The 254,713-nt window shown below is 44.6% G+C and overlaps 269 non-coding genes across 269 annotated transcripts; all 269 read right to left on the reverse strand.

Moving 5' to 3' along the window:
- Positions 1 to 14,740: 14,740 nt before the first annotated feature.
- trnat-cgu (transfer RNA threonine (anticodon CGU)) lies at positions 14,741 to 14,814 on the reverse strand. Its single transcript has one exon. It is a non-coding gene; the product is annotated as a tRNA-Thr (tRNA).
- A 477-nt stretch (positions 14,815 to 15,291) lies between these two features.
- Positions 15,292 to 15,365, reverse strand: trnat-agu (transfer RNA threonine (anticodon AGU)). The gene has a single exon. It is a non-coding gene; the product is annotated as a tRNA-Thr (tRNA).
- Positions 15,366 to 16,207: 842 nt separating this feature from the next.
- trnat-ugu (transfer RNA threonine (anticodon UGU)) lies at positions 16,208 to 16,281 on the reverse strand. The gene has a single exon. It is a non-coding gene; the product is annotated as a tRNA-Thr (tRNA).
- Positions 16,282 to 16,869: 588 nt separating this feature from the next.
- On the reverse strand, positions 16,870 to 16,943 carry trnat-cgu (transfer RNA threonine (anticodon CGU)). Its single transcript has one exon. It is a non-coding gene; the product is annotated as a tRNA-Thr (tRNA).
- Positions 16,944 to 17,420: 477 nt separating this feature from the next.
- On the reverse strand, positions 17,421 to 17,494 carry trnat-agu (transfer RNA threonine (anticodon AGU)). The gene has a single exon. It is a non-coding gene; the product is annotated as a tRNA-Thr (tRNA).
- Positions 17,495 to 17,608: 114 nt separating this feature from the next.
- Positions 17,609 to 17,698, reverse strand: trnar-ucu (transfer RNA arginine (anticodon UCU)). The gene is given in 2 exon segments: positions 17,609 to 17,644; positions 17,662 to 17,698. It is a non-coding gene; the product is annotated as a tRNA-Arg (tRNA).
- A 179-nt stretch (positions 17,699 to 17,877) lies between these two features.
- On the reverse strand, positions 17,878 to 17,951 carry trnat-ugu (transfer RNA threonine (anticodon UGU)). The gene has a single exon. It is a non-coding gene; the product is annotated as a tRNA-Thr (tRNA).
- A 1,141-nt stretch (positions 17,952 to 19,092) lies between these two features.
- trnat-agu (transfer RNA threonine (anticodon AGU)) lies at positions 19,093 to 19,166 on the reverse strand. Its single transcript has one exon. It is a non-coding gene; the product is annotated as a tRNA-Thr (tRNA).
- Positions 19,167 to 19,260: 94 nt separating this feature from the next.
- On the reverse strand, positions 19,261 to 19,350 carry trnar-ucu (transfer RNA arginine (anticodon UCU)). Its single transcript is given in 2 exon segments — positions 19,261 to 19,296; positions 19,314 to 19,350. It is a non-coding gene; the product is annotated as a tRNA-Arg (tRNA).
- Positions 19,351 to 19,530: 180 nt separating this feature from the next.
- trnat-ugu (transfer RNA threonine (anticodon UGU)) lies at positions 19,531 to 19,604 on the reverse strand. Its single transcript has one exon. It is a non-coding gene; the product is annotated as a tRNA-Thr (tRNA).
- Positions 19,605 to 20,193: 589 nt separating this feature from the next.
- On the reverse strand, positions 20,194 to 20,267 carry trnat-cgu (transfer RNA threonine (anticodon CGU)). The gene has a single exon. It is a non-coding gene; the product is annotated as a tRNA-Thr (tRNA).
- A 477-nt stretch (positions 20,268 to 20,744) lies between these two features.
- Positions 20,745 to 20,818, reverse strand: trnat-agu (transfer RNA threonine (anticodon AGU)). Its single transcript has one exon. It is a non-coding gene; the product is annotated as a tRNA-Thr (tRNA).
- Positions 20,819 to 20,932: 114 nt separating this feature from the next.
- Positions 20,933 to 21,022, reverse strand: trnar-ucu (transfer RNA arginine (anticodon UCU)). The gene is given in 2 exon segments: positions 20,933 to 20,968; positions 20,986 to 21,022. It is a non-coding gene; the product is annotated as a tRNA-Arg (tRNA).
- Positions 21,023 to 21,864: 842 nt separating this feature from the next.
- trnat-cgu (transfer RNA threonine (anticodon CGU)) lies at positions 21,865 to 21,938 on the reverse strand. Its single transcript has one exon. It is a non-coding gene; the product is annotated as a tRNA-Thr (tRNA).
- Positions 21,939 to 22,415: 477 nt separating this feature from the next.
- trnat-agu (transfer RNA threonine (anticodon AGU)) lies at positions 22,416 to 22,489 on the reverse strand. Its single transcript has one exon. It is a non-coding gene; the product is annotated as a tRNA-Thr (tRNA).
- A 114-nt stretch (positions 22,490 to 22,603) lies between these two features.
- On the reverse strand, positions 22,604 to 22,693 carry trnar-ucu (transfer RNA arginine (anticodon UCU)). The gene is given in 2 exon segments: positions 22,604 to 22,639; positions 22,657 to 22,693. It is a non-coding gene; the product is annotated as a tRNA-Arg (tRNA).
- A 180-nt stretch (positions 22,694 to 22,873) lies between these two features.
- On the reverse strand, positions 22,874 to 22,947 carry trnat-ugu (transfer RNA threonine (anticodon UGU)). The gene has a single exon. It is a non-coding gene; the product is annotated as a tRNA-Thr (tRNA).
- Positions 22,948 to 24,260: 1,313 nt separating this feature from the next.
- Positions 24,261 to 24,350, reverse strand: trnar-ucu (transfer RNA arginine (anticodon UCU)). Its single transcript is given in 2 exon segments — positions 24,261 to 24,296; positions 24,314 to 24,350. It is a non-coding gene; the product is annotated as a tRNA-Arg (tRNA).
- A 180-nt stretch (positions 24,351 to 24,530) lies between these two features.
- Positions 24,531 to 24,604, reverse strand: trnat-ugu (transfer RNA threonine (anticodon UGU)). Its single transcript has one exon. It is a non-coding gene; the product is annotated as a tRNA-Thr (tRNA).
- Positions 24,605 to 25,193: 589 nt separating this feature from the next.
- trnat-cgu (transfer RNA threonine (anticodon CGU)) lies at positions 25,194 to 25,267 on the reverse strand. Its single transcript has one exon. It is a non-coding gene; the product is annotated as a tRNA-Thr (tRNA).
- A 477-nt stretch (positions 25,268 to 25,744) lies between these two features.
- Positions 25,745 to 25,818, reverse strand: trnat-agu (transfer RNA threonine (anticodon AGU)). Its single transcript has one exon. It is a non-coding gene; the product is annotated as a tRNA-Thr (tRNA).
- A 114-nt stretch (positions 25,819 to 25,932) lies between these two features.
- On the reverse strand, positions 25,933 to 26,022 carry trnar-ucu (transfer RNA arginine (anticodon UCU)). Its single transcript is given in 2 exon segments — positions 25,933 to 25,968; positions 25,986 to 26,022. It is a non-coding gene; the product is annotated as a tRNA-Arg (tRNA).
- A 180-nt stretch (positions 26,023 to 26,202) lies between these two features.
- trnat-agu (transfer RNA threonine (anticodon AGU)) lies at positions 26,203 to 26,276 on the reverse strand. The gene has a single exon. It is a non-coding gene; the product is annotated as a tRNA-Thr (tRNA).
- A 94-nt stretch (positions 26,277 to 26,370) lies between these two features.
- On the reverse strand, positions 26,371 to 26,460 carry trnar-ucu (transfer RNA arginine (anticodon UCU)). The gene is given in 2 exon segments: positions 26,371 to 26,406; positions 26,424 to 26,460. It is a non-coding gene; the product is annotated as a tRNA-Arg (tRNA).
- Positions 26,461 to 26,632: 172 nt separating this feature from the next.
- Positions 26,633 to 26,706, reverse strand: trnat-ugu (transfer RNA threonine (anticodon UGU)). Its single transcript has one exon. It is a non-coding gene; the product is annotated as a tRNA-Thr (tRNA).
- A 592-nt stretch (positions 26,707 to 27,298) lies between these two features.
- On the reverse strand, positions 27,299 to 27,372 carry trnat-cgu (transfer RNA threonine (anticodon CGU)). Its single transcript has one exon. It is a non-coding gene; the product is annotated as a tRNA-Thr (tRNA).
- Positions 27,373 to 28,017: 645 nt separating this feature from the next.
- Positions 28,018 to 28,107, reverse strand: trnar-ucu (transfer RNA arginine (anticodon UCU)). The gene is given in 2 exon segments: positions 28,018 to 28,053; positions 28,071 to 28,107. It is a non-coding gene; the product is annotated as a tRNA-Arg (tRNA).
- Positions 28,108 to 28,282: 175 nt separating this feature from the next.
- Positions 28,283 to 28,356, reverse strand: trnat-ugu (transfer RNA threonine (anticodon UGU)). Its single transcript has one exon. It is a non-coding gene; the product is annotated as a tRNA-Thr (tRNA).
- Positions 28,357 to 28,944: 588 nt separating this feature from the next.
- On the reverse strand, positions 28,945 to 29,018 carry trnat-cgu (transfer RNA threonine (anticodon CGU)). The gene has a single exon. It is a non-coding gene; the product is annotated as a tRNA-Thr (tRNA).
- Positions 29,019 to 29,933: 915 nt separating this feature from the next.
- Positions 29,934 to 30,007, reverse strand: trnat-ugu (transfer RNA threonine (anticodon UGU)). The gene has a single exon. It is a non-coding gene; the product is annotated as a tRNA-Thr (tRNA).
- Positions 30,008 to 30,595: 588 nt separating this feature from the next.
- Positions 30,596 to 30,669, reverse strand: trnat-cgu (transfer RNA threonine (anticodon CGU)). The gene has a single exon. It is a non-coding gene; the product is annotated as a tRNA-Thr (tRNA).
- A 477-nt stretch (positions 30,670 to 31,146) lies between these two features.
- On the reverse strand, positions 31,147 to 31,220 carry trnat-agu (transfer RNA threonine (anticodon AGU)). The gene has a single exon. It is a non-coding gene; the product is annotated as a tRNA-Thr (tRNA).
- A 383-nt stretch (positions 31,221 to 31,603) lies between these two features.
- trnat-ugu (transfer RNA threonine (anticodon UGU)) lies at positions 31,604 to 31,677 on the reverse strand. The gene has a single exon. It is a non-coding gene; the product is annotated as a tRNA-Thr (tRNA).
- Positions 31,678 to 32,265: 588 nt separating this feature from the next.
- On the reverse strand, positions 32,266 to 32,339 carry trnat-cgu (transfer RNA threonine (anticodon CGU)). Its single transcript has one exon. It is a non-coding gene; the product is annotated as a tRNA-Thr (tRNA).
- Positions 32,340 to 32,817: 478 nt separating this feature from the next.
- On the reverse strand, positions 32,818 to 32,891 carry trnat-agu (transfer RNA threonine (anticodon AGU)). Its single transcript has one exon. It is a non-coding gene; the product is annotated as a tRNA-Thr (tRNA).
- Positions 32,892 to 33,005: 114 nt separating this feature from the next.
- On the reverse strand, positions 33,006 to 33,095 carry trnar-ucu (transfer RNA arginine (anticodon UCU)). The gene is given in 2 exon segments: positions 33,006 to 33,041; positions 33,059 to 33,095. It is a non-coding gene; the product is annotated as a tRNA-Arg (tRNA).
- A 180-nt stretch (positions 33,096 to 33,275) lies between these two features.
- Positions 33,276 to 33,349, reverse strand: trnat-agu (transfer RNA threonine (anticodon AGU)). Its single transcript has one exon. It is a non-coding gene; the product is annotated as a tRNA-Thr (tRNA).
- Positions 33,350 to 33,443: 94 nt separating this feature from the next.
- On the reverse strand, positions 33,444 to 33,533 carry trnar-ucu (transfer RNA arginine (anticodon UCU)). Its single transcript is given in 2 exon segments — positions 33,444 to 33,479; positions 33,497 to 33,533. It is a non-coding gene; the product is annotated as a tRNA-Arg (tRNA).
- A 172-nt stretch (positions 33,534 to 33,705) lies between these two features.
- On the reverse strand, positions 33,706 to 33,779 carry trnat-ugu (transfer RNA threonine (anticodon UGU)). The gene has a single exon. It is a non-coding gene; the product is annotated as a tRNA-Thr (tRNA).
- A 591-nt stretch (positions 33,780 to 34,370) lies between these two features.
- Positions 34,371 to 34,444, reverse strand: trnat-cgu (transfer RNA threonine (anticodon CGU)). Its single transcript has one exon. It is a non-coding gene; the product is annotated as a tRNA-Thr (tRNA).
- Positions 34,445 to 35,089: 645 nt separating this feature from the next.
- On the reverse strand, positions 35,090 to 35,179 carry trnar-ucu (transfer RNA arginine (anticodon UCU)). The gene is given in 2 exon segments: positions 35,090 to 35,125; positions 35,143 to 35,179. It is a non-coding gene; the product is annotated as a tRNA-Arg (tRNA).
- Positions 35,180 to 35,359: 180 nt separating this feature from the next.
- Positions 35,360 to 35,433, reverse strand: trnat-ugu (transfer RNA threonine (anticodon UGU)). The gene has a single exon. It is a non-coding gene; the product is annotated as a tRNA-Thr (tRNA).
- A 588-nt stretch (positions 35,434 to 36,021) lies between these two features.
- Positions 36,022 to 36,095, reverse strand: trnat-cgu (transfer RNA threonine (anticodon CGU)). The gene has a single exon. It is a non-coding gene; the product is annotated as a tRNA-Thr (tRNA).
- A 477-nt stretch (positions 36,096 to 36,572) lies between these two features.
- Positions 36,573 to 36,646, reverse strand: trnat-agu (transfer RNA threonine (anticodon AGU)). The gene has a single exon. It is a non-coding gene; the product is annotated as a tRNA-Thr (tRNA).
- A 98-nt stretch (positions 36,647 to 36,744) lies between these two features.
- trnar-ucu (transfer RNA arginine (anticodon UCU)) lies at positions 36,745 to 36,834 on the reverse strand. Its single transcript is given in 2 exon segments — positions 36,745 to 36,780; positions 36,798 to 36,834. It is a non-coding gene; the product is annotated as a tRNA-Arg (tRNA).
- Positions 36,835 to 37,009: 175 nt separating this feature from the next.
- trnat-ugu (transfer RNA threonine (anticodon UGU)) lies at positions 37,010 to 37,083 on the reverse strand. The gene has a single exon. It is a non-coding gene; the product is annotated as a tRNA-Thr (tRNA).
- A 588-nt stretch (positions 37,084 to 37,671) lies between these two features.
- On the reverse strand, positions 37,672 to 37,745 carry trnat-cgu (transfer RNA threonine (anticodon CGU)). Its single transcript has one exon. It is a non-coding gene; the product is annotated as a tRNA-Thr (tRNA).
- Positions 37,746 to 38,390: 645 nt separating this feature from the next.
- Positions 38,391 to 38,480, reverse strand: trnar-ucu (transfer RNA arginine (anticodon UCU)). The gene is given in 2 exon segments: positions 38,391 to 38,426; positions 38,444 to 38,480. It is a non-coding gene; the product is annotated as a tRNA-Arg (tRNA).
- A 180-nt stretch (positions 38,481 to 38,660) lies between these two features.
- On the reverse strand, positions 38,661 to 38,734 carry trnat-ugu (transfer RNA threonine (anticodon UGU)). The gene has a single exon. It is a non-coding gene; the product is annotated as a tRNA-Thr (tRNA).
- A 588-nt stretch (positions 38,735 to 39,322) lies between these two features.
- On the reverse strand, positions 39,323 to 39,396 carry trnat-cgu (transfer RNA threonine (anticodon CGU)). The gene has a single exon. It is a non-coding gene; the product is annotated as a tRNA-Thr (tRNA).
- Positions 39,397 to 39,873: 477 nt separating this feature from the next.
- trnat-agu (transfer RNA threonine (anticodon AGU)) lies at positions 39,874 to 39,947 on the reverse strand. The gene has a single exon. It is a non-coding gene; the product is annotated as a tRNA-Thr (tRNA).
- Positions 39,948 to 40,330: 383 nt separating this feature from the next.
- trnat-ugu (transfer RNA threonine (anticodon UGU)) lies at positions 40,331 to 40,404 on the reverse strand. The gene has a single exon. It is a non-coding gene; the product is annotated as a tRNA-Thr (tRNA).
- Positions 40,405 to 40,992: 588 nt separating this feature from the next.
- trnat-cgu (transfer RNA threonine (anticodon CGU)) lies at positions 40,993 to 41,066 on the reverse strand. Its single transcript has one exon. It is a non-coding gene; the product is annotated as a tRNA-Thr (tRNA).
- Positions 41,067 to 41,543: 477 nt separating this feature from the next.
- On the reverse strand, positions 41,544 to 41,617 carry trnaa-agc (transfer RNA alanine (anticodon AGC)). The gene has a single exon. It is a non-coding gene; the product is annotated as a tRNA-Ala (tRNA).
- A 94-nt stretch (positions 41,618 to 41,711) lies between these two features.
- Positions 41,712 to 41,800, reverse strand: trnar-ucu (transfer RNA arginine (anticodon UCU)). Its single transcript is given in 2 exon segments — positions 41,712 to 41,746; positions 41,764 to 41,800. It is a non-coding gene; the product is annotated as a tRNA-Arg (tRNA).
- A 171-nt stretch (positions 41,801 to 41,971) lies between these two features.
- Positions 41,972 to 42,045, reverse strand: trnat-ugu (transfer RNA threonine (anticodon UGU)). Its single transcript has one exon. It is a non-coding gene; the product is annotated as a tRNA-Thr (tRNA).
- Positions 42,046 to 42,639: 594 nt separating this feature from the next.
- On the reverse strand, positions 42,640 to 42,713 carry trnat-cgu (transfer RNA threonine (anticodon CGU)). Its single transcript has one exon. It is a non-coding gene; the product is annotated as a tRNA-Thr (tRNA).
- Positions 42,714 to 43,190: 477 nt separating this feature from the next.
- trnat-agu (transfer RNA threonine (anticodon AGU)) lies at positions 43,191 to 43,264 on the reverse strand. Its single transcript has one exon. It is a non-coding gene; the product is annotated as a tRNA-Thr (tRNA).
- A 94-nt stretch (positions 43,265 to 43,358) lies between these two features.
- Positions 43,359 to 43,448, reverse strand: trnar-ucu (transfer RNA arginine (anticodon UCU)). Its single transcript is given in 2 exon segments — positions 43,359 to 43,394; positions 43,412 to 43,448. It is a non-coding gene; the product is annotated as a tRNA-Arg (tRNA).
- Positions 43,449 to 44,292: 844 nt separating this feature from the next.
- On the reverse strand, positions 44,293 to 44,366 carry trnat-cgu (transfer RNA threonine (anticodon CGU)). Its single transcript has one exon. It is a non-coding gene; the product is annotated as a tRNA-Thr (tRNA).
- A 478-nt stretch (positions 44,367 to 44,844) lies between these two features.
- trnat-agu (transfer RNA threonine (anticodon AGU)) lies at positions 44,845 to 44,918 on the reverse strand. The gene has a single exon. It is a non-coding gene; the product is annotated as a tRNA-Thr (tRNA).
- A 114-nt stretch (positions 44,919 to 45,032) lies between these two features.
- Positions 45,033 to 45,122, reverse strand: trnar-ucu (transfer RNA arginine (anticodon UCU)). Its single transcript is given in 2 exon segments — positions 45,033 to 45,068; positions 45,086 to 45,122. It is a non-coding gene; the product is annotated as a tRNA-Arg (tRNA).
- Positions 45,123 to 45,964: 842 nt separating this feature from the next.
- Positions 45,965 to 46,038, reverse strand: trnat-cgu (transfer RNA threonine (anticodon CGU)). The gene has a single exon. It is a non-coding gene; the product is annotated as a tRNA-Thr (tRNA).
- A 645-nt stretch (positions 46,039 to 46,683) lies between these two features.
- Positions 46,684 to 46,773, reverse strand: trnar-ucu (transfer RNA arginine (anticodon UCU)). The gene is given in 2 exon segments: positions 46,684 to 46,719; positions 46,737 to 46,773. It is a non-coding gene; the product is annotated as a tRNA-Arg (tRNA).
- A 180-nt stretch (positions 46,774 to 46,953) lies between these two features.
- On the reverse strand, positions 46,954 to 47,027 carry trnat-ugu (transfer RNA threonine (anticodon UGU)). The gene has a single exon. It is a non-coding gene; the product is annotated as a tRNA-Thr (tRNA).
- Positions 47,028 to 47,615: 588 nt separating this feature from the next.
- Positions 47,616 to 47,689, reverse strand: trnat-cgu (transfer RNA threonine (anticodon CGU)). The gene has a single exon. It is a non-coding gene; the product is annotated as a tRNA-Thr (tRNA).
- Positions 47,690 to 48,166: 477 nt separating this feature from the next.
- On the reverse strand, positions 48,167 to 48,240 carry trnat-agu (transfer RNA threonine (anticodon AGU)). The gene has a single exon. It is a non-coding gene; the product is annotated as a tRNA-Thr (tRNA).
- Positions 48,241 to 48,623: 383 nt separating this feature from the next.
- trnat-ugu (transfer RNA threonine (anticodon UGU)) lies at positions 48,624 to 48,697 on the reverse strand. The gene has a single exon. It is a non-coding gene; the product is annotated as a tRNA-Thr (tRNA).
- Positions 48,698 to 49,285: 588 nt separating this feature from the next.
- On the reverse strand, positions 49,286 to 49,359 carry trnat-cgu (transfer RNA threonine (anticodon CGU)). The gene has a single exon. It is a non-coding gene; the product is annotated as a tRNA-Thr (tRNA).
- Positions 49,360 to 49,836: 477 nt separating this feature from the next.
- On the reverse strand, positions 49,837 to 49,910 carry trnaa-agc (transfer RNA alanine (anticodon AGC)). Its single transcript has one exon. It is a non-coding gene; the product is annotated as a tRNA-Ala (tRNA).
- Positions 49,911 to 50,004: 94 nt separating this feature from the next.
- Positions 50,005 to 50,093, reverse strand: trnar-ucu (transfer RNA arginine (anticodon UCU)). The gene is given in 2 exon segments: positions 50,005 to 50,039; positions 50,057 to 50,093. It is a non-coding gene; the product is annotated as a tRNA-Arg (tRNA).
- A 171-nt stretch (positions 50,094 to 50,264) lies between these two features.
- trnat-ugu (transfer RNA threonine (anticodon UGU)) lies at positions 50,265 to 50,338 on the reverse strand. The gene has a single exon. It is a non-coding gene; the product is annotated as a tRNA-Thr (tRNA).
- Positions 50,339 to 50,932: 594 nt separating this feature from the next.
- trnat-cgu (transfer RNA threonine (anticodon CGU)) lies at positions 50,933 to 51,006 on the reverse strand. Its single transcript has one exon. It is a non-coding gene; the product is annotated as a tRNA-Thr (tRNA).
- A 477-nt stretch (positions 51,007 to 51,483) lies between these two features.
- trnat-agu (transfer RNA threonine (anticodon AGU)) lies at positions 51,484 to 51,557 on the reverse strand. The gene has a single exon. It is a non-coding gene; the product is annotated as a tRNA-Thr (tRNA).
- A 94-nt stretch (positions 51,558 to 51,651) lies between these two features.
- Positions 51,652 to 51,741, reverse strand: trnar-ucu (transfer RNA arginine (anticodon UCU)). The gene is given in 2 exon segments: positions 51,652 to 51,687; positions 51,705 to 51,741. It is a non-coding gene; the product is annotated as a tRNA-Arg (tRNA).
- Positions 51,742 to 52,585: 844 nt separating this feature from the next.
- Positions 52,586 to 52,659, reverse strand: trnat-cgu (transfer RNA threonine (anticodon CGU)). The gene has a single exon. It is a non-coding gene; the product is annotated as a tRNA-Thr (tRNA).
- A 478-nt stretch (positions 52,660 to 53,137) lies between these two features.
- trnat-agu (transfer RNA threonine (anticodon AGU)) lies at positions 53,138 to 53,211 on the reverse strand. Its single transcript has one exon. It is a non-coding gene; the product is annotated as a tRNA-Thr (tRNA).
- A 114-nt stretch (positions 53,212 to 53,325) lies between these two features.
- Positions 53,326 to 53,415, reverse strand: trnar-ucu (transfer RNA arginine (anticodon UCU)). The gene is given in 2 exon segments: positions 53,326 to 53,361; positions 53,379 to 53,415. It is a non-coding gene; the product is annotated as a tRNA-Arg (tRNA).
- Positions 53,416 to 54,786: 1,371 nt separating this feature from the next.
- On the reverse strand, positions 54,787 to 54,860 carry trnat-agu (transfer RNA threonine (anticodon AGU)). Its single transcript has one exon. It is a non-coding gene; the product is annotated as a tRNA-Thr (tRNA).
- A 94-nt stretch (positions 54,861 to 54,954) lies between these two features.
- trnar-ucu (transfer RNA arginine (anticodon UCU)) lies at positions 54,955 to 55,044 on the reverse strand. The gene is given in 2 exon segments: positions 54,955 to 54,990; positions 55,008 to 55,044. It is a non-coding gene; the product is annotated as a tRNA-Arg (tRNA).
- A 180-nt stretch (positions 55,045 to 55,224) lies between these two features.
- Positions 55,225 to 55,298, reverse strand: trnat-ugu (transfer RNA threonine (anticodon UGU)). The gene has a single exon. It is a non-coding gene; the product is annotated as a tRNA-Thr (tRNA).
- A 591-nt stretch (positions 55,299 to 55,889) lies between these two features.
- On the reverse strand, positions 55,890 to 55,963 carry trnat-cgu (transfer RNA threonine (anticodon CGU)). The gene has a single exon. It is a non-coding gene; the product is annotated as a tRNA-Thr (tRNA).
- Positions 55,964 to 56,440: 477 nt separating this feature from the next.
- Positions 56,441 to 56,514, reverse strand: trnat-agu (transfer RNA threonine (anticodon AGU)). The gene has a single exon. It is a non-coding gene; the product is annotated as a tRNA-Thr (tRNA).
- A 114-nt stretch (positions 56,515 to 56,628) lies between these two features.
- Positions 56,629 to 56,718, reverse strand: trnar-ucu (transfer RNA arginine (anticodon UCU)). Its single transcript is given in 2 exon segments — positions 56,629 to 56,664; positions 56,682 to 56,718. It is a non-coding gene; the product is annotated as a tRNA-Arg (tRNA).
- Positions 56,719 to 57,555: 837 nt separating this feature from the next.
- On the reverse strand, positions 57,556 to 57,629 carry trnat-cgu (transfer RNA threonine (anticodon CGU)). The gene has a single exon. It is a non-coding gene; the product is annotated as a tRNA-Thr (tRNA).
- A 478-nt stretch (positions 57,630 to 58,107) lies between these two features.
- Positions 58,108 to 58,181, reverse strand: trnat-agu (transfer RNA threonine (anticodon AGU)). Its single transcript has one exon. It is a non-coding gene; the product is annotated as a tRNA-Thr (tRNA).
- A 1,015-nt stretch (positions 58,182 to 59,196) lies between these two features.
- trnat-cgu (transfer RNA threonine (anticodon CGU)) lies at positions 59,197 to 59,270 on the reverse strand. Its single transcript has one exon. It is a non-coding gene; the product is annotated as a tRNA-Thr (tRNA).
- Positions 59,271 to 59,747: 477 nt separating this feature from the next.
- On the reverse strand, positions 59,748 to 59,821 carry trnat-agu (transfer RNA threonine (anticodon AGU)). Its single transcript has one exon. It is a non-coding gene; the product is annotated as a tRNA-Thr (tRNA).
- Positions 59,822 to 59,935: 114 nt separating this feature from the next.
- trnar-ucu (transfer RNA arginine (anticodon UCU)) lies at positions 59,936 to 60,025 on the reverse strand. The gene is given in 2 exon segments: positions 59,936 to 59,971; positions 59,989 to 60,025. It is a non-coding gene; the product is annotated as a tRNA-Arg (tRNA).
- Positions 60,026 to 60,862: 837 nt separating this feature from the next.
- On the reverse strand, positions 60,863 to 60,936 carry trnat-cgu (transfer RNA threonine (anticodon CGU)). Its single transcript has one exon. It is a non-coding gene; the product is annotated as a tRNA-Thr (tRNA).
- Positions 60,937 to 62,500: 1,564 nt separating this feature from the next.
- trnat-cgu (transfer RNA threonine (anticodon CGU)) lies at positions 62,501 to 62,574 on the reverse strand. The gene has a single exon. It is a non-coding gene; the product is annotated as a tRNA-Thr (tRNA).
- A 477-nt stretch (positions 62,575 to 63,051) lies between these two features.
- Positions 63,052 to 63,125, reverse strand: trnat-agu (transfer RNA threonine (anticodon AGU)). Its single transcript has one exon. It is a non-coding gene; the product is annotated as a tRNA-Thr (tRNA).
- A 114-nt stretch (positions 63,126 to 63,239) lies between these two features.
- On the reverse strand, positions 63,240 to 63,329 carry trnar-ucu (transfer RNA arginine (anticodon UCU)). The gene is given in 2 exon segments: positions 63,240 to 63,275; positions 63,293 to 63,329. It is a non-coding gene; the product is annotated as a tRNA-Arg (tRNA).
- A 180-nt stretch (positions 63,330 to 63,509) lies between these two features.
- Positions 63,510 to 63,583, reverse strand: trnat-ugu (transfer RNA threonine (anticodon UGU)). Its single transcript has one exon. It is a non-coding gene; the product is annotated as a tRNA-Thr (tRNA).
- A 589-nt stretch (positions 63,584 to 64,172) lies between these two features.
- Positions 64,173 to 64,246, reverse strand: trnat-cgu (transfer RNA threonine (anticodon CGU)). Its single transcript has one exon. It is a non-coding gene; the product is annotated as a tRNA-Thr (tRNA).
- Positions 64,247 to 64,723: 477 nt separating this feature from the next.
- Positions 64,724 to 64,797, reverse strand: trnat-agu (transfer RNA threonine (anticodon AGU)). The gene has a single exon. It is a non-coding gene; the product is annotated as a tRNA-Thr (tRNA).
- Positions 64,798 to 64,911: 114 nt separating this feature from the next.
- Positions 64,912 to 65,001, reverse strand: trnar-ucu (transfer RNA arginine (anticodon UCU)). Its single transcript is given in 2 exon segments — positions 64,912 to 64,947; positions 64,965 to 65,001. It is a non-coding gene; the product is annotated as a tRNA-Arg (tRNA).
- Positions 65,002 to 65,182: 181 nt separating this feature from the next.
- Positions 65,183 to 65,256, reverse strand: trnat-agu (transfer RNA threonine (anticodon AGU)). The gene has a single exon. It is a non-coding gene; the product is annotated as a tRNA-Thr (tRNA).
- Positions 65,257 to 65,350: 94 nt separating this feature from the next.
- trnar-ucu (transfer RNA arginine (anticodon UCU)) lies at positions 65,351 to 65,440 on the reverse strand. Its single transcript is given in 2 exon segments — positions 65,351 to 65,386; positions 65,404 to 65,440. It is a non-coding gene; the product is annotated as a tRNA-Arg (tRNA).
- A 172-nt stretch (positions 65,441 to 65,612) lies between these two features.
- trnat-ugu (transfer RNA threonine (anticodon UGU)) lies at positions 65,613 to 65,686 on the reverse strand. Its single transcript has one exon. It is a non-coding gene; the product is annotated as a tRNA-Thr (tRNA).
- Positions 65,687 to 66,279: 593 nt separating this feature from the next.
- trnat-cgu (transfer RNA threonine (anticodon CGU)) lies at positions 66,280 to 66,353 on the reverse strand. The gene has a single exon. It is a non-coding gene; the product is annotated as a tRNA-Thr (tRNA).
- A 646-nt stretch (positions 66,354 to 66,999) lies between these two features.
- On the reverse strand, positions 67,000 to 67,089 carry trnar-ucu (transfer RNA arginine (anticodon UCU)). Its single transcript is given in 2 exon segments — positions 67,000 to 67,035; positions 67,053 to 67,089. It is a non-coding gene; the product is annotated as a tRNA-Arg (tRNA).
- A 180-nt stretch (positions 67,090 to 67,269) lies between these two features.
- Positions 67,270 to 67,343, reverse strand: trnat-ugu (transfer RNA threonine (anticodon UGU)). Its single transcript has one exon. It is a non-coding gene; the product is annotated as a tRNA-Thr (tRNA).
- Positions 67,344 to 67,931: 588 nt separating this feature from the next.
- Positions 67,932 to 68,005, reverse strand: trnat-cgu (transfer RNA threonine (anticodon CGU)). Its single transcript has one exon. It is a non-coding gene; the product is annotated as a tRNA-Thr (tRNA).
- Positions 68,006 to 68,482: 477 nt separating this feature from the next.
- Positions 68,483 to 68,556, reverse strand: trnat-agu (transfer RNA threonine (anticodon AGU)). Its single transcript has one exon. It is a non-coding gene; the product is annotated as a tRNA-Thr (tRNA).
- A 114-nt stretch (positions 68,557 to 68,670) lies between these two features.
- Positions 68,671 to 68,760, reverse strand: trnar-ucu (transfer RNA arginine (anticodon UCU)). Its single transcript is given in 2 exon segments — positions 68,671 to 68,706; positions 68,724 to 68,760. It is a non-coding gene; the product is annotated as a tRNA-Arg (tRNA).
- A 180-nt stretch (positions 68,761 to 68,940) lies between these two features.
- trnat-ugu (transfer RNA threonine (anticodon UGU)) lies at positions 68,941 to 69,014 on the reverse strand. The gene has a single exon. It is a non-coding gene; the product is annotated as a tRNA-Thr (tRNA).
- A 588-nt stretch (positions 69,015 to 69,602) lies between these two features.
- On the reverse strand, positions 69,603 to 69,676 carry trnat-cgu (transfer RNA threonine (anticodon CGU)). The gene has a single exon. It is a non-coding gene; the product is annotated as a tRNA-Thr (tRNA).
- A 477-nt stretch (positions 69,677 to 70,153) lies between these two features.
- On the reverse strand, positions 70,154 to 70,227 carry trnat-agu (transfer RNA threonine (anticodon AGU)). Its single transcript has one exon. It is a non-coding gene; the product is annotated as a tRNA-Thr (tRNA).
- A 114-nt stretch (positions 70,228 to 70,341) lies between these two features.
- On the reverse strand, positions 70,342 to 70,431 carry trnar-ucu (transfer RNA arginine (anticodon UCU)). Its single transcript is given in 2 exon segments — positions 70,342 to 70,377; positions 70,395 to 70,431. It is a non-coding gene; the product is annotated as a tRNA-Arg (tRNA).
- A 181-nt stretch (positions 70,432 to 70,612) lies between these two features.
- Positions 70,613 to 70,686, reverse strand: trnat-agu (transfer RNA threonine (anticodon AGU)). The gene has a single exon. It is a non-coding gene; the product is annotated as a tRNA-Thr (tRNA).
- A 94-nt stretch (positions 70,687 to 70,780) lies between these two features.
- Positions 70,781 to 70,870, reverse strand: trnar-ucu (transfer RNA arginine (anticodon UCU)). Its single transcript is given in 2 exon segments — positions 70,781 to 70,816; positions 70,834 to 70,870. It is a non-coding gene; the product is annotated as a tRNA-Arg (tRNA).
- Positions 70,871 to 71,042: 172 nt separating this feature from the next.
- On the reverse strand, positions 71,043 to 71,116 carry trnat-ugu (transfer RNA threonine (anticodon UGU)). Its single transcript has one exon. It is a non-coding gene; the product is annotated as a tRNA-Thr (tRNA).
- Positions 71,117 to 71,709: 593 nt separating this feature from the next.
- Positions 71,710 to 71,783, reverse strand: trnat-cgu (transfer RNA threonine (anticodon CGU)). Its single transcript has one exon. It is a non-coding gene; the product is annotated as a tRNA-Thr (tRNA).
- A 476-nt stretch (positions 71,784 to 72,259) lies between these two features.
- Positions 72,260 to 72,333, reverse strand: trnat-agu (transfer RNA threonine (anticodon AGU)). Its single transcript has one exon. It is a non-coding gene; the product is annotated as a tRNA-Thr (tRNA).
- A 351-nt stretch (positions 72,334 to 72,684) lies between these two features.
- Positions 72,685 to 72,757, reverse strand: trnat-ugu (transfer RNA threonine (anticodon UGU)). Its single transcript has one exon. It is a non-coding gene; the product is annotated as a tRNA-Thr (tRNA).
- Positions 72,758 to 73,346: 589 nt separating this feature from the next.
- trnat-cgu (transfer RNA threonine (anticodon CGU)) lies at positions 73,347 to 73,420 on the reverse strand. Its single transcript has one exon. It is a non-coding gene; the product is annotated as a tRNA-Thr (tRNA).
- A 477-nt stretch (positions 73,421 to 73,897) lies between these two features.
- On the reverse strand, positions 73,898 to 73,971 carry trnat-agu (transfer RNA threonine (anticodon AGU)). Its single transcript has one exon. It is a non-coding gene; the product is annotated as a tRNA-Thr (tRNA).
- Positions 73,972 to 74,085: 114 nt separating this feature from the next.
- Positions 74,086 to 74,175, reverse strand: trnar-ucu (transfer RNA arginine (anticodon UCU)). Its single transcript is given in 2 exon segments — positions 74,086 to 74,121; positions 74,139 to 74,175. It is a non-coding gene; the product is annotated as a tRNA-Arg (tRNA).
- Positions 74,176 to 74,356: 181 nt separating this feature from the next.
- Positions 74,357 to 74,430, reverse strand: trnat-agu (transfer RNA threonine (anticodon AGU)). Its single transcript has one exon. It is a non-coding gene; the product is annotated as a tRNA-Thr (tRNA).
- A 1,014-nt stretch (positions 74,431 to 75,444) lies between these two features.
- On the reverse strand, positions 75,445 to 75,518 carry trnat-cgu (transfer RNA threonine (anticodon CGU)). The gene has a single exon. It is a non-coding gene; the product is annotated as a tRNA-Thr (tRNA).
- A 477-nt stretch (positions 75,519 to 75,995) lies between these two features.
- On the reverse strand, positions 75,996 to 76,069 carry trnat-agu (transfer RNA threonine (anticodon AGU)). Its single transcript has one exon. It is a non-coding gene; the product is annotated as a tRNA-Thr (tRNA).
- Positions 76,070 to 76,420: 351 nt separating this feature from the next.
- On the reverse strand, positions 76,421 to 76,493 carry trnat-ugu (transfer RNA threonine (anticodon UGU)). Its single transcript has one exon. It is a non-coding gene; the product is annotated as a tRNA-Thr (tRNA).
- Positions 76,494 to 77,082: 589 nt separating this feature from the next.
- trnat-cgu (transfer RNA threonine (anticodon CGU)) lies at positions 77,083 to 77,156 on the reverse strand. Its single transcript has one exon. It is a non-coding gene; the product is annotated as a tRNA-Thr (tRNA).
- Positions 77,157 to 77,633: 477 nt separating this feature from the next.
- On the reverse strand, positions 77,634 to 77,707 carry trnat-agu (transfer RNA threonine (anticodon AGU)). The gene has a single exon. It is a non-coding gene; the product is annotated as a tRNA-Thr (tRNA).
- A 351-nt stretch (positions 77,708 to 78,058) lies between these two features.
- Positions 78,059 to 78,131, reverse strand: trnat-ugu (transfer RNA threonine (anticodon UGU)). Its single transcript has one exon. It is a non-coding gene; the product is annotated as a tRNA-Thr (tRNA).
- A 589-nt stretch (positions 78,132 to 78,720) lies between these two features.
- Positions 78,721 to 78,794, reverse strand: trnat-cgu (transfer RNA threonine (anticodon CGU)). The gene has a single exon. It is a non-coding gene; the product is annotated as a tRNA-Thr (tRNA).
- A 478-nt stretch (positions 78,795 to 79,272) lies between these two features.
- trnat-agu (transfer RNA threonine (anticodon AGU)) lies at positions 79,273 to 79,346 on the reverse strand. Its single transcript has one exon. It is a non-coding gene; the product is annotated as a tRNA-Thr (tRNA).
- Positions 79,347 to 80,432: 1,086 nt separating this feature from the next.
- trnat-cgu (transfer RNA threonine (anticodon CGU)) lies at positions 80,433 to 80,506 on the reverse strand. The gene has a single exon. It is a non-coding gene; the product is annotated as a tRNA-Thr (tRNA).
- Positions 80,507 to 80,971: 465 nt separating this feature from the next.
- Positions 80,972 to 81,045, reverse strand: trnat-agu (transfer RNA threonine (anticodon AGU)). Its single transcript has one exon. It is a non-coding gene; the product is annotated as a tRNA-Thr (tRNA).
- Positions 81,046 to 81,139: 94 nt separating this feature from the next.
- Positions 81,140 to 81,229, reverse strand: trnar-ucu (transfer RNA arginine (anticodon UCU)). The gene is given in 2 exon segments: positions 81,140 to 81,175; positions 81,193 to 81,229. It is a non-coding gene; the product is annotated as a tRNA-Arg (tRNA).
- A 180-nt stretch (positions 81,230 to 81,409) lies between these two features.
- On the reverse strand, positions 81,410 to 81,483 carry trnat-ugu (transfer RNA threonine (anticodon UGU)). Its single transcript has one exon. It is a non-coding gene; the product is annotated as a tRNA-Thr (tRNA).
- A 590-nt stretch (positions 81,484 to 82,073) lies between these two features.
- Positions 82,074 to 82,147, reverse strand: trnat-cgu (transfer RNA threonine (anticodon CGU)). The gene has a single exon. It is a non-coding gene; the product is annotated as a tRNA-Thr (tRNA).
- Positions 82,148 to 82,865: 718 nt separating this feature from the next.
- Positions 82,866 to 82,939, reverse strand: trnat-agu (transfer RNA threonine (anticodon AGU)). The gene has a single exon. It is a non-coding gene; the product is annotated as a tRNA-Thr (tRNA).
- Positions 82,940 to 83,053: 114 nt separating this feature from the next.
- trnar-ucu (transfer RNA arginine (anticodon UCU)) lies at positions 83,054 to 83,143 on the reverse strand. Its single transcript is given in 2 exon segments — positions 83,054 to 83,089; positions 83,107 to 83,143. It is a non-coding gene; the product is annotated as a tRNA-Arg (tRNA).
- Positions 83,144 to 83,323: 180 nt separating this feature from the next.
- Positions 83,324 to 83,397, reverse strand: trnat-ugu (transfer RNA threonine (anticodon UGU)). Its single transcript has one exon. It is a non-coding gene; the product is annotated as a tRNA-Thr (tRNA).
- A 588-nt stretch (positions 83,398 to 83,985) lies between these two features.
- Positions 83,986 to 84,059, reverse strand: trnat-cgu (transfer RNA threonine (anticodon CGU)). The gene has a single exon. It is a non-coding gene; the product is annotated as a tRNA-Thr (tRNA).
- A 476-nt stretch (positions 84,060 to 84,535) lies between these two features.
- Positions 84,536 to 84,609, reverse strand: trnat-agu (transfer RNA threonine (anticodon AGU)). The gene has a single exon. It is a non-coding gene; the product is annotated as a tRNA-Thr (tRNA).
- A 94-nt stretch (positions 84,610 to 84,703) lies between these two features.
- Positions 84,704 to 84,793, reverse strand: trnar-ucu (transfer RNA arginine (anticodon UCU)). Its single transcript is given in 2 exon segments — positions 84,704 to 84,739; positions 84,757 to 84,793. It is a non-coding gene; the product is annotated as a tRNA-Arg (tRNA).
- A 171-nt stretch (positions 84,794 to 84,964) lies between these two features.
- On the reverse strand, positions 84,965 to 85,038 carry trnat-ugu (transfer RNA threonine (anticodon UGU)). Its single transcript has one exon. It is a non-coding gene; the product is annotated as a tRNA-Thr (tRNA).
- Positions 85,039 to 85,627: 589 nt separating this feature from the next.
- trnat-cgu (transfer RNA threonine (anticodon CGU)) lies at positions 85,628 to 85,701 on the reverse strand. The gene has a single exon. It is a non-coding gene; the product is annotated as a tRNA-Thr (tRNA).
- A 476-nt stretch (positions 85,702 to 86,177) lies between these two features.
- trnat-agu (transfer RNA threonine (anticodon AGU)) lies at positions 86,178 to 86,251 on the reverse strand. The gene has a single exon. It is a non-coding gene; the product is annotated as a tRNA-Thr (tRNA).
- A 94-nt stretch (positions 86,252 to 86,345) lies between these two features.
- trnar-ucu (transfer RNA arginine (anticodon UCU)) lies at positions 86,346 to 86,435 on the reverse strand. Its single transcript is given in 2 exon segments — positions 86,346 to 86,381; positions 86,399 to 86,435. It is a non-coding gene; the product is annotated as a tRNA-Arg (tRNA).
- A 180-nt stretch (positions 86,436 to 86,615) lies between these two features.
- trnat-ugu (transfer RNA threonine (anticodon UGU)) lies at positions 86,616 to 86,689 on the reverse strand. The gene has a single exon. It is a non-coding gene; the product is annotated as a tRNA-Thr (tRNA).
- Positions 86,690 to 87,955: 1,266 nt separating this feature from the next.
- Positions 87,956 to 88,045, reverse strand: trnar-ucu (transfer RNA arginine (anticodon UCU)). The gene is given in 2 exon segments: positions 87,956 to 87,991; positions 88,009 to 88,045. It is a non-coding gene; the product is annotated as a tRNA-Arg (tRNA).
- A 175-nt stretch (positions 88,046 to 88,220) lies between these two features.
- On the reverse strand, positions 88,221 to 88,294 carry trnat-ugu (transfer RNA threonine (anticodon UGU)). Its single transcript has one exon. It is a non-coding gene; the product is annotated as a tRNA-Thr (tRNA).
- Positions 88,295 to 88,881: 587 nt separating this feature from the next.
- trnat-cgu (transfer RNA threonine (anticodon CGU)) lies at positions 88,882 to 88,955 on the reverse strand. The gene has a single exon. It is a non-coding gene; the product is annotated as a tRNA-Thr (tRNA).
- Positions 88,956 to 89,433: 478 nt separating this feature from the next.
- Positions 89,434 to 89,507, reverse strand: trnat-agu (transfer RNA threonine (anticodon AGU)). The gene has a single exon. It is a non-coding gene; the product is annotated as a tRNA-Thr (tRNA).
- A 112-nt stretch (positions 89,508 to 89,619) lies between these two features.
- trnar-ucu (transfer RNA arginine (anticodon UCU)) lies at positions 89,620 to 89,709 on the reverse strand. Its single transcript is given in 2 exon segments — positions 89,620 to 89,655; positions 89,673 to 89,709. It is a non-coding gene; the product is annotated as a tRNA-Arg (tRNA).
- Positions 89,710 to 89,888: 179 nt separating this feature from the next.
- trnat-agu (transfer RNA threonine (anticodon AGU)) lies at positions 89,889 to 89,962 on the reverse strand. Its single transcript has one exon. It is a non-coding gene; the product is annotated as a tRNA-Thr (tRNA).
- Positions 89,963 to 90,056: 94 nt separating this feature from the next.
- trnar-ucu (transfer RNA arginine (anticodon UCU)) lies at positions 90,057 to 90,146 on the reverse strand. The gene is given in 2 exon segments: positions 90,057 to 90,092; positions 90,110 to 90,146. It is a non-coding gene; the product is annotated as a tRNA-Arg (tRNA).
- Positions 90,147 to 90,327: 181 nt separating this feature from the next.
- Positions 90,328 to 90,401, reverse strand: trnat-ugu (transfer RNA threonine (anticodon UGU)). The gene has a single exon. It is a non-coding gene; the product is annotated as a tRNA-Thr (tRNA).
- Positions 90,402 to 90,990: 589 nt separating this feature from the next.
- Positions 90,991 to 91,064, reverse strand: trnat-cgu (transfer RNA threonine (anticodon CGU)). Its single transcript has one exon. It is a non-coding gene; the product is annotated as a tRNA-Thr (tRNA).
- Positions 91,065 to 91,534: 470 nt separating this feature from the next.
- trnat-agu (transfer RNA threonine (anticodon AGU)) lies at positions 91,535 to 91,608 on the reverse strand. The gene has a single exon. It is a non-coding gene; the product is annotated as a tRNA-Thr (tRNA).
- A 114-nt stretch (positions 91,609 to 91,722) lies between these two features.
- trnar-ucu (transfer RNA arginine (anticodon UCU)) lies at positions 91,723 to 91,812 on the reverse strand. The gene is given in 2 exon segments: positions 91,723 to 91,758; positions 91,776 to 91,812. It is a non-coding gene; the product is annotated as a tRNA-Arg (tRNA).
- An 899-nt stretch (positions 91,813 to 92,711) lies between these two features.
- trnat-cgu (transfer RNA threonine (anticodon CGU)) lies at positions 92,712 to 92,785 on the reverse strand. Its single transcript has one exon. It is a non-coding gene; the product is annotated as a tRNA-Thr (tRNA).
- A 643-nt stretch (positions 92,786 to 93,428) lies between these two features.
- trnar-ucu (transfer RNA arginine (anticodon UCU)) lies at positions 93,429 to 93,518 on the reverse strand. The gene is given in 2 exon segments: positions 93,429 to 93,464; positions 93,482 to 93,518. It is a non-coding gene; the product is annotated as a tRNA-Arg (tRNA).
- Positions 93,519 to 93,698: 180 nt separating this feature from the next.
- On the reverse strand, positions 93,699 to 93,772 carry trnat-ugu (transfer RNA threonine (anticodon UGU)). The gene has a single exon. It is a non-coding gene; the product is annotated as a tRNA-Thr (tRNA).
- Positions 93,773 to 94,360: 588 nt separating this feature from the next.
- On the reverse strand, positions 94,361 to 94,434 carry trnat-cgu (transfer RNA threonine (anticodon CGU)). Its single transcript has one exon. It is a non-coding gene; the product is annotated as a tRNA-Thr (tRNA).
- Positions 94,435 to 94,911: 477 nt separating this feature from the next.
- Positions 94,912 to 94,985, reverse strand: trnat-agu (transfer RNA threonine (anticodon AGU)). Its single transcript has one exon. It is a non-coding gene; the product is annotated as a tRNA-Thr (tRNA).
- Positions 94,986 to 95,079: 94 nt separating this feature from the next.
- Positions 95,080 to 95,169, reverse strand: trnar-ucu (transfer RNA arginine (anticodon UCU)). The gene is given in 2 exon segments: positions 95,080 to 95,115; positions 95,133 to 95,169. It is a non-coding gene; the product is annotated as a tRNA-Arg (tRNA).
- A 171-nt stretch (positions 95,170 to 95,340) lies between these two features.
- Positions 95,341 to 95,414, reverse strand: trnat-ugu (transfer RNA threonine (anticodon UGU)). The gene has a single exon. It is a non-coding gene; the product is annotated as a tRNA-Thr (tRNA).
- Positions 95,415 to 96,549: 1,135 nt separating this feature from the next.
- On the reverse strand, positions 96,550 to 96,623 carry trnat-agu (transfer RNA threonine (anticodon AGU)). The gene has a single exon. It is a non-coding gene; the product is annotated as a tRNA-Thr (tRNA).
- A 94-nt stretch (positions 96,624 to 96,717) lies between these two features.
- trnar-ucu (transfer RNA arginine (anticodon UCU)) lies at positions 96,718 to 96,807 on the reverse strand. Its single transcript is given in 2 exon segments — positions 96,718 to 96,753; positions 96,771 to 96,807. It is a non-coding gene; the product is annotated as a tRNA-Arg (tRNA).
- Positions 96,808 to 96,988: 181 nt separating this feature from the next.
- trnat-ugu (transfer RNA threonine (anticodon UGU)) lies at positions 96,989 to 97,062 on the reverse strand. The gene has a single exon. It is a non-coding gene; the product is annotated as a tRNA-Thr (tRNA).
- A 589-nt stretch (positions 97,063 to 97,651) lies between these two features.
- trnat-cgu (transfer RNA threonine (anticodon CGU)) lies at positions 97,652 to 97,725 on the reverse strand. Its single transcript has one exon. It is a non-coding gene; the product is annotated as a tRNA-Thr (tRNA).
- Positions 97,726 to 98,203: 478 nt separating this feature from the next.
- Positions 98,204 to 98,277, reverse strand: trnat-agu (transfer RNA threonine (anticodon AGU)). The gene has a single exon. It is a non-coding gene; the product is annotated as a tRNA-Thr (tRNA).
- A 114-nt stretch (positions 98,278 to 98,391) lies between these two features.
- trnar-ucu (transfer RNA arginine (anticodon UCU)) lies at positions 98,392 to 98,481 on the reverse strand. Its single transcript is given in 2 exon segments — positions 98,392 to 98,427; positions 98,445 to 98,481. It is a non-coding gene; the product is annotated as a tRNA-Arg (tRNA).
- A 180-nt stretch (positions 98,482 to 98,661) lies between these two features.
- Positions 98,662 to 98,735, reverse strand: trnat-ugu (transfer RNA threonine (anticodon UGU)). Its single transcript has one exon. It is a non-coding gene; the product is annotated as a tRNA-Thr (tRNA).
- A 588-nt stretch (positions 98,736 to 99,323) lies between these two features.
- trnat-cgu (transfer RNA threonine (anticodon CGU)) lies at positions 99,324 to 99,397 on the reverse strand. The gene has a single exon. It is a non-coding gene; the product is annotated as a tRNA-Thr (tRNA).
- Positions 99,398 to 99,873: 476 nt separating this feature from the next.
- Positions 99,874 to 99,947, reverse strand: trnat-agu (transfer RNA threonine (anticodon AGU)). Its single transcript has one exon. It is a non-coding gene; the product is annotated as a tRNA-Thr (tRNA).
- A 94-nt stretch (positions 99,948 to 100,041) lies between these two features.
- Positions 100,042 to 100,131, reverse strand: trnar-ucu (transfer RNA arginine (anticodon UCU)). Its single transcript is given in 2 exon segments — positions 100,042 to 100,077; positions 100,095 to 100,131. It is a non-coding gene; the product is annotated as a tRNA-Arg (tRNA).
- A 170-nt stretch (positions 100,132 to 100,301) lies between these two features.
- On the reverse strand, positions 100,302 to 100,375 carry trnat-ugu (transfer RNA threonine (anticodon UGU)). Its single transcript has one exon. It is a non-coding gene; the product is annotated as a tRNA-Thr (tRNA).
- A 1,143-nt stretch (positions 100,376 to 101,518) lies between these two features.
- On the reverse strand, positions 101,519 to 101,592 carry trnat-agu (transfer RNA threonine (anticodon AGU)). Its single transcript has one exon. It is a non-coding gene; the product is annotated as a tRNA-Thr (tRNA).
- An 83-nt stretch (positions 101,593 to 101,675) lies between these two features.
- trnar-ucu (transfer RNA arginine (anticodon UCU)) lies at positions 101,676 to 101,765 on the reverse strand. Its single transcript is given in 2 exon segments — positions 101,676 to 101,711; positions 101,729 to 101,765. It is a non-coding gene; the product is annotated as a tRNA-Arg (tRNA).
- Positions 101,766 to 102,611: 846 nt separating this feature from the next.
- Positions 102,612 to 102,685, reverse strand: trnaa-cgc (transfer RNA alanine (anticodon CGC)). Its single transcript has one exon. It is a non-coding gene; the product is annotated as a tRNA-Ala (tRNA).
- A 631-nt stretch (positions 102,686 to 103,316) lies between these two features.
- trnar-ucu (transfer RNA arginine (anticodon UCU)) lies at positions 103,317 to 103,406 on the reverse strand. The gene is given in 2 exon segments: positions 103,317 to 103,352; positions 103,370 to 103,406. It is a non-coding gene; the product is annotated as a tRNA-Arg (tRNA).
- An 841-nt stretch (positions 103,407 to 104,247) lies between these two features.
- trnat-cgu (transfer RNA threonine (anticodon CGU)) lies at positions 104,248 to 104,321 on the reverse strand. The gene has a single exon. It is a non-coding gene; the product is annotated as a tRNA-Thr (tRNA).
- A 476-nt stretch (positions 104,322 to 104,797) lies between these two features.
- On the reverse strand, positions 104,798 to 104,871 carry trnat-agu (transfer RNA threonine (anticodon AGU)). The gene has a single exon. It is a non-coding gene; the product is annotated as a tRNA-Thr (tRNA).
- A 94-nt stretch (positions 104,872 to 104,965) lies between these two features.
- Positions 104,966 to 105,055, reverse strand: trnar-ucu (transfer RNA arginine (anticodon UCU)). Its single transcript is given in 2 exon segments — positions 104,966 to 105,001; positions 105,019 to 105,055. It is a non-coding gene; the product is annotated as a tRNA-Arg (tRNA).
- Positions 105,056 to 105,226: 171 nt separating this feature from the next.
- Positions 105,227 to 105,300, reverse strand: trnat-ugu (transfer RNA threonine (anticodon UGU)). The gene has a single exon. It is a non-coding gene; the product is annotated as a tRNA-Thr (tRNA).
- Positions 105,301 to 106,443: 1,143 nt separating this feature from the next.
- trnat-agu (transfer RNA threonine (anticodon AGU)) lies at positions 106,444 to 106,517 on the reverse strand. Its single transcript has one exon. It is a non-coding gene; the product is annotated as a tRNA-Thr (tRNA).
- Positions 106,518 to 106,611: 94 nt separating this feature from the next.
- trnar-ucu (transfer RNA arginine (anticodon UCU)) lies at positions 106,612 to 106,701 on the reverse strand. Its single transcript is given in 2 exon segments — positions 106,612 to 106,647; positions 106,665 to 106,701. It is a non-coding gene; the product is annotated as a tRNA-Arg (tRNA).
- A 180-nt stretch (positions 106,702 to 106,881) lies between these two features.
- Positions 106,882 to 106,955, reverse strand: trnat-ugu (transfer RNA threonine (anticodon UGU)). Its single transcript has one exon. It is a non-coding gene; the product is annotated as a tRNA-Thr (tRNA).
- A 592-nt stretch (positions 106,956 to 107,547) lies between these two features.
- On the reverse strand, positions 107,548 to 107,621 carry trnat-cgu (transfer RNA threonine (anticodon CGU)). Its single transcript has one exon. It is a non-coding gene; the product is annotated as a tRNA-Thr (tRNA).
- Positions 107,622 to 108,252: 631 nt separating this feature from the next.
- trnar-ucu (transfer RNA arginine (anticodon UCU)) lies at positions 108,253 to 108,342 on the reverse strand. Its single transcript is given in 2 exon segments — positions 108,253 to 108,288; positions 108,306 to 108,342. It is a non-coding gene; the product is annotated as a tRNA-Arg (tRNA).
- An 841-nt stretch (positions 108,343 to 109,183) lies between these two features.
- Positions 109,184 to 109,257, reverse strand: trnat-cgu (transfer RNA threonine (anticodon CGU)). Its single transcript has one exon. It is a non-coding gene; the product is annotated as a tRNA-Thr (tRNA).
- A 475-nt stretch (positions 109,258 to 109,732) lies between these two features.
- trnat-agu (transfer RNA threonine (anticodon AGU)) lies at positions 109,733 to 109,806 on the reverse strand. The gene has a single exon. It is a non-coding gene; the product is annotated as a tRNA-Thr (tRNA).
- Positions 109,807 to 110,170: 364 nt separating this feature from the next.
- trnat-ugu (transfer RNA threonine (anticodon UGU)) lies at positions 110,171 to 110,244 on the reverse strand. The gene has a single exon. It is a non-coding gene; the product is annotated as a tRNA-Thr (tRNA).
- A 588-nt stretch (positions 110,245 to 110,832) lies between these two features.
- On the reverse strand, positions 110,833 to 110,906 carry trnat-cgu (transfer RNA threonine (anticodon CGU)). The gene has a single exon. It is a non-coding gene; the product is annotated as a tRNA-Thr (tRNA).
- Positions 110,907 to 111,407: 501 nt separating this feature from the next.
- On the reverse strand, positions 111,408 to 111,481 carry trnat-agu (transfer RNA threonine (anticodon AGU)). Its single transcript has one exon. It is a non-coding gene; the product is annotated as a tRNA-Thr (tRNA).
- A 94-nt stretch (positions 111,482 to 111,575) lies between these two features.
- trnar-ucu (transfer RNA arginine (anticodon UCU)) lies at positions 111,576 to 111,665 on the reverse strand. The gene is given in 2 exon segments: positions 111,576 to 111,611; positions 111,629 to 111,665. It is a non-coding gene; the product is annotated as a tRNA-Arg (tRNA).
- A 180-nt stretch (positions 111,666 to 111,845) lies between these two features.
- Positions 111,846 to 111,919, reverse strand: trnat-ugu (transfer RNA threonine (anticodon UGU)). The gene has a single exon. It is a non-coding gene; the product is annotated as a tRNA-Thr (tRNA).
- Positions 111,920 to 112,509: 590 nt separating this feature from the next.
- On the reverse strand, positions 112,510 to 112,583 carry trnat-cgu (transfer RNA threonine (anticodon CGU)). The gene has a single exon. It is a non-coding gene; the product is annotated as a tRNA-Thr (tRNA).
- Positions 112,584 to 113,301: 718 nt separating this feature from the next.
- On the reverse strand, positions 113,302 to 113,375 carry trnat-agu (transfer RNA threonine (anticodon AGU)). The gene has a single exon. It is a non-coding gene; the product is annotated as a tRNA-Thr (tRNA).
- A 114-nt stretch (positions 113,376 to 113,489) lies between these two features.
- Positions 113,490 to 113,579, reverse strand: trnar-ucu (transfer RNA arginine (anticodon UCU)). Its single transcript is given in 2 exon segments — positions 113,490 to 113,525; positions 113,543 to 113,579. It is a non-coding gene; the product is annotated as a tRNA-Arg (tRNA).
- An 842-nt stretch (positions 113,580 to 114,421) lies between these two features.
- trnam-cau (transfer RNA methionine (anticodon CAU)) lies at positions 114,422 to 114,495 on the reverse strand. Its single transcript has one exon. It is a non-coding gene; the product is annotated as a tRNA-Met (tRNA).
- A 476-nt stretch (positions 114,496 to 114,971) lies between these two features.
- Positions 114,972 to 115,045, reverse strand: trnat-agu (transfer RNA threonine (anticodon AGU)). Its single transcript has one exon. It is a non-coding gene; the product is annotated as a tRNA-Thr (tRNA).
- Positions 115,046 to 115,139: 94 nt separating this feature from the next.
- Positions 115,140 to 115,229, reverse strand: trnar-ucu (transfer RNA arginine (anticodon UCU)). Its single transcript is given in 2 exon segments — positions 115,140 to 115,175; positions 115,193 to 115,229. It is a non-coding gene; the product is annotated as a tRNA-Arg (tRNA).
- Positions 115,230 to 115,409: 180 nt separating this feature from the next.
- trnat-ugu (transfer RNA threonine (anticodon UGU)) lies at positions 115,410 to 115,483 on the reverse strand. The gene has a single exon. It is a non-coding gene; the product is annotated as a tRNA-Thr (tRNA).
- Positions 115,484 to 116,071: 588 nt separating this feature from the next.
- On the reverse strand, positions 116,072 to 116,145 carry trnat-cgu (transfer RNA threonine (anticodon CGU)). Its single transcript has one exon. It is a non-coding gene; the product is annotated as a tRNA-Thr (tRNA).
- Positions 116,146 to 116,622: 477 nt separating this feature from the next.
- trnat-agu (transfer RNA threonine (anticodon AGU)) lies at positions 116,623 to 116,696 on the reverse strand. Its single transcript has one exon. It is a non-coding gene; the product is annotated as a tRNA-Thr (tRNA).
- Positions 116,697 to 116,790: 94 nt separating this feature from the next.
- trnar-ucu (transfer RNA arginine (anticodon UCU)) lies at positions 116,791 to 116,880 on the reverse strand. The gene is given in 2 exon segments: positions 116,791 to 116,826; positions 116,844 to 116,880. It is a non-coding gene; the product is annotated as a tRNA-Arg (tRNA).
- A 171-nt stretch (positions 116,881 to 117,051) lies between these two features.
- On the reverse strand, positions 117,052 to 117,125 carry trnat-ugu (transfer RNA threonine (anticodon UGU)). The gene has a single exon. It is a non-coding gene; the product is annotated as a tRNA-Thr (tRNA).
- Positions 117,126 to 117,717: 592 nt separating this feature from the next.
- trnat-cgu (transfer RNA threonine (anticodon CGU)) lies at positions 117,718 to 117,791 on the reverse strand. Its single transcript has one exon. It is a non-coding gene; the product is annotated as a tRNA-Thr (tRNA).
- Positions 117,792 to 118,268: 477 nt separating this feature from the next.
- Positions 118,269 to 118,342, reverse strand: trnat-agu (transfer RNA threonine (anticodon AGU)). The gene has a single exon. It is a non-coding gene; the product is annotated as a tRNA-Thr (tRNA).
- Positions 118,343 to 118,436: 94 nt separating this feature from the next.
- trnar-ucu (transfer RNA arginine (anticodon UCU)) lies at positions 118,437 to 118,526 on the reverse strand. The gene is given in 2 exon segments: positions 118,437 to 118,472; positions 118,490 to 118,526. It is a non-coding gene; the product is annotated as a tRNA-Arg (tRNA).
- Positions 118,527 to 118,706: 180 nt separating this feature from the next.
- trnat-ugu (transfer RNA threonine (anticodon UGU)) lies at positions 118,707 to 118,780 on the reverse strand. Its single transcript has one exon. It is a non-coding gene; the product is annotated as a tRNA-Thr (tRNA).
- A 588-nt stretch (positions 118,781 to 119,368) lies between these two features.
- Positions 119,369 to 119,442, reverse strand: trnat-cgu (transfer RNA threonine (anticodon CGU)). Its single transcript has one exon. It is a non-coding gene; the product is annotated as a tRNA-Thr (tRNA).
- A 476-nt stretch (positions 119,443 to 119,918) lies between these two features.
- On the reverse strand, positions 119,919 to 119,992 carry trnat-agu (transfer RNA threonine (anticodon AGU)). Its single transcript has one exon. It is a non-coding gene; the product is annotated as a tRNA-Thr (tRNA).
- Positions 119,993 to 120,086: 94 nt separating this feature from the next.
- Positions 120,087 to 120,176, reverse strand: trnar-ucu (transfer RNA arginine (anticodon UCU)). Its single transcript is given in 2 exon segments — positions 120,087 to 120,122; positions 120,140 to 120,176. It is a non-coding gene; the product is annotated as a tRNA-Arg (tRNA).
- Positions 120,177 to 120,347: 171 nt separating this feature from the next.
- trnat-ugu (transfer RNA threonine (anticodon UGU)) lies at positions 120,348 to 120,421 on the reverse strand. The gene has a single exon. It is a non-coding gene; the product is annotated as a tRNA-Thr (tRNA).
- A 1,312-nt stretch (positions 120,422 to 121,733) lies between these two features.
- On the reverse strand, positions 121,734 to 121,823 carry trnar-ucu (transfer RNA arginine (anticodon UCU)). The gene is given in 2 exon segments: positions 121,734 to 121,769; positions 121,787 to 121,823. It is a non-coding gene; the product is annotated as a tRNA-Arg (tRNA).
- Positions 121,824 to 122,669: 846 nt separating this feature from the next.
- On the reverse strand, positions 122,670 to 122,743 carry trnat-cgu (transfer RNA threonine (anticodon CGU)). The gene has a single exon. It is a non-coding gene; the product is annotated as a tRNA-Thr (tRNA).
- Positions 122,744 to 123,374: 631 nt separating this feature from the next.
- trnar-ucu (transfer RNA arginine (anticodon UCU)) lies at positions 123,375 to 123,464 on the reverse strand. The gene is given in 2 exon segments: positions 123,375 to 123,410; positions 123,428 to 123,464. It is a non-coding gene; the product is annotated as a tRNA-Arg (tRNA).
- A 179-nt stretch (positions 123,465 to 123,643) lies between these two features.
- trnat-ugu (transfer RNA threonine (anticodon UGU)) lies at positions 123,644 to 123,717 on the reverse strand. Its single transcript has one exon. It is a non-coding gene; the product is annotated as a tRNA-Thr (tRNA).
- Positions 123,718 to 124,305: 588 nt separating this feature from the next.
- trnat-cgu (transfer RNA threonine (anticodon CGU)) lies at positions 124,306 to 124,379 on the reverse strand. Its single transcript has one exon. It is a non-coding gene; the product is annotated as a tRNA-Thr (tRNA).
- A 477-nt stretch (positions 124,380 to 124,856) lies between these two features.
- On the reverse strand, positions 124,857 to 124,930 carry trnat-agu (transfer RNA threonine (anticodon AGU)). The gene has a single exon. It is a non-coding gene; the product is annotated as a tRNA-Thr (tRNA).
- A 94-nt stretch (positions 124,931 to 125,024) lies between these two features.
- On the reverse strand, positions 125,025 to 125,114 carry trnar-ucu (transfer RNA arginine (anticodon UCU)). The gene is given in 2 exon segments: positions 125,025 to 125,060; positions 125,078 to 125,114. It is a non-coding gene; the product is annotated as a tRNA-Arg (tRNA).
- A 180-nt stretch (positions 125,115 to 125,294) lies between these two features.
- trnat-ugu (transfer RNA threonine (anticodon UGU)) lies at positions 125,295 to 125,368 on the reverse strand. Its single transcript has one exon. It is a non-coding gene; the product is annotated as a tRNA-Thr (tRNA).
- Positions 125,369 to 126,634: 1,266 nt separating this feature from the next.
- Positions 126,635 to 126,724, reverse strand: trnar-ucu (transfer RNA arginine (anticodon UCU)). Its single transcript is given in 2 exon segments — positions 126,635 to 126,670; positions 126,688 to 126,724. It is a non-coding gene; the product is annotated as a tRNA-Arg (tRNA).
- A 180-nt stretch (positions 126,725 to 126,904) lies between these two features.
- trnat-ugu (transfer RNA threonine (anticodon UGU)) lies at positions 126,905 to 126,978 on the reverse strand. Its single transcript has one exon. It is a non-coding gene; the product is annotated as a tRNA-Thr (tRNA).
- Positions 126,979 to 127,566: 588 nt separating this feature from the next.
- On the reverse strand, positions 127,567 to 127,640 carry trnat-cgu (transfer RNA threonine (anticodon CGU)). Its single transcript has one exon. It is a non-coding gene; the product is annotated as a tRNA-Thr (tRNA).
- A 469-nt stretch (positions 127,641 to 128,109) lies between these two features.
- On the reverse strand, positions 128,110 to 128,183 carry trnat-agu (transfer RNA threonine (anticodon AGU)). Its single transcript has one exon. It is a non-coding gene; the product is annotated as a tRNA-Thr (tRNA).
- A 114-nt stretch (positions 128,184 to 128,297) lies between these two features.
- trnar-ucu (transfer RNA arginine (anticodon UCU)) lies at positions 128,298 to 128,387 on the reverse strand. The gene is given in 2 exon segments: positions 128,298 to 128,333; positions 128,351 to 128,387. It is a non-coding gene; the product is annotated as a tRNA-Arg (tRNA).
- A 1,391-nt stretch (positions 128,388 to 129,778) lies between these two features.
- trnat-agu (transfer RNA threonine (anticodon AGU)) lies at positions 129,779 to 129,852 on the reverse strand. The gene has a single exon. It is a non-coding gene; the product is annotated as a tRNA-Thr (tRNA).
- A 94-nt stretch (positions 129,853 to 129,946) lies between these two features.
- On the reverse strand, positions 129,947 to 130,036 carry trnar-ucu (transfer RNA arginine (anticodon UCU)). Its single transcript is given in 2 exon segments — positions 129,947 to 129,982; positions 130,000 to 130,036. It is a non-coding gene; the product is annotated as a tRNA-Arg (tRNA).
- A 171-nt stretch (positions 130,037 to 130,207) lies between these two features.
- trnat-ugu (transfer RNA threonine (anticodon UGU)) lies at positions 130,208 to 130,281 on the reverse strand. The gene has a single exon. It is a non-coding gene; the product is annotated as a tRNA-Thr (tRNA).
- Positions 130,282 to 131,425: 1,144 nt separating this feature from the next.
- Positions 131,426 to 131,499, reverse strand: trnat-agu (transfer RNA threonine (anticodon AGU)). The gene has a single exon. It is a non-coding gene; the product is annotated as a tRNA-Thr (tRNA).
- A 94-nt stretch (positions 131,500 to 131,593) lies between these two features.
- trnar-ucu (transfer RNA arginine (anticodon UCU)) lies at positions 131,594 to 131,683 on the reverse strand. The gene is given in 2 exon segments: positions 131,594 to 131,629; positions 131,647 to 131,683. It is a non-coding gene; the product is annotated as a tRNA-Arg (tRNA).
- Positions 131,684 to 132,529: 846 nt separating this feature from the next.
- On the reverse strand, positions 132,530 to 132,603 carry trnat-cgu (transfer RNA threonine (anticodon CGU)). The gene has a single exon. It is a non-coding gene; the product is annotated as a tRNA-Thr (tRNA).
- A 631-nt stretch (positions 132,604 to 133,234) lies between these two features.
- trnar-ucu (transfer RNA arginine (anticodon UCU)) lies at positions 133,235 to 133,324 on the reverse strand. The gene is given in 2 exon segments: positions 133,235 to 133,270; positions 133,288 to 133,324. It is a non-coding gene; the product is annotated as a tRNA-Arg (tRNA).
- A 179-nt stretch (positions 133,325 to 133,503) lies between these two features.
- trnat-ugu (transfer RNA threonine (anticodon UGU)) lies at positions 133,504 to 133,577 on the reverse strand. Its single transcript has one exon. It is a non-coding gene; the product is annotated as a tRNA-Thr (tRNA).
- A 588-nt stretch (positions 133,578 to 134,165) lies between these two features.
- Positions 134,166 to 134,239, reverse strand: trnat-cgu (transfer RNA threonine (anticodon CGU)). Its single transcript has one exon. It is a non-coding gene; the product is annotated as a tRNA-Thr (tRNA).
- A 477-nt stretch (positions 134,240 to 134,716) lies between these two features.
- Positions 134,717 to 134,790, reverse strand: trnat-agu (transfer RNA threonine (anticodon AGU)). The gene has a single exon. It is a non-coding gene; the product is annotated as a tRNA-Thr (tRNA).
- A 94-nt stretch (positions 134,791 to 134,884) lies between these two features.
- Positions 134,885 to 134,974, reverse strand: trnar-ucu (transfer RNA arginine (anticodon UCU)). The gene is given in 2 exon segments: positions 134,885 to 134,920; positions 134,938 to 134,974. It is a non-coding gene; the product is annotated as a tRNA-Arg (tRNA).
- A 180-nt stretch (positions 134,975 to 135,154) lies between these two features.
- trnat-ugu (transfer RNA threonine (anticodon UGU)) lies at positions 135,155 to 135,228 on the reverse strand. Its single transcript has one exon. It is a non-coding gene; the product is annotated as a tRNA-Thr (tRNA).
- Positions 135,229 to 136,494: 1,266 nt separating this feature from the next.
- Positions 136,495 to 136,584, reverse strand: trnar-ucu (transfer RNA arginine (anticodon UCU)). The gene is given in 2 exon segments: positions 136,495 to 136,530; positions 136,548 to 136,584. It is a non-coding gene; the product is annotated as a tRNA-Arg (tRNA).
- A 180-nt stretch (positions 136,585 to 136,764) lies between these two features.
- On the reverse strand, positions 136,765 to 136,838 carry trnat-ugu (transfer RNA threonine (anticodon UGU)). Its single transcript has one exon. It is a non-coding gene; the product is annotated as a tRNA-Thr (tRNA).
- A 588-nt stretch (positions 136,839 to 137,426) lies between these two features.
- On the reverse strand, positions 137,427 to 137,500 carry trnat-cgu (transfer RNA threonine (anticodon CGU)). The gene has a single exon. It is a non-coding gene; the product is annotated as a tRNA-Thr (tRNA).
- A 469-nt stretch (positions 137,501 to 137,969) lies between these two features.
- On the reverse strand, positions 137,970 to 138,043 carry trnat-agu (transfer RNA threonine (anticodon AGU)). The gene has a single exon. It is a non-coding gene; the product is annotated as a tRNA-Thr (tRNA).
- Positions 138,044 to 138,157: 114 nt separating this feature from the next.
- trnar-ucu (transfer RNA arginine (anticodon UCU)) lies at positions 138,158 to 138,247 on the reverse strand. Its single transcript is given in 2 exon segments — positions 138,158 to 138,193; positions 138,211 to 138,247. It is a non-coding gene; the product is annotated as a tRNA-Arg (tRNA).
- Positions 138,248 to 139,638: 1,391 nt separating this feature from the next.
- On the reverse strand, positions 139,639 to 139,712 carry trnat-agu (transfer RNA threonine (anticodon AGU)). Its single transcript has one exon. It is a non-coding gene; the product is annotated as a tRNA-Thr (tRNA).
- Positions 139,713 to 139,806: 94 nt separating this feature from the next.
- trnar-ucu (transfer RNA arginine (anticodon UCU)) lies at positions 139,807 to 139,896 on the reverse strand. Its single transcript is given in 2 exon segments — positions 139,807 to 139,842; positions 139,860 to 139,896. It is a non-coding gene; the product is annotated as a tRNA-Arg (tRNA).
- Positions 139,897 to 140,076: 180 nt separating this feature from the next.
- Positions 140,077 to 140,150, reverse strand: trnat-ugu (transfer RNA threonine (anticodon UGU)). Its single transcript has one exon. It is a non-coding gene; the product is annotated as a tRNA-Thr (tRNA).
- Positions 140,151 to 141,405: 1,255 nt separating this feature from the next.
- On the reverse strand, positions 141,406 to 141,495 carry trnar-ucu (transfer RNA arginine (anticodon UCU)). The gene is given in 2 exon segments: positions 141,406 to 141,441; positions 141,459 to 141,495. It is a non-coding gene; the product is annotated as a tRNA-Arg (tRNA).
- Positions 141,496 to 141,670: 175 nt separating this feature from the next.
- Positions 141,671 to 141,744, reverse strand: trnat-ugu (transfer RNA threonine (anticodon UGU)). Its single transcript has one exon. It is a non-coding gene; the product is annotated as a tRNA-Thr (tRNA).
- A 591-nt stretch (positions 141,745 to 142,335) lies between these two features.
- On the reverse strand, positions 142,336 to 142,409 carry trnat-cgu (transfer RNA threonine (anticodon CGU)). The gene has a single exon. It is a non-coding gene; the product is annotated as a tRNA-Thr (tRNA).
- A 631-nt stretch (positions 142,410 to 143,040) lies between these two features.
- trnar-ucu (transfer RNA arginine (anticodon UCU)) lies at positions 143,041 to 143,130 on the reverse strand. The gene is given in 2 exon segments: positions 143,041 to 143,076; positions 143,094 to 143,130. It is a non-coding gene; the product is annotated as a tRNA-Arg (tRNA).
- An 843-nt stretch (positions 143,131 to 143,973) lies between these two features.
- trnat-cgu (transfer RNA threonine (anticodon CGU)) lies at positions 143,974 to 144,047 on the reverse strand. The gene has a single exon. It is a non-coding gene; the product is annotated as a tRNA-Thr (tRNA).
- Positions 144,048 to 144,524: 477 nt separating this feature from the next.
- trnat-agu (transfer RNA threonine (anticodon AGU)) lies at positions 144,525 to 144,598 on the reverse strand. Its single transcript has one exon. It is a non-coding gene; the product is annotated as a tRNA-Thr (tRNA).
- A 94-nt stretch (positions 144,599 to 144,692) lies between these two features.
- Positions 144,693 to 144,782, reverse strand: trnar-ucu (transfer RNA arginine (anticodon UCU)). Its single transcript is given in 2 exon segments — positions 144,693 to 144,728; positions 144,746 to 144,782. It is a non-coding gene; the product is annotated as a tRNA-Arg (tRNA).
- An 834-nt stretch (positions 144,783 to 145,616) lies between these two features.
- Positions 145,617 to 145,690, reverse strand: trnat-cgu (transfer RNA threonine (anticodon CGU)). Its single transcript has one exon. It is a non-coding gene; the product is annotated as a tRNA-Thr (tRNA).
- Positions 145,691 to 146,153: 463 nt separating this feature from the next.
- Positions 146,154 to 146,227, reverse strand: trnat-agu (transfer RNA threonine (anticodon AGU)). Its single transcript has one exon. It is a non-coding gene; the product is annotated as a tRNA-Thr (tRNA).
- Positions 146,228 to 146,321: 94 nt separating this feature from the next.
- On the reverse strand, positions 146,322 to 146,411 carry trnar-ucu (transfer RNA arginine (anticodon UCU)). The gene is given in 2 exon segments: positions 146,322 to 146,357; positions 146,375 to 146,411. It is a non-coding gene; the product is annotated as a tRNA-Arg (tRNA).
- An 840-nt stretch (positions 146,412 to 147,251) lies between these two features.
- Positions 147,252 to 147,325, reverse strand: trnat-cgu (transfer RNA threonine (anticodon CGU)). The gene has a single exon. It is a non-coding gene; the product is annotated as a tRNA-Thr (tRNA).
- A 477-nt stretch (positions 147,326 to 147,802) lies between these two features.
- trnat-agu (transfer RNA threonine (anticodon AGU)) lies at positions 147,803 to 147,876 on the reverse strand. Its single transcript has one exon. It is a non-coding gene; the product is annotated as a tRNA-Thr (tRNA).
- A 376-nt stretch (positions 147,877 to 148,252) lies between these two features.
- trnat-ugu (transfer RNA threonine (anticodon UGU)) lies at positions 148,253 to 148,326 on the reverse strand. The gene has a single exon. It is a non-coding gene; the product is annotated as a tRNA-Thr (tRNA).
- A 589-nt stretch (positions 148,327 to 148,915) lies between these two features.
- On the reverse strand, positions 148,916 to 148,989 carry trnat-ugu (transfer RNA threonine (anticodon UGU)). The gene has a single exon. It is a non-coding gene; the product is annotated as a tRNA-Thr (tRNA).
- Positions 148,990 to 149,466: 477 nt separating this feature from the next.
- Positions 149,467 to 149,540, reverse strand: trnat-agu (transfer RNA threonine (anticodon AGU)). Its single transcript has one exon. It is a non-coding gene; the product is annotated as a tRNA-Thr (tRNA).
- A 1,577-nt stretch (positions 149,541 to 151,117) lies between these two features.
- On the reverse strand, positions 151,118 to 151,191 carry trnat-agu (transfer RNA threonine (anticodon AGU)). The gene has a single exon. It is a non-coding gene; the product is annotated as a tRNA-Thr (tRNA).
- Positions 151,192 to 151,573: 382 nt separating this feature from the next.
- On the reverse strand, positions 151,574 to 151,647 carry trnat-ugu (transfer RNA threonine (anticodon UGU)). The gene has a single exon. It is a non-coding gene; the product is annotated as a tRNA-Thr (tRNA).
- Positions 151,648 to 163,148: 11,501 nt separating this feature from the next.
- On the reverse strand, positions 163,149 to 163,222 carry trnat-cgu (transfer RNA threonine (anticodon CGU)). The gene has a single exon. It is a non-coding gene; the product is annotated as a tRNA-Thr (tRNA).
- Positions 163,223 to 163,699: 477 nt separating this feature from the next.
- Positions 163,700 to 163,773, reverse strand: trnat-agu (transfer RNA threonine (anticodon AGU)). Its single transcript has one exon. It is a non-coding gene; the product is annotated as a tRNA-Thr (tRNA).
- Positions 163,774 to 163,887: 114 nt separating this feature from the next.
- Positions 163,888 to 163,977, reverse strand: trnar-ucu (transfer RNA arginine (anticodon UCU)). The gene is given in 2 exon segments: positions 163,888 to 163,923; positions 163,941 to 163,977. It is a non-coding gene; the product is annotated as a tRNA-Arg (tRNA).
- Positions 163,978 to 164,157: 180 nt separating this feature from the next.
- On the reverse strand, positions 164,158 to 164,231 carry trnat-ugu (transfer RNA threonine (anticodon UGU)). Its single transcript has one exon. It is a non-coding gene; the product is annotated as a tRNA-Thr (tRNA).
- A 1,129-nt stretch (positions 164,232 to 165,360) lies between these two features.
- On the reverse strand, positions 165,361 to 165,434 carry trnat-agu (transfer RNA threonine (anticodon AGU)). Its single transcript has one exon. It is a non-coding gene; the product is annotated as a tRNA-Thr (tRNA).
- Positions 165,435 to 166,085: 651 nt separating this feature from the next.
- Positions 166,086 to 166,159, reverse strand: trnat-agu (transfer RNA threonine (anticodon AGU)). The gene has a single exon. It is a non-coding gene; the product is annotated as a tRNA-Thr (tRNA).
- A 643-nt stretch (positions 166,160 to 166,802) lies between these two features.
- trnat-agu (transfer RNA threonine (anticodon AGU)) lies at positions 166,803 to 166,876 on the reverse strand. The gene has a single exon. It is a non-coding gene; the product is annotated as a tRNA-Thr (tRNA).
- Positions 166,877 to 254,713: the final 87,837 nt, after the last annotated feature.

A 254,713-nucleotide genomic window follows, 5' to 3' on the forward strand; every position in this document is an offset into this window, starting at 1 on the left:
TTAATTGCACTCAAGTGTCACTTGATAGTCATTACCCTGCCTATATTAACCGGTCTTTTCTGTTTGTCTTCATGGAGTCCTTTCTTTCCGCCACCCAGTTTCCTCGCCTTCCGAGTTTCCTCGTCTTCCGAGTTCCTGTTTCTAGTTCCGTTCCTGTTCCTGTTCCTGTTCCTATCCCTAGTGTTTGTTTGTTTTGGATTGATTTCTGGTTTTGACCCCTGCTTGTTGGATTCTGATGTGGATTACCCATTAAAACCCACACTGCGATTGGATCTCTCGTCTCCTGTGTTTCCCTGGGTCTCCGATCGTAACAGAAGGACTCCATCAATGCCAAGAGGGCAATGAGGTGGGTGCTATGGCACATGTGTTCTTGACCCTGGCGGATGATATGGGATATAATGATGCGGCCCTTAAAGACATTTTCAACAACGGTCTGGATGACCCTGTACCTCGTATGGAAATGGATCAGTTGGACGCGTTTGATTTCTGGGAATTCATTTTCTACTTGCAGCATCGGCTTCCGTGTCTCTCCCGGTGGGATGGCCGATTCTGGTCTGGGGTCTGCAAACAGGAGAACCACCATCTCAGCACAGTATGTATGGTATGGTCGCCAGCCCAGCGCCACAGCACAAGGTGGTCGCCAGCCCAGCGCCACAGCACAAGGTGGTCGCAAGCCCAGCGCCACAGCACAAGTTGGCCGCTGGCCCAGCACCACTGCACAAGATGGCTGCCAGCCCAGCACCACAGCACAAGGTGGTCGCCAGTCCAACGCCATGGTGCAAAATGGCTGCCAGCCCAGCGCCACAGCACAAGATGGCCGCCAGCCCAGCGCCACACCTCAAGATGGCCATAGGCCCAGCGCCACAGCACAAGGTGGCCGCCAGCCCAGCCCCACTGCCGAAGATGGTCGCCGGCCCTGCGCCACTGCCCAAGATGGCCGCCGGCCCAGCGCCACTACACAAGATGGCCACCGGCACAGCGGCACTGCCCAAGATGGCCGCCGGCCCAGTGCCACTGCCCAAGATGGCCGCTGGCCCTGTATCATGGCACAAGATGACAGCCATAGTTGACCCTCCAGAGTCGAGTCAGGTTCCTGTTGACCCTCCAGAGTCGAGTCAGGTTCCCGTTGACCCTCCAGAGTTGAGTCAGGTTACTGTTGACCCTCCAGAGTCGGGTTAGGTCACCGTTGACACTCCAGAGTCAGGGCAAGTCACCGTTGACACTCCAGAGTCAGGGCAAGTCACCGTTGACACTCCAGAGTAAGGGCAAGTCACCGTTGACACTCCAGAGTCAGGGCAAGTCACCGTTGACACTCCAGAGTCAGGGAAAGTCACTGTTGACACTCCGGAGTCAGGGCAAGTCAATGTTGACACTCCAGAGTCAGGGCAAGTCACCGTTGACACTCCAGAGTCGGGTCAGGTCACCATTGACCCTCCAGAGTCAGGGCAAGTCACCGTTGACACTCCAGAGTCAGGGCAAGTCACCGTTGACACTCTGGAGTCAGGGCAAGTCACCGGTGATCTTCATGGGCAAAGGCAAGTCACCATTGATATTCATGGACAAAGGCAAGTCACCATTGATCTTCATGGACAAAGACAAGTCACCATTGATCGTCATGGGCAAGGGCAAGTCACCAATGATCTTCATGGGCAAAGTCCAGTCACCAGGGTTCTTCATGGGCAAAGTCCAGTCACCAGGGTGCTTCATGAGCAAGGTCAAGTCACCGACTATCTTCATGGGCAAAGGCAAGTCACCATTGATCTTCATGAGCAGAGTCAGGTCACCAATGATCTTCATGAGCAGAGTCAAGTCACCAATTATCTTCATGAGCAGAGTCAAGTCATCATTGATCTTCCTGAATCCAGTCTAAACACCACAGAATTACCAGAGTCTCTCCACGTCTCTGTGGAACTACCAGAGCCTATCCCTGTCTCTGCTGAACTACCAGAGCCTCCCCACGTCTCTGCTGAACTGCTAGAGCATCTCCTCGTCTCGGCTGAACTACCAGAGCCTCTCCTCGTTTCTGCGGAACTTCCATAGCCTCGTCACGTCTCAGCCGAACTCTCTGAGCACTCGACCGATCCTGCCACGGAGGCCACCCTTAACTTGTTCATGTTCTCTGTTTCAGACTTGCCTAACCAGAATTGCTCTCCTGTGTCATCGATCCCACTGTGGTGGTCTTCTGCGCGCCCGGGTGGGATTCTGTCTCGACTGCACGGATGTGGTGGTCTTCTGCGCCGCCCTGGTGGGCTTCTGTCTCGACCGCACGGAAGTGGTGGTCTTCTGCACCGCCCTGGTGGGCTTCTGTCTCGACCGCACGGATGTGGTGGTCTTCTGCACCGCCTTGGTGGGATTCTGTCTCGACCGCACGGATGTGGTGGTCTTCTGCGCCGCCCTGGTGGGCTTCTGTCTCGACCGCACGGATGTTGTGGTCTTCTGTGCCGCATTGGTGGACTTCTGCCTCGACCGCACGGATGTTGTGGTCTTCTGTGCCGCATTGGTGGGCTTCTGTCTCGACCGCACGGATGTGGTGGTCTTCTGCGCCGCCCTGGTGGGCTTCTGTCTCGACCGCACGGATGCGGTGGTCTTCTGCGCCACCCTGGGGGGCTTCTGTCTCGACCGCATGGCTCCAATTCCACCTTGCTCCTCTCTGGATTCCTGCCCTGTCAGTTCGGCCCTGGGACACTGAACGTTATGTCCTTCCTGGACTTGTGTTTTGTTGTTGTTTTGTTTTTGTTTTTGCTCCTCCTCTCTCTGTTTCCCTCTATGGACCTGGCCCTCCATCCCTCCCCCTGAACCTCCGCCAGTCCACCTCCCTCCTGGGCTCCTTGTTTTTGTTTTTCTCTCTGTTTCCCTCTATGGACGTGGCCCTCCTTCCCTCCCCCTGATCCTCTGCCGGTCCACCTCCCTCCTGGGCTCCTTGTTTTTGTTTTTTGCACTTCTTGTCTCTGTTTCCCCATTTTATCTGGCCCTCCGTCCCTCCCCCTGGTCCTCCGCCGCTCCACCTCCCTCCTGGTCTCTGTGTTCCTTGGTCTTTTCTTGGGTTCGGGTGGAGCATCTGGTAGCTGCTCCGTGGAGGAGGGGGTAATGTCACGCTGTCTTGTCTCTGTTTCCCTGAGTCTCCACTAGTGGTCTCACTTCCCCATAGGCACCTCACCGCAGGCACTACAATTCCCATAAAGCCTTGTCCCTTCATCACAGTAATTGCACTCCTGTTAATTGCACTCAGGTGTCTTCACTTGATAGTCATTACCCTGCCTATATTAACTGGTCTTTTCTGTTTGTCTTCATGGAGTCCGTTCCTTCCGTCATCCAGTTTCCTCGCCTTCCGAGTTCCTGTTTCTAGTTCCGTTCCTGTTCCGGTTCCTATCCCTAGTGTTTGTTTGTTTTGGATTGATTTCTGGTTTTGACCCCTGCTTGTTGGATTCTGATTTGGATTACCCATTAAAACCCACACTGCGATTGGATCTATCGTCTCCTGTGTTTCCCTGGGTCTCATATTGTAACACATAGTGGTATACTTAATGGATGATGTAAAGTTCACTTAAAGAAAACGTATGAGTATACATGCAGTATAAAACTATTAAACTAGTAGTTTACTTAGACTATACTTCAAACTATAAGTAAACACATAAGTTCACTTTTAATATAATTGCAGTACAAACTACATACATAGAGGTCAGCTAGTTGTGTACATAAAGTTTGCTACTGTTATACTTAAAGTATATCTTTATATACTAGAAAGTGGGCCATTTTTTTCCAAAGGAGGATTGAGACAGACAGCCGCAGCGGAGAGAAGGGTTTATGTGAACTTGAATTTAATTACTTCAATATTAATCTGTACCTCACATTGAACTATGGAGCAGCTTCAGAACACTTGAAATATGTTCTCGAAAACGTTTTGGTGCTTTATAATGTTTTTGTGCCTTCCGTGTGGCTCAACAATAACACAGAATAGTATACACAGGATCGGATTTGGATCGGTCTCGTCTGTCCAATACCCGATCCGCAGGAAATGCCTAGATCGGAGCCGATATTGATCCCAAGTATCGGATCGATGCATCCCTAGTTGCGAGTTCAAGTCTCGGGCTGGCAGGAATTGTAGGTGGGGGAGTGAATGTCCACCTTCAAAAGGCACTGAATCCCCAACTGCTCCCTGGGTGCCGCAGCATAAATGGCTGCCCGCTCCTCTGGGTGTGTGTTCAATGCGGTGTGTGTGCACTTTGGATGGGTTAAATGCATAGCATAAATTCTTAGTATGGGTCACCATACTTGGCTGTATGTTATGTCACTTTCATGATTTAAGACTGTTTTGGACTGTTTTCAGGAATGGTGCTTGATGTGTGCATATTTCTCTTCTGATTAAGACGCAACATTTATTTTCCCCTTTGGAGAGCGCAATAATAAAGAACTAATATCAGCCATCGAAGAAGCAATGGTTTGAATTTTAAAAAGGCATTAATTGATGGGCTGGAGTTGTGTGGATTACTTGTGGATTATTTTGATGTTTTTATCAGCTGATTGGACTTTCATTTTGGTGGTACCAATTGAATGCAGAGTATTCATTGGTGAGCAAATGATGTACTGAAATGTTAAATTTCTCCAAATCTGTTCAGATGAAGAACCAACCTACATCTTGGCTGACCAGAGGTTGAGTGAACTTTCTGCAAATACTCATTTTTGGGTGAACTATTACCTGATAACAGTGGTATCAAGACTATTATGCTTTTTAAAACATTTATGGCCAGCATTTACATGCTTGTGGGACTCAGAGCATAAAATCCCTCCTGAATCTGTGATAAATGGCCTACCTGTGAGTTTCCTGAAGTCTTTTCCAATTAAAAATCAGTGGTCCTGCACAAATACAGAATCTGCTGAAGCCCCAAGTAATGCCAGACCTTCACTTATTCACTTACCACAATGCATTACAGGGCTTGTAAACTTGTATAAAGCAAGTGTTCTAAAGAGCATCTGTTTTTAGGTTCTGCGCTGTAAGCTATAAATCTCAAGCTGGGCTCAGTGATTACACTAGCTCATCATCACAGGACACTCCTGCAGCCCATTGGGCATTGCAGAAATGGTGAAAGTATAAATAAACATTGCTGTGCTGTTAATGAAAGGAACATTCTGCCAGTGTAAACATCTCCTGGGCCACCTTTACCTGTGTGGTTGCATCATAAACATTTCACCAGTCGATAGAGTCACACAACATTGAAATCAAACCATTTCCCCACAAGCTTCCTGATGATTTGCTACTTTAATACATCACCTCTTCTCTGCATCCTTGAAATGTCAGTAAACAAAGGAAATAGACAAATCTGATATCTGATAAATCAAAATATGGAGTGCTTAAAGGAATACTTCACATAAAAAAATAAAATACTGTCATCATTCATTCATATTGGTCCAGTCCTGTAAGATGTTGTGCAACTCAAAAGTAGATATTGTAGCTGTTGTGAAGGCAGCATTATTTATTTTACATTTACAAAAAAATTGCAAAATTCCAATCATTTCAATTTGAATTGAATCTGACCAAATCTGACCATTTATAACATGGCCATATCTTTGTCATTTGAAACATGTTGGTTCAACAATGTATGATTAATAACGTTAATGATGTGACACATTAGTATTGTGACACACTAGTGGTGGAGTAATGACTTCTGATCTCAATATAAGATTATTATACAGTTTTATGAAATCCGCTTTCTCCACAACATAATTTAACAAATAGGCATCTTTAACGCACATGGTATCTCAGGACCACTTGACTGTTTTTGTTTTCTTTGGTTTTGCTTTCATCATATGTATATCATACTCTAGGTCGGTCTCCCTTAAGCATTTATGCACAAATGATTCTGATCGTTGACACTTTAAAATATATAGAATACAATATATAGTGAATCAAAAACACATAGCACAACCAGCGAAGTCCGATTCTTAACTAAGGAAGGAATCACAAACCCTTATGTAATAGTTTGAGAAGTTTCTAAATTAATGTTGTATGTTACGTTACGTTACGTTACGTTATGTTATGCCTTAAGGACACATATTATGTCCCTTTTTTACAAGATATAAGTCTCAGGTGTCCCAGGTAAGATTTTTTTTTTTTTTCTCCCAACATGTTTGTTGACTTGTAATAGCAATTTAAGGTGGAATATGTGACAATCGGGTCCAGTCGGGTCTGTGTCTTCCCGGCGGGTTCGGGTCCAGCTTTCAAATAATATACGGGTCCGGGTCGGGTCCGGGTAGGCATTTCTCGGATCTACACGGGTCCGGGTCCAGCTTTTGAAATATAAGATGGGTCCAGGTCGGTTCGGTGGAGTACATTACAGGTCTCTTTCGGGTTCGGGCACAAATTTTTGGACCTGTGAAGACCTCTACCCCACACATCATTTAATAATAATAATAATTATTATTATTATTATTATTATTGTTATTATTATTATTATTAGCATTATTATTATTGTGCATTTCTCTTTAATGTTGTATGTTATGTTACGTTACGTTACGTTATGTTATACGTTAAGGACGCATATTATGTCCCTTTTTTACAAGATATCAGTCTCAGATGTCCCCAGAATGTCAGTAAAATTTCAGCTCAAAATACCCCACACATCATTTAATAATAATAATAATTATTATTATTATTATTATTATTGTGCATTTCTCTTTGAATACAAATTAACTGCTGCTCTCTGCCCCCTTTTCCAGACCAGAATAGGGCTGTGCCTTTTCATCTAATTTCTCAGATAGTCTGTTAAAAAATAAAAATAAAAACAAACATCTGTTTGGATTTGATTATGTATTATTTGTATGTTGCACTAAAATCATGGATTTCAATGTCATATCAGTTTAAACTTCTGATATATGATTTTCTGAGTGCTCACATGTGAAGCATGCACACAGAAAGCAGCTATCATATGGCAAGTATTAAACTAAACTAAAGTTTAATTTAATATTTCATTGCACTTAAACTGTCAAATACACAGAATTTTATGTTATAAACAAACATTAGTTACAAAAACACAGCGTAATATAAAGTTACTTCACTGCTGTCTATGCTGTTAATATGACCCAAACAATAAAATAAAAAAAGAAACTCACTTTGCTCTTGAATTAATAATTTCTGCAGTTCTAATAAGAAGATATTTCTTACTTGAATGCTGCTTTTGCATGCTCTTGCGTGAAGATTAAAATGGCTGATTGTGTGCGGCTCACCCCTGATTTACACTGCACATGTCTGCAGTGCATTACGGCCCTGATGCGCACAGCAAATACAAAATAAAAGTCAAAAAATCATGTACATTTAAAAATAAACACCCTGTTTAGACTCCTATTCATATTTCACATTACTATATTCTGGCTAGGAGGCCAGAAATAGATGACGAGAAGTTAATTCTCAAAGTTGAAAAACTCACATTATTATATGATACAACAGATCCTTTTTTTTACAATGGCCATTAAAAAATGGAACTGTCTAACCGTGTAAAAAAAAAAAAAATACAAAATTGCAGTAGCTGCACTTCTGATCTGCTTCTGGTGTAAGTTGGCACAGAATGGAGGACGTAACAAACCTCTTCGGAGCCATAATGCGCTGCTGACATGTGCAGTGTCAGGGGTCACTCAGCACGGGGTCTCTGCTAATACAGCAGTTTCTGTCAACAGTTTTGTGCGGGGCTTGTAAAATGTGACATCACATTTTACGGATTCTGTGATTGGCTTGCTCTGACACACTGCTTATGATTTATGGGGTTTTAAAAAAAAAGTAGGAGGTAGATTTTTATCATTATAGGGTGGTTGTGTACACACTACCAATATATATGAATATTCAAACTAAATCTAAAAGAGAATTTTGCATAATAGGTGCCCTTTAAAGCTTGTAAAGTCTAAATCAGTGTTATTATTGCTTTAGATTTATATTGTTTTCCTCCCTTTTTATATCCTGAAGTTGAAAAGAATAATTCAATAGAAATGTTAAGAAACTTGAATTGTTGCATTCCTTCCAATTCCTGGGGTCATAGACTACCAAAGTCTCCATTTATTTTAAATGTATGAAAAACAGTGGCTTGGACATTCTGTTAAATGTCTTTTTTATTTATTTTTTCTCCACAGAATGCAATACAGTTTTAAAACAACAGCATGGTGAGTAACTGATGACATATAAACTAGTTTGTTTGAAACCAACTGTATTTTCTGACACAGCTAATATGGCTGGTCTTAGTGACATTCTCCCCTGGGCTTCCGTTTTCCGCTCTCCATTTTTTGAGTTCGCAGTAAATATCTGAAGAGTTGATTTTTACACTTTATGAACAATATCTCCCACATCTAGAAGATGAAAGCCGAAGTGTTAGCAATCCTGCACCGAGGCTGAGGAACGTGGGTAGAGAAGGTGATATATTGTTTCATTAGAAGCTTAGAAAATGCATGGCAGAATTCTTCGGAAAGGCTAGATACATGCAACTCATTCAAATGCATTATCTAACAATTTAGATGAGACCCAACTCTTCCTGTCTCATTCTCCTTATCTTCACATTATATGTGTTTATCTTTTACATCTTCCCCTTCAGCTTCTCCAGGCGATACCTAGTAAGCAGAGAGTGAATTGGATTGGTTGACAACTGAGCCAAGCTGAATTCTTATTAAGAACAAATGACAGCGGAGGTGTTGTGTGTTACATTAGCTCTAGGCTACCAGACAAAATTATTTACAGGACAGGGCACATACATTAATCATTGCATCATTTCACACAGAGGAAACATTTGTTATTCTGTGGTTCCCATACTGGAAAGCATCGTAACTGTGCCTGCCAATAAAACGGCGGATGTATGGCAAATTGATCATTTGTTTTCACGTACGAGGGAGTCACACATACAGCGAGGGAGGCATCGGTCAAAATCTGTGAGGGAGTTGGTGCTGTGCATTGTGTTTCCTGAATTCTCTGCCAGTGTCAAAGCTGTGCAGAGGCATAACAAGCCAGGCAGTTGGGAATAAACAAAGCTGAGTGGGCTGAGGGGAAACACTGGCCCACGATGCGTTCTTGCTGCCAGTCTGTATTTATAGGCCCGTGCATCATTGGCTCCGCTGTTACACAACCAACTGTTCACGCTAGATGTTTTTTCCTCTTTCTTTGCTTTGTCTTCTCAAGGACTCCAATTAAAGACGAGAGAATGTACGGTATGTACTGGTGTCCTAGAAAATCCTTGCATAAATATTTAGACCCATAACAATTCTCTCATTTTACAGTCACACACTGTACATTCAAGTTGTTCTAATGTCAAAACACTGAAATTCTAATTAATGAGACATTATTGTGACAAAAATAAATAAATAAAAATAAATTACATGATTCTCTTTTTTTATTTTGTAATGGCACTTTTTACAGCTTTTGGTTTATATTATGTGAGTCTAGGGCTTCATACCTTTTCAGATTTGACCCATATTTGTAATAGTCATGAAACTTCAGGTTGTTCAGAAGAGTCAAATGATGATAAAAGTAATGTTTCAAGTAGTGCACAGATTTTGAAATGGAATTTGTGTTCAGATCACTGTTGTATATGTTTAAGCTTTTAAATTTAATCTCTTAATATGTAACACTCTGTTGTTTTTTTGTGTGACTGATGCAACGTGATGTCTGAGGAACATTTGTAATTTGTGTACTGCCACTAAAAATAAATAAATAAATTAATTAATTAATTAATAATGTGACTGCAGGCTGTTCATGAAGACTGGAAAAATGGCTGCTTAAAGTTGAATGTTATTGTCACAGGGATAATTTCCATTTTAAAGTATATTGACACTGAAATCTTACTTTAAATTTTTAAACATTTCCTATTATTATTATTATTATTATTATTATTATTATTATTAGTTAGCATTGGAGACTTCTGTAAAAAGTAAGAAAGTAAGAAATGCAAAGCTAACGGTTTATTTATATCAGGAAATGTAAAATAATTGTAAGCATTTTACAATAAAAAGTGTTTATTTTTATTTTATTTTTTTTATTTATGTATTATTATGATTATTATTATTTATTTTTTATGTTTACATTTTAAACATCAGGATTAAAATGATGGGCCTGAAAAAAAAAATTAAAATATATATTTTTTTAGCACAAAATAATGTAATCAGATAACAAATAGTTGAAATATGTACATGTAGATAACACACACACACACACACACACACACACACACACACACACACACACACACGTGCACATACACACACACAAACACACACACACACACACACACACACACACACATACACACACACACACACACACACATATATATATATATATATATATATATATATATATATATACATATATATATATATATATATAGGTTTATTCTTTTGAATGTTTACACACACACATATATACGTATTGAATGTTATTTTATTCATGTATGACTGTTGGTTGTGAGGTTACACAAGCTGGTGTTTTTGCTTGTGGCTGTTTGAATCATGACAGCTGAGAGAAATGAGAGATGCCCATTAAACTCTACTGTCGTTCATTCAACACCACAGACAGCAGCAGCAGGCGCTCTTCACCGCTCCCTCACCCGCCTCGCTCATCAAGTCAGCTGCAGTCTCCTTTGACAGCCGAATTACCGGTGCCATCACGCATCTGCGGCCTCTTCTGCATCTGTGGAACTGCAGGATCACTGATCCTGCTCTGATCCTGGAGTAACACAACAACAGTTTAGCGTATCCCACGGTACCAAATCCAGTTTCGATAGCAATTTTGCTCTTAAGCTTCAGGTGTTGTAGAGCCTTTGGGATTCAATTTTTGTTTTCATCCACAACTAAGCAATAACCAGGCTTAGTCTCGGACCTCAAGGAACCTATAGCTACTTCCCGAACTGATCCAGCCTCTGGTGATGCTATATCTTTAGCCAAGATTTCCATGGCTTCAGGTTTTCTGTGTTTATGAGCTGCAAAAAACTTAAATTAGATTTATAGAATCACATTCTTACCTGTTTTCTGCTAGAATGTGTGTGGTTGGTCAACTAAACAACACTGCTACTGCTAGGCATCATATGAAATGCATGGAACATTTATATTTTGCTTTTTTTTTTTTTAATAAAGGCTACTTTAAAATTACAATATAAAAAATTGCATCATTACATATAACATACGATATAATTATACGATATAATTAGTGCTGGGAAACGATTAATCACAATGAATTGCATCCAAAATAAACATATATAACTTGTGCTGTGTATATTTATCATGTATACATAAATAAACACACATGTATGTATATGTTTAAAAAACAATATGTTGTTTATATATTAAATATATTAATATACTGCATAATATAAATTATATGAATATAAATACATACATGTAAATTCTTGTGACTATTTTCTAAATATATTATGTCTGTGTGTGTCTATATGCATAATAAATATACACATATAGCACACACACACACACACATATAATATATGAACAAAACATCTGTTTTGGATCTGATTAAGTACTAAAGCACTAAATGTAATACCAGGAAAAAATGTATACAAATCATTTGACCACTATAAGTACTCCTGTGTGGGCTACTGTATGTTCAGTCAATCTAGCATAATATGACAATAAAGCTTGTTTATTGGTTACGGTATGGAATTTTATACTGGTTTAAAGGGAAAAAATAATAAATTAAACTTACTTGACAACAACAGTTGCTATATCAATATCATTAGGAATTAAATATCCATAAAACAATGTTTTGTTGTTGGTACACGTCAAGGTTTTCTTGCGGGTTTGCAGTTACTTTCAATCTTTTCATGTGTTGACTATGTCGGTTAACTTTTATGTGATGAATTCTGTTAATAACAAGCTATTGGTCTTGTGCTGCCTTTTGATTTGAATAAATATGTCTATATTAGCAGACATTCTAAAAATAAAACTGTTTAAACGGCATGTTTGTAATAAACTGTTTGATTTATTGATAAAGTATGGCTACTTCAAATGGATTGTTTCTTAGACTAGTCGATTAGCTCCAAAAAAAAAATAAATAAATAAAAAATCAATTTTGAACCTTAATACAGTTGGTCGAGATACACATCCCTTTTTTATTTTTTATGACCCTGCTTGTGTTCTGGTACAGTACATCATGCACCAAACTGTTCTCAAAAGGCTGGCAAAAGCACAATGTTCTTCTTCTTTTCAGAAGTAAGTTACTCATACAGTATAATAGCCCTGTCTTAAAGGAACATTCCGACTTTTTGGGACTTTAGCTTATTCACAGTATCCCCCAGAGTTAGATAAGTCCATCCATACCTTTTTCATTTTTGTGCGTTCTGTAAGTGTTATTTGACGCACCCACCGCTAGCCTAGCTTAGCACAAAGACTGGATGTAAATGGATACTGGTAGCATAGTAATCCCAATAAGTGACAAAATAATGCAAACATTGCAAATGCATTTCCTATTTACATGTTGTGATCTGTATAGTCACAGAGTGTACAAATAACAAGGCTATATGAGACAGAAACCATTTTTAATCGTATAAATACTGGGAACTATATTCTCACTATGCGTAGGAGCACAGCTAACGTTACTTGGGCGGAGTGATTAGCGCAGCACACGAGACGCCCTGTTGATAGTTCCGTAAACAAAACAAATGTGACTAACTAGCTAGACGTGACTCGTGATCATGGCTGACTTTGAGGAATTGTCAGACTCAGAGGAATTTTACTGTGTATCAAACCAAGATCCAGAACCATATAGTTTTGAGCCAGAATACACAGACGAGGAGTTACAAACTTTGGAAGCTGTAAGACGAAGGGAGAATCAGAACGAACACAGACTGGTGGTGTAAATGTGGAACATGACAACCTATGCCGACAGAAACCAAGTGCCTTTGTTGTAATGAATGGGACCGGCTATTACCATCAATGTCAAGGCTTGATGACAATCAAAATATTTGCGTCGCTACTACGGAAGATTTATCTGCCCTAATACACCCGGCAGTTGTCTTTTTTTTCCCCATTGTGACAAGATCAACTGGAAGAAACGCCCCATGCCGAGTGAGCTGTCCACCAAGTAAGTGATTTTGTTATAATGATCATTCATAGTTCAATGAAATTGTAGTATAGCCATAGCATACAGTGTGTCTCAATAATAACAATAAAGGGGATACACGGAGCCCCTATTCACGTAATAGTGTCACTACTAATGTTATATTACTAGCATGGCACTGTTACAGTATGGCTAATGTTAGTCATCTCAAAACATAACGGAACACTTACCGCAGCAACAGGTGATCCAATTTGTCCTGTCTTTATTTTCGATGGGATGGCTGAATCCTGTAGCACACGTTTCATGGTCCGTGTGGCAACTTGCATTTTTTCAAAATTGTCGTCTACAGTTAAATGTTCAGAGCAAACAAAATACTTTGTGATGGTGTTTACAGGTGTGTTTGGATCTATGTCGTTTATGAGCGTTTTTGGTTGGAATTCTATGAAACATCATAGTATTTACCTGGTCTCCCCTGTTTATTGTCGCAGTTCTTTACAATACAGTGAACACCCATGATTGTACACTATAAATCTACTATCTAGTAATTGCTGACTTTATTACTCCAACTCTGAGCGAACTCTCTTCTCCTCACCACGGTGCGTCTCGGGTGCTGCGCTAATCACTCCGCCCAAGTAGCCACTCCGCCCAAGTAACGTTAGCTGTGCTCCTACGCCTAGTGAGAATATAGTTCCCAGTATTTATACGATTAAAAATGGTCTCTGTCTCATATAGCCTTGTTATTTGTACACTCTGTGACTATACAGATCACAAAATGTAAATAGGAAAATGTTTGCATTATTTTCTCACTTATTGGGATTACTATGCTACCAGTATCCATTTATATCCAGTCTTTGTGCTAAGCTAGGCTAGCGGTGGGTGCGTCAAATAACACTTACAGAACGCACAGAAATGAAAAAGGTATGTATGGACTTATCTAACTCTGGGGGATACTGTGAATAAGCTAAAGTCCCAAAAAGTCAGAGTGTTCCTTTAAAGTAACACTCCACTATTTTTGAAAATAGGCTCATTTTCCAACTCCCCTAGAGTTAAACAGTTGATTTACTGTTTTAAAATCCATTTAGCCATCTCCGGGTCTGGCTGTATCACATTAGCTGTAGCTTAGCATAGATCATTGAATCTTATTAGACCGTTAGTATCTTGCTCAAAAATGAGAGGTTTGATATTTTTCTTGTTTAATGCTCGACTCTTCTGTAGTTACATCATGTACTAAGACCAATGGAAAATTAAAAAGTTGCAATTTTCTTGAAAGTCTGGCAGTCTAGAAGTCTGTGATTTGAACCCAGGATCTCTGGTTTACAAGACAGACTAAGCCACGGCACCAAGCAGAGCACTGGGAGGGTGAGTAAGTTGAACAAAACATCCAGGGGTGAGGACAAAGGTCCACGGGCTGGTCAGCTTATGAGATTTTTCACAACTTTCGGTTGCCCGAGGGCATAAGCATGCAATTTAATGATAAACAAAAGGCCAGAAGTCATTTGGACCTTTGAATGGCCTCATCTGGCAGTCTAGAAGTCCAGTTTGCTATCTATTGTGCCACAGAGCCTGTCAGCAACTGTTGACCTGTTCAAAAGAGCATCAGCATTATCAGGATCTGGTTTGGAAATGGAATCGCCTGCTGCCTTTGCTATCCCTGTTTGCTGTCCGATCTCAGAAAAGCACAGGCTTAAAGCACACAAGGGATGCTGAAGGCACCGCTGGGATTTGAACCCAGGATCTCCTGTTTACGAGACAGACGCTTTAACCAACTAAGCCACGGTGCCAAGCAGAGCTCTGAGAGGGTGAGTAAGTTGATCAAAACATCCAGGGGTGAGGACAAAGGTCCACGGGCTGGTCAGCTTATGAGATTTTTCACAACTTTCTGTTGACCGAGGGCATAAGTGTGCAATTTAATGATAAACAAAAGGCCAGAAGTCAACAATCTGTTTTGACTCAAACCCACAAACTTCATATGGGCTCACACCGCAGACTAATAGTCCAATGCGCTACACTCTGCGCCACATGCAGTAGCTCCTTAAAGGCTTGCAGCGGTCCTAAACCAAGGATCACCTGTTTGTAAGGCAAGCTCTTTGACCAGCTGAACCATGCTGCATTTCTGATAAGACTCTGGGCAGCATTCTTCGGCAGCATCTGAGGGGTGGTTCGCAAATTAAATTGCATGCTGCTCTAGCACTCCTCTGCACCCCCTTTTTACAGAGAGCAAAATCTCACAGCCCAAGTTGGCACTTGATCACCAGCAAAGGAACCGCTGGGATTCGAACCCAGGATCTCCTGTTTACTAGACAGGCACTTTAACCAACTAAGCCACGGCAACAACTTACATGTACCCAGTAAGAAAGTGAGACTTAGAGTTTTATAACTCTGGAGGGGTGGCCAGAGAGCATATGTGTTTGTTGGCCAAGCGCCATTAACAGAATGCCAAAAGTAACAAATCTAGTGGGACTCGAACCCACAACCTTTGAATGGCCTCATCTGGCAGTCTAGAGGTACAATGCGCTATCCATTGCGCCACAGAGCCATGTGTGGAGCGTTCTTTTCCTGGCTTCTGCCAGTCCGTTGAATTGAGTTCAGGCATTTGGGGAGCGGAAAGGACAAGTTATGTTGGTCTCTCTGCAATTGGTATGTGGTTGGAAAAGTGGAGGATCTGTAAGGGCTTCCTTTCCAAGAAAGAACCCACAGAGCAGAGCCACCTGTTAAAAGGCACCGTTGGGAATTGAACCCAGCATCTCCTTTTTACAAGGCAAGCGCTTTAACCAACTAAGCCACGGCAACAACTTACATGTACCCAGTAAGAAAGTGAGATGTAGAGTTTTATAACTCTGGAGGGGTGGCCAGAGAGCATATGTGTTTGTTGGCCAAGCGCCATTAACAGAATGCCAAAAGGAATGACTCTGGTGGGACTCGAACCCACAACCTTTGAATGGCCTCAACTGGCAGTCTAGAAATACAATTGGCTATCCATTGAGCCACAGAGCTGTGTGTGGAGCTTTCATTTCCTGGCTTGTGCCAGTCCGTTGAATTGAGTTCAGGCATTTGGGGAGCGGAAAGGACAAGTTATGTTGGTATCTCTGCAATTGGTATGTGGTTGGAAAAGTGGAGGATCTGTAAGGACTTCCTTTCCAAGAAAGAACCCACAGAGCAGAGCCACCTGTTAAAGGGCACCGCTGGGAATCGAACCCAGGATCTCCTGTTTACAAGACAAGCGCTTTGACCAGCTAAGCCACAGCGCCTTGCTGTATTGTAGACGTGGGTCAGAATTCTTCGGCAGCAGCTGAGGGGTGGTTGACAAATGAAATTTCATGCTGCTCTGACGCTCCTCTGTACCGCCTGATTGAACAAAGCAAAACCACACAACCCAAGGTGGTGTTTGATTACCAGCAAAGACAGTGCTGGGATTTGAATTCAGTATGTCCTATTTACGACACAAGCTTTAACCAACTAAGCCACGGCGCCAACCTGCACACACTCTCCCAGGGAGCGGCACTTAGACGATTAAAGCATCCAGATAAAAGGCCAACGGCCAGGCTCTGCACAGCCCAAAATGTTTTTTTGACAACTGATTCGGGGTGGCCAGCTAGCCTCTGGGATTGTTAGCCAAGTGCCATTAGTTAACCTTTGAATGCCCTCATCTGGCAGTCTAGAAGTCCAGTTTGCTATCTATTGTGCCACAGAGCCTGTCAGCAACTGTTGACCTGTTCAAAAGAGCATCAGCATTATCAGGATCTGATTTGGAAATGGAATTACCTGCTGCCTTTGCTATCCCTGTTTGCAGTCCGATCTCAGAAAAGCACATGCTTGAGGCACACAAGGGATGCTAAAGGCACCGCTGGAATTTGAACCCAGGATCTCCTGTTTACGAGACAGACGCTTTAACCAACTAAGCCACGGCACCAAGCAGAGCACTGGGAGGGTGAGTAAGTTGATCAAAACATCCAGCGGTGAGGACAAAGGTCCAAGGGCTGGTCAGCTTATGAGATTTTTCACAACTTTCTGTTGCCCGAGGGCATAAGCGTGCAATTTAATGATATACGAAAGGCCAGAAGTCACCAATCTGTTTTGACTCAAACCCACAAACTTCATATCACGTCAAACCGCAGACTAATAGTCCAATGCACTACACTCTGTGCCACATGCAGTAGCTCCTTCCAGGCTTGCAGCAGTCCTAAACCGAGGATCACGTGTTTGCAAGGCAAGCTCTTTGACCAGCTGAGCCATGCTGCATTGCTGAGATGACTCTGGGCAGCATTCTTCGGCAGCATCTGAGGGGTGGTTCGCAAATTAAATTGCATGCTGCTCTAGCACTCCTCTGCACCCCCTTTTTACAGAGAGCAAAAACTCACAGCCCAAGGCAGCACTTGATCACCAGCAAAGGCACCGCTGGGATTTGAACCCAGGATCTCCTGTTTACTAGACAAGCGCTTTGACCAGCTAAGCCACAGCACCAACTTGCATGTACCCAGTAAGAAAGTGAGACTTAGAGTTTTATAACTCTGGAGGGGTGGCCAGAGAGCATATGTGTTTGTTGGCCAAGCCCCATTAACAGAATGCCAAAAGTAACGACTCTGGTGGGACTCGAACCCACAACCTTTGAATGGCCTCATCTGTCAGTCTAGAAGTCCAATGCGCTATCCATTGCGCCACAGAGCCATGTGTGGAGTTTTCTTTCCTGGCTTGTGCCAGTCCGTTGAATTGAGTTCAGGCATTTGGGGAGCGGGAAGGACAAGATATGTGGGTCTCTCTGCAATTGGTATGTGGTTGGAAAAGTGGAGGATCTGTAAGGGCTTCCTTTCCAAGAAAGAACCCACAGAGCAGAGCCACCTGTTAAAAGGCACCGCTGGGAATCAAACGCAGGATCTCCTGTTTACAAGACAAGCGCTTTGACCAGCTAAGCCACGGCGCCTTGCTGTATTGTTGACTTGGGTCAGAATTCTTCGGCAGCAGCTGAGGGGTGGTTGACAAATGAAATTGCATGCTGCTCTGACGCTCCTCTGTACCGCCTGATTGCGCAAAGCAAACCACACAACCCAAGGTGGTGTTTGATTACCAGCAAAGACAGTGCTGGGATTTGAATTCAGTATGTCCTATTTACGACACAAGCTTTAACCAACTTAGCCACGGCGCCAACCTGCACACACTCTCCCAGCGAGCGGCACTTAGAGGATTAAAGCATCCAGATAAGAGGCCAACGGCCAGGCTCTGCACAGCCCAAAATGTTTTTTTTTTGACAACTGATTCGGGGTGGCCAGCTAGCCTCTGGGGTTGTTGGCCAAGTGCCATTAGTTAACCTTTGAATGCCCTCATCTGGCAGTCTAGAAGTCCAGTTTGCTATCTATTGTGCCACAGAGCCTGTCAGCAACTGTTGACCTGTTCAAAAGAGCATCAGCATTATCAGGATCTGATTTGGAAATGGAATTGCCTGCTGCCTTTGCTATCCCTGTTTGCAGTCCGATCTCAGAAAAGCACATGCTTGAGGCACACAAGGGATGCTAAAGGCACCGCTGGGATTTGAAGCCAGGATCTCCTGCTTACGAGACACACGCTTTAACCAACTAAGCCACGGCACCAAGCAGAGCACTCCGATAGTGAGTAAGTTTATCAAAATATCCAGCAGTGAGGACAAAGGTCCAAGGGCTGGTCAGCTTATGAGATTTTTCACAACTTTCTGTTGCCCGAGGGCATAAGCGTGCAATTCAATGATAAACGAAAGGCATGAAGTCACCAATCTGTTTTGACTCAAACCCACAAACTTCATATGGCCTCAAACCGCAGATTAATAGTCCAATGCGCTACACTCTGCGCCACATGCAGTAGCTCCTTCCAGGCTTGTAGCAGTCCTAAACCAAGGATCACGTGTTTGCAAGGCAAGCTCTTTGACCAGCTGAGCCATGCTGCATTGCTGAGATGACTCTGGGCAGCATTCTTCGGCAGCATCTGAGGGGTGGTTTGCAAATTAAATTGCATGCTGCTCTAGCACTCCTCTGCACCCCCTTTTTACAGAGACCAAAACCTCACAGCCCAAGGCGGCACTTGATCACAAGCAAAGGCACCGCTGGCATTCGAACCCAGGATCTCCTGTTTACTAGACAGGCGCTTTAACCAACTAAGCCACAGCACCAACTTGCATATTACTTGTTTTATAACTCTGGAGGGGTGGCCAGAGAGCATATGTGTTTGTTGGCCAAGCGCCATTAACAGAATGCCAAAAGAAACGACTCTGGTGGGACTCGAACCCACAACCTTTGAATGGCCTCATCTGGCAGTCTAGAAGTCCAATGCGCTATCCATTGCGCCACAGAGCCATGTGTGGAGCTTCTTTTTCCTGGCTTGTCCCAGTCCGTTGAATTGAGTTCTGGCATTTGGGGAGCGGGAAGGACAAGATATGTGGGTCTCTCTGCAATTGGTATGTGGTTGGAAAAGTGGAGGATCTGTAAGGGCTTCCTTTCCAAGAAAGAACCCACAGAGCAGAGCCACCTGTTAAAAGGCACTGCTGGGAATCGAACCCAGGATCTCCTGTTTACAAGACAAACGCTTTGACCAGCTAAGCCACGGCGCCTTGCTGTATTGTTGACTTAGGTCAGAATTCTTCGGCAGCAGCTGAGGGGTGGTTGACAAATGAAATCGCATGCTGCTCTGACGCTCCTCTGTACCGCCTGATTGCGCAAAGCAAACCACACAACCCAAGGTGGTGTTTGATTACCAGCAAAGACAGTGCTGGGATTTGAATTCAGTATGTCCTATTTACGACACAAGCTTTAACCAACTAAGCCACAGCGCCAACCTGCACACACTCTCTCAGCGAGCGGCACTTAGAGGATTAAAGCATCCAGATAAGAGGCCAACGGCCAGGCTCTGCACAGCCTAAAATAGTTTTTCTTGACAACTGATTCGGGGTGGCCAGCTAGCCTATGGGTTTGTTGGCCAAGTGCCATTAGTTAACCTTTGAATGGACTCATCTGGCAGTCTAGAAGTCCAGTTTGCTATCTATTGTGCAACAGAGCCTGTCAACAACTGTTAACCGGTTCAAAAGAGCATCAGCATTATCAGGATCTGATTTGGAAATGGAATTGCCTGCTGCCTTTGCTATCCCTGTTTGCAGTCCGATCTCAGAAAAGCACATGCTTGAGGCACACAAGGGATGCTAAAGGCACCGCTGGGATTTGAACCCAGGATCTCCTGTTTACGAGACAGACGCTTTAACCAACTAAGCCACGGCACCAAGCAGAGCACTGAGAGGGTGAGTAAGTTGATCAAAACATCCAGCGGTGAGGACAAAGGTCCAAGGGCTGGTCAGCTTATGAGATTTTTCACAACTTTCTGTTGCCCGAGGGCATAAGCGTGCAATTTAATGATAAACGAAAGGCCAGAAGTCACCAATCTGTTTTGACTCAAACCCACAAACTTCATATGGCGTCAAGCCGCAGACTAATAGTCCAATGCACTACACTCTGCGCCACATGCAGTAGCTCCTTCCAGGCTTGCAGCAGTCCTAAACCAAGGATCACGTGTTTGCAAGGCAAGCTCTTTGACCAGCTGAGCCATGCTGCATTGCTGAGATGACTCTGGGCAGCATTCTTCGGCAGCATCTGAGGGGTGGTTCGCAAATTAAATTGCATGCTGCTCTAGCACTCCTCTGCACCCCCTTTTTACAGAGAGCAAAACCTCACAGCCCAAGGCGGCACTTGATCACCAGCAAAGGCACCGCTGGGATTCGAACCCAGGATCTCCTGTTTACTAGACAGGCGCTTTAACCAACTAAGCCACAACACCAACTTGCATGGACCCAGTAAGAAAGTGAGACTTAGAGTTTTATAACTCTGGAGGGGTGGCCAGAGAGAATATGTGTTTGTTGGCCAAGCGCCATTAACAGAATGCCAAAAGTAACAACTCTGGTGGGACTCGAACTCACACCCTTTGAATGGCCTCATCTGGCAGTCTAGAAGTCCAATGCGCTATCCATTGCGCCACAGAGCCATGTGTGGAGCTTTCTTTCCCTGGCTTGTGCCAGTCCGTTGAATTGAGTTCAGGCATTTGGGGAGTGGGAAGGACAAGATATGTGGGTCTCTCTGCAATTGGTATGTGGTTGGAAAAGTGGAGGATCTGTAAGGGCTTCCTTTCCAAAAAAGAACCCACAGAGCAGAGCCACCCGTTAAAAGGCACCACTGGGAATCGAATCCAGGATCTTCTGTTTACAAGACAAGCGCTTTGACCAGCTAAGCCACGGCACCTTGCTGTATTGTTGTCTTGGGTCAGAATTCTTCGGCAGCAGCTGAGGGGTGGTTGACTAATGAAATCGCATTCTGCTCTGATGCTCCTCTGTACCGCATGATTGCGCAAAGCAAACCACACAACCCAAGGTGGTGTTTGATTACCAGCAAAGACAGTGCTGGGATTTGAATTCAGTATGTCCTATTTACGACACAAGCTTTAACCAACTAAGCCACAGCGCCAACCTGCACACACTCTCCCAGCGAGCGGCACTTAGAGGATTAAAGCATCCAGATAAGAGGCCAACGGCCAGGCTCTGCACAGCCTAAAATAGTTTTTTTGACAACTGATTCGGGGTGGCCAGCTAGCCTATGGGTTTGTTGGCCAAGTGCCATTAGTTAACCTTTGAATGGACTCATCTGGCAGTCTAGAAGTCCAGTTTGCTATCTATTGTGCCACAGAGCCTGTCAGCAACTGTTAACCTGTTCAAAAGAGCATCAGCATTATCAGGATCTGATTTGGAAATGGAATTGCCTGCTGCCTTTGCTATCCCTGTTTGCAGTCCGATCTCAGAAAAGCACATGCTTGAGGCACACAAGGGATGCTAAAGGCACCGCTGGGATTTGAACCCAGGATCTCCTTTTTACGAGACAGACGCTTTAACCAACTAAGCCACGGCACCAAGCAGAGCACTGAGAGGGTGAGTAAGTTGATCAAAACATCCAGCGGTGAGGACAAAGGTCCAAGGGCTGGTCAGCTTATGAGATTTTTCACAACTTTCTGTTGCCCGAGGGCATAAGCGTGCAATTTAATGATAAACGAAAGGCCAGAAGTCACCAATCTGTTTTGACTCAAACCCACAAACTTCATATGGCGTCAAGCCGCAGACTAATAGTCCAATGCACTACACTCTGCTCCACATGCAGTAGCTCCTTCCAGGCTTGCAGCAGTCCTAAACCAAGGATCACGTGTTTGCAAGGCAAGCTCTTTGACCAGCTGAGCCATGCTGCATTGCTGAGATGACTCTGGGCAGCATTCTTCGGCAGCATCTGAGGGGTGGTTCGCAAATTAAATTGCATGCTGCTCTAGCACTCCTCTGCACCCCCTTTTTACAGAGAGCAAAACCTCACAGCCCAAGGCGGCACTTGATCACCAGCAAAGGCACCGCTGGGATTCGAACCCAGGATCTCCTGTTTACTAGACAGGCGCTTTAACCAACTAAGCCACAACACCAACTTGCATGGACCCAGTAAGAAAGTGAGACTTAGAGTTTTATAACTCTGGAGGGGTGGCCAGAGAGAATATGTGTTTGTTGGCCAAGCGCCATTAACAGAATGCCAAAAGTAACGACTCTGGTGGGACTCGAACCCACAACCTTTGAATGGCCTCATCTGGCAGTCTAGAAGTCCAATGCACTATCCATTGCGCCACAGAGCCATGTGTGGAGCTTTCTTTCCCTGGCTTGTGCCAGTCCGTTGAATTGAGTTCAGGCATTTGGGGAGTGGGAAGGACAAGATATGTGGGTCTCTCTGCAATTGGTATGTGGTTGGAAAAGTGGAGGATCTGTAAGGTTTTCCTTTCCAAAAAAGAACCCACAGAGCAGAGCCACCCGTTAAAAGGCACCGCTGGGAATCGAATCCAGGATCTTCTGTTTACAAGACAAGCGCTTTGACCAGCTAAGCCACGGCACCTTGCTGTATTGTTGTCTTGGGTCAGAATTCTTCGGCAGCAGCTGAGGGGTGGTTGCCAAATGAAATAACATGCTGGTCTGACGCTCCTCTGTACCGCCTGATTGCGCAAAGCAAAATCACACAACCCAAGGTGGTGTTTGATTACCAGCAAAGACAGTGCTGGGATTTGAATTCAGTATGTCCTATTTACGACACAAGCTTTAACCAACTTAGCCACGGCGCCAACCTGCACACACTCTCCCTGGGAGCGGCACTTAGAGGATTAAAGCATCCAGATAAGAGGCCAACGGCCAGGTTTTGCACAGCCCAAAATGTTTTTTTTTTTTTGACAACTGATTCAGAGTGGCCAGCTAGCCTCTGGGGTTGTTGGCCAAGTGCCATTAGTTAACCTTTGAATGCCCTCATCTGGCAGTCTAGAAGTCCAGTTTGCTATCTATTGTGCCACAGAGCCTGTCAGCAACTGTTGACCTGTTCAAAAGAGCATCAGCATGATCAGGATCTGATTTGGAAATGGAATTGCCTGCTGCCTTTGCTATCCCTGTTTGCAGTCCGATCTCAGAAAAGCACATGCTTGAGGCACACAAGGGATGCTAAAGGCACCGCTGGGATTTGAAGCCAGGATCTCCTGTTTACGAGACACACGCTTTAACCAACTAAGCCACGGCATCAAGCAGAGCACCCCGATAGTGAGTAAGTTTATCAAAATATCCAGCAGTGAGGACAAAGGTCCACGGGCTGGTCAGCTTATGAGATTTTTCACAACTTTCTGTTGCCCGAGGGCATAAGCGTGCAATTTAATGATAAACGAAAGGCAAGAAGTCACCAATCTGTTTTGACTCAAACCCACAAACTTCATATGGCCTCAAACCGCAGATTAATAGTCCAATGCGCTACACTCTGCGCCACATGCAGTAGCTCCTTCCAGGCTTGCAGCAGTCCTAAACCAAGGATCACGTGTTTGCAAGGCAAGCTCTTTGACCAGCTGAGCCATGCTGCATTGCTGAGATGACTCTGGGCAGCATTCTTCGGCAGCATCTGAGGGGTGGTTCGCAAATTAAATTGCATGCTGCTCTAGCACTCCTCTGCACCCCCTTTTTACAGAGACCAAAACCTCACAGCCCAAGGCGGCACTTGATCACCAGCAAAGGCACCGCTGGCATTCGAACCTAGGATCTCCTGTTTACTAGACAGGCGCTTCAACCAACTAAGCCACAGCACCAACTTGCATATTACTTGTTTTATAACTCTGGAGGGGTGGCCAGAGAGCATATGTGTTTTTTGGCCAAGCGCCATTAACAGAATGCCAAAAGTAACGACTCTGGTGGGACTCGAACCCACAACCTTTGAATGGCCTCATCTGGCAGTCTAGAAGTCCAATGCGCTATCCATTGCGCCACAGAGCCATGTGTGGAGCTTTTTTTTCCTGGCTTGTCCCAGTCCGTTGAATTGAGTTCTGGCATTTGGGGAGCGGGAAGGACAAGATATGTGTGTCTCTCTGCAATTGGTATGTGGTTGGAAAAGTGGAGGATCTGTAAGGGCTTCCTTTCCAAGAAAGAACCCACAGAGCAGAGCCACCTGTTAAAAGGCACTGCTGGGAATCGAACCCAGGATCTCCTGTTTACAAGACAAGCACTTTGACCAGCTAAGCCACGGCACCTTGCTGCATTGTTGACTTGGGTCAGAATTCTTCGGCGGCAGCTGAGGGGTGGTTGACAAATGAAATCGCATGCTGCTCTGACGTTCCTCTGTACCGCCTGATTGCGCAAAGCAAAACCACACAACCCAATGTGGTGCTTGATTACCAGCAAAGACAGTGCTGGGATTTAAATTCAGTTTGTCCTATTTACGACACACGCTTTAACCAACTAAGCCACGGCGCAAACCTGCACACACTCTCCCAGGGAGCGGCACTTAGAGGATTAAAGCATCCAGATAAGAGGCCAACGACCAGGCTCTGCACAGCCCAAAATGTTTTTTTTGACAACTGATTCGGGGTGGCCAGCTAGCCTCTGGGATTGTAGGCCAAGTGCCATTATTTAACCTTTGAATGCCCTCATCTGGCAGTCTAGAAGTCCAGTTTGCTATCTATTGTGCCACAGAGCCTGTCAGCAACTGTTGACCTGTTCAAAAGAGCATCAGCATTATCAGGATCTGATTTGGAAAAGGAATTGCCTGCTGCCTTTGCTATCCCTGTTTGCAGTCCGATCTCAGAAAAGCACATGCTTGAGGCACACAAGGGATGCTAAAGGCACCGCTGGGATTTGAACCCAGGATCTCCTGTTTACGAGACAGACGCTTTAACCAACTAAGCCACGGCACCAAGCAGAGCATTGAGAGGGTGAGTAAGTTGATCAAAACATCCAGCAGTGAGGACAAAGGTCCAAGGGCTGGTCAGCTTATGAGATTTTTCACAACTTTCTGTTGCCCGAGGGCATAAGCGTGCAATTTAATGATAAATGAAAGGCCAGAAGTCACCAATCTGTTTTGACTCAAACCCACAAACTTCATATGGCGTCAAACCGCAGACTAATAGTCCAATGCACTACACTCTGCACCACATGCAGTAGCTCCTTCCAGGCTTGCAGCAGTCCTAAACCAAGGATCACGTGTTTGCAAGGCAAGCTCTTTGACCAGCTGAGCCATGCTGCATTGCTGAGATGACTCTTGGCAGCATTCTTCGGCAGCATCTGAGGGGTGGTTCGCAAATTAAATTGCATGCTGCTCTAGCACTCCTCTGCACCCCCTTTTTACAGAGAGCAAAACCTCACAGCCCAAGGCGGCACTTGATCACCAGCAAAGGCACCGCTTGGATTCGAACCCAGGATCTCCTGTTTACTAGACAGGCGCTTTAACCAACTAAGCCACAGCACCAACTTGCATGTACCCAGTAAGAAAGTGAGACTTAGAGTTTTATAACTCTGGAGGGGTGGCCAGAGAGAATATGTGTTTGTTGGCCAAGCGCCATTAACAGAATGCCAAAAGTAACGACTCTGGTGGGACTCGAACCCACAACCTTTGAATGGCCTCATCTGGCAGTCTAGAAGTCCAATGCGCTATCCATTGCGCCACAGAGCCATATGTGGAGCTTTCTTTTCCTGGCTTGTGCCAGTCCGTTGAATTGAGTTCAGGCATTTGGGGAGTGGGAAGGACAAGATATGTGGGTCTCTCTGCAATTGGTATGTGGTTGGAAAAGTGGAGGATCTGTAAGGGCTTCCTTTCCAAAAAAGAACCCACAGAGCAGAGCCACCTGTTAAAAGGCACCGCTGGCATTCGAACCCAGGATCTCCTGTTTACTAGACAGGCGCTTTAACCAACTAAGCCACAGCACCAACTTGCATATAACTTGTTTTATAACTCTGGAGGGGTGGCCAGAGAGCATATGTGTTTGTTGGCCAAGCGCCATTAACAGAATGCCAAAAGTAACGACTCTGGTGGGACTCGAACCCACAACCTTTGAATATCCTCATCTGGCAGTCTAGAAGTCCAATGCGCTATCCATTGCGCCACAGAGCCATGTGTGGAGCTTTTTTTTTCCTGGCTTGTGCCAGTCCGTTGAATTGAGTTCAGGCATTTGGGGAGCGGGAAGGACAAGATATGTGGGTCTCTCTGCAATTGGTATGTGGTTGGAAAAGTGGAGGATCTGTAAGGGCTTCCTTTCCAAGAAAGAACAGAGCCACCTGTTAAAAGGCACCGCTGGGAATTGAACCCAGGATCTCCTGTTTACAAGACAAGCGCTTTGACCAGCTAAGCCACGGCGCCTTGCTGTATTGTTGACTTGGGTCAGAATTCTTCGGCAGCAGCTGAGGGGTGAATGACAAATGAAATCACATGCTGCTCTGACGCTCCTCTGTACCGCCTGATTGCGCAAAGCAAAACCACACAACCCAAGGTGGTGTTTGATTACCAATAAAGACAGTGCTGGGATTTGAATTCAGTATGTCCTATTTACGACACAAGCTTTAACCAACTAAGCCACAGCCCCAACCTGCACACACTCTCCCTGGGAGCGGCACTTAGAGGATTAAAGCATCCAGATAAGAGGCCAACGGCCAGGCTTTGCACAGCCCAAAATGTTTTTTTTTTTGACAACTGATTCGGGGTGGCCAGCTAGCCTCTGGGGTTGTTGGCCAAGTGCCATTAGTTAACCTTTGAATGCCCTCATCTGGCAGTCTAGAAGTCCAGTTTGCTATCTATTGTGCCACAGATCCTGTCAGCAACTGTTGACCTGTTCAAAAGAGCATCAGCATTATCAGGATCTGATTTGGATATGGAATTGCCTGCTGCCTTTGCTATCCCTGTTTGCAGTCCGATCTCAGAAAAGCACATGCTTGAGGCACACAAGTGATGCTAAAGGTACCGCTGGGATTTGAAGCCAGGATCTCCTGTTTACGAGACACACGCTTTAACCAACTAAGCCACGGCACCAAGCAGAGCACTCCGATAGTGAGTAAGTTTATCAAAATATCCAGCAGTGAGGACAAAGGTCCACGGGCTGGTCAGCTTATGAGATTTTTAACAACTTTCTGTTGCCCGAGGGCATAAGCGTGCAATTTAATGATAAACGAAAGGCAAGAAGTCACCAATCTGTTTTGACTCAAACCCACAAACTTCATATGGCCTCAAACCGCAGATTAATAGTCCAATGCACTACACTCTGCGCCACATGCAGTAGCTCCTTCCAGGCTTGCAGCAGTCCTAAACCAAGGATCACGTGTTTGCAAGGCAAGCTCTTTGACCAGCTGAGCCATGCTGCATTGCTGAGATGACTCTGGGCAGCATTCTTCGGAAGCATCTGAGGGGTGGTTCGCAAATTAAATTGCATGCTGCTCTAGCACTCCTCTGCACCCCCTTTTTACAGAGACCAAAACCTCGCAGCCCAAGGCGGCACTTGATCACCAGCAAAGGCACCGCTGGCATTCGAACCCAGGATCTCCTGTTTACTAGACAGGCACTTTAACCAACCAAGTCACAGCACCAACTTGCAAATTACTTGTTTTATAACTCTGGAGGGGTGGCCAGAGAGCATATGTGTTTGTTGGCCAAGCGCCATTAACAGAATGCCAAAAGTAACGACTCTGGTGGGACTCGAACCCACAACCTTTGAATGGCCTCATCTGGCAGTCTAGAAGTCCAATGCGCTATCCATTGCGCCACAGAGCCATGTGTGGAGCTTTTTTTTCCTGGCTTGTCCCAGTCCGTTGAATTGAGTTCTGGCATTTGGTGAGTGGGAAGGACAAGATATGTGGGTCTCTCTGCAATTGGTATGTGGTTGGAAAAGTGGAGGATCTGTAAGGGCTTCCTTTCCAAAAAAGAACCCGCAGAGCCACCCGTTAAAAGGCACCACTGGGAATCGAATCCAGGATCTCCTGTTTACAAGACAAGCGCTTTGACCAGCTAAGCCACGGCACCTTGCTGTATTGTTGTCTTGGGTCAGAATTCTTCGGCAGCAGCTGAGGGGTGGTTGACAAATGAAATCGCATTCTGCTCTGACGCTCCTCTGTACCGCATGATTGCGCAAAGCAAACCACACAACCCAAGGTGGTGTTTGATTACCAGCAAAGACAGTGCTGGGATTTGAATTCAGTATGTCCTATTTACGACACAAGCTTTAACCAACTAAGCCACAGCGCCAACCTGCACACACTCTCCCAGTGAGCGGCACTTAGAGGATTAAAGCATCCAGATAAGAGGCCAACGGCCAGGCTCTGCACAGCTTAAAATAGTTTTTTTGACAACTGATTCGGGGTGGCCAGCTAGCCTATGGGTTTGTTGGCCAAGTGCAATTAGTTAACCTTTGAATGGACTCATCTGGCAGTCTAGAAGTCCAGTTTGCTATCTATTGTGCCACAGAGCCTGTCAGCAACTGTTGACCTGTTCAAAAGAGCATCAGCATTATCAGGGTCTGATTTGGAAATGGAATTGCCTGCTGCCTTTGCTATCTCTGTTTGCAGTCCGATCTCAGAAAAGAACATGCTTGAGGCACACAAGGGATGCTAAAGGCACCGCTGGGATTTGAACCCAGGATCTCCTGTTTACGAGACAGACGCTTTAACCAACTAAGCCACGGCACCAAGCAGAACTCTGGGAGGGTGAGTAAGTTTATCAAAACACCCAGCGGTGAGGACAAAGCTCCAAGGGCTGGTCAGCTTATAAGATTTTTCACAATTTTCTGTTGCCCGAGGGCATAAGCGTGCAATTTAATGATAAACGATAGGCCAGAAGTCACCAATCTGTTTTGACTCAAACCCACATATTTAATATTGCCTCAAACCGCAGACTACTAGTCCAGTGCGCTACTCTCTGCGCCACATGCAGTAGCTCCTTCCAGGCTTGCAGCAGTCCTAAACCAAGGATCACGTGTTTGCAAGGCAAGCTCTTTGACCAGCTGAGCCATGCTGCATTGCTGAGATGACTCTGGGCAGCATTCTTCGACAGCATCTGAGGGGTGGTTCGCAAATTAAATTGCATGCTGCTCTAGCACTCCTCTGCACCCCCTTTTTACAGAGACCAAAACCTCACAGCCCAAGGCGGCACTTGATCACCAGCAAAGGCACCGCTGGCATTCGAACCCAGGATCTCCTGTTTACTAGACAGGCGCTTTAACCAACCAAGTCACAGCACCAACTTGCATATTACTTGTTTTATAACTCTGGAGGGGTGGCCAGAGAGCATATGTGTTTGTTGGCCAAGCGCCATTAATGGAATGCCAAAAGTAACGACTCTGGTGGGATTCGAACCCACAACCTTTGAATGGCCTCATCTGGCAGTCTAGAAGTCCAATACACTATCCATTGCCCCACAGAGCCATGTGTGGAGCTTTTTTTTCCTGGCTTGTCCCAGTCCGTTGAATTGAGTTCTGGCATTTGGGGAGCGGGAAGGACAAGATATGTGGGTCTCTCTGCAATTGGTATGTGGTTGGAAAAGTGGAGGATCTGTAAGGGCTTCCTTTCCAAGAAAGAACCCACAGAGCAGAGCCACCTGTTAAAAGGCACTGCTGGGAATCGAACCCAGGATCTCCTGTTTACAAGACAAGCGCTTTGACCAGCTAAGCCACGGCGCCTTGCTGTATTGTTATCTTAGGTCAGAATTCTTCGGCAGCAGCTGAGGGGTGGTTGACAAATGAAATCGCATGCTGCTCTGACGCTCCTCTGTACCGCCTGATTGCGCAAAGCAAACCACACAACCCAAGGTGGTGTTTGATTACCAGCAAAGACAGTGCTGGGATTTGAATTCAGTATGTCCTATTTACGACACAAGCTTTAACCAGCTAAGCCACAGCGCCAACCTGCACACACTCTCCCAGCGAGCGGCACTTAGAGGATTAAAGCATCCAGATAAGAGGCCAACGGCCAGGCTCTGCACAGCCTAAAATAGTTTTTTTGACAACTGATTCGGGGTGGCCAGCTAGCCTATGGGTTTGTTGGCCAAGTGCCATTAGTTAACCTTTGAATGGACTCATCTGGCAGTCTAGAAGTCCAGTTTGCTATCTATTGTGCAACAGAGCCTGTCAGCAACTGTTAACCTGTTCAAAAGAGCATCAGCATTGTCAGGATCTGATTTGGAAATGGAATTGCCTGCTGCCTTTGCTATCCCTGTTTGCAGTCCGATCTCAGAAAAGCACATGCTTGAGGCACACAAGGGATTCTAAAGGCACCGCTGGGATTTGAACCCAGGATCTCCTGTTTACGAGACAGACGCTTTAACCAACTAAGCCACGGCACCAAGCAGAGCACTGAGAGGGTGAGTAAGTTGATCAAAACATCCAGCGGTGAGGACAAAGGTCCAAGGGCTGGTCAGCTTATGAGATTTTTCACAACTTTCTGTTGCCCGAGGGCATAAGCGTGCAATTTAATGATAAACGAAAGGCCAGAAGTCACCAATCTGTTTTGACTCAAACCCACAAACTTCATATGGCGTCAAGCCACAGACTAATGGTCCAATGCACTACACTCTGCGCCACATGCAGTAGCTCCTTCCAGGCTTGCAGCAGTCCTAAACCAAGGATCACGTGTTTGCAAGGCAAGCTCTTTGACCAGCTGAGCCATGCTGCATTGCTGAGATGACTCTGGGCAGCATTCTTCGGCAGCATCTGAGGGGTGGTTTGCAAATTAAATTGCATGCTGCTCTAGCACTCCTCTGCACCCCCTTTTTACAGAGAGCAAAACCTCACAGCCCAAGGCGGCACTTGATCACCAGCAAAGGCACCGCTGGGATTCGAACCCAGGATCTCCTGTTTACTAGACAGGCGCTTTAACCAACTAAGCCACAGCACCAACTTGCATATACCCAGTAAGAAAGTGAGACTTAGAGTTTTATAACTCTGGAGGGGTGGGCAGAGAGAATATGTGTTTGTTGGCCAAGCGCCATTAACAGAATGCCAAAAGTAATGACTCTGGTGGGACTCGAACCCACAACCTTTGAATGGCCTCATCTGGCAGTCTAGAAGTCCAATCAATATCCATTGCGCCACAGAGCCATGTGTGGATTTTTCTTTTCCTGGCATGTGCCAGTCCGTTGAATTGAGTTCAGGCATTTGGGGAGTGGGAAGGACAAGATATGTTGGTCTCTCTGCAATTGGTATGTGGTTGGAAAAGTGGAGGATCTGTAAGGGCTTCCTTTCCAAAAAAGAACCCACAGAGCAGAGCCAGCCGTTAAAAGGCACTGCTGGGAATCGAATCCAGGATCTCCTGTTTACAAGACAAGCGCTTTGACCAGCTAAGCCACGGCACCTTGCTGTATTGTTGTCTTGGGTCAGAATTCTTCGGCAGCAGCTGAGGGGTGGTTGTCAAATGAAATCGCATTCTGCTCTGACGCTCCTCTGTACCGCATGATTGCGCAAAGCAAACCACACAACCCAAGGTGGTGTTTGATTACCAGCAAAGACAGTGCTGGGATTTGAATTCAGTATGTCCTATTTACGACACAAGCTTTAACCAACTAAGCCACAGCGCCAACCTGCACACACTCTCCCAGCGAGCGGCACTTAGAGGATTAAAGCATCCAGATAGGAGGCCAACGGCCAGGCTCTGCACAGCTTAAAATAGTTTTTTTGACAACTGATTCGGGGTGGCCAGCTAGCATATGGGTTTGTTGGCCAAGTGCAATTAGTTAACCTTTGAATGGACTCATCTGGCAGTCTAGAAGTCCAGTTTGCTATCTATTGTGCCACAGAGCCTGTCAGCAACTGTTGACCTGTTCAAAAGAGCATCAGCATTATCAGGGTCTGATTTGGAAATGGAATTGCCTGCTGCCTTTGCTATCTCTGTTTGCAGTCCGATCTCAGAAAAGAACATGCTTGAGGCACACAAGGGATGCTAAAGGCACCGCTGGGATTTGAACCCAGGATCTCCTGTTTACGAGACAGACGCTTTAACCAACTAAGCCACGGCACCAAGCAGAGCACTGGGAGGGTGAGTAAGTTGATCAAAACACCCAGCGGTGAGGACAAAGCTCCAAGGGCTGGTCAGCTTATGAGATTTTTCACAACTTTCTGTTGCCCGAGGGCATAAGCATGCAATTTAATGATAAACGAAAGGCCAGAAGTCACCAATCTGTTTTGACTCAAACCCACAAATTTAATATTGCCTCAAACCGCAGACTACTAGTCCAGTGCGCTACTCTCTGCGCCACATGCAGTAGCTCCTTCCAGGCTTGCAGCAGTCCTAAATCAAGGATCATTTGTTTGCAAGGCAAGCTCTTTGACCAGTTGAGCCATGCTGCATCGTTGAGATGACTCTGGGCAGCATTCTTCGGCAGCATCTGAGGGCATGGTTCGCAAATTAAATTGCATGCTGCTTTAGCACTCCTCTGGACCCCCTTTTTACGGAGAGCAAAACCTCTAAGCCCAAGGAAGCACTTGATCACCAGCAAAGGCACCGCTGGGATTCGAACCCAGGATCTCCTGTTTACTAGACAGGCGCTTTAACCAACTAAGCCACAGCACCAACTTGCATGTACCCAGTAAGAAAGTGAGACTTAGAGTTTTATAACTCTGGAGGGGTGGCCAGAGAGAATATGTGTTTGTTGGCCAAGCGCCATTAACAGAATGCCAAAAGTAACGACTCTGGTGGGACTCGAACCCACAACCTTTGAATGGCCTCATCTGGCAGTCTAGAAGTCCAATGCGCTATCCATTGCGCCACAGAGCCATGTGTGGAGCTTTCTTTTCCTGGCTTGTGCCAGTCCGTTGAATTGAGTTCAGGCATTTGGGGAGTGGGAAGGACAAGATATGTGGGTCTCTCTGCAATTGGTATGTGGTTGGAAAAGTGGAGGATCTGTAAGGGCTTCCTTTCCAAAAAAGAACCCACAGAGCAGAGCCACCTGTTAAAAGGCACCGCTGGCATTCGAACCCAGGATCTCCTGTTTACTAGACAGGCGCATTAACCAACTAAGCCACAGCACCAACTTGCATATAACTTGTTTTATAACTCTGGAGGGGTGGCCAGAGAGCATAAGTGTTTGTTGGCCAAGCGCCATTAACAGAATGCCAAAAGTAACGACTCTGGTGGGACTCGAACCCACAACCTTTTAATATCCTCATCTGGCAGTCTAGAAGTCCAATGCGCTATCCATTGCGCCACAGAGCCATGTGTGGAGCTTTTTTTTTCCTGGCTTGTGCCAGTCCGTTGAATTGAGTTCAGGCATTTGGGGAGCGGGAAGGACAAGATATGTGGGTCTCTCTGCAATTGGTATGTGGTTGGAAAAGTGGAGGATCTGTAAGGGCTTCCTTTCCAAGAAAGAACAGAGCCACCTGTTAAAAGGCACCGCTGGGAATTGAACCCAGGATCTCCTGTTTACAAGACAAGCGCTTTGACCAGCTAAGCCACGGCGCCTTGCTGTATTGTTGACTTGGGTCAGAATTCTTCGGCAGCAGCTGAGGGGTGAATGACAAATGAAATCACATGCTGCTCTGACGCTCCTCTGTACCGCCTGATTGCGCAAAGCAAAACCACACAACCCAAGGTGGTGTTTGATTACCAATAAAGACAGTGCTGGGATTTGAATTCAGTATGTCCTATTTACGACACAAGCTTTAACCAACTAAGCCACAGCGCCAACCTGCACACACTCTCCCTGGGAGCGGCACTTAGAGGATTAAAGCATCCAGATAAGAGGCCAACGGCCAGGCTTTGCACAGCCCAAAATGTTTTTTTTTTGACAACTGATTCGGGGTGGCCAGCTAGCCTCTGGGGTTGTTGGCCAAGTGCCATTAGTTAACCTTTGAATGCCCTCATCTGGCAGTCTAGAAGTCCAGTTTGCTATCTATTGTGCCACAGATCCTGTCAGCAACTGTTGACCTGTTCAAAAGAGCATCAGCATTATCAGGATCTGATTTGGATATGGAATTGCCTGCTGCCTTTGCTATCCCTGTTTGCAGTCCGATCTCAGAAAAGCACATGCTTGAGGCACACAAGTGATGCTAAAGGCACCGCTGGGATTTGAAGCCAGGATCTCCTGTTTACGAGACACACGCTTTAACCAACTAAGCCACGGCACCAAGCAGAGCACTCCGATAGTGAGTAAGTTTATCAAAATATCCAGCAGTGAGGACAAAGGTCCACAGGCTGGTCAGCTTATGAGATTTTTAACAACTTTCTGTTGCCCGAGGGCATAAGCGTGCAATTTAATGATAAACGAAAGGCAAGAAGTCACCAATCTGTTTTGACTCAAACCCACAAACTTCATATGGCCTCAAACCGCAGATTAATAGTCCAATGCACTACACTCTGCGCCACATGCAGTAGCTCCTTCCAGGCTTGCAGCAGTCCTAAACCAAGGATCACGTGTTTGCAAGGCAAGCTCTTTGACCAGCTGAGCCATGCTGCATTGCTGAGATGACTCTGGGCAGCATTCTTCGGAAGCATCTGAGGGGTGGTTCGCAAATTAAATTGCATGCTGCTCTAGCACTCCTCTGCACCCCCTTTTTACAGAGACCAAAACCTCGCAGCCCAAGGCGGCACTTGATCACCAGCAAAGGCACCGCTGGCATTCGAACCCAGGATCTCCTGTTTACTAGACAGGCACTTTAACCAACCAAGTCACAGCACCAACTTGCAAATTACTTGTTTTATAACTCTGGAGGGGTGGCCAGAGAGCATATGTGTTTGTTGGCCAAGCGCCATTAACAGAATGCCAAAAGTAACGAATCTGGTGGGACTCGAACCCACAACCTTTGAATGGCCTCATCTGGCAGTCTAGAAGTCCAATGCGCTATCAATTGCGCCACAGAGCCATGTGTGGAGCTTTTTTTTCCTGGCTTGTCCCAGTCCGTTGAATTGAGTTCTGGCATTTGGTGAGCGGGAAGGACAAGATATGTGGGTCTCTCTGCAATTGGTATGTGGTTGGAAAAGTGGAGGATCTGTAAGGGCTTCCTTTCCAAGAAAGAACCCACAGAGCAGAGCCACCTGTTAAAAGGCACTGCTGGGAATCGAACCCAGGATCTCCTGTTTACAAGACAAGCGCTTTGACCAGCTAAGCCACGGCGCCTTGCTGTATTGTTATCTTAGGTCAGAATTCTTCGGCAGCAGCTGAGGGGTGGTTGACAAATGAAATTGCATGCTGCTCTGACGCTCCTCTGTACCGCCTGATTGCGCAAAGCAAACCACACAACCCAAGGTGGTGTTTGATTACCAGCAAAGACAGTGCTGGGATTTGAATTCGGTATGTCCTATTTACGACACAAGCTTTAACCAACTAAGCCACAGCGCCAACCTGCACACACTCTCCCAGCGAGCGGCACTTAGAGGATTAAAGCATCCAGATAAGAGGCCAACGGCCAGGCTCTGCACAGCCTAAAATAGTTTTTTTGACAACTGATTCGGGGTGGCCAGCTAGCCTATGGGTTTGTTGGCCAAGTGCCATTAGTTAACCTTTGAATGGACTCATCTGGCAGTCTAGAAGTCCAGTTTGCTATCTATTGTGCAACAGAGCCTGTGAGCAACTGTTAACCTGTTCAAAACAGCATCAGCATTATCAGGATCTGATTTGGAAATGGAATTGCCTGCTGCCTTTGCTATCCCTGTTTGCAGTCCGATATCAGAAAAGCACATGCTTGAGGCACACAAGGGATGCTAAAGGCACCGCTGGGATTTGAACCCAGGATCTCCTGTTTACGAGACAGACGCTTTAACCAACTAAGCCACGTCACCAAGCAGAGCACTGAGAGGGTGAGTAAGTTGATCAAAACATCCAGCGGTGAGGACAAAGGTCCAAGGGCTGGTCAGCTTATGAGATTTTTCACAACTTTCTGTTGCCCGAGGGCATAAGCGTGCAATTTAATGATAAACGAAAGGCCAGAAGTCACCAATCTGTTTTGACTCAAACCCACAAACTTCATATGGCGTCAAGCCGCAGACTAATAGTCCAATGCACTACACTCTGTGCCACATGCAGTAGCTCCTTCCAGGCTTGCAGCAGTCCTAAACCAAGGATCACGTGTTTGCAAGGCAAGCTCTTTGACCAGCTGAGCCATGCTGCATTGCTGAGATGACTCTGGGCAGCATTCTTCAGCAGCATCTGAGGGGTGGTTTGCAAATTAAATTGCATGCTGCTCTAGCACTCCTCTGCACCCCCTTTTTACAGAGAGCAAAACCTCACAGCCCAAGGCGGCACTTGATCACCAGCAAAGGCACCGCTGGGATTCGAACCCAGGATCTCCTGTTTACTAGACAGGCGCTTTAACCAACTAAGCCACAGCACCAACTTGCATGTACCTAGTAAGAAAGTGAGACTTAGAGTTTTATAACTCTGGAGAATATGTGTGTTGGCCAAGCGCCATTAACAGAATGCCAAAAGTAATGACTCTGGTGGGACTCGAACCCACAACCTTTGAATGGCCTCATCTGGCAGTCTAGAAGTCCAATGCGCTATCCATTGCGCCACAGAGCCATGTGTGGAGCTTTCTTTTCCTGGCTTGTGCCAGTCCGTTGAATTGAGTTCAAACATTTGGGGAGTGGGAAGGACAAGATATGTGGGTCTCTCTGCAATTGGTATGTGGTTGGAAAACTGGAGGATCTGTAAGGGCTTCCTTTCCAAAAAAGAACCCGCAGAGCCACCCGTTAAAAGGCACCACTGGGAATCGAATCCAGGATCTCCTGTTTACAAGACAAGCGCTTTGACCAGCTAAGCCACGGCACCTTGCTGTATTGTTGTCTTGGGTCAGAATTCTTCGGCAGCAGCTGAGGGGTGGTTGACAAATGAAATCGCATTCTGCTCTAACGCTCCTCTGTACCGCATGATATCGCAAAGCAAACCACACAACCCAAGGTGGTGTTTGATTACCAGCAAAGACAGTGCTGGGATTTGAATTCAGTATGTCCTATTTACGACACAAGCTTTAACCAACTAAGCCACAGCGCCAACCTGCACACACTCTCCCAGTGAGCGGCACTTAGAGGATTAAAGCATCCAGATAAGAGGCCAACGGCCAGGCTCTGCACAGCTTAAAATAGTTTTTTTGACAACTGATTCGGGGTGGCCAGCTAGCCTATGGGTTTGTTGGCCAAGTGCAATTAGTTATCCTTTGAATGGACTCATCTGGCAGTCTAGAAGTCCAGTTTGCTATCTATTGTGCCACAGAGCCTGTCAGCAACTGTTGACCTGTTCAAAAGAGCATCAGCATTATCAGGGTCTGATTTGGAAATGGAATTGCCTGCTGCCTTTGCTATCTCTGTTTGCAGTCCGATCTCAGAAAAGAACATGCTTGAGGCACACAAGGGATGCTAAAGGCACCGCTGGGATTTGAACCCAGGATCTCCTGTTTACGAGACAGACGCTTTAACCAACTAAGCCACGGCACCAAGCAGAACTCTGGGAGGGTGAGTAAGTTGATCAAAACACCCAGCGGTGAGGACAAAGCTCCAAGGGCTGGTCAGCTTATAAGATTTTTCACAATTTTCTGTTGCCCGAGGGCATAAGCGGGCAATTTAATGATAAACGAAAGGCCAGAAGTCACCAATCTGTTTTGACTCAAACCCACAAATTTAATATTGCCTCAAACCGCAGACTACTAGTCCAGTGCGCTACTCTCTGCGCCACATGCAGTAGCTCCTTCCAGGCTTGCAGCAGTCCTAAACCAAGGATCACGTGTTTGCAAGGCAAGCTCTTTGACCAGCTGAGCCATGCTGCATTGCTGAGATGACTCTGGGCAGCATTCTTCGACAGCATCTGAGGGGTGGTTCGCAAATTAAATTGCATGCTGCTCTAGCACTCCTCTGCACCCCCTTTTTACAGAGACCAAAACCTCACAGCCCAAGGCGGCACTTGATCACCAGCAAAGGCACCGCTGGCATTCGAACCCAGGATCTTCTGTTTACTAGACAGGCGCTTTAACCAACCAAGTCACAGCACCAACTTGCATATTACTTGTTTTATAACTCTGGAGGGGTGGCCAGAGAGCATATGTGTTTGTTGGCCAAGCGCCATTAATGGAATGCCAAAAGTAACGACTCTGGTGGGACTCGAACCCACAACCTTTGAATGGCCTCATCTGGCAGTCTAGAAGTCCAATGCACTATCCATTGCGCCACAGAGCCATGTGTGGAGCTTTTTTTTCCTGGCTTGTCCCAGTCCGTTGAATTGAGTTCTGGCATTTGGGGAGCGGGAAGGACAAGATATGTGGGTCTCTCTGCAATTGGTATGTGGTTGGAAAAGTGGAGGATCTGTAAGGGCTTCCTTTCCAAGAAAGAACCCACAGAGCAGAGCCACCTGTTAAAAGGCACTGCTGGGAATCGAACCCAGGATCTCCTGTTTACAAGACAAGCGCTTTGACCAGCTAAGCCACGGCGCCTTGCTGTATTGTTGACTTGGGTCAGAATTCTTCGGCAGCAGCTGAGGGGTGGTTGACAAATGAAATCGCATGCTGCTCTGACGCTCCTCTGTACCGCCTGATTGCGCAAAGCAAACCACACAACCCAAGGTGGTGTTTGATTACCAGCAAAGACAGTGCTGGGATTTGAATTCAGTATGTCCTATTTACGACACAAGCTTTAACCAGCTAAGCCACAGCGCCAACCTGCACACACTCTCCCAGCGAGCGGCACTTAGAGGATTAAAGCATCCAGATAAGAGGCCAACGGCCAGGCTCTGCACAGCCTAAAATAGTTTTTTTGACAACTGATTCGGGGTGGCCAGCTAGCCTATGGGTTTGTTGGCCAAGTGCCATTAGTTAACCTTTGAATGGACTCATCTGGCAGTCTAGAAGTCCAGTTTGCTATCTATTGTGCAACAGAGCCTGTCAGCAACTGTTAACCTGTTCAAAAGAGCATCAGCATTGTCAGGATCTGATTTGGAAATGGAATTGCCTGCTGCCTTTGCTATCCCTGTTTGCAGTCCGATCTCAGAAAAGCACATGCTTGAGGCACACAAGGGATTCTAAAGGCACCGCTGGGATTTGAACCCAGGATCTCCTGTTTACGAGACAGACGCTTTAACCAACTAAGCCACGGCACCAAGCAGAGCACTGAGAGGGTGAGTAAGTTGATCAAAACATCCAGCGGTGAGGACAAAGGTCCAAGGGCTGGTCAGCTTATGAGATTTTTCACAACTTTCTGTTGCCCGAGGGCATAAGCGTGCAATTTAATGATAAACGAAAGGCCAGAAGTCACCAATCTGTTTTGACTCAAACCCACAAACTTCATATGGCGTCAAGCCGCAGACTAATGGTAAATTGCACTACACTCTGCGCCACATGCAGTAGCTCCTTCCAGGCTTGTAGCAGTCCTAAACCAAGGATCACGTGTTTGCAAGGCAAGCTCTTTGACCAGCTGAGCCATGCTGCATTGCTGAGATGACTCTGGGCAGCATTCTTCGGCAGCATCTGAGGGGTGGTTTGCAAATTAAATTGCATGCTGCTCTAGCACTCCTCTGCACCCCCTTTTTACAGAGAGCAAAACCTCACAGCCCAAGACGGCACTTGATCACCAGCAAAGGCACCGCTGGGATTCGAACCCAGGATCTCCTGTTTACTAGACAGGCGCTTTAACCAACTAAGCCACAGCACCAACTTGCATATACCCAGTAAGAAAGTGAGACTTAGAGTTTTATAACTCTGGAGGGGTGGCCAGAGAGAATATGTGTTTGTTGGCCAAGCGCCATTAACAGAATGCCAAAAGTAATGACTCTGGTGGGACTCGAACCCACAACCTTTGAATGGCCTCATCTGGCAGTCTAGAAGTCCAATCAATATCCTTTGCGCCACAGAGCCATGTGTGGATTTTTCTTTTCCTGGCATGTGCCAGTCCGTTGAATTGAGTTCAGGCATTTGGGGAGTGGGAAGGACAAGATATGTTGGTCTCTCTGCAATTGGTATGTGGTTGGAAAAGTGGAGGATCTGTAAGGGCTTCCTTTCCAAAAAAGAACCCACAGAGCAGAGCCAGCCGTTAAAAGGCACCGCTGGGAATCGAATCCAGGATCTCCTGTTTACAAGACAAGCGCTTTGACCAGCTAAGCCACGGCACCTTGCTGTATTGTTGTCTTGGGTCAGAATTCTTCGGCAGCAGCTGAGGGGTGGTTGTCAAATGAAATCGCATTCTGCTCTGACGCTCCTCTGTACCGCATGATTGCGCAAAGCAAACCACACAACCCAAGGTGGTGTTTGATTACCAGCAAAGACAGTGCTGGGATTTGAATTCAGTATGTCCTATTTACGACACAAGCTTTAACCAACTAAGCCACAGCGCCAACCTGCACACACTCTCCCAGCGAGCGGCACTTAGAGGATTAAAGCATCCAGATAAGAGGCCAACGGCCAGGCTCTGCACAGCTTAAAATAGTTTTTTTGACAACTGATTCGGGGTGGCCAGCTAGCATATGGGTTTGTTGGCCAAGTGCAATTAGTTAACCTTTGAATGGACTCATCTGGCAGTCTAGAAGTCCAGTTTGCTATCTATTGTGCCACAGAGCCTGTCAGCAACTGTTGACCTGTTCAAAAGAGCATCAGCATTATCAGGGTCTGATTTGGAAATGGAATTGCCTGCTGCCTTTGCTATGTCTGTTTGCAGTCCGATCTCAGAAAAGTACATTGTTGAGACACATAAGGGATGCTAAAGGCACCGCTGGGATTTGAACCCAGGATCTCCTGTTTACGAGACAGACGCTTTAACCAACTAAGCCACGGCACCAAGCAGAGCACCCCGATAGTGAGTAAGTTTATCAAAATATCCAGCAGTGAGGACAAAGGTCCACGGGCTGGTCAGCTTATGAGATTTTTCACAACTTTCTGTTGCCCGAGGGCATAAGCGTGCAATTTAATGATAAACGAAAGGCCAGAAGTCACCAATCTGTTTTGACTCAAACCCACAAACTTCATATGGCCTCAAACCGCAGATTAATAGTCCAATGCGCTACACTCAGCGCAACATGCAGTAGCTCCTTCCAGGCTTGCAGCAGTCCTAAATCAAGGATCATTTGTTTGCAAGGCAAGCTCTTTGACCAGCTGAGCCATGCTGCATTGCTGAGATGACTCTGGGCAGCATTCTTCGGCAGCATCTGAGGGGTGGTTCGCAAATTAAATTACATGCTGCTCTAGCACTCCTCTGCACCCCCTTTTTACAGAGAGCAAGACCTCACGGCCCAAGGCAGCACTTGATCACCAGCAAAGGCACCGCTGGGATTCAAACCCAGGATCTCCTGTTTGCTAGACAGGCGCTTTAACCAACTAAGCCACAGCACCAACTTGCATATAATTTGTTTTATAACTCTGGAGGGGTGGCCAGAGAGCATATGTGTTTGTTGGCCAAGCGCCATTAAAAGAATGCCAAAAGTAACGACTCTGGTGGGACTCGACCCACAACCTTTGAATGGCCTCATCTGGCAGTCTAGAAGTCCAATGCGCTATCCATTGCGCCACAGAGCCACGTGTGGAGTTTTTTTTTCCTGTCTTGTGCCAGTCCGTTGAATTGAGTTCAGGCATTTGGGGAGCGGGAAGGACAAGATATGTGGGTCTCTCTGCAATTGGTATGTGGTTGGAAAAGTGGAGGATCTGTAAGGGCTTCCTTTCCAAGAAAGAACAGAGCCACCTGTTAAAAGGCACCGCTGGGAATTGAACCCAGGATCTCCTGTTTACAAGACAAGCGCTTTAACCAGCTAAGCCACGGCGCCTTGCTGTATTGTTGACTTGGGTCAGAATTCTTCAGCATCAGCTGAGGGGTGGTTGACAAATGAAATCACATGCTGCTCTGACGCTCCTCTGTACCGCCTGATTGCGCAAAGCAAAACCACACAACCCAAGGTGGTGTTTGATTACCAGCAAAGACAGTGCTGGGATTTGAATTCAGTATGTCCTATTTACGACACAAGCTTTAACCAACTCAGCCACGGCGCCAACCTGCACACACTCTCCCTGGGAGCGGCACTTAGAGGATTAAAGCATCCAGATAAGAGGCCAACGGCCAGGCTTTGCACAGCCCAAAATGTTTTTTTTTTTTTGACAACTGATTCGGGGTGGCCAGCTAGCCTCTGGGGTTGTTGGCCAATTACCATTAGTTAACCTTTGAATGCCCTCATCTGGCAGTCTAGAAGTCCAGTTTGCTATATATTGTGCCACAGAGCCTGTCAGCAACTGTTGACCTGTTCAAAAGAGCATCAGCATTATCAGGATCTGATTTGGAAATGGAATTGCCTGCTGCCTTTGCTATCCCTGTTTGCAGTCCGATCTCAGAAAAGCACATGCTTGAGGCACACAAGGGATGCTAAAGGCACCGCTGGGATTTGAAGCCAGGATCTCCTGTTTACGAGACACACGCTTTAACCAACTAAGCCACGGCACCAAGCAGAGCACTCCGATAGTGAGTAAGTTTATCAAAATATCCAGCAGTGAGGACAGAGGTCCACGGGCTGGTCAGCTTATGAGATTTTTCACAACTTTCTGTTGCCCGAGGGCATAAGCGTGCAATTTAATGATAAACGAAAGGCAAGAAGTCACCAATCTGTTTTGACTCAAACCCACAAACTTCATATGGCCTCAAACCGCAGATTAATAGTCCAATGCGCTACACTCTGCGCCACATGCAGTAGCTCCTTCCAGGCTTGCAGCAGTCCTAAACCAAGGATCACGTGTTTGCAAGGCAAGCTCTTTTACCAGCTGAGCCATGCTGCATTGCTGAGATGACTCTGGGCAGCATTCTTCGGCAGCATCTGAGGGGTGGTTCGCAAATTAAATTGAATGCTGCTCTAGCACTCCTCTGCACCCCCTTTTTACAGAGACCAAAACCTCACAGCCCAAGGCGGCACTTGATCACCAGCAAAGGCACCGCTGGCATTCGAACCTAGGATCTCCTGTTTACTAGACAGGCGCTTTAACCAACTAAGCCACAGCACCAACTTGCATATTACTTGTTTTATAACTCTGGAGGGGTGGCCAGAGAGCATATGTGTTTGTTGGCCAAGCACCATTAACAGAATGCCAAAAGTAACGACTCTGGTGGGACTCGAACCCACAACCTTTGAATGGCCTCATCTGGCAGTCTAGAAGTCCAATGCGCTATCCATTGCTCCACAGAGCCATGTGTGGAGCTTTTGTTTCCTGGCTTGTCCCAGTCCGTTGAATTGAGTTCTGGCATTTGGGGAGTGGGAAGGACAAGATATGTGGGTCTCTCTGCAATTGGTATGTGGTTGGAAAAGTGGAGGATCTGTAAGGGCTTCCTTTCCAAGAAAGAACCCACAGAGCAGAGCCACCTGTTAAAAGGCACTGCTGGGAATCGAACCCAGGATCTCCTGTTTAAAAGACAAGCACTTTGACCAGCTAAGCCACGGCACCTTGCTGCATTGTTGACTTGGGTCAGAATTCTTCGGCAGCAGCTGAGGGGTGGTTGACAAATGAAATCGCATGCTGCTCTGACGTTCCTCTGTACCGCCTGATTGCGCAAAGCAAAACCACACAACCCAATGTGGTGCTTGATTACCAGCAAAGACAGTGCTGGGATTTAAATTCAGTTTGTCCTATTTACGACACACGCTTTAACCAACTAAGCCACGGCGCAAACCTGCACACACTCTCCCAGGGAGCGGCAGTTAGAGGATTAAAGCATCCAGATAAGAGGCCAACGGCCAGGCTCTGCACAGCCCAAAATGTTTTTTTTTGACAACTGATTCGGGGTGGCCAGCTAGCCTCTGGGATTGTTGGCCAAGTGCCATTATTTAACCTTTGAATGCCCTCATCTGGCAGTCTAGAAGTCCAGTTTGCTATCTATTGTGCCACAGAGCCTGTCAGCAACTGTTGACCTGTTCAAAAGAGCATCAGCATTATCAGGATCTGATTTGGAAATGGAATTGCCTGCTGCCTTTGCTATCCCTGTTTGCAGTCCGATCTCAGAAAAGCACATGCTTGAGGCACACAAGGGATGCTAAAGGCACCGCTGGGATTTGAACCCAGGATCTCCTGTTTACGAGACAGACGCTTTAACCAACTAAGCCGTGGCACCAAGCAGAGCACTGAGAGGGTGAGTAAGTTGATCAAAACATCCAGCGGTGAGGACAAAGGTCCAAGGGCTGGTCAGCTTATGAGATTTTTCACAACTTTCTGTTGCCCGAGGGCATAAGCGTGCAATTTAATGATAAACTTAAGGCCAGAAGTCACAAATCGGTTTTGACTCAAACCCACAAATTTAATATTGCCTCAAACCGCAGACTACTAGTCCAATGCGCTACTCTCTGCGCCACATGCAGTAGCTCCTTCCAGGCTTGCAGCAGTCCTAAATCAAGGATCATTTGTTTGCAAGGCAAGCTCTTTGACCAGTTGAGCCATGCTGCATTGTTGAGATGACTCTGGGCAGCATTCTTCGGCAGCATCTGAGGGCATGATTCGCAAATTAAATTGCATGCTGCTTTAGCACTCCTCTGCACCCCCTTTTTACGGAGAGCAAAACCTCAAAGCCCAAGGAAGCACTTGATCACCAGCAAAGGCACCGCTGGGATTCGAACCCAGGAACTCCTGTTTACTAGACAGGCGCTTTAACCAACTAAGCCACAGCACCAACTTGCATGTACCCAGTAAGAAAGTGAGACTTAGAGTTTTATAACTCTGGAGGGGTGGCCAGAGAGAATATGTGTTTGTTGGCCAAGCGCCATTAACAGAATGCCAAAACTACCGACTCTAGTGGGACTCGAACCCACAACCTTTGAATGCCCTGATCTGGCAGTCTAGAAGTCCAATGCGCTATCCATTAAGCCACAGAGCCATGTGTGGAGCTTTCTTTTCCTGGCTTGTGCCAGTCCGTTGAATTGAGTTCAGGCATTTGGGGAGTGGGAAGGACAAGATATGTGGGTCTCTCTGCAATTGGTATGTGGTTGGAAAAGTGGAGGATCTGTAAGGGCTTCCTTTCCAAAAAAGAACCCACAGAGCAGAGCCACCCGTTAAAAGGCACCGCTGGTAATCAAATCCAGGATCTCCTGTTTACAAGACAAGCGCTTTGACCAGCTAAGCCATGGCACCTTGCTGTATTGTTGTCTTGGGTCAGAATTCTTCGGCAGCAGCTGAGGGGTGGTTGACAAATGAAATCGCATTCTGCTCTAACGCTCCTCTGTACCGCATGATATCGCAAAGCAAACCACACAACCCAAGGTGGTGTTTGATTACCAGCAAAGACAGTGCTGGGATTTGAATTCAGTATGTCCTATTTACGACACAAGCTTTAACCAACTAAGCCACAGCGCCAACCTGCACACACTCTCCCAGTGAGCGGCACTTAGAGGATTAAAGCATCCAGATAAGAGGCCAACGGCCAGGCTCTGCACAGCTTAAAATAGTTTTTTTGACAACTGATTCGGGGTGGCCAGCTAGCCTATGGGTTTGTTGGCCAAGTGCAATTAGTTATCCTTTGAATGGACTCATCTGGCAGTCTAGAAGTCCAGTTTGCTATCTATTGTGCCACAGAGCCTGTCAGCAACTGTTGACCTGTTCAAAAGAGCATCAGCATTATCAGGGTCTGATTTGGAAATGGAATTGCCTGCTGCCTTTGCTATCTCTGTTTGCAGTCCGATCTCAGAAAAGAACATGCTTGAGGCACACAAGGGATGCTAAAGGCACCGCTGGGATTTGAACCCAGGATCTCCTGTTTACGAGACAGACGCTTTAACCAACTAAGCCACGGCACCAAGCAGAACTCTGGGAGGGTGAGTAAGTTGATCAAAACACCCAGCGGTGAGGACAAAGCTCCAAGGGCTGGTCAGCTTATAAGATTTTTCACAATTTTCTGTTGCCCGAGGGCATAAGCGGGCAATTTAATGATAAACGAAAGGCCAGAAGTCACCAATCTGTTTTGACTCAAACCCACAAATTTAATATTGCCTCAAACCGCAGACTACTAGTCCAGTGCGCTACTCTCTGCGCCACATGCAGTAGCTCCTTCCAGGCTTGCAGCAGTCCTAAACCAAGGATCACGTGTTTGCAAGGCAAGCTCTTTGACCAGCTGAGCCATGCTGCATTGCTGAGATGACTCTGGGCAGCATTCTTCGACAGCATCTGAGGGGTGGTTCGCAAATTAAATTGCATGCTGCTCTAGCACTCCTCTGCACCCCCTTTTTACAGAGACCAAAACCTCACAGCCCAAGGCGGCACTTGATCACCAGCAAAGGCACCGCTGGCATTCGAACCCAGGATCTTCTGTTTACTAGACAGGCGCTTTAACCAACCAAGTCACAGCACCAACTTGCATATTACTTGTTTTATAACTCTGGAGGGGTGGCCAGAGAGCATATGTGTTTGTTGGCCAAGCGCCATTAATGGAATGCCAAAAGTAACGACTCTGGTGGGACTCGAACCCACAACCTTTGAATGGCCTCATCTGGCAGTCTAGAAGTCCAATGCACTATCCATTGCGCCACAGAGCCATGTGTGGAGCTTTTTTTTCCTGGCTTGTCCCAGTCCGTTGAATTGAGTTCTGGCATTTGGGGAGCGGGAAGGACAAGATATGTGGGTCTCTCTGCAATTGGTATGTGGTTGGAAAAGTGGAGGATCTGTAAGGGCTTCCTTTCCAAGAAAGAACCCACAGAGCAGAGCCACCTGTTAAAAGGCACTGCTGGGAATCGAACCCAGGATCTCCTGTTTACAAGACAAGCGCTTTGACCAGCTAAGCCACGGCGCCTTGCTGTATTGTTGACTTGGGTCAGAATTCTTCGGCAGCAGCTGAGGGGTGGTTGACAAATGAAATCGCATGCTGCTCTGACGCTCCTCTGTACCGCCTGATTGCGCAAAGCAAACCACACAACCCAAGGTGGTGTTTGATTACCAGCAAAGACAGTGCTGGGATTTGAATTCAGTATGTCCTATTTACGACACAAGCTTTAACCAGCTAAGCCACAGCGCCAACCTGCACACACTCTCCCAGCGAGCGGCACTTAGAGGATTAAAGCATCCAGATAAGAGGCCAACGGCCAGGCTCTGCACAGCCTAAAATAGTTTTTTTGACAACTGATTCGGGGTGGCCAGCTAGCCTATGGGTTTGTTGGCCAAGTGCCATTAGTTAACCTTTGAATGGACTCATCTGGCAGTCTAGAAGTCCAGTTTGCTATCTATTGTGCAACAGAGCCTGTCAGCAACTGTTAACCTGTTCAAAAGAGCATCAGCATTGTCAGGATCTGATTTGGAAATGGAATTGCCTGCTGCCTTTGCTATCCCTGTTTGCAGTCCGATCTCAGAAAAGCACATGCTTGAGGCACACAAGGGATTCTAAAGGCACCGCTGGGATTTGAACCCAGGATCTCCTGTTTACGAGACAGACGCTTTAACCAACTAAGCCACGGCACCAAGCAGAGCACTGAGAGGGTGAGTAAGTTGATCAAAACATCCAGCGGTGAGGACAAAGGTCCAAGGGCTGGTCAGCTTATGAGATTTTTCACAACTTTCTGTTGCCCGAGGGCATAAGCGTGCAATTTAATGATAAACGAAAGGCCAGAAGTCACCAATCTGTTTTGACTCAAACCCACAAACTTCATATGGCGTCAAGCCGCAGACTAATGGTAAATTGCACTACACTCTGCGCCACATGCAGTAGCTCCTTCCAGGCTTGTAGCAGTCCTAAACCAAGGATCACGTGTTTGCAAGGCAAGCTCTTTGACCAGCTGAGCCATGCTGCATTGCTGAGATGACTCTGGGCAGCATTCTTCGGCAGCATCTGAGGGGTGGTTTGCAAATTAAATTGCATGCTGCTCTAGCACTCCTCTGCACCCCCTTTTTACAGAGAGCAAAACCTCACAGCCCAAGACGGCACTTGATCACCAGCAAAGGCACCGCTGGGATTCGAACCCAGGATCTCCTGTTTACTAGACAGGCGCTTTAACCAACTAAGCCACAGCACCAACTTGCATATACCCAGTAAGAAAGTGAGACTTAGAGTTTTATAACTCTGGAGGGGTGGCCAGAGAGAATATGTGTTTGTTGGCCAAGCGCCATTAACAGAATGCCAAAAGTAATGACTCTGGTGGGACTCGAACCCACAACCTTTGAATGGCCTCATCTGGCAGTCTAGAAGTCCAATCAATATCCTTTGCGCCACAGAGCCATGTGTGGATTTTTCTTTTCCTGGCATGTGCCAGTCCGTTGAATTGAGTTCAGGCATTTGGGGAGTGGGAAGGACAAGATATGTTGGTCTCTCTGCAATTGGTATGTGGTTGGAAAAGTGGAGGATCCGTAAGGGCTTCCTTTCCAAAAAAGAACCCACAGAGCAGAGCCAGCCGTTAAAAGGCACCGCTGGGAATCGAATCCAGGATCTCCTGTTTACAAGACAAGCGCTTTGACCAGCTAAGCCACGGCACCTTGCTGTATTGTTGTCTTGGGTCAGAATTCTTCGGCAGCAGCTGAGGGGTGGTTGTCAAATGAAATCGCATTCTGCTCTGACGCTCCTCTGTACCGCATGATTGCGCAAAGCAAACCACACAACCCAAGGTGGTGTTTGATTACCAGCAAAGACAGTGCTGGGATTTGAATTCAGTATGTCCTATTTACGACACAAGCTTTAACCAACTAAGCCACAGCGCCAACCTGCACACACTCTCCCAGCGAGCGGCACTTAGAGGATTAAAGCATCCAGATAAGAGGCCAACGGCCAGGCTCTGCACAGCTTAAAATAGTTTTTTTGACAACTGATTCGGGGTGGCCAGCTAGCATATGGGTTTGTTGGCCAAGTGCAATTAGTTAACCTTTGAATGGACTCATCTGGCAGTCTAGAAGTCCAGTTTGCTATCTATTGTGCCACAGAGCCTGTCAGCAACTGTTGACCTGTTCAAAAGAGCATCAGCATTATCAGGGTCTGATTTGGAAATGGAATTGCCTGCTGCCTTTGCTATGTCTGTTTGCAGTCCGATCTCAGAAAAGTACATTGTTGAGACACATAAGGGATGCTAAAGGCACCGCTGGGATTTGAACCCAGGATCTCCTGTTTACGAGACAGACGCTTTAACCAACTAAGCCACGGCACCAAGCAGAGCACCCCGATAGTGAGTAAGTTTATCAAAATATCCAGCAGTGAGGACAAAGGTCCACGGGCTGGTCAGCTTATGAGATTTTTCACAACTTTCTGTTGCCCGAGGGCATAAGCGTGCAATTTAATGATAAACGAAAGGCCAGAAGTCACCAATCTGTTTTGACTCAAACCCACAAACTTCATATGGCCTCAAACCGCAGATTAATAGTCCAATGCGCTACACTCAGCGCAACATGCAGTAGCTCCTTCCAGGCTTGCAGCAGTCCTAAATCAAGGATCATTTGTTTGCAAGGCAAGCTCTTTGACCAGCTGAGCCATGCTGCATTGCTGAGATGACTCTGGGCAGCATTCTTCGGCAGCATCTGAGGGGTGGTTCGCAAATTAAATTACATGCTGCTCTAGCACTCCTCTGCACCCCCTTTTTACAGAGAGCAAGACCTCACGGCCCAAGGCAGCACTTGATCACCAGCAAAGGCACCACTGGGATTCAAACCCAGGATCTCCTGTTTGCTAGACAGGCGCTTTAACCAACTAAGCCACAGCACCAACTTGCATATAATTTGTTTTATAACTCTGGAGGGGTGGCCAGAGAGCATATGTGTTTGTTGGCCAAGCGCCATTAAAAGAATGCCAAAAGTAACGACTCTGGTGGGACTCGACCCACAACCTTTGAATGGCCTCATCTGGCAGTCTAGAAGTCCAATGCGCTATCCATTGCGCCACAGAGCCACGTGTGGAGTTTTTTTTTCCTGTCTTGTGCCAGTCCGTTGAATTGAGTTCAGGCATTTGGGGAGCGGGAAGGACAAGATATGTGGGTCTCTCTGCAATTGGTATGTGGTTGGAAAAGTGGAGGATCTGTAAGGGCTTCCTTTCCAAGAAAGAACAGAGCCACCTGTTAAAAGGCACCGCTGGGAATTGAACCCAGGATCTCCTGTTTACAAGACAAGCGCTTTAACCAGCTAAGCCACGGCGCCTTGCTGTATTGTTGACTTGGGTCAGAATTCTTCAGCATCAGCTGAGGGGTGGTTGACAAATGAAATCACATGCTGCTCTGACGCTCCTCTGTACCGCCTGATTGCGCAAAGCAAAACCACACAACCCAAGGTGGTGTTTGATTACCAGCAAAGACAGTGCTGGGATTTGAATTCAGTATGTCCTATTTACGACACAAGCTTTAACCAACTCAGCCACGGCGCCAACCTGCACACACTCTCCCTGGGAGCGGCACTTAGAGGATTAAAGCATCCAGATAAGAGGCCAACGGCCAGGCTTTGCACAGCCCAAAATGTTTTTTTTTTTTTGACAACTGATTCGGGGTGGCCAGCTAGCCTCTGGGGTTGTTGGCCAATTACCATTAGTTAACCTTTGAATGCCCTCATCTGGCAGTCTAGAAGTCCAGTTTGCTATATATTGTGCCACAGAGCCTGTCAGCAACTGTTGACCTGTTCAAAAGAGCATCAGCATTATCAGGATCTGATTTGGAAATGGAATTGCCTGCTGCCTTTGCTATCCCTGTTTGCAGTCCGATCTCAGAAAAGCACATGCTTGAGGCACACAAGGGATGCTAAAGGCACCGCTGGGATTTGAAGCCAGGATCTCCTGTTTACGAGACACACGCTTTAACCAACTAAGCCACGGCACCAAGCAGAGCACTCCGATAGTGAGTAAGTTTATCAAAATATCCAGCAGTGAGGACAGAGGTCCACGGGCTGGTCAGCTTATGAGATTTTTCACAACTTTCTGTTGCCCGAGGGCATAAGCGTGCAATTTAATGATAAACGAAAGGCAAGAAGTCACCAATCTGTTTTGACTCAAACCCACAAACTTCATATGGCCTCAAACCGCAGATTAATAGTCCAATGCGCTACACTCTGCGCCACATGCAGTAGCTCCTTCCAGGCTTGCAGCAGTCCTAAACCAAGGATCACGTGTTTGCAAGGCAAGCTCTTTTACCAGCTGAGCCATGCTGCATTGCTGAGATGACTCTGGGCAGCATTCTTCGGCAGCATCTGAGGGGTGGTTCGCAAATTAAATTGAATGCTGCTCTAGCACTCCTCTGCACCCCCTTTTTACAGAGACCAAAACCTCACAGCCCAAGGCGGCACTTGATCACCAGCAAAGGCACCGCTGGCATTCGAACCTAGGATCTCCTGTTTACTAGACAGGCGCTTTAACCAACTAAGCCACAGCACCAACTTGCATATTACTTGTTTTATAACTCTGGAGGGGTGGCCAGAGAGCATATGTGTTTGTTGGCCAAGCACCATTAACAGAATGCCAAAAGTAACGACTCTGGTGGGACTCGAACCCACAACCTTTGAATGGCCTCATCTGGCAGTCTAGAAGTCCAATGCGCTATCCATTGCTCCACAGAGCCATGTGTGGAGCTTTTGTTTCCTGGCTTGTCCCAGTCCGTTGAATTGAGTTCTGGCATTTGGGGAGTGGGAAGGACAAGATATGTGGGTCTCTCTGCAATTGGTATGTGGTTGGAAAAGTGGAGGATCTGTAAGGGCTTCCTTTCCAAGAAAGAACCCACAGAGCAGAGCCACCTGTTAAAAGGCACTGCTGGGAATCGAACCCAGGATCTCCTGTTTAAAAGACAAGCACTTTGACCAGCTAAGCCACGGCACCTTGCTGCATTGTTGACTTGGGTCAGAATTCTTCGGCAGCAGCTGAGGGGTGGTTGACAAATGAAATCGCATGCTGCTCTGACGTTCCTCTGTACCGCCTGATTGCGCAAAGCAAAACCACACAACCCAATGTGGTGCTTGATTACCAGCAAAGACAGTGCTGGGATTTAAATTCAGTTTGTCCTATTTACGACACACGCTTTAACCAACTAAGCCACGGCGCAAACCTGCACACACTCTCCCAGGGAGCGGCAGTTAGAGGATTAAAGCATCCAGATAAGAGGCCAACGGCCAGGCTCTGCACAGCCCAAAATGTTTTTTTTTGACAACTGATTCGGGGTGGCCAGCTAGCCTCTGGGATTGTTGGCCAAGTGCCATTATTTAACCTTTGAATGCCCTCATCTGGCAGTCTAGAAGTCCAGTTTGCTATCTATTGTGCCACAGAGCCTGTCAGCAACTGTTGACCTGTTCAAAAGAGCATCAGCATTATCAGGATCTGATTTGGAAATGGAATTGCCTGCTGCCTTTGCTATCCCTGTTTGCAGTCCGATCTCAGAAAAGCACATGCTTGAGGCACACAAGGGATGCTAAAGGCACCGCTGGGATTTGAACCCAGGATCTCCTGTTTACGAGACAGACGCTTTAACCAACTAAGCCGTGGCACCAAGCAGAGCACTGAGAGGGTGAGTAAGTTGATCAAAACATCCAGCGGTGAGGACAAAGGTCCAAGGGCTGGTCAGCTTATGAGATTTTTCACAACTTTCTGTTGCCCGAGGGCATAAGCGTGCAATTTAATGATAAACTTAAGGCCAGAAGTCACAAATCGGTTTTGACTCAAACCCACAAATTTAATATTGCCTCAAACCGCAGACTACTAGTCCAATGCGCTACTCTCTGCGCCACATGCAGTAGCTCCTTCCAGGCTTGCAGCAGTCCTAAATCAAGGATCATTTGTTTGCAAGGCAAGCTCTTTGACCAGTTGAGCCATGCTGCATTGTTGAGATGACTCTGGGCAGCATTCTTCGGCAGCATCTGAGGGCATGATTCGCAAATTAAATTGCATGCTGCTTTAGCACTCCTCTGCACCCCCTTTTTACGGAGAGCAAAACCTCAAAGCCCAAGGAAGCACTTGATCACCAGCAAAGGCACCGCTGGGATTCGAACCCAGGAACTCCTGTTTACTAGACAGGCGCTTTAACCAACTAAGCCACAGCACCAACTTGCATGTACCCAGTAAGAAAGTGAGACTTAGAGTTTTATAACTCTGGAGGGGTGGCCAGAGAGAATATGTGTTTGTTGGCCAAGCGCCATTAACAGAATGCCAAAACTACCGACTCTAGTGGGACTCGAACCCACAACCTTTGAATGCCCTGATCTGGCAGTCTAGAAGTCCAATGCGCTATCCATTAAGCCACAGAGCCATGTGTGGAGCTTTCTTTTCCTGGCTTGTGCCAGTCCGTTGAATTGAGTTCAGGCATTTGGGGAGTGGGAAGGACAAGATATGTGGGTCTCTCTGCAATTGGTATGTGGTTGGAAAAGTGGAGGATCTGTAAGGGCTTCCTTTCCAAAAAAGAACCCACAGAGCAGAGCCACCCGTTAAAAGGCACCGCTGGTAATCAAATCCAGGATCTCCTGTTTACAAGACAAGCGCTTTTAACAAGCTAAGCCATGGCACCTTGCTGTATTGTTGTCTTGGGTCAGAATTCTTCGGCAGCAGCTGAGGGGTGGTTGACAAATGAAATCGCATTCTGCTCTGACGCTCCTCTGTACCGCATGATTGCGCAAAGCAAACCACACAACCCAAGGTGGTGTTTGATTACCAGCAAAGACAGTGTTGGGATTTAAATTCAGTATGTCCTATTTACGACACAAGCTTTAACCAACTAAGCCACGGCGCCAACCTGCACACACTCTCCCAGGGAGCGGCACTTAGAGGATTAAAGCATTCAGATTTTGTTCAGATTTGTTTTTTTTGACAACTGATTCGGGGTGGCCAGCTAGCCTCTGGGATTGTTGGCCAAATGCCATTAGTTAACCTTTGAATGCCCTCATCTGGCAGTCTAGAAGTCCAGTTTGCTATCTATTGTGCCACAGAGCCTGTCAGCAACTGTTGACCTGTTCAAAAGAGCATCAGCATTATCAGGATCTGATTTGGAAATGGAATTGCCTGCTGCCTTTGCTATCCCTGTTTGCAGTCCGATCTCAGAAAAGCACATGCTTGAGGCACACAAGGGATGCTAAAGGCACCGCTGGGATTTGAAGCCAGGATCTCCTGTTTACGAGACACACGCTTTAACCAGCTAAGCCACGGCATCAAGCAGAGCACCCAGATAGTGAGTAAGTTTATCAAAATATCCAGCAGTGAGGACAAAGGTCCACGGGCTGGTCAGCTTATGAGATTTTTCACAACTTTCTGTTGCCCGAGGGCATAAGCGTGCAATTTAATGATAAACGAAAGGCAAGAAGTCACCAATCTGTTTTGACTCAAACCCACAAACTTCATATGGCCTCAAACCGTAGATTAATAGTCCAATGCGCTACACTCTGCGCCACATGCAGTAGCTCCTTCCAGGCTTGCAGCAGTCCTAAACCAAGGATCACGTATTTGCAAGGCAAGCTCTTTGACCAGCTAAACCATGCTGCAATGCTGAGATGACTCTGGGCAGCATTCTTCGGCAGCATCTGAGGGGTGGTTCGCAAATTAAATTGCATGCTGCTCTAGCACTCCTCTGCACCCCCTTTTTACAGAGACCAAAACCTCACTGCCCAAGGGAGCACTTGATCACCAGCAAAGGCACCGCTGGCATTCGAACCCAGGAGCTCTTGTTTACTAGACAGGCGCTTTAACCAACTAAGCCACAGCACCAACTTGCATATTACTTGTTTTATAACTCTGGAGGGGTGGCCAGAGAGCATATGTGTTTGTTGGCCAAGCGCCATTAACAGAATGCCAAAAGTAACGACTCTGGTGGGACTCGAACCCACAACCTTTGAATGGCCTCATCTGGCAGTCTAGAAGTCCAATGCGCTATCCATTGTGCCACAGAGCCATGTGTGGAGCTTTATTTTCCTGGCTTGTCCCAGTCCGTTGAATTGAGTTCTGGCATTTGGGGAGCGGGAAGGACAAGATATGTGGGTCTCTCTGCAATTGGTATGTGGTTGGAAAAGTGGAGGATCTGTAAGGGCTTCCTTTCCAAGAAAGAACCCACAGAGCAGAGCCACCTGTTAAAAGGCACTGCTGGGAATCGAACCCAGGATCTCCTGTTTACAAGACAAGCGCTTTGACCAGCTAAGCCACGTCACCTTTCTGCATTGTTGACTTGGGTCAGAATTCTTCGGCAGCAGCTGAGGGGTGGTTGACAAATGAAATCGCATGCTGCTCTGATGCTCCACTGTACCGCCTGATTGCGCAAAGCAAAACCACACAACCCAAGGTGGTGTTTGATTACCAGCAAAGACAGTGCTGGGATTTGAATTCAGTATGTCCTATTTACGACACAAGCTTTAACCAACTAAGCCACGGCGCCAACCTGCACACACTCTCCCAGGGAGCGGCACTTAGAGGATTAAAGCATCCAGATAAGAGGCCAACGGCCAGGCTTTGCACAGCCCAAAATGTTTTTTTTTTGACAACTGATTTGGGGTGGCCAGCTAGCCTATGGGTTTGTTGGCCAAGTGCCATTAGTTAACCTTTGAATGGACTCATCTGGCAGTCTAGAAGTCCAGTTTGCTATCTATTGTGCAACAGAGCCTGTGAGCAACTGTTAACCTGTTCAAAAGAGCATCAGCATTATCAGGATCTGATTTGGAAATGGAATTGCCTGCTGCCTTTGCTATCCCTGTTTGCAGTCCGATATCAGAAAAGCACATGCTTGAGGCACACAAGGGATGCTAAAGGCACCGCTGGGATTTGAACCCAGGATCTCCTGTTTACGAGACAGACGCTTTAACCAACTAAGCCACGTCACCAAGCAGAGCACTGAGAGGGTGAGTAAGTTGATCAAAACATCCAGCGGTGAGGACAAAGGTCCAAGGGCTGGTCAGCTTATGATATTTTTCACAACTTTCTGTTGCCCGAGGGCATAAGCGTGCAATTTAATGATAAACGAAAGGCCAGAAGTCACCAATCTGTTTTGACTCAAACCCACAAACTTCATATGGCGTCAAGCCGCAGACTAATAGTCCAATGCACTACACTCTGCGCCACATGCAGTAGCTCCTTCCAGGCTTGCAGCAGTCCTAAACCAAGGATCACGTGTTTGCAAGGCAAGCTCTTTGACCAGCTGAGCCATGCTGCATTGCTGAGATGACTCTGGGCAGCATTCTTCAGCAGCATCTGAGGGGTGGTTTGCAAAGTAAATTGCATGCTGCTCTAGCACTCCTCTGCACCCCCTTTTTACAGAGAGCAAAACCTCACAGCCCAAGGCGGCACTTGATCACCAGCAAAGGCACCGCTGGGATTCGAACCCAGGATCTCCTGTTTACTAGACAGGCGCTTTAACCAACTAAGCCACAGCACCAACTTGCATGTACCCAGTAAGAAAGTGAGACTTAGAGTTTTATAACTCTGGAGGGGTGGCCAGAGAGAATATGTGTTTGTTGGCCAAGCGCCATTAACAGAATGCCAAAAGTAATGACTCTGGTGGGACTCGAACCCACAACCTTTGAATGGCCTCATCTGGCAGTCTAGAAGTCCAATGCGCTATCCATTGCGCCATAGAGCCATGTGTGGAGCTTTCTTTTCCTGGCTTGTGCCAGTCCGTTGAATTGAGTTCAGGCATTTGGAGAGTGGGAAGGACAAGATATGTGGGTCTCTCTGCAATTGGTATGTGGTTGGAAAAGTGGAGGATCTGTAAGGGCTTCCTTTCCAAAAAACAACCCGCAGAGCCACCCGTTAAAAGGCACCACTGGGAATCGAATCCAGGATCTCCTCTTTACAAGACAAGCGCTTTGACCAGCTAAGCCACGGCACCTTGCTGTATTGTTGTCTTGGGTCAGAATTCTTCGGCAGCAGCTGAGGGGTGGTTGACAAATGAAATCGCATTCTGCTCTGACGCTCCTCTGTACCGCATGATTGCGCAAAGCAAACCACACAACCCAAGGTGGTGTTTGATTACCAGCAAAGACAGTGCTGGGATTTGAATTCAGTATGTCCTATTTACGACACAAGCTTTAACCAACTAAGCCACAGCGCCAACCTGCACACACTCTCCCAGCGAGCGGCACTTAGAGGATTAAAGCATCCAGATAAGAGGCCAACGGCCAGGCTCTGCACAGCTTAAAATAGTTTTTTTGACAACTGATTCGGGGTGGCCAGCTAGCCTATGGGTTTGTTGGCCAAGTGCAATTAGTTAACCTTTGAATGGACTCATCTGGCAGTCTAGAAGTCCAGTTTGCTATCTATTGTGCCACAGAGCCTGTCAGCAACTGTTGACCTGTTCAAAAGAGCATCAGCATTATCAGGGTCTGATTTGGAAATGGAATTGCCTGCTGCCTTTGCTATCTCTGTTTGCAGTCCGATCTCAGAAAAGAACATGCTTGAGGCACACAAGGGATGCTAAAGGCACCGCTGGGATTTGAACAAAGGATCTCCTGTTTACGAGACAGACGCTTTAACCAACTAAGCCACGGCACCAAGCAGCGCACCCCGATAGTGAGTAAGTTTATCAAAATATCCAGCAGTGAGGACAAAGGTCCACGGGCTGGTCAGCTTATGAGATTTTTCACAACTTTCTGTTGCCCGAGGGCATAAGCGTGCAATTTAATGATAAACGAAAGGCCAGAAGTCACCAATCTGTTTTGACTCAAACCCACAAACTTCATATGGCCTCAAACCGCAGATTAATAGTCCAATGCGCTACACTCAGCGCAACATGCAGTAGCTCCTTCCAGGCTTGCAGCAGTCCTAAACCAAGGATCACGTGTTTTTTAAGGCAAGCTCTTTGACCAGCTGAGCCATGCTGCATTGCTGAGATGACTCTGGGCAGCATTCTTCGCCAGCATCTGAGGGGTGGTTCGCAAATTAAATTACATGCTGCTCTAGCACTCCTCTGCACCCCCTTTTTACAGAGAGCAAAACCTCACGGGCCAAGGCGGCACTTAATCACCAGCAAAGGCACCGCTGGTATTCGAACCCAGGATCTCCTGTTTACTAGACAGGCGCTTTAACCAACTAGGCCACAGCACCAACTTGCATATAATTTGTTTTATAACTCTGGAGGGGTGGCCAGAGAGCATATGTGTTTGTTGGCCAAGCGCCATTAAAAGAATGCCAAAAGTAACGACTCTGGTGGGACTCAAACCCACAATGAATGGCCTCATCTGGCAGTCTAGAAGTCCAATGCGCTATCCATTGCGCCACAGAGCCATGTGTGGAGCTTTTTTTTCCTGTCTTGTGCCAGTCCGTTGAATTGAGTTCAGGCATTTGGGGAGCGGGAAGGACAAGATATGTGGGTCTCTCTGCAATTGGTATGTGGTTGGAAAAGTGGAGGATCTGTAAGGGCTTCCTTTCCAAGAAAGAACAGAGCCACCTGTTAAAAGGCACCGCTGGAATTGAACCCACGATCTCCTGTTTACAAGACAAGCGCTTTGACCAGCTAAGCCACGGCGCCTTGCTGTTTTGTTGACTTGGGTCAGAATTCTTCGGCAGCAGCTGAGGGGTGGTTGACAAATGAAATCACATGCTGCTCTGACGCTCCTCTGTACCGCCTGATTGCGCAAAGCAAAACCACACAACCCAAGGTGGTGTTTGATTACCAGCAAAGACAGTGCTGGGATTTGAATTCAGTATGTCCTCTTTACGACACAAGCTTTAACCAACTAAGCCACAGCGCCAACCTGCACACACTCTCCCAGCGAGCGGCACTTAGAGGATTAAAGCATCCAGATAAGAGGCCAACGGCCAGGCTTTGCACAGCCCAAAATGTTTTTTTTTTGACAACTGATTTGGGGTGGCCAGCTAGCCTATGGGTTTGTTGGCCAAGTGCCATTAGTTAACCTTTGAATGGACTCATCTGGCAGTCTAGAAGTCCAGTTTGCTATCTATTGTGCAACAGAGCCTGTGAGCAACTGTTAACCTGTTCAAAAGAGCATCAGCATTATCAGGATCTGATTTGGAAATGGAATTGCCTGCTGCCTTTGCTATCCCTGTTTGCAGTCCGATATCAGAAAAGCACATGCTTGAGGCACACAAGGGATGCTAAAGGCACCGCTGGGATTTGAACCCAGGATCTCCTGTTTACGAGACAGACGCTTTAACCAACTAAGCCACGTCACCAAGCAGAGCACTGAGAGGGTGAGTAAGTTGATCAAAACATCCAGCGGTGAGGACAAAGGTCCAAGGGCTGGTCAGCTTATGAGATTTTTCACAACTTTCTGTTGCCCGAGGGCATAAGCGTGCAATTTAATGATAAACGAAAGGCCAGAAGTCACCAATCTGTTTTGACTCAAACCCACAAACTTCATATGGCGTCAAGCCGCAGACTAATAGTCCAATGCACTACACTCTGCGCCACATGCAGTAGCTCCTTCCAGGCTTGCAGCAGTCCTAAACCAAGGATCACGTGTTTGCAAGGCAAGCTCTTTGACCAGCTGAGCCATGCTGCATTGCTGAGATGACTCTGGGCAGCATTCTTCAGCAGCATCTGAGGGGTGGTTTGCAAAGTAAATTGCATGCTGCTCTAGCACTCCTCTGCACCCCCTTTTTACAGAGAGCAAAACCTCACAGCCCAAGGCGGCACTTGATCACCAGCAAAGGCACCGCTGGGATTCGAACCCAGGATCTCCTGTTTACTAGACAGGCGCTTTAACCAACTAAGCCACAGCACCAACTTGCATGTACCCAGTAAGAAAGTGAGACTTAGAGTTTTATAACTCTGGAGGGGTGGCCAGAGAGAATATGTGTTTGTTGGCCAAGCGCCATTAACAGAATGCCAAAAGTAATGACTCTGGTGGGACTCGAACCCACAACCTTTGAATGGCCTCATCTGGCAGTCTAGAAGTCCAATGCGCTATCCATTGCGCCATAGAGCCATGTGTGGAGCTTTCTTTTCCTGGCTTGTGCCAGTCCGTTGAATTGAGTTCAGGCATTTGGAGAGTGGGAAGGACAAGATATGTGGGTCTCTCTGCAATTGGTATGTGGTTGGAAAAGTGGAGGATCTGTAAGGGCTTCCTTTCCAAAAAACAACCCGCAGAGCCACCCGTTAAAAGGCACCACTGGGAATCGAATCCAGGATCTCCTCTTTACAAGACAAGCGCTTTGACCAGCTAAGCCACGGCACCTTGCTGTATTGTTGTCTTGGGTCAGAATTCTTCGGCAGCAGCTGAGGGGTGGTTGACAAATGAAATCGCATTCTGCTCTGACGCTCCTCTGTACCGCATGATTGCGCAAAGCAAACCACACAACCCAAGGTGGTGTTTGATTACCAGCAAAGACAGTGCTGGGATTTGAATTCAGTATGTCCTATTTACGACACAAGCTTTAACCAACTAAGCCACAGCGCCAACCTGCACACACTCTCCCAGCGAGCGGCACTTAGAGGATTAAAGCATCCAGATAAGAGGCCAACGGCCAGGCTCTGCACAGCTTAAAATAGTTTTTTTGACAACTGATTCGGGGTGGCCAGCTAGCCTATGGGTTTGTTGGCCAAGTGCAATTAGTTAACCTTTGAATGGACTCATCTGGCAGTCTAGAAGTCCAGTTTGCTATCTATTGTGCCACAGAGCCTGTCAGCAACTGTTGACCTGTTCAAAAGAGCATCAGCATTATCAGGGTCTGATTTGGAAATGGAATTGCCTGCTGCCTTTGCTATCTCTGTTTGCAGTCCGATCTCAGAAAAGAACATGCTTGAGGCACACAAGGGATGCTAAAGGCACCGCTGGGATTTGAACCCAGGATCTCCTGTTTACGAGACAGACGCTTTAACCAACTAAGCCACGGCACCAAGCAGCGCACCCCGATAGTGAGTAAGTTTATCAAAATATCCAGCAGTGAGGACAAAGGTCCACGGGCTGGTCAGCTTATGAGATTTTTCACAACTTTCTGTTGCCCGAGGGCATAAGCGTGCAATTTAATGATAAACGAAAGGCCAGAAGTCACCAATCTGTTTTGACTCAAACCCACAAACTTCATATGGCCTCAAACCGCAGATTAATAGTCCAATGCGCTACACTCAGCGCAACATGCAGTAGCTCCTTCCAGGCTTGCAGCAGTCCTAAACCAAGGATCACGTGTTTTTTAAGGCAAGCTCTTTGACCAGCTGAGCCATGCTGCATTGCTGAGATGACTCTGGGCAGCATTCTTCGCCAGCATCTGAGGGGTGGTTCGCAAATTAAATTACATGCTGCTCTAGCACTCCTCTGCACCCCCTTTTTACAGAGAGCAAAACCTCACGGGCCAAGGCGGCACTTAATCACCAGCAAAGGCACCGCTGGTATTCAACCCAGGATCTCCTGTTTACTAGACAGGCGCTTTAACCAACTAGGCCACAGCACCAACTTGCATATAATTTGTTTTATAACTCTGGAGGGGTGGCCAGAGAGCATATGTGTTTGTTGGCCAAGCGCCATTAAAAGAATGCCAAAAGTAACGACTCTGGTGGGACTCAAACCCACAATGAATGGCCTCATCTGGCAGTCTAGAAGTCCAATGCGCTATCCATTGCGCCACAGAGCCATGTGTGGAGCTTTTTTTTCCTGTCTTGTGCCAGTCCGTTGAATTGAGTTCAGGCATTTGGGGAGCGGGAAGGACAAGATATGTGGGTCTCTCTGCAATTGGTATGTGGTTGGAAAAGTGGAGGATCTGTAAGGGCTTCCTTTCCAAGAAAGAACAGAGCCACCTGTTAAAAGGCACCGCTGGAATTGAACCCACGATCTCCTGTTTACAAGACAAGCGCTTTGACCAGCTAAGCCACGGCGCCTTGCTGTTTTGTTGACTTGGGTCAGAATTCTTCGGCAGCAGCTGAGGGGTGGTTGACAAATGAAATCACATGCTGCTCTGACGCTCCTCTGTACCGCCTGATTGCGCAAAGCAAAACCACACAACCCAAGGTGGTGTTTGATTACCAGCAAAGACAGTGCTGGGATTTGAATTCAGTATGTCCTCTTTACGACACAAGCTTTAACCAACTAAGCCACAGCGCCAACCTGCACACACTCTCCCAGCGAGCGGCACTTAGAGGATTAAAGCATCCAGATAAGAGGCCAACGGCCAGGCTCTGCACAGCCTAAAATAGTTTTTTTGACAACTGATTCGGGGTGGCCAGCTAGCCTATGGGTTTGTTGGCCAAGTGCCATTAGTTAACCTTTGAATGGACTCATCTGGCAGTCTAGAAGTCCAGTTTGCTATCTATTGTGCAACAGAGCCTGTCAGCAACTGTTAACCTGTTCAAAAGAGCATCAGCATTATCAGGATCTGATTTGGAAATGGAATTGCCTGCTGCCTTTGCTATCCCTGTTTGCAGTCCGATCTCAGAAAAGCACATGCTTGAGGCACACAAGGGATGCTAAAGGCACCGCTGGGATTTGAACCCAGAATCTCCTGTTTACGAGAGAGACGCTATAACCAACTAAGCCACGGCACCAAGCAGAGCACTGAGACGGTGAGTAAGTTGATCAAAACATCCAGCGGTGAGGACAAAGGTCCAAGGGCTGGTCAGCTTATGAGATTTTTCACAACTTTCTGTTGCCCGAGGGCATAAGCGTGCAATTTAATGATAAACGAAAGGCCAGAAGTCACCAATCTGTTTTGACTCAAACCCACAAACTTCATATGGCGTCAAGCCGCAGACTAATAGTCCAATGCACTACACTCTGCGCCACATGCAGTAGCTCCTTCCAGGCTTGCAGCAGTCCTAAACCAAGGATCATGTGTTTGCAAGGCAAGCTCTTTGACCAGCTGAGCCATGCTGCATTGCTGAGATGACTCTGGGCAGCATTCTTCGGCAGCATCTGAGGGGTGGTTCGCAAATTAAATTGCATGCTGCTCTAGCACTCCTCTGCACCCCCTTTTTACAGAGAGCAAAACCTCACAGAACAAGGCGGCACTTGATCACCAGCAACGGCACCGCTGGGATTCAAACCCAGTATCTCCTGTTTACTAGACAGGCGCTTTAACCAACTAAGCCACAGCACCAACTTGCATGTACCCAGTAAGAAAGTGAGACTTAGAGTTTTATAACTCTGGAGGGGTGGCAAGAGAGAATATGTGTTTGTTGGCCAAGCGCCATTAACAGAATGCCAAAAGTAACGACTCTGGTGGGACTCGAACCCACAACCTTTGAATGGCCTCATCTGGCAGTCTAGAAGTCCAATGCGCTATCCATTGCGCCACAGAGCCATGTGTGGAGCTTTCTTTTCCTGGCTTGTGCCAGTCCGTTGAACTGAGTTCAGGCATTCGGGGAGCGGGAAGGACAAGATATGTGGGTCTCTCTGCAATTGGTATGTGGTTGGAAAAATGGAGGATCTGTAAGAGCTTCCTTTCCAAGAAAGAACCCACAGAGCAGAGCCACCTGTTAAAAGGCACCGCTGGGAATCGAACCGAGGATCTCCTGTTTACAAGACAAGCGCTTTGACCAGCTAAGCCACTGCGCCTTGCTGTATTGTTGTCTTGGGTCAGAATTCTTCAGCAGCAGCTGAGGGGTGGTTGACAAATGAAATTGCATGCTGCTCTGACGCTCCTCTGTACCGCCTGATTGCGCAAAGCAAAACCACACAACCCAAGGTGGTGCTTGATTACCGGCAAAGACAGTGCTGGGATTTAAATTCAGTATGTCCTATTTACGACACAAGCTTTAACCAACTAAGCCACGGCGCCAAACTGCACACACTCTCCCAGGGAGCGGCACTTAGAGGATTAAAGCATCCAGATAAGAGGCCAACGGCCAGGCTCTGCACAGCCCAAAATGTTTTTTTTGACAACTGATTCGGGGTGGCCAGCTAGCCTCTGGGATTGTTGGCCAAGTGCCATTAGTTAACCTTTGAATGCCCTCATCTGGCAGTCTAGAAGTCCAGTTTGCTATCTATTGTGCCAAAGAGCCTGTCAGCAACTGTTGACCTGTTCAAAAGAGCATCAGCATTATCAGGATCTGATTTGGAAATGGAATTGCCTGCTGCCTTTGCTATCCCTGTTTGCAGTCCGATCTCAGAAAAGTACATTGTTGAGGCACACAAGGGATGCTAAAGGGACCACTGGGATTTGAACCCAGGATCTCCTGTTTACGAGACAGACGCTTTAACCAACTAAGCCACGGCACCAAGCAGAGCACCCCGATAGTGAGTAAGTTTATCAAAATATCCAGCAGTGAGGACAAAGGTCCACGGGCTGGTCAGCTTATGAGATTTTTCACAACTTTCTGTTACCCGAGGGCATAAGCGTGCAATTTAATGATAAACGAAAGGCCAGAAGTCACCAATCTGTTTTGACTCAAACCCACAAACTTCATATGGCCTCAAACCGCAGATTAATAGTCCAATGCGCTACACTCAGCGCAACATGCAGTAGCTCCTTCCAGGCTTGCAGCAGTCCTAAACCAAGGATCACGTGTTTTCAAGGCAAGCTCTTTGACCAGCTGAGCCATGCTGCATTGCTGAGATGACTCTGGGCAGCATTCTTCGGCAGCATCTGAGGGGTGGTTCGCAAATTAAATTACATGCTGCTCTAGCACTCCTCTGCACCCCCTTTTTACAGAGAGCAAAACCTCACGGGCCAAGGCGGCACTTGATCACCAGCAAAGGCAGCGCTGGTATTCGAACCCAGGATCTCCTGTTTACTAGACAGGCGCTTTAACCAACTAAGCCACAGCACCAACTTGCATGCACCCGGTAAGAAAGTGAGACTTAGAGTTTTATAACTCTGGAGGGGTGGCAAGAGAGAATATGTGTTTGTTGGCCAAGCGCCATTAACAGAATGCCAAAAGTAACAACTCTGGTGGGACTCGAACCCACAACCTTTGAATGGCCTCATCTGGCAGTCTAGAAGTCCAATGCGCTATCCATTGCGCCACACAGCCATGTGTTGAGCTTTCTTTTCCTGGCTTGTGCCAGTCGGTTGAATTGAGTTCAGGCATTTGGGGAGTGGGAAGGACAAGATATGTGGGTCTCTCTGCAATTGGTATGTGGTTGGAAAAGTGGAGGATCTGTAAGGGCTTCCTTTCCAAAAAAAGAATCCACAGAGCAGAGCCACCTGTTAAAAGGCACCGCTGGCATTCGAACCCAGGATCTCCTGTTTACTAGACAGGCGCTTTAACCAACTAAGCCACAGCACCAACTTGCATATAACTTGTTTTATAACTCTGGAGGGGTGGCCAGAGAGCATATGTGTTTGTTGGTCAAGCGCCATTAACAGAATGCCAAAAGTAACGACTCTGGTGGGACTCGAACCCACAACCTTTGAATGTCCTCATCTGGCAGTCTAGAAGTCCAATGCGCTATCCATTGCGCCACAGAGCCATGTGTGGAGCTTTTTTTTTCCTGGCTTGTGCCAGTCCGTTGAATTGAGTTCAGGCATTTGGGGAGCGGGAAGGACAAGATATGTGGGTCTCTCTGCAATTGGTATGTGGTTGGAAAAGTGGAGGATCTGTAAGGGCTTCCTTTCCAAGAAAGAACAGAGCCACCTGTTAAAAGGCACCGCTGGGAATTGAACCCAGGATCTCCTGTTTACAAGACAAGCGCTTTGACCAGCTAAGCCACGGCGCCTTGCTGTATTGTTGACTTGGGTCAGAATTCTTCGGCAGCAGCTGAGGGGTGAATGACAAATGAAATCACATGCTGCTCTGACGCTCCTCTGTACCGCCTGATTGCGCAAAGCAAAACCACACAACCCAAGGTGGGGTTTGATTACCAGCAAAGACAGTGCTGGGATTTGAATTCAGTATGTCCTATTTACGACACAAGCTTTAACCAACTAAGCCACAGCGCCAACCTGCACACACTCTCCCTGGGAGCGGCACTTAGAGGATTAAAGCATCCAGATAAGAGGCCAACGGCCAGGCTTTGCACAGCCCAAAATGTTTATTTTTTTTGACAACTGATTCGGGGTGGCCAGCTAGCCTCTGGGGTTGTTGGCCAAGTGCCATTAGTTAACCTTTGAATGCCCTCATCTGGCAGTCTATAAGTCCAGTTTGCTATCTATTGTGCCACAGAGCCTGTCAGCAACTGTTGACCTGTTCAAAAGAGCATCAGCATTATCAGGATCTGATTTGGAAATGGAATTGCCTGCTGCCTTTGCTATCCCTGTTTGCAGTCCGATCTCAGAAAAGCACATGCTTGAGGCACACAAGGGATGCTAAAGGCACCGCTGGGATTTGAAGCCAGGATCTTCTGTTTACGAGACACACGCTTTAACCAACTAAGCCACGGCACCAAGCAGAGCACTCCGATAGTGAGTAAGTTTATCAAAATATCCAGCAGTGAGGACAAAGGTCCACGGGCTGGTCAGCTTATGAGATTTTTAACAACTTTCTGTTGCCCGAGGGCATAAGCGTGCAATTTAATGATAAACGAAAAGGCAAGAAGTCACCAATCTGTTTTGACTCAAACCTACAAACTTCATATGGCCTCAAACCGCAGATTAATAGTCCAATGCGCTACACTCTGCGCCACATGCAGTAGCTCCTTCCAGGCTTGCAGCAGTCCTAAACCAAGGATCACGTGTTTGCAAGGCAAGCTCTTTGACCAGCTGAGCCATGCTGCATTGCTGAGATGACTCTGGGCAGCATTCTTCGGCAGCATCTGAGGGGTGGTTCGCAAATTAAATTGCATGCTGCTCTAGCACTCCTCTGCACCCCCTTTTTACAGAGACCAAAACCTCGCAGCCCAAGGCGGCACTTGATCACCAGCAAAGGCACCGCTGGCATTCGAACCCAGGATCTCCTGTTTACTAGACAGGCGCTTTAACCAACCAAGTCACAGCACCAACTTGCAAATTACTTGTTTTATAACTCTGGAGGGGTGGCCAGAGAGCATATGTGTTTGTTGGCCAAGCGCCATTAACAGAATGCCAAAAGTAACGACTCTGGTGGGACTCGAACCCACAACCTTTGAATGGCCTCATCTGGCAGTCTAGAAGTCCAATGCGCTATCCATTGCGCCACAGAGCCATGTGTTGAGCTTTTTTTTTCTGGCTTGTCCCAGTCCGTTGAATTGAGTTCTGGCATTTGGTGAGCGGGAAGGACAAGATATGTGGGTCTCTCTGCAATTGGTATGTGGTTGGAAAAGTGGAGGATCTGTAAGGGCTTCTTTTCCAAGAAAGAACCCACAGAGCAGAGCCACCTGTTAAAAGGCACTGCTGGGAATCGAACCCAGGATCTCCTGTTTACAAGACAAGCGCTTTGACCAGCTAAGCCACGGCGCCTTGCTGTATTGTTATCTTAGGTCAGAATTCTTCGGCAGCAGCTGAGGGGTGGTTGACAAATGAAATTGCATGCTGCTCTGACGCTCCTCTGTACCGCCTGATTGCGCAAAGCAAACCACACAACCCAAGGTGGTGTTTGATTACCAGCAAAGACAGTGCTGGGATTTGAATTCAGTATGTCCTATTTACGACACAAGCTTTAACCAACTAAGCCACAGCGCCAACCTGCACACACTCTCCCAGCGAGCGGCACTTAGAGGATTAAAGCATCCAGATAAGAGGCCAACGGCCAGGCTCTGCACAGCCTAAAATAGTTTTTTTGACAACTGATTCGGGGTGGCCAGCTAGCTTATGGGTTTGTTGGCCAAGTGCCATTAGTTAACCTTTGAATGGACTCATCTGGCAGTCTAGAAGTCCAGTTTGCTATCTATTGTGCAACAGAGCCTGTCAGCAACTGTTAACCTGTTCAAAAGAGCATCAGCATTATCAGGATCCGATTTGGAAATGGAATTGCCTGCTGCCTTTGCTATCCCTGTTTGCAGTCCGATCTCAGAAAAGCACATGCTTGAGGCACACAAGGGATGCTAAAGGCACCGCTGGGATTTGAACCCAGGATCTCCTGTTTACGAGACACACACTTTAACCAACTAAGCCACGGCACCAAGCAGAGCACTGAGAGGGTGAGTAAGTTGATCAAAACATCCAGCGGTGAGGACAAAGGTCCAAGGGCTGGTCAGCTTATGAGATTTTTCACAACTTTCTGTTGCCCGAGGGCATAAGCCTGCAATTTAATGATAAACGAAATGCCAGAAGTCACCAATCTGTTTTGACTCAAACCCACAAACTTCATATGGCGTCAAGCCGCAGACTAATAGTCCAATGCACTACACTCTGCGCCACATGCAGTAGCTCCTTCCAGGCTTGCAGCAGTCCTAAACCAAGGATCACGTGTTTGCAAGGCAAGCTCTTTGACCAGCTGAGCCATGCTGCATTGCTGAGATGACTCTGGGCAGCATTCTTCGGCAGCATCTGAGGGGTGGTTTGCAAATTAAATTGCATGCTGCTCTAGCACTCCTCTGCACCCCCTTTTTACAGAGAGCAAAACCTCACAGCCCAAGGCGGCACTTGATCACCAGCAAAGGCACCGCTGGGATTCGAACCCAGGATCTCCTGTTTACTAGACAGGCGCTTTAACCAACTAAGCCACAGCACCAACTTGCATGTACCCAGTAAGAAAGTGAGACTTAGAGTTTTATAACTCTGGAGGGGTGGCCAGAGAGAATATGTGTTTGTTGGCCAAGCGCCATTAACAGAATGCCAAAAGTACCGACTCTAGTGGGACTCGAACCCACAACCTTTGAATGGCCTCATCTGGCAGTCTAGAAGTCCAATGCGCTATCCATTGCGCCACAGAGCCATGTGTGGAGCTTTCTTTTCCTGGCTTGTGCCAGTCCGTTGAATTGAGTTCAGGCATTTGGGGAGTGGGAAGGACAAGATATGTGGGTCTCTCTGCAATTGGTATGTGGTTGGAAAAGTGGAGGATCTGTAAGGGCTTCCTTTCCAAAAAAGAACCCACAGAGCAGAGCCACCCGTTAAAAGGCACCGCTGGGAATCAAATCCAGGATCTCCTGTTTACAAGACAAGCGCTTTGACCAGCTAAGCCACGGCACCTTGCTGTATTGTTGTCTTGGGTCAGAATTCTTCGGCAGCAGCTGAGGGGTGGTTGACAAATGAAATCGCATTCTGCTCTGACGCTCCTCTGTACCGCATGATTGCGCAAAGCAAACCACACAACCCAAGGTGGTGTTTGATTACCAGCAAAGACAGTGTTGGGATTTAAATTCAGTATGTCCTATTTACGACACAAGCTTTAACCAACTAAGCCACGGCGCCAACCTGCACACACTCTCCCAGGGAGCGGCACTTAGAGGATTAAAGCATTCAGATAAGAGGCCAACGGCCAGGCTCTGCACAGCCCAAAATGTTTTTTTTGACAACTGATTCGGGGTGGCCAGCTAGCCTCTGGGATTGTTGGCCAAGTGCCATTAGTTAACCTTTGAATGCCCTCATCTGGCAGTCTAGAAGTCCAGTTTGCTATCTATTGTGCCAAAGAGCCTGTCAGCAACTGTTGACCTGTTCAAAAGAGCATCAGCATCATCAGGATCTGATTTGGAAATGGAATTGCCTGCTGCCTTTGCTATCCCTGTTTGCAGTCCGATCTCAGAAAAGCACATTGTTGAGGCACACAAGGGATGCTAAAGGCACCGCTGGGATTTGAACCCAGGATCTCCTGTTTACGACACAGACGCTTTAACCAACTAAGCCACGGCACCAAGCAGAGCACTGAGACGGTGAGTAAGTTGATCAAAACATCCAGCGGTGAGGACAAAGGTCCAAGGGCTGGTCAGCTTATGAGATTTTTCACAACTTTCTGTTGCCCGAGGGCATAAGCGTGCAATTTAATGATAAACGAAAGGCCAGAAGTCACCAATCTGTTTTGACTCAAACCCACAAACTTCATATGGCGTCAAGCCGCAGACTAATAGTCCAATGCACTACACTCTGCGCCACATGCAGTAGCTCCTTCCAGGCTTGCAGCAGTCCTAAACCAAGGATCATGTGTTTGCAAGGCAAGCTCTTTGACCAGCTGAGCCATGCTGCATTGCTGAGATGACTCTGGGCAGCATTCTTCGGCAGCATCTGAGGGGTGGTTCGCAAATTAAATTGCATGCTGCTCTAGCACTCCTCTGCACCCCCTTTTTACAGAGAGCAAAAACTCACAGCCCAAGGCAGCACTTGATCACCAGCAAAGGCACCGCTGGGATTCGAACCCAGGATCTCCTGTTTACTAGACAGGCGCTTTAACCAACTAAGCCACAGCACCAACTTGCATGTACCCGGTAAGAAAGTGAGACTTAGAGTTTTATAACTCTGGAGGGGTGGCAAGAGAGAATATATGTTTGTTGGCCAAGCGCCATTAACAGAATGCCAAAAGTAACGACTCTGGTGGGACTCGAACCCACAACCTTTGAATGGCTTCATCTGGCAGTCTAGAAGTCCAATGCGCTATCCATTGCGCCACAGAGCCATGTGTGGAGCTTTCTTTTCCTGGCTTGTGCCAGTCGGTTGAATTGAGTTCAGGCATTTGGGGAGTGGGAAGGACAAGATATGTGGGTCTCTCTGCAATTGGTATGTGGTTGGAAAAGTGGAGGATCTGTAAGGGCTTCCTTTCCAAAAAAAGAACCCACAGAGCAGAGCCACCTGTTAAAAGGCACCGCTGGCATTCGAACCCAGGATCTCCTGTTTACTAGACAGGCGCTTTAACCAACTAAGCCACAGCACCAACTTGCATATAACTTGTTTTATAACTCTGGAGGGGTGGCCAGAGAGCATATGTGTTTGTTGGTCAAGCGCCATTAACAGAATGCCAAAAGTAACGACTCTGGTGGGACTCGAACCCACAACCTTTGAATGTCCTCATCTGGCAGTCTAGAAGTCCAATGCGCTATCCATTGCGCCACAGAGCCATGTGTGGAGCTTTTTTTTTCCTGGCTTGTGCCAGTCCGTTGAATTGAGTTCAGGCATTTGGGGAGCAGGAAGGACAAGATATGTGGGTCTCTCTGCAATTGGTATGTGGTTGGAAAAGTGGAGGATCTGTAAGGGCTTCCTTTCCAAGAAAGAACAGAGCCACCTGTTAAAAGGCACCGCTGGGAATTGAACCCAGGATCTCCTGTTTACAAGACAAGCGCTTTGACCAGCTAAGCCACAGCGCCTTGCTGTATTGTTGACTTGGGTCAGAATTCTTCGGCAGCAGCTGAGGGGTGAATGACAAATGAAATCACATGCTGCTCTGACGCTCCTCTGTACCGCCTGATTGCGCAAAGCAAAACCACACAACCCAAGGTGGGGTTTGATTACCAGCAAAGACAGTGCTGGGATTTGAATTCAGTATGTCCTATTTACGACACAAGCTTTAACCAACTAAGCCACAGCGCCAACCTGCACACACTCTCCCTGGGAGCGGCACTTAGAGGATTAAAGCATCCAGATAAGAGGCCAACGGCTAGGCTTTGCACAGCCCAAAATGTTTTTTTTTTTTGACAACTGATTCGGGGTGGCCAGCTAGCCTCTGGGGTTTTTGGCCAAGTGCCATTAGTTAACCTTTGAATGCCCTCATCTGGCAGTCTAGAAGTCCAGTTTGCTATCTATTGTGCCACAGAGCCTGTCAGCAACTGTTGACCTGTTCAAAAGAGCATCAGCATTATCAGGATCTGATTTGGAAATGGAATTGCCTGCTGCCTTTGCTATCCCTGTTTGCAGTCCGATCTCAGAAAAGCACATGCTTGAGGCACACAAGGGATGCTAAAGGCACCGCTGGGATTTGAAGCCAGGATCTCCTGTTTACGAGACACACGCTTTAACCAACTAAGCCACGGCACCAAGCAGAGCACTCCGATAGTGAGTAAGTTTATCATAATATCCAGCAGTGAGGACAAAGGTCCACGGGCTGGTCAGCTTATGAGATTTTTAACAACTTTCTGTTGCCCGAGGGCATAAGCGTGCAATTTAATGATAAACGAAAGGCCAGAAGTCACCAATCTGTTTTGACTCAAACCCACAAACTTCATATGGCCTCAAACCGCAGATTAATAGTCCAATGCGCTACACTCAGCGCAACATGCAGTAGCTCCTTCCAGGCTTGCAGCAGTCCTAAACCAAGGATCACGTGTTTTCAAGGCAAGCTCTTTGACCAGCTGAGCCATGCTGCATTGCTGAGATGACTCTGGGCAGCATTCTTCGGCAGCATCTGAGGGGTGGTTCGCAAATTAAATTGCATGCTGCTCTAGCACTCCTCTGCACCCCTTTTTACAGAGAGCAAAACCTCACGGGCCAAGGCGGCACTTGATCACCAGCAAAGGCACCGCTGGTATTCGAACCCAGGATCTCCTGTTTACTAGACAGGCGCTTTAACCAACTAAGCCACAGCACCAACTTGCATATGATTTGTTTTATAACTCTGGAGGGGTGGCCAGAGAGCATATGTGTTTGTTGGCCAAGCGCCATTAAAAGAATGCCAAAAGTAACGACTCTGGTGGGACTCAAACCCACAATGAATGGCCTCATCTGGCAGTCTAGAAGTCCAATGCGCTATCCATTGCGCCACAGAGCCATGTGTGGAGCTTTTTTTTCCTGTCTTGTGCCAGTCCGTTGAATTGAGTTCAGGCATTTGGGGAGCGGGAAGGACAAGATATGTGGGTCTCTCTGCAATTGGTATGTGGTTGGAAAAGTGGAGGATCTGTAAGGGCTTCCTTTCCAAGAAAGAACAGAGCCACCTGTTAAAAGGCACCGCTGGAATTGAACCCAGGATCTCCTGTTTACAAGACAAGCGCTTTGACCAGCTAAGCCACGGCGCCTTGCTGTATTGTTGACTTGGGTCAGAATTCTTCGGCAGCAGCTGAGGGGTGGTTGACAAATGAAATCACATGCTGCTCTGACGCTCCTCTGTACCGCCTGATTGCGCAAAGCAAAACCACACAACCCAAGGTGGTGTTTGATTACCAGCAAAGACAGTGCTGGGATTTGAATTCAGTATGTCCTATTTACGACACAAGCTTTAACCAACTAAGCCACAGCGCCAACCTGCACACACTCTCCAAGCGAGCGGCACTTAGAGGATTAAAGCATCCAGATAAGAGGCCAACGGCCAGGCTCTGCACAGCCTAAAATAGTTTTTTTGACAACTGATTCGGGGTGGCCAGCTAGCCTATGGGTTTGTTGGCAAAGTGCCATTAGTTAACCTTTGAATGGACTCATCTGGCAGTCTAGAAGTCCAGTTTGCTATCTATTGTGCAACAGAGCCTGTCAGCAACTGTTAACCTGTTCAAAAGAGCATCAGCATTATCAGGATCTGATTTGGAAATGGAATTGCCTGCTGCCTTTGCTATCCCTGTTTGCAGTCCGATCTCAGAAAAGCACATGCTTGAGGCACACAAGGGATGCTAAAGGTACCGCTGGGATTTGAACCCAGGATCTCCTGTTTACGAGACAGACGCTTTAACCAACTAAGCCACGGCACCAAGCAGAGCACTGAGACGGTGAGTAAGTTGATCAAAACATCCAGCGGTGAGGACAAAGGTCCAAGGGCTGGTCAGCTTATGAGATTTTTCACAACTTTCTGTTGCCCGAGGGCATAAGCGTGCAATTTAATGATAAAGGAAAGGCCAGAAGTCACCAATCTGTTTTGACTCAAACCCACAAACTTCATATGGCGTCAAGCCGCAGACTAATAGTCCAATGCACTACACTCTGCGCCACATGCAGTAGCTCCTTCCAGGCTTGCAGCAGTCCTAAACCAAGGATCATGTGTTTGCAAGGCAAGCTCTTTGACCAGCTGAGCCATGCTGCATTGCTGAGATGACTCTGGGCAGCATTCTTCGGCAGCATCTGAGGGGTGGTTCGCAAATTAAATTGCATGCTGCTCTAGCACTCCTCTGCACCCCCTTTTTACAGAGAGCAAAAACTCACAGCCCAAGGCAGCACTTGATCACCAGCAAAGGCACCGCTGGGATTCGAACCCAGGATCTCCTGTTTACTAGACAGGCGCTTTAACCAACTAAGCCACAGCACCAACTTGCATGTACCCGGTAAGAAAGTGAGACTTAGAGTTTTATAACTCTGGAGGGGTGGCAAGAGAGAATATATGTTTGTTGGCCAAGCGCCATTAACAGAATGCCAAAAGTAACGACTCTGGTGGGACTCGAACCCACAACCTTTGAATGGCCTCATCTGGCAGTCTAGAAGTCCAATGCGCTATCCATTGCGCCACAGAGCCATGTGTGGAGCTTTCTTTTCCTGGCTTGTGCCAGTCGGTTGAATTGAGTTCAGGCATTTGGGGAGTGGGAAGGACAAGATATGTGGGTCTCTCTGCAATTGGTATGTGGTTGGAAAAGTGGAGGATCTGTAAGGGCTTCCTTTCCAAAAAAAGAACCCACAGAGCAGAGCCACCTGTTAAAAGGCACCGCTGGCATTCGAACCCAGGATCTCCTGTTTACTAGACAGGCGCTTTAACCAACTAAGCCACAGCACCAACTTGCATATAATTTGTTTTATAACTCGGGAGGGGTGGCCAGAGAGCATATGTGTTTGTTGGCCAAGCGCCATTAAAAGAATGCCAAAAGTAACGACTCTGGTGGGACTCAAACCCACAATGAATGGCCTCATCTGGCAGTCTAGAAGTCCAATGCGCTATCCATTGCGCCACAGAGCCATGTGTGGAGCTTTTTTTTCCTGGCTTGTGCCAGTCCGTTGAATTGAGTTCAGGCATTTGGGGAGCGGGAAGGACAAGATATGTGGGTCTCTCTGCAATTGGTATGTGGTTGGAAAAGTGGAGGATCTGTAAGGGCTTCCTTTCCAAGAAAGAACAGAGCCACCTGTTAAAAGGCACCGCTGGAATTGAACCCACGATCTCCTGTTTACAAGACAAGCGCTTTGACCAGCTAAGCCACGGCGCCTTGCTGTATTGTTGTCTTGGGTCAGAATTCTTCAGCAGCAGCTGAGGGGTGGTTGACAAATGAAATCGCATGCTGCTCTGACGCTCCTCTGTACCGCCTGATTGCGCAAAGCAAAACCACACAACCCAAGGTGGTGCTTGATTACCGGCAAAGACAGTGCTGGGATTTAAATTCAGTATGTCCTATTTACGACACAAGCTTTAACCAACTAAGCCACGGCGCCAACCTGCACACACTCTCCCAGGGAGCGGCACTTAGAGGATTAAAGCATCCAGATAAGAGGCCAACGGCCAGGCTTTGCACAGCCCAAAATGTTTTTTTTTGACAACTGATTCGGGGTGGCCAGCTAGCCTCTGGGATTGTTGGCCAAGTGCCATTAGTTAACCTTTGAATGCCCTCATCTGGCAGTCTAGAAGTCCAGTTTGCTATCTATTGTGCCAAAAAGCCTGTCAGCAACTGTTGACCTGTTCAAAAGAGCATCAGCATTATCAGGATCTGATTTGGAAATGGAATTGCCTGCTGCCTTTGCTATCCCTGTTTGCAGTCCGATCTCAGAAAAGTACATTGTTGAGGCACACAAGGGATGCTAAAGGGACCACTGGGATTTGAACCCAGGATCTCCTGTTTACGAGACAGACGCTTTAACCAACTAAGCCACGGCACCAAGCAGAGCACCCCGATAGTGAGTAAGTTTATCAAAATATCCAGCAGTGAGGACAAAGGTCCACGGGCTGGTCAGCTTATGAGATTTTTCACAACTTTCTGTTGCCCGAGGGCATAAGCGTGCAATTTAATGATAAAGGAAAGGCCAGAAGTCACCAATCTGTTTTGACTCAAACCCACAAACTTCATATGGCCTCAAACCGCAGATTAATAGTCCAATGCGCTACACTCAGCACAACATGCAGTAGCTCCTTCCAGGCTTGCAGCAGTCCTAAACCAAGGATCACGTGTTATCAAGGCAAGCTCTTTGACCAGCTGAGCCATGCTGCATTGCTGAGATGACTCTGGGCAGCATTCTTCGGCAGCATCTGAGGGGTGGTTCGCAAATTAAATTACATGCTGCTCTAGCACTCCTCTGCACCCCCTTTTTACAGAGAGCAAAACCTCACGGGTCAAGGCGGCACTTGATCACCAGCAAAGGCACCGCTGGTATTCGAACCCAGGATCTCCTGTTTACTAGACAGGCGCTTTAACCAACTAAGCCACAGCACCAACTTGCATATGATTTGTTTTATAACTCTGGAGGGGTGGCCAGAGAGCATATGTGTTTGTTGGCCAACCGCCATTAAAAGAATGCCAAAAGTAACGACTCTGGTGGGACTCAAACCCACAATGAATGGCCTCATCTGGCAGTCTAGAAGTCCAATGCGCTATCCATTGCGCCACAGAGCCATGTGTGGAGCTTTTTTTTCCTGTCTTGTGCCAGTCCGTTGAATTGAGTTCAGGCATTTGGGGAGCGGGAAGGACAAGATATGTGGGTCTCTCTGCAATTGGTATGTGGTTGGAAAAGTGGAGGATCTGTAAGGGCTTCCTTTCCAAGAAAGAACAGAGCCACCTGTTAAAAGGCACCGCTGGAATTGAACCCAGGATCTCCTGTTTACAAGACAAGCGCTTTGACCAGCTAAGCCACGGCGCCTTGCTGTATTGTTGACTTGGGTCAGAATTCTTCGGCAGCAGCTGAGGGGTGGTTGACAAATGAAATCACATGCTGCTCTGACGCTCCTCTGTACCGCCTGATTGCGCAAAGCAAAACCACACAACCCAAGGTGGTGTTTGATTACCAGCAAAGACAGTGCTGGGATTTGAATTCAGTATGTCCTATTTACGACACAAGCTTTAACCAACTAAGCCACAGCGCCAACCTGCACACACTCTCCCAGCGAGCGGCACTTAGAGGATTAAAGCATCCAGATAAGAGGCCAACGGCCAGGCTCTGCACAGCCTAAAATAGTTTTTTTGACAACTGATTCGGGGTGGCCAGCTAGCCTATGGGTTTGTTGGCAAAGTGCCATTAGTTAACCTTTGAATGGACACATCTGGCAGTCTAGAAGTCCAGTTTGCTATCTATTGTGCAACAGAGCCTGTCAGCAACTGTTAACCTGTTCAAAAGAGCATCAGCATTATCAGGATCTGATTTGGAAATGGAATTGCCTGCTGCCTTTGCTATCCCTGTTTGCAGTCCGATCTCAGAAAAGCACATGCTTGAGGCACACAAGGGATGCTAAAGGTACCGCTGGGATTTGAACCCAGGATCTCCTGTTTACGAGACAGACGCTTTAACCAACTAAGCCACGGCACCAAGCAGAGCACTGAGACGGTGAGTAAGTTGATCAAAACATCCAGCGGTGAGGACAAAGGTCCAAGGGCTGGTCAGCTTATGAGATTTTTCACAACTTTCTGTTGCCCGAGGGCATAAGCGTGCAATTTAATGATAAACGAAAGGCCAGAAGTCACCAATCTGTTTTGACTCAAACCCACAAACTTCATATGGCGTCAAGCCGCAGACTAATAGTCCAATGCACTACACTCTGCGCCACATGCAGTAGCTCCTTCCAGGCTTGCAGCAGTCCTAAACCAAGGATCATGTGTTTGCAAGTCAAGCTCTTTGACCAGCTGAGCCATGCTGCATTGCTGAGATGACTCTGGGCAGCATTCTTCGGCAGCATCTGAGGGGTGGTTCGCAAATTAAATTGCATGCTGCTCTAGCACTCCTCTGCACCCCCTTTTTACAGAGAGCAAAAACTCACAGCCCAAGGCAGCACTTGATCACCAGCAAAGGCACCGCTGGGATTCGAACCCAGGATGTCCTGTTTACTAGACAGGCGCTTTAACCAACTAAGCCACAGCACCAACTTGCATATGATTTGTTTTATAACTCTGGAGGGGTGGCCAGAGAGCATATGTGTTTGTTGGCCAAGCGCCATTAAAAGAATGCCAAAAGTAACGACTCTGGTGGGACTCAAACCCACAATGAATGGCCTCATCTGGCAGTCTAGAAGTCCAATGCGCTATCCATTGCGCCACAGAGCCATGTGTGGAGCTTTTTTTTCCTGTCTTGTGCCAGTCCGTTGAATTGAGTTCAGGCATTTGGGGAGCGGGAAGGACAAGATATGTGGGTCTCTCTGCAATTGGTATGTGGTTGGAAAAGTGGAGGATCTGTAAGGGCTTCCTTTCCAAGAAAGAACAGAGCCACCTGTTAAAAGGCACCGCTGGAATTGAACCCAGGATCTCCTGTTTACAAGACAAGCGCTTTGACCAGCTAAGCCACGGCGCCTTGCTGTATTGTTGACTTGGGTCAGAATTCTTCGGCAGCAGCTGAGGGGTGGTTGACAAATGAAATCACATGCTGCTCTGACGGTCCTCTGTACCGCCTGATTGCGCAAAGCAAAACCACACAACCCAAGGTGGTGTTTGATTACCAGCAAAGACAGTGCTGGGATTTGAATTCAGTATGTCCTATTTACGACACAAGCTTTAACCAACTAAGCCACAGCGCCAACCTGCACACACTCTCCCAGCGAGCGGCACTTAGAGGATTAAAGCATCCAGATAAGAGGCCAACGGCCAGGCTCTGCACAGCCTAAAATAGTTTTTTTGACAACTGATTCGGGGTGGCCAGCTAGCCTATGGGTTTGTTGGCAAAGTGCCATTAGTTAACCTTTGAATGGACTCATCTGGCAGTCTAGAAGTCCAGTTTGCTATCTATTGTGCAACAGAGCCTGTCAGCAACTGTTAACCTGTTCAAAAGAGCATCAGCATTATCAGGATCTGATTTGGAAATGGAATTGCCTGCTGCCTTTGCTATCCCTGTTTGCAGTCCGATCTCAGAAAAGCACATGCTTGAGGCACACAAGGGATGCTAAAGGTACCGCTGGGATTTGAACCCAGGATCTCCTGTTTACGAGACAGACGCTTTAACCAACTAAGCCACGGCACCAAGCAGAGCACTGAGACGGTGAGTAAGTTGATCAAAACATCCAGCGGTGAGGACAAAGGTCCAAGGGCTGGTCAGCTTATGAGATTTTTCACAACTTTCTGTTGCCCGAGGGCATAAGCATGCAATTTAATGATAAACGAAAGGCCAGAAGTCACCAATCTGTTTTGACTCAAACCCACAAATTTAATATTGCCTCAAACCGCAGACTACTAGTCCAGTGCGCTACTCTCTGCGCCACATGCAGTAGCTCCTTCCAGGCTTGCAGCAGTCCTAAATCAAGGATCATTTGTTTGCAAGGCAAGCTCTTTGACCAGTTGAGCCATGCTGCATTGTTGAGATGACTCTGGGCAGCATTCTTCGGCAGCATCTGAGGGCATGGTTCGCAAATTAAATTGCATGCTGCTTTATCACTCCTCTGCACCCCCTTTTTACGGAGAGCAAAACCTCAAAGCCCAAGGAAGCACTTGATCACCAGCAAAGGCACTGCTGGGATTCGAACCCAGGATCTCCTGTTTACTAGACAGGCGCTTTAACCAACTAAGCCACAGCACCAACTTGCATGTACCCAGTAAGAAAGTAATACTTAGAGTAGAGAGCATATGTGTTTGTTGGCCAAGCACCATTAACAGAATGGCAAAAGTAACAACTCTGGTGGGACTCAAGCCCACAACCTTTGAATGGCCTCATCTGGCAGTCTAGAAGTCCAATGCGCTATCCATTGCGCCACAGAGCCATGTGTGGAGCTTTTTTTTTCCTGGCTTGTGCCAGTCCGTTGAATTGAGTTCAGGCATTTGGTGAGCGGGAAGGACAAGATATGTGGGTCTCTCTGCAATTGGTATGTGGTTGGAAATGTGGAGGATCTGTAAGGGCTTCCTTTCCAAGAAAGAACCCACAGAGCAGAGCCACCTGTTAAAAGTCACCGCTGGGAATCGAACCCAGGATCTCCTGTTTGCACGACAAGCGCTTTGACCAGCTAAGCCACTGCGCCTTGCTGTATTGTTGTCTTGGGTCAGAATTCTTCGGCAGCAGCTGAGGGGTGGTTGACAAATGAAATCGCATGCTGCTCTGACGCTCCTCTGTACCGCCTGATTGCGCAAAGCAAACCCACACAACCCAAGGTGGTGCTTGATTACCAGCAAAGACAGTGCTGGGATTTAAATTCAGTATGTCCTATTTACGACACAAGCTTTAACCAACTAAGCCACGGCGCAAACCTGCACACACTCTCCCAGGGAGCGGCACTTAGAGGATTAAAGCATCCAGATAAGAGCCAACCTGCACACACTCTCCCAGGGAGCGGCACTTAGAGGATTAAAGCATCCAGATAAGAGGCCAACGGCCAGGCTCTGCACAGCCCAAAATGTTTTTTTTGACAACTGATTCGGGGTGGCCAGCTAGCCTCTGGGATTGTTGGCCAAGTGCCATTAGTTAACCTTTGAATGCCCTCATCTGGCAGTCTAGAAGTCCAGTTTGCTATCTATTGTGCCAAAGAGCCTGTCAGCAACTGTTGACCTGTTTAAAAGAGCATCAGCATTATCAGGATCTGATTTGGAAATGGAATTGCCTGCTGCCTTTGCTATCCCTGTTTGCAGTCCGATCTCAGAAAAGCACATGCTTGAGGCACACAAGGGATGCTAAAGGCACCGCTGGGATTTGAACCCAGGATCTCCTGTTTACGAGACAGACGCTTTAACCAACTAAGCCACGGCACCAAGCAGAGCACTCCGATAGTGAGTAAGTTTATCAAAATATCCAGCAGTGAGGACAAAGGTCCACGGGCTGGTCAGCTTATGAGATTTTTCACAACTTTCTGTTGCCCGAGGGCATAAGCGTGCAATTTTATGATAAACGAAAGGCAAGAAGTCACCAATCTGTTTTGACTCAAACCCACAAACTTCATATGGCCTCAAACCGCAGATTAATAGTCCAATGCGTTACATGCAGTAGCTCCTTCCAGGCTTGCAGCAGTCCTAAACCAAGGATCACGTGTTTGCAAGGCAAGCTCTTTGACCAGCTGAGCCATGCTGCATTGCTGAGATGACTCTGGGCAGCATTCTTCGCCAGCATCTGATGGGTGGTTCGCAAATTAAATTGCATGCTGCTCTAGCACTCCTCTGCACCCCCTTTTTACAGAGACCAAAACCTCACAGCCCAAGGCGGCACTTGATCACCAGCAAAGGCACCGCTGGCATTCGAACCTAGGATCTCCTGTTTACTAGACAGGCGCTTTAACCAACTAAGCCACAGCACCAACTTGCATATTACTTGTTTTATAACTCTGGAGGGGTGGCCAGAGAGCATATGTGTTTGTTGGCCAAGCGCCATTAACAGAATGTCAAAAGTAACGACTCTGGTGGGACTCGAACCCACAACCTTTGAATGGCCTCATCTGGCAGTCTAGAAGTCCAATGCGCTATCCATTGCGCCACAGAGCCATGTGTGGAGCTTTTTTTTCCTGGCTTGTCCCAGTCCGTTGATTTGAGTTCTGGCATTTGGGGAGCGGGAAGGACAAGATATGTGTGTCTCTCTGCAATTGGTATGTGGTTAGAAAAGTGGAGGATCTGTAAGGGCTTCCTTTCCAAGAAAGAACCCACAGAGCAGAGCCACCTGTTAAAAGGCACTGCTGGGAATCGAACCCAGGATCTCCTGTTTACAAGACAAGCGCTTTGACCAGCTAAGCCACGGCACCTTGCTGCATTGTTGACTTGGGTCAGAATTCTTCGGCAGCAGCTGAGGGGTGGTTGACAAATGAAATCGCATGCTGCTCTGACGTTCCTCTGTACCGCCTGATTGCGCAAAGCAAAACCACACAACCCAATGTGGTGCTTGATTACCAGCAAAGACAGTGCTGGGATTTAAATTCAGTTTGTCCTATTTACGACACAAGCTTTAACCAACTAAGCCACGGCGCAAACCTGCACACACTCTCCCAGGGAGCGGCACTTAGAGGATTAAAGCATCCAGATAAGAGGCCAACGGCCAGGCTCTGCACAGCCTAAAATAGTTTTTTTTGACAACTGATTCGGGGTGGCCAGCTAGCCTCTGGGATTGTTGGCCAAGTGCCATTATTTAACCTTTGAATGCCCTCATCTGGCAGTCTAGAAGTCCAGTTTGCTATCTATTGTGCCACAGAGCCTGTCAGCAACTGTTGACCTGTTCAAAAGAGCATCAGCATTATCAGGATCTGATTTGGAAATGGAATTGCCTGCTGCCTTTGCTATCCCTGTTTGCAGTCCGATCTCAGAAAAGCACATGCTTGAGGCACACAAGGGATGCTAAAGGCACCGCTGGGATTTGAACCCAGGATCTCCTGTTTACGAGACAGACGCTTTAACCAACTAAGCCACGGCACCAAGCAGAGCACTGAGAGGGTGAGTAAGTTGATCAAAACATCCAGCGGTGAGGACAAAGGTCCAAGGGCTGGTCAGTTTATGAGATTTTTCACAACTTTCTGTTGCCCGAGGGCATAAGCGTGCAATTTAATGATAAACGAAAGGCCAGAAGTCACCAATCTGTTTTGACTCAAACCCACAAACTTCATATGGCGTCAAGCCGCAGACTACTAGTCCAATGCGCTACTCTCTGCGCCACATGCAGTAGCTCCTTCCAGGCTTGCAGCAGTCCTAAATCAAGGATCATTTGTTTGCAAGGCAAGCTCTTTGACCAGTTGAGCCATGCTGCATTGTTGAGATGACTCTGGGCAGCATTCTTCGGCAGCATCTGAGGGCATGGTTCGCAAATTAAATTGCATGCTGCTTTAGCACTCCTCTGCACCCCCTTTTTACGGAGAGCAAAACCTCAAAGCCCAAGGAAGCACTTGATCACCAGCAAAGGCACCGCTGGGATTCAAACCCAGGATCTCCTGTTTACTAGACAGGCGCTTTAACCAACTAAGCTCTTTGACCAGTTGAGCCATGCTGCATTGTTGAGATGACTCTGGGCAGCATTCTTCGGCAGCATCTGAGGGCATGGTTCGCAAATTAAATTGCATGCTGCTTTAGCACTCCTCTGCACCCCCTTTTTACGGAGAGCAAATCCTCAAAGCCCAAGGAAGCACTTGATCACCAGCAAAGGCACCGCTGGGATTCGAACCCAGGATCTCCTGTTTACTAGACAGGCGCTTTAACCAACTAAGCCACAGCACCAACTTGCATGTACCCAGTAAGAAAGTGAGACTTAGAGTTTTATAACTCTGGAGGGGTGGCCAGAGAGAATATGTGTTTGTTGGCCAAGCGCCATTAACAGAATGCCAAAAGTACCGACTCTAGTGGGACTCGAACCCACAACCTTTGAATGGCCTCATCTGCCAGTCTAGAAGTCCAATGTGCTATCCATTGCGCCACAGAGCCTTGTGTAGAGCTTTCTTTTCCTGGCTTGTGCCAGTCCGTTGAATTGAGTTCAGGCATTTGGGGAGTGGGAAGGACAAGATATGTGGGTCTCTCTGCAATTGGTATGTGGTTGGAAAAGTGGAGGATCTGTAAGGGCTTCCTTTCCAAAAAAGAACCCACAGAGCAGAGCCACCCGTTAAAAGGCACCGCTGGGAATCAAATCCAGGATCTCCTGTTTACAAGACAAGCGCTTTGACCAGCTAAGCCACGGCACCTTGCTGTATTGTTGTCTTGGGTCAGAATTCTTCGGCAGCAGCTGAGGGGTGGTTGACAAATGAAATCGCATTCTGCTCTGACGCTCCTCTGTACCGCATGATTGCGCAAAGCAAACCACACAACCCAAGGTGGTGTTTGATTACCAGCAAAGACAGTGTTGGGATTTAAATTCAGTATGTCCTATTTACGACACAAGCTTTAACCAACTAAGCCACGGCGCCAACCTGCACACACTCTCCCAGGGAGCGGCACTTAGAGGATTAAAGCATTCAGATAAGAGGCCAACGGCCAGGCTCTGCACAGCCCAAAATGTTTTTTTTGACAACTGATACGGGGTGGCCAGCTAGCCTCTGGGATTGTTGGCCAAGTGCCATTAGTTAACCTTTGAATGCCCTCATCTGGCAGTCTAGAAGTCCAGTTTGCTATCTATTGTTCCAAAGAGCCTGTCAGCAACTGTTGACCTGTTCAAAAGAGCATCAGCATTATCAGGATCTGATTTGGAAATGGAATTGCCTGCTGCCTTTGCTATCCCTGTTTGCAGTCCGATCTCAGAAAAGCACATTGTTGAGGCACACAAGGGATGCTAAAGGCACCGCTGGGATTTGAACCCAGGATCTCCTGTTTACGACACAGACGCTTTAACCAACTAAGCCACGGCACCAAGCAGAGCACCCCGATAGTGAGTAAGTTTATCAAAATATCCAGCAGTGAGGACAAAGGTCCACGGGCTGGTCAGCTTATGAGATTTTTCACAACTTTCTTTTGCCCGAGGGCATAAGCGTGCAATTTAATGATAAACGAAAGGCCAGAAGTCACCAATCTGTTTTGACTCAAACCCACAAACTTCATATGGCCTCAAACCGCAGATTAATAGTCCAATGCGCTACACTCAGCGCAACATGCAGTAGCTCCTTCCAGGCTTGCAGCAGTCCTAAACCAAGGATCACGTGTTTTCAAGGCAAGCTCTTTGACCAGCTGAGCCATGCTGCATTGCTGAGATGACTCTGGGCAGCATTCTTCGGCAGCATCTGAGGGGTGGTTCGCAAATTAAATTGCATGCTGCTCTAGCACTCCTCTGCACCCCTTTTTACAGAGAGCAAAACCTCACGGCCCAAGGCGGCACTTGATCACCAGCAAAGGCACCGCTGGGATTCGAACCCAGGATCTCCTGTTTACTAGACAGGCGCTTTAACCAACTAAGCTACAGCACCAACTTGCATATAATTTGTTTTATAACTCGGGAGGGGTGGCCAGAGAGCATATGTGTTTGTTGGCCAAGCGCCAATAAAAGAATGCCAAAAGTATCGACTCTGGTGGGACTCGAACCCACAACCTTTGAATGGCCTCATCTGGCAGTCTAGAAGTCCAATGCGCTGTCCATTGCGCCACAGAGCCATGTGTGGAGCTTTTTTTTCCTGGCTTGTGCCAGTCCAGTGAATTGAGTTCAGGCATTTGGGGAGCGGGAAGGACAAGATATGTGGGTCTCTCTGCAATTGGTATGTGGTTGGAAAAGTGGAGGATCTGTAAGGGCTTCCTTTCCAAGAAAGAACAGAGCCACCTGTTAAAAGGCACCGCTGGGAATTGAACCCAGGATCTCCTGTTTACAAGACAAGCGCTTTGACCAGCTAAGCCACGGCGCCTTGCTGTATTGTTGACTTGGGTCAGAATTCTTCGGCAGCAGCTGAGGGGTGGTTGACAAATGAAATAACATGCTGCTCTGACGCTCCTCATTACCGCCTGATTGCGCAAAGCAAAATCACACAACCCAAGGTGGTGTTTGATTACCAGCAAAGACAGTGTTGGGATTTAAATTCAGTATGTCCTATTTACGACACAAGCTTTAACCAACTAAGCCACGGCTTCAACCTGCACACACTCTCCCAGGGAGCGGCACTTAGAGGATTAAAGCATTCAGATAAGAGGCCAACGGCCAGGCTCTGCACAGCCCAAAATGTTTTTTTTGACAACTGATTCGGGGTGGCCAGCTAGCCTCTGGGATTGTTGGCCAAGTGCCATTAGTTAACCTTTGAATGCCCTCATCTGGCAGTCTAGAAGTCCAGTTTGCTATCTATTGTTCCAAAGAGCCTGTCAGCAACTGTTGACCTGTTCAAAAGAGCATCAGCATTATCAGGATCTGATTTGGAAATGGAATTGCCTGCTGCCTTTGCTATCCCTGTTTGCAGTCCGATCTCAGAAAAGCACATTGTTGAGGCACACAAGGGATGCTAAAGGCACCGCTGGGATTTGAACCCAGGATCTCCTGTTTACGACACAGACGCTTTAACCAACTAAGCCACGGCACCAAGCAGAGCACCCCGATAGTGAGTAAGTTTATCAAAATATCCAGCAGTGAGGACAAAGGTCCACGGGCTGGTCAGCTTATGAGATTTTTCACAACTTTCTTTTGCCCGAGGGCATAAGCGTGCAATTTAATGATAAACGAAAGGCCAGAAGTCACCAATCTGTTTTGACTCAAACCCACAAACTTCATATGGCCTCAAACCGCAGATTAATAGTCCAATGCGCTACACTCAGCGCAACATGCAGTAGCTCCTTCCAGGCTTGCAGCAGTCCTAAACCAAGGATCACGTGTTTTCAAGGCAAGCTCTTTGACCAGCTGAGCCATGCTGCATTGCTGAGATGACTCTGGGCAGCATTCTTCGGCAGCATCTGAGGGGTGGTTCGCAAATTAAATTGCATGCTGCTCTAGCACTCCTCTGCACCCCTTTTTACAGAGAGCAAAACCTCACGGCCCAAGGCAGCACTTGATCACCAGCAAAGGCACCGCTTTGATTCGAACCCAGGATCTCCTGTTTACTAGACAGGCGCTTTAACCAACTAAGCTACAGCACCAACTTGCATATAATTTGTTTTATAACTCGGGAGGGGTGGCCAGAGAGCATATGTGTTTGTTGGCCAAGCGCCAATAAAAGAATGCCAAAAGTATCGACTCTGGTGGGACTCGAACCCACAACCTTTGAATGGCCTCATCTGGCAGTCTAGAAGTCCAATGCGCTGTCCATTGCGCCACAGAGCCATGTGTGGAGCTTTTTTTTCCTGGCTTGTGCCAGTCCGGTGAAATGAGTTCAGGCATTTGGGGAGCGGGAAGGACAAGATATGTGGGTCTCTCTGCAATTGGTATGTGGTTGGAAAAGTGGAGGATCTGTAAGGGCTTCCTTTCCAAGAAAGAACCCACAGAGCAGAGCCACCTGTTAAAAGGCACTGCTGGGAATCGAACCCAGGATCTCCTGTTTACAAGACAAGCGCTTTGACCAGCTAAGCCACGTCACCTTGCTGCATTGTTGACTTGGGTCAGAATTCTTCGGCAGCAGCTGAGGGGTGGTTGACAAATGAAATCGCATGCTGCTCTGATGCTCCACTGTACCGCCTGATTGCGCAAAGCAAAACCACACAACCCAAGGTGGTGTTTGATTACCAGCAAAGACAGTGCTGGGATTTGAATTCAGTATGTCCTATTTACGACACAAGCTTTAACCAACTAAGCCACGGCTCCAACCTGCAGACACTCTCCAAGGGAGCGGCACTTAGAGGATTAAAGCATCCAGATAAGAGGCCAACGGCCAGGCTTTGCACAGCCCAAAATGTTTTTTTTTGACAACTGATTTGGGGTGGCCAGCTAGCCTCTGGGATTGTTGGCCAAGTGCCATTAGTTAACCTTTGAATGCCCTCATCTGGCAGTCTAGAAATCCAGTTTGCTATCTATTGTGCCACAGAGCCTGTCAGCAACTGTTGACCTGTTCAAAAGAGCATCAGCATTATCAGGATCTGATTTGGAAATGGAATTGCCTGCTGTCTTTGCTATCCCTGTTTGCAGTCCGATCTCAGAAAAGCACATGCTTGAGGCACACAAGGGATGCTGAAGGCACTGCTGGGATTTGAATCCAGGATCTCCTGTTTACGAGACTGATGCTTTAACCAACTAAGCCACGGCACCAAACAGAGCACTCAGATGGTGAGTAAGTTTATCAAAATATCCAGCAGTGAGGACAAAGGTCCACGGGCTGGTCAGCTTATGAGATTTTTCACAACTTTCTGTTGCCCGAGGGCATAAGCGTGCAATTTAATGATAAATGAAAGGCCAGAAGTCACCAATCTGTTTTGACTCAAACCCACAAACTTCATATGGCGTCAAACCGCAGACTAATAGTCCAATGCGCTACACTCTGCGCCACATGCAGTAGCTCCTTCCAGGCTTGCAGCAGTCCTAAACCAAGGATTACATGTTTGCAAGGCAAGCTCTTTGACCAGCTGAGCCATGCTGCATTGCTGAGATGACTCTGGGCAGCATCTGAGGGGTGGTTCGCAAATTAAAAACTTTTTACAGAGAGCAAAACCTCACGGCCCAAGGTGGCACTTGATCACCAGCAAAGGCACTGCTGGGATTCGAACCCAGGATCTCCTGTTTTCTAGAGAGGCGATTTAACCAACTAGGCCACAGCACCAACTTGCATATAACTTGTTTTATAACTCTGGAAGGGTGGCCAGAGAGCATATGTGTTTGTTGTCCAGGCGCCATTAACAGAATGCCAAAAGTAACGACTCTGGTGGGACTCGAACCCACAACCTTTGAATGGCCTCATCTGGCAGTCTAGAAGTCCAATGCGCTATCCATTGCGCCACAGAGCCATGTGTGGAGCTTTCATTTCCTGGCTTGTGCCAGTCCGTTGAATTGAGTTCAGGCATTTGGGGAGTGGGAAGGACAAGGTATGTGGGTCTCTCTGCAATTGGTATGTGGTTGGAAAAGTGGAGGATCTGTAAGGGCTTCCTTTCCAAAAAAGAACCCGCAGAGCCACCCGTTAAAAGGCACCGCTGGGAATCGAATCCAGGATCTCCTGTTTACAAGACAAGCGCTTTGACCAGCTAAGCCACGGCACCTTGCTGTATTGTTGTCTTGGGTCAGAATTCTTTGGCAGCAGCTGAGGGGTGGTTGACAAATGAAATCGCATTCTGCTCTGACGCTCCTCTGTACCGCATGATTGCGCAAAGCAAACCACACAACCCAAGGTGGTGTTTGATTACCAGCAAAGACAGTGCTGGGATTTGAATTCAGTATGTCCTATTTACGACACAAGCTTTAACCAACTAAGCCACAGCGCCAACCTGCACACACTCTCCCAGCGAGCGGCACTTAGAGGATTAAAGCATCCAGATAAGAGGCCAACGGCCAGGCTCTGCACAGCTTAAAATAGTTTTTTTGACAACTGATTCGGGTGGCCAGCTAGCCTATGGGTTTGTTGGCCAAGTGCAATTAGTTAACCTTTGAATGGACTCACCTGGCAGTCTAGAAGTCCAGTTTGCTATCTATTGTGCCACAGAGCCTGTCAGCAACTGTTGACCTGTTCAAAGGAGCATCAGCATTATCAGGGTCTGATTTGGAAATGGAATTGCCTGCTGCCTTTGCTATCTCTGTTTGCAGTCCGATCTCAGAAAAGAACATGCTTGAGGCACACAAGGGATGCTAAAGGCACCGCTGGGATTTGAACCCAGGATCTCCTGTTTACGAGACAGACGCTTTAACCAACTAAGCCACGGCACCAAGCAGAGCACTGGGAGGGTGAGTAAGTTGATCAAAACACCCAGCGGTGAGGACAAAGCTCCAAGGGCTGGTCAGCTTATGAGATTTTTCAAAACTTTCTGTTGCCCGAGGGCATAAGCGTGCAATTTAATGATAAACGAAAGGCCAGAAGTCACCAATCTGTTTTGACTCAAACCCACAAATTTAATATTGCCTCAAACCGCAGACTACTAGTCCAGTGCGCTACTCTCTGCGCCACATGCAGTAGCTCCTTCCAGGCTTGCAGCAGTCCTAAATCAAGGATCATTTGTTTGCAAGGCAAGCTCTTTGACCAGTTGAGCCATGCTGCATTGTTGAGATGACTCTGGGCAGCATTCTTCGGCAGCATCTGAGGGCATGGTTCGCAAATTAAATTGCAGGCTGCTTTAGCACTCCTATGCACCCCCTTTTTACGGAGAGCAAAACCTCAAAGCCCAAGGAAGCACTTGATCACCAGCAAAGGCACTGCTGGGATTCGAACCCAGGATCTCCTGTTTACTAGACAGGCGCTTTAACCAACTAAGCCACAACACCAACTTGCATGTACCCAGTAAGAAAGTAATACTTAGAGTTGTATAACTGGAGGGGTGGCCAGAGAGCATATGTGTTTGTTGGTGAAGCGCCATTAACAGAATGCCAAAAGTAATGACTCTGGTGGGACTCGAACCCACAACCTTTGAATGGCCTCATCTGGCAGTCTAGAAGTCCAATGCGCTATCCATTGCGCCACAGAGCCATGTGTGGAGCGCCTTTTCCTGGCTTGTGCCAGTTCGTTGAATTGAGTTCAGGCATTTGGGGAGCGGGAAGGACAAGATATGTGGGTCTCTCTGCAATTGGTATGTGGTTGGAAAAGTGGAGGATCTGTAAGAGCTTCCTTTCCAAGAAAGAACCCACAGAGCAGAGCCACCTGTTAAAAGGCACCGCTGGCATTCGAACCCAGGATCTCCTGTTTACTAGACAGGCGCTTTAACCAACTAAGCCACAGCACCAACTTGCATATAATTTGTTTTATGACTCTGGAGGGGTGGCCAGAGAGCTTATGTGTTTGTTGGCCAAGCGCCATTAACAGAATGGCAAAAGTAACAACTATGGTGGGACTCGAACCCACAACCTTTGAATGGCCTCATCTGGCAGTCTAGAAGTCCAATGCGCTATCCATTGCGCCACAGAGCCATTTGTGGAGCTTTTTTTTTCCTGGCTTGTGCCAGTCCGTTGAATTGAGTTCAGGCATTCGGGGAGCGGGAAGGACAAGATATGTGGGTCTCTCTGCAATTGGTATGTGGTTGGAAAAGTGGAGGATCTGTAAGAGCTTCCTTTCCAAGAAAGAACCCACAGAGCAGAGCCACCTGTTAAAAGGCACCGCTGGGAATCGAACCCAGGATCTCCTGTTTACACGACAAGCGCTTTGACCAGCTAAGCCACTGCGCCTTGCTGTATTGTTGTCTTGGGTCAGAATTCTTCAGCAGCAGCTGAGGGGTGGTTGACAAATGAAATCGCATGCTGCTCTGACGCTCCTCTGTACCGCCTGATTGCGCAAAGCAAAACCATACAACCCAAGGTGGTGCTTGATTACCAGCAAAGACAGTGCTGGGATTTAAATTCAGTATGTCCTATTTACGACACAAGCTTTAACCAACTAAGCCACGGCGCCAACCTGCACACACTCTCCCAGGGAGCGGCACTTAGAGGATTAAATCATCCAGATAAGAGGCCAACGGCCAGGCTCTGCACAGCCCAAAATGTTTTTTTTGACAACTGATTCGGGGTGGCCAGCTAGCCTCTGGGATTGTTGGCCAAGTGCCATTAGTTAACCTTTGAATGCCCTCATCTGGCAGTCTAGAAGTCCAGTTTGCTATCTATTGTGCCAAAGAGCCTGTCAGCAACTGTTGACCTGTTCAAAAGAGCATCAGCATTATCAGGATATGATTTGGAAATGGAATTGCCTGCTGCCTTTGCTATCCCTGTTTGCAGTCCGATCTCAGAAAAGTACATTGTTGAGGCACACAAGGGATGCTAAAGGGACCACTGGGATTTGAACCCAGGATCTCCTGTTTACGAGACAGACGCTTTAACCAACTAAGCCACGGCACCAAGTAGAGCAACCTGATAGTGAGTAAGTTTATCAAAATATCCAGCAGTGAGGACAAAGGTCCACGGGCTGGTCAGCTTATGAGATTTTTCACAACTTTCTGTTGCCCGAGGGCATAAGCGTGCAATTTAATGATAAACGAAAGGCCAGAAGTCACCAATCTGTTTTGACTCAAACCCACAAACTTCATATGGCCTCAAACCGCAGATTAATAGTCCAATGCGCTACACTCAGCGCAACATGCAGTAGCTCCTTCCAGGCTTGCAGCAGTCCTAAACCAAGGATCACGTGTTTTCAAGGCAAGCTCTTTGACCAGCTGAGCCATGCTGCATTGCTGAGATGACTCTGGGCAGCATTCTTCGGCAGCATCTGAGGGGTGGTTTGCAAATTAAATTGCATGCTGCTCTAGCACTCCTCTGCACCCCCTTTTTACAGAGAGCAAAACCTCACAGCGGCACTTGATCACCAGCAAAGGCACTGCTGGGATTCGAACCCAGGATCTCCTGTTTACTAGACAGGCGCTTTAACCAACTAAGCCACAGCACCAACTTGCATGTACCCAGTAAGAAAGTGAGACTTAGAGTTTTATAACTCTGGAGGGGTGGCCAGAGAGAATATGTGTGTGTTGGCCAAGCGCCATTAACAGAATGCCAAAAGTAATGACTCTGGTGGGACTCGAACCCACAACCTTTGAATGGCCTCATCTGGCAGTCTAGAAGTCCAACACGCTATCCATTGCGCCACAGAGCCATGTGTGGAGCTTTTTTTTCTTGGCTTGTGCCAGTCCGTTGAATTGAGTTCAGGCATTTGGGGAGTGGGAAGGACAAGATATGTGGGTCTCTCTGCAATTGGTATGTGGTTGGAAAAGTGGAGGATCTGTAAGGGCTTCCTTTCCAAAAAAGAACCCGCAGAGCCACCCGTTAAAAGGCACCGTTGGGAATCGAATCCAGGATCTCCTGTTTACAAGACAAGCGCTTTGACCAGCTAAGCCACTGCGCCTTGCTGTATTGTTGTCTTGGGTCAGAATTCTTCAGCAGCAGCTGAGGGGTGGTTGACAAATGAAATCGCATGCTGCTCTGACGTTCCTCTGTACCGCCTGATTGCGCAAAGCAAAACCACACAACCCAAGGTGGTGCTTGATTACCAGCAAAGACAGTGCTGGGATTTAAATTCAGTATGTCCTATTTACGACACAAGCTTTAACCAACTAAGCCACGGCGCAAACCTGCACACACTCTCCCAGGGAGCGGCACTTAGAGGATTAAAGCATCCAGATAAGAGCCAACCTGCACACACTCTCCCAGGGAGCGGCACTTAGAGGATTAAAGCATCCAGATAAGAGGCCAACGGCCAGGCTCTGCACAGCCCAAAATGTTTTTTTTGACAACTGATTCGGGGTGGCCAGCTAGCCTCTGGGATTGTTGGCCAAGTGCCATTAGTTAACCTTTGAATGCCCTCATCTGGCAGTCTAGAAGTCCAGTTTGCTATCTATTGTGCCAAAGAGCCTGTCAGCAACTGTTGACCTGTTCAAAAGAGCATCAGCATTATCAGGATCTGATTTGGAAATGGAATTGCCTGCTGCCTTTGCTATCCCTGTTTGCAGTCCGATCTCAGAAAAGCACATGCTTGAGGCACACAAGGGATGCTAAAGGCACCGCTGGGATTTGAACCCAGGATCTCCTGTTTACGAGACAGACACTTTAACCAACTAAGCCACGGCACCAAGCAGAGCACTCCGATAGTGAGTAAGTTTATCAAAATATCCAGCAGTGAGGACAAAGGTCCACGGGCTGGTCAGCTTATGAGATTTTTCACAACTTTCTGTTGCCCGAGTGCATAAGCGTGCAATTTAATGATAAACGAAAGGCAAGAAGTCACCAATCTGTTTTGACTCAAACCCACAAACTTCATATGGCCTCAAACCGCAGATTAATAGTCCAATGCGCTACACTCTGCGCCACATGCAGTAGCTCCTTCCAGGCTTGCAGCAGTCCTAAACCAAGGATCACGTGTTTGCAAGGCAAGCTCTTTGACCAGCTGAGCCATGCTGCATTGCTGAGATGACTCTGGGCAGCATTCTTCGCCAGCATCTGAGGGGTGGTTCGCAAATTAAATTGCATGCTGCTCTAGCACTCCTCTGCACCCCCTTTTACAGAGACCAAACCTCACAGCCCAAGGCGGCACTTGATCACCAGCAAAGGCACCGCTGGCATTCAAACCCAGTATCTCCTGTTTACTAGAGTGGCGCTTTAACCAACTAAGCCACAGCACCAACTTGCATATTACTTGTTTTATAACTCTGGAGGGGTGGCCAGAGAGCATATGTGTTTGTTGGCCAAGCGCCATTAACAGAATGCCAAAAGTAACGACTCTGGTGGGACTCGAACCCACAACCTTTGAATGGCCTCATCTGGCAGTCTAGAAGTCCAATGCGCTATCCATTGCGCCACAGAGCCATGTGTGGAGCTTTCTTTTCCTGGCTTGTGCCAGTCCGTTGAATTGAGTTCAGGCATTTGGGGAGTGGGAAAGACAAGATATGTGGGTCTCTCTGCAATTGGTATGTGGTTGGAAAAGTGGAGGATCTGTAAGGGCTTCCTTTCCAAAAAAGAACCCACAGAGCAGAGCCACCCGTTAAAAGGTACCGCTGGGAATCGAATCCAGGATCTCCTGTTTACAAGACAAGCGCTTTGACCAGCTAAGCCACGGCACCTTGCTGTATTGTTGTCTTGGGTCAGAATTCTTCGGCAGCAGCTGAGGGGTGGTTGACAAATGAAATCGCATTCTGCTCTGACGCTCCTCTGTACCGCATGATTGCGCAAAGCAAACCACAAAACCCAAGGTGGTGTTTGATTACCAGCAAAGACAGTGCTAGGATTTGAATTCAGTATGTCCTATTTACGACATAAGCTTTAACCAACTAAGCCACAGCGCCAACCTGCACACACTCTCCCAGCGAGCGGCACTTAGAGGATTAAAGCATCCAGATAAGAGGCCAACGGCCAGGCTCTGCACAGCCTAAAATAGTTTTTTTGACAACTGATTCGGGGTGGCCAGCTAGCCTATGGGTTTGTTGGCCAAGTACAATTAGTTAACCTTTGAATGGACTCATCTGGCAGTCTAGAAGTCCAGTTTGCTATCTATTGTGCCACAGAGCCTGTCAGCAACTGTTGACCTTTTCAAAAGAGCATCAGCATTATCAGGGTCTGATTTGGAAATGGAATTGCCTGCTGCCTTTGCTATCTCTGTTTGCAGTCCGATCTCAGAAAAGAACATGCTTGAGGCACACAAGGGATGCTAAAGGCACCGCTGGGATTTGAACCCAGGATCTCCTGTTTACGAGACAGACGCTTTAACCAACTAAGTCACGGCACCAAGCAGAGCACTGGGAGGGTGGGTAAGTTGATCAAAACACCCAGCGGTGAGGACAAAGCTCCAAGGGCTGGTCAGCTTATGAGATTTTTCACAACTTTCTGTTGCCCGAGGGCATAAGCGTGCAATTTAATGTTAAACGAAAGGCCAGAAGTCACCAATCTGTTTTGACTCAAACCCACAAATTTAATATTGCCTCAAACCGCAGACTACTAGTCCAATGCACTACTCTCTGCGTCACATGCAGTAGCTCCTTCCAGGCTTGCAGCAGTCCTAAATCAAGGATCATTTGTTTGCAAGGCAAGCTCTTTGACCAGTTGAGCCATGCTGCATTGCTGAGATGACTCTGGGCAGCATTCTTCGGCAGCATCTGAGGGGTGGTTCGCAAATTAAATTGCATGCTGCTCTAGCACTCCTCTGCACCCCCTTTTTACAGAGAGCAGAACCTCACAGCCCAAGGCAGAACTTGATCACCAGCAAAGGCACCGCTGGGATTCGAACCCAGGATTTCCTGTTTACTAGACAGGCGCTTTAACCAACTAAGCCACAGCACCAACTTGCCTATAATTTGTTTTATAACTCTGGAGGGGTGGCCAGAGAGCATATGTGTTTGTTGGCCAAGCGCCATTAAAAGTATGCCAAAAGTAACGACTCTGGTGGGACTCGAACCCACAACCTTTGAATGGCCTCATTTGGCAGTCTAGAAGTCCAATGCGCTATCCATTGCGCCACAGAGCCATGTGTGGAGCTTTTTTTTCCTGGCTTGTGCCAGTCCGTTGAATTGAGTTCAGGCATTTGGGGAGCGGGAAGGACAAGATATGTGGGTCTCTCTGCAATTGGTATGTGGTTGGAAAAGTGGAGGATCTGTAAGGGCTTCCTTTCCAAGAAAGAACAGAGCCACCTTTTAAAAGGTACCACTGGGAATTGAACCCAGGATCTCCTGTTTACAAGACAAGCGCTTTGACCAGCTAAGCCACGGCGCCTTGCTGTATTGTTGACTTGGGTCAGAATTCTTCGGCAGCAGCTGAGGGGTGGTTGACAAATGAAATCACATGCTGCTCTGACGCTCCTCTGTACCGCCTGATTGCGCAAAGCAAAACCACACAACCCAAGGTGGTGTTTGATTACCAGCAAAGACAGTGCTGGGATTTGAATTCAGTATGTCCTATTTACGACACAAGCTTTAACCAACTTAGCCACGGCGCCAACCTGCACACACTCTCCCTGGGAGCGGCACTTAGAGGATTAAAGCATCCAGATAAGAGGCCAACGGCCAGGTTTGCACAGCCCAAAATGTTTTTTTTTTTTGACAACTGATTCGGGGTGGCCAGCTAGCCTCTGGGGTTGTTGGCCAATTACCATTAGTTAACCTTTGAATGCCCTCATCTGGCAGTCTAGAAGTCCAGTTTGCTATCTATTGTGCCACAGAGCCTGTCAGCAACTGTTGACCTGTTCAAAAGAGCATCAGCATTATCAGGATCTGATTTGGATATGGAATTGCCTGCTGCCTTTGCTATCCCTGTTTGCAGTCCGATCTCAGAAAAGCACATGCTTGAGGCACACAAGGGATGCTAAAGGCACCGCTGGGATTTGAAGCCAGGATCTCCTGTTTACGAGACACACGCTTTAACCAACTAAGTCACGGCACCAAGCAGAGCACTCCGATAGTGAGTAAGTTTATCAAAATATCCAGCAGTGAGGACAGAGGTCCAAGGGCTGGTCAGCTTATGAGATTTTTCACAACTTTCTGTTGCCCGAGGGCATAAGCGTGCAATTTAATGATAAACGAAAGGCAAGAAGTCACCAATCTGTTTTGACTCAAACCCAAAAACTTCATATGGCCTCAAACCGCAGATTAATAGTCCAATGCGCTACACTCTGCGCCACATGCAGTAGCTTCTTCCAGGCTTGCAGCAGTCCTAAACCAAGGATCACGTGTTTGCAAGGCAAGCTCTTTGACCAGCTGAGCCATGCTGCATTGACTCTGGGCAGCATTCTTCGGCAGCATCTGAGGGGTGGTTCGCAAATTAAATTGCATGCTGCTCTAGCACTCCTCCGCACCCCCTTTTTACAGAGACCAAAACCTCACAGCCCAAGGCGGCACTTGATCACCAGCAAAGGCACCGCTGGCATTCGAACCTAGGATCTCCTGTTTACTAGACAGGCGCTTTAACCAACTAAGCCACAGCACCAACTTGCATGTTACTTGTTTTATAACTCTGGAGGGGTGGCCAGAGAGCATATGTGTTTGTTGGCCAAGCGCCATTAACAGAATGCCAAAAGTAACGACTCTGGTGGGACTCGAACCCACAACCTTTGAATGGCCTCATCTGGCAGTCTAGAAGTCCAATGCGCTATCCATTGCGCCACAGAGCCATGTGTGGAGCTTTTTTTTCCTGGCTTGTCCCAGTCCGTTGAATTGAGTTCTGGCATTTGGGGAGCGGGAAGGACAAGATATGTGTGTCTCTCTGCAATTGGTATGTGGTTGGAAAAGTGGAGGATCTGTAAGGGCTTCCTTTCCAAGAAAGAACCCACAGAGCAGAGCCACCTGTTAAAAAGGCACTGCTGGGAATCGAACCCAGGATCTCCTGTTTACAAGACAAGCACTTTGACCAGCTAAGCCACGGCACCTTGCTGCATTGTTGACTTGGGTCAGAATTCTTTGGCAGCAGCTGAGAGGTGGTTGACAAATGAAATTGCATGCTGCTCTGACGTTCCTCTGTACCGCCTGATTGCGCAAAGCAAAACCACACAACCCAATGTGGTGCTTGATTACCAGCAAAGACAGTGCTGGGATTTAAATTCAGTTTGTCCTATTTACGACACAAGCTTTAACCAACTAAGCCACGGCGCAAACCTGCACACACTCTCCCAGGGAGCGGCACTTAGAGGATTAAAGCATCCAGATAAGAGGCCAACGGCCAGGCTCTGCACAGCCCAAAATGTTTTTTTTGACAACTGATTCGGGGTGGCCAGCTAGCCTCTGGGATTGTTGGCCAAGTGCCATTATTTAACCTTTGAATGCCCTCATCTGGCAGTCTAGAAGTCCAGTTTGCTATCTATTGTGCCACAGAGCCTGTCAGCAACTGTTGACCTGTTCAAAAGAGCATCAGCATTATCAGGATCTGATTTGGAAATGGAATTGCCTGCTGCCTTTGCTATCCCTGTTTGCAGTCCGATCTCAGAAAAGCACATGCTTGAGGCACACAAGGGATTCTAAAGGCACCGCTGGGATTTGAACCCAGGATCTCCTGTTTACGAGACAGACGCTTTAACCAACTAAGCCACGGCACCAAGCAGAGCACTGAGAGGGTGAGTAAGTTGATCAAAACATCCAGCGGTGAGGACAAAGGTCCAAGGGCTGGTCAGCTTATGAGATTTTTCACAACTTTCTGTTGCCCGAGGGCATAAGCGTGCAATTTAATGATAAACGAAAGGCCAGAAGTCACCAATCTGTTTTGACTCAAACCGACAAATTTAATATTGCCTCAAACCGCAGACTACTAGTCCAATGCGCTACTCTCTGCGCCACATGCAGTAGCTCCTTCCAGGCTTGCAGCAGTCCTAAATCAAGGATCATTTGTTTGCAAGGCAAGCTCTTTGACCAGTTGAGCCATGCTGCATTGTTGAGATGACTCTGGGCAGCATTCTTCGGCAGCATCTGAGGGCATGGTTCGCAAATTAAATTGCATGCTGCTTTAGCACTCCTCTGCACCCCCTCTTTACGGAGAGCAAAACCTCAAAGCCCAAGGAAGCACTTGATCACCAGCAAAGGCACAGCTGGGATTCGAACCCAGGATCTCCTGTTTACTAGACAGGCGCTTTAACCAACTAAGCCACAGCACCAACTTGCATGTACCCAGTAAGAAAGTGAGACTTAGAGTTTTATAACTCTGGAGGGGTGGCCAGAGAGAATATGTGTTTGTTGGCCAAGTGCCATTAACAGAATGGCAAAAGTACCGACTCTAGTGGGACTCGAACCCACAACCTTTGAATGGCCTCATCTGGCAGTCTAGAAGTCCAATGCGCTATCCATTGCGCCACAGAGCCATGTGTGGAGCTTTCTTTTCCTGGCTTGTACCAGTCCGTTGAATTGAGTTCAGGCATTTGGGGAGTGGGAAGGACAAGATATGTGGGTCTCTCTGCAATTGGTATGTGGTTGGAAAAGTGGAGGATCTGTAAGGGCTTCCTTTCCAAAAAAGAACCCACAGAGCAGAGCCACCCGTTAAAAGGCACCGCTGGGAATCAAATCCAGGATCTCCTGTTTACAAGACAAGCGCTTTGACCAGCTAAGCCACGGCACCTTGCTGTATTGTTGTCTTGGGTCAGAATTCTTCGGCAGCAGCTGAGGGGTGGTTGACAAATGAAATCGCATTCTGCTCTGACGCTCCTCTGTACCGCATGATTGCGCAAAGCAAACCACACAACCCAAGGTGGTGTTTGATTACCAGCAAAGACAGTGTTGGGATTTAAATTCAGTATGTCCTATTTACGACACAAGCTTTAACCAACTAAGCCACGGCGCCAACCTGCACACACTCTCCCAGGGAGCGGCACTTAGAGGATTAAAGCATTCAGATAAGAGGCCAACGGCCAGGCTCTGCACAGCCCAAAATGTTTTTTTTGACAACTGATTCGGGGTGGCCAGCTAGCCTCTGGGATTGTTGGCCAAGTGCCATTAGTTAACCTTTGAATGCCCTCATCTGGCAGTCTAGAAGTCCAGTTTGCTATCTATTGTGCCAAAGAGCCTGTCAGCAACTGTTGACCTGTTCAAAAGAGCATCAGCATTATCAGGATCTGATTTGGAAATGGAATTGCCTGCTGCCTTTGCTATCCCTGTTTGCAGTCCGATCTCAGAAAAGCACATTGTTGAGGCACACAAGGGATGCTAAAGGCACCGCTGGGATTTGAACCCAGGATCTCCTGTTTACGACACAGACGCTTTAACCAACTAAGCAACGGCACCAAGCAGAGCACCCCGATAGTGAGTAAGTTTATCAAAATATCCAGCAGTGAGGACAAAGGTCCACGGGCTGGTCAGCTTATGAGATTTTTCACAACTTTCTTTTGCCCGAGGGCATAAGCGTGCAGTTTAATGATAAACGAAAGGCCAGAAGTCACCAATCTGTTTTGACTCAAACCCACAAACTTCACATGGCCTCAAACCGCAGATTAATAGTCCAATGCGCTACACTCAGCGCAACATGCAGTAGCTCCTTCCAGGCTTGCAGCAGTCCTAAACCAAGGATCACGTGTTTTCAAGGCAAGCTCTTTGACCAGCTGAGCCATGCTGCATTGCTGAGATGACTCTGGGCAGCATTCTTCGGCAGCATCTGAGGGGTGGTTCGCAAATTAAATTGCATGCTGCTCTAGCACTCCTCTGCACCCCTTTTTACAGAGAGCAAAACCTCATGGCCCAAAGCGGCACTTGATCACCAGCAAAGGCACCGCTGGGATTTGAACCCAGGATCTCCTGTTTACTAGACAGGCGCTTTAACCAACTAAGCTACAGCACCAACTTGCATATAATTTGTTTTATAACTCTGGAGGGGTGGCCAGAGAGCATATGTGTTTGTTGGCCAAGCGCCATTAAAAGAATGCCAAAAGTATCGACTCTGGTGGGACTCGAACCCACAACCTTTGAATGGCCTCATCTGGCAGTCTAGAAGTCCAATGCGCTGTCCATTGCGCCACAGAGCCATGTGTGGAGCTTTTTTTCCTGGCTTGTGCCAGTCCGTTGAATTGAGTTCAGGCATTTGGGGAGCGGGAAGGACAAGATATGTGGGTCTCTCTGCAATTGGTATGTGGTTGGAAAAGTGGAGGATCTGTAAGGGCTTCCTTTCCAAGAAAGAACAGAGCCACCTGTTAAAAGGCACCGCTGGGAATTGAACCCAGGATCTCCTGTTTACAAGACAAGCGCTTTGACCAGCTAAGCCACGGCGCCTTGCTGTATTGTTGACTTGGGTCAGAATTCTTCGGCAGCAGCTGAGGGGTGGTTGACAAATGAAATAACATGCTGCTCTGACGCTCCTCTGTACCGACTGATTGTGCAAAGCAAAATCACACAACCCAAGGTGGTGTTTGATTACCAGCAAAGACAGTGCTGGGATTTGAATTCAGTATGTCCTATTTACGACACAAGCTTTAACCAACTTAGCCACGGCGCCAACCTGCACACACTCTCCCTGGGAGCGGCACTTAGAGGATTAAAGCATCCAGATAAGAGGCCAACGGCCAGGCTTTGCACAGCCCAAAATGTTTTTTTTTTTGACAACTGATTCAGGGTGGCCAGCTAGCCTCTGGGGTTGTTGGCCAAGTGCCATTAGTTAACCTTTGAATGCCCTCATCTGGCAGTCTAGAAGTACAGTTTGCTATCTATTGTGCCACAGAGCCTGTCAGCAACTGTTGACCTGTTCAAAAGAGCATCAGCATTATCAGGATCTGATTTGGAAATGGAATTGCCTGCTGCCTTTGCTATCCCTGTTTGCAGTCCGATCTCAGAAAAGCACATGCTTGAGGCACACAAGGGATGCTAAAGGCACCGCTGGGATTTGAAGCCAGGATCTCCTGTTTACGAGACACACGCTTTAACCAACTAAGCCACGGCATTAAGCGGAGCACTCCGATAGTGAGTAAGTTTATCTAAATATCCAGCAGTGAGGACAAAGGTCCACGGGCTGGTCAGCTTATGAGATTTTTCACAACTTTCTGTTGCCCCAGGGCATAAGCGTGCAATTTAATGATAAACGAAAGGCAAGAAGTCACCAATCTGTTTTGACTCAAACCCACAAACTTCATATGGCCTCAAACCGCAGATTAATAGTCCAATGCGCTACACTCTGCGCCACATGCAGTAGCTCCTTCCAGGCTTGCAGCAGTCCTAAACCAAGGATCACGTGTTTGCAAGGCAAGCTCTTTGACCAGCTAAACCATGCTGCATTGCTGAGATGACTCTGGGCAGCATTCTTCGGCAGCATCTGAGGGGTGGTTCGCAAATTAAATTGCATGCTGCTCTAGCACTCCTCTGCACCCCCTTTTTACAGAGACCAAAACCTCACAGCCCAAGGGAGCACTTGATCACCAGCAAAGGCACCGCTGGCATTCGAACCCAGGAGCTCTTGTTTACTAGACAGGCGCTTTAACCAACTAAGCCACAGCACCAACTTGCATAATAACTCTGGAGGGGTGGCCAGAGAGCATATGTGTTTGTTGGCCAAGCGCCATTAACAGAATGCCAAAAGTAACGACTCTGGTGGGACTCGAACCCACAACCTTTGAATGGCCTCATCTGGCAGTCTAGAAGTCCAATGCGCTATCCATTGCGCCACAGAGCCATGTGTGGAGCTTTATTTTCCTGGCTTGTCCCAGTCCGTTGAATTGAGTTCTGGCATTTGGGGAGCGGGAAGGACAAGATATGTGGGTCTCTCTGCAATTGGTATGTGGTTGGAAAAGTGGAGGATCTGTAAGGGCTTCCTTTCCAAGAAAGAACCCACAGAGCAGAGCCACCTGTTAAAAGGCACTGCTGGGAATCGAACCCAGGATCTCCTGTTTACAAGAGAAGCGCTTTGACCAGCTAAGCCACGTCACCTTGCTGCATTGTTGACTTGGGTCAGAATTCTTTGGCAGCAGCTGAGGGGTGGTTGACAAATGAAATCGCATGCTGCTCTGATGCTCCACTGTACCGCCTGATTGCGCAAAGCAAAACCACACAACCCAAGGAGGTGTTTGATTACCAGCAAAGACAGTGCTGGGATTTGAATTCAGTATGTCCTATTTACGACACAAGCTTTAACCAACTAAGCCACGGCGCCTACCTGCACACACTCTCCCAGGGAGCGGCACTTAGAGGATTAAAGCATCCAGATAAGAGGCCAACGGCCAGGCTTTGCACAGCCCAAAATGTGGGCACAGCCCAAAACTGATTTGGGGTGGCCAGCTAGCCTCTGGGATTGTTGGCCAAGTGCCATTAGTTAACCTTTGAATGCCCTCATCTGGCAGTCTAGAAATCCAGTTTGCTATCTATTGTGCCACAGAGCCTGTCAGCAACTGTTGACCTGTTCGAAAGAGCATCAGCATTATCAGGATCTGATTTGGAAATGGAATTGCCTGCTGCCTTTGCTATCCCTGTTTGCAGTCCGATCTCAGAAAAGCACATGCTTGAGGCACACAAGGGATGCTGAAGGCACTGCTGGGATTTGAATCCAGGATCTCCTGTTTGCGAGACTGATGCTTTAACCAACTAAGCCACAGCACCAAACAGAGCACTCAGATGGTGAGTAAGTTTATCAAAATATCCAGCAGTGAGGACAAAGGTCCACGGGCTGGTCAGCTTATGAGATTTTTCACAACTTTCTGTTGCCCGAGGGCATAAGCGTGCAATTTAATGATAAATGAAAGGCCAGAAGTCACCAATCTGTTTTGACTCAAACCCACAAACTTCATATGGCGTCAAACCGCAGACTAATAGTCCAATGCGCTACACTCTGCGCCACATGCAGTAGCTCCTTCCAGGCTTGCAGCAGTCCTAAACCAAGGATTACATGTTTGCAAGGCAAGCTCTTTGACCAGCTGAGCCATGCTGCATTGCTGAGATGACTCTGGGCAGCATCTGAGGGGTGGTTCGCAAATTAAATTGCATGCTGCTCTAGCACTCCTCTGCACCCCTTTTTACAGAGAGCAAAACCTCACGGCCCAAGGTGGCACTTGATCACCAGCAAAGGCACCGCTGGGATTCAAACCCAGGATCTCCTGTTTACTAGAGAGGCGATTTAACCAACTAAGCCACAGCACCAACTTGCATAGAACTTGTTTTATAACTCTGGAAGGGTGGCCAGAGAGCATATGTGTTTGTTGGCCAAGCGCCATTAAAAGAATGCCAAAAGTAACGACTCTGGTGGGACTTGAACCCACAACCTTTGAATGGCCTCATCTGGCAGTCTAGAAGTCCAATGCGCTATCCATTGCGCCACATAGCCATGTGTGGAGTTTTTTTTCCTGGCTTGTGCCAGTCCGTTGAATTGAGTTCAGGCATTTGGGGAGCGGGAAGGACAAGATATGTGGGTCTCTCTTCAATTGGAATGTGGTTGGAAAAGTGGAGGTTCTGTAAGGGATTCCTTTCCAAGAAAGAACCCACAGAGCAGAGCCACCTGTTAAAAGTCACCGCTGGGAATCGAACCAAGGATCTCCTGTTTACAAGACAAGCACTTTGACCAGCTAAGCCACGGCACCTTGCTGTATTGTTGTCTTGGGTCAGAATTCTTCGGCAGCAGCTGAGGGGTGGTTGACAAATGAAATCGCATTCTGCTCTGACGCTCCTCTGTACCGCATGATTGCGCAAAGCAAACCACACAACCCAAGGTGGTGTTTGATTACCAGCAAAGACAGTGTTGGGATTTAAATTCAGTATGTCCTATTTACGACACAAGCTTTAACCAACTAAGCCACGGCGCCAACCTGCACACACTCTCCCAGGGAGCGGCACTTAGAGGATTAAAGCATTCAGATAAGAGGCCAACGGCCAGGCTCTGCACAGCCCAAAATGTTTTTTTTGACAACTGATTCGGGGTGGCCAGCTAGCCTCTGGGATTGTTGGCCAAGTGCCATTAGTTAACCTTTGAATGCCCTCATCTGGCAGTCTAGAAGTCCAGTTTGCTATCTATTGTGCCAAAGAGCCTGTCAGCAACTGTTGACCTGTTCAAAAGAGCATCAGCATTATCAGGATCTGATTTGGAAATGGAATTGCCTGCTGCCTTTGCTATCCCTGTTTGCAGTCCGATCTCAGAAAAGCACATTGTTGAGGCACACAAGGGATGCTAAAGGCACCGCTGGGATTTGAACCCAGGATCTCCTGTTTACGACACAGACGCTTTAACCAACTAAGCAACGGCACCAAGCAGAGCACCCCGATAGTGAGTAAGTTTATCAAAATATCCAGCAGTGAGGACAAAGGTCCACGGGCTGGTCAGTTTATGAGATTTTTCACAACTTTCTTTTGCCCGAGGGCATAAGCGTGCAATTTAATGATAAACGAAAGGCCAGAAGTCACCAATCTGTTTTGACTCAAACCCACAAACTTCATATGGCCTCAAACCGCAGATTAATAGTCCAATGCGCTACACTCAGCGCAACATGCAGTAGCTCCTTCCAGGCTTGCAGCAGTCCTAAACCAAGGATCACGTGTTTTCAAGGCAAGCTCTTTGACCAGCTGAGCCATGCTGCATTGCTGAGATGACTCTGGGCAGCATTCTTCGGCAGCATCTGAGGGGTGGTTCGCAAATTAAATTGCATGCTGCTCTAGCACTCCTCTGCACCCCTTTTTACAGAGAGCAAAACCTCATGGCCCAAAGCGGCACTTGATCACCAGCAAAGGCACCGCTGGGATTTGAACCCAGGATCTCCTGTTTACTAGACAGGCGCTTTAACCAACTAAGCTACAGCACCAACTTGCATATAATTTGTTTTATAACTCTGGAGGGGTGGCCAGAGAGCATATGTGTTTGTTGGCCAAGCGCCATTAAAAGAATGCCAAAAGTATCGACTCTGGTGGGACTCGAACCCACAACCTTTGAATGGCCTCATCTGGCAGTCTAGAAGTCCAATGCGCTGTCCATTGCGCCACAGAGCCATGTGTGGAGCTTTTTTCTCCTGGCTTGTGCCAGTCCGTTGAATTGAGTTCAGGCATTTGGGGAGCGGGAAGGACAAGATATGTGGGTCTCTCTGCAATTGGTATGTGGTTGGAAAAGTGGAGGATCTGTAAGGGCTTCCTTTCCAAGAAAGAACAGAGCCACCTGTTAAAAGGCACCGCTGGGAATTGAACCCAGGATCTCCTGTTTACAAGACAAGCGCTTTGACCAGCTAAGCCACGGCGCCTTGCTGTATTGTTGACTTGGGTCAGAATTCTTCGGCAGCAGCTGAGGGGTGGTTGACAAATGAAATAACATGCTGCTCTGACGCTCCTCTGTACCGACTGATTGCGCAAAGCAAAATCACACAACCCAAGGTGGTGTTTGATTACCAGCAAAGACAGTGCTGGGATTTGAATTCAGTATGTCCTATTTACGACACAAGCTTTAACCAACTAAGCCACGGCGCCAACCTGCACACACTCTCCCTGGGAGCGGCACTTAGAGGATTAAAGCATCCAGATAAGAGGCCAACGGCCAGGCTTTGCACAGCCCAAAATGTTTTTTTTTTTGACAACTGATTCAGGGTGGCCAGCTAGCCTCTGGGGTTGTTGGCCAAGTGCCATTAGTTAACCTTTGAATGCCCTCATCTGGCAGTCTAGAAGTACAGTTTGCTATCTATTGTGCCACAGAGCCTGTCAGCAACTGTTGACCTGTTCAAAAGAGCATCAGCATTATCAGGATCTGATTTGGAAATGGAATTGCCTGCTGCCTTTGCTATCCCTGTTTGCAGTCCGATCTCAGAAAAGCACATGCTTGAGGCACACAAGGGATGCTAAAGGCACCGCTGGGATTTGAAGCCAGGATCTCCTGTTTACGAGACACACGCTTTAACCAACTAAGCCACGGCATCAAGCAGAGCACTCCGATAGTGAGTAAGTTTATCTAAATATCCAGCAGTGAGGACAAAGGTCCACAGGCTGGTCAGCTTATGAGATTTTTCACAACTTTCTGTTGCCCCAGGGCATAAGCGTGCAATTTAATGATAAACGAAAGGCAAGAAGTCACCAATCTGTTTTGACTCAAACCCACAAACTTCATATGGCCTCAAACCGCAGATTAATAGTCCAATGCGCTACACTCTGCGCCACATGCAGTAGCTCCTTCCAGGCTTGCAGCAGTCCTAAACCAAGGATCACGTGTTTGCAAGGCAAGCTCTTTGACCAGCTAAACCATGCTGCATTGCTGAGATGAATCTGGGCAGCATTCTTCGGCAGCATCTGAGGGGTGGTTCGCAAATTAAATTGCATGCTGCTCTAGCACTCCTCTGCACCCCCTTTTTACAGAGACCAAAACCTCACAGCCCAAGGGAGCACTTGATCACCAGCAAAGGCACCGCTGGCATTCGAACCCAGGAGCTCTTGTTTACTAGACAGGCGCTTTAACCAACTAAGCCACAGCACCAACTTGCATATTACTTGTTTTATAACTCTGGAGGGGTGGCCAGAGAGCATATGTGTTTGTTGGCCAAGCGCCATTAACAGAATGCCAAAAGTAACGACTCTGGTGGGACTCGAACCCACAACCTTTGAATGGCCTCATCTGGCAGTCTAGAAGTCCAATGCGCTATCCATTGCGCCACAGAGCCATGTGTGGAGCTTTATTTTCCTGGCTTGTCCCAGTCCGTTGAATTGAGTTCTGGCATTTGGGGAGCGGGAAGGACAAGATATGTGGGTCTCTCTGCAATTGGTATGTGGTTGGAAAAGTGGAGGATCTGTAAGGGCTTCCTTTCCAAGAAAGAACCCACAGAGCAGAGCCACCTGTTAAAAGGCACTGCTGGGAATCGAACCCAGGATCTCCTGTTTACAAGACAAGCGCTTTGACCAGCTAAGCCACGTCACCTTGCTGCATTGTTGACTTGGGTCAGAATTCTTTGGCAGCAGCTGAGGGGTGGTTGACAAATAAAATCGCATGCTGCTCTGATGCTCCACTGTACCGCCTGATTGCGCAAAGCAAAACCACACAACCCAAGGAGGTGTTTGATTACCAGCAAAGACAGTGCTGGGATTTGAATTCAGTATGTCCTATTTACGACACAAGCTTTAACCAACTAAGCCACGGCGCCAACCTGCACACACTCTCCCAGGGAGCGGCACTTAGAGGATTAAAGCATCCAGATAAGAGGCCAACGGCCAGGCTTTGCACAGCCCAAAATGTGGGCACAGCCCAAAACTGATTTGGGGTGGCCAGCTAGCCTCTGGGATTGTTGGCCAAGTGCCATTAGTTAACCTTTGAATGCCCTCATCTGGCAGTCTAGAAATCCAGTTTGCTATCTATTGTGCCACAGAGCCTGTCAGCAACTGTTGACCTGTTCGAAAGAGCATCAGCATTATCAGGATCTGATTTGGAAATGGAATTGCCTGCTGCCTTTGCTATCCCTGTTTGCAGTCCGATCTCAGAAAAGCACATGCTTGAGGCACACAAGGGATGCTGAAGGCACTGCTGGGATTTGAATCCAGGATCTCCTGTTTACGAGACTGATGCTTTAACCAACTAAGCCACAGCACCAAACAGAGCACTCAGATGGTGAGTAAGTTTATCAAAATTTCCAGCAGTGAGGACAAAGGTCCACGGGCTGGTCAGCTTATGAGATTTTTCACAACTTTCTGTTGCCCGAGGGCATAAGCGTGCAATTTAATGATAAATGAAAGGCCAGAAGTCACCAATCTGTTTTGACTCAAACCCACAAACTTCATATGGCGTCAAACCGCAGACTAATAGTCCAATGCGCTACACTCTGCGCCACATGCAGTAGCTCCTTCCAGGCTTGCAGCAGTCCTAAACCAAGGATTACATGTTTGCAAGGCAAGCTCTTTGACCAGCTGAGCCATGCTGCATTGCTGAGATGACTCTGGGCAGCATCTGAGGGGTGGTTCGCAAATTAAATTGCATGCTGCTCTAGCACTCCTCTGCACCCCTTTTTACAGAGAGCAAAACCTCACGGCCCAAGGTGGCACTTGATCACCAGCAAAGGCACCGCTGGGATTCAAACCCAGGATCTCCTGTTTACTAGAGAGGCGATTTAACCAACTAAGCCACAGCACCAACTTGCATAGAACTTGTTTTATAACTCTGGAAGGGTGGCCAGAGAGCATATGTGTTTGTTGGCCAAGCGCCATTAAAAGAATGCCAAAAGTAACGACTCTGGTGGGACTTGAACCCACAACCTTTGAATGGCCTCATCTGGCAGTCTAGAAGTCCAATGCGCTATCCATTGCGCCACATAGCCATGTGTGGAGTTTTTTTTCCTGGCTTGTGCCAGTCCGTTGAATTGAGTTCAGGCATTTGGGGAGCGGGAAGGACAAGATATGTGGGTCTCTCTGCAATTGGAATGTGGTTGGAAAAGTGGAGGTTCTGTAAGGGATTCCTTTCCAAGAAAGAACCCACAGAGCAGAGCCACCTGTTAAAAGTCACCGCTGGGAATCGAACCAAGGATCTCCTGTTTACAAGACAAGCACTTTGACCAGCTAAGCCACGGCACCTTGCTGTATTGTTGTCTTGGGTCAGAATTCTTCGGCAGCAGCTGAGGGGTGGTTGACAAATGAAATCGCATTCTGCTCTGACGCTCCTCTGTACCGCATGATTGCGCAAAGCAAACCACACAACCCAAGGTGGTGTTTGATTACCAGCAAAGACAGTGTTGGGATTTAAATTCAGTATGTCCTATTTACGACACAAGCTTTAACCAACTAAGCCACGGCGCCAACCTGCACACACTCTCCCAGGGAGCGGCACTTAGAGGATTAAAGCATTCAGATAAGAGGCCAACGGCCAGGCTCTGCACAGCCCAAAATGTTTTTTTTGACAACTGATTCGGGGTGGCCAGCTAGCCTCTGGGATTGTTGGCCAAGTGCCATTAGTTAACCTTTGAATGCCCTCATCTGGCAGTCTAGAAGTCCAGTTTGCTATCTATTGTGCCAAAGAGCCTGTCAGCAACTGTTGACCTGTTCAAAAGAGCATCAGCATTATCAGGATCTGATTTGGAAATGGAATTGCCTGCTGCCTTTGCTATCCCTGTTTGCAGTCCGATCTCAGAAAAGCACATGCTTGAGGCACACAAGGGATGCTAAAGGCACCGCTGGGATTTGAACCCAGGATCTCCTGTTTACGAGACAGACGCTTTAACCAACTAAGCCACGGCACCAAGCAGAGCACTCCGATAGTGAGTAAGTTTATCAAAATATCCAGCAGTGAGGACAAAGGTCCACGGGCTGGTCAGCTTATGAGATTTTTCACAACTTTCTGTTGCCCGAGGGCATAAGCGTGCAATTTAATGATAAACGAAAGGCAAGAAGTCACCAATCTGTTTTGACTCAAACCCACAAACTTCATATGGCCTCAAACCGCAGATTAATAGTCCAATGCGCTACACTCTGCGCCACATGCAGTAGCTCCTTCCAGGCTTGCAGCAGTCCTAAACCAAGGATCACGTGTTTGCAAGGCAAGCTCTTTGACCAGCTGAGCCATGCTGCATTGCTGAGATGACTCTGGGCAGCATTCTTCGCCAGCATCTGAGGGGTGGTTCGCAAATTAAATTGCATGCTGCTCTAGCTCTCCTCTGCACCCCCTTTTACAGAGACCAAACCTCACAGCCCAAGGCGGCACTTGATCACCAGCAAAGGCACCGCTGGCATTCGAACCCAGGATCTCCTGTTTACTAGAGAGGCGCTTTAACCAACTAAGCCACAGCACCAACTTGCATATTACTTGTTTTATAACTCTGGAGGGGTGGCCAGAGAGCATATGTGTTTGTTGGCCAAGCGCCATTAACAGAATGCCAAAAGTAACGACTCTGTTGGGACTCGAACACACAACCTTTGAATGGCCTCATCTGGCAGTCTAGAAGTCCAATGCGCTATCCATTGCGCCACAGAGCCATGTGTGGAGCTTTTTTTTCCTGGCTTGTCCCAGTCCGTTGAATTGAGTTCTGGCATTTGGGGAGCGGGAAGGACAAGATATGTGGGTCTCTCTGCAATTGGTATGTGGTTGGAAAAGGGGAGGATCTGTAAGGGCTTCCTTTCCAAGAAAGAACCCACAGAGCAGAGCCACCTGTTAAAAGGCACTGCTGGGAATCGAATCCAGGATCTCCTGTTTACAAGACAAGCGCTTTGACCAGCTAAGCCACGGCGCCTTGCTGTACTGTTGACTTAGGTCAGAATTCTTCGGCAGCAGCTGAGGGGTGGTTGACAAATGAAATCGCATGCTGCTCTGACGCTCCTCTGTACCGCCTGATTGCGCAAAGCAAACCACACAACCCAAGGTGGTGTTTGATTACCAGCAAAGACAGTGCTGGGATTTGAATTCAGTATGTCCTATTTACGACACAAGCTTTAACCAACTAAGCCACAGCGCCAACCTGCACACACTCTCCCAGCGAGCGGCACTTAGAGGATTAAAGCATCCAGATAAGAGGCCAACGGCCAGGCTCTGCACAGCCTAAAATAGTTTTTTTGACAACTGATTCGGGGTGGCCAGCTAGCTTATGGGTTTGTTGGCCAAGTGCCATTAGTTAACCTTTGAATGGACTCATCTGGCAGTCTAGAAGTCCAGTTTGCTATCTATTGTGCCACAGAGCCTGTCAGCAACTGTTAACCTGTTCAAAAGAGCATCAGCATTATCAGGATCTGATTTGGAAATGGAATTGCCTGCTGCCTTTGCTATCCCTGTTTGCAGTCCGATCTCAGAAAAGCACATGCTTGAGGTACACAAGGGATGCTAAAGGCACCGCTGGGATTTGAAGCCAGGATCTCCTGTTTACGAGACACACGCTTTAACCAACTAAGCCACGGCACCAAGCAGAGCACTGAGAGGGTGAGTAAGTTGATCAAACTCCAAGTGAGTAAGTTTATCAAAATATCCAGCAGTGAGGACAGAGGTCCACGGGCTGGTCAGCTTATGAGATTTTTCACAACTTTCTGTTGCCCGAGGGCATAAGCGTGCAATTTAATGATAAACGAAAGGCACGAAGTCACCAATCTGTTTTGACTCAAACCCACAAACTTCATATGGCCTCAAACCGCAGATTAATAGTCCAATGCGCTACACTCTGCGCCACATGCAGTAGCTCCTTCCAGGCTTGCAGCAGCCCTAAACCAAGGATCACGTGTTTGCAAGGCAAGCTCTTTGACCAGCTGAGCCATGCTGCATTGCTGAAATGACTCTGGGCAGCATTCTTCGGCAGCATCTGAGGGGTGGTTCGCAAATTAAATTGCATGCTGCTCTAGCACTCCTCTGCACCCCCTTTTTACAGAGACCAAAACCTCACAGCCCAAGGCGGCACTTGATCACCAGCAAAGGCACCGCTGGCATTCGAACCTAGGATCTCCTGTTTACTAGACAGGCGCTTTAACCAACTAAGCCACAGCACCAACTTGCATATTACTTGTTTTATAACTCTGGAGGGGTGGCCAGAGAGCATATGTGTTTGTTGGCCAAGCGCCATTAACAGAATGCCAAAAGTAACGACTCTGGTGGGACTCGAACCCACAACCTTTGAATGGCCTCATCTGGCAGTCTAGAAGTCCAATGCGCTATCCATTGCGCCACAGAGCCATGTGTGGAGCTTTTTTTTCCTGGCTTGTCCCAGTCCGTTGATTTGAGTTCTGGCATTTGGGGAGCGGGAAGGACAAGATATGTGTGTCTCTCTGCAATTGGTATGTGGTTAGAAAAGTGGAGGATCTGTAAGGGCTTCCTTTCCAAGAAAGAACCCACAGAGCAGAGCCACCTGTTAAAAGGCACTGCTGGGAATCGAACCCAGGATCTCCTGTTTACAAGACAAGCGCTTTGACCAGCTAAGCCACGGCACCTTGCTGCATTGTTGACTTGGGTCAGAATTCTTCGGCAGCAGCTGAGGGGTGGTTGACAAATGAAATCGCATGCTGCTCTGACGTTCCTCTGTACCGCCTGATTGCGCAAAGCAAAACCACACAACCCAATGTGGTGCTTGATTACCAGCAAAGACAGTGCTGGGATTTAAATTCAGTTTGTCCTATTTACGACACAAGCTTTAACCAACTAAGCCACGGCGCAAACCTGCACACACTCTCCCAGGGAGCGGCACTTAGAGGATTAAAGCATCCAGATAAGAGGCCAACGGCCAGGCTCTGCACAGCCTAAAATAGTTTTTTTTGACAACTGATTCGGGGTGGCCAGCTAGCCTCTGGGATTGTTGGCCATGTGCCACTATTTAACCTTTGAATGCCCTCATCTGGCAGTCTAGAAGTCCAGTTTGCTATCTATTGTGCCACAGAGCCTGTCAGCAACTGTTGACCTGTTCAAAAGAGCATCAGCATTAACAGGATCTGATTTGGAAATGGAATTGCCTGCTGCCTTTGCTATCCCTGTTTGCAGTCCGATCTCAGAAAAGCACATGCTTGAGGCACACAAGGGATGCTAAAGGCACCGCTGGGATTTGAACCCAGGATCTCCTGTTTACGAGACAGACGCTTTAACCAACTAAGCCACGGCACCAAGCAGAGCACTGAGAGGGTGAGTAAGTTGATCAAAACATCCAGCGGTGAGGACAAAGGTCCAAGGGCTGGTCAGTTTATGAGATTTTTCACAACTTTCTGTTGCCCGAGGGCATAAGCGTGCAATTTAATGATAAACGAAAGGCCAGAAGTCACCAATCTGTTTTGACTCAAACCCACAAACTTCATATGGCGTCAAGCCGCAGACTACTAGTCCAATGCGCTACTCTCTGCGCCACATGCAGTAGCTCCTTCCAGGCTTGCAGCAGTCCTAAATCAAGGATCATTTGTTTGCAAGGCAAGCTCTTTGACCAGTTGAGCCATGCTGCATTGTTGAGATGACTCTGGGCAGCATTCTTCGGCAGCATCTGAGGGCATGGTTCGCAAATTAAATTGCATGCTGCTTTAGCACTCCTCTGCACCCCCTTTTTACGGAGAGCAAAACCTCAAAGCCCAAGGAAGCACTTGATCACCAGCAAAGGCACCGCTGGGATTCAAACCCAGGATCTCCTGTTTACTAGACAGGCGCTTTAACCAACTAAGCTCTTTGACCAGTTGAGCCATGCTGCATTGTTGAGATGACTCTGGGCAGCATTCTTCGGCAGCATCTGAGGGCATGGTTCGCAAATTAAATTGCATGCTGCTTTAGCACTCCTCTGCACCCCCTTTTTACGGAGAGCAAAACCTCAAAGCCCAAGGAAGCACTTGATCACCAGCAAAGGCACCGCTGGGATTCGAACCCAGGTTCTCCTGTTTACTAGACAGGCGCTTTAACCAACTAAGCCACAGCACCAACTTGCATGTACCCAGTAAGAAAGTGAGACTTAGAGTTTTATAACTCTGGAGGGGTGGCCAGAGAGAATATGTGTTTGTTGGCCAAGCGCCATTAACAGAATGCCAAAAGTACCGACTCTAGTGGGACTCGAACCCACAACCTTTGAATGGCCTCATCTGCCAGTCTAGAAGTCCAATGTGCTATCCATTGCGCCACAGAGCCTTGTGTGGAGCTTTCTTTTCCTGGCTTGTGCCAGTCCGTTGAATTGAGTTCAGGCATTTGGGGAGTGGGAAGGACAAGATATGTGGGTCTCTCTACAATTGGTATGTGGTTGGAAAAGTGGAGGATCTGAAAGGGCTTCCTTTCCAAAAAAGAACCCACAGAGCAGAGCCACCCGTTAAAAGGCACCGCTGGGAATCAAATCCAAGATCTCCTGTTTACAAGACAAGCGCTTTGACCAGCTAAGCCACGGCACCTTGCTGTATTGTTGTCTTGGGTCAGAATTCTTCGGCAGCAGCTGAGGGGTGGTTGACAAATGAAATCGCATTCTGCTCTGACGCTCCTCTGTACCGCATGATTGCGCAAAGCAAACCACACAACCCAAGGTGGTGTTTGATTACCAGCAAAGACAGTGTTGGGATTTAAATTCAGTATGTCCTATTTACGACACAAGCTTTAACCAACTAAGCCACGGCGCCAACCTGCACACACTCTCCCAGGGAGCGGCACTTAGAGGATTAAAGCATTCAGATAAGAGGCCAACGGCCAGGCTCTGCACAGCCCAAAATGTTTTTTTTGACAACTGATTCGGGGTGGCCAGCTAGCCTCTGGGATTGTTGGCCAAGTGCCATTAGTTAACCTTTGAATGCCCTCATCTGGCAGTCTAGAAGTCCAGTTTGCTATCTATTGTGCCAAAGAGCCTGTCAGCAACTGTTGACCTGTTCAAAAGAGCATCAGCATTATCAGGATCTGATTTGGAAATGGAATTGCCTGCTGCCTTTGCTATCCCTGTTTGCAGTCCGATCTCAGAAAAGCACATTGTTGAGGCACACAAGGGATGCTAAAGGCACCGCTGGGATTTGAACCCAGGATCTCCTGTTTATGACACAGACGCTTTAACCAACTAAGCCACGGCACCAAGCAGAGCACCCCGATAGTGAGTAAGTTTATCAAAATATCCAGCAGTGAGGACAAAGGTCCACGGGCTGGTCAGCTTATGAGATTTTTCACAACTTTCTTTTGCCCGAGGGCATAAGCGTGCAATTTAATGATAAACGAAAGGCCAGAAGTCACCAATCTGTTTTGACTCAAACCCACAAACTTCATATGGCCTCAAACCGCAGATTAATAGTCCAATGCGCTACACTCAGCGCAACATGCAGTAGCTCCTTCCAGGCTTGCAGCAGTCCTAAACCAAGGATCACGTGTTTTCAAGGCAAGCTCTTTGACCAGCTGAGCCATGCTGCATTGCTGAGATGACTCTGGGCAGCATTCTTCGGCAGCATCTGAGGGGTGGTTCGCAAATTAAATTGCATGCTGCTCTAGCACTCCTCTGCACCCCTTTTTACAGAGAGCAAAACCTCACGGCCCAAGGCGGCACTTGATCACCAGCAAAGGCACCGCTGGGATTCGAACCCAGGATCTCCTGTTTACTAGACAGGCGCTTTAACCAACTAAGCTACAGCACCAACTTGCATATAATTTGTTTTATAACTCGGGAGGGGTGGCCAGAGAGCATATGTGTTTGTTGGCCAAGCGCCAATAAAAGAATGCCAAAAGTATCGACTCTGGTGGGACTCGAACCCACAACCTTTGAATGGCCTCATCTGGCAGTCTAGAAGTCCAATGCGCTGTCCATTGCGCCACAGATCCATGTGTGGAGCTTTTTTTTCCTGGCTTGTGCCAGTCCGGTGAATTGAGTTCAGGCATTTGGGGAGCGGGAAGGACAAGATATGTGGGTCTCTCTGCAATTGGTATGTGGTTGGAAAAGTGGAGGATCTGTAAGGGCTTCCTTTCCAAAAAAGAACCCACAGAGCAGAGCCACCCGTTAAAAGGTACCGCTGGGAATCGAATCCAGGATCTCCTGTTTACAAGACAAGCGCTTTGACCAGCTAAGCCACGGCACCTTGCTGTATTGTTGTCTTGGGTCAGAATTCTTCGGCAGCAGCTGAGGGGTGGTTGACAAATGAAATCGCATTCTGCTCTGACGCTCCTCTGTACCGCATGATTGCGCAAAGCAAACCACAAAACCCAAGGTGGTGTTTGATTACCAGCAAAGACAGTGCTAGGATTTGAATTCAGTATGTCCTATTTACGACATAAGCTTTAACCAACTAAGCCACAGCGCCAACCTGCACACACTCTCCCAGCGAGCGGCACTTAGAGGATTAAAGCATCCAGATAAGAGGCCAACGGCCAGGCTCTGCACAGCCTAAAATAGTTTTTTTGACAACTGATTCGGGGTGGCCAGCTAGCCTATGGGTTTGTTGGCCAAGTACAATTAGTTAACCTTTGAATGGACTCATCTGGCAGTCTAGAAGTCCAGTTTGCTATCTATTGTGCCACAGAGCCTGTCAGCAACTGTTGACCTTTTCAAAAGAGCATCAGCATTATCAGGGTCTGATTTGGAAATGGAATTGCCTGCTGCCTTTGCTATCTCTGTTTGCAGTCCGATCTCAGAAAAGAACATGCTTGAGGCACACAAGGGATGCTAAAGGCACCGCTGGGATTTGAACCCAGGATCTCCTGTTTACGAGACAGACGCTTTAACCAACTAAGTCACGGCACCAAGCAGAGCACTGGGAGGGTGGGTAAGTTGATCAAAACACCCAGCGGTGAGGACAAAGCTCCAAGGGCTGGTCAGCTTATGAGATTTTTCACAACTTTCTGTTGCCCGAGGGCATAAGCGTGCAATTTAATGTTAAACGAAAGGCCAGAAGTCACCAATCTGTTTTGACTCAAACCCACAAATTTAATATTGCCTCAAACCGCAGACTACTAGTCCAATGCACTACTCTCTGCGTCACATGCAGTAGCTCCTTCCAGGCTTGCAGCAGTCTTAAATCAAGGATCATTTGTTTGCAAGGCAAGCTCTTTGACCAGTTGAGCCATGCTGCATTGCTGAGATGACTCTGGGCAGCATTCTTCGGCAGCATCTGAGGGGTGGTTCGCAAATTAAATTGCATGCTGCTCTAGCACTCCTCTGCACCCCCTTTTTACAGAGAGCAGAACCTCACAGCCCAAGGCGGCACTTGATCACCAGCAAAGGCACCGCTGGGATTCGAACCCAGGATTTTCTGTTTACTAGACAGGCGCTTTAACCAACTAAGCCACAGCACCAACTTGCATATAATTTGTTTTATAACTCTGGAGGGGTGGCCAGAGAGCATATGTGTTTGTTGGCCAAGCGCCATTAAAAGTATGCCAAAAGTAACGACTCTGGTGGGACTCGAACCCACAACCTTTGAATGGCCTCATCTGGCAGTCTAGAAGTCCAATGCGCTATCCATTGCGCCACAGAGCCATGTGTGGAGCTTTTTTTTCCTGGCTTGTGCCAGTCCGTTGAATTGAGTTCAGGCATTTGGGGAGCGGGAAGGACAAGATATGTGGGTCTCTCTGCAATTGGTATGTGGTTGGAAAAGTGGAGGATCTGTAAGGGCTTCCTTTCCAAGAAAGAACAGAGCCACCTTTTAAAAGGTACCACTGGGAATTGAACCCAGGATCTCCTGTTTACAAGACAAGCGCTTTGACCAGCTAAGCCACGGCGCCTTGCTGTATTGTTGACTTGGGTCAGAATTCTTCGGCAGCAGCTGAGGGGTGGTTGACAAATGAAATCACATGCTGCTCTGACGCTCCTCTGTACCGCCTGATTGCGCAAAGCAAAACCACACAACCCAAGGTGGTGTTTGATTACCAGCAAAGACAGTGCAGGGATTTGAATTCAGTATGTCCTATTTACGACACAAGCTTTAACCAACTTAGCCACGGCGCCAACCTGCACACACTCTCCCTGGGAGCGGCACTTAGAGGATTAAAGCATCCAGATAAGAGGCCAACGGCCAGGCTTTGCACAGCCCAAAATGTTTTTTTTTTTGACAACTGATTCGGGGTGGCCAGCTAGCCTCTGGGGTTGTTGGCCAATTACCATTAGTTAACCTTTGAATGCCCTCATCTGGCAGTCTAGAAGTCCAGTTTGCTATCTATTGTGCCACAGAGCCTGTCAGCAACTGTTGACCTGTTCAAAAGAGCATCAGCATTATCAGGATCTGATTTGGATATGGAATTGCCTGCTGCCTTTGCTATCCCTGTTTGCAGTCCGATCTCAGAAAAGCACATGCTTGAGGCACACAAGGGATGCTAAAGGCACCGCTGGGATTTGAAGCCAGGATCTCCTGTTTACGAGACACACGCTTTAACCAACTAAGCCACGGCACCAAGCAGAGCACTCCGATAGTGAGTAAGTTTATCAAAATATCCAGCAGTGAGGACAGAGGTCCAAGGGCTGGTCAGCTTATGAGATTTTTCACAACTTTCTGTTGCCCGAGGGCATAAGCGTGCAATTTAATGATAAACGAAAGGCAAGAAGTCACCAATCTGTTTTGACTCAAACCCACAAACTTCATATGGCCTCAAACCGCAGATTAATAGTCCAATGCGCTACACTCTGCGCCACATGCAGTAGCTCCTTCCAGGCTTGCAGCAGTCCTAAACCAAGGATCACGTGTTTGCAAGGCAAGCTCTTTGACCAGCTGAGCCATGCTGCATTGCTGAGATGACTCTGGGCAGCATTCTTCGGCAGCATCTGAGGGGTGGTTCGCAAATTAAATTGCATGCTGCTCTAGCACTCCTCCGCACCCCCTTTTTACAGAGACCAAAACCTCACAGCCCAAGGCGGCACTTGATCACCAGCAAAGGCACCGCTGGCATTCGAACCTAGGATCTCCTGTTTACTAGACAGGCGCTTTAACCAACTAAGCCACAGCACCAACTTGCATGTTACTTGTTTTATAACTCTGGAGGGGTGGCCAGAGAGCATATGTGTTTGTTGGCCAAGCGCCATTAACAGAATGCCAAAAGTAACGACTCTGGTGGGACTCGAACCCACAACCTTTGAATGGCCTCATCTGGCAGTCTAGAAGTCCAATGCGCTATCCATTGCGCCACAGAGCCATGTGTGGAGCTTTTTTTTCCTGGCTTGTCCCAGTCCGTTGAATTGAGTTCTGGCATTTGGGGAGCGGGAAGGACAAGATATGTGTGTCTCTCTGCAATTGGTATGTGGTTGGAAAAGTGGAGGATCTGTAAGGGCTTCCTTTCCAAAAAAGAACCCACAGAGCAGAGCCACCCGTTAAAAGGCACCGCTGGGAATCAAATCCAGGATCTCCTGTTTACAAGACAAGCGCTTTGACCAGCTAAGCCACGGCACCTTGCTGTATTGTTGTCTTGGGTCAGAATTCTTCGGCAGCAGCTGAGGGGTGGTTGACAAATGAAATCGCATTCTGCTCTGACGCTCCTCTGTACCGCATGATTGCGCAAAGCAAACCACACAACCCAAGGTGGTGTTTGATTACCAGCAAAGACAGTGTTGGGATTTGAATTCAGTATGTCCTATTTACGACACAAGCTTTAACCAACTAAGCCACGGCGCCAACCTGCACACACTCTCCCAGGGAGCGGCACTTAGAGGATTAAAGCATTCAGATAAGAGGCCAACGGCCAGGCTCTGCACAGCCCAAAATGTTTTTTTTGACAACTGATTCGGGGTGGCCAGCTAGCCTCTGGGATTGTTGGCCAAGTGCCATTAGTTAACCTTTGAATGCCCTCATCTGGCAGTCTAGAAGTCCAGTTTGCTATCTATTGTGCCAAAGAGCCTGTCAGCAACTGTTGACCTGTTCAAAAGAGCATCAGCATTATCAGGATCTGATTTGGAAATGGAATTGCCTGCTGCCTTTGCTATCCCTGTTTGCAGTCCGATCTCAGAAAAGCACATTGTTGAGGCACACAAGGGATGCTAAAGGCACCGCTGGGATTTGAACCCAGGATCTCCTGTTTACGACACAGACGCTTTAACCAACTAAGCAACGGCACCAAGCAGAGCACCCCGATAGTGAGTAAGTTTATCAAAATATCCAGCAGTGAGGACAAAGGTCCACGGGCTGGTCAGCTTATGAGATTTTTCACAACTTTCTTTTGCCCGAGGGCATAAGCGTGCAATTTAATGATAAACGAAAGGCCAGAAGTCACCAATCTGTTTTGACTCAAACCCACAAACTTCATATGGCCTCAAACCGCAGATTAATAGTCCAATGCGCTACACTCAGCGCAACATGCAGTAGCTCCTTCCAGGCTTGCAGCAGTCCTAAACCAAGGATCACGTGTTTTCAAGGCAAGCTCTTTGACCAGCTGAGCCATGCTGCATTGCTGAGATGACTCTGGGCAGCATTCTTCGGCAGCATCTGAGGGGTGGTTCGCAAATTAAATTGCATGCTGCTCTAGCACTCCTCTGCACCCCTTTTTACAGAGAGCAAAACCTCATGGCCCAAAGCGGCACTTGATCACCAGCAAAGGCACCGCTGGGATTTGAACCCAGGATCTCCTGTTTACTAGACAGGCGCTTTAACCAACTAAGCTACAGCACCAACTTGCATATAATTTGTTTTATAACTCTGGAGGGGTGGCCAGAGAGCATATGTGTTTGTTGGCCAAGCGCCATTAAAAGAATGCCAAAAGTATCGACTCTGGTGGGACTCGAACCCACAACCTTTGAATGGCCTCATCTGGCAGTCTAGAAGTCCAATGCGCTGTCCATTGCGCCACAGAGCCATGTGTGGAGCCTTTTTTTCCTGGCTTGTGCCAGTCCGTTGAATTGAGTTCAGGCATTTGGGGAGCGGGAAGGACAAGATATGTGGGTCTCTCTGCAATTGGTATGTGGTTGGAAAAGTGGAGGATCTGTAAGGGCTTCCTTTCCAAGAAAGAACAGAGCCACCTGTTAAAAGGCACCGCTGGGAATTGAACCCAGGATCTCCTGTTTACAAGACAAGCGCTTTGACCAGCTAAGCCACGGCGCCTTGCTGTATTGTTGACTTGGGTCAGAATTCTTCGGCAGCAGCTGAGGGGTGGTTGACAAATGAAATAACATGCTGCTCTGACGCTCCTCTGTACCGCCTGATTGCGCAAAGCAAAATCACACAACCCAAGGTGGTGTTTGATTACCAGCAAAGACAGTGCTGGGATTTGAATTCAGTATGTCCTATTTACGACACAAGCTTTAACCAACTTAGCCACGGCGCCAACCTGCACACACTCTCCCTGGGAGCGGCACTTAGAGGATTAAAGCATCCAGATAAGAGGCCAACGGCCAGGCTTTGCACAGCCCAAAATGTTTTTTTTTTTTGACAACTGATTCAGGGTGGCCAGCTAGCCTCTGGGGTTGTTGGCCAAGTGCCATTAGTTAACCTTTGAATGCCCTCATCTGGCAGTCTAGAAGTCCAGTTTGCTATCTATTGTGCCACAGAGCCTGTCAGCAACTGTTGACCTGTTCAAAAGAGCATCAGCATTATCAGGATCTGATTTGGAAATGGAATTGCCTGCTGCCTTTGCTATCCCTGTTTGCAGTCCGATCTCCGAAAAGCACATGCTTGAGGCACACAAGGGATGCTAAAGGCACCGCTGGGATTTGAAGCCAGGATCTCCTGTTTACGAGACACACGCTTTAACCAACTAAGCCACGGCATCAAGCAGAGCACTCCGATAGTGAGTAAGTTTATCTAAATATCCAGCAGTGAGGACAAAGGTCCACGGGCTGGTCAGCTTATGAGATTTTTCACAACTTTCTGTTGCCCCAGGGCATAAGCGTGCAATTTAATGATAAACGAAAGGCAAGAAGTCACCAATCTGTTTTGACTCAAACCCACAAACTTCATATGGCCTCAAACCGCAGATTAATAGTCCAATGCGCTACACTCAGCGCCACATGCAGTAGCTCCTTCCAGGCTTGCAGCAGTCCTAAACCAAGGATCACGTGTTTGCAAGGCAAGCTCTTTGACCAGCTAAACCATGCTGCATTGCTGAGATGACTCTGGGCAGCATTCTTCGGCAGCATCTGAGGGGTGGTTCGCAAATTAAATTGCATGCTGCTCTAGCACTCCTCTGCACCCCCTTTTTACAGAGACCAAAACCTCACAGCCCAAGGGAGCACTTGATCACCAGCAAAGGCACCGCTGGCATTCGAACCCAGGAGTTCTTGTTTACTAGACAGGCGCTTTAACCAACTAAGCCACAGCACCAACTTGCATATTACTTGTTTTATAACTCTGGAGGGGTGGCCAGAGAGCATATGTGTTTGTTGGCCAAGCGCCATTAACAGAATGCCAAAAGTAACGACTCTGGTGGGACTCGAACCCACAACCTTTGAATGGCCTCATCTGGCAGTCTAGAAGTCCAATGCGCTATCCATTGCGCCACAGAGCCATGTGTGGAGCTTTATTTTCCTGGCTTGTCCCAGTCCGTTGAATTGAGTTCTGGCATTTGGGGAGCGGGAAGGACAAGATATGTGGGTCTCTCTGCAATTGGTATGTGGTTGGAAAAGTGGAGGATCTGTAAGGGCTTCCTTTCCAAGAAAGAACCCACAGAGCAGAGCCACCTGTTAAAAGGCACTGCTGGAAATCGAACCCAGGATCTCCTGTTTACAAGACAAGCGCTTTGACCAGCTAAGCCACGTCACCTTGCTGCATTGTTGACTTGGGTCAGAATTCTTTGGCAGCAGCTGAGGGGTGGTTGACAAATGAAATCGCATGCTGCTCTGATGCTCCACTGTACCGCCTGATTGCGCAAAGCAAAACCACACAACCCAAGGAGGTGTTTGATTACCAGCAAAGACAGTGCTGGGATTTGAATTCAGTATGTCCTATTTACGACACAAGCTTTAACCAACTAAGCCACGGCGCCAACCTGCACACACTCTCCCAGGGAGCGGCACTTAGAGGATTAAAGCATCCAGATAAGAGGCCAACGGCCAGGCTTTGCACAGCCCAAAATGTGGGCACAGCCCAAAACTGATTTGGGGTGGCCAGCTAGCCTCTGGGATTGTTGGCCAAGTGCCATTAGTTAACCTTTGAATGCCCTCATCTGGCAGTCTAGAAATCCAGTTTGCTATCTATTGTGCCACAGAGCCTGTCAGCAACTGTTGACCTGTTCGAAAGAGCATCAGCATTATCAGGATCTGATTTGGAAATGGAATTGCCTGCTGCCTTTGCTATCCCTGTTTGCAGTCCGATCTCAGAAAAGCACATGCTTGAGGCACACAAGGGATGCTGAAGGCACTGCTGGGATTTGAATCCAGGATCTCCTGTTTACGAGACTGATGCTTTAACCAACTAAGCCACAGCACCAAACAGAGCACTCAGATGGTGAGTAAGTTTATCAAAATATCCAGCAGTGAGGACAAAGGTCCACGGGCTGGTCAGCTTATGAGATTTTTCACAACTTTCTGTTGCCCGAGGGCATAAGCGTGCAATTTAATGATAAATGAAAGGCCAGAAGTCACCAATCTGTTTTGACTCAAACCCACAAACTTCATATGGCGTCAAACCGCAGACTAATAGTCCAATGCGCTACACTCTGCGCCACATGCAGTAGCTCCTTCCAGGCTTGCAGCAGTCCTAAACCAAGGATTACATGTTTGCAAGGCAAGCTCTTTGACCAGCTGAGCCATGCTGCATTGCTGAGATGACTCTGGGCAGCATCTGAGGGGTGGTTCGCAAATTAAATTGCATGCTGCTCTAGCACTCCTCTGCACCCCTTTTTACAGAGAGCAAAACCTCACGGCCCAAGGTGGCACTTGATCACCAGCAAAGGCACCGCTGGGATTCAAACCCAGGATCTCCTGTTTACTAGAGAGGCGATTTAACCAACTAAGCCACAGCACCAACTTGCATAGAACTTGTTTTATAACTCTGGAAGGGTGGCCAGAGAGCATATGTGTTTGTTGGCCAAGCGCCATTAAAAGAATGCCAAAAGTAACGACTCTGGTGGGACTTGAACCCACAACCTTTGAATGGCCTCATCTGGCAGTCTAGAAGTCCAATGCGCTATCCATTGCGCCACAGAGCCATGTGTGGAGTTTTTTTTCCTGGCTTGTGCCAGTCCGTTGAATTGAGTTCAGGCATTTGGGGAGCGGGAAGGACAAGATATGTGGGTCTCTCTGCAATTGGAATGTGGTTGGAAAAGTGGAGGTTCTGTAAGGGATTCCTTTCCAAGAAAGAACCCACAGAGCAGAGCCACCCGTTAAAAGGCACCGCTGGGAATCAAATCCAGGATCTCCTGTTTACAAGACAAGCGCTTTGACCAGCTAAGCCACGGCACCTTGCTGTATTGTTGTCTTGGGTCAGAATTCTTCGGCAGCAGCTGAGGGGTGGTTGACAAATGAAATCGCATTCTGCTCTGACGCTCCTCTGTACCGCATGATTGCGCAAAGCAAACCACACAACCCAAGGTGGTGTTTGATTACCAGCAAAGACAGTGTTGGGATTTAAATTCAGTATGTCCTATTTACGACACAAGCTTTAACCAACTAAGCCACGGCTTCAACCTGCACACACTCTCCCAGGGAGCGGCACTTAGAGGATTAAAGCATTCAGATAAGAGGCCAACAGCCAGGCTCTGCACAGCCCAAAATGTTTTTTTTGACAACTGATTCGGGGTGGCCAGCTAGCCTCTGGGATTGTTGGCCAAGTGCCATTAGTTAACCTTTGAATGCCCTCATCTGGCAGTCTAGAAGTCCAGTTTGCTATCTATTGTTCCAAAGAGCCTGTCAGCAACTGTTGACCTGTTCAAAAGAGCATCAGCATTATCAGGATCTGATTTGGAAATGGAATTGCCTGCTGCCTTTGCTATCCCTGTTTGCAGTCCGATCTCAGAAAAGCACATTGTTGAGGCACACAAGGGATGCTAAAGGCACCGCTGGGATTTGAACCCAGGATCTCCTGTTTACGACACAGACGCTTTAACCAACTAAGCCACGGCACCAAGCAGAGCACCCCGATAGTGAGTAAGTTTATCAAAATATCCAGCAGTGAGGACAAAGGTCCACGGGGCTGGTCAGCTTATGAGATTTTTCACAACTTTCTTTTGCCCGAGGGCATAAGCGTGCAGATTAATGATAAACGAAAGGCCAGAAGTCACCAATCTGTTTTGACTCAAACCCACAAACTTCATATGGCCTCAAACCGCAGATTAATAGTCCAATGCGCTACACTCAGCGCAACATGCAGTAGCTCCTTCCAGGCTTGCAGCAGTCCTAAACCAAGGATCACGTGTTTTCAAGGCAAGCTCTTTGACCAGCTGAGCCATGCTGCATTGCTGAGATGACTCTGGGCAGCATTCTTCGGCAGCATCTGAGGGGTGGTTCGCAAATTAAATTGCATGCTGCTCTAGCACTCCTCTGCACCCCTTTTTACAGAGAGCAAAACCTCACGGCCCAAGGCGGCACTTGATCACCAGCAAAGGCACCGCTTTGATTCGAACCCAGGATCTCCTGTTTACTAGACAGGCGCTTTAACCAACTAAGCTACAGCACCAACTTGCATATAATTTGTTTTATAACTCGGGAGGGGTGGCCAGAGAGCATATGTGTTTGTTGGCCAAGCGCCAATAAAAGAATGCCAAAAGTATCGACTCTGGTGGGACTCGAACCCACAACCTTTGAATGGCCTCATCTGGCAGTCTAGAAGTCCAATGCGCTGTCCATTGCGCCACAGAGCCATGTGTGGAGCTTTTTTTTCCTGGCTTGTGCCAGTCCGGTGAATTGAGTTCAGGCATTTGGGGAGCGGGAAGGACAAGATATGTGGGTCTCTCTGCAATTGGTATGTGGTTGGAAAAGTGGAGGATCTGTAAGGGCTTCCTTTCCAAGAAAGAACCCACAGAGCAGAGCCACCTGTTAAAAGGCACTGCTGGGAATCGAACCCAGGATCTCCTGTTTACAAGACAAGCGCTTTGACCAGCTAAGCCACGTCACCTTGCTGCATTGTTGACTTGGGTCAGAATTCTTCGGCAGCAGCTGAGGGGTGGTTGACAAATGAAATCGCATGCTGCTCTGATGCTCCACTGTACCGCCTGATTGCGCAAAGCAAAACCACACAACCCAAGGTGGTGTTTGATTACCAGCAAAGACAGTGCTGGGATTTGAATTCAGTATGTCCTATTTACGACACAAGCTTTAACCAACTAAGCCACGGCGCCAACCTGCACACACTCTCCAAGGGAGCGGCACTTAGAGGATTAAAGCATCCAGATAAGAGGCCAACGGCCAGGCTTTGCACAGCCCAAAATGTTTTTTTTTGACAACTGATTTGGGGTGGCCAGCTAGCCTCTGGGATTGTTGGCCAAGTGCCATTAGTTAACCTTTGAATGCCCTCATCTGGCAGTCTAGAAATCCAGTTTGCTATCTATTGTGCCACAGAGCCTGTCAGCAACTGTTGACCTGTTCAAAAGAGCATCAGCATTATCAGGATCTGATTTGGAAATGGAATTGCCTGCTGCCTTTGCTATCCCTGTTTGCAGTCCGATCTCAGAAAAGCACATGCTTGAGGCACACAAGGGATGCTGAAGGCACTGCTGGGATTTGAATCCAGGATCTCCTGTTTACGAGACTGATGCTTTAACCAACTAAGCCACGGCACCAAACAGAGCACTCAGATGGTGAGTAAGTTTATCAAAATATCCAGCAGTGAGGACAAAGGTCCACGGGCTGGTCAGCTTATGAGATTTTTCACAACTTTCTGTTGCCCGAGGGCATAAGCGTGCAATTTAATGATAAATGAAAGGCCAGAAGTCACCAATCTGTTTTGACTCAAACCCACAAACTTCATATGGCGTCAAACCGCAGACTAATAGTCCAATGCGCTACACTCTGCGCCACATGCAGTAGCTCCTTCCAGGCTTGCAGCAGTCCTAAACCAAGGATTACATGTTTGCAAGGCAAGCTCTTTGACCAGCTGAGCCATGCTGCATTGCTGAGATGACTCTGGGCAGCATCTGAGGGGTGGTTCGCAAATTAAAAACTTTTTACAGAGAGCAAAACCTCACGGCCCAAGGTGGCACTTGATCACCAGCAAAGGCACTGCTGGGAATCGAACCCAGGATCTCCTGTTTACTAGAGAGGCGATTTAACCAACTAGGCCACAGCACCAACTTGCATATAACTTGTTTTATAACTCTGGAAGGGTGGCCAGAGAGCATATGTGTTTGTTGGCCAAGCGCCATTAAAAGAATGCCAAAAGTATCGACTCTGGTGGGACTCGAACCCACAACCTTTGAATGGCCTCATCTGGCAGTCTAGAAGTCCAATGCGCTGTCCATTGCGCCACAGAGCCATGTGTGGAGCTTTTTTTTCCTGGCTTGTGCCAGTCCGGTGAATTGAGTTCAGGCATTTGGGGAGCGGGAAGGACAAGATATGTGGGTCTCTCTGCAATTGGTATGTGGTTGGAAAAGTGGAGGATCTGTAAGGGCTTCCTTTCCAAGAAAGAACCCACAGAGCAGAGTCACCTGTTAAAAGGCACTGCTGGGAATCAAACCCAGGATCTCCTGTTTACAAGACAAGCGCTTTGACCAGCTAAGCCACGGCGCCTTGGTGTATTGTTATCTTAGGTCAGAATTCTTCGGCAGCAGCTGAGGGGTGGTTGACAAATGAAATTGCATGCTGCTCTGACGCTCCTCTGTACCGCCTGATTGCGCAAAGCAAACCACACAACCCAAGGTGGTGTTTGATTACCAGCAAAGACAGTGCTGGGATTTGAATTCAGTATGTCCTATTTACGACACAAGCTTTAACCAACTAAGCCACAGCGCCAACCTGCACACACTCTCCCAGCGAGCGGCACTTAGAGGATTAAAGCATCCAGATAAGAGGCCAACGGCCAGGCTCTGCACAGCCTAAAATAGTTTTTTTGACAACTGATTCGGGGTGGCCAGCTAGCCTATGGGTTTGTTGGCCAAGTGCCATTAGTTAACCTTTGAATGGACTCATCTGGCAGTCTAGAAGTCCAGTTTGCTATCTATTGTGCAACAGAGCCTGTCAGCAACTGTTAACCTGTTCAAAAGAGCATCAGCATTATCAGGATCTGATTTGGAAATGGAATTGCCTGCTGCCTTTGCTATCCCTGTTTGCAGTCCGATCTCAGAAAAGCACATGCTTGAGGCACACAAGGGATGCTAAAGGCACCGCTGGGATTTGAACCCAGGATCTCCTGTTTACGAGACAGACGCTTTAACCAACTAAGCCACGGCACCAAGCAGAGCACTGAGAGGGTGAGTAAGTTGATCAAAACATCCAGCGGTGAGGACAAAGGTCCAAGGGCTGGTCAGCTTATGAGATTTTTCACAACTTTCTGTTGCCCGAGGGCATAAGCCTGCAATTTAATGATAAACGAAATGCCAGAAGTCACCAATCTGTTTTGACTCAAACCCACAAACTTCATATGGCGTCAAGCTGCAGACTAATAGTCCAATGCACTACACTCTGCGCCACATGCAGTAGCTCCTTCCAGCAGTCCTAAACCAAGGATCACGTGTTTGCAAGGCAAGCTCTTTGACCAGCTGAGCCATGCTGCATTGCTGAGATGACTCTGGGCAGCATTCTTCGGCAGCATCTGAGGGGTGGTTTGCAAATTAAATTGCATGCTGCTCTAGCACTCCTCTGCACCCCCTTTTTACAGAGAGCAAAACCTCACAGCCCAAGGCAGCACTTGATCACCAGCAAAGGCACCGCTGGGATTCGAACCCAGGATCTCCTGTTTACTAAACAGGCGCTTTAACCAACTAAGCCACAGCACCAACTTGCATGTATCCAGTAAGAAAGTGAGACTTAGAGTTTTATAACTCTGGAGGGGTGGCCAGAGAGAATATGTGTGTGTTGGCCAAGCGCCATTAACAGAATGCCAAAAGTAATGACTCTGGTGGGACTCGAACCCACAACCTTTGAATGGCCTCATCTGGCAGTCTAGAAGTCCAATGCGCTATCCATTGCGCCACAGAGCCATTTGTGGAGCTTTCTTTTCCTGGCTTGTGCCAGTCCGTTGAATTGAGTTCAGGCATTTGGGGAGTGGGAAGGACAAGATATGTGGGTCTCTCTGCAATTGGTATGTGGTTGGAAAAGTGGAGGATCTGTAAGGGCTTCCTTTCCAAAAAAGAACCCACAGAGCAGAGCCACCCGTTAAAAGGCACCGCTGGGAATCAAATCCAAGATCTCCTGTTTACAAGACAAGCGCTTTGACCAGCTAAGCCACGACACCTTGCTGTATTGTTGTCTTGGGTCAGAATTCTTCGGCAGCAGCTGAGGGGTGGTTGACAAATGAAATCGCATTCTGCTCTGACGCTCCTCTGTACCGCATGATTGCGCAAAGCAAACCACACAACCCAAGGTGGTGTTTGATTACCAGCAAAGACAGTGTTGGGATTTAAATTCAGTATGTCCTATTTATGACACAAGCTTTAACCAACTAAGCCACGGCGCCAACCTGCACACACTCTCCCAGGGAGCGGCACTTAGAGGATTAAAGCATTCAGATAAGAGGCCAACGGCCAGGCTCTGCACAGCCCAAAATGTTTTTTTTGACAACTGATTCGGGGTGGCCAGCTAGCCTCTGGGATTGTTGGCCAAGTGCCATTAGTTAACCTTTGAATGCCCTCATCTGGCAGTCTAGAAGTCCAGTTTGCTATCTATTGTGCCAAAGAGCCTGTCAGCAACTGTTGACCTGTTCAAAAGAGCATCAGCATTATCAGGATCTGATTTGGAAATGGAATTGCCTGCTGCCTTTGCTATCCCTGTTTGCAGTCCGATCTCAGAAAAGCACATTGTTGAGGCACACAAGGGATGCTAAAGGCACCGCTGGGATTTGAACCCAGTATATCCTGTTTATGACACAGACGCTTTAACCAACTAAGCCACGGCACCAAGCAGAGCACCCCGATAGTGAGTAAGTTTATCAAAATATCCAGCAGTGAGGACAAAGGTCCACGGCTGGTCAGCTTATGAGATTTTTCACAACTTTCTTTTGCCCGAGGGCATAAGCGTGCAATTTAATGATAAACGAAAGGCCAGAAGTCACCAATCTGTTTTGACTCAAACCCACAAACTTCATATGGCCTCAAACCGCAGATTAATAGTCCAATGCGCTACACTCAGCGCAACATGCAGTAGCTCCTTCCAGGCTTGCAGCAGTCCTAAACCAAGGATCACGTGTTTTCAAGGCAAGCTCTTTGACCAGCTGAGCCATGCTGCATTGCTGAGATGACTCTGGGCAGCATTCTTCGGCAGCATCTGAGGGGTGGTTCGCAAATTAAATTGCATGCTGCTCTAGCACTCCTCTGCACCCCTTTTTACAGAGAGCAAAACCTCATGGCCCAAAGCGGCACTTGATCACCAGCAAAGGCACCGCTGGGATTTGAACCCAGGATCTCCTGTTTACTAGACAGGCGCTTTAACCAACTAAGCTACAGCACCAACTTGCATATAATTTGTTTTATAACTCTGGAGGGGTGGCCAGAGAGCATATGTGTTTGTTGGCCAAGCGCCATTAAAAGAATGCCAAAAGTATCGACTCTGGTGGGACTCGAACCCACAACCTTTGAATGGCCTCATCTGGCAGTCTAGAAGTCCAATGCGCTGTCCATTGCGCCACAGAGCCATGTGTGGAGCTTTTTTTTCCTGGCTTGTGCCAGTCCGTTGAATTGAGTTCAGGCATTTGGGGAGCGGGAAGGACAAGATATGTGGGTCTCTCTGCAATTGGTATGTGGTTGGAAAAGTGGAGGATCTGTAAGGGCTTCCTTTCCAAGAAAGAACAGAGCCACCTGTTAAAAGGCACCGCTGGGAATTGAACCCAGGATCTCCTGTTTACAAGACAAGCGCTTTGACCAGCTAAGCCACGGCGCCTTGCTGTATTGTTGACTTGGGTCAGAATTCTTCGGCAGCAGCTGAGGGGTGGTTGACAAATGAAATAACATGCTGCTCTGACGCTCCTCTGTACCGCCTGATTGCGCAAAGCAAAATCACACAACCCAAGGTGGTGTTTGATTACCAGCAAAGACAGTGCTGGGATTTGAATTCAGTATGTCCTATTTACGACACAAGCTTTAACCAACTTAGCCACGGCGCCAACCTGCACACACTCTCCCTGGGAGCGGCACTTAGAGGATTAAAGCATCCAGATAAGAGGCCAACGGCCAGGCTTTGCACAGCCCAAAATGTTTTTTTTTTTTGACAACTGATTCAGGGTGGCCAGCTAGCCTCTGGGGTTGTTGGCCAAGTGCCATTAGTTAACCTTTGAATGCCCTCATCTGGCAGTCTAGAAGTCCAGTTTGCTATCTATTGTGCCACAGAGCCTGTCAGCAACTGTTGACCTGTTCAAAAGAGCATCAGCATTATCAGGATCTGATTTGGAAATGGAATTGCCTGCTGCCTTTGCTATCCCTGTTTGCAGTCCGATCTCCGAAAAGCACATGCTTGAGGCACACAAGGGATGCTAAAGGCACCGCTGGGATTTGAAGCCAGGATCTCCTGTTTACGAGACACACGCTTTAACCAACTAAGCCACGGCATCAAGCAGAGCACTCCGATAGTGAGTAAGTTTATCTAAATATCCAGCAGTGAGGACAAAGGTCCACGGGCTGGTCAGCTTATGAGATTTTTCACAACTTTCTGTTGCCCCAGGGCATAAGCGTGCAATTTAATGATAAACGAAAGGCAAGAAGTCACCAATCTGTTTTGACTCAAACCCACAAACTTCATATGGCCTCAAACCGCAGATTAATAGTCCAATGCGCTACACTCAGCGCCACATGCAGTAGCTCCTTCCAGGCTTGCAGCAGTCCTAAACCAAGGATCACGTGTTTGCAAGGCAAGCTCTTTGACCAGCTAAACCATGCTGCATTGCTGAGATGACTCTGGGCAGCATTCTTCGGCAGCATCTGAGGGGTGGTTCGCAAATTAAATTGCATGCTGCTCTAGCACTCCTCTGCACCCCCTTTTTACAGAGACCAAAACCTCACAGCCCAAGGGAGCACTTGATCACCAGCAAAGGCACCGCTGGCATTCGAACCCAGGAGCTCTTGTTTACTAGACAGGCGCTTTAACCAACTAAGCCACAGCACCAACTTGCATATTACTTGTTTTATAACTCTGGAGGGGTGGCCAGAGAGCATATGTGTTTGTTGGCCAAGCGCCATTAACAGAATGCCAAAAGTAACGACTCTGGTGGGACTCGAACCCACAACCTTTGAATGGCCTCATCTGGCAGTCTAGAAGTCCAATGCGCTATCCATTGCGCCACAGAGCCATGTGTGGAGCTTTATTTTCCTGGCTTGTCCCAGTCTGTTGAATTGAGTTCTGGCATTTGGGGAGCGGGAAGGACAAGATATGTGGGTCTCTCTGCAATTGGTATGTGGTTGGAAAAGTGGAGGATCTGTAAGGGCTTCCTTTCCAAGAAAGAACCCACAGAGCAGAGCCACCTGTTAAAAGGCACTGCTGGAAATCGAACCCAGGATCTCCTGTTTACAAGACAAGCGCTTTGACCAGCTAAGCCACGTCACCTTGCTGCATTGTTGACTTGGGTCAGAATTCTTTGGCAGCAGCTGAGGGGTGGTTGACAAATGAAATCGCATGCTGCTCTGATGCTCCACTGTACCGCCTGATTGCGCAAAGCAGAACCACACAACCCAAGGAGGTGTTTGATTACCAGCAAAGACAGTGCTGGGATTTGAATTCAGTATGTCCTATTTACGACACAAGCTTTAACCAACTAAGCCACGGCGCCAACCTGCACACACTCTCCCAGGGAGCGGCACTTAGAGGATTAAAGCATCCAGATAAGAGGCCAACGGCCAGGCTTTGCACAGCCCAAAATGTGGGCACAGCCCAAAACTGATTTGGGGTGGCCAGCTAGCCTCTGGGATTGTTGGCCAAGTGCCATTAGTTAACCTTTGAATGCCCTCATCTGGCAGTCTAGAAATCCAGTTTGCTATCTATTGTGCCACAGAGCCTGTCAGCAACTGTTGACCTGTTCGAAAGAGCATCAGCATTATCAGGATCTGATTTGGAAATGGAATTGCCTGCTGCCTTTGCTATCCCTGTTTGCAGTCCGATCTCAGAAAAGCACATGCTTGAGGCACACAAGGGATGCTGAAGGCACTGCTGGGATTTGAATCCAGGATCTCCTGTTTACGAGACTGATGCTTTAACCAACTAAGCCACAGCACCAAACAGAGCACTCAGATGGTGAGTAAGTTTATCAAAATATCCAGCAGTGAGGACAAAGGTCCACGGGCTGGTCAGCTTATGAGATTTTTCACAACTTTCTGTTGCCCGAGGGCATAAGCGTGCAATTTAATGATAAATGAAAGGCCAGAAGTCACCAATCTGTTTTGACTCAAACCCACAAACTTCATATGGCGTCAAACCGCAGACTAATAGTCCAATGCGCTACACTCTGCGCCACATGCAGTAGCTCCTTCCAGGCTTGCAGCAGTCCTAAACCAAGGATTACATGTTTGCAAGGCAAGCTCTTTGACCAGCTGAGCCATGCTGCATTGCTGAGATGACTCTGGGCAGCATCTGAGGGGTGGTTCGCAAATTAAATTGCATGCTGCTCTAGCACTCCTCTGCACCCCTTTTTACAGAGAGCAAAACCTCACGGCCCAAGGTGGCACTTGATCACCAGCAAAGGCACCGCTGGGATTCAAACCCAGGATCTCCTGTTTACTAGAGAGGCGATTTAACCAACTAAGCCACAGCACCAACTTGCATAGAACTTGTTTTATAACTCTGGAAGGGTGGCCAGAGAGCATATGTGTTTGTTGGCCAAGCGCCATTAAAAGAATGCCAAAAGTAACGACTCTGGTGGGACTTGAACCCACAACCTTTGAATGGCCTCATCTGGCAGTCTAGAAGTCCAATGCGCTATCCATTGCGCCACAGAGCCATGTGTGGAGTTTTTTTTCCTGGCTTGTGCCAGTCCGTTGAATTGAGTTCAGGCATTTGGGGAGCGGGAAGGACAAGATATGTGGGTCTCTCTGCAATTGGAATGTGGTTGGAAAAGTGGAGGTTCTGTAAGGGATTCCTTTCCAAGAAAGAACCCACAGAGCAGAGCCACCCGTTAAAAGGCACCGCTGGGAATCAAATCCAGGATCTCCTGTTTACAAGACAAGCGCTTTGACCAGCTAAGCCACGGCACCTTGCTGTATTGTTGTCTTGGGTCAGAATTCTTCGGCAGCAGCTGAGGGGTGGTTGACAAATGAAATCGCATTCTGCTCTGACGCTCCTCTGTACCGCATGATTGCGCAAAGCAAACCACACAACCCAAGGTGGTGTTTGATTACCAGCAAAGACAGTGTTGGGATTTAAATTCAGTATGTCCTATTTACGACACAAGCTTTAACCAACTAAGCCACGGCTTCAACCTGCACACACTCTCCCAGGGAGCGGCACTTAGAGGATTAAAGCATTCAGATAAGAGGCCAACAGCCAGGCTCTGCACAGCCCAAAATGTTTTTTTTGACAACTGATTCGGGGTGGCCAGCTAGCCTCTGGGATTGTTGGCCAAGTGCCATTAGTTAACCTTTGAATGCCCTCATCTGGCAGTCTAGAAGTCCAGTTTGCTATCTATTGTTCCAAAGAGCCTGTCAGCAACTGTTGACCTGTTCAAAAGAGCATCAGCATTATCAGGATCTGATTTGGAAATGGAATTGCCTGCTGCCTTTGCTATCCCTGTTTGCAGTCCGATCTCAGAAAAGCACATTGTTGAGGCACACAAGGGATGCTAAAGGCACCGCTGGGATTTGAACCCAGGATCTCCTGTTTACGACACAGACGCTTTAACCAACTAAGCCACGGCACCAAGCAGAGCACCCCGATAGTGAGTAAGTTTATCAAAATATCCAGCAGTGAGGACAAAGGTCCACGGGGCTGGTCAGCTTATGAGATTTTTCACAACTTTCTTTTGCCCGAGGGCATAAGCGTGCAGATTAATGATAAACGAAAGGCCAGAAGTCACCAATCTGTTTTGACTCAAACCCACAAACTTCATATGGCCTCAAACCGCAGATTAATAGTCCAATGCGCTACACTCAGCGCAACATGCAGTAGCTCCTTCCAGGCTTGCAGCAGTCCTAAACCAAGGATCACGTGTTTTCAAGGCAAGCTCTTTGACCAGCTGAGCCATGCTGCATTGCTGAGATGACTCTGGGCAGCATTCTTCGGCAGCATCTGAGGGGTGGTTCGCAAATTAAATTGCATGCTGCTCTAGCACTCCTCTGCACCCCTTTTTACAGAGAGCAAAACCTCACGGCCCAAGGCGGCACTTGATCACCAGCAAAGGCACCGCTTTGATTCGAACCCAGGATCTCCTGTTTACTAGACAGGCGCTTTAACCAACTAAGCTACAGCACCAACTTGCATATAATTTGTTTTATAACTCGGGAGGGGTGGCCAGAGAGCATATGTGTTTGTTGGCCAAGCGCCAATAAAAGAATGCCAAAAGTATCGACTCTGGTGGGACTCGAACCCACAACCTTTGAATGGCCTCATCTGGCAGTCTAGAAGTCCAATGCGCTGTCCATTGCGCCACAGAGCCATGTGTGGAGCTTTTTTTTCCTGGCTTGTGCCAGTCCGGTGAATTGAGTTCAGGCATTTGGGGAGCGGGAAGGACAAGATATGTGGGTCTCTCTGCAATTGGTATGTGGTTGGAAAAGTGGAGGATCTGTAAGGGCTTCCTTTCCAAGAAAGAACCCACAGAGCAGAGCCACCTGTTAAAAGGCACTGCTGGGAATCGAACCCAGGATCTCCTGTTTACAAGACAAGCGCTTTGACCAGCTAAGCCACGTCACCTTGCTGCATTGTTGACTTGGGTCAGAATTCTTCGGCAGCAGCTGAGGGGTGGTTGACAAATGAAATCGCATGCTGCTCTGATGCTCCACTGTACCGCCTGATTGCGCAAAGCAAAACCACACAACCCAAGGTGGTGTTTGATTACCAGCAAAGACAGTGCTGGGATTTGAATTCAGTATGTCCTATTTACGACACAAGCTTTAACCAACTAAGCCACGGCGCCAACCTGCACACACTCTCCAAGGGAGCGGCACTTAGAGGATTAAAGCATCCAGATAAGAGGCCAACGGCCAGGCTTTGCACAGCCCAAAATGTTTTTTTTTGACAACTGATTTGGGGTGGCCAGCTAGCCTCTGGGATTGTTGGCCAAGTGCCATTAGTTAACCTTTGAATGCCCTCATCTGGCAGTCTAGAAATCCAGTTTGCTATCTATTGTGCCACAGAGCCTGTCAGCAACTGTTGACCTGTTCAAAAGAGCATCAGCATTATCAGGATCTGATTTGGAAATGGAATTGCCTGCTGCCTTTGCTATCCCTGTTTGCAGTCCGATCTCAGAAAAGCACATGCTTGAGGCACACAAGGGATGCTGAAGGCACTGCTGGGATTTGAATCCAGGATCTCCTGTTTACGAGACTGATGCTTTAACCAACTAAGCCACGGCACCAAACAGAGCACTCAGATGGTGAGTAAGTTTATCAAAATATCCAGCAGTGAGGACAAAGGTCCACGGGCTGGTCAGCTTATGAGATTTTTCACAACTTTCTGTTGCCCGAGGGCATAAGCGTGCAATTTAATGATAAATGAAAGGCCAGAAGTCACCAATCTGTTTTGACTCAAACCCACAAACTTCATATGGCGTCAAACCGCAGACTAATAGTCCAATGCGCTACACTCTGCGCCACATGCAGTAGCTCCTTCCAGGCTTGCAGCAGTCCTAAACCAAGGATTACATGTTTGCAAGGCAAGCTCTTTGACCAGCTGAGCCATGCTGCATTGCTGAGATGACTCTGGGCAGCATCTGAAGGGTGGTTCGCAAATTAAAAACTTTTTACAGAGAGCAAAACCTCACGGCCCAAGGTGGCACTTGATCACCAGCAAAGGCACTGCTGGGAATCGAACCCAGGATCTCCTGTTTACTAGAGAGGCGATTTAACCAACTAGGCCACAGCACCAACTTGCATATAACTTGTTTTATAACTCTGGAAGGGTGGCCAGAGAGCATATGTGTTTGTTGGCCAAGCGCCATTAAAAGAATGCCAAAAGTATCGACTCTGGTGGGACTCGAACCCACAACCTTTGAATGGCCTCATCTGGCAGTCTAGAAGTCCAATGCGCTGTCCATTGCGCCACAGAGCCATGTGTGGAGCTTTTTTTTCCTGGCTTGTGCCAGTCCGGTGAATTGAGTTCAGGCATTTGGGGAGCGGGAAGGACAAGATATGTGGGTCTCTCTGCAATTGGTATGTGGTTGGAAAAGTGGAGGATCTGTAAGGGCTTCCTTTCCAAGAAAGAACCCACAGAGCAGAGTCACCTGTTAAAAGGCACTGCTGGGAATCAAACCCAGGATCTCCTGTTTACAAGACAAGCGCTTTGACCAGCTAAGCCACGGCGCCTTGCTGTATTGTTATCTTAGGTCAGAATTCTTCGGCAGCAGCTGAGGGGTGGTTGACAAATGAAATTGCATGCTGCTCTGACGCTCCTCTGTACCGCCTGATTGCGCAAAGCAAACCACACAACCCAAGGTGGTGTTTGATTACCAGCAAAGACAGTGCTGGGATTTGAATTCAGTATGTCCTATTTACGACACAAGCTTTAACCAACTAAGCCACAGCGCCAACCTGCACACACTCTCCCAGCGAGCGGCACTTAGAGGATTAAAGCATCCAGATAAGAGGCCAACGGCCAGGCTCTGCACAGCCTAAAATAGTTTTTTTGACAACTGATTCGGGGTGGCCAGCTAGCCTATGGGTTTGTTGGCCAAGTGCCATTAGTTAACCTTTGAATGGACTCATCTGGCAGTCTAGAAGTCCAGTTTGCTATCTATTGTGCAACAGAGCCTGTCAGCAACTGTTAACCTGTTCAAAAGAGCATCAGCATTATCAGGATCTGATTTGGAAATGGAATTGCCTGCTGCCTTTGCTATCCCTGTTTGCAGTCCGATCTCAGAAAAGCACATGCTTGAGGCACACAAGGGATGCTAAAGGCACCGCTGGGATTTGAACCCAGGATCTCCTGTTTACGAGACAGACGCTTTAACCAACTAAGCCACGGCACCAAGCAGAGCACTGAGAGGGTGAGTAAGTTGATCAAAACATCCAGCGGTGAGGACAAAGGTCCAAGGGCTGGTCAGCTTATGAGATTTTTCACAACTTTCTGTTGCCCGAGGGCATAAGCCTGCAATTTAATGATAAACGAAATGCCAGAAGTCACCAATCTGTTTTGACTCAAACCCACAAACTTCATATGGCGTCAAGCTGCAGACTAATAGTCCAATGCACTACACTCTGCGCCACATGCAGTAGCTCCTTCCAGCAGTCCTAAACCAAGGATCACGTGTTTGCAAGGCAAGCTCTTTGACCAGCTGAGCCATGCTGCATTGCTGAGATGACTCTGGGCAGCATTCTTCGGCAGCATCTGAGGGGTGGTTTGCAAATTAAATTGCATGCTGCTCTAGCACTCCTCTGCACCCCCTTTTTACAGAGAGCAAAACCTCACAGCCCAAGGCAGCACTTGATCACCAGCAAAGGCACCGCTGGGATTCGAACCCAGGATCTCCTGTTTACTAAACAGGCGCTTTAACCAACTAAGCCACAGCACCAACTTGCATGTATCCAGTAAGAAAGTGAGACTTAGAGTTTTATAACTCTGGAGGGGTGGCCAGAGAGAATATGTGTGTGTTGGCCAAGCGCCATTAACAGAATGCCAAAAGTAATGACTCTGGTGGGACTCGAACCCACAACCTTTGAATGGCCTCATCTGGCAGTCTAGAAGTCCAATGCGCTATCCATTGCGCCACAGAGCCATTTGTGGAGCTTTCTTTTCCTGGCTTGTGCCAGTCCGTTGAATTGAGTTCAGGCATTTGGGGAGTGGGAAGGACAAGATATGTGGGTCTCTCTGCAATTGGTATGTGGTTGGAAAAGTGGAGGATCTGTAAGGGCTTCCTTTCCAAAAAAGAACCCACAGAGCAGAGCCACCCGTTAAAAGGCACCGCTGGGAATCAAATCCAAGATCTCCTGTTTACAAGACAAGCGCTTTGACCAGCTAAGCCACGACACCTTGCTGTATTGTTGTCTTGGGTCAGAATTCTTCGGCAGCAGCTGAGGGGTGGTTGACAAATGAAATCGCATTCTGCTCTGACGCTCCTCTGTACCGCATGATTGCGCAAAGCAAACCACACAACCCAAGGTGGTGTTTGATTACCAGCAAAGACAGTGTTGGGATTTAAATTCAGTATGTCCTATTTATGACACAAGCTTTAACCAACTAAGCCACGGCGCCAACCTGCACACACTCTCCCAGGGAGCGGCACTTAGAGGATTAAAGCATTCAGATAAGAGGCCAACGGCCAGGCTCTGCACAGCCCAAAATGTTTTTTTTGACAACTGATTCGGGGTGGCCAGCTAGCCTCTGGGATTGTTGGCCAAGTGCCATTAGTTAACCTTTGAATGCCCTCATCTGGCAGTCTAGAAGTCCAGTTTGCTATCTATTGTGCCAAAGAGCCTGTCAGCAACTGTTGACCTGTTCAAAAGAGCATCAGCATTATCAGGATCTGATTTGGAAATGGAATTGCCTGCTGCCTTTGCTATCCCTGTTTGCAGTCCGATCTCAGAAAAGCACATTGTTGAGGCACACAAGGGATGCTAAAGGCACCGCTGGGATTTGAACCCAGGATATCCTGTTTATGACACAGACGCTTTAACCAACTAAGCCACGGCACCAAGCAGAGCACCCCGATAGTGAGTAAGTTTATCAAAATATCCAGCAGTGAGGACAAAGGTCCACGGCTGGTCAGCTTATGAGATTTTTCACAACTTTCTTTTGCCCGAGGGCATAAGCGTGCAATTTAATGATAAACGAAAGGCCAGAAGTCACCAATCTGTTTTGACTCAAACCCACAAACTTCATATGGCCTCAAACCGCAGATTAATAGTCCAATGCGCTACACTCAGCGCAACATGCAGTAGCTCCTTCCAGGCTTGCAGCAGTCCTAAACCAAGGATCACGTGTTTTCAAGGCAAGCTCTTTGACCAGCTGAGCCATGCTGCATTGCTGAGATGACTCTGGGCAGCATTCTTCGGCAGCATCTGAGGGGTGGTTCGCAAATTAAATTGCATGCTGCTCTAGCACTCCTCTGCACCCCTTTTTACAGAGAGCAAAACCTCACGGCCCAAGGCGGCACTTGATCACCAGCAAAGGCACCGCTGGGATTCGAACCCAGGATCTCCTGTTTACTAGACAGGCGCTTTAACCAACTAAGCTACAGCACCAACTTGCATATAATTTGTTTTATAACTCGGGAGGGGTGGCCAGAGAGCATATGTGTTTGTTGGCCAAGCGCCAATAAAAGAATGCCAAAAGTATCGACTCTGGTGGGACTCGAACCCACAACCTTTGAATGGCCTCATCTGGCAGTCTAGAAGTCCAATGCGCTATCCATTGCGCCACAGAGCCATGTGTGGAGCTTTATTTTCCTGGCTTGTCCCAGTCCGTTGAATTGAGTTCTGGCATTTGGGGAGCGGGAAGGACAAGATATGTGGGTCTCTCTGCAATTGGTATGTGGTTGGAAAAGTGGAGGATCTGTAAGGGCTTCCTTTCCAAGAAAGAACCCACAGAGCAGAGCCACCTGTTAAAAGGCACTGCTGGGAATCGAACCCAGGATCTCCTGTTTACAAGACAAGCGCTTTGACCAGCTAAGCCACGTCACCTTGCTGCATTGTTGACTTGGGTCAGAATTCTTCGGCAGCAGCTGAGGGGTGGTTGACAAATGAAATCGCATGCTGCTCTGATGCTCCACTGTACCGCCTGATTGCGCAAAGCAAAACCACACAACCCAAGGTGGTGTTTGATTACCAGCAAAGACAGTGCTGGGATTTGAATTCAGTATGTCCTATTTACGACACAAGCTTTAACCAACTAAGCCACGGCGCCAACCTGCACACACTCTCCCAGGGAGCGGCACTTAGAGGATTAAAGCATCCAGATAAGAGGCCAACGGCCAGGCTTTGCACAGCCCAAAATGTTTTTTTTTGACAACTGATTTGGGGTGGCCAGCTAGCCTCTGGGATTGTTGGCCAAGTGCCATTAGTTAACCTTTGAATGCCCTCATCTGGCAGTCTAGAAATCCAGTTTGCTATCTATTGTGCCACAGAGCCTGTCAGCAACTGTTGACCTGTTCAAAAGAGCATCAGCATTATCAGGATCTGATTTGGAAATGGAATTGCCTGCTGCCTTTGCTATCCCTGTTTGCAGTCCGATCTCAGAAAAGCACATGCTTGAGGCACACAAGGGATGCTGAAGGCACTGCTGGGATTTGAATCCAGGATCTCCTGTTTACGAGACTGATGCTTTAACCAACTAAGCCACGGCACCAAATAGAGCACTCAGATGGTGAGTAAGTTTATCAAAATATCCAGCAGTGAGGACAAAGGTCCACGTGCTGGTCAGCTTATGAGATTTTTCCACAACTTTCTGTTGCCCGAGGGCATAAGCGTGCAATTTAATGATAAATGAAAGGCCAGAAGTCACCAATCTGTTTTGACTCAAACCCACAAACTTCATATGGCGTCAAACCGCAGACTAATAGTCCAATGCGCTACACTCTGCGCCACATGCAGTAGCTCCTTCCAGGCTTGCAGCAGTCCTAAACCAAGGATTACATGTTTGCAAGGCAAGCTCTTTGACCAGCTGAGCCATGCTGCATTGCTGAGATGACTCTGGGCAGCATCTGAGGGGTGGTTCGCAAATTACAAACTTTTTACAGAGAACAAAACCTCACGGCCCAAGGTGGCACTTGATCACCAGCAAAGGCACCGCTGGCATTCGAACCCAGGATCTCCTGTTTACTAGAGAGGCGATTTAACCAACTAAGCCACAGCACCAACTTGCATATAACTCTGGAAGGGTGGCCAGAGAGCATATGTGTTTGTTGGCCAAGCGCCATTAACAGAATGCCAAAAGTAATGACTCTGGTGGGACTCGAACCCACAACCTTTGAATGGCCTCATCTGGCAGTCTAGAAGTCCAATGCGCTATCCATTGCGCCACAGAGCCATTTGTGGAGCTTTCTTTTCCTGGCTTGTGCCAGTCCGTTGAATTGAGTTCAGGCATTTGGGGAGTGGGAAGGACAAGGTATGTGGGTCTCTCTGCAATTGGTATGTGGTTGGAAAAGTGGAGGATCTGTAAGGGCTTCCTTTCCAAAAAAGAACCCGCAGAGCCACCCGTTAAAAGGCACCGCTGGGAATCGAATCCAGGATCTCCTGTTTACAAGACAAGCGCTTTGACCAGCTAAGCCACGGCACCTTGCTGTATTGTTGTCTTGGGTCAGAATTCTTTGGCAGCAGCTGAGGGGTGGTTGACAAATGAAATCGCATTCTGCTCTGACGCTCCTCTGTACCGCATGATTGCGCAAAGCAAACCACACAACCCAAGGTGGTGTTTGATTACCAGCAAAGACAGTGCTGGGATTTGAATTCAGTATGTCCTATTTACGACACAAGCTTTAACCAACTAAGCCACAGCGCCAACCTGCACACACTCTCCCAGCGAGCGGCACTTAGAGGATTAAAGCATCCAGATAAGAGGCCAAGGGCCAGGCTTTGCACAAACCAAAATGTGGGCACAGCCCAAAACTGATTTGGGGTGGCCAGCTAGCCTCTGGGATTGTTGGCCAAGTGCCATTAGTTAACCTTTGAATGCCCTCATCTGGCAGTCTAGAAATCCAGTTTGCTATCTATTGTGCCACAGAGCCTGTCAGCAACTGTTGACCTGTTCGAAAGAGCATCAGCATTATCAGGATCTGATTTGGAAATGGAATTGCCTGCTGCCTTTGCTATCCCTGTTTGCAGTCCGATCTCAGAAAAGCACATGCTTGAGGCACACATGGGATGCTGAAGGCACTGCTGGGATTTGAATCCAGGATCTCCTGTTTACGAGACTGATGCTTTAACCAACTAAGCCACAGCACCAAACAGAGCACTCAGATGGTGAGTAAGTTTATCAAAATATCCAGCAGTGAGGACAAAGGTCCACGGGCTGGTCAGCTTATGAGATTTTTCACAACTTTCTGTTGCCCGAGGGCATAAGCGTGCAATTTAATGATAAATGAAAGGCCAGAAGTCACCAATCTGTTTTGACTCAAACCCACAAACTTCATATGGCGTCAAACCGCAGACTAATAGTCCAATGCGTTACACTCTGCGCCACATGCAGTAGCTCCTTCCAGGCTTGCAGCAGTCCTAAACCAAGGATTACATGTTTGCAAGGCAAGCTCTTTGACCAGCTGAGCCATGCTGCATTGCTGAGATGACTCTGGGCAGCATCTGAGGGGTGGTTCGCAAATTAAATTGCATGCTGCTCTAGCACTCCTCTGCACCCCTTTTTACAGAGAGCAAAACCTCACAGCCCAAGGCGGCACTTGATCACCAGCAAAGGCACAGCTGGAATTCAAACCCAGGATCTCCTGTTAACTAGACAGGCGCTGTAACCAACTAAGCCACAGCACCAACTTGCATATGACTTGTTTTATAACTCTGGAAGGGTGGCCAGAGAGCATATGTGTTTGTTGGCCAAGCGTCATTAAAAGAATGCCAAAAGTAAAAACTCTGGTGGGACTCGAACCCACAACCTTTGAATGGCCTCATCTGGCAGTGTAGAAGTCCAATGCGCTATCCATTGCGCCACAGAGCCATGTGTGTAGCTTTTTTTTCCTGGCTTGTGCCAGTCTGTTGAATTGAGTTCAGGCATTTGGGGAGCGGGAAGGACAAGATATGTGGGTCTCTCTGCAATTGGTATGTGGTTGGAAAAGTGGAGGATCTGTAAGGGCTTCCTTTCCAAGAAAGGACCCACAGAGCAGAGCCACCTGTTAAAAGGCACCGCTGGGAATCGAACCAAGGATCTCCTGTTTACAAGAAAAGCACTTTGACCAGCTAAGCCACGGCGCCTTGCTGTATTGTTGACTTGGGTCAGAATTCTTCGGCAGCAGCTGAGGGGTGGTTGACAAATGAAATCGCATGCTGCTCTGACGCTCCTCTGTACCGCCTGATTGCGCAAAGCAAAACCACACAACCCAAGGTGGTGCTTGATTACCAGCAAAGACAGTGCTGGGATTTAAATTCAGTTTGTCCTAATTACGACACAAGCTTTAACCAACTAAGCCACGGCGCCAACCTGCACACACTCTCCCAGGGAGCGGCACTTAGAGGATTAAAGCATCCAGATAAGAGGCCAACGGCCAGGCTCTGCACAGCCCAAAATGTTTTTTTTGACAACTGATTCGGCGTGGCCAGCTAGCCTCTGGGATTGTTGGCCAAGTGCCATTAGTTAACCTTTGAATGCCCTCATCTGGCAGTCTAGAAGTCCAGTTTGCTATCTATTGTGCCACAGAGCCTGTCAGCAACTGTTGACCTGTTCAAAAGAGCATCAGCATTATCAGGATCTGATTTGGAAATGGAATTGCCTGCTGCCTTTGCTATCCCTGTTTGCAGTCCGATCTCAGAAAAGCACATGCTTGAGGCACACAAGGGATGCTAAAGGCACCGCTGGGATTTGAACCCAGAATCTCCTGTTTACGAGACAGACGCTTTAACCAACTAAGCCACGGCACCAAGCAGAGCACTCAGATGGTGTGTAAGTTTATCAAAATATCCAGCAGTGAGGACAAAGGTCCACGGGCTGGTCAGCTTATGAGATTTTTCACAACTTGCTGTTGCCCGAGGGCATAAGCATGCAATTTAATGATAAACAAAAGGCCAGAAGTCACCAATCTGTTTTGACTCAAACCCACAAACTTCATATGGCGTCAAACCGCAGACTAATAGTCCAATGCACTACACTCTGCACCACATGCAGTAGCTCCTTCCAGGCTTGCAGCAGTCCTAAACCAAGGATCACGTGTTTGCAAGGCAAGCTCTTTGACCAGCTGAGCCATGCTGCATTGGTGAGATGACTCTGGGCAGCATTCTTCAGCAGCATCTGAGGGGTGGTTCGCAAATTAAATTGCATGCTGCTCTAGCACTCCTCTGCACCCCCTTTTTACAGAGAGCAAAACCTCACAGCCCAAGGCGGCACTTGATCACCAGCAAAGGCACCGCTGGGATTCAAACCCAGGATCTCCTGTTAACTAGACAGGCGCTGTAACCAACTAAGCCACAGCACCAACTTGCATATAACTTGTTTTATAACTCTGGAAGGGTGGCCAAAGAGCATATGTGTTTGTTGGCAAAGCGTCATTAAAAGAATGCCAAAAGTAAAAACTCTGGTGGGACTCGAACCCACAACCTTTGAATGGCCTCATCTGGCAGTCTAGAAGTCCAATGCGCTATCCATTGCGCCACAGAGCCATGTGTGTAGCTTTTTTTTCCTGGCTTGTGCCAGTCTGTTGAATTGAGTTCAGGCATTTGGGGAGCGGGAAGGACAAGATATGTGGGTCTCTCTGCAATTGGTATGTGGTTGGAAAAGTGGAGGATCTGTAAGGGCTTCCTTTCCAAGAAAGAACCCACAGAGCAGAGCCACCTGTTAAAAGGCACCGCTGGGCATCGAACCAAGGATCTCCTGTTTACAAGAAAAGCACTTTGACCAGCTAAGCCACGGCGCCTTGCTGTATTGTTGACTTGGGTCAGAATTCTTCGGCAGCAGCTGAGGGGTGGTTGACAAATGAAATCGCATGCTGCTCTGACGCTCCTCTGTACCGCCTGATTGCGCAAAGCAAAACCACACAACCCAAGGTGGTGCTTGATTACCAGCAAAGACAGTGCTGGGATTTAAATTCAGTTTGTCCTATTTACGACACAAGCTTTAACCAACTAAGCCACGGCGCCAACCTGCACACACTCTCCCAGGGAGCGGCACTTAGAGGATTAAAGCATCCAGATAAGAGGCCAACGGCCAGGCTCTGCACAGCCCAAAATGTTTTTTTTGACAACTGATTCGGGGTGGCCAGCTAGCCTCTGGGATTGTTGGCCAAGTGCCATTATTTAACCTTTGAATGCCCTCATCTGGCAGTCTAGAAGTCCAGTTTGCTATCTATTGTGCCACAGAGCCTGTCAGCAACTGTTGACCTGTTCAAAAGAGCATCAGCATCTGATTTGGAAATGGAATTGCCTGCTGCCTTTGCTATCCCTGTTTGCAGTCCGATCTCAGAAAAGCACGTGCTTGAGGCACACAAGGGATGCTGAAGGCACTGCTGGGATTTGAATCCAGGATCTCCTGTTTACGAGACTGATGCTTTAACCAACTAAGCCACAGCACCAAACAGAGCACTCAGATGGTGAGTAAGTTTATCAAAATATCCAGCAGTGAGGACAAAGGTCCACGGGCTGGTCAGCTTATGAGATTTTTCACAACTTTCTGTTGCCCGAGGGCATAAACGTGCAATTTAATGATAAATGAAAGGCCAGAAGTCACCAATCTGTTTTGACTCAAACCCACAAACTTCATATGGCGTCAAACCGCAGACTAATAGTCCAATGCGCTACACTCTACGCCACATGCAGTAGCTCCTTCCAGGCTTGCAGCAGTCCTAAACCAAGGATTACATGTTTGCAAGGCAAGCTCTTTGACCAGCTGAGCCATGCTGCATTGCTGAGATGACTCTGTGCAGCATCTGAGGGGTGGTTCGCAAATTAAATTGCATGCTGCTCTAGCACTCCTCTGCACCCCTTTTTACAGAGAGCAAAACCTCACGGCCCAAGGTGGCACTTGATCACCAGCAAAGGCACCGCTGGGATTCGAACCCAGGATCTCCTGTTTACTAGACAGGTGATTTAACCAACTAAGCCACAGCACCAATTTAGATTTAATTTGTTTTATAACTCTGGAAGGGTGGCCAGAGAGCATATGTGTTTGTTGGCCAAGCGCCATTAAAAGAATGCCAAAAGTAACGACTCTGGTGGGACTCGAACCCACAACCTTTGAATGGCCTCATCTGGCAGTCTAGAAGTCCAATTCGCTATCCATTGCACCACAGAGCCATATGTGGAGATTTTTTTTCCTGGCTTGTGCCAGTCCGTTGAATTGAGTTCAGGCATTTGGGGAGCGGGAAGGACAAGATATGTGGGTCTCTCTGCAATTGGTATGTGGTTGGAAAAGTGGAGGATCTGTAAGGGCTTCCTTTCCAAGAAAGAACCCACAGAGCAGAGCCACCTGTTAAAAGGCACAGCTGGGAACCCAGGATCTCCTGTTTACAAGGCAAGCGCTTTGACCAGCTAAGCCACGGCACCTTGCTGCATTGTTGACTTGGGTCAGAATTCTTCGGCAGCAGCTGAGGGGTGGTTGACAAATGAAATCGCATGCTGCTCTGACGCTCCTCTGTACCGCCTGATTGCGCAAAGCAAAACCACACAACCCAAGGTGGTGTTTGATTACCAGCAAAGACAGTGCTGGGATTTAAATTCAGTATTTCCTATTTACGACACAAGCTTTTACCAACTAAGCCACGGCGCAAACCTGCACACACTCTCCCAGGGAGCGGCACTTAGAGGATTAAAGCATCCAGATAAGAGGCCAACGGCCAGGCTTTGCACAGCCCAAAATGTTTTTTTTTTGACAACTGATTCGGTGTGGCCAGCTAGCCTCTGGGATTGTTGGCCAAGTGCTATTAGTTAACCTTTGAATGCCCTCATCTGGCAGTCTAGAAGTCCAGTTTGCTATCTATTGTGCCACAGAGCCTGTCAGCAACTGTTGACCTGTTCAAAAGAGCATCAGCATTATCAGGATCTGATTTGGAAATGGAATTGCCTGCTGCCTTTGCTATCCCTGCTTGCAGTCCGATCTCAGAAAAGCACATGCTTGAGGCACACAAGGGATGCTGAAGGTACCGCTGGGATTTGAATCCAGGATCTCCTGTTTACGAAACTGACGCTTTAACCAACTAAGCCACAGCACCAAGCAGAGCACTCAGATGGTGATTAAGTTTATCAAAATATCCAGCAGTGAGGACAAAGGTCCACGGGCTGGTCAGCTTATGAGATTTTTCACAACTTTCTGTTGCCCGAGGGCATAAGCGTGCAATTTAATGATAATCGAAAGGCCAGAAGTCACCAATCTGTTTTGACTCAAACCCACAAACTTCATATGGCCTCAAACCACAGACTAATAGTCCAATGCGCTACACTCTGCGCCACATGCAGTAGCTCCTTCCAGGCTTGCAGCAGTCCTAAACCAAGGATCATATGTTTGCAAGGCAAGCTCCTTGACAAGCTGAGCCATGCTGCATTGCTGAGATGACTCTGGGCAACATTCTTCGGCAGCATCTGAGGGGTGGTTCGCAAAATAAATTGCATGCTGCTCTAGCACTCCTCTGCACCCCCTTTTTACAGAGAGCAAAACCTAACAGCCCAAGGCGGCACTTGATCACCAGCAAAGGCACCGCAGGGATTCGAACCCAGGATCTCCTGTTTACTAGACAGGTACTTTAACCAACTAAGCCACAGCACCAACTTGCATGAACCCAGTAAGAATGTGAGACTTAGAGTTTTATAAGTCTGGAGGAGTGGCCAGAGAGCATATGTGTTTGTTGGCCAAGCGGCATTAAAAGCATGCCAAAAGTAACGACTCTGGTGGGACTCGAACCCACTACCTTTGAATGGCCTCATCTGGCAGTCTAGAAGTCCAATGCGCTATCCATTGCGCCACGTGTGGAGCTTTTTTATCCTGTCTTGTGCCAGTCCGTTGAATTGAGTTCAGGCATTTGGGGAGCGGGAAGGACAAGGTATGTGGGTCTCTCTGCAATTGGTATGTGGTTGGAAAAGTGGAGGATCTGTAAGAGCTTCCTTTCCAAGAAAGAACCCACAGAGCAGAGCCACCTGTTAAAAGGCACTGCTGGGAATCGAACCCAGGATCTCCTGTTTACAAGACAAGCGCTTTGACCAGCTAAGCCACGGCGCCTTGCTGCATTGTTGACTTGGGTCAGAATTCTTCGGCAGCAGCTGAGGGGTGGTTGACAAATGAAATCGCATGCTGCTCTGACGCTCCTCTGTACCGCCTGATTGCGCAAAGCAAAACCACACAACCCAAGGTGGTGTTTGATTACCAGCAAAGACAGTGCTGGGATTTAAATTCAGTATGTCCTATTTACAACACAAGCTTTAACCAACTAAGCCACGGCGCCAACCTGCACACACTCTCCCAGGGAGCGGCACTTAGAGGATAAAAGCATCCAGATAAGAGGCCAACGGCCAGGCTCTGCACAGCCCAAAATGGTTTTTTTGACAACTGATTCGGGGTGGCCAGCTAGCCTCTGGGATTGTTGGCCAAGTGCCATTAGTTAACCTTTGAATGCCCTTATCTGGCAGTCTAGAAGTCCAGTTTGCTATCTATTGTGCCACAGAGCCTGTCAGCAACTGTTGACCTGTTCAAATGAGCATCAGCATTATCAGGATCTGATTTGGAAATGGAATTGCCTGCTGCCTTTGCTATCCCTGCTTGCAGTCCGATCTCAGAAAAGCACATGCTTGAGGCACACAAGGGATGCTGAAGGCACCGCTGGGATTTGAATCCAGGATCTCCTGTTTACAAGACAGACGCTTTAACCAACTAAGCCACGGCACCAAGCAGAGCACTCAGATAGGGATTAAGTTTATCAAAATATCCAGCAGTGAGGACAAAGGTCCACGGGCTGGTCAGCTTATGAGATTTTTCACAACTTTCTGTTGCCCGAGGGCATAAGCGTGCAATTTAATGATAAATGAAAGGCCAGAAGTCACCAATCTGTTTTGACTCAAACCCACAAACTTCATATGGCGTCAAACCGCAGACTAATAGTCCAATGCGCTACACTCTGCGCCACATGCAGTAGCTCCTTCCAGGCTTGCAGCAGTCCTAAACCAAGGATCACGTGTTTGCAAGGCAAGCTCTTTGACAAGCTGAGCCATGCTGCATTGCTGAGATGACTCTGGGCAGCATTCTTCGGCATCATCTGAGGGGTGGATCGCAAATTAAATTGCATGCTGCTCTAGCACTCCTCTGCACCCCATTTTTACAGAGAGCAAAATCTCACAGCCCAAGGTGGCACTTGATCACCAGCAAAGGCACCGCTGGGATTCGAACCCAGGATCTCCTGTTTACTAGACAGGCGCTTTAACCAACTAAGCCACAGCACCAACTTGCATACATCTTGTTTTATAACTCTGGAGGGGTGGCCAGAGAGAATATGTGTTTGTTGGCCAAGCGCCATTAACAGAATGCCAAAAGTAACGACTCTGGTGGGACTGGAACCCACAACCTTTAAATGGCCTCATCTGGCAGTCTAGAAGTCCATTGCCCTACCCATTGGGCCACAGAGCCATGTGTGGAGCTTTTTTTTCCTGGCTTGTGCCAGTCCGTTGAATTGAGTTCAGGCATTTGGGGAGCGGGAAGCACAAGATATGTGGGTCTCTCTGCAATTGGTATGTGTTTGGAAAAGTGGAGGATCTGTAAGGGCTTCCTTTCCAAGAAAGAACCCACAGAGCAGAGCCACCTATTAAAAGGCACTGCTGAGAATTGAACCCAGGATCTCCTGTTTACAAGACAAGCGCTTTGACCAGCTAAGCCTCGGCGCTTGCTGCATTGTTGACTTGGGTCAGAATTCTTCGGCAGCAGCTGAGGGGTGGTTGACAAATGAAATCGCATGCTGCTCTGACGCTCCTCTGTACCGCCTGATTGCGCAAAGCAAAACCACACAACCCAAGGTGGTGTTTGATTACCAGCAAAGACAGTACTCGGATTTAAATTCAGTATGTCCTATTTACGACACAAGCTTTAACCAACTAAGCCACGGCGCCAACCTGCACATACTCTCCCAGGGAGCAGCACTTAGAGGATTAAAGCATCCAGATAAGAGGCCAACGGCCAGGCTCTGCACAGCCCAAAATGTTTTTTTTGACAACTGATTCGGGGTGGCCAGCTAGCCTCTTGGATTGTTGGCCAAGTGCCATTAGTTAACCTTTGAATGCCCTCATCTGGCGGTCTAGAAGTCCAGTTTGCTATCTATTGTGCCACAGAGCCTATCAGCAACTGTTGACCTGTTCAAAAGAGCATCAGCATTATAAGGATCTGATTTGGAAATGGAATTGCCTGCTGCCTTTGCTATCCCTGTTTGCAGTCCGATCTCAGAAAAGCACATACTTGAGGCACACAAGGGATGCTGAAGGCACCACTGGGATTTGAATCCAGGATCTCCTGTTTACAAGAGAGACGCTTTAACCAACTAAGCCACGGCACCAAGCAGAGCACTCAGATGGTGATTAAGTTGATCAAAACATCCACCGGTGAGGACAAAGGTCCAAGGGCTGGTCAGCTTATGAGATTTTTCACAACTTTCTGTTGCCCGAGGGCATAAGTGTGCAATTTAATGATAAACGAAAGGCCAGAAGTCACCAATCTGTTTTGACTCAAACCCACTAATTTAATATGGCCTCAAACCGCAGACTAATAGTCCAATGCGCTACACTCTGCGCCACATGCAGTAGCTCCTTCCAGGCTTGCAGCAGTCCTAAACCAAGGATCACTTGTTTGCAAGGCAAGCTCTTTGACCAGTTGAGCCATGCTGCATTGTTGAGATGACTCTGGGCAGCAATCCTTGGCAGCATCTGAGGGGTGGTTCGCAAATTAAATTCCATGCTGCTCTATCACTCCTCTGCACCCCTTTTTTATGGAGAGCAAAACCTCAAAGCCCAAGGAAGCACTTGATCACCAGCAAAGGTACCGCTGGGATTCGAACCCAGGATCTCCTGTTTACTAGACAGGCGCTTTAACCAACTAAGCCACAGCACCAACTTGCATGAACCCAGTAAGAAAGTGAGACTTAGAGTTTTATAACTGGAGGGGTGGCCAGAGAGCATATGTGTTTGTTGGTCAAGCGCCATTAACATAATGCCAAAAGTAACGACTCTGGTGGGACTCGAACCCACAACCTTTGAATGGCCTCATCTGGAAGTCTAGAAGTCCAATGTGCTATGCATTGTGCCACAGAGCCATGTGTGGAGCGTTTTTTTCCTGGCTTGTGCCAGTTCGTTGAATTGAGTTCAGGCATTTGGGGAGCGGGAAGGACAAGATATGTGGGTCTCTCTGCAATTGGTATGTGGTTGGAAAAGTGGAGGATCTGTAAGAGCTTCCTTTCCAAGAAAGAACCCACAGAGCAGAGCCACCTGTTAAAAGGCACCGCTGGGAATCAAACCCATGATCTCCTGTTTACAAGACAAGCGCTTTAACCAGCTAAGCCACGGCGCCTTGCTGTATTGTTGACTTGGGTCAGAATTCTTCGGCAGCAGCTGAGGGGTGGTTGACAAATGAAATCGCATGCTGCTCTGATGCTCCTCTGTACCGCCTGATTGCGCAAAGCAAAACCACACAACCCAAGGTGGTGTTTGATTACCAGCAAAGACAGTGCTGGGATTTGAATTCAGTATGTCATATTTACGACACAAGCTTTAACCAACTAAGCCACGGCACCAACCTGCACACACTCTCCCAGGGAGCTGCACTTAGAGGATTAAAGCATCCAGATAAGAGGCCAACGGCCAGGCTCTGCACAGCCCAAAATGTTTTTTTTGACAACTGATTCGGGGTGGCCAGCTAGCCTCTGGGATTGTTGGCCAAGTGCCATTAGTTAACCTTTGAATGCCCTCATCTGGCAGTCTAGAAGTCCAGTTTGCTATCTATTGTGCCACAGAGCCTGTCAGCAACTGTTGACCTGTTCAAAAGGGCATCAGCATTATCAGGATCTGATTTGGAAATGGAATTGCCTGCTGTCTTTGCTATCCCTGTTTGTGTGGAAGATTTTAATTGGTCAATATGTAAACTAATCAGGCATAATCAATGTGACTCTAGCCATTTATGTATGAAGTTATTCTACTGTTATAATCATGCATTTGACTGTATGTAGAGGCCTGCCTGAGAATGGAATGTGCAGAGAGTGCAGGGGTATAGTATATGGTGCATCTGCACACTCTATTTGGACATTAGACAAAATATATGATCAGACCTCCTTGGTGCAGACATTACCAAAATACAGCATATAGTAAAGTTGGACACCCTATTTTGACATAAGACAAAATATATGATTAGGCCCCCTCGTTTCACTTAAAATAAATTCTACATCCTAAAAGCAAGCTGGAGAGACCGCCATAAAAGGTAAAAGAGTTGATAAACAGAACCATATGCATGAAATGTATTGAACATGGGCACGCCTTCAGAAGCACTGTATAAAATAGAGAACCGACACAGACTCGACAGACTGTTCTGCAGAGCTTTCTCGGTTTTATTTTCTCTTGAAAATAAAATCTTTTTTATGGAAACAAAACCCCGAAACAGTGTGATTCCTCAGATCCATGGCAGACGAAAATACACTACATTTGGCGACCACGAAGGGACTGGAAAGGAGCAGCAGAGTGGACGGCCGCTTTTGGGCTGACTGATGAGCAACACACACACACACAGTGGTGGCCACCATAGAATATAAGGTAAGCATTTTTGCTTATATAATTAGTGTGTGTTGTTGACCGGTCAATTCTGAGCGGTAAGGTCACTTAAAATCTGCTCTTCCAAATTTAGAACTAATTAAATAAAAATGGAGGGTTTTGTTTCCAGAAGAAAAACTGCATATACATATTTGGTTTACTGAAAGGTCTTTTGGAAAAGGCTTGATTTTAATCTGGATAGTGTAGGCATAAATACATTGCATGCAATGGTCTGTGTTCATTGTGGGCTGGGCCTATAAGGGACAGCAATACACGTGAGCCAGATGTATTATAGAGGAAAAGTCCTTTGGATACCGCTCTGTATATGTAAGATACAGAGGTCTGAAACGGAAAGGCGGAAAAAGTCCTTAGGGAAGGCAGAAAATCCTGTATAGTACTGATTTTTACTTTATGGAGGAAGTGTATCAGTGAAAGAGCGAGTAGAGCTGACAGGTCACTCAGGAGAGTGTAGAGTACTCTGTATTTATGTACGTTTTAATGTAAGTGTCTGTGTGACTGGCTGTGTTGGTGTGAGAAAATAGATTCTATATCTGGTGGAGCAAGAGGTGCTCTCCCCTCCTGGACCATCACTTGAGAGTGATTAGGTTACAGAGACGGATAAGTGCAGGAGCACTAAAACAATAAAGTTAACTGTATGAATGTTGTTTTAGAGAAAAAATAAATAAAAATGTTCCAAGAAAGGGACTGTGCAGAATATAAAAATAATAATAAATTAATTAAAATAAGATATGCATTTATTATTTAATAACTTATATTAATAGATGAATTTAAAAGATGCATGTGCGTAAAACTTAATATCTAATATGTGAAGACATCTAAAATTTGTATCTTGTTATCCCTGGGATACAGTATGAAAGTTTATCCATTACAGAGTTTCAGAGATTGGGCTTGTGTATATTAAAGAAATAAATTAATTAATTAAAATAAATAACTTGTGCAATGCGGAATGAGAGCAAGATTGGGTGACCAAGTTAATAGACATTTTGATTCAAAAGCCATAGGCATTTTACCAGAAGGAAGGGAACTAGTAGCTCAAATATTTAAATTAAATTATTTTATTTGCAATAATAGGAATTATTTTATGTTGGTTAGGAAACATTAATTTAACAATACCAGTCTTTACTTTACGATATGCATGTCATGCTGTTATAAAAGGGTTTATTTTGTTTTATTGCAGTATACTTAGATAATAAAGGTAGCTTATTTCTGCATTTTGCAAAGACGAAAAAAATGCTTGCTATTTTCCTGCAATGAAGAACTTGCTTTACTAACATAGAATAAGAGAACTGCTGTTTTCAACCAGATGATTTTGTTTTTACTAAGGAAGCACTGAAAGAAGAGGTTGAAAAGTGAAAATTAGAAAAAGAGCTGACTGCTCAGACAAAATTTGGTCAGAAGTTACATAGCTACATTTGATTAATGCAGTCTCTGAGTGTTAAAATTTCAGATGACTTCTGGAACAGTGCCTTGACAAAAGGACCCAATGAGCTGGAGTCTGTCGAGAAATGGCAAAGCAGCAAACACAGCTGCAGAGAGAAGAAGAGGGAGGGGCTGATGGACACTATACCCTCCTGAAAGAGGAGAGCAATCTTCAGCATGGAGAAAGACTGAAGCAAAGCAGGAAAAGGTGAATCTTTCACTTGAGACTTTTCCTGAGGGTGAAGAGAACATCGTGAACTACAGAACTCTGGCAGAAAGCAACCAGAAGCCAGACTGAGAAGAAGCAGAGAACCAACAGAGACCATACACCACAACATCAGGTCTTTGAGTGCCATCACAGACTGACGACCCAGTGCAACAGCCCAGGCTGATGATGTCACCAGAAGGACTTCCATCCCTTCAGTGCACAGGTGCTGCATATTCAATGAACACTAGAGAGACTGCTTCAAATGTTAATTATTTTATTTCATTATTTTATTAACTATTTTAATATTGATTATTCACTGGTCTCACAGCACTTCTTTAAATTCAGTGTTTTAACTAACATTCTCAATCTGCTTTTCAATAGGTTCCAGTCCAGCCTTATGTCTTAAAGAAAACATAGTTTTGACAGACAGAAGTGAGTACTTGACTCACCAATCAGATAAACACGGAGCTGGATTTGGCATAATAAGGCCTATTTCATTAACCAACTAGGGGAAAATGCACAACTGAATACTTGACAACAATGCTGAGCTCTTTGGGGAAAAAAATGAAAAAGGATATCTAAATGCAAAATAGGGAAATAAATATATATATATATATATATATATATATATGGTTGAGAAAATAGAAATATTGGTCACTCCATTTTGTTTAAAGGTAACTTTCTAGGGTTAGATTTAATAAAATAATAAAACTTATTCCAAAGATCCAAAATCTAGAAATCAAATATGCTGTAACCACTGGGTATAACAAGATGGAAATGTTGTTGGTCATGGATCCTAAATTATGCAGAGATCTCCAATCCGGTTCTCAGAGTAGCTCATGAGCAATAACAAAAAAGTATTTGACTAAACTTTAAGTTAGACAAACACATGATATTTGAGAAATTATTATTGGCTCTCTCAAATGCCCAATGCCTAGGCCTAATATTCTAAACAAATCAATCTATTAGATTTTGAAGAAAGAAAGGGAAGAAAAAGAGGTTTATACAGCGGTGTTAAACTAAACTTTATGGTGACTGATATTGCCCAGTTATATGACATCTAGAAACTATGTGGAATGATAGCAGGTCTACGCTAAGTAGAGTCTAACATAAAAGGTTCATATTATCCTACACAAAATGTGCCGTTCCACAGCTAAAATAATTAATTTCACAATCAGATGACATTTTGAGAAAAAATATGTTTTTGGCCAAAAAGGGATGTGGAAGTGTGTGAAAAAGTATGAATGATGGTTTTGTATGGCATGAAGAGAGTGTCTGACGAGACACTGAGGCAATTCAATCAATTTGCCAAAACAGCTGTATACAAATATGAATGTGGGCCCAAGCGTATAACATGGGAAGGCAGAGCAAAGCAAGCTTGCTCTGTCCACCCCACATCTAACTTTCCTTTTCAGCATATCATGATGGAGCTGATTCTGTGTCAAAAGGATAAAATATTGTCTTTCTGACTGTTAAAATAAATAAAGTGGGTTGAGTGTTTTCCAGGTCAAAAGGCCTATGCTACTGAGCAAGATAGGAAATGATCCAGTAATATAATGGAACTTAGTTTATAAAACAAAAGGAGATAACTGAATTAGCAAATTGTTGAGAATAAAATTGAAATGAATTTAAAAATAATAAGGATGCCGATAATGGAGTAAAACCAAATTCTTTGTTATATTATAAAAAATGGGTATTCACCCTTTTCTCATTGTAAGGACAGCACTGGAATTGTGAAAGCTAAAAAAGGGGCCAAGACAGCCCTCAACCCACATTACATTTCCACAGGTCTCACCAAGAACGACGACTAGCAAGATGAGCAAATTAGCATGCTCGACATTACTAACAAAAAACTCTGAAGTTTTCCATTTACAGGTGACAGCAGTTCTAGTAAGGCCAAGGAATGCTTCGCTCCATCAAAGGGAACCAGTGAGGGTGCAGTTAGGATCTCGAGGGAGAGCCTTGAAATTAATCAGCAAAATGGTTACAGAGTGACACCTGAGTTCACATCTCTAACCTTAAAATACACCAACCAGCTTCAGCAACTTCACATAGCATGAAGTGAGGGATGAAGGGCGTGCTAGTAATGACCCACCCTTGCCAACGATGGAAAGACCATTGCAACGACTCGCAAAGAGTCTCCCTGGTGAAGATGTCAAGATGATGGGAAACTGATTTTTGAGCGTAACCAAAATGGCCTCTACAGTGCACAAAACATATGGACTGAAGATCAACTATGCTATTTTTGTGATGTTACATTTTTTATGTTTATTACTCTTGGATTGGATTTCTTGGATTTATTACTCTGTAACAACCACAGGCAAGTGCTGAAGTGCAGAACAATGTTTTATCTTTAATGAGGGGTTAGGGAGACTGGATCTTTTACTCCCTCCTTGTCAAATTAGGAGAGAGATGTTTGGTCCAGTAATCCCTCAGAGTGGAATTTCATAATCTAGTCACTGGTGATAATACAATGTGACTTATTTAGTCACTAGGTAGTGTAACTAATATGACTGGATTATGGAGTAGCACTCTGGATAAAAATAATCAAATCTGAGTGTCGGGTCTCGGGGCTAATCACCTGTCTTTTTGGTGTGGGTGTGGGTGTGTGTGTGTTGGGATGGTGACAGCTCACCACATCTGCCTGTTTGTGTTTTCCCTGCCTCCCTTGTTCCCCGTTGTTAACCATAATTGCTCGCCACCTGTTCTCTATGTCCTTCTAATTTTTTCCCCTTTATTATTCCCTGTGTTTCTCTGTCTATTGTCAGACTGTTGTTATTCGTTCCAATAGCTCCGATCATCTAGCAGTTCTTTGTACTCACCCTGTCGTGTCTTGTCCTCAGGCTCCAGTGTGTTTGGCTCATTTCTCTGCTCTAGTTCTTACAAGCCCAGAGCTCCTAGTAGCTTCTGCTGTTCATCCTGTCACTACGAGTGAATCCTGTGAAACGTGACTCATCTGCTGTTCATCCTGTCACTACGAGTGAATCCTGTGAAACGTGACTCATCTGCTGTTCATCCTGTCACTGCGAGTGAAACCTGTGGAGCGTGACTCTTTCTTCTCTGTCTCCGCTTTGTGAATAAAGCCTTGAGTTTACCCGCACCTGAATCCAGCCTGCTTTCTCCTGACAGAACAGTCTGACCATATCATGGATTTAGCGGGATCTGGTCCGCTTCGCGCGGCTCTCGCTCAACAGGGAGTGTTGATCGGGCAGCATGCCACTCAGCTCAACACCACCGCGCTGGATGTGGAGGTTCTCAGTGCCCGAGTCTCCGAACTCCTCACACGGGTGGACGATCTTCAGCAAGAGGCAACGAGCCGGGGTCCCGTTCCTCACACCGGTATGTCACACGAGTCCGAACCCCATGCCAACAATCCGCCGGTCTACGATGGCGATCCTAACGCCTGTCAAGCGTTTCTCTCCCAATGCTCGCTGGTGTTTTCTCTGCAGCCCCGGCGTTACGCTAATGAAGAGACCAAGGTGGCTTACGTCCTTACACTCCTCTCGGGCCGTGCCCGCGAATGGGGTATCGCCGTTTGGAGATCGCGGGCTCCCTGTTGTGCCACTTTCGCGGTTTTCAGTCAAGAGATGGCCAAATTGTTTGATCGCTCTGCTCAGGGTGACGAGGCGGCGGCCCAGTTATCACGACTGTCTCAGGGGAGGAGCTCCGTGACTGACTATGCTATCCAGTTCCAGACATTAGCTGCGGCATGCGGCTGGAATGAGAGCGCGCTGCGCGCTCGTTTTCTTGAGGGGTTGGATTTCGCCATTTCGGATGAACTCGCGGCCATAGAGCTCCCGCGGGAATTGGATAGGCTCATTAGTCTCGCGCTCCGCATTGAGGGTCGTCTCAGCCGGCGCCGCAAACAACGGCAAACACCCGCCCCGTGGCGCCACCTAGAGTTCTCTTCAGCCAGTTTAGCCAGCCGACAGCCCTCGGAGGAGGAGCCCATGCAGTTGGGTCGTCTACGGCTTACACCACGGCAGAAGCAGGAGCGTCTGTTGTCGGGGGCGTGTCTATACTGCGGCAAGGGAGGCCACTTCGCCCTTCAGTGCCCATTAAAGGGCCAGGGTCCACCAGTGAGGCGGAGCGTCCTGGTGGGCACGGTTCTCAGCTCAAGCTCTCCTGCAACACGCACTCAGCTGCCGTTCCAACTCTCCTTCCAGAGTCATTCACACACTGGACTCGCCCTTGTGGACTCAGGGGCTGAGGGGAACTTCCTTGATGCTGCCTCTGCTCAACGTTGGAAGATCCCGCTTGTTCCTTTGGCTAGCCCCGTTTCAGCATGGTCATTAGCTGGCCGTCCCCTTACCACCATCACCCACGTCACTCCCAAGATAGACCTCCATATTGCTGGCAGTCATCATGAGCGGATTGAACTGTTTATTATTGATTCCCCTAAGGCTCCTTTAGTTCTGGGACACCCATGGTTGCACAAGCACAATCCCCACATTGATTGGGTCTATAATTCTGTTTTAGCCTGGAGTCAGTCTTGTCACGTGTCATGTTTGGGTGCTGCTTTTTGTCCTGTCTCTGTGTCTTGTGTTCCTCAGGAGGATCCCTCTGACCTGACTGGTGTTCCGGCGGAGTACCATGATCTTCGGGCGGTCTTCAGTAGGGCCCGGGCCACCTCGCTACCTCCGCATCGCCCCTACGACTGTGCCATTGATCTCCTCCCGGGCTCTTCTCCGCCTAAGGGTCGTTTATATTCCCTTTCAGGTCCAGAGAGAGAGGCCATGGACAAGTACATACGTGAGTCACTTCAGGCTGGGCTCATCCGCCATTCCTCCTCTCCCGCTGGTGCAGGGTTTTTCTTTGTTCAGAAGAAGGACGGCTCCCTGCGCCCTTGTATTGATTACAGAGGTTTGAATGACATTACTATCAAGAACAGGTACCCCCTACCTTTAATGTCTTCTGCTTTTGAATTGTTACAGGGAGCTCGGGTCTTCACCAAGTTAGACCTGCGCAACGCCTACCACTTGGTGCGCATTCGGGAGGGGGATGAGTGGAAGACGGCATTTAACACCCCTTCGGGACACTACGAGTACTTGGTTCTTCCGTTTGGTCTGACCAATGCTCCAGCCGTTTTCCAGGGACTCGTCAACAGCGTGTTGGGTGACATGATTAATCAATTTGTCTTTGTGTATTTGGATGATATTTTGATTTTTTCTTCTTCTCTCCAATTACACACCCAGCATGTCAGACGGGTTCTCCAGCGGTTACTAGAGAACCAGTTGTTTGTCAAGGCGGAGAAGTGCGAATTCCACGCTGAGTCTGTTACGTTCCTTGGCCATATTATTTCTACGGAGGGGATCAAGCCTGATCCCGCTAAGATTGAAGCTGTTGCCCAGTGGCCGGTCCCTGACTCCCGGAAGGCTCTGCAGCGTTTCCTGGGTTTTGCCAACTTCTACCAGCGTTACATCCGGAATTTTGGTCAGATCGCTGCACCGCTGACAGCCTTAACCTCCACTAAGGTGTCTTTCAGGTGGAACCGGGAAGCGCAGGTAGCCTTTGACATTTTAAAGTCCCGTTTTGTCTCTGCACCTTTTCCGATGGTTCCAGATCCGGAGGCCCAGTTCATTGTCGAGGTTGATGCTTCTGACGTTGGGGTTGGCGCAGTTCTATCTCAGCGTTCCCTCCATGATGGGAAGGTTCATCCTTGTGCATTCTTCTCTCGTCGTCTCAGCCCTGCAGAACGTAACTATGACATCGGCAACAGAGAGCTGCTGGCGGTACGATTGGCCTTGGGTGAGTGGCGTCATTGGTTGGAGGGGTCAGCGCAGCCCTTCTTGGTCTGGACGGATCACAAGAACCTAGAATACATCCGTTCGGCCAAGAGGCTGAGCTTGCGTCAGGCCCGCTGGGCGCTCTACTTTGCCAGATTCAATTTCACCCTCTCGTACCGGCCGGGATCAAAGAACACCAAGCCTGATGCCCTCTCTCGCCTGTTCGGTGCTCCGGGGGGGGAGTTTGCGGCCGAGGCCATCCTTCCTGAGGGGGTGGTGGTCGGGGCTCTTTCGTGGGGTATCGAGCAGCGAGTTGAGGAGGCCGGTCGAGGGGTGCAGGTGCCGGGAGAGTGTCCGGCGGGCAGGTTGCTGGTGCCGGCTGCGCTGCGCTCTGAGGTCCTTGAGTGGGGTCACTCATCCAGGTTAGTCTGCCACCCAGGTATTCGGAGAACGTTGTCTGCCATCCGACAGCGTTTTTGGTGGCCTACTATGGCCGCAGATGTTAGACAGTTTGTGTTGGCCTGCCCCACATGTGCCCAAAGTAAGCCTGTCAATCGCCCTCCTGATGGTCTACTGCATCCTCTCCCTATCCCTTCCCGTCCTTGGTCACACATTGCCCTTGATTTCGTCTCTGGGCATGCTCCGTCGAAGGGAAACACTGTAATTCTCACGGTGGTGGATCGCTTTTCCAAAGCGGTTCATTTTATTCCCCTGCCCAAGCTACCCTCCGCCCGGGAGACCGCCCAACTGGTGGTGGATCACGTCTTCCGTCTCCACGGGTTACCGGTGGATGTGGTTTCTGATAGGGGTCCCCAGTTCGTCTCCCGGTTCTGGAGGGAATTTTGTAGACAGATTGGGGCCTCTGCTAGTCTGTCATCTGGTTTTCATCCTCAGACCAATGGGCAGTGTGAGCGGGCCAACCAGGATCTAGGAAGAATGCTTCGCTGTCTAGCATCCAACAATCCGAGTTCCTGGTGTCAGCAGCTCTCCTGGGCAGAATACGCCCATAACACCCTTCCTGCGGCCGCGTCAGGTATGTCCCCTTTTGAGTGTGCTGTTGGTTATAATCCACCTCTGTTCCCATCACAGGAACCCGACGCAGCGGTTCCATCCGCCCTGGCTTTCGTCCAGCGCTGCCGTCGCACCTGGGAGAGAGTCAGGAGGATTTTGGTCCAAGCCTCTGACAGAACCAAGGCTGCAGCTGATCGTCGCCGGTCCTCTCCTCCTACCTATGTGTGTGGTCAACGGGTTTGGCTCTCTACCAAGGATCTGCCTCTCCGGGCGCCTTCTCGTAAGCTGGCACCCAGATTCATTGGGCCTTTCCGCATCACCAAGGTGGTTAGTCCGGTGGCGATCAGGCTCAAGCTCCCTCCTACTCTTGGTCGGGTTCACCCGGTGTTTCATGTTTCCAGGGTCAAGCCTGTGTTCTCTTCCCCCCTTAATCCTGCTTGCAGTCGCCCCACCCCCCCACCCCCTCGTCTTGTGGATGGATCTCCTACCTATACGGTTAAGAGATTACTCGATGAGCGGCGCCGCGGCAGGGGGTTTCAGTATCTTGTGGACTGGGAGGGGTATGGTCCAGAGGAGAGGTGTTGGGTGCCGTCCCGGGACATTCTGGACCGCTCGTTGATTGAGGACTTCCGGCGGCATCGAGGTAGGCCCCTTCCTAGAGCGCCAGGTGACGCTAATCACCTGTCTTTTTGGTGTGGGTGTGTGTGTGTTGGGATGGTGACAGCTCACCACATCTGCCTGTTTGTGTTTTCCCCGCCTCCCTTGTTCCCCGTTGTTAACCATAATTGCTCGCCACCTGTTCTCTATGTCCTTCTAATTTTTTCCCCTTTATTATTCCCTGTGTTTCTCTGTCTATTGTCAGACTGTTGTTATTCGTTCCAATAGCTCCGATCATCTAGCAGTTCTTTGTACTCACCCTGTCGTGTCTTGTCCTCAGGCTCCAGTGTGTTTGGCTCATTTCTCTGCTCTAGTTCTTACAAGCCCAGAGCTCCTAGTAGCTTCTGCTGTTCATCCTGTCACTACGAGTGAATCCTGTGAAACGTGACTCATCTGCTGTTCATCCTGTCACTACGAGTGAATCCTGTGAAACGTGACTCATCTGCTGTTCATCCTGTCACTGCGAGTGAAACCTGTGGAGCGTGACTCTTTCTTCTCTGTCTCCGCTTTGTGAATAAAGCCTTGAGTTTACCCGCACCTGAATCCAGCCTGCTTTCTCCTGACAGTGAGACTTTTAAGTCTCAAAGGGGAGAATGTGGAAGATTTTTATTGGTCAATATGTAAACTAATCAGGCATAATCAATGTGACTCTAGCCATTTATGTATGAAGTTATTCTACTGTTATAATCATGCATTTGACTGTATGTAGAGGCCTGTCTGAGAATGGAATGTGCAGAGAGTGCAGGGGTATAGTATTTGGTGCACCTGCACACTCTATTTGGACATTAGACAAAATATATGATCAGACCTCCTTGGTGCAGACATTGCCAAAATACAGCATATAGTAAAGTTGGACACCCTATTTTGACATAAGACAAAATATATGATTAGGCCTCCTCGTTTCACTTAAAATAAATTCTACATCCTAAAAGCAAGCTGGAGAGACCGCCATAAAAGGTAAAAGAGTTGATAAACAGAACCATATGCATGAAATGTATTGAACATGGGCACGCCTTCAGAAGCACTGTATAAAATAGAGAACCGACACAGACTCGACAGACTGCTCTGCAGAGCTTTCTCGGTTTTATTTTCTCTTGAAAATAAAATCTTTCTTATGGAAACAAAACCCAGAGACAGTGTGATTCCTCAGATCCATGGCAGACGAAAATACACTACATTTGCAGTCCGATCTCAGAAAAGCACATGCTTGAGGCACACAAGGGATACTGAAGGCACCGCTGGGTTTTGAATCCAGGATCTCCTGTTTACGAGACAGACGCTTAAACCAACTAAGCCACAGCACCAAGCAGAGCACTCAAATGGTGAGTAAGTTTATAAAAATATCCAGCAGTGAGGACAAAGGTCCACGGGCTGGTCAGCTTATGAGATTTTTCACAACTTTCTGTTGCCCGAGGGCATAAGCGTGCAATTTAATGATAAACGAAAGGCCAGAAGTCACCAATCTGTTTTGACTCAAACCCAAAAACTTCATATGGTGTCAAACCGCAGACTAATAGTCCAATGCACTATACTCTGCGCCACATGCAGTAGCTCCTTCCAGGCTTGCAGCAGTCCTAAACCAAGGATCACGTGTTTGCAAGGCAAGCTCTTTGACCAGCTGAGCCATGCTGCATTGCTGAGATGACTCTGGGCAGCATTCTTCGGCCGCTTCTGAGGGGTGGATCGCAAATTAAATTGCATGCTGCTCTAGCACTCCTCTGCACCCCCTTTTTACAGAGAGCAAAACCTCACACCCCAAGGCGGCATTTGATCACCAGCAAAGGCACCGCTGGGATTCGAACCTAGGATCTCCTGTTTACTAGACAGGCGCTTTAACCAACTAATCCACAGCACCAACTTGCATGTACCCAGTAAGAAAGTGAGACTTAGAGTTTTATAACTCTGGAGGGGTGGCCAGAGAGAATATGTGTTTGTTGGCCAAGCGCCATTAACAGAATTCCAAAAGTAACGACTCTGGTGGGACTCGAACCCACAACCTTTGAATGGCCTCATCTGGCAGTCTAGAAGTCCAATGCGCTATCCATTGCGCCACAGAGCCATGTGTGAAGCTTTTTTTTCCTGGCTTGTGCCAGTCCGATGAATTGAGTTCAGGCATTTGGGGAGCAGGAAGGACAAGATATGTGGGTCTCTCTGCAATTGGTATGTGGTAGGAAAAGTGGAGGATCTTTAAGGGCTTCCTTTCCAAGAAAGAACCCACAGAGCAGAGCCACCTGTTAAAAGGCACCGCTGGGAATCAAACCCAGGATCTCCTGTTTACAAGACAAGCGCTTTGACCAGCTAAGCCACGGCGCCTTGCTGTATTGTTGACTTGGGTCAGAATTCTTCGGCAGCAGCTGAGCGGTGGTTGACAAATAAAATTGCATGCTGCTCTGACGCTCCTCTGTACCGCCTGATTGCGCAAAGCAAAACCACACAACCCAAGGTGGTGTTTGATTACCAGCAAAGACCGTGCTGGGATTTGAATTCAGTATGTCCTATTTACAACACAAGCTTTAACCAACTAAGCCACGGCGCCAACCTGCACATACTCTCTCATGGAGGGGCACTTAGAGGATTAAAGCATCCAGATAAGAGGCCAACGGCCAGGCTCTGCACAGCCTAAAATAGTTTTCTTGACAACTGACTCGGGGTGGCCAGCTAGCCTCTGGGTTTGTTGGCCAAGTGCCATTAGTTAACCTTTGAATGGCCTCATCTGGCAGTCTAGAAGTCCAGTTTGCTATCTATTGTGCCACAGAGCCTGTCAGCAACTGTTGACCTGTTCAAAAGAGCGTCAGCATTATCAGGATCTGGTTTGGAAATGGAATCGCTTGCTGCCTTTGCTATCCCTGTTTGCTGTCCGATCTCAGAAAAGTTCATGATTAAGGCACACAAGGGATGCTGAAGGCACCGCTGGGATTTGAACACAGGATCTCCTGTTTACTAGAAAGACGCTTTAACCAAAAAAGCCACGGTGCCAAGCAGAGCACTGGGAGGGTAAGTAAGTTGATCAAAACATCCAGGGGTGAGGACAAAGGTCCACGGGCTGGTCAGCTTATGAGATTTTTCACAACTTTCTGTTGCCCGAGGGCATAGGTGTGCAATTTAATGATAAACGAAAGGCCAGAAGTCAACAATCTGTTTTGACTCAAACCCACAAACTTCATATGGGCTCACACCGCAGGCTAATAGTCCAATGCGCTACACTCTGCGCCACATGCAGTAGCTCCTTAAAGGCTAGCAGCGGTCCTAAACCAAGGATCACCTGTTTGCAAGGCAAGCTCTTTGACCAGCTGAGCCATGCTGCATTTCTGAGAAGACTTTGGGCAGTATTCTTCAGCAGCATCTGAGGGGTGGTTCGCAAATTAAATTGCATGCTGCTCTAGCGCTCCTCTTCACGGAGAGCAAAATCTCACAGGCCAAGTTGGCACTTGATCACCAGCAAAGGCACCGCTGGGATTCGAACCCAGGATCTCCTGTTTACTAGACAGACGCTTTAACCAACTAAGCCACGGCACCAACTTACATGTACCCGGTAAGAAAGTGAGACTTAGAGTTTTATAACTCTGGAGGGTTGGCCAGAGAGCATATGTGTTTGTTGGCCAAGCGCCATTAACAGAATGCCAAAAGTAACGACTCTGGTGCTTCTCGAACCAACAACCTTTGAATGGCCTCATCTGGCAGTCTAGAAGTCCAATGCGCTATCCATTGCGCCACAGAGCAATGTGTGAGTTGTTTCTTGGAAAGGAAGCCCTTACAGATCCTCCACTTTTCCAACCACATACCAATTGCAGAGAGACCAACATAACTTGTCCTTTCCGCTCCCCAAATGCCTGATCTCAATTCAATGGACTGGCACAAGCCAGGAAACCCACAAACCCACAAACTTCATATGGGCTCACACCGCAGACTAATAGTCCAATGCGCTACACTCTGCGCCACATGCAGTAGCTCCTTAAAGGCTTGCAGCGGTCCTAAACCAAGGATCACCTGTTTGCAAGGCAAGCTCTTTGACCAGCTGAGCCATGCTGCATTTTTGAGAAGACTCTGGGCAGCATTCTTCGGCAACATCTGAGGGGTGGTTCGCAAATTAAATTGCATGCTGCTCTAGCGCCCCTTTTTACGGAGAGCAAAATCTCACAGCCCAAGTTGGCACTTGATCACCAGCAAAGGCACCGCTGGGATTCCAACCCAGGATCTCATGTTTACTAGACAGGCACTTTAACCAACTAAGCCACGGCACCAACTTACATGTACCCGGTAAGAAAGTGAGACTTAGAGTTTTATAACTCTGGAGGGGTGGCCAGAGAGCATATGTGTTTGTTGGCCAAGCGCCATTAACAGAATGCCAAAAGTAACGACTCTGGTGCTACTCGAACCAACAACCTTTGAATGGCCTCATCTGGCAGTCTAGAAGTCCAATGCGCTATCCATTGCGCCACAGAGCCATGTGTGAGTTGTTTCTTGGAAAGGAAGCCCTTACAGATCCTCCACTTTTCCAACCACATACCAATTGCAGAGAGACAAACATAACTTGTCCTTTCCGCTCCCCAAATGCCTGATCTCAATTCAATGGACTGGCACAAGCCAGGAAACCCACAAACTTCATATGGGCTCACACCGCAGACTAATAGTCCAATGCGCTACACTCTGCGCCACATGCAGTAGCTCCTTAAAGGCTTGCAGCGGTCCTAAACCAAGGATCACCTGTTTGCAAGGCAAGCTCTTTGACCAGCTGAGCCATGCTGCATTTTTGAGAAGACTCTGGGCAGCATTCTTCGGCAACATCTGAGGGGTGGTTCGCAAATTAAATTGCATGCTGCTCTAGCGCCCCTTTTTACGGAGAGCAAAATCTCACAGCCCAAGTTGGCACTTGATCACCAGCAAAGGCACCGCTGGGATTCCAACCCAGGATCTCATGTTTACTAGACAGGCACTTTAACCAACTAAGCCACGGCACCAACTTACATGTACCCGGTAAGAAAGTGAGACTTAGAGTTGTATAACTCTGGAGAGGTGGCCAGACAGCATATGTGTTTGTTGGCCAAGCCAACAAGAAAGTCTAAACGAATCCCAGTGTAATAATCAAGGAACTTTGTAGCCGTACCACGGGTGTAGCAGGTGCAATGATATTACGCAGCCCCTGAAAATAATCCCCAGCTAACTTCCAACAGTAGCCTGGAGCTGCATCCAAAAGCTCAAAAATGCTGCCTTCGGAGGAAGCATTCCGAGCAGGAAGGCGTCAAGGAATGTCCGAATTCAAATTCTGCTTCACTTCCTGTCTCCGGTGGTACCTTCTTCTGATCCAATTTTGAAGACAGCATAGACTGTTCAGCTGAAAAATAATGATGGCATCTGAAAGTTGCGTTTGGTGGTCAGTTTGTGTGTAAATGTGTGCAAAATTTCTGACTAACTTGCACTTTTGATATTATTTCAAGTGAGAAATCAATAATATAGTAATTACATATTAGTTTAGATATCACCAAAACTCATTCTATTTTGTTGCAGATCATTAAACCATTATGCTGCCTCAGAAGCCTGTCCAAAAAAATTATAATAAAAAAAATAAAGGTCTTTGCCTCAAAATTGCCTCATAAGGCATGTCAGCTGCCTAGGATTTCATACGCAGCCTATTTTTAGGCATTGCATACTATTATTGCACCTGCTCCACCCGTGGTATGGCAGCAAAGTATAGATCCTAGCCATATTGACCAATAAAAATGCAACGTTTCATTTTCCGTTGGTCTTAAACACTATGTAACTACAGAAGAGTTGAGCTTTAAATAGGAAAAATATCAAAACTCTTTGGTCACTTTTGAGTGAGATACTAACAGTCTAATCAGATTCAGTTATCTATGCTAAGCTCCAGCTAAAGTGCTACCGCCAGACTATTTTCAAAAATGGTTGAGTGTTCCTTTAAGTTGAAGGGGTGGTTATGCTTCAGTGGTCCTGAGAGGGATATATTTCAGTGCATGATTAATTCAGGCTTTGGACCCTGTTAACCAAGTGATCTTATCTGCTGGACTACTTATCAGAGAGTAGCAGTGAAAAAAATAAAAAATAAAATAAAATAAAATAAAACCTTCTCTCCGTCTGCCTCTAGACATTGGAAAGGCTCTTGATATTTTATCCTGATTTTTTCAGTGGCCCCTCACCTCGCTGGATCACTCAAACTCTTAGTGCTCTTTTGTGCTTTGCTCTCTGTGACATCAGGACAGGATGGCCTCAAACTCCTATTCAGTTTGGTTTGTGGGAGGCTGTGTTGGTGGAAATAGCAGAGAGGTGATTTAACCTTCATCCAAGATGTTCTGTAACAGAGAAAACTCATGGATGTGTTGACTCAACTCATCTTTAGATTTGTTCAGTGACCTGATCATGTTGACTTTGAGCTCTAGAGCTCTATCAGCACTGTATGTAAGGGGTTTATGTTGCTGTTTATTTTGCTGACTATACATTATGGCACATATTACATTTCTGCTCACCAAATAAAGTAGTAAATGGAATTGAAATATTGATTTGACTTAAAGTCATTTTATTATGCGAGAAGATAGAGAAGGAAAGAAATTATGTTATGGCAGCTATGTAGTTCATTATTCAGTTTAGTGATCAAGCAGAAGGTTCAAGAGTAGTTGAACTTTATCTTTAATCATTGGCAATAAACATAAGACAAAATTAATGTTGATTTGTTTTAATGTACAATTTATCACCAACAGTCTATCTAAACAGCCTGACCCTTGTGATAGTTTCTCAGGGATGACAAAACAGAGTTTTACTTAATGAGATTTTCATTTTATGTTAATTGTAAGCAAACATCTGATAATTGTTTTTATAATAAATAAATTAATAAACTACCATTATACTGTATATACTACTAGGTTCAGTTTACGAAATAAAAAATTTTATTCAGCAAGAAATCAGAAAACTGATTAAAACTGACAGCAAAAAAAAAATTGTAAAAAAAAAAATGTTTAGATTTCAATAAATGGAGTTCTTATGATCTAAATTCTGTTTTTATGATCTTTATATTAAAAAAAAAGTCAACATATTAGATTGATTTCTGAAGTATCATGTGACTGGAGTAATGATGCTGAAAATGTACCTTTGCGTCACAGAAATAAATTACCTTTATTCCTTTATTATTATTATTATTATTATTTGAAAATGTAGAATTACTGTTTTTTATTTTTTATTTTTCATCAAATAAAAGCATCTTTCTTTCTTTCAATCAATCAATCATACAAACTCCAAACTTTTGTATATTTCTATATTTCTAAAGAAAAAATTGTACTGCAATATTTGCATGTTCATACTATTGTATATGATGTTTATGTATAAAGCAGAACCTATTTTGAAATGCAAAGTATTAGGATGCAAAATAATATTATTATTGCAGGATTTCAGTGCTCAATGTATACAACAAGATCACATACAGATGTAAATTTGGATTTTTGGAGATCTTCATCTGATTTGAATACAATGTCAATGAATAAATATGTGGAGCAAAAATGAGAAAAGACGAAAATGTCAGTGTCTACAGTTCCATTAAGTTTGAAATACAATCTGGAGATTAACATTCTGCAGCCATGAAAACTATACAAAACATTCAGCACTGAAAATGAACAACTAATTTCCCTTACAGATATTTTTGAGATACTGCTGTACATTAAAATGAAGATGACACACAGAAAAGTTTCAGATGAAGCTAAATAAACAGTTAAAATCATAAAGGTTGATTTTAAGTTACAGCAGGGGGAATTTTATTTAACCAACTTCATGTCAAATGTGATGATAAAGGTCTGTTACACTGTATCACCACAGGATAATGTGGTTGACCAATCAGAATCAGCTATTCCATTGAATAATGTGCAATACATGTATATTAATGCTATTTGCACTTGCCTTACACTGTTAGCTACTATTTATCTTCTGGTAATACGCAATTTCTAAGTGATTTTGTGTAAATGGCAACTGCTAAGAAACTAATAGTAAATGTGTTAGATTTTATATGAAATGGCAGTGAAATGTTGCTGCTTTGACATGCAGGGTAAACCCAAATAGGCAAAATCCAGGGCCATCCTCACAACAGCAGAGATCTTTAAATTTGCACAATCCTGTGGCTGTAAAACGTCTCATCTATTTTTGAGACTTTACCCATTTTAATGAATTCATTCTAGACCGCTTCAGGTGTCTGAATCATTTAAAGCCATAACAAAGGCTTGACCCCATTTGTGATTTTAATTTATGGACAGATAGAGGAATACACCTGCCAATGGTAGTGAATTTTTCATGAAAGCTTTTCTATGATTTCTGTTCCGTGTGGTTTGATGAAATGTTAATGTTTCGAGAGCAGATTATATACTGAAATCTTAATGTGTAACGGGATTCTTGACATACAGACGCACACACTTAACATGAATCAGGATGGCTGTTCGAACGGATCAGATGAAACATGACAAGTTCGTTTAGTGTGGCTGTTGACAGCAAGAGAGAAGCACATACTGTATCTGTCTTCATATGCTGAAGTTTTCACACAACTTTTTTGTAAAATGTAAATAGAAAAAAAAAAATAGGAAAGTAAAGCTTTGAAGTTAAGCCTTTTATTGATGCAGTTTCTATTACCAATGTCTGTTTTGACAGTCTCACTCATTTTCAGCTAAATGAAAGTATTCATTTTTCAAGAACGTTCAAAAGAAAAGCATGTTTTCTTTTCTGACCGTTTCATGTTGAGATTCTAGGACAGATTAAGAATTTATGCTGTTTTATCTTTTCTTTTACAATTGTCAGCTCCAAAATACCTACTCTCGCAATAACACACATAATAAATAGATTAGGCCATGTCAAATGCATGAGTGTATAATAAATACAGTTTTAAATACAGACTGAGACAGAGCCAAGCAGCCCTATACTCTAGTTGTATAGGCCCCGCAAATTATGCATGACTCCCCAATCATGTCAAAGCAGTGTGGCATTATCAGATTGGTGCAGAGAAGAGGAAAAATTGGAAGGAAATTGAGCAAGATAAGGATTTACATTTACAGTGTGTGTGTATATATATATATATAAAATACACATAGACAGCATTTTAAAGAACCATAAGCAAAATTTGTACTAAAAGGTGAGTGGTATCATACGTGATTATAATGCAGGTTTGTAATTATCATTTGAATGAAAATCAATCCATAACTAACATGTAATTACATGTTAATTACTATATATATATGTAGTTTCATAATTACTTCTATACTCTGTATATTGTTAAAGTGTAGTGCGGAATGAAAGAGTAAACAATTTATGGTAAACTAAATGTCTATACTATATGACAACTATATGTCATGTATTTAAACATATTTATAATTAGACAACTTAAAAATTTCAAAAGTGCATTACACACACACAAACATCAGGTTGGTTTTGTCCACAGAGGTTAGGGAAACAGCTGTAATTCAGCTTTTCCATAAGCGCCACCTGCTGTTAGAGACTTATATTTACATTTGGTATTTGAGCAGCTTCTGTCTGGCCAAAAAACTGACAGAATTTGCATGCCATCCTGTAAATTTTGACCGGTTGATGCATGAAAAACAAGCTCATGTGGATTATACACATTTAAACAATTCAGATAAGTCATCTAGAATTATAAAATACATATAATAATTTACTAAGCAATTATCATTTTGACTTATATTTTTTTTTATTTAAAAGCTGAAATGTGAGGTTTACCTTTTTATTAAACTTTTTTTAAAAAAAATTTAAATTTAACTTAGATATCTCAACATGCTATTAAACGGTTGTCGGTCAAGTTGGGATTTCAAATCTGGACAACAGAAAAAATGAATTTTTATTTGTTGTTTGTTGATTTTTAAATATATAACTTGGTGAAGTAATTTATGTGTCGGTACTTTTTAAACATCTCCAGCACATTTAAACAACACTGTGATAATACTGATAACCGTTATAATTTGGTCAGTATAATCGTGATAAGAAATTTTCATACTGTTACATCCTTAGTTAGGATCAGACAATATTTGGCAGAGATACATCTATTTGAATATATGTAATCCGAGAGTGCAAAAAAATCTAAATACTGAGGAAACCACCTTTAAAGTTGTCCTAATGAAGTTCTTATCAATGCATACTAATCATAAATATGTATATATATATATATATATATATATATATATATATATATATATATATATATATATATTATATTTGGTTGTTGCTAAAAATATAGCCCAGAACCTTAAGACTTGTTTTGTGGTCCAGGGTCACATATGTTTGAGCTTATAGTAACATTTGTAATGGTCATTACTCATTTAAAGTTGTGTTACTGAAATTTTTATTACTTTTGTTCAACAACAAAAAAATAATAATTAGATCACCACTTGATGTTGGAGCTTTCCAATATGTGCGCCACTGGGTGGCATCTGTACTTCCCGGTCAGAGAGCACCTGTCCATCAAAAGCTTACTATCCAATCAGAGTAGATCACTGTTAAGCCCGCTCCCACGAGAGGTTTGTGTCAAAACACCAAACGAAAACTGCGAAACGTAAGCAAAATCTGTGGCAATGAATTCAGAATCCACGATTAGCAAAAACAAATCTTTGAAAAACATTAACAAAGAATGAAGCATATTTGAAGTGCATGTTAAATTTGTGCGACTGAGTTCATTTTTTTAGTTTTCACTGTTTTTTTTCTTCTTTTGTAATGGCATATTTTTGATAGTTTCTGAAAAAGTTACGTTCGGTTTTATAAAGTTTTGTTCTTTATTATTGAAACAAATTGAATTCCATACATTCTGCTTGTCTTAAACTGAAAAACAATGTCCTGTCTCTCAATACAGCATTGACCTAGTGCTCTATGTGACTATCCATTTCCCAAAGAGTCTCTGAGAGCAACTATCTGCTTACTATAGGGAAGACTGATATGAACACATACAGTACTTGTGCTGAGACAAGCATTTATGGTTCAGCCTGGTGATAAGTGTTGTTTTAAGGGTTTTAGTGCAGCTAGAGAGAGAAAGGGGAGTTGGGGCAGACATGACAGGTCATGACAGGTCACTCAGAGTTAGCAGACCACCTAATGATCTATTACCGGTAGATGTCAATGTTGAGGAGGCCAAAGCAGCCCACCTAAACTTGCAGACATTTGACTATTTAAATAAAGTCGGGTTAACTTGGCAGCTTATTTTGGTCAATAATCTGTTTTACCAACTCATTTACCAACATAAAAAGCAATAAAGTCATTTATATTCCAGTTGTATGGGCCATTTAAGAGAAGTCTATGTGATAGTACAACAAAAATAGACCACTGGAATAATGTATTCAATTAGTAGTGCAATTGTGAAATTTGTTTTCTTTTTAGGATAAATACAATGACTCTCAATGCTACTTAAATGAATGAATAAATAAATGCATGAATAAATCAAAAGCATACTCAAAAATAATATATGTTAAAATTATATCAATCAGTGTAAACTGAACTGAATGTTGTTTTTGGTTTTTTGGCCATTTCAATTTAACATGTATTACAGTTTACATTTATATTAATACAATTAGCTGTTTTGTTTTTAAGGACTTAGCACATATTTCTACAAGATTTTATAACTATATATGTTGTGTACTGCCAAATCTATTGACAAGTATTATGTTAATCTATTATAGAGCCACTTGTCAGGCTTGTTGTTGTGTTTTTGTCCATGTGTCCCAGTGTTTAGCTCTTTTCGGTTTTGTACCGGTCCTGATTATTTTAATGAGTTAATTAGTTTCCACCTGTGTTTGTTGAGGTGATTCAGGTGTGTTAGATTTACTCCCTTGTTATGTCTGGTATTTAAAGTTTAGTCTGTCAGAAGTTTCTTTATCAAGTCTGAATGCTATTACTTGTTTCATCTGTGTGTTTTCCTGGTTCTATGTTAAAAGAAATGTATGCATCATTGTAATTTCTCCTCTGTCTCCTCATTCCTTGCACCTTACCCTCATGAAGTGTCACACCCCTATCATGGATCTTTGAAAATTACCTTTAATGCAGTGTGTAACACAGCTCTAATTGAATGAAAACATCCCGCAAATTATTAAATCTGAAAGTGCACCGTGTATAAAGTTATAGTCTCTCAAAAAAAAGAATTGAATCCAAATCATTGAAACAAGTAATTTTTTTTTTTTTTTATGAATCCCAAGCCTTTTCATGTTGACGTCAATATTAAACATTAGCATACCCCCCCCCCCCCCCCATCAGGTAAAGGAGGGGTTTGGAAAAATTAATCGTTGAGCGAATAGTCTGGGAGTCCTTGAGCAAGTAAGGTAAATATAAATGCATGCAAGGTCAGAAAAGCACTTTCATTGTCTTATAATATGCATGTCAACCTGTTGATGGGGACTCTCAAAACCAAAATATGGACCTTCCATAATCTGCTCACGGTAACTTCATGAATGTATACAGGCTGTTGTAAGTTAGGTAGGAAGGTTTTTACCACCTCCTTTGGCCTGTGAAAATTAACTACACAGTAAATGTTAGCAGATGCCCTCAAAAGGTAACCACAGGTCTTGGCCCGAGAGAAGATTATGGAAGGGCACACAGAGCGAGCGAGAGCGTTTGTGCATGTTAATGTGCACATATATTCGCATCCACACTTGAATAAGTTGGGTCAGCCCTTTAGACGTCCAGTCCCTTGGCTAGTTCATTATGCTAAAGCCATTTTAACCTGCAAAAATGGCCTGTCAGTGCAGTGAAGCATCTTTGCCCCTATTTCAGCAGACTGTCCTGTCACAACCGACAGACTCTCATTCCCTGCCTTCCAGAGTCAGCTTGTACACATGCTGAATTATTAACCAGGCTAATTTGGGAAATCATGAATCTTTCAAAATACAGAGGCCCCCTTTTTGCATTTTCCTATGAAAACAGCATCTGCATTTCATTCAGAATGATAGAAAACCACAGGAGGGTACAGAGGAGATGAGGAAAAGAGTTGGAACGACAGAACTGAGATGTGTTGACAGTGTGTAACTATCTTTCTTTAGATGTGACACCTGAAGAGGAGAGTAAAAGAGACACTCATACCAGATTAATTATGGGAATATGCAAGCAGGGAAATGACTGAAGGCTCATTAATGTGTTCTTGCTGATTAAGGAAAACTCTCTTAGATTGCTTTCTCTGAACACTGTCTGTCTGCCGCCTGCCCTGATCTCTCACCTGGTTAAGGTTCTGTCTCTATTGATCTGCCTTGGTGGTATCTGACCCTGTATTTTCTGACTATTCTCAATAAAGCTGCAAATAGATCTAATGCCTTCTGGTGTCACAATAGTAACGGTTTAATGATCTAAAACAAAATATAATGACTTTTGGTGATAACTAAACTAATATTTAAGTACTATAATACTGATTTCATGCTAGAAATAACATAAAAAGTGCAAAAAGTAAGACAGAAATCTACATTTACATACAAACTGACCACCAAATCAACTTTCAGATGCCATCTTTATTTTTTAGCTCAACAGTCATGGAATAGAATGCACTGGATCGTGGGATATCAAAGGTATCAAAGGATACATCTATGCTACCTTCACAATTAGATCAGAAGAAAGTACCTCCAGAGTCAGGAAGTGAAGCAGAATTAGAATTCGGACATGCCTTGATGCCTTACTGCCTTGGAATGCTGCCCCCGATATAACATGCTTACTAATATGCACATTTTTGAGTTAGATAAAGTACAAATATGTACTTTTGAGGCTACTGCATAAGTAATAAGCTGTTGAATCACTATATTCACACATTTTATTCTGACCATGTGAAATGCTGTACAATTTGTGAAAAACATTTGCTGCCACTGCCAAAATAGAGCAGCTGCATCTATGCATTAACAACTAGGATTTCAAGTTTGGTTCTGTACAAAAAAAAATATTTTAAATGTAGTTGGCAGTTGGCATAAAATTTGTTTGTAGAATGACGTTGTCACTCAAATTATTGAACTTGGACATTATTAACATAAATCTGTGTGTTCAGAGTAGTATTGAACATATTATATTTCGCTGAACTGTATGTGTGGCTTTAATTTAACATCATCAAAACACTCTGCTTCCAAGCTATTTCCTTCTGAGAGCAGAAATACAGAAAATCCTTAAGTATGTCTACTGTGCATCTCCTCTCTCTTTTTTTGAGAGCAAGGTTTTTCATTTCTAAGAAAATTAAGCACATAAGCTTTCTGTGCTCGACATCTGAAACAACATGCATTCCCAGGACAAATCTTTAGACGACCACAGTCACAGAAAATACCCACCAGAGACAAACGCTGTTTTTCCAAAATCCAGTTGGAAGCCATTTTATGATACAAAGCATGTGATTACTGCCTCCTCCAGAGAAACAAAAATCTGTTGTCATCAATGACACAGGCTGTAAAAAGAATTTTCAGTCAAAATGCATATAGAAAAATATAACACATTTGAAGTGTAAAAACATATTGTGTATAATTTTCTTATTTATAAATTATAAAACTGCTATACCAAGTTCAGTCATGAAACTCTTCTTTGCACTCTGATTGGCTGTCTTCTTGCTGGTTCTGCAGCCAATCAATCACTTCTTTCTATTTTTGCTACTCTTTATTTTCAACTACATGGATTTAGTCTGTGCAATGTATCTATTGCCCTCCTCCTCCCCAGAACCACCTGTCTAAATCTGCTAGGTTAAGCAGATATATAATATGCATGCATATAGTATATTTGTGGTTGTGTGTATACTTATTATATAATTTTTTACATTTTTAAGACTAAATATACTTTTTACATTTACATTACATCTCAAATAATCAGCAGAAGCAAACGAGTGTGCATTTGGCGCACCAAAGGCAAATATGTCATGTGTGTGTTTTTACAGACATGCAGGTACACCACTTGACTGAGACCTGCCTGCAGAGAACATCTCAGACGGCTTGCAGGACTGATGACCGTCCAAGATCTGTTACACCAGAACAAGGCCAACACATCAGACGGGTCCAAAGACATTACTCTTCCACTGCCAAAGGCCGGCAAGTTTGTGAAGCTCTTCTCCCAGGATTGGATAGAATCCCAGTACTGCAGGTTCAGAGGATCACTGCCTCGACCTGGCAGTGGTGGCAACAGGCAGTGTCGAGGAAGCTACTTCAAAAATTGGCAATCTAAAACTAGCTCATGATTAAAAGGAGTTTTCTGAAATGAGGCGAACTTGCCAAAATATTGGAGAGAAGACAGCCTAGCAGAATGTGTTTGATTCTTGCTTCAGCTTTAAATGGTGTATGTATGTGTGCTTCATACAAAAAAAAAAAAAACAATGCTACTGAAAATATAGTTAAATGAAAGGTTGAACAAATTAATGCCCTACAATTGTCTGCATCCAAAATTACTTACTTCCATAGTACATGGTAGGTGAGAAACAGTTTGTGAAAAGAAGAAATTCATAAAGCATTGCATAAAAATACATTGATGGCATACTATTTATGCCGAGATTCTGAAGCACCCATCTTAAAGCCTTTTACTATCCCATGAGGCCACGGGCGAGGATTTGTGAATGACCCTGAAGCAACGCATCTGACACTGGTAGGTCACATGACAATGACAACATGATCAGTATACAGTAGTACGTCTTGATCACATTCATAGTCTATTGTACTTTTTAATGGTTGTGAAGTAATTGTGATTAATTATAATACGTATAATAAAAAGTAATTATCATTATAAATATTTTTTTTTGCGTTCTCTTGCAAAACTAGCAAAGTTTTGATACTAAATGCAAATCTTTTTTTTTTATTATTATTACTATTATTATTATTTTCAATAATTTTCCTATCACCACATCCCTTTAGGAACTCCATATGAATGTGATGAATGTTAACACAGACAAATGTTTTACCCATACTCAGCGGTCTATGGAGACTCCGATGTCCGTTGGATCATCTCAACACAACACTTTTAATGGCTCTTTGGCACTGACGTTGTATCTCCATCAGCTACCGTAAGAAACCAGTAATGGCAGGCCACAGCTTCTCACTCAGGACTGTGTATATGCTTAAAGGGCAAAGAGCATCACAAATGGTCGGGACTTTGCCGAATATGACGTCATGGTAGTGAGTAATCTGGAATTGCTAGTGTGGAGAGACTGTTTATGATTTATTGGGATTATAAAACAATTGGTGTATTTTTACCATTATAGGCTGGTTGTTTTCACACACTGTGGCCACACAACGTCTTGGTTATGTATGTAACCCTCGTTCCCTGAAGGAGGGAACGGAGACATTTCGAATGGGATCTCGCCCAAGAGCCCAATCACCTTCGAGTGGTACAAAACGAGCCAATGGTACACAAAGTACCTTGGTCTGCGGGATTTGCATCGCGAGCTCCGCCCTGCAGAGCGGGTATATAAGGAGCAACGCGAGCAACTCGCATTCAAGTCTTCGCTGAGGAGCTGAGCCAGTGACCCGGCCGTTCAGCAGAACAGCAATGTGGCAAGGGGACGAAACGTCGAACGTGACCGACTGAAAGGGAAACTTCTTGGTTACGTATGTAACCCTCGTTCCCTGAAGGAGGGAACGGAGACGTTTCGTCCCCTTGCCACATTGCTGTTCTGCTGAACGGCCGGGTCACTGGCTCAGCTCCTCAGCGAAGACTTGAATGCGAGTTGCTCGCGTTGCTCCTTATATACCCGCTCTGCAGGGCGGAGCTCGCGAATGGGGTCCCTTACAAAACGCCACATGGGTTTCTTCCAGCGACCCGTGTAAGTGATAGCACCCGGTCGCGAGGCCAGCACGAGTGAGGGCTCATAACTTAACATAACACTGGGTAGCATATTCCAGCTGGACGTATGCTAGCAGGCTGCCTGCCCGTGGGAGAACTTACAGACGGCAGGTATCCACCCAGGTGGTGATACATAAGAACTCTGAGGTACCCAGCCCGCAGGGTGGAAGTTTCAACGACAGAGCTGGCAAGGGGCTTGCCAAGGTAAAGACACATGCTGTGGACTTACTGTGGACATAAACACGTGGGATTGCCCAGAAAGGGGAATCACACCACATGGAGGCACCTAGTCCCACACAGGGCTGACCAAGGGGCATGTACACAAGTGTTGGACATTAACAGTGCTGGAGGAACCCAGGGTTCTGACTGAGGAACTCACCTGAGGGGATTAGCGCAAGCATCCATTCCGCGGAGTGGAATGGCGCAGCAAGCGGATTGACACCGAGCAGGTCCTTACTGGCCCGAAGGGGCGAGTACCCGGGAAGACACGGGCTCTACACGGAGATTATAAAATCTCGGGAATGTGTTAGGTGTCGCCCAGCCCGCAGCTCTACAGATGTCTGTTAGTGAGGCGCCATGCACCAGCATCCAGGAGGAAGCTACACTCCTAGTTGAGTGAGCTCTCACCCCTAGGGGGCATGGCAGGTCTTGAGCCTGATAAGCCAGGACAATAGCATCCACTATCCAGTGGGATAACCTCTGCTTGGAGACAGCCTTTCCCTTCTGCTGGCCTCCGTAACAGACAAAGAGCTGGTCTGAGTTCCTAAGGCACTGAGTTCTGCCCATGTAGGTGCGGAGTGCACGTACTGGACAGAGCAGCGCCAAGGCTGGGTCTGCCTCCTCCAGGGGCAGCGCTTGCAAGTTCACCACCTGATCCCTAAAAGGAGTGGTGGGAACTTTGGGCACGTACCCAGGCTGGGGTCTCAAGATAATGTGAGAGTTAGCTGGCCCGAATTCCAGGCACGCTTCGTCAACTGAAAATGCCTGCAGGTCCCCGACCCTCTTCACCGAAGCCAAAGCCGTCAGGAGCGCAGTTTTCAAAGATAAAAACTTTATCTCAACTGAGAGCAAGGGTTCGAAGGGAGCCCTCTGCAGTGCCAATAGAACCACTGTGAGGTCCCAAGAGGGGACTTGCTGAGGGCGAGGCGGATTGAGCCTCCTTGCTCCTCTCAGGAACCTGATGATCAGATCATGCCTCCCCAGAGACTTACCTTCAACAGGGTCATGGTGAGCCGAAATGGAGGCCACATAGACCTTGAGGGTGGAAGGAGACAGCCTTTGTTTCCAACCCCTCCTGAAGAAAGCACTGACCCAATCGGACATTTCCAGGGGTCCTCACGCCGTGAAGAACACCAAGTGACAAAGAGGTTCCACTTCAAAACATAGGCGTGTCTGGTGGACATGGCTCTAGCTGAAGTGATGGTATCTACCACCTGTAGTGGCAAGGTACCTAAACCTTCCGTGACCCGTCCAGGACCCACACATGTTCCACAGATTGGGACGTGGGTGCCAGAGGGTGCCCCGTCTCTGATAAAGAAGGTCGGCCCTCAGAGGAATTGGCCAGGGAGGGGCTGTCGCGAGGAGTAGAAGTTTGGGGAACCAGGTCCGGCCGGGCCAAAAAGGCGCAACCATGAGGACCTGCTCCTCGTCCTCCCTGATCTTGCACAACATCTGTGCAAGAAGGCTCACTGGGGGAAACGCATACTTGTGCAGGCCCAGCGGCCAGCTGTCTGCCAGGGCGCCCGTGCTGAGAGTGCCCTCGGTCAGGGAGAAAAACAACTGGCAGTGGGAATTTTCTGGAGAGGCAAACAGGTCTACCTAAGGGTCTCCGATTTGTTCCCAAATCAGCTGAACCGACTGGGGGTGGAGTCTCCATTCCCCGGGGCGAGACTGCTGTCGTGAGAGCTTGTCGGCTGCACGATTCAGCCTGCCCGGAATGTGCATGGCACAAAGCGAACTCAGATGCTTGTGACTCCACAAGAGGAGATGGCGAGCGAGTTGCGACATGCGGCGGGAGCGTAGACCACCCTGACGGTTGATGTACGCTATGGTCGCAGTGTTGTCCGTATGGACCAGAACGTGCTTGTCCTTTAGCAGGGCCCTGAAGCGGTGCAGAGCAAGGCGTACTGCTAGCAACTCGAAGCAATTGACATGCCACTGAAGTCGGGGTCCTGTCCAGGAGCCCGACACAGCATGCCCGTTGCACATGGCACCCCAGCCCATGGCAGAGGCATCTGTTGACACAACAACATGTCTGGACACTGGTTCTAGGGGCACGCCGGCCCGTAGAAACGAGGGTTCCAACCACGGGGTGAAGTATCGGCGGCAGGCCGGAGTGGTGGTCACTCGGAGCGTGCCCTGTTGCCATGCCCATCTCGGGACTCGGTCGTGAAGCCAGTGGTGAAGCGGTCTCATATGGAGTAGCCCGAGCGGTATGACCGCCTCCGCGGACGCCATATGCCCCAGGAGCCTCTGAAACATATTCAGTGGAACCGCTCTCTTGCCCTCGAATTGTTTCAGGCAATTCAGCAGTGACTGCACGCGCTCGTTCGTAAGCCGCGTGAACATGGTGACCAAGTCTATTTCCATACCGAGAAAAGAGATCCTCTGCACAGGGGAGAGCTTGCTCTTTTCCCAGTTGACCTGAAGACCCAGTCGGGCAAGGTGTCTGAGCACCAGATTCCTGTGCTCGCACCACCGCTCTCGAGAGTGAGCTAGGATCAGCCAGTCATCGAGGTAGTTGAGGATACGGACACCTTGTTCCCTGAGAGGAGCCAGGGCTCCCTCCGCAACCTTCGTAAAGATGCGGGGAGACAGGGCAAACCCGAATGGGAGAACCTTGTACTGATATGCCTGCCCCTCGAAAGCAAACCGAAGAAACGGTCTGTGTTGAGGAAGAATGGAGACATGAAAGTACGAGTCCTTCAGGTCGATCGCTGCAAACCAATCCATCGGACGAATGCATTCGAAAATGCGCTTGGGCATTAGCATCTTGAACGGTAGTCTGTGCAGAGCTCGGTTCAAGGCACGCAAGTCCAGGATTGCCCGTGACCCACCTGTCTTCTTGGGTACTATGAAGTAAGGGCTGTAAAAGCCGGACTTCATGTCGGCTGGAGGGACCGGCTCTATCGCGCCCTTTGCCAGCAGGGTCGCGACCATCTTTGCCCACCATCGTCGCATGGACACCCCAAAACCTGGGGGGATGCCGGGCGAACTGAATCGAGTAGCCGAGCCTGAGCATCCCGATGAGCCAGCGGGAAGGCCTGGGGAGCTCTAGCCAGGCTCCCAGGAACCGAACCAGCGGTGTCAAGGGGATTACAGTCGTACCCACAGTGGGGCAGCGTGGTGGAGCAGACAGCCCCGGCATGGGAGGCATAGCGTCCCTTAGCAGGGGCGTAGTGCGGGCACTCGTCTGACTCCAAGTAGCAAAGAGGGCATGAGAAGGCAAAGCGTTCTTGAGCCGGCTTTGCATGGAAACTGGCAAGGGGAGAGGAGAACGAGAGCGGCAAGGAAGCACGTCACCAACTGTCGTACATGGCCTCTTCGGACCCGGAGGTAGATGAAACAGCACTTTTACTGAAGGTTTGGGTACCACCGGCCGCAGGGCCAGTGGCGGAACAAAAAGAAAACGAGAACAAAGGATTCTCCCCTGGCCCTCCTCCGGGGGAAGGAGTGGTCCTGCTACCATCTCCTGATGAGCTGATGTCTCCAACTCCGGGTCACCTGTCTCAGGAACGCGGCTTGGCCTGGCGTTTGGCAGGCTTAGGGGCAGAGACGGGTTGCACCTCCCTTCTGCGGCCATCTCCTCGCTGTGGCCGGGGTGAAGGCTGCTGCTGTGGCCGCCGGGGCAGGATGTGTCTGATGGCCTCAGACTGCTTCTGGGCGGCAGAGAACTGCTGGGAAAAGCGCTCTACCGCGTCGCCGAAGAGACCATCCTGGGAGACCGGGGAGTTGAGGAGCTGAGCCCGATCAGACTCCCTCATGTCTGCCAGGTTCAGCCATAGGTGGCACTCCTGGACCACCAAAGTGGACATCACCTGACCTAAGGAGCGCGCAGTGACCTTCGTTGCCCGGAGAGCGAGGTTGGTAGCAGTGCGCGCCTCTTGCAAAACCTCTGGGTCAGCACTGCCCTCATGCAGCTGCCGGAGCAGCTTGCCCTGATAGACCTGAAGTGAGGCCATGGCATGCAGGGCAGAAGCGGCCTGGCCCACAGCTCTGTAAGCCTTGGCCACAAGCGTGGATGAGAACTTACAGGCCTTGGAGGGCAGCTTGGGACCGCCACGCCAAGCGGAGGCGCTCTGTGGACACAGTTGCATCACAACAGAACGCTCCCCCGGGGGAATCCCAGCATACCCCTTGGCCGCCCGGCCATCGAGGGAAGTGAAGGCGGAGGAAGTACCAGAACGGTTTCGGGCAGTTAAAGGTGCCTTCCATGAACTGGTTACTTCCCGGTGCACTTCCGGGAAGAAAGGAACCAGATGGGGGTGCTGGCGATCCGCATGAGCAGCCCCCAGGAACCAATCATCCACCCTCGAGCGCTCGGGACAGGGTGGAGGATTCCACTCAAGCCCGATGCTCTCCGCTGCCCGGTAAAGCAAGGCTGTCAGCTCGGGATCGGACTCAGAAAATGCTGGCACTCCCGAGGGAGGCAACGCAGTCAAATCCTCATCTCCCGAGGACTCAAGCCCGCCTTGTGATGTGGCAATCGACATACGGTCCTCTTCACGAGCCCTGAATGAGATGTCAGGAGCCTGAGAGGGTCCAGCAAACTCATCTGGAAACTCGACCGGCTGCGACGTATGTGAGGGGGTTGTGGCCCGAGGAGGTTGGCTCGTCGGGGAAGTCCACACAGTAACCCTCAGATCACCCTGGCCACCAGCCGAAGTAGCTCTCTTACGAGAAGAAGAGCTAGAACGGGGTGTGGCAGAGGGGACTCTATACCTTTTAAGATAATCGAGTCTCGATCTCAACGCCGAGATGGTCATGTCCCCGCAATGAGAACATGAGCCATCCACAAACGCAGTCTCAGCGTCCTGGAAGCCTAGACACGTGACACAACGATCGTTGCTGTCACAAGGAGCGATGTATCGACCGCACCCAGAAACACATGGGCGAAATTACATCTTTAAAAAGATGCAAATCGGCCCGTATCTCTTTTGTGAATGAAATTTGCTCTTTCAGAGGTGTTGAAGCGCTCAGGGGAACACGGGAGCTGTCGCAGGAAACCCAAACGAACCGCTGAATCGCGCCGTCACACCAACACCAGTGACTCCTGCTTGTAGCACTCCCGATGAAAACAGCACACAATGTGCTCGGCTCCGAAGCGAAAGCTTGAATGCGAGTTGCTCGCATTGCTCCTTATATAGCCGCTCTGCGGGTCGTAGCTCGCGATGCAAATCCCGCAGACCAAGATACTTTGTGTACCATTGGCTTGTTTTGTACCACTCGAAGGTGATTGGGCTCTCGGGCGAGATCCCATTCGTAACGTCGAACGTGACCGACTGAAAGGGAACTGTGTTTATTGCTTACCCCCCCTCCCCATCTGAGGGTTGTTCCCCCTAAAAATATGATTAAAAACTATTCTGTGCATTGTAAATAACAATGTTTTATACTTTAAATAACTGTGTAAGTAAGAAAATAACACAGATGGGGTAAAAAGGCATTGTAAGTTTAGAAACATTTTGCGTCTCCCCTTCCCTTGCCTCACTGTGCTTTTGTCCAAATGCCTGCTTTCCTGTTTTACACACACACACAAGTCTGGTGAGAATGAACAAAAGCCAATAGTTGTGGAACTCTTGTAAGTAAGGCTGTCAAGTACGGTGGCCCAGCAGTGCACAACACAACAACATTAACAAAGCAAACATAAGCTCACAACACAACGACATTAAGCCACAACACAAATACATTAAGCCACAACACAAAGAAATTCTCACAACACAACGAAATAAGCCACAACACAACGGAATTCTCACAACACAACGAAATTAAGCCACAACACAAATACATTAAGCCACAACACAACAAAATTTTCACAACACAAAGAAATTAAGCCACAACACAACGAAATTCTCAAAACACAACGAAATTAAGCCACAACACAAATACATTAAGCCACAACACAAATAGATTAAGCCACAACACAACTAATTTCTCACAACAAAACGAAATTAAGCCACAACACAACGGAAGTGCTCCCGACCACTAGGGGGCATTGTTGAAAGTTAAACACCGATATTTTATTGAGACGTATGTGTAACTTAATACGTGTAATCGATTTTTAAATGAAAAACGTGTTTTTATTAATGTTTTGATATCCTGATAATCTTAATGTATCGATTCATGAATCGAGCAAAAAAATTAATTGATAATATTTTCAATTTGGACCGTTTAGCTCGGGGAAACCATTGCTCTTTCCGTAGAGCTTTCAAATTGACAAGAGGAGAAGATTTGTCATCTTACAAGATCGTCTTCTAGCAAATCTAGCTAATAAGGCTGGATAACGCTGCTCTACTGACTTGATCAGCTCAAAAATAGCAGGGCTAAGTTAGAGTTTAGCTTTAAACTCCGTCCACCTCATCTTTTTATAACTCGTAAGAGATAGTAGAAATAACAGCAGGACTCCCGGTAATCCACGTTGATTTGCATCAGTGGTTCTGATATAAACTTCAACACTTGATATAAAGTATTTTAAATACTGTTGCCATTTTTAGATTGCCATGTATTGTAATAAATCTTAAAGGACCGTTCACACCAAACTATAAAGAAAACGATAAAGATATTTAGTTTTAAAAATCGTTCTCACTATTTAAAAAAAGAGTCCACACCACAGCTATAATGATAAAGACATAGAGAAACAATATCATTGGAATCACTTTTTTTTGGAAACTATTTTTTTTCCAGCTGATGAACGATTAAAAACATTGACAGCCAATCAGAATCCAGCTATAACGAGCTCGAGAATGTAAAGCAGCGGACGAGCGTGTGCATGCTTTGAATAAACAGATTATATCGTTCGCTGCTGTGGACTCTATCGTTATCTTAATAGTTATCATTCATTGTGTGAACGGGGCTTTAGTGTGACAGTTATTGTTATATTTTCAAATTGTATTATCTGTAACCTGAAGCTTGAATTAATTGTTCACATTTATATAGCAGTTTTCCAGGGATCCCCAACACAAACATGATAAAGCTATTCAGTAAAAAGCAAACAAGATCAGAAATGGTTAAGAGAGATAGGGACATCCTTTGAAATATTACTGATCTCTTTACAGTCTATTGGCATGTTTGTAAAATTATATAAAATATTAATTATTTGTCATAATTTATTTTAAATATAGAGTAATTTACAATGTAATAATTGAAAATGCAACTGAAAGTAATTCAAAATGTATCTGAAATCAATTAAATATGTAAACCAATGTTTTTATCTTCACAGATTGTTTTAATGGACTCCCATCCATACTGTTGCAGCACTGTAGCAGACAGCACACTATTCATAACTGAGAATCAGTGCAGTTCCTCCTGTACAGAGCTGCACTGAAGGGAGCAGAGCTGGCACAAACCTTGAACAATGGTAAGTAAGATAATTATCAAATTCTTTAATGTATGACATAACAAATAAACTTTGATTAATAATATTAACACGCCCGATTGGTATGCCTAGAGAGTCAAGCCAGGTACTGTCAGTGGGATGGTGGTCCTGTTTTCAAGAGAGGAAACTCGCTGAGTGGTTAAGGTAGGAGTAAAGTGTCTAATATTGATATTGATCATCTTTTCATATCTTGCTTTTATTCATAATGTATAACATGCCTATTTGATTAGCCCTGACAGAAAAAAGACAAAAACACAATCATAATGATTATGGCTCTATTCATTATGCAGGCAACTTGTAATGATGGTGGAAATTTTTTATTTTTCTTAATGGTCAATTTAGACTATACCTTTGTTTTTCATCTCAGGAGAATGTTTACAGTGATGTCACCAGTGATCTGCCTGATCTATCAGTCCTCCAAGTGGCAGAAGTGTTATAAATATAGTAGTGTTATAAAAATATAGTAACACACCATTACATTGTCATAGTTATTAGTATTTGTATTTTACATGACTATTAAAACTGTATCAAAGTTTAAAAAATTTAAGTGTGGATATTTACATGTTTACATTACACTGGTGAGCAAGAAAACATATTAAAGTTACATATATTTGCACTTACATAATATTTAATTTACATTTTATATTGTAGTCTGTACAAAAAAAAAAGTTTTTTGTGTAAGGCCAGATCTCTCTGTGGAAGATTGACTGAAAGGTGGACCATGAAGAGGAGGAACTCATCGAAGGGCTGCAGAGACTGACACTGTCAAAATAAATGTTAAATAATTATGATACATGCATGTAACGTGTGCATCAAAAAGTGAAAATAAATATATCATTTTCTTTCTCTGTCACAAACAATACAATATCAATATTTACCATTGCATTGCTTGTTATTCCAACTTCTCTCCTCGCTTTAGCTGTGCTTGCTCTGGTCACACGAACCATGTGGAATGCAGGTTCAATAACTCTCCAAAAGGCCATTAAATGGATCTACTTCTCAAATCTAGATTGGATGAGACATGTTTTCAGAAAATACACACCAAACAATGTAAAAAGTTTGTTTGCCTAAACTGAACCTGAAGGATACTTAAAAAATGTATAATGTATGGACATACAAGTGAAGAAAAGGTAGGTCTGTAAAAAGATTTTAGCTGGGGTTTTAGCTTATTCTCCCTCATGTCATTCTAAACCGTTCTGAATTTATTCTGTGGGGTCTATCTAGATAGCTGACTGACGGTAACATTATTTACAACATTTCTGTATGCCAATGAACAAAGCAAGCCATATGGGTTTTCAGCGACATAATGTTTAGTATATGATGACAGCTTAATTTTTTTTTATTTTTGGGTTAATCATCTATTAACATGTATTGCCTTGATCCATGGAACAAACAGGCAACCACAGCGACAAAAAATAAATAATGACAATTAAAAAATTCACAATAGGCCTACATTGTGCTCGTTAATATAGTAATAAAGGTTTAGATCTTACCTAGTGTAGATTCACATGCTGTTGTCATTCTTGAAGAGGAGCCTGCAGACTGAAGTATCAGAAGTGATGTTGAAATCCTTAAATCTTACATTACTAATTTGAATCCACTTATTTTGAGTTTCTACATCCAGGGGAGAAGTGTGAAAAACCTTTGAGGAGCCTCACAAAACGGGTCACAGCAATAGCTGTGTAAACCACCCTCACAGATATTTATGGAACTCTTCATTAAATAATTATATTGCTGTGGTATACTTAATTTGTTGTATTATAGCAAAATGTATAAATATTATTTAATATTCATCGTTTATGGATAAAAGTTTGCAGCTGGTAATGCACTCACACTACGGCAGAATAAAGACAGGAACCTTTTATTCGCCCTGAGATTACACAGGAAATACGTAGTCTATTGCCCGTTTCTGCAGACCAACTGCCCCCTAGTGGTCGGGAGCATTTCCGTTGCGTTGTGGCTTAACGTATTTGTGTTGTGAGAATTTCTTGTGTTGTGGCTTAATTTCGTTGTGCTGTGGTTTAATTTCGTTGTGTTGTGAAAATTTCGAGGTGTTGTGGGTTAATCTCTTTGTGTTGTGGCTTAATGTATTTGTATTGTGGCTTAATGTCGTTATGTTGTGAGCTTATATTTGCTTTTTTAATGTCGTTGTGTTGTGCACTACTGGGCCACCATAGTCAAGGCTGATTTATTCACTTAAACATTGAATGAAGTGATTATTTTCCATTATGTTAGCAATAATAATATTAACTGCTTGAGGAAAAGGCTGGCCATTTTTTCATAACAAAATCCGCCAAATTGCTGCTCAAAGCTAGTCCAAATTATCCACGTTTCAAGGGGGTCCCCCAGTAAAAATCCAGGTCCAGGGGCTAAGATACACTTATTGGGGTCGCTTCACGTGGATATGAAAAACAGCCTGCGGCAAGGGTTATAAAGTAGCCCAATTCCACGGGAAAACCGCAGACATGGCAACACTGTGACGGCTATAGTAATGTCTACAATGGTCACGAGAGCTGTTACGGCGTGACCACAACAGCTTGACATTGTCTAATTTGGCATGGTCTCCCTGCCGCACATATAGTAGTAAGCCTTTCATCTGTGTATACATATCTTTAAAAGTACAATTTTAGCTGTATTATATGTGTCCCCTTCAAAAATTTTATATTTATTATCCCCCCCCTACTTTTAGACAAAATTTACACCCCTGACTGTATCTGCTATCTTTATTTCCCTCCAGTGTATCTAAACAGGCTTTAATACTAGTCTCTAGGTGTAGACTTAAGTAATTGATTTTTTAAATGTTATACTTTTTTCATGTCATCTTTTCCAATTTGTAGTACCACTACACATACTTTTATATCACATGCAACCCTCACCCGAATATTTGCAGATGACCACAGGGGAAGAACACATCCAGATACACACTGCATCAGTACAATCCAGTTGGCAGCCATTTTGCAATACAAAGCAAGTAATTAGTGCCTCTTCCAGTCAGCCAAGAATCTGTTGCCATCTCAAATAACATCACAGGTCCAACATGCCAGCAGAGTTGTTCAGGTCTGCAAAGCACCCTATAAAATTTTTTTTCCAAATGTCAGCTTCTGCATCCATGTCTAATAAGCAGTGACAGTTTCATAGTGAAATCAATTGGAAATTTGAATAACAAAATCTGTTCGATCTCCAAGCGTAATCTTATTTGAGAATATTGAGCATCTGATGTCTTATGATTTTAATTCTAGCTTTTGTGATTGAATGTACCCGGTGATGCCACTTGTGATGGACGATTTACAAATCCTTTAGAGATTTGATTGAAAGGAGCGAATATGTTCACAATGCAGACAATGACAGTTTGTTTTATGAATGCATGATTTAGGATTGTCCACACTGTTTACTAGTGATCAAATCTGATCTGTGTTCAGGCAGTATGATTATTTTCTACTATGGTTGCTATAGTAATTCTGTGGGCATCTGCACTATTCTATGTGGTTTTCTTGTATAACTAGGATCAGTAAGCTGGCAGCATGTAGAGCAGACAGAGAGCTTTATACGTACACTGTGGAGTTTAAGGAAGATACTGTATGTGTTGCTTTATTTCTCACCACCAGAATCACTGTGTGTGTGGAAGTAGAGGAAAAGCTGTGACTTTACTGGAATATTTCAAGACAGACAATGGCAATTTATTTATTTATTCTTTGGGAAACACAAAACTTGAAAGTTTTATTAAATTAAATATATTATTTCCTCGAAACTTCTTCCAGTCTCCTTAAGCACTCATATAGTTTTGGACTAATAGACTTTTGGAAAATAATATATTTTATACTATATGCATAAAAAGGAGAATATTCATTTTTGTAAGTTTATGATTATTTTCACTACATTATGATTTCATATCAAATGATGTAATAATCTTCATAATATACTGTGCTAGAAATTACATTTTAAAATAAATTTTAGGGCTAATTTCATAGCTAGCATTTTATGAGTACTCAATAAAAACAATTAATAATATTAATAATTATTAATAATTAATAATAATATTTACCCACCTTTTTCATAATTTTATAAAAAACACAGTTTGCTGGGAAATTACATATAATCCATATAACGTGTTCAAGTCATTTAGCTTGAAGTTTATTTGTTAACTCAAATTAAAACCATTTAAATAGTTTTTGATAACTGAAATACACCTTAAATAAAATTTGATTGAAATGTTAGATGACAAAATTAAACTAAATTAAGTGAAAAAGAAAAATGCTGTGTTTATTATTAAAATAAAATAGCAGTAAAAAAGGAAGCTAAACTGAATTTAAAAAGCTAATAAATTACAAAAGTACAAAAACTTTTACAAAAAAGTACAACAAAAAAACTAAAACTAAAAATGTTCTTTAAACTGAATGAGAAAAAACACAATGCCTTTATACATACATACATACATATATATATACATATATATATATATATATATATATATATATATATATATATATATATATATTACACAAATTTGAGCATTTCATATATATATATATATATATATATATGAAATGCTCAAATTTGTGTAATAAGCCATTTTCACACAATTAATATTGATATAGTTAATTATTATTTCATATAAGTGATGCGGCAAAATGGAAATAATGTATAAATTATGACAGGATGATAATTTAAAACAAATTGACTTTCATTTCTCATTAACATTTCAAATAAAAAATCCAGCCAGCATCACAGACATCTGTCCATAATTGCTTTATGGAATTAAAGATAAAATCTATCTTGTAGATGAATGTTATTAAGACACTTTGGGGAAAAACTGTAATTTGCATTCATAAGGTATCACAAGATTCACAGGTCTCACAAAAATGGTATTGCCTTGTGCTCTCTGCACTCTCTTTTTAATTATTTTTATTTTTATTTTTAGCTATTATTTATTTATTTATTTATTTTTTATTCTTGGAAATGACTTTGAGTGACGGATTCCCTTGTAGGTCTAAAAAACATCCGATGTCTGTCTCTGCAGCACTGTACATTATTTATAGCACTGACCTTTGCAATATGGAAATTTGGACTTGGGTTTAGATACTTATTGTGGATTCCAGAAAGCTGCAAATCTGGTAAAACATGGAGCTGAATACTCTACCTTTCAAAAGTGTTTATAAATATAAACTGTCAGCATCCTTCTAGTAGCATGTTTTTATTGCCTTATTTCCTATCACATATTTTAGTAATCATCCTAAATTATACATCATTTCAAAGCTTAAACACCTAGTGGGTGGTGTCAAGTGTCATATTACAAAATTTTACTACAGTATTTTATAATCATTATTATTTATTTATTTTTTTTGACAAATATAAAAGTGATATTGTCATAGAAATAATAATTGTAATGATCCAGAACACGACATGGGATCCATAATGCAGGCTTTATTGTAAAGACTCGTAGTAGTACAGGCAATGGTCGGAACCAGCAATATCAACAGCGTGGGAAGAACAGAGGATCAAAATCCAGTCACAAGCAAGAGGTCGGTAGGCAGACAGCAAAGGTACGTAGGAGATAACAGACAGAATCGGTAACAGGATATCAAACACGGGTAATAACGCTCAGAAATGACAGACACAGCAAATCAAGACTTCGCGTCGAACTACTGTGAAAGTCCAGCTTATATGCACAGTCTTGATGATTGGCACCTGTGCAGGTCATCAGAGTCCAAGGAAGGGGCTTATGGGAAATGTAGTGTCGTCAGTGTAAGTGAGTGAATGGATGCGTGTGTGTCAGTATTCAGGTGAGGGTGCCCTCTGCTGGCCATCAGAGGGAATCACGGGGTTCGTCTCCGTGACAATAATGCTACAAAATAATAATAATAATAATAATAATAATAATAATAATAATAATAATAATAAAATAATAATAAAATTGTGACTTCAACAGTTTTGGAACATAAATTGTGACATGTGGCTTTGATTTTACAGCAATTTTAGATTACAAACTATTTCATAAATATTTATTTTACATATTTTTGTTTAGTACAGTACATTTTAAAAACTTAAACTTATATAACTTTTTTTTTTAAACTTTGGATATTATTTTAATTATTATTCTTATTTTTTTATTGCAATAGCCAGTCAGACGCACATTGTAATCCATTTAACCATTCGAACATATTCTTGTTCAGCCTCCTCCTCCCCAGCTCCACCTGTTTGGGTCTTTTTCTGGGAATTTTCTTGCAGCAGCATGTTTCCTTATTATGTATGTTATTTTAACTAATCTGAAGTAACCCTTGCATTTACCCAACAGTAGAATTAGTGTAGAAGACCTTGTCTACCAAAATCAAGCATACGTCTCATGTCCAATGCTAATAAATGGTGGTTAGAAATCAAAGCTGTCATGACTCAAATATGCTATCGAATGATTCAACAAAATCTGTGCTTTGTTCGTTATTATAATTTACCATCTAGCAAAATATAAAAGCTCTGTGTTCTGCTTGAATTAAATTAATACAGAATTTAATCATGACAAGAAAACCCAGTCAACGTACAGAATCAATTATCCTGTCCAAGTACACTCTGATTACACAGCGAGAGGAAATACTGTAGGTGCATGTAAAAACCTGACAGTGTATTTCTGTTAACTCAGGGAGAATTGATGAAAGCTAAGAGCTCACAGCGCTCTCGCCATATGTTTTAGTCCAATTATGCTAATTCTAATGCTGATGAAAATGAGGTTCTATAATAATATAATAATATTAGCCGGTAGCCCACAATGTAACCCTATGAAATACATAAAATACATTATCTCAGCCTTCCAAAAGACAGTATATAGACCCCTTCACAAAAAAACAATGAATCGCATGGGATGGTCATTTATAATAAATGCAATAAATAAACCATGAGTGCATATACTTTGTATATGTAGCCAGAGCTTGTGAAGGTTTGTGGCTCTTCCAAACAGAGCCACTCCCTAGAATCTAGGTCACTAGAAAAGAAAGAGAGCATAAGTTTTCTATGTGGCACTGAGCAGAGAAACATACAAACACAAGGAATTCTTAAAATTCCCTAAAGGACGGAAGGTGAGATGGGGTACAACCTGGAACGGATCACCCTCTCTCTGTGTGTTTGAACGAATCACACATACTGTATGGAGGGGAGAAGTGAAGCTGCAGAAAGAGGAAATATATTTCCTTTTGCAGCCCTTATGGTCTGCATTCAGGGATTGCTGTGGCATTGAGTTCATACTATTAATTAACATGCTTTCAGTGTACCTGTACTAAGATTAAATGTTTCTTCATTTTTTTTTCTTATAATCTATACTAAAAATCTGTGATTTAAAATATAATTTAAAACATAAAAAAAGTTTGTGAATCGTGAAATATCTAAAACAAGGAAATGCTATTGCATAAAATGAAGATAAAATGATTCTGACATTAAAGTACATGCCCGACACTGATCAGCTGGCCTCCTCTGTACTAATAATGGTCAGATGAGTTTGCTGTAAAAGGGTTGAATGCATTGTGCATTTTAGAACTTATTTATTTAATTTGCACGTTCATTTATTCATTAATTAATTTATTTAGGAATCAACATGTATTCCCAATAACATGCTTAACATTTGCCTCATACAGTACAAAAGGGGTCTGTATGCATAAATATAACTATATAACTTACCTTAGGAATTGGGTACCAGAGTATCGTCTCATTTTGGAATAGATAGACAGCCAGGCAGGCAGGCAAATAGCTAAGTTAATCAATTAATTAATTAATTAATTAATGAATAGCTAAATAAATACATGCATACATAGATACATAAAAGAAAGAGAACATTTATTTTAATGTCCTAGAGCATGAAGGGCTTCAGATAAGCAAAATGTGTCAGTGTCCAATAAAACAATAATTAAGACAATAATGCCATAATGAGCATCTTCCTCAATGAGCTCTTCTAACTTTAGTCTTAAAGAGATAATGTCATGATGACAGGACATACACTTGACTACATGGCTTGCTTTATTCTCAAAGGTACACTTTCCGATAACACATATAAGTAAAGGAGGAACGCCAGCAACAGCCTCCACACAGCAGGACGCTCGGCTAATGAAGCCACTGCATTATCCATCAACTGAGGAAACCAAGGAGAAAGAGGTGCAGGAGCTTTTTATATTACAGCATGTTACCAAGAACAGAGCTTTGGGAAGTTTCATTGCTCCCATGAGTGGTATGATTTAACTCCCTTGTGTCACGTGGTAACGCGCTCTGGGTGATGGTTTTCAAGGTACCCTGAATCATCCATGACTGATGTAGTTTTTCACACATTACTGAGAAAGTTTTTTATTTTTTTTTTTCAGCTGAATTCAGTTTTTAAAAGGCATTATCACTGTATTAGTTTATCTAACATGATGAGAAGCACATATAATGGTTTGTATCACCAACACAGTCTCATGGCAATTTCTTGTTTTTGGTGACCAATTCGTATTTATTCATGTCACCGTACATTTTTGGTATGATCTGCTTAGCTTTACTTACAGATTGGTTTAGGGGTGGAGCTTTGTGCTTACATTTTACTTAAATGTCATACATTTTCATACAAATCTAACTGCAGTTCATAACTATTTTATGTTTTTGCTAAGGGCCATTCAGTATTAATTGTTAATGTAGTGTTTGTGAATCTGGAGGATAGTTTTCGGGAAGGTCTGTTTTACATGCAGATTACTCATAATTTACTCATATATGTACACAAGTTTCTTAAATGAGGCCCAATATGTTAACTCTTGACTGACAGATTTAGGTTTAAGGGTATAGCTTCCTACTTGCATTTTATCTAAATAATGTATGTTTTCGTACAAATCTAATAGCAGAATTTGTAACTATTTTATGTTTTGCCAAATTTGTGTTACCGTATTTTCCGGACTATAAGTCGCACTTTTTTTTCATAGTTTGGCTGGTCCTGCGACTTATAGTCAGGTGCGACTTATTTATCAAAATTAATTTGACATGAACCAAGAGAAAACATTACCATCTACAGCCGCGAGAGGGTGCTCTATGCTGCTCAGTGCTCCTGTAGTCTACACTGAAGACATAGAGCGCCCTCTTGCGGTTGTAGACGGTACTGTTTTCTCTTGGTTCTAAATAAATTCGACTAATAGTCCAGTGCGACTTATATATGTTTTTTTCCTCATCATGACGTATTTTTGGACTGATGCGACTTATACTCGACTTATAGTCTGAAAAATAAGTTAATTTGTAACATCAATTTTATACAATCTGCTTATGTTTGACTAACGGTTCGGTTGATGGTTGAGTTTCTACTTACATTTAAAAAAAATCATGTAAATTTGAGCTGTCGTAGGATTTAAATGTGCAGCTGGAACTTATGTTTTTTTTTTTTCGAATTGGTGGCAAATTCCTATTAATTCTTCTTAATTGTTTTTGCACCATCTTCTTACGTTCGTCTTATGGTTAGGTTTAGGCTGGAATTTCATGCTCACATTTTATTTTAAAACAAATTTGTATTAATTCATACAATCATTCAATTGTTACTTATGACTGACTGACATTTTGGTTTAGGGTGGAGTTTTATTAATATGTTTTAACAAAAAAATCAATGTATTTCATCAGCAAAAGTGCTTGTTGCATCAACCCCGGAACGTGCAAACATGACTTTCCAGACAGATTGATACAAATCTCTGTGCACTCCAGGAAGAGGTGTGCAGTCAGTCAATCAGATTAGAGTGTGCTAGATTTATCGACAATATGAATGAGATGGTCAGAGAACAGACTGCACGAATTCGGAAGTATGCTGTTTGACAGTAGTTGCATTTACAAGGGCCCTACGAATCCATTTGTAATCGAGATTCAGCCCAGAAAGCTTCATGTATTTTTCACAGAAATTAAATAAATAACATTTATTTTATAAAAATACGGTAAAAACATGAATATTGTTAATACTGTTTTTTGTTTGAATATATATTTAATATGTCAGTTATTCCTGTGATGGTAAATTTTATTTTTTTTAATTGATGATTCTTGATGATCATTATGATGTGCTGATTTGCAGTTCAAGAAACATTTATTATCATCAGCGTTGAAAAACGTGCTGAAAACCGTGATACATTTTTCGAGGAAAATTTGATGAAAATAAGGTTCAAAAGATTATTTTTTTAATTAAATTAAATTACATTAAATTACGCCCAAACGTCTAAGAAGTCTTTACATTTTAATCTTTAATCTTTAAAAAACACAAAGTTGGTGAAAAATAAATTGAATCCAGTTTTTCATCAAAAGCACTCTTTTGCAAATTAGTCAGCAAAAAAAAAAAAAAAAAATATATAAAGATATAACTATATAAAAATAATAAAGAATTGCGATTAACTGACTGGCATGTCATGTAATTTATAATAAGTTGACAGCACTACTTTTAAACATAATATTCCAACACATAAAAACCTGTGTACTGTGACTCACAGTTGGGCACTTTGAAGCTCATGATTTTTACAAGTGCTTTGGGGTTGTGTGTGAATCAGATGGTCTGTGAATGATCAGTGGGCGGTCCTGGGTGTGCCGTCTGGATGAGACTAACCTTGTCTACTAGCAGTCACACTCTCACATATGTGACCACATACAAACACACATACACCTCTCACCTCTCCAAATTCCTTTAATTAGCTTGTCAGCGACTGCTAGGTATATTTAAGCTATCATGCTTGAAATATCATGGGTGTTACAGTTGTTTTGAAGCTGAGATGATAAGATATCTTGACAGTTACTAGAAGGCTGTAATTAGTGTCTAATCGACACGCTACCTGCAGCTCAGTACTGTTCTCTCACTGAGATCACAGTATCCATTAAGCTGCTGGTGATCATCACTTTTCTCCCGGAAAATCAACACACGGCGGACCAGTTAAGATTCTAACCTAAGGCATGTATACAGGAAGAGTTGAAGAAAACAGTGGAAACATGCACTAAAATGGTGCCTTTTCTTGATTTATCTGGCAAAGCTCGTATTAATATTCTTTTATTTTCTATTTTTTATTTTTATTTATTATGAGGTATTATTATTTTAGTTTAATCAACTGATTTTTTAAATACTGAAAACTGGAGTAATGATGCTAATATCTCAGTTTTGCCATGATAAATTACATTTTAAAATCTACTAAAATAGAAAGCATTTATATTTTAATATATATATATATATATATATATATATATATATATATATATATATATATATATATATATATATATATATATATATATATATATATATATCACAGTATTGCTGTCTTTACTCTATTTGTTGATCTAATAATGCTCAATCTTACTGACGCCAAATGTTTAAACAGCAATGTATATTTGTATTATTTATTATATAATGGAGGGTGCACACACAAAATACAGTTACTGGATATTTGAACATGAAAAAAAAAAGAAATAAAAAAACTGTTGTTAAAATTGCATCAGCAAAATTTTAAAGACTTTTTATACATGACAAAATTGCATAATTTTGTACAAATGGCCCAGATTTAGTGTAAGAATCCATAAAAATTATGGAAGCAGAAAGAGCACAGCCATAACTGACTGATGCAATTAACCAAGTCATCTGGGTAATATATCTTTAAATGCAAGGCCTATCTATATGAACCCCATTTACCAATTAGCGACCTAATTAGATTACACACAGTAGTCCAATTTTTCTGTAGCTCATAAACAGAGTGAACAGGGAGGCATTATATTTAATCAGCTAGAGCACAATACCATTAACAATAGCAGCTATACTAAGGCTTTGTTCACACTATACACAAATCTGATTTGGTTTTCAAATCTGACTGTACTTGATGAAATCAGATCTGTTTGTTCAGACAGTAGTCAATATCCAATGTGTCTTGCTACAGTGGTTGCTATGATGTAACCTTCAGCATCAGTGTTGTGCAAGTTACTTCTAAAACTGTAATATATTATAGATTACTTGTTACTATCATTTAAAAGTGGCCTAATTTCTTACCTTACAATATTACTGTCTCAGAACTGTAATGCGTTACATGACTCCTGCGTTACTTTTGAGTTACTTTCACCAAAATAACTACAGAAGTAGAACTTAATAAACATTCTGAAATGGCTAAATGTATTACAGAGCATTTTGCATCCAGTACAGTGCAATATGGTTTAGCATAATGACTGTGGGCTTTCCAGGCTACTAACAATACAGCTTTTAATTGGCAAAGTGAAGGCTCAAGACAATGCAAGAAAAGATGACAGCCAGAATCACAAACGATCCAAGTCTGTTAAAAGTATGGTAGAGGTAAAGTGATTATCTGTCAATATCTGTGAATTGCTTGGGTCTATTCATATTAGACACCACAGGACTATATGCAAACTCTAATGCCATATGCAATTGTAAAATGACAAGATGTGCATACGTCCATCTTGTGAATGTACAGTCTTCTGCCATCTTCACCGATTAGTTGCTTTTCCACTGGCCAGTGGGAGCTGGGGCTAACAGCGGGATGGGCGGAGCTAATAGCATCAGACCTCAAGCACAGAGGCCGAAATCATGCGGCGTCATGACAGTATCCTTGCGGCACTCCTGTAAAACCTGCTCCAAACACGCCTTCACTGGACTAACATCACACAATACAAAGTTCCACCAGCAAGACGGAGATGAATTAAAAAAAAATCTTATATATAAAATGTATATGCGGCTGTATGTTTAAATGTAGTGCAGCTACAGCATAATCCACTGAGAGATAAAAGAGCACAGCTTAGATGAAGAAGGTTCTGAGGATTGGAGTACATTAATTACTATATTCGGTGTATTATATATTGTCAAATACCAATCAATATTTCATATTAAAACTTAATCTTAATTCCATCTGAAGTGCAATGCAAAATGAAAATATACACTTTGCCAAAAGAGACCAAATAACACCATACAGGATTTGAACAATATGATTGAAATAAGTAAATAAGATGTTTTTTGTTTGTTTGTTTGCTTTTTATTTTTTAACTTTACAAGTAACCTGTCCAAACTTGAATCAATGTGACCAGAGCGATGACAGATTCAGAAAGGTTGTAAACCTGTAAATGAAATCCTATCCACACCCAAAATAAGTCTGTATGTAGCTGTGTGCATTTACGTGTATCCCACTTCCTGTGGGATAACAGCTGATCTTCAGTGCTGCAGAGGTGTGGCCTGCACTCTATAGCACTTTAATTAAATCTCCATTATTGATTCAGACTATTGGCTGTGTGTGGATGTTTGCTTTTATATGTGCAATGGTGCTACCTGCTGTTGAACAGGGGGGAAAGCCCAGTTTAAGAGGTGTAGAGTAAAGATCACCTTTAATCATCTGCTAGTTGTTCAGTTTGGTTGGACAAGGAAATATGAGAATATCTGTGTTTAACAACAGCTTCACAGCGAATTTTGAAAGCCTTCAATGGAACATCAAAGCAAGTGATGCGTGACAGTCTACCTGAAGGAACCATTCACCGGCTCTGAATCATCATCTATAAGTGTTTTATCTCCGTTGTTAATAATGAGAGCATGAAGAAGGTTCCAAGGTTGAGCGTTATTTATAAAACCTTATTCATGCAGGGTTTAGCTGAGATGCAATTATTGCGCAAATAAATTAATCAATCAAATACATCCCACAAGTATACGCATTAACTCCAGTATCATCAGGCTTTTTGAGAGGAATGTATATCACTGTTTTTTGGATTGAGCTAATGTAGGGTCATGCAATAATCGGAAGACCAATTACACAGTCAGAATCCTGATATAATCGGCAAACACATGTTTTATTTAGCAAAATATGTACATTTAACCTTTTTGAGTGGTATATGGGATTTTTCTTTCCGTGCACCTGGGAGTACGGTCCCACATATGGGATTTATAAATAATTATAATAATAATTCCTTAAATTTATATAAAACTTTTCTGTGGGGGAGATTCACAAAGAGTGGACTGCAGCTGGAGTAAGTGCTTCAAGAACCACTATGCACAGATGCATGTATGCAATGTATGCAAGACATGGGTTTCAGCTGTCGCATTCCTTGTGTCAAGCCACTCTTGAACAACAGACAGCATCAGAAGCGTCTCGCTTCAAAAAGGAATGGACTGCTGTTGAGTGGTCCAAAGTTATGTTCTCTGATGAAAGTAAATTTTACATTTCCTTTGGATATCAGGGTCCCAGAGTCTGGAGGAAGAGAGGAGAGGCACACAATCCACATTGCTTGAGGTCCAGTGTAAAGTTTCCGCAGTCAGTGATGGTTTGCGGTGCCATGACATCTGCTGGTGTTGGTCCACTGTGTTTTCTGAGGTCCAAGGTCAACACAGCCGTATAATAGGAAGTTTTAGAGCACTTCATGCTTCCTGCTGCTGACCAATTTTATGGAGATGCAGATTTTATTTTCCAACAGGACTTGGCACAAAGCTTCCAGTACCTGGTTTAAGGACCATGGTATCCCTGTTTTTAATTGGCAGCAAACTTGCCTGACCTTAACCCCATAGAAAACCTATGGGGTATTGGGAAGAGGAAGATGCAAAATGCCAGACCCAAGAATGCAGAAGAGCTGAAGGCCACTATAAGACCAACCTGAGCTCTCATAACACCTGAGCAGTGCCACAGACTGATAGACTCCATGCCACGCCGCATTGCTGCAGTAATTCAGGCAAAAGGAGCCCCAGCTAAGTATTGAGTGGTGTACATGCTCATACTTTTCATGTTCATACTTTTCAGTTTGCCAAGATTTCTAAAAATGCTTTCTTTGTATTGCTCTTAAGTTATATTCTAATTTTCTGAGATACTGAATTTGGGATTTTCCTTTGATGTCAGTTATAATAATCAAATTTCAAAGAAATAAACATTTGAAATATATCAGTTTGTGTGTAATGAATGAACACGCGCTCTGTCGCTCCCCACATTCCTCACTCATTTTAACTGAGGCCGGCGACACACTGGATGCGTGGCGCAAGCGTCTCAGCTGCGTGGCGTGTCAGTTTTTAATTCGGCTCCCATGTTAATAGGTTAGAGCTTGCAGACTGCCTGTGTGAGACGCGCGGCTCAAGCCCGGCTCAAGGCGCACGAAAAACGAGTGCATGCTAAAAATAGAACCGACGCCTATTTTTCACACGACACGCACGCGTGTTGGAAGCGTTTCCAGGCAAAATATAATAGGAAAATATGTTTATATGTAATTTTGTACACAAATACATATTAATTCATTACATTTTGATGTTTGAAAGTCTATAGGTTGACATAAATTCAGATACAAATGTAATTAAAAAAAAATAAAATAATTATCGATTTTCAAATATTGCACCTGTCAAACATAGTCTATTTTGCCGTCAATACTGTTGACGGTGTCCTTTATCAGTAGGCTTTATATATATGTTCAACATAAAGTATAGATATTGTTGTCATGAAGACAAGAGCCTGGTCTGTCGGCGGTCTCCCTCTGTCATCTACAGCAGCAGCAGCGCGCCACGCTTCTGGCACTAAGCAGAGACGCCACGCAGCCAGTGTGTCACCGGCCTTAGTATTTTGACAATCACGTATTTTCGAACGGAGAGATATATGAATTATCAGACCCCTATCAAATCAATATTCCATCTAGCTAGTAGTAATATATGTTAAAAAAACACGGTTGCCTTTCGTTAATAATTATAATTATGTTTATACTATGATATCGAACAAGATAGTGAACTGCATTTGAAGCTACTTTATTCAGCTAGATATAGAACGCATGTAGATTTACATTATACTCTACATGAGAGCTAGTCTGTCTGCGTTTTACACAAGACATCATCGTTTCACAAAATATACGGACAGATACAGTTAGCTGAATGAATGCATACCTGTTTATTAGAATGCAAGCATCTCTCTGTAGTTTCAGCTTGTCACGAAGCTCTCTCTATCTTGGAAATGCAACTCCAATATTTACCCGTGTCTCGTTTCTTCTTCGTCCCAATACCTTCTCAGGTCATTTATTTCACCCGTACGTTTGCGCTTCACAGAACGTGCAGGCAAAGCATAAACATGATTCCTTAACTAAATTATTGATTGAGGTATAAATACGAATATAGACAATATAAATATAAAATATAATAGTCTCGATCAAGGCTAGCTACTACTTTTTCTTCTTCGTCTCGTCTTTGCTTCTGTTCACCTTTGTATTTGGCGGTTCCGCAGGAAGTTAGATAAACTAGAGGGGTCAAAGTTTATATGACGCCATAGACAGGCGACAAAACGGAAATAAAGAAATGTGCCGTGTCTTCTAATTAAACTATAATTTTCTCCGGATTTGAAAGTTCGTGGAAACTGTCGGGATAATGTAAGTACACAACAAAAATATATATATAACATAGATATAGTGATATCTGCTATTTTTAAAGCAGAAAAATTACATATTGCGCCTTTAATCAGAGATTGTACTTTGAACTGTTCAATAATTAATCATCATCATCATCATCACCAATATACAGTATAACAACCAACACCTAATTTTAAATCTCTGGGCTTTGGAGTTATAAAAAATATTTTTCAGAAACACATGGTTACAACAGCCAAAAAAAAAAAAACCTAAGACTGAAGTCAAGGCTCAAGAGCCGAACTAAACACTGATTTCCAACATGGTTACTTCAAATAAAACAATAAATCAACATCTAAACCTTAGTTCATTCTCAATCAGATCTTCTGTAGTCGTCTGACAGAAATAAAGTCAGTCTGCTTATTTTTAAGTGTAGCTGGCGATGCTGTTTGTGGGGCTGTTTAATCAGATCTTGAGAGATTTAATGTATTTTATTTCAGTTGATTTCATCTACGGCTGTGGCTGAAGTTTCTCTTTCCTTCAGTGAATCTGTTTGTTAACAGCAGCTGCACTTAATTAATCACTTAATTACAAAGTTGTAAAACTTACATGGTTTAAGCCAAGGCGATCTGGTTATTCCAATGGTTTGAGTTACGTGACTTGTCAGGTTTTACAGTGCTTTTCTCAGAGGCAGAGTTGTGTTAGTGGTCTACAGGCAGAGTATCTTTGAAAGATTTGGCAAAATCTTAAACTTTCTCTGTATACTGCATCATGGTGGTGTTGATGCTAGGCTTCCAGCCTGTATGGTACAATGCAATTTCTTAGGTTGTAGCCTGATCTTGCAACACACTAGAGACTGGTCTGTGTTGCAGTCTGCACTTTGGTAGTGCAGGTGAGAAGCACAAGCTTAAGGCTTCTTCGTTTGACAATGGCCATATCCAGCTGGTGCCAATGCTTTGAGCGAAGATGTCTCAATGACACTTTGTGTTGAGGCTTCATTTGGAAGGAGTTGGTCACATACAGACCATGACAGGAACACAACTCTAGCAGGCTTTGCAAATTCTCATTAATTTTGCCAACTCCAAAACATCCTAAACATGAAGGCCACAGGTCATGATCTCTGCCTACTCTAGTATTGAAATAAACAAGGAGAACAAAGTGTTCTTTCCTGGGGATATTCTTGATCACCCTGCTGAGATTGGCATAGAACTTATCCTTTGTTCCAGGTATAGATGTCAGTGTAGGAGCTTAGGCACTGATTAGAGTGACTGAGTCATCGTGTATTGAGATAGCAAGTCAGAATATTTTCAGAACCCAAGTCTGTCTTTTCTTGCCAGAATAAGGTGTAGTCTTTTCCCTTTAGCATATCCATGTCAGTTAAGCATGTTTCTTGCAATGCAGCTATGCCAACATGTAGTCTCATGAGCTTTGTGTTAATGACAGTTGTTTTTCTCACATAACTAGTATTTTTGAGATCTTCCTTTTTGTCTGGTGTTTGTTCTTGTTACTTTCTTGCCTGGTGCAAATCTTACAATCTGTTTGTTGGAATTTTCCTAATCCCCAAGCACCCATTGGGGAAGGCAGACTGTAATGGGACAACACCTATTTGGCTGGGGGCTGCCCAGCTTAGGCGGCCGGTAGCTGTCCAATGAGAGCCGAGGATCTCTCCCACCATCGGAAGCAACCCCTGGCGCTTTGCTCTATGCAAATTGAGCTTTAGCTTATAACCGGTCAATTGCTGATTCCTGTGTTGTTTCGACACCATGAGGCAAAGCTAGAGTGACCTCTCCAGGGCACAAACCAGTTTAGGCTAATTTAAAAAGAAGAATATGCTGTTGCCCACAAGCAGTGTGTGTGTGTATATATATAGACCGGTTGTAAGCTACAGCTCAATTTGCATAGAGCAAAGCGCCAGCGGTTGCTTCCGATGGTGGGAGAGATCCTCGGCTCTCATTGGACAGCTATCGGCCGCCTATATATATATATATATATATATATATATATATATATATATATATATATATATATATATATATAAACACACATTTGTTTTTGTGAAAAGTGGGGACATCCTATAGGCGTAATGGTTTTTATACTGTACAAACTCCATACACCCCTACACCAACCCTACCCCTAAGCCTAACCCTCACAGGAAACTTTGTTCATTTTTACTTTCTCAAAAAAACTCATTCTGTATGATTTTTAAGCGTTTTAAAAAATGGGGACATGGGTTATATCCTCATAAGTCACCCTCTCCTTTTAATACCTGTGTCATATCCATGTCATTATACAGAGTTGTGTCCTGATATGTCACAAAAACAAGAGCACACACACACACACACACACACACACACACACATACACACACACACACACACACACACACACACACACACACACACACAGAGACACATATATATATATATATATATATATATATATATATATATATATATATATATATATATATATATATATATATATATATGTGTGTGTGTCTGTGTGTGTGTGTGTGTACATTTGAATATAATATGTGTACTGTATATATGTATATGTGTGTGACTGATTAAATGTTTTTTTTTTTCAGAAAACATAAAATGTTAAGGATCTCCAGAATGTAGTGTTAATGTTTGTATTTCACAGCTCAAAATCTCTAAACATTATTTATCCATTGGTATGGTTTGTTCATTTATTTTGCAAGCATCCAAGTAATTAACTGCATTTCTTCAGAAAATGATTATTTGTAGGGTGATAGAAGACTCCCGGCTTCGTGTTGGGGTCTACAGCACCCTGTCAGGGTTATTTTTAGATAATGACCGGCTGACTGTAGATTATCCCTTACATAACTACTGATGCTCTGACCTTGAAAAGGTTTGTTTTTGACATTTGTTGTCATGCAAAGCTCAACACCAATTGTGTAATTAACTGTACTTTCAAGCTCTTCCCTCCACCATCTGTTGCTGGTTTATAGTAATTTGAAGAGACTGCACAAGGACTCTTATCTTCATCTGAAAGTTGCTTGGGAATACATTCACAATGGATGGGTATGAGGTGTGAAATGCCTTTCACTCAACTATTTCAACAAATGCTGTTTTTGCATTCTGAAATCTCCTCTTGTTGCTTATAAATTACACTATTTTTGAGAGGAATCATTATCTGTACATGTTACAGTTAATACATTTTATTTAGTTATTTAGCTATTTTGGCATCATTCCAAAGTTGATTGTTGTTGGAGTGTGTATACTTGAAACTTAAAAACAGATTTACACCATTCAGTGATCTTTCTCTCTCTCCCAAATGCTTTTTGTTGGCAGCACTGAAATACCAGTGGGCCCATTCTGACACAGTGTTGTCTATTGTACTTGATCAAATGCCTTAACACAAAAACTGCGTTGGTTTTACATTTTGGATTTGTGTTCCAATTGTCTATGGTGTAAAAGGAGATCATAGTGCAAATATAGTCTTTTCCTATATGTTCAAACATGCGTACAAAAATTGGCATACTTATGAACAAACGATCACATAAAATGAAGTTATCAGCAAATATGAAACCACATACAGTATGTAAGACAAATTGTGACAATAGTGAAACTTCACCTTAAATATCAATTTGTGTTAGTAAAAATAAATAAATAAATGTATAATTTATTTACTTTAAAACATGGAGGAAGGTAATACAAATAAATACAATTTATATAAAAAGATAAATAGATAGTTTTTCACAAAAACTTTAGATTAATTTCATATTAATAACAATTATGATAATAATAATATAGCTATAAAGGGTTTCAGGGCTTCTTCTTTTTTTAAGCTATTCTCTCAAATTCTGTTAATTTGTATTATTTGATTAACATGTTTATGTGTGTCATTTAGAAGAGGGGACTGTAAAGCAATGAGTCAAGCATTTTTGCATATTTTGAAATTATTAACACAATCCCAGTCAAAATAGGAGATTATAAGAAACTATGACCATGCCATTACTATAGATCAGGGGTGCCCAGCCCTGCTCCTGGCGATCGACTGTCCTGCAAAGTTTAGCTCCAATCCTAATCAAACACAGGTCTCTCATTCACTACACTTTCCCTAAAATAAGCCAGCAATAAAATAAATAAATAAATAAATAAATAAATTCTAATATTGTGAAAAGTACAATTGCAGTGAAAAGTTTGAATTGTGCCAGAACTCCCCCCTCCTAATCCTACATATATATATATATATATATATATATATGTATATATAATTTATTTATTTCGTAATTTTGAAAATATGGTTAATAAGCAGGTTAAAGATCTTCCTCAGTGATCACTACACACTAGCTTGTTGTTTATCACATGAGTAGCAATAGCTGACTTTAGCATAAAATGTCCCTCCTCTTACTGTCCACCCTGTTACTTTTTTGCACTGTAACAGGGTTTACATATTGTAATATTTAATCTTAAATAAACAAGTGTTTAAAGCATGTATTGGTATTTATAAATAATTAATTATGCATTTAAAAAAGAAAGAGATGCTTAAACAGTATGCATCTAATTGACAGGAAATGGCGCTGTTGTATGCATAAGAAAAGCAGCATCACTACCAGGCTCAATCGGGGGGCGAGTTCTCTTCTGGCCAGATGAAACCAGCAATTCAGTTCCAGGCTGCAGCAAAGTCAGATTGTCCAGAGGACTCAACTGGTTCCTGTGGTCTTGTCCCGGTGGTCATCTGAGACACGGTCTTTACAGGGGATCTGTATCTAGTTGTCATGGTCTCCGCTGTCTTTCAGGGCTGTAGAGATCCTTTCTAGGTGCTGATCCAACATCTGGTCTGCATAATTACTGGATCCGGGTGACTGCAGTGACCATCTGATCTGGATACATACTGGATCTGGTGGCTACGGTGACTTTGGAATAAGAGATAAACAGACTAATATTAGCATAGGTGCCATTCTTCTTACGATGTAGCAATTGCATAATGTGTTTTAGGGGAAGTGTTCCTGGTTCTAGTTTACCTAATTAATGCAGCCTATAAGTCCTTTGGATATTAGAAGTGTATTAGTGTGTTATGTGTAAGCCAGGTTATAGAAATGGACCTTTAATCTAGATTTAAACTGCAAGAGTGTGTCTGCCTCCCAAACAATGTTAGGTAGAATATTCCAGAGATTATGCAATAAATAGGAAAATGATCTGCCAAGGATCTTTTGATTTTGATATTATAGGTATTATCAAATTGCCAGAATTTTGAGAATGCAGCGCACGTGGAGGACTATAATGTAACAAGAGCTCGTTCAAATACTAAGGTGCTAAACCATTCAGGGCTTTATAAGTAATATATATATATATATATATATATATATATATATATATATATATATATATATATATATATATATATATATATATTGTATATATCTATACAATGTTTAATAGGTAAGCAGTGCAGTGTTGACAGAACCAGGCTAATATGGTCATACTTCCTGATTCTAGTAAGAACTCTAGCAGCATTTTTGGACTAACTGGAGTTTTGTTTATTAAGCATGCAGAACAACCACCCAATAAAGCATTACAATAATCTAACCTTGAGGTCATAAACACATGGGCTAATATTTCTGCATTTGACATTGAGAACATAGGTCATATTTTAGATATATTTTTTGAGATAGAAAATGCAGTTTTACAAATGCTAGAAACATGGCTTTCTAAGGAAATATTGTTATCAAATAGCACAACTAGGTTCCTAAGTGATAATGAAGAATTGACAGAGCAGACATCAAGTCTAAGACTAGTTCTAGGTTATTACATGCAGCTTTTTTAGGTCCTATAATTATCACCTCCATTTTTTTTCAGAATTTAGCAGTTAGAAATTACTCGTCATCCAGTTTTTTATATCGACTATGCATTCCACTAGTTTTTCAAATTGGTTTTTCGCCGGGCCATGAAGAAATATATAGTTGAGTATCATCAGCATAACAGTGAAAACTAACACCGTGTTTCTTGATGATATTTCACAAGGGCAACATGTAAAGCTTGAAGAGTAACTGCCCTAGTACTGAGCCTTGAGGTACTCCATACTGCACTTGTGATCGATATGGTACCTCTTCATTCATTGCTACGAATTGATGGTGGTATACAAGTACGATTTAAACCATGCTAACGCACTTCCATTAATGCCAACAGAGTTTTCTAGTCTATGTAAAAGAATGTTGTAGTCAATAGTCTTGAACTCAGCACTAAGATCCAATAGCACTCATAGAGAGATAGAAGAACCACTATCATATGATAAGAGCAGGTCATTTGTAACTCTTATTAGAGCAGTCTCAGTACTATGATACGGTCCAAATCCTGACTGGAAATCCTCTCAGATACCATTTTTCTCTGAGAAGGAATATACATGTGTGTGTACTGGTATTCCCTGCATTATGGTGTCCAAATGTCCCCACAGGTATATGTAATAACAATAAACTTTCATCTTGTGGGGACATTTATTTTGTTCCCATGAGGAAAACAGCTTATACTCTAAGCCATACAGAATTAAGTGTTTTGAAAACCTGAAACAACTGTAATTTTGTTTATGAAATCTAAAACATCTGTTGTTTTGTGTGAGGGGTAGGGTTAGGTGTAGTGTTAGGTTAAGTATATAGTAAATACAATTTGTACAGCAGAAAAACCATTACGCCTATGGCATGAACCCATAATGATAGGAATATTAGTGTGTGTATGTGTGTATGTGAGTAGTGTGAGAGAGAGCAAAGTAATGTTTTCTAAAATTATAAACTTTCAATAGTAAAATAAGTTGTTTAGTGGAGTGATGTCCACTCTGTTATGTCATTTCCAACCTGTTTCCCCCCTGTCGACCCTGTTACCTCAGTGATTATGTGATATTACAAAAAAAGTTCAACAAATGCTTTGCACATATTTGTAGTTAATTGTAGGGAATGAAATTGTAAAATGAAATAAGTTAAAATGGTTCCAAAATTCCATATGTGTTGAAATTAAGATGCGTCTCAAAAATCCAACAACTTTTTTATAGTTGTTGCCCAAATATGAACACTTTGTTAAAATACATTTGCAGAGTAAAGAGAAGGACATTTTAGCCCTTAGAAAATGTAAACATTACAATAATATCCTAAACTGGACCAATATAATTTTCGTACAGCGTAACAAGCCCTTCTTCAGATAAAATGATTACATCATGGAAATTGATATATAATATAATATTTTTATTTATTTATTTATTTTTTACGGAAAGTTACCAAGTTGAAAAGGCACCGAATAGCCATATAACCATGCACAGAAATGATTGAAGATAGTGACAGACCTACTTGAGCATGAATACAAGTTTGTTTAGAAATGCAAACTACAATTTGGTTTCTACAGTAAAATGTTATACCCATCTAATGTATACAACACAGTGGAATACTGCAGTAAGAAGTATACCACCCTAACCTATTAGTCAAACATTATTTTGTTTTATTTTATTATTATTATTATTATTATTATTATTATTATTATTATTATTATTATTATTAATTCAATTCAATTCAATTCAATTCAATTCAAGTTTATTTGTATAGCGCTTTTTACAATACAAATAGTTACAAATGAACTTTACAGAAAATTATGTTTCTACAATATTTAGTAGTAGCTTATAAGTGGTGACTGTTTGTGGATGTCAGTTTGTGCACGTATGACAGGAATTTTTTTTGAAAAATAAAAATAAAAAATACAAGACGTATTCAGCCAGACGATGAACATTATTAATATTATTAATAATTAATAATTATTATATGATGCAGTCACACTACGTTTGTTGATTCAGGGCTAGCATAATCTGAGGTCCTCTGAGGGTCAGCATCATCTCTTCTCAGGAGTTCTGGATCCAGACTGGAGCTTGTGTAAATCCTACAGTAGTTAACATGGGATGTAAATCCCGTGGCAAAACATAGAAACAAATAGAGACATCATTAGCATAGCTGCTGATCCAACAAAGTAAAATTAATTGGTTTAACCCAAGCTAAAGAATAAGAATGCGCATTTGATCAGATGCAACTACACTCACAATTTAAGAGACACATTATTTGAATGCTTGGTGAAAGAGATGCATTTTTAATCTAGATTTAAACAGAGAGAGTGTGTCTTAACCCCGAACATTATCAGGAAGGCTATTCCAGAGTTTGGGAGCCAAATGTGAAAAAGCTCTACCTCCTTTAGTGGACTTTGCTATCCTAGGAACTACCAAAAGTCCAGCGTTTTGTGACCTTAGGGAGCGTGATGGATTGTAACGTGGTAGAAGGCTAGGCTAGTTAGGTACGCAGGAGCTAAACCATTTAGGGCCTTATAGGTAAGTAATGATAATGTGTAACTGATACGGAACTTAATAGGTAGCCAGTGCAGAGACTGTAAAATTGGGGTAATATGATCATATTTTCTTGACCTGGTAAGGACTCTAGCTGCTGCATTTTGGACTACCTGTAGCTTGTTTATTGAAGATGCTGGACAACCACCTAGAAGTGCATTAAAATAGTCCAGTCTAGAGGTTATAAATGCATGAACTAGCTTATCTGCATCAGAAACAGACAACATGTTTCGTAGCTTTGCAATGTTTCTAAGATGGAAGAATGCAGTTTTTGTAACATGGAAATTATTATTATTATTATTATTATTATTATTATTATTATTATTATTATTATTATTATTATTATTATTATTATTATACCCTCATTGGGGGCTGAGCGCCGCTAAAATGAAAATCCTAGAATCGCCCCTGGTGGGAAGGCTGATAATAATCTTGATGTGGATTTGCACTTGACAGACATTTAAATATTTTATTTTTGAGGATTTTGTAAAAGCAGAATTCGATGAACTTTGATTTACTTGATTTATGACTGATTAGTAAGCCATTGTTCAGACAGAAAAACCAAACTAAATCAATCAGATTCAAGTCGCTCATCCCACAACACTCTCCCATCATAATTATGTGGAAACCTATTTGTGCTATTTAATGCAAATTACATATATCTGCTAGGGAAAAAGGGTGGGAAAACAAATAAACATGTGTTCTGGTTTCAGCAGTCATTATGCTTGCTTTATTGTTGAGATTATTAAATAAATAAATATTATTTAGATTTATTTAAAGTCTAAAAGCATTTCCTCTTTAAGTACATCCAACCTGCCCTCTGAGTCTGTATATTCCAAATGCATAATTAATATGGCAGCATCGTTTAATCATTTGTCAGTGTATTTACACTGTTGCTGTTTATTTGGTAATTTTTGTCTTGGTATAACAGAATGGATGCTTTTCCCAACTTAAAGCAATGGGATGTATGTTCGTTTTACCTTGAAATATCATTTTCAAAATCATTATGTTGATGCACATTAACTAGGCGAATGGATACTGTTTCTTTTTCCAAACATGTTTGAGCGGGTACAAAATTCTGCAAAATGGCGGACTGCTTTTTGGCAGAAATAAAAATGCACATGTAGAGCGATGCACTCCAATTACAACAATGTAATCCACTTATTTAACTGTAGGGGGCTCCAAAGTAAAAAATAAATAAATAAAAAATACACAAAACATCTCAGGTTACTTATGTAACCATGGTTTCCTGAGTAGGGAACTTTGAACTGCGTCCTCTAGGAGTTGCTATGGGGAACGGTATACTCACGCCACCATGCTTATGGGAGTGCAGGCCAGAACCACGGTGAGCAATAAGTACCAACTCCATTTCCATAGGAGTTCCATTACCATTTCCATGGGAGTTTCCCCTGGGACATTAGACGGCTGTCCGTGACATTATCCCTTACAGCCAAAGGCCTAGGCTACATACCCAAACTTACCTGATAGGGCCAGACTCCTGGACCTGGGGTAGAGATCAAACTTACACCAGTGTGGATTTTTGAAAGTGCGCAAATGCTTCACGTGCACACTTACCATGAAATGGATTTTAGTATACCGTTTTAAGGGGCTCTCGTGGCACTCTGTAAAAGCAGCTCATAGATGGAATGGTGCATCCATCCCAAAACCAATATGTTTGAGAGTCATCAACTCGATCTATGGTACAATGCTGGAGTGGCTAGCAGAAAATATCTAGCTGAGGGGAGGGGCAAACACCAAGCTCTCAAATGAGAGTGGAGCTCGACCTACCGCATGTTCCAATGCTGGAACAGCTAGCAGTAATTTACTTAGTTGAGGGAGCAAGACATCCAGTTCACAACAAGAGAGGGGGCTAAACCTACAGCATGTTCCAATGGTGGAACGGCTAGCAGTAGGATACCTAGCTGAGGCAGCATAAAGGGGGCTCGACCTACAGCATGATTGTTAGAATCAGAAGGAAAAGCATACTGCAAGCTAGCCAAAAACCTCAGTGCATCAGAGAGGCAGAGGAAGGGCCTAGTTCACCTGATGCTGTTGGCTCCAGGTGCTCTGGGACAACAGAGAACTCAACTGTCATGTGAGAGGAGAACCCCGAATTCAGAAAGGAGTAGCGTACTCATATGCAACCCTTTTTTTGGTAAAGGGGAGTGCAGCTAAACTACCACTAGAATAGCCCACGGTGTGAGGAATCTAACTCCTCAGAAGGGGAGAGAACTCACAATAACCTTCAATGCTAAGGGGAGTGATGCTTCAAAGTGTGTAAATAGAGACACAATGGTTGAGTGGAGCCCAATGTACCAGGATCTAACCAACTCAGAGAAAAGGAATGAAGCTAAACGCGTAACCCTTACCGTACAGAATTTTACAAAGTGTGCAGAGTCTTGCGTGCACACTTAGCACTTATGTGAACTTTAGAAAGTGCGCAAAGAACTCAGTGCGCACACTTACCACTTATGTGGATTTTAGAAAGTGTGCAAAGTGTTCAAAGATGCACACTTTCCACCATGTGGATTTTAGAGAGTACACAGAGTTTAGCATGTATACTTAAAGCATCCCAAGCATCGCCAAAAGTGCTGAACCGATTGGGAGAAGCAAGCTCAAATAAAACCCTCTGAGGCAAAGGGAGCACTGCCCGAGACAGCATTAATAATAATAATAATAATAATAATAATAATAAATTTTATTTGTAACGCACTTTACATCAATTCAATGACCTCAAAGTGCTACAATGCACATAAAACAACAAACTATATACTATAAACTTTAAAATTAGTGTAAAAAGAAAACAAAGACATAAAAATAGCACTTTTAGCCATAGGCTTTTCTAAAAAGATGGGTTTTAAGTCCTTTTTTAAAAGAGTCAACAGTTTGTGGGGCCCTTAGATGGACAGGGAGAGCATTCCACAGACTGGGTGAAGCTGAACCGAAGGCGCGATCGCCCATAGTTTGAAGCCTTGTCCTCGGAGGCTGGAGGAGGTAGGCCTGTCCAGAGCGGAGATGGCGTGAGGAGGAAAGGGGGGTGATGAGTTGTTTGAGATATAAGGGGGCAGTTCCATGGAGGCACTGGTGGGTCAGAAGGGAAACTTTGAATTCAATCCTGTACTGGACAGGAAGCCAGTGGAGGGATTTTAGGATGGGTGTGATGTGGTGGTACTTCCGCACCCCCATCAGGATCCTCGCAGCACAGTTCTGAATGTATTGCAACTGCTGGACGTTCTTACTTGGGATCCCGATGAGGAGTGCGTTGCAGTAGTCCAGCCTGGAGGATACAAAGGCGTGGACAATTTTTTCTGCATCAGGGAGAGTGAGTATGGGACGAAGTTTTGCAATATTCCTGAGGTGAAAGAATGAGGTTTTGCATAGCTGTTTAATGTAGGCCTCATAGGTCAAGTGAGGATCCATTCTAACACCAAGGTTTGTGACTGAGGATGAAAGATGGATGTCATGGCCGGAGAAGGTGATGCTGGTGATGGTGGATGACCGGGTCTGATGTGGAGTGCCAACAAGAATGGCTTCCGTTTTTGAGCTATTGAGTTGCAGAAAGTTAGCCGTCATCCACGCCTTTATCTCCTCCAGGCAGGTGGAAATTGTGGAGAGGGCTGCAGAGGGGCTTGGGTTTGTTTTAATGTAGAGTTGAGTGTCATCAGCGTAGCAATGGAAAGATATTCCATGCCGGCTGATGACATAACCAAGGGGGAGCATGTACAGTGTGAAGAGGGTAGGGCCAAGGACTGATCCTTGAGGGACACCACAAGTGACAGAGTGTGTGTCCGATTTAGCACCACCCAGGGAAACATACTCTGTTCTGTTCCATGAGATATGATGTAAACCAAGCCAAGGTAGTATCAGAGAGTCCAATAGAGGAGTGGAGGCGGTGTAGAAGGATATGGTGATCCACGGTGTCAAATGCTGCAGTGAGGTCGAGAAGGATGAGAAGTGATGGAGATCCAGCATCAGCCGTCACCAGTAGGTCATTAGTAACTCTGACCAAGGCAGTTTCTGTACTGTGGCCAGAGCGAAAACCAGACTGGAACTTCTCATAAAGACTGTTAGTTATGAGATGGTTGTGGAGTTGGTCGGAAACTACCTTTTCCAACACCTTTGACAGGAAAGGGAGGTTGGAGATGGGGCGGTAGTTAGCAGGAACTTCTGGATCAAGGCTGGGCTTTTTGAGTAGTGGCTTGATGACTGCTTTTTTCAGAGACGTGGGGACATGGCCGGACCGAAGAGACTGATTGATGATATTGGTGATCATGGGACTTATTGCAGAAGAGTGACTTTTTATCAGGGCTGAGGGAAATGGATCCAGGTCACAGGTGGATGGCTTCATCTTCCTTAGCAGGACTTCAATTTCATGCTGAGTGATATCCTTGAAACAGCAGAGGAGCTGGGTAGTCCCAGATTGAGGGTCAGTGGATATTACTGGGGGGGTAGAAAAACTAGGGTGAAGGGGGGGGGGGGGGGGGGCGGGGAAGCAGATACAGTGGGGGGGCTGGAGAGAATGGAGCGTATCTTTCCTACTTTTGTTTTAAAGAATCGGATGAAGCTGTTGCACCGCTCCTGCATATTATCGAAGTATAGGGGAGTCTGGGGTTTGAGGAGATGATTTACAGTTGAGAAAAGTTGCTTGGAGTTTACAGGGCTATTGTTGATTATGTGGGAGTAGAACCGAGACCGTGTGTCACTGAGGGACTTGCTGTAGGCCTTCTGATGTTCCCGGTAGGCTAGCTTATGAACAGCGAGTCCTGAGTCCTTGAAACACTGTTCGAGGACACGCCCTGCTCTCTTTTGTAGCCGCAGCTCCTTGGTGTACCAGGGGGCTGAGCATGTGAAGGTGACGGTTCTGGACTTGACTGGGGCTGAGTGATGAATTGTAGAGATCCACAGAATTAGTGACTGAAAGGGGGTTTGCAGCAAAGAGATGGCAGAGGTCAGTAGTCAGGGTGACTGGGTTGATATTTTTAAGGTTCCTAAAACTGATTTTTCTGCTGGGCTTACTAATGGGGAACAGAGTGGGTAACTCCAATGTGATGGCCTTATGGTCTGACACGCCCAGATCGTGCACCGAGAGATTGGTGATGGAGGTAGAGTTGGTGATCAACAAATCAAGAGTGTGGCCTCTGGAGTGTGTTGGGACATTGACATGTTGGGTGAAATTAAGACTGTCAAGAAGATTATTAAATTCAGCTACAGAGTAGGAAGAAGAGTCGTTTACATGAATATTAAAATCACCAAGTATGATGATATTCCCTGGGGTTGTGTAAAGTGTGGTGAGAAGATCATACATCTCGGAAATGAAAGCTGGATTCGGTTTTGGATGCATTACACACGAATATTCTCACAAATGCCACCTATACTTCCCTCTCGATGCCTCAGCAAGAGGGGATATCCGAGTGACCGGGAAGCCCCTCAGGGTGACCTAGCCGAACATCCAGTAATGACTCCAAAGAAACCTTTCGTTCAGACCATCAGTAAGGTGGTCACTATGAAGCCATAGAACCAACCACAACTTCATAGGGCCAGCATAGGAGACTGTAATGCAGGAAGTGTCCACCTAACCTCTGTCAGGTGGAGAGCTGGTGGTTATTAGGAAGGGGAAGATAAGGGCAGATATAAAACCTCCAAAGAGAACGAGTAGATACTCAAGTATTACTCTGATCCGGACGAAAGTGCTGACGCCTTGTCTGGATCACATCCCTTAGGTCTTGCCTACCTTCCTTTGACCTGTGATTCCTCCTACCCCTACCCACAGGTGGGGGAGGAGCGCAAGCCATGACTCTAGCCTTCTGTGCCCGTCTCTGATCCTGAGACTGAGACGGACCAGGACCCCTATGACCTTCTTGGAATGAAAAATTTGAAAACCACTGAGCGCCCCTTCGCCTTCCTGAAGTTCTTGACCACCATCTCAATGGAGGTACTGAAAAGTTCAGAAGGCATAACCGGAGCATCAAGAAGAAAGCCTCTCTTTCTTCCCGAAATCTGCCACCCAAAGATGTCTCTCCATTACTACCATGGCCGCCATAGACCTGCCCATGGTGGAAGCGGCCTGTTTAATAGCATGGAGAGTGAGATCTGTGGTGCGGCGCAACTCAGCTACCTCATCAGGAGAAAGGCCCTCGCCTTTATCCAGGTCTTTCAACAGATCAGCCTGATATGTCTGGAGCACCGCCATCATGTGCAATGAAGCCACAGCCTGACCTGCTGCTGCGTATGCCCTGCAATTTAAGTGAGATGTATCCTGAAGGGGCTTAGATGGTAAGGTGGGAGTATTAAGAGAAGACTTCTCACCCATAAAGCGATAGCTAGCCAGCATCTCCTCTACAGGAAGCACCCTCTCATAGCCGCTTTCGTGCATCGCCTTGATATTGACATAACTGGTATGCTGGAATCAATGGATGCATGAGGAAAACGGCCTCTTCCATCCCTTCTCAATCTCTGTATGGAGATCAGGAAGAAATGGAAGGCTCACCTGAGCTGGAGGACTATGGTCAGAAAGATAACGCTCATCGAGACGACCTCGCGGCATCACCTTCTTAGCCCACTTTCATGGCAAGTTCAGCCTTGCTGTGACGTGATCCATAACCTCCAACAGCTCATCATATGCATGACAGGAGGATTGAGAAGACACAGCATATTCGCCGTCCTCAGACATCCGCTGCTCTACCTGGGCCAAACCCAGCAGAGCACTAGCCTCCGTATCAGACAGTGTTAAAGAAATCGTCCTCCAGCGGCTAGTACACTCACTTAATGGAAACAAAATGTGTGTCCTAAACAACAACAGGACTAAAGCATGCAAAAATGGATTGGCAAACAATTTTTCAATATATATTATCTCTCACTTTCAAAGGAACTGGAATGCCATTCTAGACCGTTCCAGCCCATTTAACCACTGGTGAATAAAACTATTGTTCACTTTTACTGACTCACATTAGTCTACAACAGAAGTCATTTCAAAGGTTAGATAAGGCACAGAGTTATTACTCTTTAATGTTAAAATTGCATGGTCTCACTTAGAAATTTAACTCAGAAAAGTTTTAAAAAATGTATTATTATTATTATTATTAATAATAATAATAATTTATTTTATTTTATTTTAATAAACAGCACAGTCTAATGCAGCTAAGCTATTTTAAATGCATGTTCTTGTCTTGGCATGAAACATCACCAGAGCATGCCATACATATCTCATTGGAAACATTCCTTCTGTGAGGATTTTCACATTAAAGGGAGTTCTAAGCTCATTATGCAAATAGACGGTACAAATTAAGCATGCTTACCCAAGTGAGTTCCTCCATACACACATCTACAAAACAACACATGACCTCTTCCTGGATTACTGAACCTAAAAAGGAAACCCAAGGGGCACAGAAGGTAATTTGTGAGATTCATTTGTAAAATCTCTTTGATGACCTTTAACGCCTATCCTTGGGTTCAGCCAGCAGACAGCAAATGTGAATGAGAATTTGTATTCCGTTTCAAACATGAATAAACAGAGGGCCTTCATATGTAATTCTCTGGTTTAGAGTGTTGGCTGAACATAGACTTTTGTAGCTGTAAGCACAGCAGAGCTAATAGAATTAACGCACGAGTCTCGTGCTTGAGAAATGCCCAACCAGCCACCTCAAACAAGTCTGTCAAGACAGGACCTGCTCTTATGGCCTCAGAGAAACTATTATGCTTGCTAAGTGCTAAGCCGGCAAGAAGTTCAAAGTGACCGAACAATGGTCAATTTATGTGCTATGGCTCCAAGGCATTGCACATGAAGAGAAAAAAATGATAAGAAAATGCAACAGTGCCCAGCTGCAAGAAATGTGCTTCTCCTTGAGGCGCTCCACCATGGGGGAAGCTTTGAAGTCCAATGTCAGTGCATAGTGGATGCTACATTTTTATATTTTTTTTTTGCCTATTTCGCAATGCCAGACGGTGGGTTGGGTATTAAAGCAAGAAGGGTTGCAGGTCTTGATAAAAGGCCACGGGTGTGACTGGAATTAATGTTTGACCAGAGGGAATAGAAGAAATAGCAACTATGGGCGCTAAATTTAGAACTAAATTCTAATTATTAGTCAGGTTTGCACATGCATACACTAATAAGATTCTATGTGAGTGTAAGTTCAATTAAAAAATGCAAGAATGTTAGAAATCCAATGTGGGAACATGCACTGTATAAACCAGCTGTCAATGAGATGTTGTCAAGTACTAATAAAAGAACATCTCCAAAAATGACACTTTTTACATATTTTAGTTCACCTTAATATTGTCCCTAACCTGACTAACTTTATTTTCTATGTGGAACGCAAACTAATATATTTGTAATGTCACTGTGGCCCTGTATTGTTTTGGACTGGGATTGGATTGACTTGCATTGCATAAAAAGATCATTCTTCATTATCTTTCATAGTAGAACGAAAGTCATACAGGTTTAGAAGGACATGAGGGTGAGTAAGTGATGAGAGAATCTACATTTATGTGTAAACTACCCTTTAAAACAGCTGGATTTAAGGCAAGTCAATTGCAATCACTGCCATAGTTTTGGTAAATAGCTTGCAAAATACTCAACCATCCATTTTAGCGCCACATAGAGACTTCAAATGATGCAATTTCGTTTAAGTCTGCTGTGAATAACAGATTTAATTTAACAAGTCAGCCAAGCTGTTCACGTTATAACACACAATGCTATTGTAAAAGCTAATTAGATATAATAAAATGAATCAACTCAATATGCAGTGTGCAATAGATGTGCAAACTTAAAGCAGTTACTAGAACCATCCAGGAGATGTGTTCATTTTGTTATTGGAAAACCAACATTAAACATGATTGCCTAACATGAAGTAAATTTCTTATTAATGCATAATGTATTTAAATTATTTATTTTCTCATATATAATGACAGATTTTTTTTTTGATTGTCAGTTTTGCTTGCCATTTACATAGTGGCTGACATTTTGTATATTTTGCAAACTAGTTTGCAATAGGCTACCATAAGAGCCAACTAGTTGCTAGGAAACCATATATCCCATCCCCAAATGACTCAAAACGCAATTAGCCATAGAGCCTTTATGCATGCAAAGTTCGGTGAGTTTGTAGTATTAGGATAAAAAAGTTATTGCTGTTCAAAGTGACAAATAATAATTACAAGATTTAATGAGGTACAGTTTCTGAAGAAAAATTTTGGAGAACAATATGTGCTACTGGTCCACAACTCACTACCACGATCCTGGAGTTTGAGTCAGTAGCTGGCACAAAGGAGCCCGGCCTCATGGCTGTATATTTTCTGATGTTAAAACATTTGCTAAAGCATTCTGGGTTATTGCTAGGGGCATTACTAGGGGGCTTCTAGACCAAAACCAAATGTTTGCTTACAGCCCCAAGTAAAAAGAGTCTAGATATTTCTATGATATTCTGATTCTTTAGATATGTGAAGGGAGCCAAGGGACTTTTTTTAGGTGGAATTCTATGGGATTTCTTGCCTGTTTCTTTGTCCACCATAAGAGAATTGTGCGATTCATGTCCTTAATAGAATGTTTTGTCCCAGAAATATATAATTAATTGTATAATTACAGTAGACATCCAGATTGCACGGTATTATTGATGATATCAATAAACCCTTGCATTATGTTCGATTTCTGAGTATGATTTTGAAAATTCAAATGTACTCTAATTACCTTCAATGCAATTCCCTAAATATTACATTATTAAAAGCAAGAAGGAATCAGGTATGAACAGAAAACAATATATATATATATATATATATATATATATATATATATATATATATATATATATATATATATATAATATCAGTAGGCCCATTTGTCACACAGTGCAAACAATTAATATCAAAAAGTATGATTTTAAAAATGTGTTTAACCCCTTAACTGTTACCGCCCCGCTTGTAAAAGTTTACTTCTACATTACTTTATTCTATACTACTATATTACAGTTAAATCCCTATCTAATCATGACAAATTATATATTGTTGGAAAGGTCTAAGACTCCTAAATATATATTTTATCACAGTACAAATTATGTAGGAACAGTAATAGATACATTTATGACAAGAGTGTACCTCAAAAAATATACTATATCATAATAGGAGTTCTGACCTTTGTCACAATTTTTTTTTTCATTAAATTTTTCCCTATCACGTTTTAGTAATCATCATAAATTATATATAATTTGAAAGCTTCAAACCTAAAAAAGCATTTTGAAATTGGACATTGTGTTATCATGGAAATGGTGCTTTAAAATATTTTAGCAAGCTCCTCCCCCTTAGTGGGGGGGGGTGCTGTCATTTTACAAAATGTATTACAGACTTTTTATAATCTTGCCAAAATACATATACTGTAGTTGGAAAGGTCTGAGTCTCAAGATGCCATATTTGGTGGTTGGTTTGTGATCTAATTAATACTGAGAGAAAAAAAAAATGAAAGTGAAAGTGACGTGACATTCAGCCAAGTATGGTGACCCATACTCAGAATTTGTGCTCTGCATTTAACCCATCCGAAATGCACACACACAGAGCAGTGAACACACAAACACACTTTGAGCACACACCCGGAGCAGTGGGCAGCCATTTATGCTGCGGCGCCCGGGGAGCAGTTGGGGGTTCGATGCCTTGCTCAAGGGCACCTAAGTCGTGGTATTGAAGGTGGAGAGAGAACTGTACATGCACTCCCCCCACCCACAATTCCTGCCGGCCCGAGACTCAAACTCACAACCCTTCGATTGGGAGTCCGACTCTCTAACCATTAGGCCACGACTTCCCGCTAAATGTATATATTTGTTACAAAAAAATTTAAAATAAAAAAAATATTTATTTATTCATTAATTTATATCAACTTCAAATTTAGAACACAACTTACTTATAAAATTATGGAAGAAAAGTATAATTTAATTAGTATTTCATATACATTGAAAATAAAATTGATACAGTAGCTCACTTTTACCATCTGAGTCTGATACAATGATACAATAGCAATGAAAATAATAAGAAAAAGCCAATTTTCCCTTTCCAGGGTAACAAAATATCAACATAACAACATATACCCAATAAATATATTTAATTTAGGTCTGTACTTTTGCCTTGAAAAAAAAAAAAAATGTGGGTGAATTTGACCCGCGAACATCAAAATCATCAGAAACATATTTGTGTGAACTATAAAACACATCAGAGCATTCTCACTTTGCATGCATTTTTCATGACCTGGAACATAATACAAGGGTTAACCAATAATAAACTGAGTATGATACACAATACTAATACCATCATACCAAAGGACATGTAGTGAACTGCTGTGCTGAACTTAAGTGTAACTTGGTCAAAGCTTATTAGTAGTTATATTTCTGGGAAGTGTATTTTTATGAAAAATGCATCAAATGTAGTCTAAACATTATCATAAAGTATAGTAAAATGTCAAATTTATTGTAATGAGAACTTCAGAGGCCAATTAAAATACCTCTCTTGAGGAAAAGCCATGGTCTCCCTCAACACAGATGCTTAGTGAAAAAGTCTACAGGCCAGATTTTATCTAACATCTACCTCATATGTCTGCTATATCACACTCATCTCTCATTACCCTTATAAGGTTTGTCAACTTTAAAGATTTCAGTAATTGAAATGATTGTCAAGAAATGATTATCAAGAAAGAAAGAAAGTCATATATTTTCATATATAGTCACATAGTCACATTTTTTTTTTTTTAATAGAAAATAAAGTTGAAACTGTAAGGCTAAAGTTCAAAGATATAAATGCTATAAAACTACATAAAGTCACATGCAAATATGGTGGCTTTAGACATAACATATTTGACAACTGTTAATTTATTTATTACATAACTGACGATCACTTGACTATTCTGGATGCAGTAAGTTTGAATGTGCAAATGTGGAAATGCAAATGAGACCTGAGAGGTTTAGCATAAGAGAAGATTATTGTAAGTGAATAATGAGTTTCATTTTGCTATGAACTAATCTTTTACAGAAATCTTCATGGAGTGCACTGATGCTCACGGGTTCATTAAATTATAATATTAGTATCCTTATCAGGGAGTCTTGTGACATCAGCAAACACATTTGCACATCTGCGTCTCGCAATTGAATGATCATCCAAACATTGATAATTGCACCCAGCTTTACTGAAGTGAAACAAGAAACAATCTGTTGCCGTGATGCCGACAATACACTCTTTAACCGCCACCCCTCCAATTTCCAATTCATTAGGTGCATCTAAGTTTACAAAGCACACAGTACAGCTAATTTTGTGTGTGCAGCCGTAGATAATGTAATCAGGACTTCAGTATTTCCCTGATGTTCTATAATGCAGCTCTTTCGTAGTTTCAAGTCTTGTATATAAATAATGTTAACGTATATTATACACACAGGGGGCTTTTGCTGTTTATTTCACAGCTCCTCCGATGCGATAAATCTAAATGGAGTAAAGAAAGTTTCATACGATGCTTAGGCTTTGGTTCTCGCAGTAATTCAATAAACGCCTGGGTGTATAAGTAGAGAAATCCGTTCTCTTTGGATCGTGTCGAGAAGCTGCCGCAGGAAAAGACCAGACTAGCTCAAGGCCAGGATTATACTGTGAGTAAATCACACTGACACAGGCTGAGAAAGAGAGTCTACATTGTCTGATGGGAGAATCAATCACAGCAGTGATTTGCAGCTTCTGTGCGAACACACATAACCAGAGCCCTCCCGCCTAAGTACATTATCCCAACTCCGCAATTCTGTGACAGTCCAATCCATATGGCGTGGGTGGAGAAAGGTATACATCCCGCAGATAAACTACACTAGTGAGCAGCTGTCATGTTACTTTACTCTCAGGCTTCTGTGTTCAAACCGCAAAGCTTTGTTTGAACTGACTGAGGCGAATTGTGGTATTGTTTTGGATTGTCTTTTGAAAATGTATAGTTACATTGCTTTGAAATGAAAAGGAGAGATTTGGTAGAAAATGAATGGAACCAGCTCAAAGCGTAATTTTGTTTGAGTGTATTGGTTTAGTATCTGATTCACTTAAGGAAGTATACAAATCATGTAAGTTCACAAGCAAGGCCCCCAAAAAGAGTTAATAACAATGCATGCTGCAATTCATTACCTTCCAGGCCACATTTGAGTGAATGGTGCAGCAAAGTACTGCCATTTTGCTTTATTTTGGCCTTGCATGCCTTTATTATATGGGTCAGTGAATATGTGACAGAAAATAGCAGAGAGAAGAACAGGACAAGAGAGAGAGGAAAGGCAGAGGACTTAAACTATAAGTATACAGTATATATATATATATATATATATATATATATATATATATATATATATATATATATATGCTACACTGACAGTAATGTAAAATATTATCAAAATTTAATGCATCAGTTATTTGTTTGAATATAAGTTTAAATGTAATTAAATGTAATTAAAACTCTGTCATTTAAAGATGAACATTCAGCATCTTTCATCTAGCATTAAGTGTCACGTGATTCCTCAAAAATCATCCTAAAATGCTGACTTAGTGTTAAAGAAATGTTTCTTATTACTATCAATGTTGAAAACAGTTGCTCTGCTTACTATTTTGCGGAAACTGTAATACATTTTGTTGATGAATAAAGTTTATAAGAACAGCATTTATATGAAATAGAGTTTATCTTTTAAAGTGACATGACATTCAGTCAAGTATGTTGACCCATACTCAGAATTCATGCTCTGCATTTAACCCATCCAAAGTGCACACACATAGCAGTGAACACCCACACACACTGTGATCACACACCCGGAGCAGTGGGCAGCCATTTATGCTGCAGCGCCCTGGGAGCAGTTGGGGGTTCAGTGCCTTGCTCAAGGGCACCTAAGTCATGGTATTGCCAGCCCGAGACTCGAACCCACAAACCTAGGGTTAAGAGTCAAGCTCTCTAACCACTAGGCCACAACTTCCCTTTTTTTCTGACATTATTTATGTGCTTTTATTAAAACCAAGCTGTCAAAACTTTGCCCCTACTTCTTTATTATAGCCTATCTAGCTTCACCCAATGATTAGGAGGTAAGTAAATTTTAGAGAGATGCAAACACATGATTACTTAAAAGCAGGGTAGGTGATTTGGGTCAAAAACCAAAAGGGTGATTTGGTTGATTTTTTTATTTTTTATTATGCTAGATGAAAGTTTCATCACATCCCTATTGCAGTCACTAAGTTAAATGATCTGAATGTATTTGTCATCTGTGGAAGGCATAGGACCATAAAATCTTCGTCCAATCATATCCGTCAGTCTGAGGGCTACGATAGGCTGTCGTACCTGACTGTCAACATATGTATTTGCATAACTCTTTGCACCCTGTTTCCACAGATAGTACGTCATCAGCATGTTCCATTACGCTATGTAGACTGAGTGAGAATGGAAGACGTTATTATTGTAATATTATATGCTTTGTACTGTAATGTTTCTTCACGTGAGGTGATCTGACAGCATTGCATTTAACCCTGCACCAACGCCGTCATGATGCTAGTTAGCCTGTGGTTTGCTTTGGTTTATGTGTTTTGGAGGAGGTGTGGCTTTGGAGAGTGATTTGCGGGGAGGGTGGAAATCTAGCTTACTATTCCTAGCTCCTCTGAAATCCCTACCTTACCTTTTAGTTGTGCCACCCGAAAGCAGCTAGAAGCTGGATACAATAAAATGACCATTGCTGATGGATTAGACATTGCATCAGGTCACACCTCGTCCAGTGTAAAAAAAAATCACTAATTCCTAATGGGTTCTGTTGTCTTTAGTAATTGTCTACATGGTGTAACATGAGGAAAATGTAGATGAACTTTATTAATAATAAAGTTCCAGATGACTGTTTGATTGTTCGCTTTATTTTAAAGCAGATTCAAAATAGATAAATAATCTGGATCTAGGCATTCAGAGAGACATGAGTTTGAGTAAAAATGTTTTTACCATATGTCACTGTTGCTTTATCGGTTTCGGATGAGAGCAGTGAGCATTTACTTATGAATATTAGATGCACCACGATTTTCAAAACTTCATGTTTCAAAGAGGGTAAAAAACAGGATATAACAGCCTATTACTTATAAATTGTGTTATTTAGATAGATAGATAGATAGATAGATAGATAGATAGATAGATAGATAGATAGATAGATAGATAGATAGATAGATAGATAGATAGATAGATAGATAGATAGATAGATAGATAGATAGACAAAATTCTACAGGTGGTACAATATTGAAACAACATTAATAATTTAGCAACATTAATATATTAGTACAAAATTAATCGGGTAAATTAAATAGCACTTAACATAAAATCTATACAAATATTGATCTATATGCATAAAAAATGCTGTGTTGGTTCTGAGCGTCAAGGGATACAGTGTCTGGTTAAATTTAGTTGAGGCTGATACGTGAATAAGACACAGGTGTTTGCAATGAAATAGCACACACTAGAATGGTGCAACTGTTTAGTGAATTTGCTCCATGGTGTTTTCAATTCTAGCACCAGAAACCCTAGCAGGGATAACAAGCATGGTTTTTACAAGAGAGGCAGTATTACTCGTGTCTTTGCAGCAGGAGGAAGCTGAAGACGCAATGGAATTAGAAAGACATGCAGACGCGGTTTGAGGTGAAATTCTGAAGCGGCTCTGTTTCTCACAATCCGCAAAAGAAGACCATTGTTCACTCCCCACACGTGCTAAAAAATGTGAAACGATTGATTGCCAGAGAGACAGGCAACCTTTTGGTGGCCAGCACAAATAGCTATGAATTACAGTGCTGTGTAAACGAGAGGAGTGAGATGATGAGAAAAAGAGAGAGAGTGCGTGTATGTGTGAGAGAGAACATGGACCAGAAAAGAGATAAAAGAAAATATTACTGAATAGAAGGTAGCAGAGCCTACCTACTGTAAACAAACAAACAATTTATGTAATTCAGTGTGACTGGTATAACATTTTATCATTATCGCATAAACATTTACCCTGTGAGATATGTAGTAAATAATGGATAATAGAACAGTTGAAAAGAAACGACTTGCATTATTCATAAATAATGCCTTTATACAAAATTTTTACATAGACAACTAGAGCAAATTGATTAATGATGTGTATTTATGCAATATCCTCAAAGGTTTTTTTTTTTTTTTTTTTTTTTTACTTAACTCACCCTTACGCCATCTAAGATGCAGATGAGTTTATATCTTCAATGGAGCAGATTTGGAGATGGACCACCTGGATAAAGTCCCCTGTTGTCCTTTAACATCAAAACAACATATTTGTTTACAATTTTGTACTGTTTTTGCTTATAAACGGTTTTTGATCTGTGCATAGTTCTCTCCTGATTCAGGTAGTGTTTACATGAGAGCACAAAACCAAACATTTGAATGCATTTTTGTTCATTATTTTACACGATAGCAGTGTTTTGGGGACCTGAAAATGCAAATTTGTGAAAACATCAAAGTGCAAAGTGAATATGTTTTCAAACAGTATCTTCTGCATATAAATTGCAAAAATATACATATGTGAAAACAGTGATATCATTTGTAAACTGTACATTACATGTTCAGTACGCTATATGGTTATGTGCACAAGCTTGTAGTGTTGTTTACTTTTTTTCTTTTTTCTTTTAAACAAAGTAACATCACAAACCACTTGCCTGGCATGCATTATACAGCATTTTTAGTTTTTGTGAATACATTTGAATTAAGTTAGTTTTAAAAATGGTGTCGCATGTATTCAAAAATTTTTAAACATGCAAAGGAAGAAAATAAGAATAAAAAAAACTTTTCTGTTTTCCTAGAACTGTTGTTGTATAAACATATCCATTAACTGCAGAGGATCTGTTGGTAAGCAAGTGATGTAATGCTAAATTTCTCCAAATCTGTTACAACGAAGAAACAAACTCAACTTCTTGGATGGCCTGAGAGTGAGTGAATAATCAACAAATGTAAATTTTTGGGAGAAAAATTCATTTGAGTGAAAGTTATACATTTAATTGTATTTATCACAAAGAAAGGTTTAGACTGATGAAATAAGAGACAAAGGAGACCTTGATGCAAACTTGATGTCTAGTCTCAATAATTGTTAAATGTAAAATTCATTACATCCATTACACTATGAATTCTAAAATCTAAAAATTATTCAACTTCAAATCCTCAGCAGCTGTTTTTGTTTGAAATTTAAGTATATAATTATTAATGTTAACAGACTGATTGTCACCTATTTTTGCTTTAGGCCAAGCATTGTAAAAACGGATTTGTGAGAAGTTTATTCACATGCTGAGGTCAATACATTTTTACAAAAATATGAATTAAAATTGGCTCACAGTTTGATTAGTCAGTTAGATTAGTAAAACATGTCTGTCTATTTTATCATGCAAATGTAATCAATTAAAAGTGCTATGTTTCAGAAACTGCTTTTATTCACTGTTTAGTCAAACAGGGAGTTTGGTTTAAAACTCACTTATTGCATTGTAAAATAATAATAAAAATAATAATAAACAGTGATGATTAATAGATATACAAATAAATATTCTTGAAAAAAGGCTGATGTATCAAAAAGGTGTTCTAGTATGTGTTCATCTTAAGTTGTTACTGACAATATAAAATCGACTTATATATATATATATATATATATATATATATATGTTTACTTTATAAAAATCTGAATGAGATTTCATAATTTAATAAATAAATACAAATTATAACATTTTTGTACACAATTATGCAAAATTATACCAAAAAAAAAAAAATACTATTATACAATAAGGCCTTTTACTTGCTAAACAATATACACAAATAACATGACAGATGGCATATAGTGGATTGTGTACAACACACACACACACACACACACACACACACACATACATATATATATATATATGTATACATATATAATATGATTACACTGATCTTAACATAAATTGCTGATCAATTCACAGTCTCGTTTTACAAAATCTAGAAGTTCTGAAACAAGGAGGCGGGAAAAAGTTTTCTAATCCACAGCAGAAGAAGTCCCTATAAAGGGACAGAGGAATATTTGAGTTGAAATGTTCCCATAAGAAGAGAGTACTCTGTGAAGGATACTCTGTAATCCCTGTCATTTCACAGCACTGCTGAGAAAACTCCTCTAACCCAAATCTACTGGGTTTAAGTCCTCTTCAGACTCTTTCCCATTCCCCCTTGAATGTTGGGACAGGCAAACAATGATAAGCTATTTAATTAATCTTACACCAATTTACTTGTAAATGGAATTCTGGCTGAGGGGGATGAGGGGGAATGGAGCTGACATCTGTCCTCTGTGGGCTAGTATTCACCGATGTATCATCCAGTTGATTAACATGAAAACTAAAACGGGCACCGGAGTTCCCTTTGTCCTCTGTGATTGTCCTCTGCAGGTGAAGCAGTGCTGTGATGGGCTCAGTGTGGTATGGCATCTAACCTTCAGGGGTAGAATCTCTTGAAATGGAGATTAAGATCAGAATGATTGCCTCTGGCAAGGAGTCATTTCAAGTACATATCACGTCTACCATCTCACTGAACTTTTCTGCAGAGGTCGATTAGCACAAATAGTGAAGGGAGTTGTCAACAAAACAGATTCTAAAACAACTGAAGAGAAAACTGGACATACATAATCTCTTAAAATGGAATTGGTTTCAAATGCATTGCTATTTGTGTGCCTTTTATTATCAATGTTTCATTGAAAGATTTAGGGATGAATTCGCAAAACGGCTATGCTGAATGTGGCAAATGGCATTTCAGCACAAAACAGATATTTAAATAACTTGTTCAATACATTTCCAGTCATTTTTACTGTGCAGGGATTTTGTTGATTGATTGATTGATTGATTGATTGATTGATTGATTGGAAAAAAAATCTGAAGAAAAAATATTAGAATTGTGGTGCATGTTTCAAAAGACAATAAATATTTAGTATTATCGATTTGACTCAAAGGAGATAAAAAATTGAACTGAATAGAGCTGAATGGTTATTGTCTTCAGTAGAGTTGCCTTTTAAGTTATTTCATAATTTATTAAATTTACATCATTGATACTGTTATTGAACTAAACAGAATAAATACTGAACTAAACTGAGCTGAATAATTACCTTATTGCCTTTAGACTTGCTTTGAATTAATTTCATAATTGATGAAATTTGCAGCATTAAAATTTCAGTGCCACATTACAGTGTCCGTGTTGCCAATGCTGCTTTCATCTGAATTTAATTCATTTCATAATTGTACAAATTTGCAATGATGACCCTGTTATTCATCTGAAATGATTGAACACAACACTAAATTGAGCTGAATAATGATACTTATGTCTGAATAATGATACTATTGTCTGAAACGGTTATTGAACTGAATTGAATCAACATTCAACTGAACTGAGTTAAATAATGAATACACTGAACTAAAGTGAGCTGAATAAACTATAATAGTACTATTGTATTCTGTAGAATTGTGTTTATAGGTAAACTGAAATAGTTTCATAATTGATTACATTGCAACATCCTCACCAGTAAAGAAGAAAACAAAGTCAGCAGCGACAGGCCAGGTGGACATGGGGGACAACATGGCGATCACTATAAAGTGATTTGAGGTCATTTTGAAAACTTGATTAACAGCAATGCTCACCGTATTCATCTCTCACATGACTACAATCCAGAATATGTGCTCTAAAGTTGACTTTTTAACTTGGGAACAGAGATAGTAGAAAAGAGTGGTCAAAGAACACCCTAGGCATCTTCATGCCCTCGAGCAACAAGTGACTGATCTATAAGACCAGAGCAGATGCAGTAATGTCCAGCTGCTAGGATTGCCTAAAGGGGCAGAGAAAGATGACCCAATTGGCTTTCTGAAATGGTCACTACCAACCTGGATCCCATCACTTGTGGGCAAAGATATCGAGATATCGAGCGTGCGCATCGAGTTTACTCTAGAGTTTCAACTGATCATTCCTAACCGTGAGTGTTTATTTTCAAACTGTTGCACTACGATAACAGGAATTTGATTCTTAATGAATCAAGACGCCACAGTTCTTGCAAGTGAAAGCAAGTGACAGTGATATGCTGAGCTTCTTCCCCTACTTATCTCCCGCAATGGCAAAGAAGTTTATTCATGTAAGCTAGGAGACATGATCACTAACGTACAGTTTTCAATGTAGATTTTTTGTTTGCTTCTTCTTTATAGAGAGTATGGATCTTTTTTTTAACCCCACTTCATTACTTGAAGTAAGCTTGAAGTTTAACTCTTAAAGTTTAAAGTTATTATGTTATCTTATAATAGGGCTAATGACTGCCATGTTACTGTCACTGATGTAGACAGGGGAGTGAGGCAGCTTGGGGTTTGTTTCCAGCCCCAGTCTGTAAAAGATCTATGGGATGGGCTTCCTTTCGTGTTAAAGGGTTATTTGTTGAAGGAGGGTTGGGTTAAAGGTAGACTTGAGATAACTAATTTGCAATGGTATTTATTTGTCTCATTTGTTCAATTTGCTTATTTGTTTGATAGCTATGACTGAAATTAACATACTAAGTTATAATATCCATGGTTTAAATGGCCCCCATAAACATACAAGTTTTTTATAGAATTATTGCGACAAAGAAAGGTTGTCATTGCTTTAATCCAGGAATCTCATTTACGGAAGGATGATGTTCATAGATGTAATGATAAATATTACAAGGTGGTCTTTTTCGCTGCGACTATAAACTCTTTTTTATTAGTAGATGCATGGCAATTATTCAACTCTTCCCAGATAGCATACACATTTTTCTCAGCTGGACACAAATCATATTCATGGATTGACTTTCCTTTACCCTAATGCTACTTGAAGTCGACATCTTTCCCTTTCTCTTTCAGAACATAGCATTATTTTTTTATAAGCTTTCATTTACCCAGTGACCCTCCCGGGCCCCCAGATGGTGCTTAAGTTTGACAAAACTTGTTAATCATAATCCAACAAGGTTTATTAAATCTTGCTCTGCTTCAGATAATCTGCAAAGACTACTTCATATAATTTCCTCATTTGAACAATTTATTTATCACACTGCAATACTCTCTTTAGATGCTATGAAAGCATTCAGTCGTTTGGAGTGGAACTATTTGTGGACAGTGCTATATCACCTAGGTTTTGCTCTAACTTTATAAATATGATTAAAATCATTTGTCCGATATTTGTCCGTCCCTGCAAGATATTGTCTCAAACAAATGTAATAAAAACTTAGCTAGAGTCACCTCAGATCTTGCGAACTGGACACATCTTCCTACTTCTTTCCATGCATGAATATCTGTTTTTTAAAATGAACATCCTTCCTACCTTGTGTTAATTTCTAGTCCTCTGATTCCTTTACCCCCATCTGCTGGCTACTGAAAAAAAAAAAAAAAAAAAAAAAAAAAAAAACATTAATCTCTCATTATATTTGGTATGGTAAACACCACCAAATTAGATTATCTACTTTACAGCATTGCAGATCAGATGGGGGCTGGTCCTTTCAAAAATTTAATTCATATGCTGACTTATTTACTCTTTGTGCATTGTCAGCCTGGTATAAACCAAATGTGTCATCATCATGTTGGGCTATTGAATAATCTCTTGTCTCTTCTCACAATGTAAACATTGTTTTGGCCCTATCATAACACATTTTATTTCTACTTGGAGAACGGTGACAAGAAAGTTAAAGCCAAATTTGAAGTGGCATTGTCATTCAACTTTTTTTTTCACGAAGGATTACATGTAAAGTAAATTCCTTTGGTGACATTTATGATGACAAAAGCCTGAAATCACTTCAAGATATAAAGGCTATTTTATTATTATTATTATTATTATTATTTACCAGAATCCTCCTTTTCCATGTATCTTCTCATTAGATCAGTGCGTTGCACATATGAAGTTCTCTTGACCTGCTTGTTCCCATTGATAATTCTGTTATTTCTGCTTCAGTTATTTATTCAGATATTCAGTTATTATTCAGTTTTTCTCCTCAAAAACTCATTCAAACCATTATCCATAACAACTATCTGGTCTACGGATATCAGTGGTGACATACAAACTTTATTTTCGGATCAAATTCTGGAGACAAGTACATCATCCTCAAAAAAAAAAAAAAAAAAAAAAAAAAATCATCAGATTATCCATCGGAAATTATTACATAGACTCTATCTGTCCCCTTTAAAAAGATTCTATATGCATGTCCCACCTCTCCTAAATTGCAATGTATGTCGGCAGAGGACACTCGGTCATTTTAAACATTTTTGAGGGTAATGCTCTGCACTTTCTCATTTCTGATCTCAGCTTGCTTGTAAATTATAATTCCTGTTACAAAATGATGTGGTTTTGACTCCAGATCTTTTTTTCTTAAATAACTTATTTGAAATGGCCCAGAAATTTACTTTTAGTTTCTCTCACTGCTGCAAATGTTAGCTAGTCAGTCGCTGTATTCCTCCTCATTTGATGACCAGACATGTATGGGGCTTGTCTTTGCTCAACATTATTTCCATGGAACTACCAACAGCTCACATTCATGGAGCACAGAAGAAAACTTTGAAGAGCTAGAGTGCAACTTTTGATTTTGTTAAATATTTTGTTTCAAGTTCTTTGTCAAATTTATTTTGTATTTATGTTTGCATATATTCCCGCTATCTGCCTCTATAAAGGAACCATCACTATGGCTACCAACATTCTGAAATCAGCCAGCACGTGACCAACACTGAAATATGATTTAAATAAGTTGAAACAATGCAAATAATGCAAAACAGTTTATCACAAAATTTGTGTATAACAATGAAAAGGAAGTAAGATGTTGTACAAAAAGAAAGATCTTGAAACAATGTGATATTAACATTGATTTGATTAGCAAAATCAAAACAAAATTCAACAGTGAGCCAACCTTGATACAAGATTTTGATTCACCCATGAATAAAAGTCAACATGCAGGATGTGTTTCCTCAGTATAATAAAAGCTATACAGATGAATAAATCAATAAATATAAATTACCTGAAATGGAATACAAGTGATCCTGGCTTGTTTGGAATGTCTGCACTGAATCCAATTTAAATCTGTCAGCAAAATCAGTGTAAGCTACAGGCAGGGCAGTAACACCAGCTGCTGTAATATCCAGTTATCTGTGTCATCCATATGTGCCCCATTCACAATGTGTGCACTGCCCCTGAAAGAGACAAACACTTATAAGGGAGCTTATTAATGGGTTTTGTAGAAAACCGTAGTAAATCAGAAATTTCCTTTGGCAAAAACAAAAAACAAATTGCTTGTTGGCTACAGGCAGTGAAGGGAGAGCAATTGGAATTCCATCATTCTGCTGCTTCACTGCTTGTTGTATTATTTTAGGTTTTCCTTATTGAGAAACACAGTCCCAGGTTCAAGTTATTATGCTTTGTTCTCAGTGGCTTTTTGCTACCTCGGTGTCTCTACACAATTGGCCAGGGGTGAGAAAATGATGACAGAATTTTAGGTGAACTGTCCCTTTAAGGCAGGAGCAGTAGCCTACAAGTGTAAAGCCCCATAGAATACGGAGTTTTGACAAGGCATTTAGACCTTCTCCTGCACTCCTTCAACTCCCATGGATTGTCTTACTCTTCATGCATTATTAATGGTTCTGTGTCAATGTTCCAGTCTTAGAGACACAGGGAATGAGTCCGAAATCCAGTGACTGAAGAAAGCTGTGTTAAAACCCAGAATGCATCACATTGGAAGTCTTTCTCGGCTCATAACGGGAGCGTGAACAAGCAGAAATGAGAGTGAGGGGACTGCAGCAACTTCCTGAATACTATATTCTCTCTTCACTCACGATAATCCACGGGTCATTATCCAGTCTTTAATTCCTTTCAGCTGCTTTCAGATTTGCGGTGTCTTTATTATCAGTGATTCACATTTGATGCCCATAATATTTCTTGTCCATAGCAATGTGAAATTATTTAAAATTATACTATACTGAAATTGTACTGGTGGATTAGCAGTCAGATTAAACCGTTTTTATTTAGATATTCACTCTACTTAATTGTGTAACAGATGCATTCTCTCATATAGCACAGGAAGTGACATGCTCTCCATATGAAGTTCAAAGATTTAACAGAAGGCTACTCACTCCATAGTGTAAAAAAAAAAAAAATGACTGACAGCAGGAATGTGCTGTACAGATAAGAGAACAGCTCAGGCCATTTGAGGGGACTGTCAGCAGCAGAGCTTCAAGCAGGTTGTGACATTTTCAGGGAAGTCCTGAGTCTCCAGCTATAATAACAAATTCAGAAGATGGATTGTGACAAATCAAAATGTTTTTCACCTTAGAGTGTTGATGGGTAACTTCCTGAAGCATGTCATTCGATGTTAGCCAAACAACAGTTAACATACAGGCATTCATTGAATCAATTATATTCAGATCGCATATAAGTATGTTCTTGTAAATTATATAATTTACCTAGTAAGAGCTTGAGTGTAATTATTTTTTATTTTTATTTTTTTCACAAAGGAAAAAAGGATGCACTTTTTCAGGAGCTGAAAACCTGTCAATGCAAATACACACACCACAACGCTATTTAAGCACCTTTAGTGCATGGTAAACTGGATTGTGTGTGATTAGCAAGTTAGACAGTAACAATTTAGTGAATATAATATCTACACAGTTAACACTCCTCTCATGGTATTTGTGATGACTGAACCTGAGGCCACATATTGATAAGGGTAACCTTAGATATAGAATAATATATATATATATATATATATATATATATATATATATATATATATATATATATATATATATATATATATATATATATATTTTTTTTTTTTTTTTTTTTTATTTTTTTTTTTTTTTAACATTTCTTAAAGGTGCCATACAATGCAAAAAACACTTGTATGAAGTATTTGAACACATTTGTTTGGCCACAGTATGTGAAAACAACCAGCCTATAATGGTAAAAATCTACCCACTCATTTTTTTATATTACCAATAAATCATAAACAGTCTCTCCACATGAGCAGTTCCAGATTTCTCACTACTATGACATCATATTTGGGGAAAATTCCGGCCATTTGTGATGCTCTCTGCCCAATTAGCATATACACAGCCCTGAGTGGGAAGCAGTGGTCCGCCATTACTGTTTTCTTGCTGTAACTGCTGGAGTGTCGTATGTTGGGATGCACCAACGGACATAGGAGTCTCCATAGACCGTTGAAGACACAGTGGTTAAATTTAATTTACGAAGAAAAAGTCTTGAAAAACAAACAAAAATAAAATGCAAAAGTCCTATATGTTTGTGTTAACATTTTATGCCGAACTGCCTCACAAAAGAGGGTCAGTTCAGTGCTGGAGTTGTTCAAAGATTGCTTCTGAAAGAGGAATCGATACCAACGCTTTGCACGCAAACATCCAGACTCCAGATAAAGTAAGCATTGCACTTCATAATTTGTTTTCCAAAAGAGCTTATTGGCTCTCTGTCAGGCTGATGTTGCTAAAGCTATCATTGTCTCTACTTGTTTTCACTAATGCTGCAGTCAAGCGCTACCAGAATGATCTTAAATAGAAATGTGGTATTAAAAATTGTGTTTGGAAGCAATGTGAGGTCAGCAACATGGTCACCACCAGTTAAACTCTAACACCCGAGGATGAGCAATTGAAGCTCTGCACTCTTCTGAAAAGGGAGGTGGGAGCACCAGCTCATTTGAAGGAGACAAACACAAAACAACTGTGCATTTTGGCTCATACCCTAAAAGTGGCAATTTCAACAAGCTACAAAAAATAATCTGTGGGGTACTTTGCAGAGATGGAAAGTAATAAATTACATTTACTTGCGTTACTGTAATTGAGCAGCTTTTTTGTGTACTTCTTTTTAAAGTAATTTTAAAAATTTGTGACTTTACTTTTACTTAAGTATTTTGTTTAAAGTATTGTAAAACCTTAATTACTAAGTAAATAAAAATAAATAAATAAAAAAATCACTCCCTGGAAACTACTGCAGTAAATAATGGGCAGGAGGGCAAACTGGCGCTAAAATCACAAGAAAGATGCAGACGGACAAAACAGGCATAAGTGGTGCACACATCACTGTAAACGAAACCCTGTCATATTCTGAAGTTGAACTCGAAGGAAATGAAGTGAACCTCTGGCAATATTTATGCTCTATGCAGTGTAAGCTGTGCTTGCCTAGGGAGACCAAACTAGCAGCTTATAAAATCTTGACAAGACATCAACCCTTCGCAAGCATGTAGAGGTAAGCTAAATAACAGCATCTTTGCATTGGTGGTTAAAATGAAGCATTTTAGCAAGAGGTTTTGCACAAATTATCCAAAAGTGTGAGATATATATTGTCTGCGATAATATCTTATTTGTCGTTTTAAAATTAATTTAAAATGATCACAAAATTGAAGATATGGGGTAGAAAATGTATATATTTATATAATTTCATATAGTAAATCAAGATCACACAAAGAATGTCGTCTTTTCCTCCGAAAATCATCATGAATACATATAGTTTTTTTTTTTTTTTTTTTTTTGCAACAGTTCAGAAAACAAGTTAATTAAGAGACTTACATTTTAGACGCCATATTGTCTGTTTTTGCTCTATTCCTACAACCAAAAAAAATTCCAAACAGCCACCAAAGCACAGTCTTGCGTCTCTGAGCAACATGACTGTTTTGTTCCTGAATGAATCAACTGTTCAAATGATTTGGTTCAATCACAATGACTGGCCATTTATTTTCACATTTAAAGTATTTTTTTTTTTTTTTTATTAATTTCTTATCATTTCAAATGAGTACTCAACATATGATGTCTTGTATATAATTACATTATTCATGCAAGACGTACAGTAATCAAATTCAAAGTAAACAATAAATAACTAAATAAATTAGAATTAAATAATAAAAAAAAATTTAGATAAAACATCAGAATTGCAAGGTATAAATTTAGAATTCAGAGAGAAAAAAAATGTGTAAACTTATTTTGAGGTCGAAAAAAGTAAGCCAGAATTGGTAAAAAGGTAAAAAGTCAGAATTAGTCAATGTAAACTTATAATTCAGAGAGAGAAAAAAGACAGTATTACAAGATATGAACTCAGAATTTTCAAGTAAAATAAAATAAGAACTGAGAGATGTAAAGTTGCATTTACAAGTTTAATAATATAATTATCAAATCTGAAAAAAGTAAAAAAAAAAAAAGAATTGATAGATTAAAAAAAAAAAAAAAAAATAGTATATATATATATATATATATATATATATATATATATACATATATATATATATATATATATATATATATATATATATATATATATATATATAATCAAAATTACCTTTCTCATTTATTTATTCCATGATAAAATAAAAAATAAAAAAACAGGTTCCATAAAGTATTGGCTAATAAGGAATACTAAGGGCTTTATAAATCCATGAATTATTCATATTAATAGACAGCAATTCCTGACACAGCAGCATTCGGCATTGTCATATCACAAATTTTGACAGACCACAGAACACACACGGAGTCTTCAGTTGAGAGTCGGGTGACAGGGGTTTTGAGGACGACAGTGAGGGCTGTCAAAGAGATGGACAGCATCCTCCGCTTAATATAACCTTATCATCTCTGGAGCAGGCAGCTAGTCAAGTCTGGCAGAGCCAAGCACTGGGGCAAGACCTCTCCCGCAGGACCCACGTGTAAAGAACACAGAGTTCACTTATAGCACATCAGTCTTCTGCATGTTTAGAGCATGTTAATCAATCTGTTCGGCAGACTGGTCAGAATTCAAAGGAAGATTCTCACTGATGGTGGTCTTTTCATTTGAGGGCATTTTATTCTGATACCTGATATGCTTTTGTAAGTCAGGTGACTTTTAAATAGAATCAAATGAATACATTCGGGGAATGAAGTCATTTGGTGGTGCAGGAAGGTCAGCCTCAGCAGAGTGAGTCGGTATCAATGCGTGTTACGGAGGAAAGGCAGGACCTTTCAGGCTCTGACTCAGTGTGTGAGTAACAGCTAGCAGGCTGTAATGGGCAGCTGAAATCCTCACAGAAGATTCAAGGCCTGCACCGGGTTCACAGATAACAAGAGACTCGGGAAATGTCATCTCTATATGCCTCACTGTTTACACAGCCAATCGTGTACAAAGGAAACAGGAAGACCTTCCTTGGTTGAGCTTTTATCGACTTTTCTGCACTGTGTTTAAAATGACACACTCCTTCCTGAAGATCTGATATTTATCATTTTGCCAACACTAAGTCAATAATTCATCTTGTCACTATTGTTGTATATGGATGGAAGCTGGCCTTTTTTATAAATGGTTTCAGAAATTCTTTCACTTAAATGCACCAACATATCTTAAAGAGAACCAGGTACAATTATATAATTGCATTCATATATAAATGACTAAATGTTATAAATAAATTCAATTATATAGATTTTTTAATCTTTTAATTATACAAAAAATAGTGCTGTCAAATGATCAATCATGATTAATCGCATACAAAATAAAATATTTTGTTTGCATAATATATATATATATATATATATATATATATATATATATATATAAAGAGAGAGAGAGAGAGAGAGAGAGAGAGAGAGAGAAAGATGTGTGTGTTCTGAGTATATTTATTATGTATGTATATGTATATATATATATATATATATATATATATATATATATATATATATATATATATATATATATATATATATATATACACTGCCCTGCTGTGTTCGGAATGGCATACTGCCACACAACTCCTACTATATTTCAGTATGCTGTGTCTATATTGTGAATAGTAAGTGAATGTTCTGTATGCATGGAATGCCCGGATTACCTGCTACATTTGCTGAAATTTGATGTATGCATCTGAAGACACTGCATGGGATATTGTTTCCCAGAATGCGCTCCATGTAATGTTTTTAATCTTCAAACGCGTGAGTGAATGGGAGATGGGGAATCGTAATTATAAGTTCAAGTTCAAGTCTGCTTTATTGTCAATTTCCACATGTACAGTACATACATACAGAGAATCGAAATTGCGTTACTCTCAGACCCCGGTGCATACAGATAAAATTAACATTAAAGCCTAAAAATCTAGATCAAATATAAAATGTAGATACAACTATACAATAAGGGAATGTAAAAAAAAAAAAAGGCATAATTTAAGGCATATAATAAAATTAAAAATAAAGTTAAATAAAGCAGCGCAAGGCAAATGACAGATATAGTGCAAATCAATGAAGTGAACAACAGTGCAGATAAAAGATTTTTAGTGCAAAAAAAATCCCTTATTAAAAATATCTTATTAAGTCTGATTAAAGTGACAAGTGACAAAGGGCTCAAGAGCAGTTATTTTATTTAACTGACTGATGAGGTAGTGGAATGACGTCAGTTCCACGCTGAATGAGGTAGTGAGCAGACCAATGCTGCACAAAGTGACTAGTACATGCCATCATATAATTAGTGTGTGTGTGTGTGGGGGGGGGGGGGGGGGGGTTCATAGTTCAGTGGTGCCTGGGGCAGAAGAGGGGAGGGGGGGCAAGTTCGGGAGGGAGTTCAGCTTCCTGACAGCCTGGTGGATATAGCTGTCCTTCAGTCTGCTGGTCCTGGCCTGGAGACTCCGCAGTCTCCTCCCAGGAAGACTGCGGGGTAAAAGTGTTTTTATAAAACACTTTTATACATACATGTATACTGTTAACTACAAACTATCGCTGTGTATCTAAAAACAATATCGTAAGTACGATATAAATTGTACTTTTATATCTACAACACGTTTACGATCAAGTCAAATGACGTCACCCTTATCTCTATAGTGATTTATACAGTACAGATTTATTTGTACTGTATTGTACTGATTATTTGTAAAGATATTGAATAATTTTGAAAATATTGAAAAAATATAATATATAAATAATTTGTTGGCAGAGAATATTTACAATAACTCTTCCCACCAATGCCTGGCTGCGATAAACAGCACTGCAAAATATGCCCATTTACCTGTAATATCAGTAGCACAGTAAGTAAGCACAGTAGCAAAATAAAGGAAATAAAGGAAATAATTGAAAATTGGAAATAAAACGTCTCATTAACAATACAGTGTTATTAGATTGTTAGCAATTTAGTTATAGAGATTTAATAATATTTTTAACTATGATAATTTAAACACATGTTATTGCATACTGTTTTATAATGTACTACTGTACTGAAATATAAATATCTAACACGTAAAGCCTGTGTTATACTTTCACAATCTTGCAGAGAAGGCGAGCGTGAACAGGAGCAAATTTTGGTAAGTATTCTGATTAATTATCTCCCTTGACTTCATGCCTCCACTGCCCCCCGATAGCCCTTATAGACAGTAAAAAAATTGCCTGCGAGCTTCTCCTCCTGTTCATACGGTAATTTATCTACTGTGCGACAGACAGTCGCTGGTTATGACGCAATCGTTAGCCTATTTTTTTACAAAAACTGCTTCTACGTGACCATAACGTAAGATACAAGGTAATGGAGCCTTTTATACATTTTCGTGTTTCTTTAGAAATAAAGAATGGACAAATGGGGTCTTTAAACGCCTCAGATGTAAAGTTATTCGCTGTCAAAGTGACGCCAAAATGAATGGGAGTCAATGGAATGCTAACAGCAGGTGGGGGTACGCTAGCCAATGGCGGCGCCCAGGGGTGCTTCAAAAAAATATGAAACCCTGCCCCCCTGATTTTTTGTGACCATGCAGACAATTTTGCGCAGTCAGTAGGCTTCATAAGCACCATTGCAAATGCGTAAGCTGTGTGAAGAAGCCTGTTGCTACTCGAACCTGTACAATCCGTCAATAAAACAATATAAAGTTTATAAATGCAAAATAATTCTGGGGAATTGTATGTTCACATGTCTGTTTCAGAGCGGACCATCAGCGTAGGCTTTCGGTAGTATAAATACAAGTTGTCCGAGTCCACGATGTCCGTGTGCACATCCGGATCGCTTATGCGGAAAGTGTAACACAGGCTTAACTACAATTTATAAAATTATTATTAGTTCTGCTCAGTATGTAAAGTCCATTAATTATGAAATGAGTTCAACTGGGCAATATAGCATTGTTTACAAGTATGAATCCTTAATTAACAAGCCTTTGTAAAAATAATGGTTAGTACATTTATTTGTGAGGTAACAACCTCAGCAGCTGTGTTGAATTAACGTTTTGTCATGTGATAATGTCACAGGTCGGGGTGGCCAAGCCTGACTGCACCCACCCCTGAAACCCAGGATCACCTCGGGGAGCGTACCAGAGAAACCAGACAGACGAGAGAGTATAAAAATGAACAAAGTTTTATTTAGTTAAAGGCATTTAAAAGTCTCTGTACTAACTCTATGTCTCCCAACCAGACCGGGATCGGACCTCGGACGCCGGGAGGGCGTGGAGTCTTCGGGCAGTTCGTGCCCAGAGGATCCTGCGATCTGCACAGCAGAGTAAGTAATCACCGTCGGTATGTGTTCTTGAATGAGTGGTGGGCTTACGGCTGGGAGATACTTCGGTTAAGACTGGGGGAGGAATAATTCTTGGGTCCACCTCTTTTCACAGGGACATCACTTGCGGCGTTCGGCCCAGAGGATCCTGCGATCTGCACAGCAGAGTAAGTAATCAACAGCGGTATGTGTTCTTTAATGGATAATGGGGCTTACGGCTGGGAGATGCTTCGGTCGAGACCGGGGAAGGAATAATTCTTGTGTCCACCTCTTTCCACAGGGACATCACATGCGGCGTTCAGCCCAGAGGATCCTGCGATCTGCACAGCAGAGTAAGTATCAACAGCAGGTATGTGTTCTTGAATAAGTAATGGGGCTTACGGCTGGGAGATGCTTCGGTTGAGACCGGGGAAAGGAATAATTCTCGTGTCCACCTCCTTTCACAGGGACATCACATGCGGCGTTCGGCCCAGAGGATCCTGCGATCTGCACAGCAGAGTAAGTAATCAACAGCGGTATGTGTTCTTTAATGGATAATGGGGCTTACGGCTGGGAGATGCTTCGGTCGAGACCGGGGAAGGAATAATTCTTGTGTCCACCTCTTTCCACAGGGACATCACATGCGGCGTTCGGCCCAGAGGATCCTGCGATCTACACAGCAGAGTAAGTCATCAGCATGTACACACACAAACTTCCCGCAAACAGGGAGCACGCTGAATGCCTGGGTGTTGGTTACGGCGATGGTGGTGGGCTTTCGGAGTGGTGAGCGTCCGGCATTAACTCCATATATATGTTCCCCACACTCTGTAACTTCACTTCAAACAATTTATTATGTAAACCCACCACTTCAGGCACGGCACACCCACTCTTCGTGCAATTAGAGCCAGCACTCACCCAACGATTGCTCCGTCCACTTCACAACGTTATTAATCCCAGTACAGGTGTATACAATTTATCAAAGTCCCAGATCAGGTCACTTATCTTCCCTCTGATGATGATGGCGCGGCCTGGTCTTCACTTGCTTCCCATAACTCGCACCCTTTCCGTCCTTAATATCTCCACTCGATCGCTGATATATCTGTTGCACAGCCAGATAGCCGAAACCCCACAATAGTCCTCAACTACCTTCACACGCCAGCCCAAAACGTCCAAGGGATTCACCTCTCCCAGGGGAACACATCCGAAGGGAAGAACAACATCCGGGGAGAAGACAACGAGGAAGAACAGCCGGGGGAACGAACAGCCAGTAGGAAAACAACAACCCTCATGGTCTCTGTACTTCCCTTTTTATATGGTTACTCCGCCTCCATAATCCTCTCACAGATCGCCACATCAAACTCTCCACACCAGACGTCAATCTGTCATTAGCGCTGTTATTGTGGCGTAATGCGCAACCCGGAAGTGGACCGGTGTTACCGCGACACCGTCCCGGGGGGAACACAATTCCAGCGGGACTTAGTTCCGCTTCTCTTTCGTCACCCCGTGACATACCCCCCTGCCAAACCGTTCTAGTCCCTAGAACGCCTTTCAGTCGCCCATTCTCCATAGCGTGCCGGGGGCCGACCTCGGTTCTCCCTCTGGGACCGTCATGGTGGCGAGACAGGGTCGATGTCCGCAGGCATATCCATTGGGTCTCTGGGGGCCATTTCTGCGGGGACATTTCCCCGTTCTCCTGGGATCACGGCCCATCCTGCTATCCACGGGGCTACAGCTTCAGGATCCATTGGCGCCTCCTCTACGGGGCTGGGATAGTTCGGACAGGGGCGGATCATGTTCCGATGGACCACTCTAGCGGGCCCGGCTTTTCCTTCGGGCCGAATCGTATATACCGGCTGTCCCGGCCGCTGCTGGCCCTCGACCACATATGGTGTACTCTCCCATCGGTCACTGAGCTTCCCCTTTCCCTGTCGCCGGTTGTCCCTTACCAGGACCCTTTCTCCTGGGAGGAGGGGGGCTTCCCGAGCCGTCCGGTCGTACAGCCTCTTGTTTTTCTTCCCAGCCGCTCGGATCCGTCTCGAGACTTGCTCGTATGCAAAATGGAGGCGTTGGTGGTGGCGCCCTACCCATTCGGTTACGTTCCCCTCCTCCTCGGTTGCTGCCGTCCCCAGCAATAAGTCGGTGGGCATCCGCACATGCCTGCCAAACATCAAATAAGTGGGGGCGTAGCCCGTGGTACTGTGCGTACTGTTATTGTAGGCCTGAATCAGATTTGGTAGTGCACTCACCCAGTCGCTCTGATGTTCTTGATCTAGCGTGCCGAGCAAGTTCAATAGGGTCTGATTGAACCGCTCGCATCCGCCGTTTCCCTGGGGGTGGTAAGTAGTGGTATGGATCTTGGTGCAGCCGTACACTTTACACAGCTCTCTGATTACCCGAGACTCGAAGTTTGGCCCTTGGTCCGAGTGTAGGAACTCGGGGCAACCGAACGGCTGGAAGACAGCCCTCCACAGAGCAGTGGCGGTGGTATTCGCCGTCTGGTCCAAGGTAGGAATGGCCCAGGAGTACTTGGTGAACAAGTCGGTAATGACAAGGATGTTCTGATAGCGGTCTGCTGGCCGACCCAAAGTCAAGAAGTCCATTGCGACTATGTGGAGAGGAGCCTTTGCCTGGATGGGGACCATCGGTGCTCGTGCCTCCTTCCTGGCTTTGAACAAGGTGCAACGAGGACAGGCCCGAACGAAGGTACGTACCGTTGCTTCTAGGTTGGGCCAGTAGAAGTGTCGCCTCAAGAGAGAGACCGTTTTCTCGTGCCCTTGGTGGCCCAGCTGATCATGGTACGCTATCAAGAGCTCTTGCACCTGGCCTTCGGGGACAACGATCTGTCGGAGTTCCTCGTCCAGCCCCGGATCTCGGACAGACCTACAGAGTACTCCCTCCTTCACCTGTAGTCTGGCCCATTGTCTCAACAGCTTCCTTCCTGCTCCCCCTTGGGCCCGTTGTTCGGCCAACGTCGGTTTTCGCCCCCGTTCCAGCCATCGCATCAAGCCACTGATCTCCCTGTCGGCCTGCTGTCGCTCTTTCCAGCGGCAGGGGTCCCATCCCCAACTCACAGGCATCGCCTCACGTTGAGTCCCCGGCGCCTCCACAATGCCCACCATATACTCCTCTCCCTCGGGGTCTGGCGTGGGTTCCGGTGGGTCCCTCGGACCTTGAGCTTCCGGGAGTCGGGACAGGGCGTCAGCGTTGGTGTTCTCCCGTCCTGGCCGGTACCGGAGCTGGTAGTTATAATTGGCCAACTGGGCCACCCAGCGCTGTTCCACTGCCCCCAACTTCGCCGTCTGTAGATGCACTAAGGGGTTGTTGTCAGTTACTACCGTCACCTGGGCACCCCACAGGTAATCTTTGAACTTCTCGCTGAGTGCCCATTTCAGCGCCAGCAACTCTAACTTGAAGGAGCTGTAATTTGCGTCATTCCTCTCTGCTGGATGAAGGCTCCGGCTTGCGTAGGCTACGACCCGCTCTACATCGCCTTGTTGCTGGGCCAACACGGCCCCCAAGCCCAGGTTGCTCGCGTCTGTATATAAGACAAAGGGCTTGGAGAAGTCCGCATACGCCAGAATCGGCGCCTGCAGCAACTCGTGTTTCAGTCGCCGGAACGCAGCCTCACACTCGGGGCTCCACAGGATAGCCGGTGATCCGCGACCTCGGGGGCGTCCTGTCCCAGCCAGCAACTGATTTAGGGGCTTTGCGATCTTGGAGAAGTCCTTGATAAAGCGGCGGTAGTACCCCACGAAGCCCAGGAAGGACCGGACCTGCTTCACCGTCTGTGGGGCAGCCCACTCTCGTACCGCCGACACCTTCTCCGGGTCGACCGAAACTCCCGCCGCGCCCACACAGTGTCCCAAGAATTTGACCTCCCGCCGTAACAGATGGCACTTGTCCGGCTGGAGCTTCAGCCCATATTTCTCCATGGCCCCGAAGACCTGCTCAAGGTGTTGTAAGTGGGAGTCGAAATCTGGGGAATAGACAATCACATCATCCAGGTACACCAAGGCGGACTCCATCAACTGACCTCCCAGGCACCGCTGCATCAGCCTCTGGAAGGTGGCAGGAGCGTTGCAGAGGCCGAAGGGCATCCGGTCCCATTCAAAGAGACCGAACGGGGTGGTAAAGGCGGTCTTCTCCCGGTCGGCCTCGGCCACTTGTACCTGCCAGTAGCCACTTGCCAAGTCCAGCGTGGAGTACCATGCCGAGCGTGTCAAGCCAGCCAGGGAGTCCTCGATCCGGGGTAGGGGGAACGCGTCCTTCCTAGTGACCAGATTCAGCTTGCGGTAGTCAACGCAAAACCTCCATGCGCCAGTCTTCTTCTGTACCAACACGATGGGAGCTGCCCACGGGCTGCTGCTCTCTCTAACAACCCCTCGATTGAGCATACCCTGCAGCAGTGTGCGGACCTCCGCGTACAGGGTAGGTGGGACGGGTCGGTACCTTTCTCTACTGGGCTCTGCATCTCCGGTGGGGATCCGATGTTGCACGACGTTGGTGCAGCCGTAGTCCTCTTCGTGTGCCGAGAAGACATGTTGCCACTTGCTCAGCAGGTCTCGCAGCTTCCTGGCCTGTGCCGGTCCCAGCTCCTCCCCTTGCAGGGAACTTCCCTTCAAGTGGCCGGGCACCTCCTCCCCTAGACTCTGGGGCGACGAGCTCGCTTGGGTAAGGGCCACTTCCACCACCGCGGGGTGTACTTGGCGAAAGCTCACGTCCTGGTCCTCCCGCACCTGATGGGGTTCTACCGGCGTTACCTTGACCAGCCGCTGGTGTTTGTATAGGTGCACGACGTGGGGCGTCCCGTTCCGAACTCTCACCGGGATCCGTCCTCTTCGTGCCACGGCCAAACCTCTGGCGACTTCTACCTGCTGGCCATCCCAGTGGGGCTCCACCAACACCCATTCCTCCGCTCCTACGTCCCGCTGGGGGACTCGTACCCATACTAGGGCCTCGCTGTTCGCTGGCACGGACAGGGCATACCAGCACGCTACCCGACCAGTCCCTTCGCGGCCTTGCCGGGCCCGGGACATCTGGATCCGTCGGCAGTCAGCGGCGACGCGTTCCCATTCCTGTTGTTCGGCCGGCGAGATCCCTCGAGCGGGCTTTGCCCGAAACAATTCTTCCCAACATGCAGATAATACATTCATACCTAGTAAGGCCCGGTGACTCCCCAAGCAGTGGTCCTTTACGATGATCACTCCCTTCTGGGGCACGATCACTCCATGGATCTCCAAGTCCGTCAGCCTATAGCCAATGTAGGGGATGTCCAGACCATTTGCTCCTTTCAGGGAGAGCCAGGGAGCCTCCGTCCCATGCATCCTCTGGTTTCCAAACAGCTCTTGCGACAGGCTCTCCGCGAACAGGGTCACCTGGGATCCGGTGTCGACGAGACAGGGCACCTTCACACCGCACACCTGGACCTCCACCACTGGGCTATGCCCGACCAGCCTGTCCTTGGAGCCTGCTCCGATGGGTGGGTCATCTAAGGGGGTCCCGACCACACGACCCACTGTGGCCGGTCGACCTAAAAACCCCCCTCCGAACCTCTTTGAGGGCCACACTGTCGGCTGTAATGGCCTGGTTGGCCACAGCGGTTGCAGATAGGTCGTCCTTGCTCGTCCCACTCAAACTGGGGTCGGTTGGGCCGGTTAGGTCGCCTCCCTGCGTCCCTGTTCCCGTCCGAGTACACCCGGTCCCGCGAGATGGGCCTCACCTCTGGCCTGGTAGCCCCGAGACGCAGCTCGTCCACGAGCGTCTTGGTTAGCTCCGCCATCTGCTCCCGGACATCCTTTAGGAGTTCTAGCTTCAGAGTCTGTTTCCACTCCGCCATGTCGGGGACAGCCACTACGGAGCTACTTACGGCCGCACACACAGGGGGCTCTTTCACCTCAGCCTGATCAATCTCCAATGCCACCGCTTCCTTCTTTAGGTCTTCGAAGGTGAGTTCCGGCTCCCTCCTAAATTGGACTCTAAGTCCCTGGCGTACCGGGCCTTCCCTTAGCCCCAGCAGGAATTGGTCTCTCAACAGGGTCTCACCCTCTCCGAGACCATGGTCTGGGCGCCCCTGCAGCCTGGTAACTTGCTCCCGTAGTTGGAGGGCGAAAGCTCTGACGGATTGGCGGGGGCCCTGCTTGCTGCTGAAGAACTGGGCCCGGAGAACCGCAGTTGGAGTAGCGTCACCATACCTTTCCGTCAGGAATCTGAACACAGACTGGGCGGTGGTTCGGACAGCTTCGGGGGCGGCTTGGACTTCCCGCCGTGCTTCCCCGTCAAGGGAGTTGAGGGCAAACTGTAGCTGTTGAGTCGCGCTCAGTCCCTGTAGCCCGGCCAGATATTCGATCTGAGCCCGCCATTCGGAGAGGCGCACCTCTGACTCACTTCCTCCATATTTCTGGACCCAGGGGTTTCCCATGAACACTGGCATGACTCGGGGTGGGGCCCCCAGTGCCTCGTCGTCGGCCATCTGAGAATCCCTGGTCACTCAACCCGAGGTGAAATCCTGTCGACTACGCCAAATCTGTCACAGGTCGGGGTGGCCAAGCCTGACTGCACCCACCCCTGAAACCCAGGATCACCTCGGGGAGCGTACCAGAGAAACCAGACAGACGAGAGAGTATAAAAATGAACAAAGTTTTATTTAGTTAAAGGCATTTAAAAGTCTCTGTACTAACTCTATGTCTCCCAACCAGACCGGGATCGGACCTCGGACGCCGGGAGGGCGTGGAGTCTTCGGGCAGTTCGTGCCCAGAGGATCCTGCGATCTGCACAGCAGAGTAAGTAATCACCGTCGGTATGTGTTCTTGAATGAGTGGTGGGCTTACGGCTGGGAGATACTTCGGTTAAGACTGGGGGAGGAATAATTCTTGGGTCCACCTCTTTTCACAGGGACATCACTTGCGGCGTTCGGCCCAGAGGATCCTGCGATCTGCACAGCAGAGTAAGTAATCAACAGCGGTATGTGTTCTTTAATGGATAATGGGGCTTACGGCTGGGAGATGCTTCGGTCGAGACCGGGGAAGGAATAATTCTTGTGTCCACCTCTTTCCACAGGGACATCACATGCGGCGTTCAGCCCAGAGGATCCTGCGATCTGCACAGCAGAGTAAGTATCAACAGCAGGTATGTGTTCTTGAATAAGTAATGGGGCTTACGGCTGGGAGATGCTTCGGTTGAGACCGGGGAAAGGAATAATTCTCGTGTCCACCTCCTTTCACAGGGACATCACATGCGGCGTTCGGCCCAGAGGATCCTGCGATCTGCACAGCAGAGTAAGTAATCAACAGCGGTATGTGTTCTTTAATGGATAATGGGGCTTACGGCTGGGAGATGCTTCGGTCGAGACCGGGGAAGGAATAATTCTTGTGTCCACCTCTTTCCACAGGGACATCACATGCGGCGTTCGGCCCAGAGGATCCTGCGATCTACACAGCAGAGTAAGTCATCAGCATGTACACACACAAACTTCCCGCAAACAGGGAGCACGCTGAATGCCTGGGTGTTGGTTACGGCGATGGTGGTGGGCTTTCGGAGTGGTGAGCGTCCGGCATTAACTCCATATATATGTTCCCCACACTCTGTAACTTCACTTCAAACAATTTATTATGTAAACCCACCACTTCAGGCACGGCACACCCACTCTTCGTGCAATTAGAGCCAGCACTCACCCAACGATTGCTCCGTCCACTTCACAACGTTATTAATCCCAGTACAGGTGTATACAATTTATCAAAGTCCCAGATCAGGTCACTTATCTTCCCTCTGATGATGATGGCGCGGCCTGGTCTTCACTTGCTTCCCATAACTCGCACCCTTTCCGTCCTTAATATCTCCACTCGATCGCTGATATATCTGTTGCACAGCCAGATAGCCGAAACCCCACAATAGTCCTCAACTACCTTCACACGCCAGCCCAAAACGTCCAAGGGATTCACCTCTCCCAGGGGAACACATCCGAAGGGAAGAACAACATCCGGGGAGAAGACAACGAGGAAGAACAGCCGGGGGAACGAACAGCCAGTAGGAAAACAACAACCCTCATGGTCTCTGTACTTCCCTTTTTATATGGTTACTCCGCCTCCATAATCCTCTCACAGATCGCCACATCAAACTCTCCACACCAGACGTCAATCTGTCATTAGCGCTGTTATTGTGGCGTAATGCGCAACCCGGAAGTGGACCGGTGTTACCGCGACACCGTCCCGGGGGGAACACAATTCCAGCGGGACTTAGTTCCGCTTCTCTTTCGTCACCCCGTGACAATAACACTTTAGCACAACTCTGAAACATTTTTTGCTTATTGTATACTGTTTCACACACTATTCTTTAAAAAATGAATAGTTCCTCTGAAGTGGAAAAAAGTGAAACTATAAAGTTTATTTATTTATTATAATTTTTTTTTTTTCCATTTCAGCAGTAATCTACCAAGTGTCTGTGTACAAAATGTGTTTTTTTTTTTTTTTTTTTTTTACCAGGCGTTCACTTTACCATTCCCAACTCAACCATGCCATCCCAGCTCAGCCCTGGAGGAAACATTTTGTGCTTTGCCCCCTGTTGCTCATGGCAGATGTCAACACTGACTACAGTACATTACCAGTCAGATGTGGTTTGCTTTAAAGAGTCTGCTTTGACGGCGGATGTCACAGCTGTAAGAGGCAGCATGACACATCTCTCTCTCTCCTCTTAAGACTTTGCCCTTCATTTCATAAGGCTGTATTTTCAATCATTCCTTCATTCTGCTGCTCAGACCCAGCAGGGAGTTCAGCGCACCTCTGGGAACGCCTTAATAAAAAAGTCCAACACTCAATGTTTTCACTTAAAGCCTATGATTTCTCACAGGATGTCAATCAAATGCATCCAAGTGAGTGTTTTATCTATATGTATTGTCAAGCAATGTTTAACATTTTTTTAAGCATTCTCAGTCCTGAATTGAATTCCATCAGACATTCTCACAATTACAGTCAAATGTATTACATCAAATGAGTTAATTTCACTCAAATATTACTGAAAGCTCATAGTAGCTAATAGAAAAAGTTATGTGAACTCAGTAATGGATTATTACTTTGAACTGAATGATTTACAACAGATTTCAGCAGATTTCTTGTTCCCAGCATGCTTTGCTTCAGATTTTGTAAGGTGTGGTGGCCTAGTAGCGCACAACACAATGGGAAAAAGTGTGCACCAACACAACAAAATTAGCACAACACAGTGGAAATAAGGCTGAACACAACACAATTAGCACAACACACAGGAAACAAGCCAAAAAGCAATGAAATTACCACAACACAGTGGAAATAAGACGCAACGCAACAAAATTATTACAACACAACGGTAAGAAGCCGCAAAGCAACAGAATTAGCATAACACTGCACGAATGAGATGCAAAGCGAAGGAATTAGCACAACACAGTGGAAATAAGACGCAATGCAACAAAATAAAAAAAAACACACAGGAAAAAAAGTACACCGCAACAAAATTTGCACAACACAATGGAAACAAATGCTGCAGCGCAACAAAATTTGCACAACACAGTGGAAATAAGTTTCAATACAATGAAATTAGCACAACAGAAAGGAAACAAGTAGCAACACAACAAAATCACAGTATTTTCAATTATGGGTGGAATATTCATTTATTTTTTCAATAGAACAGAGTCAAAGGGAAGAGAACAGGATTGTAAAAAAGGACCACAAATCGGGATCAACTCTATGTTGTTACAGTGCTCTTGTTCATAGCTTTGTGTGTGTGTTACCCTGGTGTTTTCCACATTCCAATATTGACCATGTTTATTGAAAAGCCACTTATGGAAAGGTCAGCTTTAGCTCATCATATGGTGTTTTTGTTTTGTTTTGCAACCTGTATTATAACAGTTATTATATATATTTTGTTTGTTTGTTTGTTTTTAAGCAGATTTTAGTCATTCAGTTAAATCTGGCAACCTAAAATCACATCAATTAATGATGAATGAAAGAACAAATTTCACATAGACTGCTACAGGGTTACTCACAGGTCAAACATGCTATATCAATTAATGGTAGCTCATTAAAGTTTTAATAAAGGTGCAAAAAAAAATAAAATCATAAAATCGATGCCTGGCTCACTCAAATATATGCATCCTCTCACAGCATGTAAATCACCTGACAAATATTATCATAGCCTGTAGCCATTTGCAAATTGGTATCGCGGGTTGGGTGTCAACATGATCATTGACCCCAGTTTGATTCTCAGATGTCAGGGGGATGCAGAGAAAATTTACAATGGGTGAGTAAATACATCCCTGACCCAATGCATCATGGATGAAGTGTCACAGAGGCCTGGAGAAATGGAGATAGAGACGTTGCCATTTTCAAGCATTAGACTGTATCAAAGGATAACAAGGGTGCCACGTGCAAGATCACTCCTCACCTTGATTAATTGAGTTTAATGACATTAATTTAGTTTGATACATTGTAGACTATTGCTGGCACTGGAAAGCAGCGGAGGAAAGGTTATAAGTCGTCCCCGGAGGAACACGGCAAAGCCTGCGGTGACCAATTCTGTCATATTAGCATTTTTTGGTGGATAAGTAATCAGTGAAAAAGCTAATTATGACTCAACAGCTGTTTAATTTGCAATTGATTGACTTAATTACTGTTTTCAGTGAATCCCCCATTTTAACATGTGGTGGTCCTATTAATTTTCCCCAAATGGAAAATTGGCAAACACTTAAAGCTGGAATTACAAGTCTTATGCATGTTGAATTTTAAATTGAACTTCAGAGAATTTCTCATTTTAGGCAATCTCTCATCTCTCTCTCTCTCTCTCTCTCTCTCTCTCTCTCTCTCTATATATATATATATATATATATATATATATATATATATATATTTGATTGCTTTTGAACACTAATTAGCATTATTAATTGAAATACCACACACACACACACACACACATTACCGGTTAAAAGTCTGGAATTGAGAATTTATTTTATTTATTTATTTTATACAAGGCTGTATTTATTTGATAAAAAAAAAATTAAAATTAAAAACTGTAAAATAATATTACAATTTAAAGTAACTCTTTTATATTTTAATATATTTAAAAATGTAATTTATTATGGAGACGCAAATCAGAATTTTGCATTATTCCAGTTTTCAGTGTCACATGATCCTTCAGAAATCATTTTAATATGCTGATTTAGTTTTTATTTCTATTTATTTATTTTTTTCAATCAGATAAATGCAGACTAGGTGAGCATTGTTGAGGTTTATATACAGCCTTTGTGTCTCAATGCCATAAGCAGAGCAGTAAAGATCTTTCCATCATCTGAAGTACCCAATATATAATCAGACCTATAGAACAAAATGCATTATTCCTGAAATAAAATTATTTTGCCTTGGATCAAAGTTTTGGAAGCAGCTTATGATGGAATACCCATATTTAATGCTTAGTTTTACAGTATATGCAAACAAGAATCATATACCTGCCAAAAGCATTAATAATACACAATAATAAAAACAATAAAATATTTTATTTATTATCTATTATTTTAAGAAATGTCTAATAGGCAAGGCTTGCCCTCAAGGCACCTTCTCAACATTTTGAGAAGCCAAGATATTCCTATATATATCTTGAATAATAGGGTTCATCTCATGCATCCAGAATTATCTTTTTGCAGCTAGAGTATACTGACCAAAGAAAGAAAAAAAAAGAGGAGCATTTATTTTCAAACAATCTTCACTGAGAAATTGCTAGTAAATTTCACAAATAAAGAAATAAATAACATTAAAATAAACATATTTTTTTTAAAGGTAGAAAGACTGAAATATTAGATAGATAGACATAAATAATAAAATAAATAATACATCACTATAAACAGAAATTAAAATAATTAAAGAAATAAATAACATTAAAATAAACATAATTTTTTAAAAGGTAGAAAGACTGAAATATTAGATAGACATAAATAAAATAATAAATAATACATCACTATAAACAGAAATTAAAATAATTAAATAAATAAATGTAAAAAAATAAAATAAATAAATGAATAGAAACGTTATATATCTGACGGTCAGACCCTCCCTTAATTGGTTTTGCTGCCGCAGTGCTGTATGGTTGTATTTCACAGAGATGTCTCAATAGAGAGTAGTTCATGCAGGAAGAGTGGTAGGATGCTTTGTTTAGCTGTGTGGGGCTTCAGTACTGCAGTGTGTCTCATGGTGAGTCTTGTGTTGAAAGCTCATTCAACAGAATCAGACAATAACAGCCCAAGCTTTAAGACAAAATGAATAAAGACAGACCTTGGCAGGCTGAAAGAGAAGAGGTACGGATAGAAAGGGAGAATGAGAAATACTGGACGGCAAGATCGCCTACTGACTCTATGAATGTCCTTGAAACAAACAAAGGTGATAGAGGGATTGA

Source organism: Carassius carassius, chromosome 28 (assembly GCF_963082965.1).
Source record: "Carassius carassius chromosome 28, fCarCar2.1, whole genome shotgun sequence".
Lineage (NCBI taxonomy): Eukaryota > Metazoa > Chordata > Actinopteri > Cypriniformes > Cyprinidae > Carassius > Carassius carassius.